The sequence below is a fragment of the Denticeps clupeoides genome, chromosome 5 (assembly GCF_900700375.1).
Source record: "Denticeps clupeoides chromosome 5, fDenClu1.1, whole genome shotgun sequence".
Lineage (NCBI taxonomy): Eukaryota > Metazoa > Chordata > Actinopteri > Clupeiformes > Denticipitidae > Denticeps > Denticeps clupeoides.
The window spans coordinates 31,288,566-31,576,923 of NC_041711.1; the positions used below are offsets into that span (position 1 = coordinate 31,288,566).

Here is a 288,358-nt window from a genome sequence, read left to right on the forward strand (position 1 = left end):
AATCCTATACACTCCACTTTGTCAGCAGTTTTGAATTCATCGTCACTGGGGGTTGAGCTAGATGATAGGAATAATCTGGCACAACCAAGATTGACAGTTCATTTCAGAAATCAATATTTACAATTTACTTCTTTCAAAGTTCATTCTGGGAGAAGATTCCATATTATCCCTTTCCAAATAAGCTGATCATATCTCGCTCTGCGCCTGGAATGAGTTTTCCCAAAATGTGAATTTTTTGGTAAAAATCAATGTCGGCATTGTGGGCTTTAATCTGGCCTCTGATGACAGTAAATCTTTATCTTTTTATGGGCAAACGGCTGTGGGGCGCTGACACCATTTCCTCCCAGAACAAAGCCCTGCGCCCCGCACGGACTCGGGTAGATACATGGAGCCCTAATGTGGCTGGACATGCCTCCGACGGGTCATTAATCAGACACCGTGACAGCCACCTTTCCCCATCCGGCGGCAGGGGAGCGTGCTTCTCAGGCAGCCCTGAGCAGGCCAGGAGAGCAGAGGCCGGAGGTGCGGGGCGCTGCCGGGTGAATGCGCAGGAATGGACTCGTCACCCCACGGCTCTACGCCATGCCGCTATGTGCGGCTTATTAGTGTGTGTTGGAGATCTCTCCTGTCACTGATATGCTCATAGGTAATGGTGTCTGATCGCATTCACGTTCAGTCTTAACTACGTATGATTTTTTATACACACTGTCTCAGAAGATGATGCTAAAAAAATCACACTAAAATTGTGCCCCAGATAATTCTTCCCTTCTCTTCTGTTTCTTCTTCCTTTTTTTTGTCCCAAACAGATTTATTTCATATAAGAAAACCTGCTCTTCTTTGCTGCATCTTTTCTCAATCTCAATTTATTCCCACTTAACTCAGGGGTCTTTTGAATGTATTGGTCCTTACAGTAAAGCAGTAGAATTTTAAAGCAAAGTCAACACACAGACCTGCAATCTTTTTTGATTTAAATGTAAACATGTATTAATTGCAAATGGCAATTATTGTCATAACTTGGGGTTCAAGGGAGAATTAGGCGTAGAAACAGGACAGGTAAGGGTTTTTAATAAACTGAAAATCAACAGGCACAAGGGCTATAAAACAGGGCACAGGGATAAACACAAAGAAACACCGCAAACGTAAAGTCTCCACGTTAATGCGGCAGCCAGGTTCTGTGGTTGCTTCCCTCTTTTATGGAGACCTGGTCAATCGGGCCTGACTGGTCTCAGCTGTGATTGATCAGGGCTCCATTGTCAGGCGCTAAGCAGCGACCAGCCGTGACACTCCTAACGGCAGTCTAAGTGCTCAGACAAGACCATCAGTGCAATTACGTAAAGCCATGCGTAAAGACAGGGACACCGCCGAGGGTTTGCTTGCTTGGGACGAGGCTGAGGTAAGGCTGGTGAACATTAAATTGAACCATTCTTGCTGTTGTCCAAATGAATTCTTCACTTGCGGCCTTTTTCAGTGTTACAATGCAATTCGATTACAACACAATTCTTCGTGTTACAATGTAGTGATATCAGAACAATTTTTTTCCATTCTAGCTGGCAATAAGGTATACAGCCATGTGACTAGGGATGAACATGTATTAATAAATTCATTAATTTATGTGTAAGGACATGAAATATATCCATATTTTTGGAAATGGCCTAGCGGTGGTGGTGGTGTGGTGGCCTAGCGGTTAAGGAAGCGGCCCCGTAATCAGAAGGTTGCCGATTCGAATCCCGATCCGCCGAGGTGCCACTGAGCAGAGCACCATCCCCACACACTGTTCCCCAGGCGCCTGTCATGGCTGCCCACTGCTCAGTCAAGGTGATGGCTAAAAGCAGCGGACACAATTCGCTGTGTGCACCGTGTGCTGTGCTGTGTATCACAATGACAATCCTTTCACTTTCGCTTACTTTTTACTGCTCATATGCAATAATCCTGACCTGGTGTTTGGCTGACTGTTGCTGTTCGGTGGTTATTCACTTTGTCCTTGCAATAAAATCAAATACATAAACACACCGCTGCTGCTGGGGCCTGGGAGACAGGGTGTGATGTCATTAGGTACAAAATAACAAATCAGGAGCTTTGCTCTCACATAACCCATAACCCGATTTGTGTGCGGTGTTGAGGCTGAGGAGAATGCACGTTATCCAATTCCCCTTGTTTTCCTGAACTGAGGTGATTTTCCAAGTCGTCCTATAGGAACCAATAATTCAGTTTCGATTGATCACCGTGTGAGGAAGAGGCCCGTGGTTTCGGCCTGTCATGTGCCTGAGGTTAATTAGCGGCCACGTGTGCCACCAGCAACCAACGGCAGTTAAACGATGCAGATGCATGAGTAAAAATCCACTTTTGACGAGTTTTGGGGCGATGGTTTCAACGTTTCCCTCAGCCAATTTCAAGCCCAGCAAGCTCACAGTACGAGACCAAGCGTACTTCATCAAAGCTATGGTGCTGCCCTGTCCCCAGTAGAGAAAATAAAATACTGCACTTCTCCTTATTGACTGGCAAAATTAAATAATCTATGATGCATGAACAAGTCCTAAATGAAATAATAATATCCTTAGCGGTGAAAAACGGATTGGTGGTACAGTAATTGAGCAGATTTATTTTACGCTCGTGCAGGGCGGGGAGAGGGGCCTGCTGAAAACAGCCCAGCTATTTTATTTAATCTCATATTGGAGGAATTATTGGCTGGTAATCCATTGTTAAACATCATTTAGAGTGATGGATGGAGGACGTCAGGCTTTCCCCCGTGTAATCAATTCATATCTCATTAGTGCATATTATTTATGATTCTCATAATGGTGGCTACAGGGCCACCTCGGGAGGAGGTGGGGTCTCGGGAGGAGGAGGGGTGGCCGGGAAGGGTGGGTGAGAGGACAAGGCCTCAGCTGTTGCTGAAATGAAATGAGACGTACTGTAGTTTATGAGTTAATAACTGCATATATAAACATGCTTTTCCTGGCGGTATTGATTTGTTTCGGACCATTTTAGAGATGAATAGAGAGCTGTAATTGGACAAGTCGGTCTTCCTTCACACACAAAAGGGTAATGGCTCTATGTGTACAAAAGGGAATAGAGGAAATACAATAAACCAATAATGAGGTGAAAAACAAACAATTAATATGCAGAAGTGAAAATGAAGGAAATGAAAACATGCTATATGCCACCATTTTATGAATTCTCTGACCGTTCAATTTAAATGAAGACGGATTTGTGGTTTTGTTGTATGCGCTCAGAGTCTCAGAGCCAAATGATTCCCCTCAGGACAGTGGCAAAGAAATTCAGGGAGGGAGACAATCGTGGTCACAATGCCAACTGGTGCTCCAGTTAGAGAATTTGCTCTTCCTTCCGCATCAGTTTCTTCTGGTTTTGTAAATTCCACACAGGATGAAAAAAATAAAATCTCATAAATGCTCACAAGGGAGAAAATGAATTATAAGATCTGACTGCTGGGAGAACGAAGACAGGATGTGGCTTTCATTTGCCTGTAGAATTCCCATTATCAGCATGGCAGGGTGAGGAAACAGGCAATCAATTGGCCCAGAGTGGCCTGAGCAGTGGCAGCTCCCCGCACTCTCAACCCAGCCAACGCAGCAGAAGTGAAGTGTCATATCATCGTCTTTATCTCATAATGTGAATGACCTCGGCGCTGTGATAGATGGCGGCGGAGGGCAGCTGTGTAATGCTCTCTACGCTCTCTACGGCAGCCTGGGACGAAGCTGTGGCGTCATTCATAACTGCACATCATCTGCACATGAAAGTAAGTGTGTTGTTTCAAATGAGTCTGTTTGCACACACTTATGAATTCACTCCTGAAGATTGTTCATTTTTTAGCATAAAAGATCTTTCATATTTCATACAAAATAAGACATCCCAGATCTGAATGAATGAAAAATTATTAATTATTTTCATGTTCTTTGAATATGCTGACAAAAAAATCACACCAAAATTATATTACCTATGGAGGTCTGGATTTAGAGTGACACTCAAAATTAAAGCGGAAAAACACTTAATTAAAGTGGAAAAACACACTAAAGGCTGATCCAACTTTGAAACAAGTCAAAATGAGGCTCAATAATGTGTGTATGACCTCCCTACATTGCCTGGGCATGCTTCTGATGAGGTCGTGGATGGTCTACTAAGGGATCTCCTCCCAGACCTGGACTAAACCATCCACCAGCTCCTGGAGAGTCTGTGGTGCAACGGAGTGTTGGTGGATAGAGCGAGACATGATGTTCAAGATGTGCTAAATTGGATTCATGTCTGAGGAACGGGCAGGCGAGTCCATAGCATCAATGCCTTTATCTTGCAGGAACTGCTGACACACTCCAGCCACATGAGGTCTGGCATTGTCTTGCATTATGAGGAACTCATGTCCAACCACACCAGCATAGGGTCTCATAAGGGGTCTGAGGATCTCATCTTGGTACGTAATGGCAGTGCGGTCCCCCAAAGAAATGCCACCCCACACCATTACTGACCCACTGCCAAACCGGTCATTTTGGAGGATGTTGCAGACAGCAGAACGTTCTCTATGGCATCTCCAGACCCCAGTCACACGTCCGTGCTCAGTGTGAACTGCTTTTGTCTGTGAAGAGCACCAGTGGTGAATTTTCCAATCTTGGTGCCAAAATGTGTTGCATGGTGTTGGGCTGTAAGAACAACCCCCACCAGTGGACGTTGTGCCCTCGTGTAGTCTGTTTCTGACCGTTTGAGCAGACACATGAAGATTGGTGGCCTGCTGGAGATCATTTTGCTGCTGGGTTGTTGAAGAGACTGGAGACTTTTTTTGACAAGTCCAGGTCAGGCAGACCCCGCAAGACAACTGCTCGAGGGGACCGTTTGTTGGCCCTAAAATCCAAGGCCAGTCCATTTTCCACTGCAGCAGAGTTCCACAAGACCTGGTCGCCTGAAGTCCCTGTGTCAACCAGAACAGTTTGTCGGATTCTGTCTCGAAATGACCTCCATGGTCGAATCAGTGGCCAGAAGCCAGCACTATACAAAAGACAATTGGAAAATTTGCCAAGGCCCACAGCCTGCTAAAAGGATGGACGCCGGAAAAGTGGCAGAAGGTGGATTTTTCAGATGAATCTTCTGTTGAATTACACCACAGTCGCCGCAAATATTGTTTGGTGGCCGAAAAATCATGGTCTGGGGTTACATCCAGTATGGGGGTGTGCGAGAGATCTGCAGGGTGGAAGGCAACATCAAAATTCAAAAATCTTAGCTACCTTTTAGATTCCCAAACAATAAAAGAAGCCAAATTCTGAAGCAGGATGGTGCTCCATCACATAATTCCATCTCCACATCAAAGTTCCTCAAGGCGAAGAATATCAAGATGCTCCAGGATTGGCCAGCCCAGACACCAGACATGAACATCATTGAGCATGTGTGGGGTAGGATGAAAGAGGAAGCATGGAAGACAAAACCAAAGAATATTGATGGACTCTGGGAGGCATGCAAGACTGCTTTCTTTGCTATTCCTGATGACTTCATCAATAAATTGTATGAATCCTTGCCAAACCGCATTGATGCAGTCCTTCAAGCTCATGGAAGTCATACAAGATTTTACATTTGGATCTATCAGCACCACTACTTGATTTGCTGATAATATTTTTGTATTTGCAGTAAATTTGTTCAATTTCTGTATAGGCAACAAAACATTTGTCTTGCCAAAATGTGACTTTTCTGCCTTGATTAAATGATAAATCTCTTTTTCAGTAAAACTAATTCATTAAACATCATTTGGTATGGTTTTAGCTTTTCATATGAACTACTTCTAACACCAATTGATAAATTAAATGTCAGGTTAATAGCAGGTGTTTCTACAAAATAGATAAGCGACAAGAGTTTTGTCAGGGACTGTATAGTAAGCATTTGCAATGTGCAGCAGCAATGTCCTTCCTTCCTTTAAAGACTCTACTTTATCCTAGGCAAAGCTGCCACCTGCTGGAGCTTCAGGTGAAGGTTTCATGCTGCCTTGGTGACATGCAGCCTGACATTGATGAAAATGTCCATGTAGATGTGGTATGGCCACCAATAAATCAATATAAATCATATTCACAAATTCATTTTTCTCTCATTTAAATTCCAATCAATTCTTTGTCAATTAGAGATTTGGACTGCAACATCGCTGCAGTCAGAGCATGCAATGGGAAGTGTGTTACAAAAGTTTTAAACAATATCATTCATTTTAATGTCGTGGCCTTTTATGGCCGGGACAGAGCAGAGAGAAGAGATGCTACCTCCTCTTCCCATACCTGGGCCCCATTCTGCTAACTTATTCATAAAGGCCCATTACTCCTTATGCATTTTTAATTGGTCAGACATATCCTTTTTTGTCACAATGTAGAGGACTGTAATAAATGTATGCTGCCACTTATTAATAACTCTACCCAGTTGATAAGCAGGAAAAAAGGAAGATCAAAAGCAATTACTTTCCAGTAATTCTGCATAGTGGGGGGTCAGTAATGAGCACTTTAGAATAATTATGGGGGCATTTTAGTTTTACTCCGTGAACATGCCCCTCCCTTCTTTGCTGTCCCATTTGCAATCTTATCTCTGTTTTATCACTGTGCTCTGTTCATCAATCCATCTACATCTGCTGGCATGAATAATGCAGAACAAAGTAAAAATCAAATGACTCTGCAGTAGGTCGGTGTCTGTAATAGGAGCAGGAGCGCATTTGTTTCTTCAGGAAGATGACTTTCATTCACTAAAACGGATTCAGTGTTGCTGGAGAAATCATTAATCAAACCTGGCCACAAATAATGCATTAGTTGAGTTTTGCAAGGCGTGTAAAAAAATGCAATAATTGAAAAAGTTCACATTTTGACATTGTGTCAGGAAAGGTCATAAACTGTGCATACGTTGCATATAAATTAATGTCATAAATGTATCTGTGTCTGTGTCATAAATTAATTAGGCTGTGGTCATCTAATAACACTGGGCATAATGGTGTACAGTTTAATATTTTAGAGATGATTCCATTACTGTAATGAAAAAGTTTTCCATGATGAAAGGTGACACCGATCCACAAGAGACGATTGCAGTTCTGTGGACATATTAAAGAGAAATTACTGAGCCTTCAGTCTCGGTCTCTCTCTCTCTCTCCCTCACCCCCACCCCCCATGGCGTTCTAGCATTTCTTTAATTACATTTCCTGCGTGTGGCATTGGTGTCAGACAACCGATACTATGGTATGACCAGACAGTGAGCATATGATGCACTCTCAATGGCTTTACATCTTGGAAACATTAAAATATTGATGCATGCGCTTTTTTTTCCTTTCTTCTGTCGAGAGTCTTATCGAGAGTCGAAGACTCTCATATTGCTCAACCACCCGATGTCATGGGTTCGCCCTCTACTTCTGTGAAATCCTGCCTTAGAAATCAGAGCTTGCAAAAATGAATAAATTAAGCAAAAAGAAAGTTGTTCTTTGGAAACATGTGACAAATGAGGGATGATGCAGTCGGAGAATTAAAATTTCAACAAGTCATTTGCTGATAGCCTGTGAGTGAGTGCTGTCAGCGTGGGCCTGGGTGTACTGTTACCTGCAGTTGATCAGACACTCGGAGGACAGTGCTTTAGTCCTGGCTGGTGGCCACACTTAAGAAAACAGCATTTGTCCCCAGGTTTTCACTGACATAGGGCAAGGTCACTGATTGATGGAAATCATGGGGAAATGTATCTATTAAGATTAGAATTTAAATTAAATGTATGAGATAATTTGACAAATAGTTGTGTCGCTCATATCTGATACCTCTGCATTTCGACTGATCTTCAGTATCCCTATCCCGTACTCATCCCTGACTCTGGCCTGTGCTACAAGTCAAGGGTTTCAGATCACTCAGGAAATTACTGCTTCAGGGTATTTGCAGATTGGTTCCTAGTAAATCAAAACAGGGATTACAATAATGGTCTTCTTATTGGTTATATTAAGAGCATTTTGCAGGTTTTTAAGTATGGAATTATATTTCATTGGTTATTACTTATGATAATATGGGTTAATATATAAAATTGGTAATTAGCGTTTAGAGACAAATGGAAAACCTGGTGATAGGTATGAAAATAAATCTATTTTGTCTGTACAGACTGTTTGGTGAAACACTTTGAATAAAGTGCTTGTGTTAAGCATTTGGACACCGTTTTGCCCTACCAAACTTTGCTAACAGCAACTGCACAGTAGTTTCCTCATCAGGAAAGCAGCTGCACGTCTTAAAAAAAACGGGCACGCAAGGTGGAACCAGAAATAACCAGCAAGGGGAGAACCAAAAAAAAAAAAAAGGCATCTTATGAGTTTGTAGGGCCGCAACGCAGTAAGGGAATGCAAAGATAACGTAAAACGAACTTGGACGTGATTAAAATGGACCCATCAGCAATAACACGTGTCCATGAAGGAGCACCGACGGGGAGGTCACGGGCGCCTGCGACGGAATGAATATTGCAGTGCAGCGGAGCATGACACCCCACGCCCTGAGGGCGCTGCCCACAAATGTGATGTCATCAGAATAAGCCCTGGCAGCATGCGCTTCACGAAGACGCCCGGCCAGAGGGGACAGGTGATAAGGAGCGCAGTCAAGCATGCGGTCTCCTCCCAGGGCAAACCTCTTCCTGCTAAGCACCATGGGAAGGGGGCAGGAATGCAACAACAAAAGTGATTCCAACTTAATCGAACAGAGATAACTATACATTGTTTGTGTTAATTAAATATGGCAGAAAGTTTAGTCCTTTGGCCTTCTGGACTTAAGCCGCTGCTTTTAAAAGTAATTTAAGTTTGTGAGGGAGAAAATAAATAAGTGGATGTGATTAAAAGCTTGTTCACCATCCCACATGCTAAGTGAGCACGTTAGCTCTTATTCATGGGTTCCCTGAACACATGCAATACCAAAGTCATCCGCTAGAGGGAACTCCAGACACTTGAGTTGTCTTCCTGCTGTCGGTCATTGAACAGTGGTTAAAATAAATTAGCTTTATAAACCAAGACAGTATGTAAACATCCTGATACGCCCGTATGAATCTGTAGATGAAGTTACCAATTCACATATTAATGGAGAGGCTTGTGCCACAGGAGTAGTCAGGGCCGTGCTTCTAGGAAAACTGAAAAGTTCGGTTTCCCATGTTGGTACAAGACTACAAACACCACCTTTTATTCCAGAATGAATAAAGTGAAATAGGCATAAAACTGAATGTATGTTAAGAATGAATGAGAGAATTTAAGTCTGGACATAAATGCGATGTGAAAGAGACTTATGAGGACCAAAAACAAAAATGAATCTAGGAAAACAGATGCTCATCTTCTGATTCTTAAGAAACATGTGTTCATCTGATTCTACAGCACCAATTTTACATTTCACATTTACTCGAGCAACTTAGGGTTAAGTGTCTTGCTCAGGGACACAATGGTAGTAAGTGGGATTTGAACCTGGGTCTTCTGGTTCATAGGCGAGTGTGTTACCCGCTAGGCCACTAGGCCAGCTATTAAAGAATCGAGAGTGGCTGTATGTATACAAGAAAAACATTAATATTTTTAAATGAAAACACTTTACACGATGGAAATATTGTGATCTTGATATTGATTTTATATTGCTTTTTATTAAACATCACTTGAAAGGTGTCAAGACAAATCTTGTGGGTATGATCTTTTTTGGGGTGGAGTAATCTTTTGAGGAGCCAAATAGGGACAAATTATAGTGCCAATAATATATAAGCTTATTATTAATTTGAACATGTTTAAACGGAAATAAATGTAAATATTCAAAAAATATTTGTGTTATATAGAGAGAATACCGTATGTAAAGAATCTATAACATTTTTTAAATATTGGCAGTTTTTCTAATGTACTTATTGCTTAATTGTATCTCATCCCTCTTTTTATATAGAATTGAAAACTATTGGGGTTTAGTCAGGCCTGGCCCTAACACGTTTGGAGGCATGGGCAAGATTTTCTGTGGCAACCGAGAACGCAGCTAGAATTTCTGACTTTGCTTCCATTGTTGGGCATGTTTGAATTGATGAGCATGCCTGAGACTCTCCATTTTGTCCATCAGGCCGTGGTGGCGCTTGCCAGCTGCTTTCTGAGGTCCGCGCAGACAGAGATAAAGTGCCTGGCACCATGTTAACGGCTCCTCCACCTCATCCGGGTACAATGTTACATCCGCAAACCTGACAATGGAAGAGGGATTGTTAGAGGACACAATCATGTGTGTAGGAGAGCATAGGATACTTCAGGAAAAAAGAGTGCACTCAGACAGCAACACGCACCCTGGGGTCCTTGTGAGGCAACATTCCAAACTGCAACACCCTTATTGCTAAGCCCAGTAATCAAAAATGTAAAGCAGCATAATTCAAGTTCATTTGACTTTGTTTTCACTGCAATGTCAAATTAATAGCATAAATCCACAAAAAAAAATCTTATTTAGTCATTTCACAGAAACAGTAAAATGAGAATGTCAAAGGTCAAAACTAAACCGTAAACTCGTTCTTAAGATAAATTCCATACATTTGTAAGAAAAAATATGGAAACTTTACAGTAAGGTTAGCTGCCACTAGAGGCGACCATATGCCATACATGAAGGCCTTTCAGCTGTTTCTTGTTGTGAGTTTAGATAATAATCCTAGATAATTAGTCCCACAAGTGGGAAATTTGCATAATCACTACAGAAGTGCACAGTAAAACACAAGAGCAGCAAAAATAAATAGAACAAAGAAACTATACCAAGAGTACAGAATCAAAAGTACACCACAAAAAACAGTCTGAAAACTGAAAATATAAATATGTATGAGTGAAATGAAAATGTAAATGTACATATGTGAATATGTACATTTTGATAAAAAAAAGATTGAATTAAAATGCTTAAATAAAGCATAAACATAAAAAGAGCACTGTTGTAAAAACAGAATGTCTTAGTCCTAGTGACTCCGTGCCACTAGAGGTCAGTATCATCCGCAAATGTGGACGTCAAACTGCTTCTTTTATCCATGCTTATTAGTTTAAAATGTGTTGTCCCTGTTGGGTTCATTAGGCAGGTACACAGAAAGATTCCAGGGTGAGCTCAAGCACCAAAGCATCTGGCATCCAGGTCCGCCGAGGTGCCACTGAGGTGCCACTGAGCAAAGCACCGTCCCCACACACTGCTCCCCGGGTGCCTGTCATGGCTGCCCACTGCTCACCAAGGGTGATGGGTTAAAAAGGAGAGGACACATTTTGTTGACAATCACTTCACTTCAAATGAATGTGTTCATAACATGATTTCACACTTTGATTTTTGATCAATGAAAGAAAAAAACATCAGGATCTTCAGAACATGGCGTGTATTCAACGCCTTTGACACCAACTGTTAGTGAATGCAGCGGTGGAGCAGCATCACCTCTTAGACCTGTTAATATAGGTGTCAGCCAGTTTGCTTTGAGCCTCATTAATGTTTGTGAAATTAAAATACAATTTAAACAACTTATAAGCCTCATTATCTTATAACATGCAAGCTACTCTCATTTAAAATGTACAAATGTTCATGGTCAAATGTGCTAAACATGTGCTAATGTGCTAAAACATGTTCCAGGGCTTATAGTGATTAGCGAGAGCTTTCCAATAAAGCCTTATAAAACCCTGCACAGAGGTGTATTGGGTGTGTATTAGGTTCTTTTTGTTGTTTTCTTACGTTTTATTCTCAAAAGTATTGGGACGGCTGCCTTTACGTGAACTTTTCTTAATTCATAGACTTTAATATGTTGCTGGCCCACCTTCGCATCTATAGCAGTTTCAACTCTCATGGGAAGTTTAGGTATGCGTTCATCAGAATTCTTCCACAAGAGCATTTGTGAAGTCAGACGCGGACATTGAATAAGAATAAGCCTGGCTCACAGACTCTGTTATAATTCATCCCAGAGGTGTTCTGTCAGATTGAGGTCTGTGGTCCTTTCAGCCAATTCTAGATCCTACACAACAAACTTTTTCATCCATGTATTTATGAACCTTGTTTTTTGCACTTCTAAGAATTCATGTATGAAGAGTTGTCAAACTGCTCACAGTTTTGGCCATTAAGTTGCATTCAGAGTACCCCACACCATAATCCACCCTCCATCGACTCTACACATCTGCCAAGACGTGTCCTTTGGATTGCTAGACAGTGATGGGCAATGTGCTTGCATGCCCTTGCATGAAACCAGATGAAAATATTTAAATGCACACAGTACCATGTGATGTATTTCGCCCACAGTACCATGTTGTCAGGATCCGGTCCGAAATGGGGGTTACTCCGGTCCGGATCCTGATTCACAGTTTCATTGTTGTCATGTGTAATGTTCCCTAATCGTTTTCACCTGTGTTTAATTGTATAAAGCTGCCCTGTTCGTTTCTGTCCGCTGTCAGATCTTTGAAGTTATGTTCCGTGTTCACCAGTGTCTACGTCTCGGATGTCTCCCCTGTCTTGTGATTCACAATTAAACCCCGGTTTCGTGATGTCAGGTGAAAGCGTCCTTCATTCCTCATCTCCTCGTCACTCTTCGTCCTCCTCTCCGTTCACCCGCCGCGTCATGCCCGCATGGACGTGACACATGTGATGTTTTTGGGTGCATCATCTGAATCAACCCCTAGAGAGAGTTTTAAAAAATAGGGTAAACCCAGATTATATTTCCTATTTATTTACTGTCAGAGTCTGAGTGTTTCATATAAAAAAAAAATTACCAGATCATCTTCCCACCACTCCTTGCCTAAGCCTCTATCCCACACCTGCCAGTCAGAATTGTAAATATGCATTATAGCAGCCTTTGATTTGGCAAATTTTTGAGCCGGATGGCCTCTATAACGCAACCCTCCCCGTTTACCTGGGCATAAGGCCAACGGCAAGAAATGCACAGTCACAGTGGTGGCCTAGCAGGTAAGGAAACAGACCCATATTTTGTAAAGTTGTTAGTTTGACTGGCCGGTTAGCTCAGTTGGTTCGAGCGTGGTGCTAATAATGCCCAGGTTGTGGGTTCGATCCCCGAATGGGGCATAAAATTTTAGGTCAGCGGTGGCCTAGTGGGTAAGGAAACAGACCCGCAACCGGTGCCACTGGGGTGATACTGAGTACCGTCCCCACATACTGCCCCCCGGGGCAGTTTTCACGGCTGCTAAGTGCTAATTTTTCATGGGTTAAATGCAGAGGATACATTGCATTGTGTGCACCATGTGCTCTGCCGCAGTGTTTTACAATGACTGTACTTTCTGTTTTTCATTTTCACATGGATCCTTGTGACTAATCAATATACATTTGCTGCTTGGTGGTACCACAGTGTCACTTTACTGGTTGCTGGCCAAGCCTGCTTCCTCAGGGGTTAAACAATTGCAGTTCTGTTGGTCTGTACAAAGGAACTATAGCTCCAGTCATAATCAGAAACATGAATGACTTTATATGTTCTAATTATACATGAATAATCAACACAAGAAATACAGTTTCTGAAGAGCTTTCTTGGCCCAGCTTTGTTTCAGTGTAGTAGAGGCAGAAGGACAGTTTGTACCATACTTCAGAATTCACGGGAGGAAGAGCCAGGTCTGTCGAGCATGTGATTAGGCAGATGACCTTGGTGTACTAAACCTATTCTGTGCAGTCAAAGAAGCATGCAGGATCTTCAATGGGCTAATCTAGCGATTGTTTTTACGATGCATTGACTAATCATTATGATTAGATTTCACTAATGACTAATTTAGCAATTTATATATTCAACTTAAAGTGAAGTGATTGTCACACGTGATACACAGCAGCACAGCACACAGTGCACACAGTGAAATTTGTCCTCTGCATTTAACCCATCACCCTGAGTGAGCAGTGGGCAGCCATAACAGGCGCCTGGGGAGCAGTGTGTGGGGACGGTGCTTTGCTCAGTGGCACCTCAGTTATAACTTGGCAGATCGGTATTCGAACCAGCAACCTTCTGATTACGGGGCCGCTTCCTTAACCACTAGGCCACCACTACCCCACCTTACATATCTGTCACGATTGGGTGCACCTAGAGACGCACCTTGCACCAATCTGCACCAAGGCGCTGTTGAGCTGCAATTTAGAGCTGCAATTTTTTTCAGTTCTGGCAATCGCCACACACCTGCTGGTTAGTTTATATTCTCCCCTTTTGTTTTCCCTGTTTTTGTTTTTTGGCCCTTTGTTGTGCTATGGTGGTAGTGGCCTAGCAGGTAACACACTCGCCTATGAACCAGAAGACGCCGGTTCAAATCCCACTTACTACCATTGTGCCCCTGAGCAAGACACTTAATCCTCAATTGCTCCTGGGGGGGGACTGTCCCTGTAACTACTGATTGTAAGTCGCTCTGGATAAGGGCATCTGATAAATGCTGTAAATGTAATTATTAATAAAATCCCATTCCAGTATGTCCCGTTTCTGCGCATCCTTCCCCTGTCAGCTCGCAGACATGACAAAATCTGAATGAAAAAAACATTAATTTCTTAAAATTCCGATACATGTTCATCGCTCTTTAACTCAAAATGTTAAAATGAAACTTAAGTAACAATAAGTGCAAAACAATGTCAAAAGAATACAATAACCAATGTAATGCAGAAAGTGTTTTTATTTTTTTTTACTTTTTCATATTGCTTATGTCAAAAAGGCGTTTGATTTCACTGATCAATTTAGGGTGTGAGCGATCTTAACACAGGTGGCCGGCCTGTCACGGCCATTTGGTATGGTGAGGCAGGTGAACGGAGATGATGAGACGAGATGACGAGGACGAAGGACGCGAATCCGGGTTTTAATCTTGTGAAGAACATGATAGGGGAGACATCCGTTAACATGGTGAACATGTAACATAACAAAGACCACATAACAACAGACATGAACAGGGCAGCTTTATACAATAATATGTAACCCCTTCCGGACCGGATCGTGACATGGCCAGCATCATAAAAAGATGATTTAGGCCAAAAAAAGTCAATTTTTCCTATATTTTTTGCAAATATTTTAGGCGACGATGTGTATATTACACAGACCAACAGTAGCCTGAAACATTTTTGAGCTGCTTAAACATTTGCCATGTCATGGGCATATTTGTGCTGGTGCATTGATTTCCCACCCACTCGCAATATGGAAATACCGCTCAATACTTATAAGTATCCTCTTGTTGCCTACTCCAAAATCAAGTATTAAGAACAAATTACAAAAATAACTTCCTTTTACATTGAAGTACTCCCACGTCTTGCAACGTTTAAAGCCGCACAATTAGCCGCACACTTCAGCAATCCTACTGCTCTCTGAGAGGAGCCCCACTCAGCTGGATTTGGCGTTTTCTTGTTTCTCCTTAAATACATTTTTTTATGTCATTTGCTCTCTGTTAACACGGTGGTCCTGAAACACACGGACGAGGCCGCGCGGCTGGAGGATATGGAGAGGATGTTTGTCTTTGCGTGGAGCGCAGAAGAGCAGTAGCAGGTGAGAGAGGAGTACTGTAAGGTAGCGGGTTTGGAGAAGTCATTCACGTCAGTGGATCATGCATCTAAAGACGTGATGCTCTTGGCAATGTGGACCGAGCAGTGGTTTGGAAGCATCTGGTTCAAAACGTGAGGCAAGCAAGGAGAATCCATGAAGAAGCAAACATAAGAATGCAATGGTGGTTAGCAGCAATGTGGAAAACCAAAGATGAGCAGGCAGTGTCTAAGCTGACTGATGGTCCTTTTATGCTGGACTTTGGTTCTGGTGTCCCCCTCTTCCGGTTCAGGATGGTCTTCCTCTGGGACGTCCGCGCTTTCCCTGGGGGGCCCGGTGGTGCGGTGGCAGCTGTGACACGATCAAATACAGTCCCTGGGGGAAAACTGGATTCGACCTCTCTGGCCTCTAATGAATTTTCTAATGCTCCACCATCCTGACATTGATATTGAAAAGATGCATTGAATAATTGCTCAGTTCTAGGCCAGTGGTTTTTGCAAGACTTTATTTCAGAAACTACTGCAGTAAAGAAACATAAATTGCCTACAATAAATTGCTTGATCTACCACTAATGTCAAATGTGCAAATAAATGGACCGTGTTTTCCATCATAAGTCCTCATTTTAAACTCCATTTCCTCTGACAAATCGTCTTAGATTTACAGGGCGTTTATCAAAAGCATAAAAAATGTGCACAGATATACGTGGAACAGGTGCACATAGAAATGCATTTACTTTCTTATTGGGTAGATATCCATGTAAAGCCATACCTGTGTCATAGATGTGTAAAGATGCTCTTGTTTTCAATGTAAATGGTAGCCAGTTTCCGTTACCTGCTTGTGCTAATAATATCTGATTATTGCTGTACAGTAACCTCCAGCAGTCAAACAGCAAACCTAGGACCCGGGGTGTGAGGACTTTCTTTGCCATTGATAATGCTCTTGAACTTTCTTCTTAAATGGTTGCTGTCAAAGGTTTTTTTTCTTATTAAGCCCCAGGGTTCCTTGGCTTTTGGATAAGTTGAAGTTTCAGCTACATACACGTTAGACAGTACATAGTGAACCGAACCAATGTTTCTCCAGAACCATGCACTACATTAAACAATTAAACAAAGATACATGCTGACATAAAGTGCAAGTGAACAGCCAACAATAAAACAGAAAGTCTAGGATGAAGCAGACTGTAGTCAAGTATACAAATTCGAATTAAAAAGTGATCGTCCGGGTTGTATGCTTCATCGTCATTACTTTATCCATGCCACAAGACCACCCCAGTGAGCTACGTCATCCTTCTTCATCCAGGCCTTCTTCTACCTGAATAATCCAAAGGTCATAACAATAAAAAATTTCCCTGCAGACACAAAGAATTTAAAGTGGCCTACTTTTCTAGTGTCCCAGTGTTCTCATGCGCACTTAAGAGCTGGGTATATCTCTCATTCAGACTAATGACCACCAAGGGTGGTTGTAGCCTCACCTATGAACCAGAAGACCCAGGTTCAAATCCCACTTACTACCATTGTGTCCCTGAGCAAGACACTTAAGCCTAAGTTGCTCCAGGGGGGGACTGTCCCTGTAACTACTGATTGTAAGTCGCTATGGATAAGGGCGTCTGGTAAATGCTGTAAATGTAAATGTGAATGTAATGATTCAGACATGATCATCCAAATTTTGTTTGCCAGGCCTGTTGTGGATTTCAGATGCTTGTCAATGTCTTGTCATCTCTACACAGTAAAAAATGGAGTGTCAATATTTCAGAGTAAACCAATTTACAACTCCATGAGGAGTAAACCAACTCTAACAGCAGAATTAAATGTCAGTGTAAAGTTCTGCAGACACCCAGTGCAGATTCAACTTTACACAGTGTGGATTAGTACCAGGTCAGCAGGGACATTAGTGGCCATTCACTATGGTATATCTGTGAACCACTTTGTATTTTTGTGGGCTATGCTGAATGTGCGAATTCTGACCTTTCACACAGTTTTAGGTGAACTCCATGTGAAGTTCCAATGGGCAGTGGTGGCCAAGCGGTTAAGGAAGCGGCCCCGTAACCAGAAGGTTGCCGGTTCGAATCCTGTTCGAGGTGCCACTGAGCTGTCATGGCTGCCCACTGCTCACTCAGGGTGATAGGTTAAATGCAGAGGACAAATTTCACTGTGTGCACCTTGCTGCTGTGTATCACATGTGACAATTACTTCACTTTACTTTACTTTACAATGAGCTTACCCAACACACAGTTTCAAGGTGTGTGCACTGGATGCGCACCAACGGGAAAGTCTGTATAGGCTAAAGGCTTGGGAGGGGTAGGAAGAACCAAGTGGCCCAGCAAGGCCACTAAAATTCTGGGGAGGTTCGGAATGCCCCCGCAGGAGACCCAAATGTCACAGTTGGGTGAACAATGCCTGGTTGACGATTGTTTGTAGCAGCTCATAACAATTGCCATTTCAAAAAGATACTGGCTGGGCATTTGCATCCAGGAATTATGGTGACAGATGTGCTATTACATTCACTGAACACACACACCTAAACATGGGTTTGTCTATGGGTTCAATATGGGTTATTGAAATGTATAATGAATTGATCTTTGTTGCATGTCACAGCACACACATAAAAGTGACAAGGCATGTCCATTAGTCACTTTCATCACCTCACACGGATCCTGGGAGTGAACATAAATCTTAAAAACAATCATTTAACACATTTTACAAACATAGATAAGACAAAACCACACACATTATTGAGACGGGAAGAAAGGTTAAGCACAAACAGTCTTTTGGGTCTTGATGTTTTGATGACGTAAGACCAAAGATAAGAAAATTGTATAAGAATAAAGGCCATGATGTACTACTCGCATCTTGTAAGCACTTGTGAGGGTCAAATAAAAACAGACTTGCTCCAACGCTGTCACCTGACCGACATCAAATGCTATAAGTTTTTTACAGTTTCAGTGAGGTCAACTGAGGACATGTTGGCAGCATTTCCCCATCAGTGTAATGGTGTTGTCGAGTAGCAACATGCTACATAATATAGGTTTGATCACAGGCATTTACTAATATAGCATTATATGATGTAAAAAACGTAACACGACAGAGAAATTAAAATGGTACATCATTACACATTAGATTTTTGTTATTAAACTAAATTTGGAGTAAAAAATAACTCTGTAATCATATTATTTTAAAAGTGCGAATAAACCTGTGTTAAATATTTTTACATGTTTGATTGTTAATTTTGACACTAAATTGAGTAGAATTAAGTGAAGTGGTTGTCATTGTGATACACTGCAGCACACAAGGAAATGTGTCAGGGCTTTTTAAAGGCTGTCCTGATTGTGCACAGATGATGTCTCCAGGTGCTGTCAATCCTGACTACAATCCTGGCTACGTCCTCGGAGCCCCTGCAGTACCATCAGCGGAGGAGGAGGCGGGGCCCTCCCCAACGTGGTCCCGCATGGTGGCCTTGATCCCTCAAACCTGCACTCATAAATCAGGGCCGACCCTTCCAGTTACGTGCGGGCCCTGTCTCCGCGGGCCCTGTCTCCGCACGTCTCCTTTGACGCGCCTTGCGTCATTCCCTGACCCTCCGGCAACCGCATACGCCACCCCTGTCTGGTGCCTTCTGGGCACATGCAACCCCTCTCACTGTACGTCCCCGCTGGCAGGGCGGCCAGCTTCTCTCCCTGCACCATGCAGGGAGGCAGTACCGGACCCTTTGCAGCAGGCGGGGGCGCTGGTGCTGCGCTGCCGTTCTGCTGGCACCGGCACCAACCGCCCAACTCGTGTCATCGTCGCTCTCATCGTCGTCCTTGTCTTCCCAGTCCACTGGGGGGCCTTGCCAGCAGAGCGCAGAGTTTTTGGCCTGACATGGCAAAGTGCCCACGGCACTTTCTCGCTGCTGCCGATGCCATCGTCCTCACTCCACCCACTCTACTGCCACCCACTCAATGTTCCAGGGGTCGACATAACACCGTGGCACTGCTTGCCGCAACTCCATCCCCGATTCACCTGGAAGACATGTTTCTGGTGCCTTCTGGACACATGCGGCCCCTCTCGCTGCGCTGCCATCCCTCCAGTGCTCCCCGCTGGAGATCGCACCCAAAAAATGGCTGGCCGCATTCCTCTCCGTGGCTCTCCTCCTCTGCCTTTTTTTCTGCACTTTTGGTAGGAGCTGCGCCATTTTGACGCCCTTATCCAGAGTGACTTACAATCAGTAGTTACAGGGACAGTCCCCCCCTGGAGACACTCAGGGTTAAGTGTCTTGCTCAGGGACACGATGGTAGTAAGTGGGGTTTGAACCCGGGTCTTCTGGTTCATAGGCGAGTGTGTTACCCACTAGGCTACTACCAGACTTATCTGGGTGATCCAATTCCACATTGTCCTTGGGCATGTTTCTGATTCCCTAAATGTATCCTCATTGTGTCTAGTCCATGTCCGGTTTTTATCATGTTCTGTGGGTAGATGTTCATGTGTGCTGTTTTTATTACCCCCTTGCCGTGACGGATCCCCAACAGCCATTTATCAGATGCCCTTATCCAGTTCAATTGAGACTCAGTAGTTACAGGGACAGCCCCCCTACAAACACACACCATGGTAGTAAGTGGGGCTTCAACCTGTGACTTTGTGGTCTACTGTTTCATAGGCAATTGTCTAACCCACTAGGCTTCTTCCACCCCAACCAATTGTCGAGCCAACTCAGTCACTGCTCACACCCTATGTGGTTTTATGTTTGAACAACAAGATGTCCTAAGTTTTGTGTCCTTAAAATAGCTGAACTTATTTTTGTTTGTTATACTTTATTAATCCAAAGGAAATTGCTTTTCTGCTTGCAACCCATCACCCTTGGTGAGCAGTGGGCAGCCAGTGCTTTGCTCAGTGGCTCCTCAGCAGACCGGGAACCTTTGGCAACCTTCTGATTACAGGGCCGTTTCCTTAACCGCTAGGCCACCACCACTTTAGACCTTGACTGAAAAAAATAAATGCAATCATTTTACTTCTATCATGTGTATAATAAATTCTAGCAAAAGTAAACTGACAGGTCACCATCTTGGGTTATCAGCGGAATTTCATTTCATTAAATTTCCATTATAATGGTGTTGAACAGGGCAGTGAAATATAGTACCAATCAGACATGAAAGGAGAAAAGCAATGAAATCTCTTGGGCTCCTTCAAACTTGTCAAGTGTGTAGAGTGTGTAGAGTAAATCATCATCAGGTTTAAACGAAGGTTGGGAAAAGTCTCTAGTGTAGCTTTGAAAAGTTTGAAAAGTCTTTGAAAAGTTTCTGTTCTTTTCCAGACTTCTAAAAGGTGTCTCTAAAAGGTCTCTCCCATACTTCTCTTGTGTCTCATTCTTCTTTTCTGCATCTCTTAGACTGCCCCGGTGGGATTATAGATAAATGGGAAGAAAGGAAAGGAGGGGTGATTTAGAGACTCTTCTTAGTTATCTCTATATCATGCATCAAAAAGAGAATGCCAAGACCAAAATTGCATTAACATAGACATTTACATACCCATTTGGGGTCCTTTCACAATGCTGACTGACGGAGACTGTGGACAATGCTTTTTACACGATAGATGGTTGGCAGCAGTAAAAAGCCCTATAAATCACACTGCCCAAAAGATCTTTTCCACATTGCTCCGTAGGGCTAACATTCTCTGTATGAGGGGAAAAAAACTTTGTAGACTCTCGCTTTTGATGGATTGCTATGAACGATCGCTTGACAGTCAATCTCTACGTTTCAAGCTTCACCCTGGATTTTCAGTAAAAAAAAAAAAAAAAAAAAGGTTTTAGCTCAGCATCCCACCATCTCTGTTTTGTGGTGTAAAATAGACTTTTCCACTGTGTGCTAACATGCCCAACAGAGCAGCAGAATGATTATCTGACAGCAGGAAACCCCTAGAGGTCACTGCAACACAGAATATCATTTGTTACAGTAAAATGCTTTTAAAGATTGTAAGTCATTGGCTGCTGGTGGATGAGCAGAATTTACAAGACAGACAAAAATCTGAGTTTAGAGTACCAAAACATAGCAGCTGTATATATTCTACACATATACATTTTATATGGTGGTGGGGGAATGAACTTCCACTAAAGATCATTAAAGATCTTCAAACACAAGATAAATACCTGCCTTTTAAAAAAATAATTAAACTAAAAATTGCTTTTATGTACACTTATTTATTTAAAAAAAAAGTGTTGGGTTTTGACTTAAGTGATTTACTTATTTATTTACAGACAGAATGAGGAATTTCAATTATTAATATTTTAAAGCAATTATGTAAGGCATAAGAGGGTCAGCTAAATGCTGCAAATGTAAATATATGGGGAGTAGATGACTGAGGTCAGAAGGGCAAAATGTTTGAAGCACCCAATTCATTGTTGTGAAATATGTGTGGTGAGTCTTTGTAAGGAACAAATTTAATCACAAAAGGTTGGGCTTGACATTTTCTAGCAGCAAAGACATTTTTGTTGGTCCCCACAACAATAAAAACAACAAATGCAAATACAAAAAGGAAATAGATGCATTTGGTTTACTGGTTACTGCTAGAATTTTCAGACCGATTGGCTTTTTATATGCCGTTTTATGAACATTTGCTGATTTTAGGTGATTTTTATATCCATGTCCTGTCCAGATAAAAACTTGGTTGAATTCCTTTTTGTCTCATTCAGCACATCCAGACCACAGCTAAAAAAGTTGTAATTGGTTAAATTGAACAAATTAAGCTGGGGTTTTTGACACCTCACAGTGTTGCCATGCTGTCTCAGTAGTCTTTTTTCCCAGGTCCTTCAGTGAACTTAGGGACATAGTTAAGCAACCTCCCCAATGATGCCACACCATTGCAAATCACTGATCATTTTTGACACTATCAAAAAGCTGTAACTAATACAGCTTTTATCATTTGTGAACTCTTCTGAGATGCTGGAGCCCTTTCAATCAGACTTTAACCTGTCAAGCCCTTTGAACCTTTCACATAGAAAAGCTCAGCAACTACAGGGTATATTTTTATTTTGGTATCATTTCTTATATTACTGCAGTGGTGTCGGAATCCGCATATATGTTATTGAGTCTAACAACATTCACCAATCACAAAGAACCAAACACAGAATGGTGAGAAAGAAAACAGTGAAACGCATCACTTTTTTTGACTGACAGCAGCTCAAACCAATTTCCAGAAAGACATAGAACATTTACAGGGTGACACAGAGCCTTCAATCAGCTCCTTACACTAGACTGGAGAGAATATTATACTGGAGAGAATGCTATACTGGTCCTATAGACCTTAGTGCTGCCTTTGACACTGTCAACCACTCTACTCAATTGGCACATCTTGAACACTAGGTTGTCATTAAGGTACAGCATTACAATGGTTCATGAAGTGATTGTCATTGTGATACACTACAGCACAGCACACATTGCACATAACGAAATGTGTCCACTGCTCACATGTGACCGCTGCCCATATCTCAACCACAGGTCTTTCCCAGTATCCATTAGTCAGTTCACCGCATCCTCCAAACCTGTTGACTCAAAAGGGATTTATTCTGTACAGTGCTTTGAAATGATGTTTCACACAGCTCCAAATTTTCCAGAATGCAGCAGCGAAACTGTTATCTGGCACTAAAAAAATGGGAGCATATCACCCCAGTTCTAGCCTCCTCATACTGGTTATCAGTCCATTATAGGATCCAGTTCTCGGTTTTGTTTATGTTTTACAAAGCCCTACATGGTTTTGCCCCAACCTAAATCTCTGACCACAGAGTCCAGGTCTCCACGTTTGTGGAAACAACTGCCACCTGACATAAGGGAAGCCTTCGCCATTATGAGATTTATATCAAGGCTCAAATCTATGTATGCTCTGGCTTTCTTGGCCTCCTGATATTTGTCTTACTATATTTGTCTTTGTTTGGAACCCCTTGTTTATTAATTAATGGAGGTGTTTATTTTTAGATTATTTTTTTAATTATTTGTATGTTTTTAATTTTTTTATGTTTCACCTGTACTCTGTACAGAACTTGTATCAGTATGGTCAGTATGTAATATGTATAAATGTGCTCCACAAATAAATTTTACTTTACTTTCTTACTAAATATCTATGTTCAGGAATCTCTGCCACTGGTGATTAAAAGTGCCAGTGTCATGTTCGCGAGCCAATGGGGAAAAGAAGTGGGACATACTGGGAATTGGATTTTATTAATAATAACACAACAAAGGAAAATGGCGTGAGGGCCGAAAACAGGCGAAACACAAAAAAGCTCAAACAAACCCGCAGGCGTGTTCCGATTGCCAGAACTGAAAACATAAGTTGCACAGTCCCCATAAAAATGTCGCAGCACCGATGGGCTGCTCAACAGGGCCTTATAACCGCCCTGCAGATTGGTGCCAGGTGAGTCTCCAGGTGCACCCAGTCGTGACAGCCAGACACATCCGTGGCAGCCATCTACTTGCTATCAAGGAATTATACTCCAAAAGTCTGGCTGCGGAAGTCTCTCAGCATCATTAATATCCCTCACACACCATCTGTTTTCACTCTACCCTCCTAAGAAACTTTACAAGTCCATATGGGCCCTTGTGCTGTGTTGAAGACCCATCCAAGGCTGATACTGATGCACTGTGAACCATTTGGTGCACTGCTATGATATGAAATTTAAACTGAAACGAGGACACACACGCAACCACCACCCTTCTCATCTCATCCCTGCCCCATTGAATCTGAGCTGGGTATGCACATATTCATAATGAATATACACTATGACATTATGACCATGTGAAATTGATTTTCTTGTTACAATGGCAGCTGTATGTATTAGACAGCAAGTGAACAGTTGATGTGCATGTGTTGGAAGCAGAAATGGGTAAGTGCAAATGGGCAAGGATTTGAGTGACTTTGACAAGTACCAAATAGTGATGATTTGTCAGTGGTGGTCCAGACACAGAGATCACAGGCATTTTGTTTCGATTTTCATCTTTGTGCACACAGACATTTCACAAGATTCTCAGAATGTTATGATTAATTTATGTTCCATCTGTGATGACCATGAAAAAAAGGGAAGGTAGGAAGGTGCACTTGGTGAAGTGTGGTGGTGGAGATCTAACCATCCCATAAAGCAAATAAAAAGAGAAAAAATAGTAGCACAACAAACACTCATTATACACTGCTCAAAAAATAAAAGGAACAATCAAAAAAAGTGTTGTTAAATGACCTGCAAAATTGCAAAATGACCTCCAGCAGGCCACAAACGTGCATGTGTCTGCTGAAAGGGTCAGAAACAGACTCCACAGGTGGGGGTTGTGCTTACAGCCCAACACTGAGCAACACGTTTGCCGTTTGTCAGAGATCAGCAAGATTGGCAAATTTGCCACTGGTGCCCTGTGCTCTTCACAGATGAAAGCAGAATGTAGCACACGTGACCGACGTGATAAAGTCTGGAGAACCTACTGCTGCCTGCAATATCCTCCAGAGTGACCGTTTTGGCAGTGGGTCAGTTATGGTGAGGGTGGCATTTCTTTGGGGGTCACACAGCCCTCCATGTGCTCGCCAGAGGTAACATGACTGCCATTAGGTACCGAGATGAGATCCTCAGACCCCTTGTGAGACCCTATGCTGGTGCAGTTGAACAAGATAATGCAAGACAATGCTAGACCTCATATGGCTGGAGTGCATCAGCAGTTCCTGCAAGATGAAGGCACTGATGAAATGAACTGGCCTCCCCGTAGGAAGGTCATTGTAAGAAGGTCATACAGGCACGTGGAGGCCACACATACTTCTGAGCCTTACATCAAAGTTGGATCAGCCTGTAGTGTGTTATTCCATTTCAAATTTCACTCCAAATTCACTTCAAATCTAGACCTCCAAGGGTTGATAAATTTAAATTCCATCACTATTCCATATTTTCCTTACCAACTAGGCTACCACTGAAATCTAATTTTTCATTTAAACAAGGAAACATTTCTTTCTTATATAACCCCCTCCACACAATCACACACACTATAGCTCTTTCTGCACAAAAGGAAAAACTCATGGAGCAAATTTTGAGAAAATTATACTGGGACCCTATTCGAGAGTAGGGTGAGTGTGCAATTCAGAATAGCCAAGTGCACATGTCAAGTGTACATGCCTTTGGACAGCAGGAACAGAAGAAATCTACACCAACATGGGGAGAGCAAGCAAATTCCACACAAAATCTGGGAATTCAAATTCAAACTTCAAACCTTGGATGTGTGATGACACATCGCACCATGGCGATGTGGCATCACACCTCCAAGGTGATCATGCGATCATGTGATCATGATTTCATGTGATCATACACATCCAACACAACATACAGTTTGACATTTGAGATTTTATATATACATATACATGTACATGTACAGCATTTATCAGACGCCCTTATCCAGAGCGACTTACAATCAGTAGTTACAGGGACAGTCCCCCCCTGGAGCAACTAAGGGTTAAGTGTCTTGCTCAGGGACACAATGGTAGTAAGTGGGATTTGAACCTGGGTCTTCTGGTTCACAGGCAAGCGTGTTACCCACTAGGCTACTACCCCCCTACACACACACACACACACACACACACACACACTTAATAATTAGAACAATCTCCTGGTAATAGAGGAAAAAAATAGAAAAAGGGGGGTTTCAATGCTAACTCATCCAAATTTCTATATATTAGGTTAAATGCAGAAAATGACTCAATTATTCCTTTGCAAGATGAAAAGCTCATGAGACGGATTAAAAACTCAGTTCTTGATGTCAATTTTATCTGCAGCGAGCAGTCTTCACTCATGCCTCTTCTCAGCAGTAAACACAAATGTAGAGGACACAAAGCCATTAGGAGAAACGGGTGCTAATTTCCTTTCCAATATACAGTAATGAGCACCAGTGTCCATTACTGGGTTGTGTGGCTGTCGGACACTCCAGGTGTCTGGCGCTCTGCAGAAAGTAATGGCTCAAATGGCTGGAAAGACAGTTAGTGTTTTTTGGCAGTGTAGCAGGCTGTAGACAGAGGCTGCAAGAGTGATGGAGAAAACATGCCCACTCTTCCACTAAGCCTGAGTTCCATGACTGGAATGGGACCAGGCACACCGTTCAGCAGTGATGTCTTAATATACTAACTTCACAGGTGTTCTACTAAGATATTCACCAAAGAATGGCCCAGGTGTGTGTGCAGGGAAGGCCATCAGGCACTAAGCTCAAGCACATAAGAGCTTTATCAGCAAGGTCCTGGCGAAATGGGCTGTCAGGAGCAGGCTTGTCCATTTCAGGGACAGCTGGATAAGAGAACAGCTGTCTTTCGGTGGAAACAGCTGGATAACGTTCCAAAAAATGCTCCTGAGAGCGTTTAGACAGAACACCAGCACTCGTCATCAAGAACTCCATAAAGTCCACAAGAACTCCTAAACCCACTTTCTCAATGCCATTTTTGCCTTATTCATTCTATTCAAAAGAATACTGATAATGAAAGGATGAAAGCAAGGAAAAAAACTTTCTCTAAAAGCTGAAGTCACTTAAATGTCTAATAATTGCAATAATTGTGAACATTCAAAACTGTCATGCATTTGCAATATGTTTGTGATTGTTCCTTTAGAACTGTGTATTATCCCTGTCTAACCAATTTTTCCTGATCAGGGTCTCAACTGCCACAGTCCAGCCCTGGACTCTGAACCGGGGCAAGGTGCCAGCCCACCACAGAATGCACAAAAAACACCATTCATGCAAACATTCATACCTATGGTAAGTTTAGTCACCAATTTGCCCAGCAGAAACCCTGTTTCCAGACTTCCAGATGCTTCCCTTTCCTTTCCATTGGTGTTCTTTTTTATTAAATATGGTATGCACTTCATTAGTTGCTTGTTAATTCAGAAGATTAAAAAATGTCGAGAGATAAGTAAATGGGTAGGAATGGGAAAAGAAGCTTGCCTGGGCATGTGCTGGAGATTTTTTCTAGCTCAATAAGTTGGCCACCCTGGGATAGGGGTCAAGACAAATTGCCCTTGGATGTTCATGAGAGAGCTCTTACTTAACTAATCAAGAAATGAAAGTCAGTGTCCATTTAATATATTTGATTAGAAAATAGGTCGAAGCTGCTACGTGACCAGCAGACACAGTATCCTACATTTAGAACATTTTTTTATATCAGTCTTAGTGGTCCCCTTATACTATATCTGAAGTCTCATACCAAAATTCAGTCGTGGTGCAGAATTACAGGCACTTTTCACAGTCAGATTTCCCCAGGACGCACCGTTTCAGTGTCTGTAGTTTTAAGTGCCATTGAGGAGGGAAGAGGCGAGCCAAGGAAACGAGGGGGCATTCGCGAAAATTCCTGTTTGCCGCAACCAAGTGAAAGTGAAATGATTGTCATTGTGAAACACTGCAGCACAACACACAGTGACACAACGAAATGTGTCCTCTGCATTTAACCATCACCCTTGGTGAGCAGTGGGCAGCCATGACAGGCACTCGGGAAGCAGTGTGTGGGGACGGTGCTTTATTCAGTGGCACCTCAGTGGCACCTCGGCGAATCGGGATTCGAACCGGCAACTTAGTGATTACGGAGCCACTTCCTTAGCCTCTAGGTCACCACTGCCCCACTACTAAAAAGTTGTGTCTGTGTTTTTTTTCATAAAAAAGTTCTATTTACTCACTGGTTCTTCAGAGTCACATGTGACTAAACAAAAAAAATACATTTGTGCTAATTTTTACATTCAGTCACTGAAATTTACGTAATAGGGGACCACAGCAGTGGTGGCCTAGCGGGTTAAGGAAGCGGCCCTTCCTTAAGCAAGGTGCCACTGAGATGCCACTGAGCAAAGCACCGTCCCCACACACTGCTCCCCGGGCGCCTGTCATGGCTGCCCACTGCTCACCAAGGGTGATGGGTTAAATGCAGAGGATAAATTTCACTGTGTGCACCGTGTGCTGAGCTGCTGTGTATCACATGTGACAATCACTTCACTTGACTAGCCCGAAAATCAAAAGACCATTAAAAGTCTGTAATTTACTGCAAAGTTCATATCTGCAAATGTCATGAAAGAATTCAGATGATTGCAGGTGTATGATGCCAGAACAAGGGCACAAGGCACAAGCGCACGACATGATGAAAGAGAGGGTTTTTAAAGATAACGAAAAGTGACACGTACAAAAATAAAGCAGCGCAGCGGCCAAAAGCATAATCCAAGACTGACATACACACTATGTCACTAGCACAGCATGCACATCCAACAGTCGGCTTCAACATACAACAAAGGGAGAGAGTGACCTAAATACATACATCCTAATTTCATCAAAAGGGGAACACATATGGCCAATTAGGACAGTCATCAGTCAGTAAGTGTCCCTGCCCAATGCTCAGTTACACCTCAGTGTCACCTTGGCGGATCGGGATTCGAACAGGCAATCTTCTAATTACGGGGCCACATCCTTAACTGCTAGGCCACCACTGCCCCTAAAGAGACATTCTGAGAACATCGGAACAGTAATGTAATAAATGTCATATTTTTTTCTTTTCTACCAAGTGAGTATGCAAAACCTTATGCACATCATTTTATACTAGAATAAAATCATTTGATTCTCTGCCTTCTTATTCATGAAAAATATATTTTTAGGAGTCTACTTTTATTTCTTGCCCATTTCTCTCTGATAGTCTATAATGTTAATCAGGGAGAATGGGATTTTACCATCAGACACTTCTTTTCTTTATTAAAATTTCACTTATTGAATGTCTTTAAACAATGTCTTTAAAGAAATATAATGACTGAACAAATTGCACAGTAACCCAAGCAAGGAGCTTGAAGGAAGGAAGGAATTGTAAGCAAGACTAAAATCTGTTGTACACAATTCAAGAGAGATGCGTCAAACTTCACGAGGTGTGCAGAGAAGGTCAACAGCCAAATCAATTGTCCCACAGGCCAGGCAGAAGCAGGTTGTCCATCATTCTGAGTACATAAACAGTGATAGAGTGGACAGAATCAGTTGTTACAGGTCCACTGTGTATGAAGGTGAAGGTGTGAGGGAAGAAACTGTTCCTGCGCTGACTGGTTCTGGATCGTATGCCAGATGGGAGGTGTTCAAAATCGAGTCTCCAGTTACTCGAGTCTCCGGTTACCAACACATCTGAAGGTCACAAACATTGTTCTCTTTCAACAGCAGAACAATGTCCTGAGGCTGGCTTTTACTCTTCTGTTACAATTTTCCTGTTTACAAGATACTAGTCTTGTCTGGCATTAGCTCAGAAGCTGGCAAAAAAGGCTTTACAAAGAGTGATAAAAGTGAAGTGATTGTCATTGTGAAACACTGCAGATATAACGAAATGTGTCCTAGATAGATAGATAGATAGATAGAGAGAGAGAGAGAGAGAGAGAGAGAGAGAGAGAGAGAGAGAGAGAGAGAGAGAGAGAGAGAGAGAGAGAGAGAGAGAGAGAGAGAGAGAGAGAGATAGATAGATAGATAGATAGATAGATAGATAGATAGATAGATAGATAGATAGATAGATAGATAGATAGATAGATAGATAGATAGCCGTCAGGTCATTGTGCGTGTTTATGTTCCCTTGTCTCGTGTAGTCTGTATTAAACCCCTGTCGTGTGAAATTGTGCGAATGCGTTCTCCTTCATCGCCATGTCCAGCCCCACCGTGACATAGATAGGTAGGTAGGTAGCTATCTATCTACCTACCTACCTATCTATCTGTCTATAAATATTCATAAATTCATTCAAGATGGGAAATTCACAGTTTCCCAGCAGTTAAGAATAGATAGATAGAAGTTTGCACTGGACAAAATAGTTCAATAACACTTGTGTAGTGCAAAGACATGAGCAATTAAGGGGCTGTGTGTGGGGCAGATTTATGCAACCTGTGAAAATTTATGTTAGATGTGAAACGTTATGAGGTCATTTCTCAGTTTAAGTAGTGCTTTTTAATTCAATGTATGAGCCGTTCATTCATTCCGAAGAGCATTTATGAGGTCAGGCACTGATGAGGTCATTCCTCCAGCAAAATTCACACTTGGCAAAGTAAAACTAATGGACACAAACACACCGTTGGACATAAATCCAAATGTCCCGTGAGTGGCAGGGAGCTGCTAGGGCCAAGATGTGACAGTGTTGCTGGCATTAGTAAATGTACTAAAGCCGAATTATTCTCGCTTAGTGACATTTCTCTGACCTAACTCCAAGTGTTCAGGATCAGTCGTGATTTGTGGTTTGTCCTTGAGTTAAAAGGGTCAAAGGCATCTTTAAAAGGGTCTTTATGGAAAAAAGCATGGGTTTCTCTGGTGACTGAGTGTAAATGCTCATATCATATGGAGAAAGTTTAGTTTCAAAGTTCAAAAATCACACCATTCACAAATATATTTCTTGATTCAGCAACACATGTAAAAAAATTCAAAGATTCACAAATGGAATTTAATATAAAATATATTTTCAGTTATCAGTTCAGTTTTTTGTTATGTAAATAACTCAACATGTGCTCATTCATAGTTTTGATACCTTCAGTGAGAATCTACCAACGTAAATATGTAATATTTGGTCATGAAAATATGTAAAATAAGACAATAGAAAAAACCAAGAAAAAAACATACCAATTAACATGCAGCCTTGTGCAGTATAATGCATGCACACATAACCCCATCTCCTTCTTTCAGTATGTACATATCATACAATTCTAGCATGTAGTAAGGAATTAACAAAAAACACTCACCTGGTCCCATTCATAGAGAAACTGTCAGGTTGCAGCATGGGAATTGTAGTTCAAAGAAAATAAAATGCTCCAGCCATTAGGTAATGTATGTTGGGACCGGCACCAATGAAATGCACTGTCACATGCATCCCCAGCGGCTGGGTGAACTGTAGCCATTAGGTAGAACAAGAAAAAAATGTAAAAAACATAATTCTAACCAGGGGTTGTGTACATTTACACACCAATTACGTGATGGGAGGACAATTCTAAGATAAAAGGTTAGTATAAAGATATGCGTATTAGGAATTGTTTTGAATAGGTAGGATACAATTGCTGGGAGACCATTTAAATCAGCATTATAAACCAAAAGTCATAAGATAGACAGCCTCAGGCCATTTCAAGACCTTACTATTCATTGTTGCCCTGGTCGTCTGTTCTGTCCCCTTGCCAGAAAAACACCCCCAAAGCATAATAATAATTCCACCTAGATGTCTGACAGTGGTGATTGAGTTCTCATAGACATAGGCAGCATTTCATTCCTCCAAACACAGCGAGATGAGTTGATGCCAAAGAGCTTGATTTTGGTCTCATCTGATTACAACACTTTCACCCAGTCCTCCTCTGAATCAATTAGATGTTCAGTGGCAAACTTCAATTGGGCTTGTACATGAGTTTTCTTGAGCAGGGAGACTTTACATGCTTCAATCCTTCACTTTCTGGGTTACCAACTGTTTTCTTGGTGACAATGGTCCCAGCTGCCATGAGATCATTGAAACTTTGAGTAGTTCTGGGCTGGTTCCACAACTTTCTCCACAAGGTGAGATCTTGCCTGGAGCTCCAGACCGAAGGAGATTGGCAGTTATTTTATGGTTCTTCCATTTGTGAATAATCACACCAACTGTTCTCGCATTCTGATCCAGCTGCTTGGCAATGGTCTTGTAGCTCATTCCAGCTTTGTGTACATCCACAATCTTCTGCCTGATATTATTAGAAAGCTGTTTGGTCTTATCCATGGTTAAAAATCTAGATATAATGATTGCTTCTGTGGAATTCTATGTATTCTATGTCTTTTATACAGTTGAGTTGAGAAGGTTCTCAATGGGAGCAAGAAACATTGCCAATTCATAGGTGATCAACTAATGTCTAGACTTTTGGTGGCATAAAAGTGTGAGTTAAATCTACTGAGCAACTGAAAAGTAGTGGATACTGTACTTTATAGAATTAGTGAAATTAACAGGTTGAACTGATTTAAACCGCTTTTGTATTACTTTTCACACTTGCTCAAGTTCAAGTTCAAGCTTTTATTGTCATTTCAGTACCTGTTTCTCTGGAGACAGGTACTACATATAACTGACACAAAGTATACAAAGAGCAGGCTATGTAAAGTGTGCATGTGCAACATGAGGAGTTGTGCAAGAATGACTTTTAAGACGAACAAAGCATGTAGAGAACAAAGAATACATACAGTGTTAAAACCAGTGCCTTTTTTACTCATAGGTGCTGCATTTATTGTTATTGAGTGGTTACTAAATGAAGAGGAGCTGTCCATGGTGTTGGTGCACAAATGGGCCGTTCAAAATTGATTTTAGAGCATTGCACAACAGGGATGGCTGAAGGGCTGTCGGCTCTGAGACTAATTCTTTTTGTCATCAGAAGATGGAGTTCTATGATTCCCTTTAGTACCACTGCTTTCATTTCCTGTGTTTTGCCACATCATGAACAGTGGTGGCCTAGCGGGTTAAGGAAGTGGACCCGTAAATGAAAGGTTGCCAGTTTAAATCCCGATCCGCCAAGGTGCCACTGAGATACCTCTGAGCAAAGCACCGTCCCCAGACACTGCTCTTGTCATGGCTGCCCACTGCTCACCAAGGGTGATGGTTAAAAGCAGAGGACACATTTCATTGTGTCACCATGTGCTGTGCTGCAGTGTATCACAATTGCAAGCACTTCACTTTCACTTTCATATGTTAATGAACAGCATAACAGCAAAAAGCTTCTGTGACACCTAGGTGCCCATGGCACTGAATTGGGCATGAATAGGTTGCCACTGCCTCTAGTTTGGAGTGGGTGGTTTAAACCCATATATACCCTTACTTCAACTCTGCAAGACATTACAGCTATTTGTGATGACTCGACATATTTCTAGTATTTCTACATAATTTCTTCACATTCCTTTTATTGGCTTATTTATTTATTAGCATTTCACTGACATTTTAGTTAAATTAAATATTTTTACCGTTAAATCACTTCTGATAGCTATGTGTTAACTATCACCTATTAGGTGACGAGGTGACGCTACGAAGCTCAGTGTTCAAAAGGCACTCAGTTAAACGCCTGAAATACCAAACATCAAAGGCTTGTTATTTTTTTCTGGTGAGATTCACAGACTGTGAAAAAATTACTTATATTGCTGTATTTGGCTGGTCATCATATTACACAGACACATATCAGAATCAGAATATCTTTATTGTCATTGTATTGTATTAGGTAAAATTAAGTGATTGTCACATGTGATACACAGCAGCACAGCACATGGTGCACACAGTGAAATGTGTCCTCTGCATTTAACCCATCACCCTGAGTGAGCAGTGGGCTGCCATGACAGGCACCCGGGGAGCAGTGTGTTGGGATGGTGCTTTGCTCAGTGACATCTGACAGCTCAGTGACCTTGACAGATCGGGATTCGAACCGACAACCTTCTGATTACGGGGCCGCTTCCTTAACTGCTAGGCCACCATTGCCCCGAAAAAATTTGACCTCTGCATTTAACCCATCACCCTGAGTGAGCAGTGGGCAGCCATGACAGGTGCCCAGGGAGCAGTGTGTGGGGACGGTGCTTTGCTCAGTGGCACCTCAGTGGCACCTTGGTGGATCGGGATTTGAAGCGGCAACCTTCTGATTACAGGGCCGCTTCCTTAACCGCTAGGCCACCACTGCCCCAAAAATCATGGATTTTCATGGATTTGTGTGTCAGTCCATACTGCACATACTTCACATACATTGTGAAACTACTTGTCAGTGAGATATAGAGTGATCTGATTTTTCCTATAATTTAATTATAATTGAGGAACTGGAAAATATGATTTACTGATTCATCATAATCTGTACTACTGCCATAACAAGAAGTAGAAACCAAAAATCCAGTAGAAATTTAGTTTGGCCTGTCCGGGTTTTTGCTGCAGGAGCAAACTTTTCTCATAAAGCGGCCATGGTGCACTCAGCACCAGGAATTCCTAATCAAGTGTCTGAAAGACCGGCCGTTGCTTATAAAGAGGCCACAGCGTTTTCGTGTTTTTCGTCCTGTAAGTCGCAGTGTTTTTGTACGTCTTCGTCGCGTTTATCTGCCCTCAAGCGTTCATATAGCCGAACATTTTTGCTCGACGTCGGAAGAAACAAAGTTTTTAAGTTGAACTCTGTGGACACTGAAGAGCTGAATGGACTGGGTCTGCTCCGGAGGCCTACTCAATCACCGACCCCCACTCCTGCACCTCGCCCACAATGGAGGCGCCTCAAGCGGTGTGAGAGGAAGCAGAAGAGGGGTAAGCGCGGAGGTGTCCGAGCTAGGCTAGCGGCTAGCCCACACAAACCTGCTATCCCTTCCATCGTTCTGGCCAACGTTCGCTCATTGGAAAACAAACTGGACTACATCCGACTACTACGTTCATCCCAAAGGAACGTAAAGGACTGTTGTGTTTTTGTGTTCACGGAAACATGGCTCAGCGACAGTGTCCCGGACCGCGCCATTCAGCTCGACCAGCTGACATGCTATCGTGCCGACAGGGTCGTTGTCACGGGGGGTAAGACCCGCGGTGGCGGACTTTGTGTTTATACCAGTGACGCTTGGTGCCGCGATGCTGTTGTAGTCTGTAAATACTGCTCACCAGTGCTGGAAGTTATGGTTATTAAGTGCCGACCGTTCTACCTACCGAGGGAATATACAGCTGTACTGCTGTGTGCGGTGTACATCCCTCCCACCTCCAACAACAACAGGAGCGAGGCACTACATGAACTATACCAGCACATCAGTGAGCAGCAAACAGCCCACCCTGATGCTTTTCTCATTGTGGCGGGGGATTTCAATCATGCAGACTTAAAGAGCGTGTTTCCAAAAATACAGCAACACATTGACTTTCCAACACGGGGAAATAACACACTGGACCTTGTTTACACCACCCAGAGAGGAGCCTACAAAGCTTTTCCCCTCCCCCACCTCGGCGCCTCTGATCACATCTCTGTCATGCTAATGCCCTCTTACAGACCGCTGGTAAAAGTCAACAAACCGGTTCGTAAGCAGATAAAAGTGTGGCCAGAAGGGTCTTCAGAGGTGTTACAGGACTGCTTTAACACCACAGACTGGAATATGTTCAAACAGGCTGCCACTTACAACAACACCATTGACCTCCAGGAGTACACAGAGACTGTTACAGCCTACATTAACAAATGCACTGAGGATGTAACAGTCACCAAAACCATCACTGTCCGTGCCAACCAAAAGCCATGGATGACAGGGGAGGTCTACAGACTGCTGAAAGCTCGGAACGCTGCCTTCAGAGTTGGAGACGAGGCGAGCCTGAAGACAGCCAGGACCAACCTTTCCCGTGGCATCAGAGAGGCAAAGAGACAGTACTCCAGAGAAATATCTAGTCGCTTCAAAGACAGCAGAGACACACGGAGCCTGTGGCGGGGCATACAAACCATCACGGATTACAAGCCCCCTCCACAGACCTGTGATAGCACCATCTCCCTGATGAACGAGCTGAACACCTTTTTCGCTCGCTTTGAAGGGAAAAACAGCACCACAGCACAGAAGACCACACCCCCTCCTGGTGACCAGGTGTTGACTCTGTCCCCGGACAGTGTGAGGAGATCCCTCAGCAGGATCAACGCTCGCAAAGCTCCGGGCCCTGACAACATTCCTGGTCGTGTACTGAGGGACTGTGCAGTGGAACTCACTGATGTCTTCACAGACATCTTTAACATCTCACTCTCCCAGGCTGTCGTCCCCACCTGCTTCAAAGACACAACAATCATTCCGGTGCCAAAAAAGTCATCTCCTTCCTGCTTTAATGACTACCGTCCAATTGCACTTACCCCCATCCTCATGAAGTGCTTTGAACGGCTAGTCATGAAGCACATCAAGTCTGCCCTCCCCCCCTCACTGGACCCCTTCCAGTTTGCATATCGGCCCAACCGCTCAACCGATGATGCCATCTCAACTGCACTCCACTCAGCACTCACACATCTGGACAAAAAAGACTCATATGTTCGAATGCTGTTCATAGACTTCAGTTCAGCATTTAACACAATAATCCCACAACAGCTCACACAAAAACTGATCCAGCTGGGGCTCAACACCTCACTGTGTAACTGGCTGTTGGACTTCCTCACAGGAAGACCACAAGCAGTACGGGTTGGCAGTAGCACATCCAGCACCATCGTCCTTAACACGGGGGCTCCTCAGGGATGTGTGCTGAGCCCCCTTCTCTTTACTCTGCTGACCCACGACTGCACTCCGTCACACTGCTCCAACCTCTTCATCAAGTTTGCGGATGACACAACTGTGGTGGGACTCATCAATAACAGGGATGAGTCTAACTACAGAAGCGAGGTGAGCCGCCTGGCCAAGTGGTGCGGAGACAACAATCTCTCCCTGAATGTGGAGAAGACGAAAGAGATTGTTGTTGACTTCAGGAGAGGAAACACTCAGCATGCTCCTCTGACCATCAACGGTGCATCTGTGGAGAGAGTGAGCAGCACCAAGTTCCTGGGTGTGCACATTACCGAGGATCTCTCCTGGACAAAAAACACCACTGCACTGGCCAAGAAAGCACAGCAGCGTCTTTACTTCCTCCGCAAACTAAGAAGAGCAAGAGCACCAGCCCCCATCATGCACACATTCTACCGAGGAACCATCGAGAGCATCCTGTCCAGCTGCATCACTGTGTGGTTTGGAGCCTGCAATGCGTCCTGTCAAAAAACTCTCCAACGCACAGTAAGAGCAGCTGAGAGAATCATCGGTGTCCCTCTCCCCTCCCTCCAAGACATCTACAGTACACGGCTCACCAAGAAAGCCCTCTGCATAGCAGCTGATCCCACCCATCCAATGCAAACCTTCTTCAGCCTGCTGCCATCAGGGAGGAGACTGCGGAGTCTCCAGGCCAGGACCAGCAGACTGAAGGACAGCTTCACCCATCAGGCGGTCAGGAAACTCAACTCCCTCCCGGCTCTGCCCCCACTCCCCTCACTCCCCTCTTCAGCTCCACAAACTTTCTGAACTCTAACTCACACAAAACTGACCATGCACCAGTCACTCTGTGCAGCTCTGGTCTGCCATCTACCTCACTTTCACTTCGTCACTTTAAACTAAAAACTCTGTTGCACTATTGGTTTTTGCACTCTCCTGATGTTGCACTCTCCACCATTATTTGTACATGGTGTTTTTAAAATTGTATATTGTGCCTTTCTTTTTAAATTGTATTTATACTCTGTATTCGTTACTGTTACTGTTTTTGTATTTAATGTTATTCTTATGGGTCAGAGAGTAACGTAATTTCAATTCTCTGCATGTCCTGTACATGTGGCAGAATTGACAATAAAGTTGACTTGACTTGACTTGACTTGACACAGGACCAGGGGACTGGGAAGCAACAAATATGTCAGATTGTGCAAAGAGGCCAGATCTTGCCTCAACTCCCGGGTTCCTAGCTTCGACAGCTACCCACAGGGGGGGTTCCCAGCACAATGGTTAGTGGTCTGTCATACTGACAGGCCCAAATATTAATGAAAACGTCCCATATTTTGACAGTGAAATTCCATCCTCATATTAATATGTTCACTGTTTAGTCTGCATTTTTCATTTGGAAATCCTAGATAATGCAGTATGTTTTAGCTCTGAAAAAGCATGTGTCTGAATGGCATTTTGTGAGGTATTGGTAGTCATTTCATAACTGGTTGAAGATGTGATGAATCAATGCATGGATGGATACTGTGACCATGCTCCAGTGCAATTAAATTCCCGCGTCAACACTCAAGATTCAAGATTGAGACAGTATTCCATGTATTGAAAAAATGTTTCACATAGTGCAAGCATAAAAGAAAGAACCAGGTGCATAAGGCTGGAAGTGTATTGTTGTTGAGTTTATCAGATTTTTGGTGATGGAGAGCATTACATGCTCTCACAAGGAGAGCATTTAAACTCCGCCCACATCCACAAGGTCCGAGACGAGATTCAAACTCACTTGGAGGTGTGAAGCCACTGCACCACCAATATTTTGTTTATGAACTGTTCATGTCTTTTTATATGAAAAGGTTTTTGTATGCAGCTAGGCTAGGCTTTATAAAACTGACTTGCTACCTGATCCACACACTTCATATCTATCATTTTATTTTAGTTTTCTAACAGAAACCTTTTGCAACTGAAATAAGCATGTAACAGTTTATGCATATAAAGCAGAAACGGTGTTAAAACATTAGGCTCAGACGTGGAAGTGCCTGCCATTTTCAGGCACAAATCCTGAGGTCACGGTGATCGTACAAGAGAGACGCCCTGCCAAAGCCACCTATTGCAGAAAAACCCAATTACACCCACAATGGCAGAATTCCCAGAAATGGATCATTGAGACGGCATGGGTCCCCAACTCGCTGCCCTGCCTAAGCTCTCACGTACAATGATCTACCTGCATCTCCTACCACTGGCCCTCAGAACCCGGCCCTTATATATCCGACACTTTGTAGATGCATGTATTTTATTTTTAATGAGAAACGCTGGATTATTGTCTTGTGCATGGTCTGCGTTTATGTGTTTAGCACAGAGAAGCTGCTTTAGCTTAATCATGTAAATCATGCATTCTGGCAGGCTCTCTCTGTCAAAAAAGCAGACCACCTTCACAGCTTCGGGCAGTCGGACATGCTGATTAGTGCTCTAATAAGAGAAGCTATGGCCAGTGGTCACGATATATACACATTGATGTCAAATGAGAGAAACGTGATCAATTACTCAAATATCTTGCTATACATTGTCAGATCTGTATTTAAAGAGGATAATGAGGAGTGACATTTACTTGTTTGCATAAGACAGGCTGCCAGAGGCAGCTTTATTTCAAAAGACACATGAAAAGATCTTTGAATCCCCCGGATCTGTTCTTCCCTGAGCTAAAGGACGGCAGCATTTGAGCGCTGTCTGAACAGAATGTGTCCCTGCAGCCATGCTTTGTTTAGCGCATACGGTGAACAATGTCTCTGAGAACAAGGTCAGCGAGAGGTGCATTTGCGAAAGTAGACAGGGAAGGAAGAGCACGCACTTGGAACGGCCGCTAAGTTACACAATCAGAGCATCGCTCTCTGAATGGGTACATCGCCCACCGTGTTCCATGTTCACTCTTTATAATTTGCTCCATTAAGGTAATTTGGATAATCTTTTTCAAAAAAAAAAAAAATCTAAGAAAAAGTGTGCATGTAGGTGTGTAGCACACGTGTAATGGGCGGCGAAAGCAAGATTGAGTCTTAATTAGTGTTGCATGGAGGTACAAAGCAGCGCAGCTTATGAAACCTTGGTGAAGCTGTTGAGACGGAAAATAAGGTACGAGTGAGGCCAGCCGACATGTTCTCATGTTGTGTGAAGTTCTATCATTAGTGGGGCTGTAAGTGTTACTAGAGAGTGTTGTAGAGAAAATGGCAGGGGTGGAGGGAGATGTGGGTGGATGTGCACCCACTTCTCTGCGAGGACAGGCAGGAAATCCAGAAAGGGTTGGCTAACCATAGATCATTTTGGTTTCTCACTGCTGTTGTCGCAGGCTTCTTAGTATGGCCTGCTGGTGCAGATGATGAAAGCTACTGAAAGCAACAAGCATTTCCCATCAGCCATGCTGGGCAATATCCTCTTGGGTTGCACATGATAGCTGAAAGGAAATCAAGACTTCAGTCAAATTTTTTCTGAAGACACTGCACATAAAATGATCTTTGTCTGTCCCAAAAAGTTCTCATATATAGACTGATCAAAAGCTAGAAAGATCCCTTTCATTGGTACAAAACAGCCCTGTCTAGACATTGTTAATGTTGTAAATGGCTGTCATCGATGGAATGTCTGCTGTAAATCTGTCACTTTAAAAGCCTCACTGATTATTACAAAACCCTTTTCAATTTCCTTGGCTGAACTGAACTGAAATCATTGCACTGTTTACATCAATCGAACTGGCCGGTAAAGTGGTCATATGCTATTAATTTTGCAATATTTTCTATTGCGATTCAGATCAAGTTGTTTTCATGGAAAAGAACGAAACTTTTGAATGATGCTGTAAGTGAACTGGTGTTTCCCACTGGGACAATCACACCGGGGAGTTATTTCAAGGGCCCACAAAACTCTGGGCCCTACACACACACACTTTTTTTCCCAATGAGTAGGCCCAAGGAAATCATTACCCTTCCCCCCCATTGTGATGCCCGTGGTACCACATGAAAAACTAGAGGGAGGTCCAGTGAGGAACGATGGAATTAACAGTCGCTCGGTCCTCCAGTGCTGTGCCAATAAATAATTAGTGAAGAAGCGAAGCAATATTTTTGAGGTGCTGCCCTGGAGAATTAGGCGGCACAGCGATCACACAGTGCCATGAAAAGCGTGACACCTTGAGATGAGAGGAACTTTGTCCTCTGAGGAACGCTCCGGGATCCTGTACTCGCTGTCACCATCCCCAGTACCGGTAAAGTAAGAAGTGATCTCCAGGGGGTAGCTTCAATGTTTCCTGCCTCACACATTTCCTGCTGCCAGCCACCTTCAGTTCTCCTGGGCACCAACACCATCACGGAATATTTACAAGCGATGCTTTAACACCCCATACTGTCACATCGTGGGTCCTCCTCATCCTAGCAAAATGAATCTTAGAAAATGTCACCTATCAACCTAGTGTACCTGCCCTTGGGTGGCAGGAGGAAACTGGAGGACCCAGAGGAAACCAGCGGCAACACAGAGAATTTGTGATTCAAACTCCTGATCTTTGTGGTGAAGGTCTCAACCCTAAAATTTTTCTGCATTTTTGATCTGAATATTGCAGGTTTTTTTTTGCTTGTTGTCTATTTATGTACCTAAGATCTCTGGAAAAATCACCACTTTCTCACCTTACTTACTTTAGTTCAGTTAATTTAGGTTCAATTTGTTATAAATTCATATTTTTTGTTAAGCTACTCTTTTTATCGCATGACTTTTAAGTGCTTTTATATGGAGCTAGAGATGAAGAAAATAGTATTTATGACTCAAGTGCAAACATTGAACAAAATAGTAAAGGAAAAAAAAGTCAAGAGCTTTTAACATTCTTTACACAGCACAGGTTTAATCATGTATGAAATGTCCTTCCTCATTTCATAAAGGACTCGTATGTTCTCTGGGGATGTGACTGGAGTTATAAAGGATTATATAAACAAGACCAACCTTGCCAGCATATTTAAGGACTAGTTGTCTTGTCTTCACATTCAGTATATTACTGCCTCCTCACAACGGGGAAACTCTAATCCAAGCCGAACAAATGTAAACATGGAAATGTGTTGTAGGTCTCTTCTTTAGTTTCATGTTGCAGGCCTGACTTATTTTAAACTCCACAATGCTAGATTGGGCTTCAATACAGTACAGGCCAACAGTTTGGACGCACCTTCTCATTCAACGTGTTTTCTTTATTTTCATGACCATTTACGTTGGTAGATTCTCACTGAAGGCATCAAAACTATGAATGAACACATGTGGAGTTATGTACTTAACAAAAAGTGGAGACCTGGCCTCCACAGTCACCGGATGAACCCAGTCCAGATGGTTTGGAGTGAGCTGGACCGCAGAGTGAAGGCAAAGGGGCCAACAAGTTCTAAACAGGAACTTTGGGAACTCATTCAAGACTGTTGGAAAAGCATTTCAGGCGACGACCTCTTGCAGCTCATCGATAGAATGCCAAGAGTGCAAAACAGTAACCAGAGCAAAGAAACTAGAATATAAAACATGTTTTCAGTTATTTCACCTTTTTTTGTTAAGTACGTAACTCCTCATGTGTTCATTCATAGTTTTCATGCCTTCAGTGAGAGTCTACCATCGTAAATGGTCATGAAAATAAAGAAAACACGTTGAATGAGAAGGTGTGTCCAAACTTTTGGCCTGTACTGTATGAACCTGTAAATACTACACTGTACAAGAAATTGTGGCGTAAAGGACAATGTCACAGGTAAGAGTGAGCATCTATATCACAGGTTAACATTATTCCTTGTGTTTTTGCACAGCAGAACACTCACCCAGTCCACAGCTCTTTTTTCTTTTTGCTGGGTAATTGTACCCCGACATGAGATTGGGCTTCGACACGGCTGTTTCTGAGTGAAATTCATTCCAATTAGTAACCCACTGACATCTCTGAAAATCCCTGTAAAGTACTCTCATTAGCTTGCAGTGGTGCTCAATGGGTACGATGTTTTTTGATCCGGCGCCGCTCATATTTAAATCTGAATGCACGGTAAGTCCACTGATAAACTTGAGTAAATTGCATTTCATCCGGACTAATTTGCCTTCTCTAAATTCTGCTTTTCAAATGCGGTTCTTAATTAAATCCAAAGATTAAGAGACAGAAATTGAAAAGCTGAGACGAAATCGCCTTGATTATTTCGGTCAGGTACTTCACCCATCACAGATCCCACCTATGTCACAGCCCGTTGCACAATGATTTGTTGAGGTGGTCCACCAATAATCCCAATAAAACTGCGTCCATATACTGAGGTCATAACACAAATAGCAGCATCATGCCACCTTTATTGGAATATTTGCTGACCCTTAGGTGTTGGTTTTGAAGCCATTACCAGCAATGAAAATACATCATGCAAATTTGACCATATATACATACATTTACATATACATTCATTTTTAGGACAGCAACGTTTAACCAAAATATAATGTGAAATGACTTACAGGTCACATGCACATATATGACAGGTATTTTAGCACTAAAGTTCTATTTATTTTTCCCATAGGACAGCAAATATAAACTGAGAAAGAAAAAGAGAGTATAATTCTGCATTTAGCTTTAAAGAGCTTTTTTTTGTGTGAAACTTCAGTTTCAGAGCCATGTCCATAATACTGTCAGACAAGCTCACTGGCCTCTAAAAGTGTCCCAGAGGAGAACAAGAGGGTTCTTACAAGGTGTTTACAAGTCAAACGTTGGTGCAGTTGGTGGAGGGCGGGGTGTCCGCCTTGCTGCGGATCTCCTTGATATCATTGAGAGGCGATTCACTGGTGATCTGGCACTTGAATACCTGCTTGTAGGCCTTCCTGAAGTTTTCTGACAGGAAGGCGTAGATCACAGGGTTAACGGAGGAGTTGCTGTACGCAAGGCAGTGAGCTGCTACCCGGAACACAAAAGAGGCCTGGTTCAGAGGAAATGATCCGAACTCCACCCAGAGGTGCACAACGTGATGGGGAAGCCAGGACAGGCAGAACACCACCACCACAACCAACACCGTCTGAGCCGTCTGCCAAGGGAAAAGACAGGGAGGAGTTAGTAAGAACACTATCTGCCATTCAAAAAGCAGCATACTGTTCCCCCTATGAAACATTCAGAAACTTAGATTTCCGGACGGAATCGAACAAAAGAAACGGAATCTGCTATAAAATGTGGAGTTTTGTATAATTTGTTTCTGGCCGCTGCAGCCCACTACACGTGTGTCCCAGTAGAGTCGGGACTTTCGCACACCGACGCAATGTAAACCCGCGGTCAACCATGGCAAAGAGGCCGTCAGTGCTGAATCCGGACCACTTGCCCATGGCACGCGCAACGTATGGGCTTGGCTCTCAGAGAATTACAGAACTTGACTCTTAGTTTTGCACATCTATGCTCTTTTTGCATATTCCCGCACATTTTGCACATGTTTTTTTGATTGAAATATCCAACATTTCCACTTACAAGCATCCTACATGATGTTGTCCAGTTATGTCCTGTTCAGTTTTACTTTTCTCCTATAGAGATACTGTACAGTATTTAAGTTTTAGATTTAGTTAGTATAGTTTAGTTTAGTGTATATATACATATATATTTTTCTTTTATGATTGCACTATGGGGGGGTTCTGTGTGAAACATTATTTCAATACACGGTATACTGTGTATACTCTTGTACTGACAATAAATCAGTCTTGAATCTTGAATCTAGTGCTACGTTAAGAGCGGAACAATACCCAAACTCTTTTATAAGACTCAGAAGAACAACTTTTTTGTAAGAACATATGTGACAATCACTTACAGGCAACAACTCGTATCAGAAACAGAGAAAAGAAGGAAAGTAGCACGAGCCAGTCATGCAAACAAATCACCTGCTGAGGTCAAACGTTACACACTTTTATTTTACAATAAATTGTGTAAATTTAGTTATTTGCATGAATTACGCATATTATGTACATGTAAATGTTTTACAAAAGCAAAATGCCCAAGCACTTTGTGAGCACTAAATGTGATTTGTCATATTGTAGTTTTTTTCCCCACCCACTCCATAATCACAGTTTTTAGATGTATATATATATATGTTTATAACGGAAAACATGGAATTAAGAAGAATTAAAATGGAAAGAAGGGAATTTAGGAACACATAAAAGAGATTTCATAGGGCCCTACAAACTGAATGAATTATATCAATACTGCATATGATCAGTGTTTCTCCTGGATCTGGAAGGGTAGGGATGTTGGACCTGCTGCTTTGGTTTTGCTTTTAAATGACTTGTCTTTAAACATTGCTTTTGATTATTTAATTTCTTCGGATCAATTTTGTGGTTTAAATAATATACTGATGTGACGTACATCAATGCTTTGTAGCCCCTTAAGACTTAAATCAACAACTGCTATTCAACAGCTATTTATCAGATAAATTGGTGATCGGGCAAAGCTGATCGGAAGACGCATCAGAGTTACCAAGCATGATAAGGACTTGGTCTTATTTTCCACACTGATAATTATTACCAAGTAAAATAATTGTTAATATATCTATTGACATCTGAAGAAAATTCGAGATTCTGTTTATTATGGACACATTCGTTCTTGACCAAAATCATTAATATACAACCAGCAGCCAAAATAGGAATGATCACAGCAACTCAAAGCAAAGTCAAGCCTTTACTGGACAAAACTTTAGTTCCAAATATAGTCAGATCCAGATCTGAGTGGTTGACAGAGTCAGACGTCTCAGCATCAGGGCAGAAACACGGTCCCGCTTGTACAGGCCGAGATGATTCTTCATATATTATTCACATATATCACATACAAGTTCATGAATAACTGAATTAGTACATAAATCACATACAAGTCTAGGTTTAAGGTGTATATATATATATATTTAGTGCAAGCCAATGAAGTTCTATTATTTCTAACAATATCTGGGATAGCATTCGGTAAGCACCGTTAATGTTTATCTCCAATGCCGTAATGTGCAATATAATAACTAATATTATCTGAATCAGTTCTTGGGACTCCCTACTACTTACTATTCATTTTTTTTCTACAATGCATTTCTACTTCAGCATATATCATCTTACTAAATAACTAGTAACAAGCAAAACACATTTGATTGCATAAAATTAACTAAAGGCCATGTGTCTAATGCCTTGAAATAGGTAATAGCATTTAGATGAAAGGCACCTGCACAGGCAAAGAACATCACTATTTGCTCTAACATTTTACATCGCCTCTCCGTCCTGCGAGACTAAAATATGGCACCTCACCTCCTGCTCATTAACTACTAATCAAGTAGCTGAGTGACAGTGGTTATCACTGTACAATAATTAACGCTGACATCTGTTGCTGAAAATGCCAATTTCATGCTCGCTTGCCCACTGCCCCACTCCTGATTAATAAAATGATTTAGAGAAATAATTAACGCCCTGCTCAGGCTCAGCATCACAGCGATCGGCTCTGCAAAAACCAAGACTATCCCCTCAGAGACGAGACGGATGCGGGGAGCCTATTCAAGTGGGCCCAAGGACCTAACTAATTACTACCTGAGGCATTCTGCCAGTCAATAACGCATCCATGGCGCACCAATTCCAGATTGCCATTCTGTCCCCATAGTTTCGCCAGCGAATGCTGACCTGCGACGCACAGGAGCCTTCAGGTGGAGAACGAGAAGCGGCTCACAGAACGTCGGTCGCACCAAACCAGCTGCTTGTGTAATGCACGTCCCCGTCTCCGCATTGCTGGGCTTATCGGTTTCGCTTCGACATACAGAAGCGGCTTTGGGGCTAAGATTGTCTGGAAGGTGCTTTTTCCTCCTGGTGCGTATGGCAGATAAGGCCAGTTGTTAAGATCTTCCTATTTTAGTCTGACATTAATAACGGGATTGGAGGTAACGGAGCATAATTAACATGTCAAGGAAGCTGAAGAAACCCTAACTGGAAGGAAATTGGAGAGAAACAATCACTAATGGGAAAAGTCTTTTCCGGTAAGCGTCAAAACGTATGCTGCTTCCTATTCAGGCCTCGTCTGTTCTTTAAAACTGCCATATGCAGTTCTCAGGTCAAACTGAACAGCGTACAATAATCCATATAACAACCCGAGAGCCTGACTGACTGTCTCATATCAAATGTGTGGTTTTTTTTATTTTATTTTAATAACCAGATGTGCAATTCTGAACGAAATTCACTAAATAAAATGAGTCCTGCATTATGACAGCTTTGAAATGTGTGTTGTTCCTTCGTTTTCTCATTGGCAGATCTGAATATTAGCAAGTGAGCAAATTTCGAAACCGTTCACTTGCCACTGATAAGGACCTGTGAATTTGGTGTTTTTTTTCCCAGCTGTCTGGTCCCACAGCAGTAGGAACGAACACTGCTGATAAAACTTCCACAGCATTCACTTTGATTTTGTCCGCATGTTAATCTCATAAACAAATGCTTTCAAATATTGAATATAACAACCTCTCTCTCTCTCTCTCTCTCTCTATATATATATATATATATATATATATGTGTGTGTGTGTGTGTGTGTGTGTGTGTGTGTGTGTGTGTGTGTGTGTGTGTGTATAGCAGGTATAATAGTGTAGTTGCTTTTAAAAATAATATATTATGAATATTATATGGTGAAGATCGCAAACTTTTATCTTGCTTTATTCATAAGCCCCCCATAAATAAGAAAATTGACTCGTGACTCGACACGTGATTTCTCCACTTTCATTTCTTTCATCATTAATCGCGACATCCGTGACATGAACATGGCACCATCACCGCAGTCATCGCAGGGAGAAACGTACCTTTTTCTTAGACGCCTCCGATTTCTTTGACATGTTTCTGAGTTTTTTGTGCAAATGATTTAAAACCTGAAAAACGAAAAGGGGGGGGGGGGGGACAATCACTAGCAGGTCCGCGACAAAATAAAACCCCCAGAGGCCACCGGCGCCGACGCGGCCGCGCACTTACCCGCGCGTAACAGAAGGATATGAGCAGCAGGGGCAGCACGTAGCCGAACACGAACGTGCAGACCACGTAGACCTTCTTCCGGCTCTGGTCCGGCCACACTTCCCAGCAGAAAGTGCTGTTCTCGTCGTTCTCCAGGAGCTTCTGGTAGTGGGCCACGGGCGCCGCCATGGCCAGCGACAGTACCCAGATGGCGACCACGCCGGCCAGCGCGTGCTTGGCCACCCGGATCGAGGACGACTTTCGCGAGTGGACGATGGCGACGTAGCGGTCCACCGACATCGCCGACAGGGTGAAGATGCTCACCAGCATGGAGACGGTGAAGAAGTAGTGGATGAATTTGCAGATGAAGGCGCCCAGGACCCACGTGGGCATCATGTAGATGGTGGACTGGAACGGGATGCAGAAGAGCAGGTAGGAGAGGTCGGCGATGCTCAGGTTGAGGATGAAAATGTTGGTGGTGCTCCGCGGCTTGCCGGGCTTGCTCCTGGCCAGCACCGTGATGACCATGGAGTTGCCCAGCACGCCCAGCGTGAAGATGAGTCCGAAGATGACGAGCGTGATGAAATTGTCCGTGCCGATCCCGAACAAAAGTTTTCCGGCGGGCGCGACGAGGTCCGTTTTGTTGTAGTAAAACCATTCTCCGTCCGAGAACCCGAGCAGCTCCGTCGAGTTCATCACTTCCAGCTTTTTAATAAAAAAAAATATATATATATATATATATATATATAATTTAATTACTGCTGATCGCCTGCGAGACTTGCAAATACCATCGGTAAAGTCGTCGATTTCGGACACTCCAAATAAACCAGTTGCAAACGCGGCATTTAAATATATATGTATTAAAAGAAAAAGTTGATCCTATGCATTTTTCTGACTATTTCTGAGTGGCGGAGCTCGATCGCTGCCCGGTTCCGATCGGGGTGTCCATCACAGGCTGCGGTGCGCACCGGGCGGCTCCGTGCGTAATCGTGCCGGCGCCCTCTCCGCCGCGGCTTATACCCGCCTGTTACGTCAGCGCGCAGTCCCTCCACCCCCCCGCCGCCGCAGACCTCCCCCCCAAAATTCCCCTGCCTTCCCCCCGATGGTCGCGGGAAACGAGACACGTCACGTCACAGTACCGAAAAGGTTCTTCTTTTTTCTGCTTAAAGCGTTTCAGGTGATCAGATGATAGTTAACACCCTAATAATGTGATTGCAAACGATATTCTTCTATGGCACGATCCATATGCACAGAGTCAGCTGGGTCACATCGTCTCCAAACCCGCAGCTTGGTGACAGGGACCGTAGCTCATACTGCTGAATACGCGAATGCTGATTCTGTCAGTACAGTTTGTTGGCTGTGGGGCTCTCTGCGGCTGCAGGGGCGTGGCACTGGCCACCACGCCTGGCCACCCCAAACCAGGGTGTCATGATCCGGTCCAGCAGGGGTTACTCCAGGTCCCGAGTTCGGAACGGAGTTTCATGTTAGAGCTTAATCAGTTTCTTTAATTAGAGTAGCTTTTCACTTGAGGTGAGTAAACAGTTGATTCGCATATGTCGACTTTAAGTTAAGTAAGTTGTGTAGAGTTAGACTTGGGGTGATCAGATCTTTTTCCCCGAAAACAGACTTGCCTGGGGGGTTAAACATTCATCATGTCATGGGCTTCCTACATGCATTTTCGATGTTCTGGCAGACCCGCAAGTCTAGACACGCCCCTCCCATGCTGTCTGGCGTTCACCTCCAAAAAGCACCTAGAGAGGAAACTTCAGCACTGGTCCACAGGGTAACGGTGGAAAATGGTACAGGGTGGACTGGTTTGATTAATCACGTTGTCTTTTACATCACGTCGATGTGTCTATGTGTGTGTGTCACTAAACCTGGGGAAGACATGACACTTCAGGCAATATTTCCCTCTGCTTGTGACTTTCGTTCCTTCCTCCTTTGGCTGCTTCCACAGCAGATCAACTGTTCTGCTCGTCCACACAGTCAACAGAAAACATTTAATGCCTGATGCTCTTCCTGACGTAACCCTCCCCATGTACCCAGGCTTGGGACCGGGACCAACAAACGCACCGCTGCCTGCATCACCAGTGCCTGGGTTTGCTTGTGACTTTATTCTGTTATTACTTTTCATGTGTTTTGTTAAATTTGGTCCTTTATTTGATAATTATTTGCCCTGGCTAAACTATTGTGGCAATAATATAGTTGGGTTTTGACCAAAATGTACTGGGTAAGGAAACCAGAAGGTTGCTGGTTCGATTCCTCAAGGTGCCACTGAGGTGCAAAAGCACAGAGCAAAGCACTGCACCCACACACTGATCCCAAGCAGCCTTTTCATGGCTGCCCACTGCTCACCTAGGGCGAAAGTGAACCTTGGCAGTTCGAGATTCAAACCTGCAACATTCCGATTACGAGTCTGCTTCCTTACCCGCTAGGCAACCACTGCCCCCAAAAAACTTTTCATGCAGAACTCTACTCACTCACTGACTTTCCTTAACCACTTAGTCCAATTACTCAGGGGAAACTGGGTGTAGGGCAGAGACTCACCCAGGGTGGGGCACCAGCCCACCACAGCACAGAACCCTAATAATATGACATGCTGGGGATGGTTACATGTCTCCAGCCTCAGGGTAATGGGAATCTTCTCAAATTAAATGTAGGTACTGTGGATGGACAGATCTCAAGAAATAAATGAAATCTGTTGGAAGGGTCTGGTTTGGTGGCTTTGGCTGGAGCTGGTTTAGCTTTGAGGGACACACTGAGCTTTCTTTAATGGGAGATTCATAAGCATTTCAATGTCCTCATCCATTCCCGAAATTGAAATTTTCCTTGGCTTATATTGCATTTTTACAGGTGACCAGTCACTTGAAAGTCACTTCAGCATGATCTGGGGCATCCTGAGGTGTAGAGTCCCATAACGTTTGAATGATTTCTATTCCATATCCTATTTCTTTAATAAAAGAGCGCTTAAAATAGATTGCTTGGCTGGCCATTTATGCCACACCATGGAATTCATCAGATATTTCCTTAAATCATAAACTCTTCTCCCTCGACTGATTTACTGTGCAATACATCTTCATGAACAATCCTTTGGAGGTGGGCCAGACAGAGTGACTTGTGCAGTATTGGGTATTTTTGGCTAGATCTACGGTTGTGACACTGGTGTTAAGGGCTCTGTTTAGCTAGACACTTTAAAGACAGCATTATAGCATCACAGCATCGTTTATTAGTTTATGATCATTGTGGCTGACTCTGAAATGCAAATGAAATATAATCAAAAGCTTGTGGTACAGTTTGGTGAAACATTGTTGATTATGGTTATACAAGACCGCATTCTTTCCCCAGGACATTTGGCCAATGGAATGAGCTGGATGTCTGCTATAAGCACAATTTTTTTTAAATACAGGCTATACCTTGCATCTGAAAACATATTGGGGGTTGCAGTTTACATAATAGTCAAAGGTGGAGGTCATTCTATTAGGATAAAAAGTTACAAACACATCACTATTATCAGATAGACCGAATGTCCTAACCTCTAAGAGAATGGAGAAGAGCACCGGGCAGCACATAAAGGCTGATGGATAGTCGATTATGGCCGATGTTATTATTTCTTCATGGATTTGCACAGATGACAAATTATCGTTCCAAATGCATAACTCAGACTTGATTATGCTGGTGCCTGTTAAGACACCCACACACAGAGGATGTTGGACTATGGCTAAATCAATCGTTGCTGCTTTTAATACAATTCTGGTTTTAACTCTTTAAAAGGTTTTTTTTTAAAGGTTTTCTGATATACACAATTTATACATAACAATTAAACATAAACATCCGAGAATTCCAACAAAGAGGCGTCAATTCCTGTATATTTCAAATACATTTCAAATATTAGGCATAACAGTCACTGAGAATAGATGGTTATGATTACTGAGTTAGTAATGAGTGGGTGAGTTAGAGAATTATTGAGTTGACACACACCATTCACTCACAAAGCCTCCATACAGATATTTAAATTAAATTATCTTTTTTTTTTTTACAGTTTATGATTACATCAAGTCGCCACAGCACTGAAACTCTCTGTCTTATATTTTGTAGGTCTCCCTCATATCATCAAAACAGCACCGAAGCTCTGAAGGCTGCAAGGTGGATCAGACTTCTTTTTAGCATGTGCTGCATGTTACCTACAACCTGCCTTTTCATGTACCTCAAACCATTCCTGAAGCATGCTGAAGTGAAAGTGATCATGTTGTGTCACAGCACACGGTGACACAACAAAATGTGTCCTCCGCATATAACCATCACCCTTGGTGAGCAGTGGGCAACCATGACAGGCGCCCGGGGAGCAGTGTGTGGCACCTCAGTGGCACCTTGGGGGTTCGGGATTCGAACCGGCAACCTTCTGATTACGGGGCCGCTGCTACCACTGCCCCGTACTGACCATTTCAAAGAGCATGCTGCTGTCAGGCGGTACCATTGCAACAATCTTTAGATAGGCAGCACTAAGTAACCGAAACACAAATGCAGAGCCCAATGTTCTCCAGCAGAACACTGCCCAAAGCATCACTTTATCATCTTTTTTTCAGGACAATAGCTAGCAACCTGATCTTTAAAAAATGTGATTTCACCAGGCCAGGCCACTGCCTCAGGGTCCAGTTTTAGAGTTCTGTGCTACTCTCAGTGGTCAGCGTGTAATCCTGGAGCCAGCTGACTGGCCATGTTACTCTTGAGCTCTTTTGGTGGGTTCCTTTACATTTACAAGGATGGTAGTAGCCTAGTGGGTAACACACTCGCCTATGAACCAGAAGACCCAGGTTCAAACCCAACTTACTACCATTGTGTCCCTGAGGGAAGACACTTAACCCTAAATTGTCCCTGTAACTACTGATTGTAAGTCGCTCTGGATAAGGGTAAATGCTGTAAATGTAAATGTAGAAGCAGTACATGTGCCCTAACATTCTTTAGGATCCAGAGAGGCTGAATAGCAATTGGACTATGCACAACTCTGTTGGCTAGAATTAATCTTCATGGATCTTGGAGCGTTTAATTAGCCTGTGTGGTAAAAATGTATTAATGCAACTAGTTTCGATAAATCATGATTCAAACCCTCAGCATTGGCAGGGTATTGGCACAGATGTCCATATTTGGAGAGATTCCAAAGATTCAATTGGAAACACTAAGGTACAATACATACTTATAATAAGTAGCCAGAAACATGTTGAGACAACTACTATAGAAAATATTATAGGTCACGTTAATTTTGTCACTTTTGTCACTTTTGTCACTTTCACTATCTTACCAGTCTGTATTCTTGAGTTAAAAGAAGGAGGGAAATCACGATGCCCCTCTTTGCCACAGAAAAAGGAAAGGAAATACCTTTACAGTTTGATGTCTTTGCATTAGGGAATGTGGACACTCAACCGAACCCATTCAAAAAATATCTATTTGCCATTTTGACTATCACCAACATTGCATATTCCCCTAACAATAAAGCAATGGACCGATTTATTAACAAGATGGAGTTGATGGAAAAAGTTACTTTTTCATTTTGCTTACGAATGGACAAATTCCTTTAAGTATGGTCCACCGGGGTTTATTTCAATCAACAAAGCCCACCCTCATCTTGAGGAGATAACAAACTGAAAGAACATTTTTACGCCCTCCATCTTAGCAGACCAGACTTATCTGAATACTTGTCAAAAAAAGAAAATATCCCATGTTTCTTTCTTGTTTTTTGTTCTGTTTGGATGTTCATTTGCTATCCTTTCTATATTGTTTTGTAAAAACAAATCATTTAAATAGGCTCCACCCAGTTTAAACATCATTTAAGTTAATGTTTTTGGGATAAAAAAGAATTACATTCAAGAAGAAACTGCTCTGGGAGTGGCTGATTTGTCCTCTCCAAGACAGATATAACTAGGAAACATTCATTTTAATCCATTATAATTAATTTCTTTCTGTATCATCAAATCATCAGTGGTGGCCTAGCGGTTAAGGAAGCGGCCCCATAATCAGAAGGTTGCTGGTTCGAATCCCGATCCGCCAAGGTACCACTGAGGTGCCACTGAGCAAAGCACCGTCCCCACACACTGCTCCCCGGGCGCCGGTCATGGCTGCCCACTGCTCACTCAGGGTGATGGGTTAAATGCAGAGGACAAATTTCACTGTGTGCACTGTGTGCTGTGCTGCTGTGTATCACATGTGATAATCACTTCACTTTGTTAGCTTTGTTGTAACTGGCTTGGTACATGTTGGAAATCTGTGTTAAGTTTATCATTCTAGTAATATAAGTATTAGCCATGTAGTTAAAGCATCCCATGTAGTCCAGTTTTATGCTATTGGTCTGGCAAAGAAACGCAATAGGCTTGAACAGTTCACGCATGAGAAAGACAGCGGCATCTCCTTCACCTCGGCACCCACGAATCCGGACCCGGCGGTGGGAGCAAATGACACTGATTGAGGCTGAGCCAGCGCTGCCCCAGGAGCTATGGCAACAGAAAGACCGTGGCTGGCAGAGCGCGTTCCAGCCACTGTCATGGGTCAGGGTCGAGTGGATTTACACAGGCCGGCTCCACCACGCTGCCGGTGTGCTCCGAGAGATCTGAACACAAGTGACCGTGCCAGGTCTCCAAAGGTCCAAAGGCCCAACAGATGTCTCAAAAGGACAGGGGGTCTGCACGGACCTCCACGCGCAAAAGGAAATTCGTTTATCATGGTGATTTATTCGCCGCAAGTGTCGCTAAAAAACAGGATCTGATTGCATTTGAGGAATTGCATTTAAGGAAGTCTGTAAGCAGCTCACATTTGTTCAGTTGGTGGCTGAGGAAAGTCCTAAACCTGACAAGTAATTATTTCCATCTTCTGAATGCATGTATCCGGCGGTTAAGGAATGAATTAAATAAAGCCACGCTGGGCTTAACCACATTCAGACCTCAGTGCTGATCTTTTTTGTTGAAACTAATTATTGTCTTTTTCATCCATAATCAATAATACACTTTTATGATAGGAGTGGAGCTGTTCGTATTTCCGTGTCTGACTTTTTGATTATCTGTCTTTTGCGAATGTAGTTGAAATTCGGTCTGTTGACAGCTCCGTTTTGGCCCCGTCTAAATAGCGACTTGCCATTTGAGGGATGCATCTAGAATCTGTTATCTACCCGTCGACCTATTTACGTGCACAGATAATTATTCACCAGCCCATGACATTATTGTCTCTGTGAGACATTACTACCTCCACTAGATGGGGCTGTATTATGGGCATGGATTACATTGGGGTTGTCAATGGCAACACTTTTTTTTAATTACAACGCCTCAGTTTGCTCATTACGTGGGCTCTTTTATCATCATGATCTTAGATAAACACACATAGAGTTGTGTTTGTGGTCCCATATTAATATCCTACTTCAAGTTGCAAACAGGCCACCAATGTTTGAACATCAACTAGAGAAAGGTTGATTATTTCGGAATTAAAACGTAAAATTTGTTGTTTAAATATCTGAATGTATAAATAAATGGCAGGAAATTGGGCTCATCCCTACCTAGCCAACTGCGGGACATTTGTCCTTCTGTTCTTTTGTTCGCTGGAGAGCCGAAGCCACATGTTTAGGACAAAAAAATGCCACGTCAATAGATGGGTTTGTTTGGCTGTTTTCCAGCGAACATGTTCTGAAGCGCACCCACTATTTCCAGACTGCTCTGATCAAGGCATCTGATGTCAGGCAGTACTGCAGCCCCATGAAACAACAATTACATGCTTGTTTTGATCCAGGAAATGGAGTCTAATGGCTGGACAGCGCACTCAGAAAACGCATTGGGTCTTGGCATAGCAGGTAGCCTGTAAACACAAACGAATGCCACACACCATCAAGATGCGCATTCTTCACACAACCTTGACCGTGCACTTCTCCTCTGAAGTACTTGTGCTCTCAAGTAATATGTAATTATTATAATTACAACAAGCAGGCATTTTTCTGTTATGTGAAGAGTGTACGGTAATTTAAGCGCTTTTTAAGAGTTGCACAGGGCACAACATTTACAGTACAGCCTGCTCGGAGTGACTCGCAGCGCAGGCTTCACGTCCACATGAAGCTCCTTGCTTCCGTTTACCACAGAGCAGCGCGGTGGAATAATTCATTATGAAAAACTGTTTACCTGCACTGCAATTACTATGCATCTCTCCAAGATAACCGCCTTTCTAAGCTACTCAGTCTGATTAAATTCAGATGAAACCGGGGACAAGATAACAATCACGGTTCTGCTGAGGACAAGCGGGCGCTGAGCATTTCACCTGGATGAGAATGGAGGAACCGAGGCCTTTGGAGAGAGCACACACGTGCGTCATAATTATTTATGGGAAATTAAAAACTGGAAGCTCTTCAGTCCCACAATTTGCACATGATCCGTATTAACAATAACTACAGTGTCATGCCAGGGTCACAGTCGGGGTGCTACGACTCGGTAATGACGGGTGAGTCTCGGCCCATGTTGCACTCTGCGTTAGTTATGCTTCCCTAAACCTCATTTCTGTTTTGCACTGTAGAACCTCAAGGCGACCATTTCTCCATAGCAACTAAAATGACTTCTTCATGCTAGACGTGTTTTAATTGCATATCCCAATTTCTTCAAACAAAATAGTGTTGTTGTTGTTGTTGTTGTTTTATGTAACAGCAGTTTTGTAATTGGCGTTTATGTTGCATAAAGCAAATATTGCTGTCAGCATGCCAGACTATACCTTTCTGGGGTTCACTCGTGTGTGCAAGCGGAACCTCGGAGAGCAAAATTCAATCAAGTCATTTCTTTTGGCAATTACTGCGGAATTCTCACAACAAATTAGCAAATTGGAGAACAACCACTAAATCTCAACAGTCCTTGCGAAAGTGTAATTTTCTGTAAGGAATCAAAATGAGAAACAGTCCAAAAAAATAATAAATTGCACTTTGATTATATATGTGCTAAAACTGTTATGGCGCATATAATTGATTCTTCAGAAACTCTTGTATTTTATGTTCTTGTTTTCTTGTAATTATGTTCTACCCCCCACATATTCCAAATTCAACACACTTTTTGCCTCATGAATTATGTTCTTAATTCATGTAAATGCACATTCTAAATGCAGTTTCTACCAATTGGGTGTGAACATGAAAAAGTGTGCTTGTGCTACTGAACTTTTGTACTGCAGAGGACGATACTTGGTTAACTGTCTCTTTATCAGATCTGAACATGTCTTAAATGTTCAACTTTACATGCCCACTGTGACCACAAGCTTAATAAAAGAAAACTCAATTATTTTGAGAATATGCTATTCTGCCCATTGTCAAATGATATTAGGAATAGGAATTCAGTTGACTGCGACAAATCCAAATCTGACATTTAGCATTTAGTTCTAATTAGATTTTTAACCTTTAACCGCTTTTTAACTAACTGTGGTAGAACCGTTGACAATTCCCCCTACTGCACTGCACTGCACTGCTAAATTGGCTTGTTTTGTGCTTACGCGCCTGCTCCCGTCAGCCTAATGTGGCTGTGCTCTCGAAATGCAGCACGCTTTTAAAGGAGCGTGAGCGTGAGCACATCGGGCGCTCGGGCAAGGCTTGTTCCGAAGGTTTATCTAAGGACATTCAGCACCGTGATTGATCCTAAATCTTGACTTTGCTGGGAAAGGACTGGAAAAATAGGAAGCTGTACCGCTGCTGTGTTACATGTGTTGTTGTTAGGGCAAATGTATTGTGATCATTTAATAACCGAGAGTAATTAGTTATTACCTACCAGAGCTCAGAACCCAGTGCACACAGTGACATGTGCTCTCCTGAAAGAGAAGTGGGCAGCCATGAAACAGTGAGTGAATTTTGTCTTATTTCACTCTCAAAATCTCTGATATCCACCGACAAATTGACTCTGTCTCCATGCTGCCTCTCCATCAGTTATTCTCAAGTTTCACGCTTTCCTCCATGACTGAGGTAACAAATATTATTAATCAATCCAAATCCATCCATCAGCTTGACCCTCTCCCCACAGTGTTCCCTGCTTGGTTCCTCTCATAGCTGCTATTATCAGTTCAGAAACAGCTTTGTTAAAAATCACCAATGAACCTCTTTTATTCATTATTTACATTCTCCCGCTTGGCCATATAGTCAGAAAATACAATTTCAGTTTTCATTGTTATGCTGGTGTCACCCAGCTCTACATTTCCTCCAAACCTCCTCCATTTCAGACTGACTTATGGAAATTGGATCATGGCTCTCTAATTTTCTCAAACTAAACAGTAATAAAACACTTCTTGGCACAGACTCCACTCTAGCCAAATCTCATAGTTTCCCATTTAATATTGATAATTCGCCCCATCCATCCCTCCCTCAGGTAAAGACTCTGGGTGTCATATTTGATAGTACGCTTTCATTCCAGTCTCATATTAATTACATCACCCGGTCTGCATATTTTCATCCACGTAACATTAACCGACTTGGTCCCCTCCTCACTCCCCATGCTGCATTACTTGTCCATAATTCGCTCTCCCAAATAAGTCTCTCCATAAACTCCAACTTCTTCAGAATTCTGCTGCTCGGGTCATAACACATACTCCCTCAAGAGAACACCCACTTCTACAACAGCTTCATTGGTTGTCCATAAAAGCTAGGATAATTGTTTTAATGTTAATCCTCGCCATTAAGCCCATCCATAACCTTGCTCCTCCTTATCTTTGTGACCTGCTACATATCGCCAGTGCTTCCCGCTCTCCACCGTGATTTTCCGCCACTCGTCTTGCTTGTTCCTTCAGCCCGTCTTATCGCCATGGGTGACGGAGCTTTTGGTTGCTCAGCTCCTCGGCTTTGGAACTCACTTCCTCCCGACATGAGGAATCTAGATCCTCTTCCTTTATTTAAGTCACGGCTCAGGACAAAATGCGTCCTACAATCAGTAAAAGCCAAGAGCCCTCTCAAAACCTCTCAACCTTATTATTGCGAAGTGTGCCGATGGCATTGGTTACAGGTGTCCTTCTTACCTTCTCAGTGTTCCACTGAGCACCACTGAGTCAATAATCCAGAAGTTAAAAGAATAAACACAAATGTAGCTCAAGAGCCAAGGACTGGGATTAACAGTTGAAGTAAATAAATATCAAGCGATGCACTCAACCGCATCAGCCTTTGCACACTCACTGCTGAGGAAAAGAAGAAGAAGAAAAAAAAATCATGTCAGAGCCCAATTAGCAATATGAGGGGGGAAAAAGGAGAAAAATGTTGATGTGTTCAACATAGTGGTGGTGGTGGCCTAGTGGGTAACACACTCGCCTATGAACCAGAACCAGAAGACCCAGGTTCAAATCCCGCTAAGTACCATTATGTTCCTGGACAAGACACTTAACCCTAAGTTGCTCCAGGGGGGGACTGTCCCTGTAACTACTGATTGTAAGTCGCTCTGGATAAGGGCGTCTGGTAAATGCTGTACATGTAGTGGTAAAACATAGTGGTAAAAAGTAGAGGAAGTCAAAGAGGTGGTGGCAGTGGTGGCCTAGCGGGTAAGGAAGCGGACCCGTAATCAGAAGGTATTGTAAGATGGGACATTATGCAGGACCACGATACTTCTGCACCTTTTGTCTTGTGGAGAGGCAATCACCTCTTTGTTGTCCATGTCTTTGTCAAACGGCATTCCAGCATTTGGCGGCCTTCAAAAGGTGTGAGATCCCCCGCTGTCTTTGTCTTCCCCAGACGGGAGACATCGGGGGCGTGACAAGACAGAAACAACAAATTCTGATTGGTCTGTAGCAACTTCCCGGGTGTCAAATGTATAAAAGGAATTTCTCTTGTGGCCTGTGGACTTCCATCTTCTTTTCCATCGGGAACTTGGCCTTCCAGCTCCTGAGCCTTTTTCTTCTCTCAGTGTTTCTCCTAGCTTTTTCTCTTTCTTTATCTATCCCTTTCTCCTTTCTCTTATTTTTGGTTCTCTCTGTAACATTGGTACCTTTTTTTACATACAATATTCACGTGTAACTGCAATAACTGGTGTTAATAAATTAGAAACTGTTCATTCTTTTAACCTCTATTGTGCCACGCCTCTTTCAGACAGGTAATGTAAAGTTGTAAAGTTGGAGTGGTTTTAATACAGTGCTTTTGTGTGTAGAGGGAGAGTGTTTTTGTACACTATTCACCACAGTTTTACACAGCTTTACATTATCCCGAACCGCCAAGGTGCCACTGAGGTACCACTAAGCAAAGCACCCCAGTGTGATGGGACGTGATGGTTAAATGCAGAGCACACATTTCATTGTGTCACCATGTGCTGTGCTGCAGTGTTTCACAATGACAATCACTTCACTTTCACTTTATTCACTTATAAATTAGGTCAAATGGCTAGGAGCAAAAAGTCTACCCTACTTGGGAACGAAAGGCTTTAGTTTGTATCAATAACGGAGACAAAAGGTTAAGAGGCAAAAATGGCCACCCTTTCCTGAAATGTATTTTCAACGTTCTGGATGTGCTTTTTCTCCCAGAAGATGATGCTTTGGCTCTAGGTTTATAGGCCTACATGCTGTACACGAACTGACTACAACGGCCATCTCCTCATACATTTTTTTGTGTTTGGTGTGGTGGGTGGGGTTCTCTCAGAATCACTTTATTCACTTATTGAAGAGGTCAAAGGGCTGGGAGCAAAATGTCTACCCTACTTAGAAATGGAAGGATTTAGTTTGTATCGATAATGGAAATACAGGGCAGTGGTGGCCTAGTGGTTAAGGAAGCAGCCCCGTAATCAGAAGGCTGCCGGTTCGAATACCGATCCGCCACTGACGTGTCACTGAGCAAAGCACCGTCACTGCTCAGTCAGAGTGATGGATCAAAAGCAGAGGACAAATTTCACTGTTTGCACCGATACACTGCTGTGTATCACAAATGACTTTCACTTCACTAAAAGTCATGGGGCAGTGGTGGCCTAGCAGTTAAGGAAGCGGCCCCGTAATCGAATCCCGATCCCACACACTGCTCCCTGGGCGTCGGTCATGGCTGCTCACCAAGGGTGAAGGTTGAATGCAGAGGACACATTTCGTTGTGTGCACCGTGTGTCACCATGGCAATCGCTTCGCTTTCATTCGCCTCAGACACTGTCGGACACATTTTACGTGCGTTGTGGCGTTGCCACAAGCAGCAGGTACAGTTCCACAACTCCTAGCACGCTGTGCGCATGTGCGGGCGCGTTTGCTGCGCACGTGACGCTCACGGCTGCCCTCGAGCGCGTTTCTCCACGTCGGTGACGCGCACGGCTCGCGCGCAAACTCTCGTGACACGGACCCAGTCGCGGCGGCGCGCCCGCACGCACGCACGCACGCACGCACGCACGCACGCCCGCGGGGACCGTAGGCTCCTCCGCCCCGCCCCAGCCCCGCAGAACCGTCACCGCCCGAAAACAGGAAGCGGAGAGGCATGCCCGTACGTCCACGCGGGCACGCCAGGCGGTGCGTTAGCTAACGGCGGAGAGAAAAATAAGAGCGGCCGAGCGAACAACGCCGCGAGTCTCCGATAGGACCGCGCGGTGGACCCGAAGCGGAGGGGTAGGTACTGACGGCCGCAGTGAGGCTCGGGTTCCAGCGCTGTCACCGCTGCGGTCACGGAGACGTCACGGGCGGCGTGTTTATGTGTTTGTGTCGCGTACCGGTCTTACGTGGCAGCTTCGCTGAGGATATTAATAAAAAAAAAAAAAAAAAAAAAGTTAAATAATCGGTGCCAGATGCACGGAACTCGTATTGGTGTGTGTGTGTGTGTGCGTGTAATATTTATGTACATGAAGGCAGGCCAGCCTCGTCGTAGCCTAGAATAAAAGGTGCGGAGACAGCACGCCACGGTGTTTTAGTTTTTTTGGGGGTTTTATTCTTGCAGGCCAGAAATAGTCGCTTGATGCTTCGCTGCTTCCGGTTCTCGACTGAACGAGTTGGCCGGATCACGTCGTGCGTCCATGCTCGCTGCAGCGAGAGCTGAGGCCACATCCCACATACGACCCTTTCCCGAAATGTATGTTCAACGCCATGCATGTGCATTTTTTTTTTTTTTCTCTCAGAAGATGATGCTTTTGCTCTGGTTTTGTAGGCCTACACGCTGCACACGAACCGACTACAACGGCCTTGTCCTCGCACGTCTCAGAACGTCCATTACACCTTTAAGGCCAACGTCTGAGAGAAAGTGCGCAGTACTTTCTGCCGCCGCCTCGTGTGAATTACGGCCCTGGAGCTCCTGTGTGTTTTTCAGGCACCTGCCTGAGTCAACTTCCTGACTGAAACTCCGCCCGACTAGGCACATGCCAAGGTGTTGGGAAATAGACCAGGAGGGCGGCCATGTACGCTGCTGCATTTACATTGACATTTAAGGCATTTGGCAGACGCCCTTATCCAGACTTACAATGTGATTTCAAGTTACCATCGATGAAGTGATCAGTTCTGGTTCACTAGGACCCCCAACTATGAATACAACCTTTTTATTCACTCTGTTGTAGTTTCTGTACAGAAGACAGACAATAAGAAAGTTACAAGTTCATCTAAATATTCTCTAAAGAGGAAGGTCTTGAGCTGCCGTGTGAAGGTGCTCAGTGACTGAGCTGTTCTGACCTCGAGGGGAAGTTCATTCCACCACCGAGGGGCCAAGACGGAGAAGAGTCTAGATGAGCGTCTTCCTTTTACCTTCAGAGATGGAGGGACCAGGCGAGCAGTACTGGAGGCTCGGAGTAGACGAGGTGCAGTGTGAGGTGTAATAAGGGCGGTGAGGTAGGATGGTGCTACTCCATGTTTGGCTTTGTAGGCCAGCATCAGTATTTTGAACCTGATGCGTGCAGCTACTGGGAGCCAGTGGAGGGAACGTAGCAGAGGGGCGGTGTGGAGAAGTTGGGATGGTTGAAGATCAGTCGTGCTGCGACTGGGGGCTGTCCCTGTAACTACTGGTTGTAAGTTGCTCTGGATAAAGGGCGTCTGATAAAGGCTGTAAATGTAAATGTTGTCTATTGTTACTCCAAGGTTGCGGGCTGTTGTAGGAGAGAGCTGCGAGTTGTCCAGGTAAACAGCAAGATCCTGATGTGGTGAAGAATCTGCAGGAATGAACGTTAGTTCGGTTTTGGTGGGCTGCACTCGACCCGGGAATCCGAACTGACTCCTTATGTCCCATCTGAGGCCGGGACGTGGGTGAAAGGTCCGCTGTGCTGGAACCGCATCTTCTGTCGCCGCCCCGCGGTGTCATTTAACCGCGGAACGCGCTGGCCTTCGTTCCCCGAGACCGTCGGGCCCTTGAGAAACCGGATTCGCGGTGCGCGTGTGTGTACGCGCGGGCCATTTTGCACTCGACAGGTGATTCACCCGTCAGACCGCGGTAACGACTTCCTCGTGTCATTTCCGCTTTCTCGTCCTGAGTGTTATAAAACACTCCCGTGTCAAACGTCCCCGGACGTGAACATTTTTTATTTTTATTTGCTTTTATATCGGTCTTAGTGGCCCCCCCTAATACCATGAATTCAGCCGTGGTGCGGAATTGCAGCCGCTTTTAGCCAGTCCCACAGTGGGGTTCCCCAGGATGCGCCGTTTCGGTGTCTGCAGCTTTAAATGTTTGACACAGATGACGCTTTTCCAGAAAGAAATCAAACGAACCCACCGGTTCTTCTTCAGAGTCTTATGTGACTACACAAAAACAACCAAAAAAAAGAAATTTCTGCTCATGTTTACATCCAATCGCCGAGTAATCAAGTAAGAAAAAGTCCACGTTCGCTTAGCCTGCGAGCTTTCGGGAAAGGATGAAGGAGCGGGCCTCGGAAATGGCCTCGTGTTACCGGTGCCGGGCTGGAAATGGGTCGAAAACGTGCATTTTAGTGCCCGTCTCCGAGCCCCACCCTGCTATGAACAATTCGGTCGTGTCCCTCAGGCCCACTGCTCTGCTGGAGGATAGATGAGATCCTGCGAATCACACATTTGTAGCCGAGTCCCTTTGCGCTTGGAATAAAACGAGAGAGAGAGAGATATATATATATATAATTTTTGGGGTTTTTTTTCCTGACACCAGAACCCCGCTCTTTCAGTCCCAAAGCGTTACGTAATTTCCGAGCGGCATCTTTAGGGATGTTTTTCAGCCCCGCAATAAATACGGATTTGTGAGTAACAGCAGAGCGTAGCTTCCAGAACGAACCGGCTTTTTTGCTACGCGAAGGGGCGCGTGCTGCTCTGCTTCAGTAGGTGGTGTCGCGACAACATCCTAAACGTCAGGCACCTGACCTGCATCGGGGCCGAGCTGTAGCTGCTAATCCTCGCCACCGTTGCGAGGAGGGTGGAATTGACCACTTTTTGGCCTCCCGTCATGGCGATCGTGACGCAGCAGATGTTTGCTCCGGGAACAGATAGCCGCGACCCCCTGGTGCCAGGCATGAGCAGCGGGGGGGTCCGATGAAGCCACGGGTAAACGGGGGGTAGAGCTTCAGACAGCAGAATCACAGGAGCTCGGGTATTCACTTCTTCTGCCGTGCGATTGTCACTTGTTCCGGGTGTTGATCAGACGCCCTTATCCAGAGCGACTTACAATCACTATTTACAGGGACAGTCCCCCCCTGGAGACACTCGGGGTTAAGTGTCTTGCTCAGGGACACGATGGTAGTAAGTGGGATTTGAACCTGGGTCTTCTGGTTCATAGGCGAGAGTGTTACCCACTAGGCTACTACCCCCCTACATAATCCGATCTGACTACAATGCCGCTCCTGGTTTTAACGTGGCTTTGTGTGCGGCGTGACACACTTTGGCGCAACCAATAGAATCAAAGCGGGCGAGTGTTTGCTCTTCCACACACAAAGTGGGAATGGAATGGAGCCCATCTTATCAGTCTCTGAGTGTCCGGAGATCTTCAACACCACAGTATAGTCTTACCGGGAGTTTAGAAGACCACGCCTATCCTTTGCACTGAGCACCCCGCTTCAGATCAGCTCCACTGATCGGTGTTTTTCCACACGGGTGAACGAGACCTTAACTCCTGTATTTGAAAGCATCACGTGAACTAATGTTGGAAAAATGTATGGGACGCATCGAGGATCGAACCGACTCGTGAGGCCAGTCGCACCTCTGTTCTCTAGTGTTGTTTTTGGAGAATGTTCCGCGCAAGGGACCCCACGTCATGTGGTTCTCCACAGCAGGAACGACACATATTTCAACAGTCAGTCTATCTGGTAACATGCACTGGATTTTGAACCTGGTGTGCAGCTCCTTGGTGAAGGAATAGTTGTCGTCGTTGCTAAGCAACATCAGCCAGTCAGCTGTCGGGTAGTTAGCAGATTTACTAGCGAAATGGTGGATATAATGTGACACGGCCACCATGTCTGCTGTTAATCACGATGACAACATTTTTAGGGTGGTAGTAGTCTAGTGGGTAACACACTCTCCTATCAACCAGAAGACCCAGGTTCAAATCCCACTTACTACCATTGTGTCCCTGAGCAAGACACCTAACCCTGAGTGTCTCCTGGGGGGGACTGTCCCTGTCACTACTGATTGTAAGTCGCTCTGGATAAGGGCGTCTGATAAGTGCCGTAAATGTTAATTTTATCACCGTTTGGGAAGAGGAAAGTATGTTGTCACTGAACATAGGCGATTGGCTGTGACCCTCCTCAGCGTCACCGAGAGGTTTGTGTCACTGACCAGTGAGTAATGCTGCCGTGGCCCAGTGACACTGGCCGTGCGCAGACCTGTGTTAAAAGCACAAGAGTGATCCCATTGCTTTTTAAATAAGAAATGAAAAGGGATCCTACCGGCCACAGCATTACGGGATCATACCGCCGAGAACTGTGAATCATACGCAGCACGTCTCCGCACAAAGTCGTGGTATTTGCTCAAAGCCAGTGTATTTGAGTTCACGCTGAAAGCAATCTCGCCTAAAGATCCATGCCTGTTTCTCTCCATAAATCCCTCTTTAATGTGTTTTTCTTTTTTTTTTTTTATATACACCCCCCCCTGCAAAACTGCACTGTTCTTAACAGCTGCTGTGGATGAGAAGCTTCCATATTGATGTAGAATCATCCAGGTGAATCTTCTGCACATTAACGTTACCTTCATCGTTTTCGTCAGCAGTTGTCTCCGTCGTGATGCTCCTGGAAAGTGGTTTTAACCGCGGAAGATTTCCACACTCGCTTGCAACCTGGCTATTGTAGAGTGAAATGCCCAGCTGCAGCAGTGTGTGTTCATGGAGTTTGGTCATTTTGCAATATGGCAGCGTTCTTTTTTCATGTGAAAGTGAAGTGATTGTCATTGTGATGCACAGTGAAATGTGTCCTCTGCATTTAACCCATCAGCCTGAGTGAGCAGTGGGCAGCCATGACAGGCGCCCGGCGCTTTGCTCAGTGGCACCACAGTGACACCTTGGCGGATCAGGATTCAAACCGGCAACCATTTCCTAGCAGTTAAGGAAGCAGCCCCGTAATCAGAAGGTTGTCTGTTCGAATCCCGATCCGCCAAGGTGCCACTGAGCAACAGAAGAGGGACAGCTAAATGCAGAGGACACATTTCACTGTGTGCACCCTGTGCTGTGCTGCTGTGTATCACAAGTGACAATCACTTCACTTAACCGCTAGGCCACCACATAGGCAACACATCTGATAGATTCGGGGTATCCTTCCCTCTTCCCCAAACACAAATTCTGCAAAGGTTGTAAAGCACAAGGGCCCTAAAGCACAGGCTGCTGAGGCTCCTCAGGAACCACCAAATGCACCCCGCTTGCTCAGCATGGGGGAGACGGTCTAGGCCGCCTCTGCATGTTACAGAGGGCGGGAACACAGGAGCAGGTGTTCGGAATCCATCGCCACTTTCATATTAACGTAAGCCAAATGGTTTAGCTTAATTTCCAGCTTAATTGAGCCTCGTGGCCTCGGGTGATGGATAGCACTAATCACCCAAGCGAAGCAGTCAGACCGAATCTGGTAATTGCCGGCGTGCATTGACGATGCTCCCATCTGCTTTCAGGCAGCCGAGAGCGGCTTTAATATCATGCCTGTGTCTGAGCTTTGTTTTCCAGGGCTGCATTTCTTCCATCATTTGGCTGCGCGGTGCTGGCCCAGCCGCTCTGTTGCGCGTTAAAAGTGGACAGAGGTGGGAGGGAGAGATGAACACCTCTCACATCCTTTGTTGTTCTGAAGCTGTGGGGCCTTAATTTGCTTTTGAGATGTCTGCGCCCCCCCCCCCCCCCCCCCCAAGTCCTTATGCAACAGCTCTGCTGTATCCTCTCATGATCTGAAGTGGTTGTGTAACACCACTGCGAGCAGGAACATACATCTTCTGTTGGGGCTGTTAGGTCGTCTTAGATCGCCGCTCTCACCAAAACTTGGATTCGGCCTGTTGGCGTACAGTTCAGAAGTAACCCAGGTCATGAGTGCTGAAGTGTGTGTGTGTGTGTGTGTGTGTGTGTGTGTGTCGGGGCAGATAAAGGAACAGTTCCACCAGACTTTAATGGTAATTTTTTCCTGCATGATAAATTAATAAGGCTTTTGCAAACCAGTGCTAATTACAATCAGCATTTTTGTCTGTAATTGCATTGCTCAGGCAGAAGTGAGGATGGAGAAAAGTGAATGAATGAAATAATGCAATTTTTTTTTCTCAGACGTATTTGCTGATGCATGATTGCCCTCAAGGCTATTGCAGAATAAAGCCTTCGTTTTTCTATTGTATACCGTAGAATTTAAAATGAGGAACACATTGTCCTCGGTTTTAGAAAATCTGGATTGTGAGACTCCACCTGACCGTCTCGCCATCAGAATCCGGCCTTTTTAACTTACTGACGTGAGACACAGTCCTACAAAAAAGGTGTAAAAGTGTGCTCGTCATTTAACTGAGGCAATGCAACGTCATTTGCGTTTCTGCTAACATTAATACACTAGTAGAACATTGAAAATGGCCACAGTGCTACTTTTAAGGGTTATCATTACAGATTTTAGTGGTGGGACACACATTACCCCGCCACATGGATGAGTCTTTCTGGATGCTTAAATGGTTTTGGATTCAGGGAACCGTTATCTCAATAATTCAGTCCTGAAGTTGCTATTTGAGCGATTGCTAGAAACCAGTCAAGTGTGTTGACGACCGTTGATGTGGAGATGTTAAAAGGCAGGCTAAATGACCAGCATGTCATGCATGTGTTCTTCCTGATGGACCAATAGTGCCTTTTTATTTGTTTTTGGAAAAACCTAAACGTTTCGCCGACATCTTTGCCCCGACTTATCCATTGTGACCGACATTCACAAATTTCTGGAGCACTAGGGTTGCTTGAGGCCTTGAACAATAGTCACTGACAAATGAATTGAGATCTAGCTGTCACTATTATCATGGTTAAGAGGAAGCTGCAGTTCTGCTATTACATTTTTAAACAAGATATTTCCTAAATAACATACTTTCTATTAACCTACACTGTAAAAAAAAAAAAAATTAAGATAACTGGCTACAAAGAAAGTTCTCTCAACGTCTATGTCACAACTATTTGGGCATGAAGTTGAGGGAACTTTGCAGCATTTTTTTTCTTCAGTGTACAGCCTATGAAGCAGAAGTCAGTGAACAAGTCACAGGTTCAAACCTGTGTTCCTGAGCGAGACACTTAACCCTAATTTGCTCCGAGGGGAATGTTGTCGTAGCTACTAATCGTAAGTTGCTCTGGATGAGGCCGTCTGAAAATGCCGTAAATGTAGACACTAGAATCTAGGCATGGGGATCAGTGCTGATACTGTGCAGGCTCTGCCACAAATAAAACAATGTGGGAGAATCAACACATTTACGGGGGTGGTGTCCCACAAGTTGATTTAATGTGGTAGTGGAATGTGATTTATTGTCATTTATTTACCCCCCACCTCATAAAGTATTCATAATGATCATCAGTTTAAGTATCCATGTTTGGAAAAACGTTGGAACACACAATAGATTTCCAATTGAGCATTACAATCTGTTGCCAATGCCCACCATTAAATAACATGTATTTATTGATTCATTTCAGATGTCCTCATAGCCAATGGTGGCAGGAATGACTGTAATACCAGTTGAAACTTGTCACCCTGGGAGTTGTGGTGGTGCTGTGGTTCTTGGCTGCGTGTCAACACGCACGTTGATCCCCTTTTGAGGGTGATTGCTGAATTCCCGAAGCAGCTTCTCGCCAAATACCGCCTGTGGGTGAAGGCCAGCCCTGCACATATTCTCACGGCCTCTTGTGTGCTGCCCAAAAGGGGAACCAGGCGGTCAAGTAAATTTGACATCCTGTTCCATTTGACATTGGAAATATAGATTTGGTGTCTTTAAAGGAATTTTATTTTAATGACCTATGGAGGTCTTTTCATAGCTTTAAGAGGTATATTCCTTTTTTTAGCATTATGCCCAGGTCTCAACACTGTGGGACAAATTTGACCATATGTGGCCTGAGCCGCCAGTTTGTAACATACTGTGTCACCGCAGACTATGCTTACACTTCCTGTTTATTGATATAGGGTAGAGACCAAAAATTCATGATTATGTATGATTACATGTATTTGGGACGTATTACATGTGAATTGCATTGTTAGATTACATAGGTAACATTGGTCTAATGTTACCTAATCTGTTTTAATCTAATCTGCCAGCACGTATTGTATAAATCGAGCTGGAATAAGTTTTTCGAGTGCCTGAGCAGACGCATATACATGCATACATTCTGCAAGTTAATGAGAACAAAAAAAATATATATATAGCAGCTGGAGAGATGTCTGATCCTGGTTTGCTGTTTGTAATTGTAAAAGGTTTAAGATACATTCCTTGTGAAAGATTTAAAATTTTCATTGGGGAAAAAAAAAACTATCAAAATCATTTTTTTTTTTAATTAATGTAACTATACTAATGAACATATGTGATTACTATATGTTTTATGCAACCCTCCCATTTACGGGGGCTTGGGACCAGCACCATGAAATACACTGACTTGTGTGTCCCTTGTGGCTGAGGTTGCATTAGTCACATTAGTAACAAATGTAATTTGTACAGTTGTTACAGACAGTTACAACATTTACACATTGCACCTTTACTGCATCAGTAAAGTTTTTTCCTTTTTATGTACATCAAATTCTTAAAATGTTGATAGTTCAGGTGCAGTATATCATGATTTGCTCTCGATGTTCATTGATCAATTTTATCCAAAAATTATTACAAATTGCATCTTTAAATAGTCATTCAGTTTAATCTCTGCACTGTTAGTTGCAGGAACACTAGTCCTGAAAACGCTCCTAGCTTCTCGTAACCTTCTGGCAGTAGTAAAGCCTTAAAGAAGGGAAATTTATTTTTATGACAGACAACAGTTGCACAAAGCTATTATTTTTTTAATGACCATTGTAATATTCGAAAATGATGACCCATTACTAATCCATATGCAGCAATAAACCCCCACTCAGTTCTCATCTCACGGTGTGTCATCTTTGGCCAAATGTGATGCAAAGCCTATGGCCCTAATAGTTTCCAGCACAGTAGAGGAAATGTAATCCCCATAGATGTCTACCATTAAGGGAAATTATGTCCTCTGACAACTCGTTATTTTTTTTATTTTTTTTTAGACCATTGCCCACAAGCGATGTTCAGCTGGTGGAGTTCAGACATATCCGTGCTGACAAAACCCACGAGGCACAGGCCTCCCATGCTTTTGGTTTATTGAATAATACATCACACGATGAGTAGCCCGCTCCGTTTTAATCGCCTTGTCGCATGCTGAGACGTTGGGGCGTGCTGTTGAAATTCAGCCAGGTCTCAGATGGGGCTCCCTTGTCACCCACACAGCAAGACGACTGTCATCAGCACAGTCCCCCGCCCCTCCCACGTACTGTGTGCTTTTGCTTGTAATTTGCTCTGGGTACGGGAACCAGTTTCCCTTGCACTTTTAAAAAAAATAGTTTTTGTTGGTGGAGTTGGACAGACGACGTCTGCAGTTAAACGAGTCTCCGCCGAGCCGTGCTCTTCTTTCAAGTACTAGACGCGAGCCTCCGTTAATTAGGCTACTGTGAATATTCGCCAGGCTACGTTGAGGGATTGCTGCTGAACGCTGGCCATATGACGGCTTCCTTGTAGGTATGTTTTCCCTGAGCTTTTTTTTTTTTTTTTTGTGCCCTCACACGAGTGTCTTTGTGGAGGAAGCGCTCGTGTTTATGAGGCCGAGCTTGGACTGCTTTATTACAGCTCTCTATCGCTGTGTCCTGAGGGTCCTCTGAATTGAGCCATCTCTGGCCTGGGGCTCGCAGATGGTTGTTTCTTGATAAAATGTCAAGCGGATTTCGTTCTGTTTCAGGCAATTTTCTTACGCGCATCTGAATAGTTGATTGTGCAGCGGAGACCAGGCGCTGGATAGTTATAGTTGCAATGAGACTTGTTGATTTGTTGGGCGCAATTAAACTCAACCACAGGTCCCTTTCGCCCTCAGTCTCTTTCTCGCTGCAACTCCTTCTTAATTTCCTTCATCTTTGCCTGAGTAGTGGCCGGCTCTTTTCCACAGTTTTGTCGGTAGAGAAAGAGGGAAGAACGACCCAAGATGCAGTGTTCTGCAGCATTTATCCAGTAGAACATAGACACGTGTTGACATGTTTTGACTGTGCTGTGGATTGGTGGGTTTGGCTGGTTTTGTACTTGTGCTTTTTCTCTATGGTTTTGTGGATACAGCAAGTCATGGCCTCGGATTTGCATCCCTGACTGTTTCTAGTCTATATATAAGTAAACCAAACATGACATTATAATTCTGGGCAAAGAAGAATGTGTTCAATAAAAACAGAACTATTTGGAAAATGTCCCCTGTTGAAGTTCTTAAAATGGAAAAACGAAACAGGGCATTAGCATTCATGAGGTCTTGAGCCGAGTCTAACTCCTGCTTATAAATGGTCTCATGCCCCTGCTGAGACAACATCAGGTAAGTCACAGTTTTGGGGGATTGACACTGGGAAGCTACATGCAGCTGTTTAAGATTCTCCCCTCCAATTTCCTGTTACATTTACTCCATTTATCACCTTTGTCCAACTCACTCTCACCATGACTTTCATGAGGATAGTTTGATGCATAGAGGTTTTCATCCTCTGCAAAGGAAAGCCAGTGTTCCCTTTCACTTTAGAGGTTGTTTCCATGAAACCGTTTTTTGGACTGACTTTTCTTTTCTTTTCTATTTTCAGTCTCTGGTGAAGGCATGGGACAGCACCTCGCGAAGCGTGAGCAACATGCTGACGCTAAGGTAGGGTCCTTATGGGCATATAGCATCAATAACAGCCAGCATCACAATGCATCATGGGAATGCTCGGGTCAGTTGTGTGTGTTTGCACAGGAATCAGCGCAGTAGCATTTTGGGGACTTTAGGGTTTTTGCAACAGACGCTCAGCATGGAGCAATTTGGCTAGAATCAAGAAAATACTATTGATAGTTAAAGACACACCCAAATCTTTTAAGACTCATCAGAAACAGTCAGGTATTATGCAACACCATGCAGGCTTGCCAATGTGGCTTTGAACACTCTTCCTTTACTCATTCAGTATGTTCTCTTGTAAAAACTTGGCGTAACTGATAAATAGGGAATTATTACAATAGTTATGAGCTACAGGATCAACCTGGAAAGTCATAAGAAGAGCCATGTTTATTGATTTCTGGCTGAACTCCTCCCTTAAAGGTAATAAAAAATAAAGCCTTATCACTGAGAGCGGTGAGGAATAAAGCATGCTGTTACTGATAAAGCTGCAATTTCATGTCTTCAGTATATGTAAAAATGGGTAAAAAGGATGCCATCAGGTCCCTGTGTATGATCATTTCCCCTATCATGTGCCTTAAGTGTATTGTTTATCAGATGTACAAATATCTGTCTTTTGAACCTAGATTAACCTTTAACTGCCAAACAGATCAAACAAATATTACTGCATATGTTTAAGGCACAGCATTCAATACAGGCTGAAACTGGAACACAGGATATGTTATGCTAGCTTTTCTTTCATGTTTTAACTTTGCGAACTGCAAGCATGTCATCTTAAACAATTCTAGTAGAAAAATCAATAAAAACAAATCACCAATGTGTCATATTTTGTTACATTATTATTTTTTTAAAAACTTGACTGTGCTAGATGTGATTGGCTGCTTTGGTGTAACTGGATTCTATTAATGGGTTACTCAGATTTGTTAGACGTTTTATTTTTAATATTTGTATAACCTATAGGTAGTTTCTTTAATGAGCAAAACGTTGAGTTGAAAACCCCAACATTTCTGTAACAGACTTTACAAGAGTACAAACAACTATAAGCAGTATGAACAACCCTACCTCTGCCACCAACACCCACATGTTGGAGGTGGTGGAGATTATTCATGTGGAGGGATTATAGAAAGAAAGCTCAGACAGCTCACACTGCTTGGTTTTTATTTCTAGTTACAGACCTCTCTGGGATTTTACTTTTTCTTTGCTGTTTTTAGTTTTGTAGCAGTTTGAGATTTGCTTGAATGGACAGTGCATTCTAAATAAAATGTATTATTATTGTTATTATTATTATTAGAGACTAATACGTATAACTACGTAACACATGTAAATTATAATATGAACATCTGCTATGTCCTGTTGGTGTATGTTCAAACAGACAAGCTGAAGTGTATTCCAAGAGGGAAGCAATGTGATTATTGAGAGGTCACTAATGCAGTAGTAATGCCCACCGCCAAATGTTGACACAACACATACACGTGAGTGTGCGGGTTCACTTATTTGTCGTGAACATACACCTATTTTCTCAGAACCTGTGACACCCGCCTACAACCCATACTAGTAATAATATCAGTGTTATTATGGCCATAATGGCAATGTCATTTCAAAAACACATTTTCCTGTTTTTTGGAGAACTGTAAAATGCTTTTAGATTTTGATTTGTATTTTTAAAATTTTAGCTATTTTTTATTTAATTCTGAAACAATAAATGCAGCTATATGTGGACGTATATATATGCACAACGTCACAAGATGGGATTTATTACATGGAGCACATGACAGGGGAAGCATCACCAAACAATGACCTGTCTGCGAACAGAAACAAACAGGGCAGCTTTATACAGGCAGACACAGGTGAAAACAATCAGGAAACATAATGAACCATAAACTCCGGATCCGGAGTATCCCCTTTCCGGACTGGATAGATAATACAGCATAAATCTTTAGCACATGTGTTTTTATATTTATATATATATTAAGTATTCTGAATACTTTTATGTACTACTGATTCTGAATATTGTATGTATTGAATCCAGCATTACTTTTTACGTACTGTAACAGAATACATGTACTCTGTATTTTCTCCCTGATCCCTAGTCATCATATTCATACTCGTCTGTCATGTTTGACTGTATTTAAAAGCAATTTTCATTAAATCACCATATCCACTTATTTAATGTGGGTTTTTTTTGTCCTCTTTGTTTCCCAGCCCTAAGCTCCACTTATCTGCATGACACTTGTTCTCTTGTGCTTTAGCATTAATGACGCACACAGAGAGCCACACATGCTGTGGTTTCAGTATTCTCAGTACGTGTCGCGGTTTCCTGCTTGTTGCTTTATGCTCTCTACTTGTCCTCTTTCTTGCTGTTGTAGTCGAGAAAGGGCTGGGAGGGGCATGGATTTCTGACATTTTATCAGCAGGCATGATGCACAGTCAGGGTTTACTTAGGCCTCCGGTATGGATAGAGATTTGCCAGATAAAGATTGTCGCAGGTAGCGATAACACAACCACAGTTTGGGGTTTTTTTTTGTTTTTTTTTGGGGGGGCCAAACCCCAGGGGCTGTCAATCCACCTGACCTGCAGGATAAAGTTTTGTTGTTGTTGCTTTTCTTTGTTTAACTGGTCTTATGGGCAGGTGCTCAATCGTGAACAGAATTCAGGTTAGAACATTTTCTGGAAGATCTGGGATTTTTTTTTTTTTCTGCCACGGCGCCATACTCTGCCTCCTCACAGCCGATGATGTATGAGGTCCTGACTGCTAGCTGCCGTGGTTGCTAGCCAGCGGGCTAAGTGCTTCATCTACAGCCTTCCAATCTGCTGAACACTGTCCTGCTCATCTCTAAACAGATGGCTGCATTCACGCCAATAAAAGCCTTTCTCCTGTGGGCTTTGTATCCATGGAAATCTCTGATGCTTTGAAGTTGCTCTGACGCTCTTTCACTGGCTACATTTCAAACCCCTCTTCATCTCATCCTCTTACGTGGATGAAGACTGCATCACAGATTTGACATGAAGTGTTTACTGCCTACTGTTTTATTTGTCGTTGACTGGATGGGCATTCAGTGAGTCATCTGTTCTTGTGACGTTACGGTGACGCAATGATCGCTTGCATCGTGTATAATTTGCTACTATTTCATGAAGAATCATCACTGGATACTTGTTGGATGATGAGCAGGCCACTCTAACATTGGTGGCAGTGGGCGTTTGCATTGGACAGGATTGCAGAATCCCACACAATGTTCCTGGGGGGAAAAAAGCCAACAGCTTTGATTTTGCATTAAAGGAGGTATACTTTAAAATATTGCATGTTTTTGTCAAAAGGATCGTGGATCATGGAACAGTTTCAAATGTCATCCTGACTTCAGTTTGAGTGCCTTGTGATAATGAGCCAGCCCACAGGATGCATACATGATTATTCAGTGTCTCTGGGATTATTAACCACCCCCATGAATTCAGCTTGACCTTGCAATATTGTCCAGTCACCACAACTACTCTGCAAGTTTGACGAATAAGAGCGGTGTCTCTTTTACCAGTCATAGCAGTTCCACCACATGTGGACCACCGCATGTCACATGAATGTCATGCATTTGCCATCAATTAACTGCAAAATATGTTATTTTCTTCTCACTAGAAGAATATACTCTCTCTCTCTTTCTATGGGGAAATTGAATATTAATGGGGTTTGTTATCTGCATCAATTTTGGGGGTCTGAAAGAAAACAGTTTCCTTCTTGGTTACTAGTTTAAAGGGTGTGTGTGTGTGTGTGTGTGTGTGTGTGTGTGTGTGTGTGTATAGGTGGCTGGTATAAGCTCTATGGAGAAAGGTGTGAGGAGTTAGCCCTGCAGTGCCTGGCTGGATGGTATGGGCTCTTGATTGAACTAGAGCGATAAATCGAGTGGTTCCTTTATTTTATTGCCCCCTCCACCCCCATTCTCTTTTGCCAGCACCTCGCTTTTAGAACCCTGAAATTACACTCAACCCTTTGAGAAATTACACCCAACCCACCTGCACTGAGTTTTAAACAGAGTAATGCACTTTAATGATGTGGTAATTAACCTCCACCTTGCCCAAGTCGTTTTTTACACAGCTTTTCAAATTGATGCCGAGCACAGCCATTAAAATTCAGAACTGCGGCAGCAATCAAATTTCAGCATATTCTCGAGCTCGGCTAAAGCAACCGTACCCTTTATTCTCCTGCACGTTGCTCCTGTCACAAGTGGAAAGCAGAAGGGGGCGGACACGGGGAGGACAGCGGCGGTCTCTGGGGGGGCTTAGTCACTGACAGAGCAACAAGCATCTCGTCTTGAGTAATGAGGCCAGGCTCTTGTAATTGGCTATGGCCCAGCAGCCCAACTTCTAAAAGGACCTGTCTCCCAGTGACAACGACCAGAACGCGTTGGACTGGAGGGAAGCTGGAGAACCTGTAGAACCCGCAGAACCCACCCACAGATACAACAAGTAGTGCAGAAAACCAAGCCTGTTCCTTTTAAGCTGCGTTCAGTTTTAAAATGGATATCTTTATCGTTTTCTGTGGGTTTATTTCCATTATGAGTGTAGGTCATGCATTTGAAGTGCATATAAAAAATGCTGAACGCCATGATTCAGCTGTATAGAATCTGGAATGTTAGATTGAATCATATATCATTTATAATTAAGTAATAATATTTGAACGGAAGTGCTGTATCACCACATTTCATTTTGGAATCTAAATCTCAGCTTCTGGCTTCGTTCCTGGAACCGCAGTGCACTAGTGCCAGTATATCCCATTGTGGCACAACCTTGTGTCTCTTGTTCATGATTTGCCCCTCAAAAACCAGATCCACCCAATATAAACCTCCCGCTCCCCCAAATTGACTGTTCGACACAATTAAAAGTGCCTTGCTCCTGATTTTCGTTTGTAATTAATGTCATCATCATGTTGCTATGTCCAACAGTAGTCAGCAAGCATTGAAGGATTCCAGTAGCCTTGATGTTATTTCTCCATAGCAGCAATATCCTGGTGAAATATCTTTTGGACTGTTAGTCACTGACAGAAGATTTGCAGGGGTCAAAAATCCAATTGTGAGTGGAAGAAATAAATCTGCTGTGACGTGTTGCACTTCATTTTTTTTGTTATGCTTTGACTAGTTTTTACCACAAGTTGAAGGTAGTTTGGGGGACGTACACAGAACAGCTTCCAGCATGGCCTGATGCCATGCCTGGACAGGCCCAGGCAGTGCAAAATATATTTATGAGTGCAGCATTAAGCTGGATATATTATTAACAGGTATGTTACAAGAAAGAAATATTCAGATTTCGATGAAATGGCAAGTGATGGGCAAATTTTGATAAAATTTTCGTAATCAGTGGTCAAAAAAAAAAAAAAGAAACACCCCACAGTGTTTGGGAAGGAATAACTTTGTTGCAAAGTGTAACATGTTGATTATTCATTTCACTTGCCAGCAAAATAATAGCATGTTTAATCATCTGGTATTGTTACACACCCCTTTGCCAAATACTTGGTATTACCCAACACCTCTTTTATTACCCAACACCTCAAAGTGCATTCGACTGGTTTTTAAAGTTCTCCTATTTATTTATTTTTTTATTTTGAGGTGATTAAACATCATGCTGAACCTTCACTAGAACCCCATCCACTTCCCCACCCCCACCCCATGTGAGCCTCCCCCATATTTATGCTCATGCTTTTATTGCAATTATTGTACCACAGTTTACATTTGAATAGCTATTGAATAGGATATTGAATGGATTCCGTGACTATAAACTTTCACAAAAAAAGAAACCTGCTGTGAATCTTGTGGTTGAGTTTGCTTCCATGAGGAAATGTTTCACCTATGGTGTCGTCATTTAGACACTTGTGTGTCGTGAGATGCTGTCATAACAGACAAACAATGCTGAATGATTTTTAGAGATGTCAGAAAGATTTTTATTCGTTGCTCTGTCAAAGTTTTATTTACTTATTTACTTTTTCACATCAGGTTTAGTAATTGGTGTCAACAGAGTTTTTAATTAATATAAAGAATCAGAATATGTTAAACACTGAGTAATCAGTCTACACCCAACATCTTTTGTTTGGCTGCAGATCCAGATATCTACTCTCTACCTCTTCTGCTTGTTGTCATAGTTACAGGTGGGCTAACCTCGAGACCCAGTTAGGATGATGGGCTGAAGGCTCTCTGGAGTTCCAGTTAGCAGCGGGCGGAGGCGAGCGGTGCATCGGCCATTGAAATATTATCAGTATGCTGGGCGACAGGCTCCTTCCCTACCTCCCCCCCGAATGTAATTTGAAAGGTGGACAGTTGGGGAAGAGAGCATTGTTTGATGAAGGAGACATTGCTTGGTCCTTTGAGATCAGAGCAGCGATACAAAGATAAAGACTGAAGGAGTGATTATTCCAATATTTGACCTGGTGTGTTTGCATTAGCATAACAAAGTCAGTCCTTTGGCTGTAGACGAGACACTTTGCATGGATTAAGGGTCTACTCTATGGCATGTGCACAAGGTTCACCTCCATTGGGCTCCACCGTGTGTCAAGCAGAGCATGATAAGACTGGAGAAGGAAACAGGTACATTTTGAACCAGTATGTGACATTCCAGCTTTGTTTGTTTTTGATCTGGCGGTGAGATGGCCAGGGTTCCGTGATGCACAGTTTTCATGATCTCCTCTGAAGTGGATGCTGCTGATTCGCTTCTGGTATCCATGGCTGCACGCATGGGGAGTTTTAAAGTCACTCTTGAAAGCCGCTGTGCATTGTCCATCTTGTTTAATAAGCATCTTCTGCCATGCCGTACTGTGCCTCTGTTCCAGTACCATGCTTCTGCAGAAGAATAGGGGGGGCAACTGCTTTATACCAAATTGGCCATACAATAGACTTTTTTTTTTTTTTCTCATCTACCCTAATGATTACTCAATTATTTTGGAGCTTAATATGACCATGTCGTATGAATTCTGATTCATTTTCTTTGCTCATAAAGATGTGTGTAATGATGTGTGTGTGTGTGCTTTGTTTTATCCTGTTCTAAATGCTGAAATGATTGCTGTAACTGGAGATGACAGGCCTAAGATGCAGCCACTGCAGACACTGCCTCCAGATGAGGGAGCCTGAGCCTCATTTATTAGGCCTGCGTTGCATGCTGTCACCACAGATGGGACAGAGCCTGTGTCCCATGAGGGCACTTCAGCCATATCGTACATAATACGTTGCACTTAGAAGGGACGGGTATTCTCACATCTCGAAACTTCACCAAGAATCTTTCAGTTACTGTTCTAACTATTAGCTCGCATTGTAAATAAGCAATGAAATGATATTAATAAGCGGTTTAATTTTAAAAATAGTTTCTATTGGTGTAGCTTGTTATGAATGCAGCCTTTAGTGAATGACCCCCTTGATCGATCTGGCCATTTATTGTGGTGTAGATTTTTTGCCGTATTTTTATGAATCTAATGAAGTCACTTTCAAACATGGTGTTTCTGCCCTTGATTTACTGTAAACCTCACCGTGCTAATACATGATTCTGCATCTAGCAAATCCATTCAAAGGAAGTATTATTTTGAGATCTTTGGGAAAATTAATTTTCTTGAGGTGTAATTTTGTAATTTCATAATCTCAAGAAAATTATTTAAGCTAAAAAGGTTTCTTCATTTATGAAATAATGCACATTTATCATTGATCAAGTCCATGGTGTAAAGTAGGTCTACATGAGATATTTAAGACATTGATTAATGAAGCAAAAATGCAACATCTAAGACCGTGAACATTTAAGCCTCAGCCATAACTGCCCAGTGGTGAATACCAGGTTGCCCTGACTCACAAAGGAGGGGCTGCAGCCAGACTCATAATGTACAAATGCATATTGCATTTCCTTTGCGTCCATATGCACAGCATTTGGTCACAGTAGATATAGGGTAAAACAAGTAGTCTACCTTTTACATTGTGTTCAAAGAGCCAGCTTGCCGCTCTACTTTTACTAATGACGGAAGTCTGAAAGATTTCTCCCGCTTTTGTGTTTCAAGCATTAAACCTACGTTTTATTATAATGGCCTTGCTCTTTGTTTCTGTACATCAGAGCTCAGCCCCTGTCATGCTCAGTTGTCAACTCGGCTATGCAGAAGGACCCAGGTGATTGGAAGAAAAGTCGATTTTGCCATCATGCTTCAGAGTTTAATGAGACCATTTACCTGCCAGGTCTTCTTTGCGCTAACGACGATAGGGACTGTTACACCCAGAGTGATATGAGGAGGGGACTGTTCCAGACTCCTGTTGCGCTGAGTGCCACTAGGGAGTGCCATCATAATTTGGCATTAACCTCTGCTGCCGGGGGCAACGGGCTGATTGGCCTGCAGTTTCAGAGAGTAGACCGCTGCTTCTCTCTTTTCTCCCCCTGTCCTGCACAGCATCAAAACAGCCTTTCATGTAATCACTTCTAAATGGATGGAGATGGCTGGAAAGAGATGGCCTTTTACCTTTTCTGCCCATCATTTTATTTCTCCATTAATAAAGATGAAGAACTTCATCCTTTGAATGAAATATTCATATCACAATGGGGTTTTAATGACTCCGTCTGGGTTAAGATGACTTCCGAACAAAACTTGATAGGTGCTCCTGGGAGAATTAACTTTTTAAACCGCTTAAATTTTCACCTTTTTTCATCTCTCAACAATGCCCAGTCAGGCTTTGCACCTCACCTTTTAATGAAGTGTATAAGTTTTGTGTATACACACATTAAGTGTTTGTGACAATAAAACTTTATATTTACGTGCCTGTTTATTCAGTTGAAAAATCATTTGCTTGATGTAGTCACATTTGATAACACCGGTTCAAATGGTAAAAAGCTAATTGCCACATCCAATTATTCAAAAGGGGAACGAAAAAATAAACAGACCTTTGCTGTTACCATGGCAATTTACCTCCTGTTATTTTTCATATGCCTTTTTGCAGACTTCAACGCAAGCAGAAGCAACTCCGAATACAGAAGAGACGGAGTCGCAGGATGAGGTTTTTGGTAAGATACTCCCATGACTGTTTGTTTTTATTTATTTCATTTATTGTCTAATAATGTGGAGCTGTGCTGTTGGTAAGGCCTAGTGGGAGGGGTCCGTATGGTGTGGCTTGACGGTTCTTTTTTGGTCTTTCATTGGAAGATGTGGAAGAGACCAAACAATGACACTGCATTGGTCTTGCTATTATTATATATTACCTCTGAATAAATGAATTGTAATCCCTTTGACTTGGGAACCTGTATATGGAAACACTAATCTCAAACTCATTATGACAATTGTCCCCAGTGTCCAAATGGTGACACCAATTTCAGGGAATATGTCTCACTAAATGATTTTGGAACAGAGTTGGGTTGGTGGAAACCACACCAGTACTCTGGCATGGTCCCCTTGCCTCTCCTTGACTGGTGATAGGCTTTTGTCTATTGTCAATTTAGTGTAAAATATTATGTGTCATAAGGTCACCACTGAAAGAACAATTTACACAAATGGCTTCCACCCCCCCTATGAATATAATAATGTGGTAAGATACAGCAGTCATACGGATTAATGTTTTCTGACGGATTACCGTCAACTGAGTGCACCAAGGGCCTTCACAGACCGAAGGTGTCCAGTGTGATGCTGTGCTCTGAATCCCATCTTTTTCTATGGGAAGAGCATCTTGCGCTGCACCTGGCAGAGCAGCCACTGCAGGTCCCTGCAGACTCCGTGGTCGAAAGTTGACCCCTGTGCGTTGTGACGCATAATGCTCAACCAAAGGACACAAGGCGTTGAAGTGGCGCTCAGACCAAGATGGAGGAGAGGTTTATTACAACAGTGATTATAAGTTGATTATAGTGATTTAATTCAATCGTATTGTCTTACCGCGCCACACCACGAGGAAGGAGAAACATGATACCTTAATACCTGCTTTTCAGTTTATTAACTGAAATAATGAGGCTTAGTTATAAAACGCATTATGTGGTGATTAACTTTTTGAGCCCGCGACGCCGAGCATTTTGTTCAAAATAATAAAATTAAAAAAAATTCTGATCAAAATTGCTTTAATCCATGAGGTCATACGATACTCCCTACGCACACTGGTGCCTGAAGCGACATGGATCCATCGCTCTCGAGTCTAAGAAGGACAAGATGTGCCGACGGCATCACTGCGGAGGTGGGAGCTGTCAGAGGCCTCGGCCCAGCAGGGTGTCGGCTCCACCGCCGCGGAGGGGGTCCCGGCTCACATGATAAATGAGCGGAGCTCTGTTTTTATCCACGGTGCCGCACGTCCCCGCCGCTCCCTTTAATGCACGGCCGGCTTTCCTCTTCCTGTACCGATGAGCACTGATCGGCTCGCGCCACACACTCCTCTCAACATCTCACCACATCCACAGGAGGACGAGGAGGAGCACAGGGTGCAGGAGTGAGAGGAAGAGTGGTGTGGAAAGACAGGCGCAGAAGATTAAAGCCCGTCCTGTCGCGGCTGCAATGATTACGAGATCAGTAGAAAAGGCGTTTTCACGGGGACCCTCTCCCAGGCCATTTTCATGATCGAAAGAAGCAGAGAACACTAGTGACTGTAAGAAAGAGGGAGAGAGTTTAACAAAGGAGAGTGTGTGTGTGTGTGTGTGTGTCCTGTAGTACGGGAACAGGGAATGGCACGGTGAGCTAAAGATGGCTGTAGATTACCTTCCCTCGCTTTCCTGGGGCTTGAATGACTTTTATATGGATCCATATGCTCGCGGCTGAATATTTGTGGAAGGGTCCATCCACTGTCAGATGTCGTGCCCTGATACCATTAGAGGATATGAAATACGGAACATTTCGATTGATCTGCTGTCCTAAGTGCTCCACCGGTTAATTGAGCCTCCGGTAGCAGAGCGTTGGCCGTGCTTTCCTGAGACGACGGCGCTATAATAGCCTTGGATGGTGTCATTGTCAGGATGCCATTTCTATAGGTGGCAGGCAGCGAGGCTGAAAAGAAAACGGCGTTGATTGGAAAAGCAGACGTTTTCTTTTTCACTTTCCATCTATTTTTGTGAATAGTTGATTTTAAAGAAAGAAAAGAACGAGCGGGCTGAACTTCAAAGCCATGCATTTTCCTCCATGTCATGCCATGCCATTTATTTCATTATTTTGTCATTTTCAATGCTTGCAGCTCTAGAATAATCAGACCACCTAGTCAGTAGATAAGCCTTGGAAAAGCATTAGCACAAACTGATTGGAAATTCTCTTGAACACTTTATCTGTCCGGAGATTTACACACTGAAAAAATTTACATAAAAAAAAAATATGAAAAAGAGCGTCTGAATGTTTTGGAACATAATTAAATAAATTTGCATGACATTCCCAATGATGTTTGGAGATAAAGAATGAATTTGTTTCTGCTTTTTATCTTTTATTTAATGCTATTTACTTTACACAGACGAAATTAGACTTTGAGAACCAGCCTAACCTAACATGTTTCTCTTTTGTTCAGTGAAACATGATTCATTATCTAGTCTTGCTTTTGCAAATACTTCCTGTGCACAGACTATGCCATCATGAAAATAAGTGCACAACGCTGAAAAAAGCCACAGTGGTTTTGTTCACCTATCTGGATGAAAAGAAATGTGTTCTTAAAAAGTCTCAAGAGGTACTCAAAGCAGAGTGGCACTAAAAGGCGGGGAAAGTTTCATTAAAGACATCTCAAACCATGCTTTATCTTTCAGTATGACCAGAATCTATAATATCCAGATTCACATTATACAGCGATGGCCACTGAAGTGAATGGCAGGGGCAGCACATGAACATTCTGTCCATTTAACCTGTTCAGTCCTGGACCCTTTTTTGAATAGACATACCCTAAATTAAACCGAGAATATCTCCTATTAGTATAATTTTTTTTTTTTCCAAATCATAACACTCCAGAGTGTAGGAATCAGCATATATGTCAACTGGATCAGAGAAAATAAAAATGGAACACTGAAGAAAAGAGTACACATTTACAGTGATTTGGCCATCTGAGAGAGGCTGTAGAAGCTGTACTCCTCAAGTAACGCATAGTACTAAATCCTAATAATAAACCTGCATCAAACCTATTGCAATAAAAGAACAGGGAGCTGACATGTTGATGTTTTTAAGGTGAAGTGATTGTCACATGTGATACACAGCAGCACAGCACACGGTGCACCCAGTGAAATGTGTCCTCTGCATTTAACCATCACCCTGAGTGAGCAGTGGGCAGCCATGACAAGCGCCCGGGGAGCAGTGTGTGGGGACGGCGCTTTGCTCAGTGGCACCTCAGTGGCACCTTGGCGGATCGGGAATCGAACCGGCAACCTTCTGATTACGCGGCAGATTCCTTAACCGCTAGGCCACCACTGCCCCTTAGGGTTAAGTGTCTTGCTCAGGGACACAATGGTAGGGATTTGAATCTGTGTCTTCTGGTTCATAGGTGAGTGTGTTACCCTCTAGGCTACAACCACCGGCAATGATTCTCCTCACCTTTAGCGAGATGCAGTGACGTTGATCGTATTAGGGCTGCAACAACGAATCGATTGAATAGATAAAAGTCGATTACTAAAAGTTTCATAATCGATTTGAGTCGCACGATTATTTAAGTATTTTAAAAAACCTTAGTTGAGCGCAGAGTGCAGCAAACACAGGGTGGAGCAAAAATAAAAAAGGAAGATGAAAGACACAAGGCCATATGGGCCATAATTCGCCTGCATTTTACGCCAAACACACAGGTTTTTATGGAAAAAAAAAAGCGCCACTTTGAACGGCGTTTCTAAAGCCTGTTCCCTCATAATCGAGAGTGTGCTGGTGCACGCCATCCCCATGTGGTACGCTGGTTGTACAGTAGCCGATAAGAAGAGACTGCAGATGGTCACCAGAACAGCAGAGAAGGTAATCGGCTGCCCACTCCCCTCCCTGGACTCCATTGCCAGCTCTAGATGTCTCTCCAGAGCCAGGGCGATCATATAAAGACCACCTCCATCCTAACCACCACCTATTCAGCATACTGCATCAGGTGCAAAACCAACAGGCTAAAGAATAGCTTCTACCCATGGGCAGTCAGAACTCTCAATGTGTGTGTGTGTGTGTGTGTGTGTGTGTGCACACACCTTAGTCATCTCACTGCTGCTACTGACTATGGTCCTGTGCAATATCCTGGTAATGTGCAATTACCAATTTACCCACTTATTTCTACTGACCAAAGTCCTTCCCCCCATGTCTCTTCCCCCCCATGTGTATGTATTGTTTTTAAATAGTTTTTGCATATTTGTGGTCATGCCAGCTAATTTCATTGTCCAGATAACTGTACAATGACAATAAAACGTCTTGAAGTCTGACGGCGCCAGTGGAAGCAGGCAGCGAGCAGTGGTCTGTGCACGTGATCAACACGTCCACGTTTTTGTACGCGCTAAAACTGACCACGCGGGACGCCTGCTCCACAGCGTGGTCTGTTTTGCCGTACGTCTGTTCTGAACCGCCCATTTCTCCACCCACGAGACAACAGTAGGCGAGCTGGAGAGGACGGGTGAGGTCAGGTGAGGTGCCTGTAGTTGGTATTTCACAGCTGTCTCCATATTATATGGCAGCGCATAATGAACTGCGTGGCTGTTTGAAAGTGGATTCTTGCGCGAATAATTTGCATGTTTAAGGTCCAGTTAAAGCTGTGACATTCTTTACTCATTTTTATCATCCTCACCGAGCAAAGTCCTCACATACTTTGGAGAAAACGAGCCTTGCCAAGGAAGTAAACCCATTACTGTGGTGGAAGGCTAACAATGAAAGATATCCCATGTTGACCAGGCTAGCCAAGTGGGGCGGTGGTGGCCTAGCGGGTAAGGAAGTGGACCCCCACCCGCTGAGGAGCCGCTCAGCAAGGTACCGTCCCCACACACGTCTGCCCACTGCTCACTAAGGGTGATGGTTAAAAGCATAGGACACATTTAATTTTAGTTCTGTTTTTGAATAAAGGGTTGGAAATGAATGCTTTTCTTGATTTAAATTGTTTTTATCCGATTCTCTGGTTAATCGATTAATCGATTGTTAAAATAATCGTTAGTTGCATCCCTAATTGTAATAAAGATGAGCTGCGCATTAACTGTCGTGTGCAATGTTACGTTAACGCTTCATGAGACAACTTCGTCCTTCGGCTGTTCCTGTTAGGGTTCACCGACTAATCAACCGATCTGGCTGTCCACAGAAAACCTGGCAAAATGCTCCGAGAGACCATTTCTGTTTAATGCGAATGTGCTTCAAAGTCACCAGCGCCTCAGGCTTGTGCACTGTCCGCCAGGTCCCGCCTTGGATGTGCTTCTTAATAAAGTTTCATTGATGGAATGAACAACAAAGAAAGCCTTAGATGTTTGACCTGGTTGTCGACGTAGAGTAAAATTCCGAGTACCATGGAAGGGCAAAGAAGATCATTTTTACTTTCTTGTGGGGTTATATGGTGGAAAATTGCAATGGAACAATGGAGGTTATAAAGATGGGTAGTGAAAGTGAGGCGAAACACAGCACACGGCGCACACAATGAAATGTGTCCTCGACTTGTAACCACCACCCTTAGTGTGAGCGGTGGGCAGCCACGGCTCGTGCTAGGAGAGGTGATTTGCTCAGTGGTTTGGGATTCGAACTGGCAACCTCCCGATTGCGTGTCCGTTTCCTTACCCGCTAGGCCACCTGGTCGGTGGCGAGTGTGCGTCCTCAGATGTAAGGGAGGTCCATGCTGCTAAATAACGTGGCACCAGCCACGTGGGTCGGCAGTTTGGACCATGGAAGTGTTTGCACGTCAGATGGGGGTTAATGTCTGATCTGTTTGACTTGTCATCAGAAGGCCACTCTACCTGAATTAGACTGTGGAGCATAAAGGTCACGTCGGAGTCCCTTCTCCGGGGAGGCAGTGCTTGTTTTCCCAGACCAGGACAAACACTTCCCGTCAGTTCAGCGTCCCTTTAAAAGCCCATTAGGGGCCCATTACTTCACCTGCCAGGTTGTTCAGAGACCTTCTTTCTTCAGGCCTGTCTCCTGACTTTTCCGCACCACGTCCTCAATCTGTCTGCTCAACAACAACCTTTTAGAACAACTAATTCCTGCATGTGCAAGTTGATATCCATCAACCCCAGCAAATCTGTTAACGGCAGAGAATCATTCCGCTAAAACATTCTTCCTCACAGTCTTCTTTGAAACGTCCTGTTTGGACATGCTTTCCGGGGAATTTCAGGAATCCTTGCATGCACGAAATTCACTGGAAATCTAATGTACAAGATTCATTTCACCTTCAGTTTTGCATTTGTTTTGCTTTATGATATGATCATTAAATAAGATTTAATTGGCAGCCAACATGTTAGTCCTCCCACACAGAAAATCTGTTCGTTTTTTTCCTTAATTTAATGTTTCACAAGTAGATAAAGTAGTCATATCTGTCCCACGAGGTTCATTCTGGCAAAATGTCACAAGTGTTCAATAGACAATTGTTAGAATAAATGTTTTTTTGCTCAGGCCTGACTGCAGACATGTTAAAACTTTTTTGTTATTAATAAACCTGTTGAAAAATACAGAATCCATCCATATTATATTATATTATATATTATATACAGACCAGGTGCTCCATTGTTGAGACAAATATAGTACAGTAAACATATTTCTACCAAATCTGATATTTTGTAATGAGGTGCTGTATTTTCTTATAATCAGGGTAGTCTGGTTTTTGTGCTAATATGGTAATTCAGTTCACTTCCCCTCTTCCCTCGTGAAACCGTTGCCTTGACTAGAACCCTCTGTGGGGACTATGGGGACTGTGAGGACACTGAAGATTTTAGGTGGCCAGCACCAGGACCCAAAACTCTTTAACAGCTTTGTGGTCGGTCCTCCGAGCAGAAACTGTGTGTGTGTGTGTGTGTGTGTGTGTGTGTGTGTGTGTGTGTGTGTGTGTGATAGAGAGAGTGCTCTCATATTGTAATTGATCTTAACACAAGTCGCGAAGAATTAATGCCCACTCTGTCTGACCCACTCTGTAATTACATATGAAATGTAGCCTGTGCTCAAAACTCCCTAATAGTTTCTGCAGTGGGCGTATCGATTATGCAGAAGCCAATTCTTTTAATTTTATAAGCTTTGATTTTTATTTTTTGCTGGTTTTACATCCTTCAGCGGTTGCTCATTACTAATGTCATTCAGCGGCCCCTGTGCAGCAAAGGTCATGCTGAAAATAAAATTTAAATTACATCAGAATTACAATATCATTTCACCTTCGTTTTTTTTTTTTTTTTTAAGCAAGGATGTCAGACTTTTTGTCTCATAAACTTTAATTTTTTTCCTTCTCGTTTCCTTCCTTTGCAGCACTGCACTCATAATGAGTGTTTGTGTTTTTCCCTGACAAACTTGAAGAGCGTGAATAGTTCAAAATATAATGTTCTGAGTGTGTGAACCTCCCCTTTGGTGATGCACATCTCGATTCATCGAGATTTTGAACTCTGTGACAGGGGAGACCAGATAGATTGTTAGAAAAGACTGCGGTAGACCCCGCGTCTGCCGTGGTTCTTTTTGTAATCAGTCTGAGGAGAGATGGAATCGACCTTAACGTACTGCGATACCCCCGTTGCCCTGGTTCTAAACCAGAGGACGCGTCGCTCTTACATTGTCATCTGTTATTTTCACCCGGGGTGCTCTGTCCAGACAACGTCTTATTCACACAAAGCAAACTCACAACTTGAGTAACCAAAGAACTCTGAATATTATTGCACTGAATACAAGGAGCGGGTAATTTTATTCATCCCCAAAGGATATCTGGTGAACCTTAAGTGAGTATTTGCTTACCTCGAGAGCCTTAATTAAACAGTAATTTATAAAAGGTTTGTATCCCACGTTTGGGAATATCTGACTTGTTTGTATGTTGGGTGGTTATTGGATCGCTTTAAAAATTCTTTACTGGCTGCTGAGCCAAAAAATGACAGCTTGGTTGGAGGTGTACACACTGCATATTAATGAATATTTAATTGAGGATCGGATTTGAAAGCAGACGGTGTCTACAGTCGCCGTGCCCATTTAAAAGTGAATGTGTGCCCGAACGCTCAAGTTCTGTGTCTGCTCATCCTCTGATTGGCTGCATATGTCTTTATGCATTCGCCCAATGGCCACGTTTGGTCAGGCTCCTGAAGCAGTCTTAATAGGTTGCGCGTTTGTTTCTGTTGCCGTAGCTACCACGCACTGGTACAGGCCCAGGGTGTCGGCAGGCCATCACCCGGCCGCTGAAAAGCTCATATTGTTGAGCAGCAGCGATCACTGGCCCAGTGTTCTCCGCTTTGACACCATTGTTCTTACGCTCCCACCAACTTGCTCTCCCTCGTTGTGCCGCCCTCCCCCCGTCCTATAAGGAAACCTGCGGCATTTAAGTCATTTTGCCCAGAACCCACTTGTTAGAAGGAGGCCTTTGGGAAGCCATTTGCGGTCAGGCACGGATTATGGGTCGTGTGGGCCCCTGGGCAAAACGTTGCTACGTCACCATGCCACTTGTGGGTCCAAACTAGTACGGTGTACCGTGTTGTAAAAGCAGAATGATGTTGACAAAATCTTTTGCCGCTTTTTACCTCGGAAAAAGTGAAAAGAAGGTGGCTTAAGTTGATCCAGTAAGTTGGATCCCAAATTATAATCAGTACAGCCTAATGCCATTACCTCACGTTAATGTTAGCACCAGGTTACCCCTCTCTGGTTATAGAGACAGGTAGCAACGTAGCACAACCAGATCGTGCCATAACAAACATTATTTGAATGTCATACAATTCATGCTCTAAATCAAGACACTTTTGCTAATCATCCCATTTTGTATTCAGCAGCCTGGTTATTACCATGGGAAAAGATAGGTCTCTCCCCATGATTTACGCATTGCAAGTGATTTACGCATTGCAAACTGTTTGCGTTGCAAACTGTTTTGGGCTAGGGGCCCCACGGGCCCCCTGCACCCCAAGGGCCCCTGGACAGCGGCCTCGCTGGCCCGGTCCGTTATCCGTCCCAGAAAGCCTGCGCTGCCTTGTGTTTAATCGGGGGGGATAGAACTGGCTTTGCATCTGCCACTGATGCTAGAGCTTCTAGGGGAACCACGGGAATGGCCGTTATCTCCTTTACCTTCTTGTGAGCTCAGCATGTTTTGTCAACAGAAATGTGGTCTTAGCCGTGGTCTCAGAACCTTCAGTGGAATAGATGACCCGGAGAAGTCCCGTGGTGATTTCTGAATTTCTGTATGAATGCATGCTGGTATGTCTCATCTTGAATAGAGACATTTCTAAAAAAAAAAAAAAAAAAAAAAGTCTAATAATTTCCCAATAGCTTTTCACACACGAATATGAAGAGGTCACCGAACATCTTGATCCATACAGACACACATGCGTGTCTGTTTGTGGCCCTGGGTGCGTTCATACTGCATCCCAGGGTCCACGTCACTGGCCTTGGCCATCTGGGCAGACAATGAGGGAGTGTGTTAGCGGGCTTGGCTGAGCCTGAAGTGGGGGCCATTTTGAGCTCATCGAGTTGAGTGGGACCGAGCTAAAGGTAGAAACATGACTAACTTTTGCTTTAAGCTCGTAATCCTTTAAACCAGCGGTCCAACCTTTTTTTTATTCACGCCGGCCCATTTCAAGACGGTTTTCCAAGGATGATAGCAGGCAGCCAGATAAAAAATCTTAATAAAGAGCATAATAAAAATTCGGCTCATCAAGACAGTGTCAGTGGGTGGCCTGATTCTCACACACATACACACACACACACACACACACAAAAAAAACACAACACAGGATCATCTTGTGGGTTGCATTTATTGGGCATCCTTGTACCATTTTAGACAGCCCCACTTCTGTCAAAGACTCGCTGGAAGAGAAACGTAAGTCGACCAGTGCTGAGGAAATGCTGGACACCGATTGGCTTGCTCGGATGGGTCGTGTATAAATATGTTTGGTGGTTGCACCACTGTCCAGAAGCCCCCTGGACGATGAGTTAATTACGCCTGTGGGCCGATACAAGAACAGACTGTAATCTCTCAATGACAGTCTGTCCAACAGGCGTCCAGCTGGCAAACCGTTTCCGACGTTAGTCATGTCCAGGATGCGTGTGTATGTGTGTGGGGGAGTTGGACGGGCGGGTGACTGTGAATGTCCCCACAGTGAAAACTGGTGCTGGGATTTGCCCGTGTCTGTCTGTAGTTGAGGAAGTGGCCATCACTGGTTCAATGATTGATTGATTATGTGTGTGTGTTTGTGTGTGTGTTTTTTTTTTTAATAATAATAGTCCAGTTTGTTCTAGTCATGGTTTTTACGTTTAGTCAACTTCAGACTTCTCGCAACAAAAATATATATAAATGTACATTCCTGACATGTTAATAATATTAGTGATGTCCATCAATTTTAATCATGATTGATCAGGTTCATTTGTTTAGGTAAAACTTATACATGTGTAGTAACAGTTGTAATGTTAACACTACTTTAACATTAATGTAACATAACGACATTTTATACAACAGCAACCAGCTGTTAATGTATTTTAAACACACTGTATACATTATAAAATACTTTAAAATACATTATAATGATATCACTTAACACTATGAAAGGAAACGACAGCATTTTTTTCGTTTATTCATTTCAGTTCACAAAAATGCACGTGTTGCATGAACGTGAGCATAGAAAGCATCTCTGCACTGCGACACAGGAAAAAAAAAAAAAAAAAAAGTATAAAAATAAATTCGGCGCGAGCAGACAGTTCACGCAGTTCTGCTGCCCAGGAAAAAAGGTAAAAGCTGAAAACGGAGGTCAAATTAATTACTGTTGTTTAAGTTAGTAAAAGGCGGCAGTGTGATTCGAAGAGACAAAAGCCGTTGCCATGGAGATGATTTACTGCTGTATGCTTTACAGTTGCCATTGTACAGGCGCAGTGCTGGTTGAAAGTGATGCTCTGTTGTTCATTGAAGCTGCCATTGTCCACATTGTGACAGAGAGAGAGAGAGAGAGAGAGGGAGAGAGATGCTCACACACAGATTAGAGAAGCACCTCATGGACGAGAGAAAGCCAGTGCATCTGGCCGTGAATGGATTTTCTCCCCCCTCGTCTTCCTCCCGCTCAGTTTACCTGTGAGCTGACAACAACCCCAGCAAATTCTCAGTGTGCTTTGCACGGAGAGAGAGAGAGAGCCCAGTCCTCCTGGCTTGTAAACACATCAATGCGAAGAGCCCCAGGCACCGCGAGGCCAGCGCTTCCATCATCACTTGGCAACAGGAGTCTGGGCATTAAGTAGAACACGAAAACACACACACACACACACACACCAGCTCTGTTCTCCGTCTTGTGTTGAAAATCTCCACGCTTTGAACTCCAAGTTGAGCTTCATTGTCAGTTCAGTTACATGCGTGTTAGACAGAAACGACGTTTCTCCGGAACCATTTAACAAAGTTACGTACCGACATAAAGTGCAAACGTGGGACACGGGCAGATAACTATACAGACGGCGCTGAGAACTTCAGACTGAGGCAACAACATATGAGATTTTACTGATTGAAGTGAGAATGTCACGGACACCAATGTGATCTTAATCATCAAGAGGCTAGACCGAGATGACCTGCTCTCATTATTCTTCTTCTGATACAGGCAAGGCACGGCCCGCCTGCCGGATCCCAGTCGCAGAACAGAAAGCTGCTTTTTTCCCCAGACGGCCCTGTGGGTGCCAGCGAATGGCGATGAATGCGGCTCCACAGAGATCATTCGGGGCCCGGGTGGGAGGTCCTGGTCACAGGCCACATGCCACAGAGGATGCCTCCCATGCCTGAGGTCCCACTGCTTTTCTCTGCATGGCCTGCATTGTTGTTGCCATCACCTTAATTGTGGAAGCAGTGCTGCGACGCCAGGGCGGTCTCTGCATTCAAGGGTGCAAGGGAAGGGCTCCCAGAGGGCCAGGCCCACTCCCCACATTCCTGCTCCGTTGTCTTCTCCTGCACGTGGGTGCAACGTAGCCCGTCTGCGCCTTCCAGGGCTGGTTCATCTGGCCGAGGATGTGACACCTTTTCACCTTCCGCTCTTCTCCCGATGCCGTCCTGCTCCCTTTTCAGGCGAATAAGAAGACTTTGTTTTATTCGTGTTTTCTCCCGCCGATCTCGCTCGTCGCCATTAGCTCAGCGCCGCCCTTAACACAGGGTGGTAGTAGCCTAGTGGGTAACACACTCGCCTGTGAACCAGGAGACCCAGGTTCAAATCCCACTTACTACCATCGTGTACCTGAGCAAGACACTTAACCCTGAGTGTCTCCAGGGGGGACTGTCCCTGTAACTACTGATTGTAAGTCGCTCTGGATAAGGGCGTCTGGTAAATGCTGTACATGTAAATGTAAATGTTTCTGGAGAACCGAAAGGGGATTAAATGGAGATGAAGTGGGGTGGTAATCACGTCCTCTCGCGTTCTCCCCCTTCCCCGCCCGTTAGCGTTTGCGCGAGGCAATCGGCTCTCATTAGAACGGCGGCCGCCCGTACGCTGCGAAGGCCTCCGCGTTCACTGGCCGTCCGAGTTCCCAGCACGCCGCCGTAGCCGGGCCTGGAGGTTACAGGAAGATAAATAGAGCCGCGGCTCTCATCTCTGCGCGTCCGAGGCCATCCGTGCCACATCATTTTGCGCCGTAATTATGCTCAGCGTTGTTTACGAGGGCCGCTGCTTTGACATCAGTGCACTCGGTGAAATGGGGCTCATATTTGTTTATGCATGTTTCATATGCGACGGAAATTATTTAAATTATTGTACAGGGCCATCCCGTGTCACCACTATTGTCTGATTTGGTTAAGGTGGCTTTAATTGACGACTTGTGCCTCGCCTCAGTTGCACAAATCAGCAGCACAACTTGAGACATTTTATGGTGGAGCAGTTGTGTTTTCTTATGCTACTGATTTTTATAATAATTTGTGGGGGTTCTTATTCGAAGCAGTGTTCTAGCGATAGAACACTTACAGCATTTATCAGACGCCATAATCCAGAGCGACTTACAACCAGTAATTACAGGGACGGTCCCCCCTGGAGTAACTTAGGGTCAAGTGTCTTGCTCAGGGACACAATGGGTTTGAACCTGGATCTAGTGGTTCATAGGCGAGTGTCTTACCCACTAGGCTACTACCACCCTGAAGCATTAGCAGCACAACACAATGTTTACTGTGCTGAAAATAGCAGCATCAGCAAGTTAACACTGGTTATACCATCTAGGACCATTTTTGTCCCCCTTTGGTTTAGTAGAGATGTTAATATTGTGTCATAGTGTGTTATCACTAGGTATCCAGGGCCTTTCCAGAAGATTTTGACATTTTTCACACTGCTGTAAAAGTACATTTGGACAATTTGCTAATATAATCCCCAGAAGATGAAGTTTTAAAACCAGGGAGCCAGGGGGAGTGAATCCTGCAACAGGATGGAGCACGGAAGAACCCTCACATGCAGGCTTCTGTGAGATCCATAGGCATCCACTTCATGGATGGACACATGTTGACCTGTTTGTCCTTCCATACACCTCTGTGTAAGTCTTCAGCTGCATGTGGCCAGTGAGGCAGTGGATACATGGGTGACGACGGGGTCATCATGACACTTGGCTAGTGACTATAATCGCTGTCGTCACTAGTCCAGACTTATTGACCCTTTTTTTTTCTTTTTAAGGAACTGAAGCCATTTTCAGCCATTTTCATGCAGGCCTTCCCATTTGTCTCATGAATAATGAGATGTAGCTGAAAGGGACCTCACCTGGTGGATCCAGACAGGAGGAAATAGAATTCATTTGGTTTGAAGAATTCATCTTAAGTGAAAGATCTTTACAAAGACCACAGATGTAGCCGTCGGCTGCTGATTGACTGATGGATTTTGTCATTTGACTTTGCGAGGCCGGAGGTGCAGAGGGAAGCGCGTTCTCCAATAACGGGGCTGGTGGATTAGAGCAGATCCCGAGAGTGGTGGCCTAGCAGTTAAGGAAGCGGCCCCGGTTCGAATCCCGATCCGCCAAGGTGCCACTGAGGTGCCACTGAGCAAAGCACCGTCCCCACACACTGCTCCCCGGGCGCTGGTCATGGCTGCCCACTGCTCACTCAGGGTCATGGGTTAAATGCAGAGGACAAATTTCACTGTGTGCACCGTGTGCTGTGCTGCTCTGTATCACATTGACAATCACTTTACTTTCGCAGGCAACTTGTCCATTCTCTATTAGCTCAGATACGACTGCGGAGTTCTGTCAGCTCTCTTATCTGGTCCCCACGGCCTCCTGCACACCCGCCCAGGACACGGACAGCAAGGGGAGCTTTTAATGCGATCTTTCTGGTTAAAAGCGGTGGGGGAAATATGAATTTGAGTCAGAAAAGGGGGCATTTGGTGTTTCACAGTGGATGTGAAATGAGTTGGGCGCAGAGTGGGGCAGGTGATGGATGGGCGCCGGAATATTGCTTGCTGGAGGACGGCGTCCAATACTCAGTGCTGGGATGGGGAACATTGAGAAGAGCAGGCACTCCATCAGGGTCTTTTAGACTTTTTATTACTCTCATCATTGCCTGCTCAGCTCACTGATCCCAGCAGCTGGACACCCTCATCTCTCCTGCTTCTAGTTTCAGGGTCTCAACTGAATGCTGTGTTTCAGAAGGAAGGCTGATTATGCTGAAATGAGGACGGGTCTGTGTGTGAACATGGCTGCATTGGATAAGTGCAGCATTATGACAGGATTACGAACAAAGTGTAAATGCTACATCCGCACCAAATGACCTTAAGTCTTTTGTACTATTTTACTATTCTAACGATTTATTGTAGGTCTAGTAGTGTAATTATTTCTCAAGGTTAAGAGGCTAAAACCATTTTTGGCATTAAGAGATTCGTGGCGGGTCAGTCGTGCACTAATAAGGAAATGTGATTCCAATTAGCTGTTGTCAGAGAGTAGCAAGAGCTATTGCCCCTTGAAAATCACACAAATCAGTGTCTTCGAGTACCTCTAATTTCTTAATTCTGTAATTTTGCCTACAGTACAGCCCACAGACTCATTTCTGAAGTTCTAAATTCAGATGCTTCCATGGCATTTTAAGATCAGGTTTGATGTGGGACTTTCGATCTCAGGGTCAATACAAGCCTAAGCGTCCCCCTGAGTGTTTCCCGTCGGAGTGCTACAGCTTTTTTCCCCATTGAATAAATTGTAATTGAACACACAAACCTGCGACGGAACTAAATGAAGTGACAAACACCCAGCAGGATGGCGAGGCTCTGACCTGACCACACCCGGCGCCTCCAGCAGCTCCGAAATCAGATAAGTGTCACCGTGCATCGGAGTTGAAAATCCATACTTAGAGGAGTTATTTTAGTGACACTGGGCCCATTGTTCCGCAGAAATAACTATGCACACCGCACAAAGGGCCACTGTTGGGGAAAATATTAGCATGCAGATTCTCCAGTGTTTTGCTGCACCATTCGAACCCGGTACAGTACGTGCATTGTTGAACTGGGAGAGCGGGTCTCCCTGGTGGACCAAACTCAGTGGCCCGGTTGAAGCCGTATGACCTTCTACAGCAGTCTACACAGCAGTTAAAAATGGGATAAATTATTCATAATCGCTGTCGAAATTGTATATTCCGTAGTCATTGGTCAACCGGATCTCGTCTGAGAATGGGGAAATGTGTTCAGGCCGCAAATCCCCCCAACTGTGTCACCTCATCGCATCTTTGACGGTAGCGTACAGAATGCCATAATCCATTTCTGCTAGTTTCTCCGGCGGAGCGGGGACAGGCCGGACAAAGCCCGCATTGTCTGGTGCCATCGCTGTGTGCCAGGCCCAAGTCCATAGATAACCCTTGTTGTTTCTGCGCAGGCCTGACTGAGGCTGATGTGAACCAGAACAATGGCTGCCCCTCCAAGAGGACGGCGGTGACTGACTCCACGGGTGCAGCGGGTCCCCAGGAGCCCTGGAGCGTGGCCAGCACAGCTGACCCCAACGATGCCGGGCCCCGCCCCCACTTGGTCCGCCTCTTCTCCCGAGATGCCCCGGGCCGGGAGGACAACACCTTCAAAGACCGCCCCTCCGAGTCCGACGAGCTGCAGACCATCCAGGAGCACGGCGGCGTGGGTTCGGAGTGCGGCTCAGAGCAGGACGAAGACTAGCGGGCCCCCTCTCTCTCTCTCTCTCGCTTGCTTCTCTCCCCCTTCGTTCACTTGCTTTCTCTCGTTTGAGAGATAGAGCTTCACTTTTTTTTTTAAACAAACCACCTCCCCGACTCAACCCATAACCAACATGGCCACTGCAGGAACCTCTGGACAGACTGGCTTCGGGCTGGGCCGGAGGAAGAAGAACCCTGGCGTCCTGGACCAAATTGGAAAGTTCTTTGGAGGGGACAAGAAGAGGAAGGGCAAGGTGAGGAAAAGAAGGAGTTAAGATGTAAATGTACTCTTATCATTGACTGACTGTTTATCCACTTTTGTTCATGGGTGTTTTGTTTTTTTTTTTTTTTTTCTTTCATTTGCTTGATGCCACAAACAGCTACAGGTGAATCAAAGTATTTGTTTGAAATTGCTGTCGTATTTGTGTTGTGTGATGAACACACATTGATCGTGGGCTGGAAAAAAAAACATGATTTTAATGTGTTGTGGTGATTGGTACAGATATACACTGGAATATATATATATATATGGGCGTGGTTAATCAGGGTTTGTACATGTATGATTTCAACCTTTAGTATTAAGTATTGCCATCTTACGATACATTATTCATAAACCTTAGTGAAACCTCAGAGTTTGAAATGCCTTGTAAGATTGGTGACTTCTCACCAGTCACATTCGGTACATGTGTGATCATTATACGGTAGCCAACAGTAACGTGTTACTGAAATGTTATTTCTGCTTTTGGATATATTATGTTTTTCCTTTTCAAAAATAGCTGCAGTACAGTACTGAAGACTGTAATTGTATTTTTAGCCTAATGTAACAAACCAGTCTTGTGTAACATTGAACAAACTGCATCTTTGCGCATAATTAGGAATAATGATTTGCAACTGTGTCTTCGGGCAGTCCGGTAGTAAAAGGAAGGCATGCATCACCTATGCATTTAGCTGCACATGTGTATCTTGTATATTCTAGGAGTAAATCAAATAATATATATATACAGTATTCTTTGGGCATTCTTCAGGTTTGCTGCAGATAACAATATATTGGAGTCAGTTGATCCACATTGCCTTCTTTCTTCAGCTGCACAAATGCTACTTCCCAAAGTCTGCTGAAGGAGTTGATTTTTTTTATTATTTCTTTTCCTATGCTGGAGAGCGAAAGAAAAAAAAAATGACAGACCACAGTCAGGTGGAGGCTGAGGCCAAAATTGAGCTCCATTGTGATGAACGGCGATTTCAGAACAGAAACGATGTGATGTCTGGCACAGATCAGTGTCACTCTGTCCCTGCTGACCTGACAATAACATTTACTGTCTACGTTTGGGTAGAAATATGCACTATTCTGTAGTATCACCGCAGGAGTATAAAAAGCCTCTCTCTCTCTCTCTCTTTGTGTGTGTGACTCTAAGCGATCATATTTATCACATTTTCACTATAATGACTGGAATATTTCTATTTTCCACTGCTGTGCCAGAACTACTTTGGTTGCATAATTTGATGGTTTAAATGAGAGGCGTACTTTTGCTGACGTGTTCAAAAAGCATGGGCAAAACTTTTCAAGATTCTTAGCTTGCACCGTGAACTTCATCCGCAAAAGTGAAAGTTTATTACTTAAAAGTTTATTTTAACAGATTTTGATTTTCCAACCAAAACTATGCCTTTATTGCAGATGGATTTTTTTTAAACCTGCTTGCCAAACCATTGTCCACTGCTAAAATATTCACCTAATGACTTTCAGTTTCAAGTCTATCTATCAACTCTGCACATGAGCATCCACGGATATTCTTTTTTTTTTTCTTTCTTTTTTTTGGTTGCGTACCGCTCATTGTGGCTGTTCACTTTCCTTTTTTTCGGCAACATTCTCAGAACAAACTGCGAGGAGGCTTGGCGTGTGTTTACCAAAAGCCGGTCTGCACGGGGTTTCATCTCAGGACTGGTCGCTTTCCTTGTATTAAGCCACTCCAAGGCAAGCGAAAGTCAGCTGGGAAATATGCAATTTGATTTTATGGGACCTTCCCAAGTATATAATGTGTGTGTGTGTGTGTGTGTGTGTGTGTGTGTGTGTGTGTGTGTGTATAAAAAATTGTCTGGCTCGAACCTTGTTTTTGTTGTGCCATAGCTAAACTATACTGAATTGGATGTGTGTTTTACTCCATGATAGAGCATTGTAACACAAGTACACCTTCCTTATGAGGATCAATATCTGATCAAAATAAAAAGCATATGGTAAATATGCCAATTCAAGGGCATAAAAAAGTTGTTTGTGGCAATGCAGAGGTACACAGGCCATTTATCTGATTTATGGCTTTAACACTTAGGCTCGTAAATCACGGCAAATTGGGTGATTTATTTGTGACCAGACATATTTGCAAGAAGAAAAAAAAAAAAAACACAATATTATTGTCCATCGACTTTTTGACATTGTTGCCAAGAAAACAGAGCTGGTGGTTTTGTGTCGAATGATGCCAGTGGTGGATCCCAACGGTTCTTTTTGGGCTTTTACCAACGTTTTCTGGGCCTCCCGCTTGTGGAATGGAGGTCTTAAAAAGCCAGCTTTGTGAAAACATGTCTCAGGTTCTACCAATGTGTCTGTCTGAAAGGCATTTTTGTATGTGGATCTCACCTGTGTGTAAGCAATTGTGTCCCTTTTGTAATGCTTTCTTATAATAAAAGTATGGCTTGTGAAATTCTGTATTCCCTCTGCATTGTAATTACTAGCACATTAAGCTGTTCCTAACCTCATTTCATTCTGTTTTTCTTCTTTTGGGTATTGATTAAAAGAGGTCTAACAACAAACCATTATCTTAATTATTTACTTTCCTTGCATTAATCTTTTTTTTTATCTCTTTTTTTTTTTTTTTATAATTTGCAGAGCTTGCTGCCTATAACCACGTTTTTGCCCCTGTGCCCTACTGTCAAGTTTTATAATGGTTAATCATTGCAATGAAGTCACAAACAGGAAGAGGTTTAGTGTCTTCAGGATCCATTCCACTCTGCACAGAATGCCTGTTCAACTTGAAAGCCAAGCAAAGCAAAATGCACCTCACTAATGTTTGTATTTCTCACAACAAAATGTAAATTAGTGCAAATGGCAGCATTTTATTACAATTTATTTTGCACTCGGCTCCTGAGTAATTGTCCATTGCACAGCAATAACTGTGAAATCGAATGGAATTTTAATTCTCCACATATAAATGTTTTGCCCTTGCAAATGCTTTAGGCAAAGGCATCTTACAAAAATACATAAAATATTACCCTTAATGGAAAATAATTTTATTAAGTTAAACTGTTATGCATGAAGTAGTCATTTTATGAAATGCATTTCGGAAAACTAATCAAGTGGCGAAATGAGTATGAATCTATATCGACAGCATATATTTATCTTGGTCCAGTGAAAATGTTTTAAAATTGTTTTTTTTTTGCAATGCTTTTATGTAACTGTGGTCTCATCTCGCCAAGGAATATAATAGATTTCAGCCTGGATAAACCCCGAGGAAGGTTAGAGCTTCTTTTCAGTAAAAAGCGGGGCACTTAAGGGACGAGTCGAGGTGTGAGCAGACCTCCACCTTTTATGGAACTGTTGCATAAGAGCTGTTCCACTTCTAAAATCTGATTTCCAATCTGAGACGCGTTCAAAGGCGCGCAGCCAGAAGCTCGATAACAGCACACCTGTGGCCACACGCAGCTTCAAGTCTGCATTAACAAACAGCCGCTTTAATGCTGCTTTAACACCAGAACCTGATTTGATTTGGGGAAAAAAATTACACTAGAACACTAATCATGCTGCTCTCTGCTTCGTTTTTTTTTAGCCCCAAAAGCGCCATGGTCAAAGTCGTGGGGACTTTAGGAACTCCCGTTCATAATGATCAAAACGGCACCCCCTTAACAGAATGCTGCATGAGGCAACCAATGTAATGAATGTGTCTAATAAATCCCGCTGTAAGGCTGGTCGATGTATTGGATGTAGAATTTGGGGTGCGTAATTGAACCCTCTAAATTGCTCTCACTTCTCCATTACTCCAACGCAGGTCAACGGACACGTTTTGGGGAGTGAAAGCGTTAAAGCAATTCTCAGACGTGAGATTGCCTCCCTCGCCGTGTCCCCGTGTGCTGCGGCGACAGCTCGTCCGCTCGGCCCTGGCGGTGACGGTGATTCCTACTGACGTTCCCGAGCTGTTGTGCTGGGCCCACTGCAAGGCCCGTCAGCCCCCTAAATTACATCAGGACCGGTATTTTCCTGAGCGGAACCCTTTTGAGCTGCTTGCCAATGTATTTCATGCCTGGCTTTTGTTTAGGGTTCGTACATAAAAAGCGAAAACGATTGAAAACGACCTCCCATCCGGCAGGAGAAATGCTGCTCGTCTTGTAATTGCCTTTAGAGCACATCCTGCCAGGGAAATGAAGTGGCACTGGGGTGGCGGGGGACCAGAGACAGATAACGGTCCTCGCCGCCACACCACTCTCGGTTCTCCGAGGGGATGGATGGAATATCGATAGATGTCTACCTTCAGACGAAATATCAATTTGTTGGAACTTCGGGTAGCTCCGTGCTTGACCCCCATTGCCTGCGAGGATTAATCAGGTCCCTCGAGACGTCGGTGTCGGCCGTTCGGGGAACTTCCAGCTTCTCATCAGAGGCAAGGGTCCACTTCAGACCGCCACCATCTGACTGGACACAGTCGGCGTTCTGATTCTTAATGACGACGCTGAGGATGAAAGAGACTCTCCGTTGATTTCAAGCGACGGGTGGAAATCCCCCCCTTGTTCTCCCTGCAATGATTTGGATTGGGAACGAGGCCACTTGCGGGTGGGGTGGCTCCTCCGTTCTGGAAACGTGCAGTTCGGTTTCGTCCCGTAAACATGCACGAGCTCTGCAACAAGGGCGGTCGTGCAGCAAGAAAAGCTCGATGTGCTTGATGGCCGTTGTACAGCTCGTTGTGAACCCAGGGGAGGGCTGTTATATATGCAGGTGAGGTCTTTGCCGTTTTTTCAGAATTTTCAGTCATTTAAGTGAAGCACCCCCATGGAATCTGAGAGTACTTGAGCTTTTGTGGCCCCCATCTCGTTGTGTATAGGTGGCCCACAGTGCTTCCAGTTGAAAATGGCTCTTCAAGGGCACTTCAATATCAGGCAAGCATCGAATCGTCCTCAGAGCAAGAAACCATTAGAAGGGCACGAAAAACCAAACTTTCACCAACAGTTTACTTTTCCTCCGAGCTGCTTTCCTGGGAATGTTGGGAGTTTTCTTTCACCGAACGATGAATGCTCCAGCATTTAAACCTGTGTCACAATCATTTCCATTTTGTCAAAAAAAACAATCCACTCAGGACATTTCTTCTGTGACTTCGTCTCCGTTCTGGTGAGTAACACCTGACCCAAGACAGTCCTCCACGCCTTGGACCAAGATGTATTATGATCTGCCATGTGCCATCCGCTGTTAGCTTTTCTTATCAGCAGAAGCTGGAACGATAGCAGGACTCGGTGCTCATGCTGCTCCAGCTTCTTGGTCCATAAATAACGAGGGAAGTGTGAGACTGGCCGGGTGTGTGATCTGTGGTGAATAGAAATGTGAGCTGCTTTCTCGTCTCTGGATTTGTGGCGTCACATTTACGGCATTTAGCTGTAAGCCCCAGAACGCCCTACAACCAGGAACAGCCCCCCTGGAGACACTCAGGGACACAGTGGGGTTTGAACCTGGGTCTTCTGATTCATATGCGAGTGTGTTACCCACTAGGCTACCAGCAGCCAGCCAGCATTAATCAGGAAAATGGAAAATGTATTTAAGCTCCCTCGCTGGCCACTGCAGAATATCGAAAAAGCGGTTCGAGCAGGAAGAAGAAGAAAGGAATTCCAAAAATGCCTGACAAGGCTTGTCATTTTTCCTGGTATGGGGCTTGTTCATTGGTGTAAGGTCAGACGTCTTGGTGTGTAATTATTTCTGTCTCACAAAACCTTTAGTGATCAACAACAGTCTTAAATCGGAGGAGACTGATGATTGACACGCCCGTCAATATGTCACATGCACAACCGTCATTGTGCGTCTTTGTTGTGGTATCTGTTAATGTAAATGCTGAGGGGACCTTTGACCCAACATTAGCAAATAAGCCCTAAGCTGAGTGCGTGGGGCAGTGGTGGCCTAGCGGTTAAGTGTCCCCTCACACTGCTTCCATGGCTGCCCACTGCTCATCAAGGGTGATAGTTAAATAAAGAGGACATATTTTGTTGTGTCACCGTGTGCTGTGCTTCACAATGAAAATAGCGTCCATTGCGCTAATATTAACTGTATCAGTAACACTAACTGATTGATTCATTTCTTCCTCTTTGAGACTAAATAAAAAATATTTGGAAATATTTTTTTTGCGAAAAAGTGCCAAGTACCCGTGAGACTACGTGCAAGAAGAGCTTGAGATGTGACCGAAAGGTGACCTGGTCTCTTTATCATCTGGCTTAAAGCCCAGTAAGGAGCTCCTCTCCGAAGCACGACGGGTCACCAAGGCAGAAAGTCTGCACCCCCTCACTGCAGTGTGTGGCAGGATGTGGTCAAGACAAAAAAAAGTTTGACCAAAAATCACCTTCAGTTCCGCTTGTGGCTGCGTGGGTGAAAGGAGACCCGAGCTGGTGGCACCCAGGCATTACAACGCTAATGGGTGCAACGTACAACGTAAAGTGCATGAAAATGGACAACATAACTCAAGGTAGAACACACACACACACACACAGAGAATGTTCCGAATATGGAAGAAGAGCAGGAGTTGTAGATGTGGTGGGGTGGTAGTAGCCTAGTAACCAGAACCATGAGTGTCTCCAGTGGGGACCGTCCCTGTAACTACTCTGGATGAACAGGGTACGGCTCATATTACCCAGGAACCTCCGAGCTGCTTCGTGGCACAAATCCGGCATGCACCGGAAGACTTTCGGAGGAGTTAACCGCCTGTACTTTATCGCTTGTGCTGCTCCGCCCTCTGCAGGGATCCTTCCGTGGTCTGTCCTCCTCTCCCCAGAGGCCCACCCATTCCTCCCCTCGGCGTGGCGGAGAGAATGCAGTGGTGCACTTCTTCAGGACCATCGTGAGTAGCTCAACCGCCGCTCCTTCCATGAATAATGCTGCAGGTCCATGTCTCGTGTGGACATGGTAAAGGTTTACCTCTCACCTCTGTTTGCGCAGGTGTCTCCTGCTCCTCCCAAGTCGAGGGTAAGCATCGCACATCTTAACGCTCCATGGGCTGACGTTCACCTCAACCTACACACGTCTTTCCGCGACCACCGACTCTCTCTCTCTGTCTCTTCCTACTACTCTCTCCTTCTTTTAACCCAAACTATTTTATTTCCCCGTCCCTGTCTCTCTTCCCGTCCAGTGGCGAGGACTCACCGCAAAGCTAGGCCTGGTAGGTGGTCCAAACCATGGCTTAAAGATTCATCTAACCTCATAAGTGTGGGGGCCACTAACAAACTCCACAAATGCCAGTGAGCAGAAAGGCCAAAGCCACCCCCACCCGGTCCACTCCTTCACCCAGCCATGCCTGTGCTGAACCTGTCCCCATCCTGTTCTGTTTTCTGGTCATGCTGACTTGGCTTAACCCTCACAGCATTTTCTCACTCCCATTCATTTATTAGTATCATTTTTTTAATACCTCCTGGACGGGAACTGTGGGCGTGGGTGAGAGCTGGGCATGGCTTGACAGGAAGAGGGGGAGGTGTCTGAGTCAATACCTATTCAAGAATCATTGTCAGAAGCACTTTTTCAACTCACTCCAGTGTCATGCATTTTTAATCAGAGCAGGTCCCCTTTGATCCCGGCCAGGTGGATGGATGTCTTCTGAAAGGGCTTTGCAGGGATCAGGATGCTTCAGCGTCTTTCAGAATAAATATTGCATGCATTCCCCTATAGTTCCCCTCGTGTTTCTCCGTGCATGTTGATTTTTTCACTTTCTTACAGCCTTGTGAGCTCCCTCTGCAGCCACAGACACTACAGAGCTCACTCAGTCAATGGAGACTGCGGAGGTGTTCATAACTCTGACATTTTTCTTGCTCCCAGTTAGGATTCTGGACGGATGTTAAGGGATCTGCTCTATCCAGAATCCGCAGAACAATCAGAATGACTCCCTGGGCCAGTTTTCAATGACTTTGCTTTTGCTCTGAACATAATGAATTATGAATGAGCTTTATAATGGCTATAATCATTTTCATTAGTGGGGACTGGGGCTGCCTACCCGAAATCAGAAATATCAGCCTTATAAAAATAAGTGCATTAGCTATAGAATATGCACATACCCCACAACCGATGTTAAATTTCAACAGCAGAACACTGCAGCATATATGATTTTATCAACCGAATTTCACCCATTAACGAAAGGCCTGAGAACCTCTGCTGGGGTCATTATTCTCATCCTCCTGTTTACTGATGAACCCTTCTAAAGTTAAAGTTATTTAATAGCATCTTTCTACTTGTTAAATTAGGTGTTTAGCACCATTGTATTATTGACCGATTTGAATCAGTAGATTATTGAAGAATATGATTTGATGTATTTTTTTACTTTTAATTAATACTTATTTGTAATAAAAAATGTAATTGCTTACCAGTTCTTTAAACGTCTTTTGCTTAAATCTTCAGAAAAAACTCCGGCCTGACACTTTTCATAAAGTGCATGAGGAAGGAGTAAATATTTAGAAGATGATTAAAGCCTAAAAGTGGACGTGAAATAAAGCAGTGTGTATATAAAAATTGGCTGATATTAGCTGGTTAAATGTGACCATGTGTGACTTTGAAAGCTGGCCTGGGCGGGGCCGCTGTCTCTCATGCTGGACTCATGCTGGGCATGTTGATGAGTCTCTGTGAAAGGTCCGGTCCGGTGATGCCTCACACTGGGAACCTCAGCTTCATCCAAAGTTTCTCTTCATCAACCCAGGTCAACCAGAAGTCACAGGGATCTGCCAAGGGACAGAAAGCTCGTTCTGGAGAAAGCCAGGGGACCTTGTCCAAGATCTTCAAAATGGTAAATGAGCCTGGCCCAGCTTTTTCCTTCCGCAGTTTTCACCCGGTTCCAGAGTAAAACCCTCAGGCAATTAAATGCTCTTAACCGCCGTCTCTCTCTCTTTCACTTTCTGCCATATGCCTTCAGTCGAATCTCACCAGGAGACCATTGTTGAGCGGGTTCTGTGACTTCTCACCAACTTCTTTTCCTTGATTAGCATTCTTTCCGAGGAAATATTATGAGGACTAAGCATTTTGTTGCCGAGGACAGCAGCCTGACAGTATCCCGGGGATCTTATTATTACCGGAATGTCTCTGGCACCCCAGCAAGATAACGGCTTCTGTTCAAATTAAATATTGAGCTCCACAACCTATTTGAGATCGGGGCAGCCAAGGCGCCCAAACACGCCACGTGTCCACGGGGCACCTGAGTCTGGATTTTTTTTCATCAGGCGCAACCATATATAAAAAAAAATTAAAAGTTGCCAAACTGAACTATTGAGTTATACTAAACTGAATTTAAATTCCCATTGTATTAATCATCTCCCCGTCACTCCCCGTCTCTGAATTGTCTCTGAATGATATCTTTAGTCTTAAAAACTAGTCAAATAAATTAGTTTACATGCACAGTGTGTGTATATATATATATATATAAGTGCATATATATATAAGTGCAGTTATGGCATTTTATTTTCAGTCAGTAGGAGCATTTCAAATACCGAGCATATGCAGAATAAAAGCATCTGCAGCTCTGTAGGGGAATGACTGTGCAATTTGAAATCCACAAATAAATCCAAAATTCACAGACTCAGGAAGGCTGCTTCAGCTGTTATGTGCAGGCATGACTAAGCGTATACCCACCACACAAAACCCCAAATGCCCCCATATTTAAGGCCTTTTATACAATCCCCCTTTCTCCCGAGATTCCTCATGTCTCCTTGCGACTCATCAATAAATGCATGGCGGGCTCTTCGGCAAGATAACGCAGAGAAACCCAGGATCTATTGTGCTTGTCTCATATAGATAATGCTCCATGGCTCTGGATATCCGCCTTCTAGGGTTTTCAAAATTTTAATTAGCCAATCTGCCTGTGACTCTGTGATATTTCCCGATCACTTATGCATAACGACATGCTGAAGCATGCGCACTCTGCATATGCTAATGAGCTCCCATTCTATATTCCAATGAAATAAAAGTGACTGGAAAACATGTAACATTACAAATGTCTTTACATTAAGCCTCCACCTTTGTTTCTCTCCACTAAAGAAGAAAGGAAACGTGCTGAAAAGCTGATCAGGTTTACACACAATTTGGGATTTCATGCTCTGCTCCATATATGTACTGTTTTCACACCATGGTACTCAGCCTCGGTACCAGCTGGACTGGCTGGAAGCATATGGCGCTGTTCTGCAGAGGAGATTTACTGTAGTGTGGATAATCTATTTCACATTTTTCACATTTCTGTAATCATGCATTTTTCTTTTGAAACATCTACAATCAGTCTGGGATGGATGAACCATTTCCCTCCCCCCGGAAAAGCTGAACATGTCTTGGTGTCCCTGCATGCAACAATTCCTTTTTCTATTAAGGGAGGGTTGAGGGGCAAAATCTGTAGATCATTTTTCTACATTTCAGATAGACCAGGTCTGTCCTACGTATGCAGACTGAGAAAATACATAATACAGATGGACCTGCACATCTACGTTGACAGCGTACTTATATTGTAAAACTTGTAACACTCAATATTATTATTTTTATATTGTAACACTCAGTATTGTCTGCATTCAGTTTTGGGGCTCAGCATATTTAACAGTATACTTACTATTCATCACTTCATTATGTTGTGTAGGTAGTTTTTCATGCATATTTGCATCATGCTGCATTGCTGTGGTGGGAAATTTCTTCTCTCAGAGTCACTTTTTCTTTCTTATGCTGTCGTGGTGTGTGTGACCTATTGGCTCTTTGATTTTTGCACCACAGGGTCCCTGAAACAGTCTCTCCAATTGCAAACTGCCCAGGACCCTGAGACGTGCGTGTGTGTTGGTGCGGGGAATTGGTTTTGGTGTTTTTGCACTTTATTATTTTCACATTACCCTCTTGTCCGAATGACAGCAGTAGCAGTATATCCAGGGCAACGTCCCATGCACCTTTCCCTTGTTTCTACAGCAGCTTCATGTGGACCAAGAGGTACTGGCACCTTCCAGGTTCAGAGATCCCTATTCATGCAAAGTTATGCAGAAGGAACCGGGTTGAAGGGCTTCTTAGTCAGTTGTTCGAGGACGCTTCTAGAAGACACCTCTAATGTAGATGTGACTGTGGGACGCCTGCCATAGAGAGAGGAGCAGTGGTGCTGGATTTCTGTTTATCCGTCAGTCTGAAAATCCTTTCCTAACACTCTTAGAGAGCTTCTGTGAAAGCTTCCTCAGAAATTGCTTTAGATCTTTACATTTTTATTATTTTTTTTACGTTTTGGCTCGTCATCGTGGCTAAAGCCGCATCCAAACTGACTGGAACACCTGAATCCAATTACCCTCTTCATCCTCGAGCTTCCCCACCTATCATTCAAATAGACCTGTTCCATACAAAATCATGCTGAAGATATTTATGCAATTCGAAAATTCCCGAATGGCTTCGATAGTGCTAAAGAACGAGCGCCATTTTGCAGAAGAAACGTTTGAGTAAGTGAATCAAACAGACAGAATTTTTGTCTTTATGTGTCTTCTTGTGACTCTTTCAGGGCGGAAGCCGGTCCGCTTCGCCATCCAAACGCTGAGGATGCAATGCCATCGGATGACAGGATAAGAAGGGGGAGGAGAAAATAAAAGGAAAGAGAAGACCAAGGAAGATTTCTCGATTTTGAGCTTTTTTTCCCCAAAACTGCCGCGTCTTCCTGCTTGTCTTAACGCACTAACCTGAAAAATAACCGTCCCTTGCAGACGGCAGGTGCCAACACAATCTGTCCCCCCATCGCCGTCCATTTGACTTTTTGTAGAAAGCGAGTTGAACTGCTCCCACATAAGCCCAGCCTGGGTCTCCCGCGTCCTAAACACCTCCCATTCCCTGTCTGCGTGTCCACTGACTGAATTAACCGAAGGCAGAACAGACTGGACCGTGGTCGGTTCGAGTTAACCGTCTTGCTCCAGACCTTTGATGTGACTTGGTCCAGTCCTGGATGAGCTGCATGTCTGTGTCCCCGTGGCGTTTGTCTGTGAAACTTTCTGTGACACCTTGTACACTAGTGCATGTCAGAGCTTAAAGTTATTGTACTCCTGTCATAACCGTAACATGCAGCGCGTCTTCCGCTCGGCCGTTTCCTAAACCCCCACCAGCTCGTGCACTCCTGCTAACGCTGGAGTTTTGTTTCGTCTTCAACGTGCAACCCTCAGGTGTTCGTATACCGGGATGGCCTGGGCTGGGCATCAGTTGCGGGTGGTGGAAATTCAGGGTATCTAAGAAATAACTTCCTAAAATTGATTTTGTCCTTCCATATCCGCTGTAACCGACTGAATGGGCATAGCTATATATTTTTTCTAACTTTTTTTTTTTTTTTTGGTTTGTTATAATGGATATGGACTGTTTCTGGCCGTAACTGAGATACGCTTTTTCTTACTAAACCGACGCAGGGCTTCCCGCAATGAATCGCAGACCATGACTTCGATTCAGATGTAGAACTTTTACTGGTACTTCACTAGGTAGTCTGTCTCAGCACTGGCCTCTTATCATCCTATTTCTTATTTTAAACCAGTACTGCACATTCAAATCTATAAAACATGGTGCTGTGTTAAAATTGAGTGGCAAAACTTTGGTGACGTTAACTAACCAAGCACAGAGCTTCTTTTGCTGGTCCAAACTAACCTGGACTTATAAAGACAGAAGGTCCAGAGGAAGTGGCCGGATGCCGAGCCCCTGTGTAGAAGCCGCCGATGCCTGAGTAACCTTTCCAATACCTGTCTGTGCCCATCGGTTCACGTCTGTATGCTTGAGTGTTTTTCTGTGCGTGATATGGTGCGTCCTGCGAATGTATATTAAACTTCCTGGGTCCTTCTTCATGTACCTGTCATAAATGATGTACAACCAGCCTCTTAACTTGAAATAAAACACATGAAGAAAAAAAAAAAAAAAAATCATAAAAGACACTCAGTTTCCATTCTCAATTCTTTTCACAGTGAAGACCGTGAATGCTTTTAGGTGTAGAGGTGCACAGAGCTATATTAAATTTATATTAAACACACGCCATCAGTAGTGCCTGGGAAATGCCGTACAGCATTGGGATCCTCAAATTTGAAACAGCATTAAAAGGTCCAGGTGACTGAAATAGTTACAACAAAAAAAGTCCTTCAAGATACAGACAACTACTGATACAACAACTGTTGTTGTATCGATTTACGTGTATAATGATGCCTTTGACCTGATACCCCATGCGTAGCGCCATTTTGAAAGTAGTGGCCTCTGAGTGCAAAAATTTGGATTTGTTCCAATTATAACATAAGAATGCATTATAGCGTTATGTTCACTTTATTAAGGGTGGTTTGTGTGCCTGAATTAAACCAAAAAGTATGATGGTTAGAATATAACGCACCACATAGAGGTTATAAATAGAGACACTTGTACAGATTACTAAAAAAAAGTTTAAATATCTTGTAGATTACAAAATACATTCCTGCAACAAACTTTACAGCTGAAACTCTGTACAATGGTCCAGTGGTTACAGAAAAGCACTCACTGGGCGAAGCAGCCTGCACAGTTCGTATTTCACACCAGCTTCCCCATGTGAGCAAAGAGAAAATATATCCAGTCTATCATACAATATTTACAATGCAGAAAATAGGCTAAGCACAGCGTGGAGATGTAAATCAGCCAAAGCAAGATATTTTCAGCTCAAAAAGAAGAATCTGTCATGAACAGTATAATGGTAAGAACTGAATACCACAGGATCTAACGACCTAAAGTAATAAATGCATCAACATTCAAGGCCACTTCCTGTTTCATAGAAAAAATATAGCTTGCCTTTCGGAATTGATTATCCTCATACCATTGTGTGCAGGTATTTGTCTTAAAACAGAAGTGCAGTGGTGATGTACATAAGGTCCTTCACCTCTCTCGTTCTGATTGGCGTATTAAAGGAAGCTAAACATCAGACAAGTGGACCCCACGTTGAGTCTTTTTCCTCTTGCTGAAGCCGTTATTGAGGCAGTCTAATGCAGCAGCACTGGGGATGTGTGCAGACGTGCTGTCAGAAAAGGCTGACGAAGGAAGCGATAATAAATCCGGAGGGAGGCGGGACTGGAACTAGGAGAAAACATTGGGTATGGCGCACTGCCAGTCCGCGCCCGGCTCCTGCACCACCTCCTCCAGGTCCAGCTCCGCCTCGTCCTCATCCTCTGGATCCAGATCCACTTCGATCCGCACGTCCTCCTGCTGGGCCTGCTGCTGGGGCTGCTGGGATTGGGAGCGACCTGAGGCAGAGGTGGTGAGAGGGGTGTGAATGAAGAAGCCACAGGAGGAGAGGACAAGTTGAAGCGCGCTGCAGAGAGTGTGTGAACTACAGTCAGAGACAGTGATAGAGGGTAAATTGTATGTGGCTCGGTGAGCTAAAATAAGAATAAAGAGAGACCGTGGAGGACATACAGAGTGTTGCATTTTGGGATTATGTTACATGCATTAGGATAAGGCATAATGGATGGATCAATTTAACCTGTTTTCATCACATTTCTTGACATTTTGATGTTAGTTTTGGAAATATGGTAATGACTCTGTCATAGCAGGCCTTTAACCTTTAAATTGTCACAGAAAATCCTTGTCTAATTCTGCTATAGTTGAAAAAGAGTCTGAGTCTTACTGTTTAACTGCTGTGCAGATTTTATTAAATCACAACCTACAACCATTCTGAGAAATTCCTAAATCCAGAACACGTAGGAACTCTTGTCTTTTAATGACACTGCTCATAGCGGTCAAATATCGAAGCGAATTATTTATAATCCTGAAATGCAGTAAACCGTGTTGGTTTGTGTTCAAATGATGCAACATGAAGACACCCTTTTTTAATGAGAATATTGTACGTGTTGCACGTCACAAAGTCACCATGTGCAGCAATTATCAGGCAACCAAGGACACAGGTAACATATATCCATGTGACGTAGGTACCTTTAAGACCTGAGCTGACTGAGGTGGAGAGAGCACGAGCAGCGACAATCTCCTCACTCTTATTAAATGCATTTATGGACGGGTGGCCTCTGAGGACAGACCAGATCCATATTACAAGCAGAGCGCAGCAAATGAAACGTCTTCGTACAGTGAGCCTGCATAATTGATTCCACTGATGAAATGAACTGAAGCTCACTTCTTCTTATTACATTTGAAGGTGAAAGGTGTCCAATTTGGAGCATGTTTGATTAAAGATGCTGAAGGAAAAACTGGAAAAATCTGACGTCAATAGTATCTCACACACAGACACACACACTCCATTTCCTGCTGGCAGACAAATCTTCACCACAGTGTGTGCCCTGATCACAATCAAGCTTTGCTCTGATCAAGTACCTTTCAGAAGTGCTGGGACAGTCACACAAAGGCCAGTTCCATTAAACTGGAACTGGCCTCTCCTCATTTGTTTTAGTTTTTGTAATATTGCACAATGTCTTTCATCGCTGCTCACCACAATAAAAGCACAGCCACATCCACTGTGCAATATAGTTTGAGCATTTCCACAATGAATCAAGATTGGAGTCTTGGACTCATGTGGACTGACGAGTCCAGATTTACCCTGTTCCTGATTTGATGAATGCATCAGGATAAGAAGAGATGAAGTGATGAACATGGAGTGAAGGGATCAAGCCCAGGTCCTACAGTACAAGCCCGTGGGGGCGGGGCTATGATCTGGGGTTGCTGCAGTTGGTCAGGTCTAGGGGCTCAGCAACGTTATGTTCCTAAAGAATGAGGTCAGCTTGACTACCAGAATATACTAAATGATCAGGTTATTCAATCAGTGAATGGATTATGGAATGATGCCATATTCCAAGATTACTCAAATTGCGAAAGGTGATTGAATCTACATGAGACATCATTTGTGATTCAAAATAGGGTTGAGCGCAGTTCAAACAATCATGCGTTGGTCTGAGAGGTTTGACGCTTTAAAATGCACTTTGGTGTCTTAAAAAGTCAGTGTTTATTAGCCATAGCATCATTAGCACAATTCTTCACGGTCCTGCTCAAGCACTAGACTTGATCATCATAGACATCGGATCATCTGATGTGAAAGTTGGATATTAAAACAATTTCTCAATGGTTTTATCACTCACTGAAGATGCGACTGATGTGTGAAATATACTTGTGGTGGCATCTGGTTGAAAAATGCATGCAAAAAGAAATCTTCCCAGAAATCACAGAACAATTGCATAATGAGCTTTTATGAACTCCATCAGACTCTTCTTGTGCAGACAGAAAAAAAGATTAGGCTTTTGAGAATATTATTTAGAACATTCTGGCGTGTCTAAAAATATATGTGCTGTTGCAAAGAGCTGAAAACAGGAAGCAGAGAAGCGACGAGAGCTGCATTTTTTAAAAAATCCACCCTCCCCTGGAATCTATACGGATCTCGTACGCGCCTCTATGAAGCGATAGATACCCAGGATGGAGAACTTTAGTCACTGTGACTGGTTACCCTGTTAAGGAGAATAAAATGGTACATATGAACAGAGAGCGCATACTTACTGCATGACCCTCACAAAAGTAGAAAATAAAAATGAACATGACTGTCTATGAGATTAAGTCAATCGCCCGACCCAGGTGGATTTTAGTCAAAGCAGGAATTCAAACAGAGTTCACACACAAAAACAACAAAGGAACTGCTGATATCGTTCCAACTGGTTTCCATTTAAAGAATCAGTATCGAAGTATTAATGCTAATTCACAAATCTTTAAATGGATTAGGGCCGGGGTAATTCATGAAAATACAGGTCACTGAGGTCACCGGGGGTTGCTAGTAGTGCCTTTAACTAGAATTACACAACGTCAGGCAGTGTTTAGTATGCTATGCCCGATTATGCTGCCCGATTAACTTCCATCTGACGATTCCAACAATTTGGACACCCAGACTCAAAGGATTACCGTCTGTCATTTCTTTCACTACATTCCACCATGTTTTATATGATTTTTTTTTTTATCCTGTATTTACTTTTGCTCATGTTTGCCTGTAAGGAAGAGAAATCATGTTCGCTGTGGAAGTTCCTAAAAAAGTGTGCGTAAATAAATAAGAGAAACTTACTGTAACCATGAGACCTCTTCATGTGCAGCTTCATGTTGCTCTTCTGTGTGAAGCTGATGCTGCACACCTCACACTTGTAGGGCTTCTCCCCCGTGTGTTTGACCCGGTGGACCTGAAGGGCACTCTTCTGGTTAAAGGCCTTGTCACACTGGGTGCACTTGAAGGGACGCTCACCTGCGAGAAAGGAAGGCCCATCGTGTAAACCTGAACATTCACGAAAAACTTTAACATGAGATGGGGCGGTGGTGGCCTAGCGGTTAAGGAAGCGGCCCCAGTAACCAGAAGGTTGCCGGCTCGAATCCTGATCCGCCAAGGTTCCACTGAGGTGCCACTGAGCAAAGCACCATCCCCACACACTGCTCCGCCCCCACACACTGTCATGGCTGCCCACTGCTCACCAAGGGTGATGGGTTAAATGCAGAGGACACATTTCACTGTGTGCACCGTGTGCTGTGCTGCTGTGTATGTCACAAGTGACAATCACTTCACTTAAAAAAAAAAAAAAACTCACTTTAGATACTGTAGGGCACAAACAGGTTCATGAAGGGAATAACGCATTAAGATTCCTTCTAGGATTTCTAAGCCCTGCCAAACAAAAGCAACACAAGTCGAGAATCCCCCATACCCTCCTGTATCAGCCAGATGAATAAATTCTCCTCCTCTGGTTACAAAGCAATGACGATCAGGAACTGTAGTTTTTAACTACAAAATAAAACTACATGGTAAAAAAAAACCCCGCTATTTTTCCAAGCCTTCGCCTCGGAACCATTTCCCCCATGTTTGCTAATCCCGGCATAACATCACTCGACGAGCGTCAAGCGGGGTTATGATCGCCGCACCCTGCTGTTCTCTACTGGCCGTCAAGCTTGCTAGCATTCTTCCAAGCGGCCTGCCCTCTCATCTTACATCAACCAGACAATTACCAACATCTCACGTCGGACCAATCAAAAACTCAAAAAGGACCCACAAATTAGAATTCTCCTCATAAGCAGCACACACACGCATACACACATTTATCTGCTGAACAGAATTAATTTTCTCCTGTGAAAAGAGCGGCCCACTGAAAAAATGTCAGTGTTTTTCATATTTGAGCACACAGCATCAATCATGTGATAACGTGGCTCTGTCACCCTCCCTGCTTGCTGTTTAGCGAGACCAGACACGCGCCGTTCGATCCATTAGCCGAGGGCGAGACCGCCGCTCAGATGCCGCCTCACGCCCCACACAGAACGGAGCCTATTAAGCGGATGCGACTGCTTCCGCCGCGCCGTTCCAGCGGCACATCCTGTGTGCGTTGTGGCCCCTGTGTAATTAATCGGCAGCCTCTGCCGCGGTTTGGTGACTCTCCTAACAGAGTGCGTGTAGAGCAGGTGCGCCAATGTCTTCACATCCGTTCATTCAGCCAACACTCTTCACCAGAGTGATGACCGATAACCCTTTGTAAAGAGAAAGTGTGAATTTGCAAAATAATAAAAAATGAAAAAATAATGATAATGAGGAAAAGAGAAGACAATAAGTAAAAGTAAAAGAGAGACAGAGAAAGGGAAAAGAAGGTTTGTTTTGTTTGCACATGCATTGCTTTTATATTCTGTCCCCTGTCAATTGTCCTGACAAAGATTTGAACCCATGCCATTTAATCAGTGGTGACATTATTTGCCAGAATTAAGAGAAAAAAAGGCTGTCAAATTATATATATTTTTTTCAACAAATGAATCAATCAATTGATTCATTTATTAAATCTTAATGACAAACAAGTGAATGAAAGAGGCTCAGATGGGGAGTGATGTGGCATAAAATTTTGATGTTCTCAACAGTTCATCCATGTATCTAATTTTCAGATGAAAATCAGCGGTTAAGGAAGCGGACCCGTACTCAGAAGGTTGCGGGTTCGAATCCCGACCCGCCAAGGTGCCACTGAGCTGCAGCCGGTCAAGGCTGCCCACTGCTCACTAAGGGTGATGGTTAATAGCAGAGGACACATTTCGTTGTGTCACCGTCTGCTGTGCTGTGTATCACAATGACAATCACTTTCACTTACTTTGCAATTTACTTTACGTGTATATGTAAATTAGGGGTGTTGAAATTAATGGTATAATCGATGCAATGAAAAAGCTGATCTTAACAGTCTCTGAGTGTCCAGAGATCTACAACACGACATGATCGTCTTACCGGAAGTTCAGAAAACCACACATATTTTTTTGCACTGAGCCAGGTGGCGAGCGCACCTTACAGCACCTCAGTTCCGCCACATGAGACGGGGACATTACATGTGCCAAACGTTACTGCCTTTATGTAATACAAAATGGAATCAAGGGACCACAGGAGCTTAGACCGGTCTTCCTCAGGTTCCTCTGCTTAGTGGAGAGTTGATCGGCAGCAGGATCGGGGTATACGATTAACCCCGCCCACAGCAAAGTGCCATGTGCATTTAAAGGAGTACTACCAGTATATACGACTTTTATGAGGTGAGAGCGGACTGAACGGCGACAGTTGGAGACCTTGACTCTTGTAAGTGAAAACATCAAGTGACAATGTAGAACATTTACGGGATGCACTGCATATCGAGGCATTGATAATAGCAATCGAATCGAGAGAGCAGTAAAGGTTCACACCTCTAATGTATATATATATATATATATGTGTGTGTATATGTTGAGCCACTGAAACAACAAGACTGATGGAGAGAGGCTGAAGGCTTACCTGTGTGTGTTCGGTTATGTCTCTCAAGCTGACTCGGCTTGGCAAAGGCCTTGTCACATGAAGAGCATTTGAAGACCCGTGGTCTTTGGGAGCTGAGGGAGGGGCCATCCTGGTGCACATGTTCATGTTCCTAAATGACACGCAAACACACACAAAAGACACAGAGCCACTCATTAGTCTGTCAAATCAGACAGATAATATTATTCTGTTGTCTGTGTGATGGCTGTGATTACAGACAACAAAACTTCTGAAAAGAGTCATGCAGACAAGAACTGCTGAAGGGGACTGAACGCCAAGATCGCCTCTCAATCAACAACAACAACAAGATTTATTTCTTATATGGCCCAAAATCACATACAGTATGTCTCAATGGGCTTTAAATCAATCAAACCAAAGAATGATAGCTGCCCAGGGCATCAAACATCAATTTAGTTTGACGTCCTGTGTCCCCAAAGAAAAACACAATGCAGCCAGCCAACAACAAACGCCAAGGGAGGCTTCATCCATGGGGAGAAGTAAAAAAAAAAAACTCCACTGTCAACATTTCATTCTCACACCTACACTCCACATAAATAAGACCAGGTCACAATCACCACAGCGCCTTTTTAAAGGCACTTGACTAAACTCAAATTGCCTTGTATGGACCGCTAGAGACAAGGGTGTGAACATTTGAAGACCTCAGCATGAACATGACCGAGTTCAGTGTCCTCCAATGGCATGAAAAGTCCTCTGTGAGGAACTATGTGGACCAATTTTGTGCATTTCAGAGGATGCGTAAACCGTGCGGCCTTCTAAAATGTGCTTTACATTCGTGCCATTACATAAGAACATTTTGTCAAGTTTGTAAATCAGACTGTACGGGAAAAAAAACCCATCAGTCACCATAATGAAGGCTACTGCACTGAGGCTTAAAGGCCGAAGGAGGCGTGTTTAATGAAGTGTCCTTGGAACCTGTAGAATTGGCATTCCGCAGCAGTCAGACCTTTACTGGAGTTCATTTTCAGATCGGTGTCAATAGCTGTGTGACCCAACAGGATTACGCCCAAGAGGCAATTTCACATGGGGTTAGAAGTGCCGGGCATGAGGCGACGCCCTGCCGTAGCGCAGCTCCGCACATCCAGCCAGCCAGCAACGTTAAATCTCCTTAATGCTCTCAGCAGGCAAACAGTCATTTAATAAAGAGGATCCCCAATCTCTGCACCACCGACGATATTTTCTGCTTCATATCGCACCGTCACTCGTCTGGCGGGGCAGCTGGAAGCCCCTCAGTTTTATTTCTCGGCTGCCACTTTAATCATCTTAAGTTAGTTGTCACAGTGACGTGAAGGAGAGTAAATGGATCATTATTCAGCCATGTGCCACGCAGAATTGGGAGGTGATGGGTAGCCGGCGGCGGCGGGGGTTGCGAGGGGGCTCTGATTAAAGCGGAGAAAGTTTTGACTGGGTTACAGTTGCACTCACAAAAGCCAGCAGAGCGTATAATTCCCTAAATGAGCAGAGGAAAGTTGGAGGAGACGGCTGTGCAAGGAATGACAACGAGCCTCGTGTTCACAAAAAAATACACACACAAACTAACAGACAATGATCTGTAAACCCATCTGACAACTGAAGACATTTAGAGTGTTCTTCCTGACACAAAGGGGACGCAACCCAAATAAATGCACCAAAAAAATGGCCCCACAAAAATAGGATAATCACTCATCTAAACATTTGATGTCATTTCTGTCTTTTTCTGATGAAATTGAATTATGTTCATCTTCACAAACACGCTAATTAGGCTTTGAGTGCCATTCTTTCATTATAATGCAATGTAATGTAACATAGACCATAACGCATTTCAAATCAGGTGAGAAGGTTTGGTAAGGAAACAAATAATTAGGTTGCATTTCCAATTCGAACTCTAACTGCATTAAGCCATGACCCATGTTGCTCCTTCAGTTGCTTTTTACAGGGTCATGAACTGAGCGCTTCTCTCTACATGCAATCACTTTGGAAGAGGTTGACATTTGTCTTATCTGTCCATCACGGTTGCAGCGCTTAGTTCTCTGTGTTTTGGCAAATTCCAATATAGTATTCCCATTTTTACTGATTATTCCCAGGTATGTTTGTCATCTTGCACAACTGTGATTGTTTTGTACTGTCGTTTTTGGGGCATTTTTCTACTGCTCTAACCAGACCAGTACAACGCATGTTGCACAGAACGCCAGGGCCACTTAATAATTGAACATCTTAAATATGCCGCTTGTTTGCTTGTCGTATTCAAAAACTTTTGTCCTTCTGCCTGGAAAAATGGGTTTGATTTGAAGTGTGCTGTTGTTCCGTCTGGTAATAAAACTGGAAACTCTTGTCTGTCTTTACATATTCATCTTTTAAAGACGTGCTCATGTCTTTATTGCACATTCAACATGAATAATTGCTTGCTGTATTTTTTGGAGGGCACTATTTACTATTCAAGCACAGTCATAAGTGCCTCGACCCGATAGCCCCTGGACAGAACAACAACAACTAGTTTTTAACTAGTGGAGCTCCATCCTGACAACAGCTAGAGAAAAATGTTGTTCTGGCAACACAGCGTCTACGCAGCACTTTCATTTGTTCTAGTTCTGCTGAGAAATGGTTTAATAACGTACGTGTTTGCCGTAGGTTAGCTCTTGAGCCAGGCGTTTGGAGTGCTTACATGTAGAGTGGGGTCAGTGTCCCTCAGATACTCGCCCACTTGAAAGGAGCTATTATGTGTCGAGGGGCTGCTCAATACAAGCTGGCAGGAGTTGGATTTTACCGGACGAGCCCCCACCCACAGCAGCAGGAGAGCTGCTCCAGGAAAATAACATGCTGCTTCTCTCGGTTCTCTGTTATTTGAACCCCCCCACACTTAAAAGTTTTACTTTTGTGAGTTCGTGAATATATTATAATACTGTAATACTAGTGCGTATCTAAAAATTTTACACGCAATATTTTCTGAGTACACTATGAACTCGCCTCTGTGGAGAACGGATGGATGCAGAGGTTGAAACATCTGGACGTGTGACACATTGACAAGAGAGGAACGTGGAACATTAGTAACATTAGGAGACTAAAAATTCCTTCTTCACGGGGTCTCCGGTTCCAATCATCTCTGTTCTCCGTTGTTGTCCCTGGCTGGTGGAACAACCTGCCCTCCTCCACACGACTAGCCGAGACTATCACCACTTTTATGAATCAGGTGAAAACCCTCTTGTTCAAAAAATATTACAGACAAATCTAACACTTACACACGCACATGCGTACACATTGCACAAACAATACATGAATGTATAAATACATTATAATTTTTCTTTGTCTAGCACCTAACAATCTCTGAGCATGCTCTTCACTGACAAGTCTGAGCCTTATCAGGGCTCTTAGTTTGTAAACTCAATATTCTATAGAAATCGAACGAGAATTGCTGGTATCTTCCTCTTGTAAGTCGCTTCGGATAAAAGCGTCTGCTAAATAAAGTAAAGTAAAGTAAAGTAAAGTAAAGTAAAGTAAAGTAGTACTTCATTCACCACTGACCTAATCACAAATCCTTTAATGCTAAATACTTAGCATCCTTTGAAATAAGGATGGATGTGGTACCTTTAGGTGAGTGGCACGTTTGAAGGCCTTATTGCAGACGCGGCACACGTGGCAGCGCTCCTTGCCGTGAGTTTGCTTGCAGTGTCGGCGGAGCATGTTGGCCGTGAGGAACTCCTGGTCGCAGTAGAAACACTGGTTCAGAGGCTGGGATTCTGACTGCTCTTCTTTTCCTGCGGGCTGGACACACACGATACCAAAGGAGGTCAGATATGGCAACGCAATCTCCCCCTGACCGCTTCCACCTCTCTCAGGCGCGGACAGGAAATGGAAATGATTGTTCATGCTTTTATTCCATTATACGCAGATGCTACAGCGGGGCTTTTAACCAGGTTTGATGTCCACATATTAGCTGTATTTTAATGCGACGGCTTTCCATAAGAGTTTGTTTTTTGATTCAGGGTCCCCTGCTCTTTAAGGGACACATCGTGCATCTACTCAGCCAACACATGCCTTAAAAAAAAAGGCATAAACCGCTAAACAGGCAGAGTGGAGGGGGGTCATTCCCTAGGCTTTGAATAAAGAGCAGTGAAGCATTTTGGTGGTTATTTGTCATTTACAACTTAAGCACAGTCATAAGAGTCTGGTCTGGTCAGTAGTACAGGGTTTCTGAATGCTTATGGAAGACAAATTTAAGGCCACTTTCATCCAATTTTAACACCCTGTAGTTGACAACTACACTTCTTCAAGGGCCTGGGTTTTTCTCGGCAGACACTGTGAGGGCCAAATGCTCCTCTAAAATACAGTATTAACTGTATTTTATCTAAAGTATTAAATTACTATTTGATCTATGAATTTTCCTCCCAAATGTTTTTTTTTTTTTTTTTTTACTTTTGTCAATGTTACCAGACTCATATTACCAGCAAGCAACTATGAGGCGACCACAATATATTCGGTTTCTTATTTCAATATTTCAATATAAATGGTACTCGTAAACTAAAAAAAAAACATCATAACATCATAACATCACTGCAAATGTTATTTTCCCAATCATTGAGGTTTTTTAAGAAAGATTAACATTTTAAGAAAGATTAACTACATATAGTAGTACATTGGAACTGCTAGATATAATTGGGACATTTTAGGGTTTTAGGTGCTGATACAAATTTGTATTTGTTGATGCTTTTTCAACTACAAGATCACAGTCACTCGACTCCATATCCATCCCCACCTGAGCTGTCGTTGTGATGTCACTCATACGAGTAGTAAAATGGGTGGGGTGCTTTAAGAGAGCAGCACTGTTGTATTTGAACAGAAAATGAAAACTGAATATGAACTGTGGTGTAGCGTTCGGAGTAAACCCCCTGCAATAATAAATACTCTATTTATTTGGCTCACCACCTGCCACAGAAGAACAGGAGTTAGCCCCACAGTTTTATATACGTTGTTTATGTGGTCACCATCACCTGACAACGGTGGCAGAGATTTGCCAATCAAATTAACATTTCATCCAAAAACATTTAATACATTTATTTACAAGCAGCAAGTCATATGGAAAGGTACTATAAGACCACTAGTTCGTGTTTGCTGATCGATCATTTACCGCGCTGATTAAAATGATTAAAATGATAGAACTTAATTCCAGCTCTACCCTGCGTTCAGACTCAGAACAGCTGGTCTCATTTTAATCAGTTGGTAAACTTCGAAGGAATGACATGATATATTGTCGCTTCAGTTCATGTACTCATAATATAAATCACCTCATTTTGCGCTCATGCAATCGCACGATCTCATGTCGTGATTGCGGGGCTACGCTTGTGAACTGCTGGAAGTGCGCGGCTCACCGTGACTGGTGGATTACTGAAAGACTGAAGGCTGGTCTCATTTGATTTACAAAAAACCAACTTTCCATTCCTCACTCGTAATATCAAATCCAATAATATAAAATAATCAAAACACGTCTGCTGGTGAGTGCAGAATTTAGCCATGCAGCTCCACAGGCGGTTCCGCTATGTGAGGGTTATGTAAGAACAAAATGATCAGATCTCATCATTTCAAATAAGAAAGATTTCGATAGATCTCATATTTTCAGACGCAGCTGGTCCAGCGAGAAAATGGCCAAAATATCTTTATCTGACAGGCATCTATGATCAATATGCATTCAAGACGAGCAATTTTGAGCTCAATGCCCATTTCAGAATTGGTATTGCCCCATCTGGCAACACTGAGGGCAGACACAACAGGGAAGCCTGAAAACAAACACCGGATCACGTCGGGTGTGCGGGACAGCAGCCAGAATCAGGCGGCAGCACTTTGTTCTTTTTTCATCAGACTGTAAGCTTTGAGTGAAAAGGTGCCTCCCACCATTTCTGGCTTCAAACAAAATCAACAAGTTTTCTTTTCATGTCTACACTACGATACCAACCTTGGTTAGACTGCGAAATTATTACTACGCATCAATTAAAATGAGTCATTCGCGATCAAAAGGCTGCGCAGCACTAATCACTAGCCAGAATTTCACATTTCATCGCACCAGAAACACTTGTGGAGAGAAATGAAAAACATACAGTTCTGAAGAAATTATGGATGAATAATAAAAAAAAAAAAAAAAAAACACTCATCGTCCCAATTACACACACAAACTTTCTCGCAAACTCACCGGCATTCCATCCTGTGGTTCCACACTACCCTGCGTGGGGTGGCTCACCAAAATGACCTGCTGTGTGGAGGTGGCCGGTTGACCCGTGAGACCCTGCTCGCTTATAACACTTGGGAACTGTTGGTCCTGTTGGAACAGAACACTGTGGGTTATGAAGAAAACTAGTGCTGCACGATTAATCTAATCGTAATCGCGATGTCAGTCTGTGCGATTACATGAACGCAAAAAGCTGCGATTTAAATGATTAGTACATGGATTGGATCGGCAACATATCCGATCCATTCTCTCATTCTCTCAAAGTTTGCGAGTCTCACTTCAGTCGGATGTGACGTATTTGGTCACATGACTTTCGATTCGGAGACATATGGTTAGACGCCGCATGACGCGCTGCATCGTACGTCAACGTCGCCGCCATATTGCGATAGGCTCTACTGTGGCGTGAAGCATATACATGTCTATGGAGAGAAGTGCATAAAAATGCCTCACTCTTGTGCTGCTTGGGGCTGTACAAACCGCTGTATGCTCCAAACCAGGGATTACATTTCATAGGTAAGGCTGGACAATTGTTTTTAATATATTTGGCCATTATAAAATCCCCGTTTTATGAGTCTTAACCTTAGCTAAGATAGGCTAAGCTAGAGAAGCTATGCATTCCTGTGTTCAAGTCAGCCTCCAAACAACGTTTTGGCTAAACGTAGGCATTAACTATTTAGACTGTTCTTAGCTGTTTAGTTAACTTTTCTCAAACTTTGAAGGTTTCCTAAAGAAATTTACCTCTGTTTACAAATCTTAACCTTAGCTAAGCTAGCAAAGCTATGCATCCCTGTGTTCAAGTCAGCCTCCAAACAACGTTTTGGTTAAACGTAAGAACTATAATATGGGATTTTATAATGGCCAAATATAATCAAAACAGTTGTTTAGCCTTACCAGCCTTAGCCTTGTCGTTCGACAGTAATATAAAAGAGTTTTTTGTGATTTATTTAATTTTGTAGAATATTGTATTTTGAAAGCACTGGGCATTTCAGGTTATAAGTAGTTTGTATGTTTATCATATCGCATATCGCAATATTGATCTCAATAATCGCAATATGTCTTTTTCCCCAAATCGTGCAGCCCTAAAGAAAACCCTACTATCCTCACATGTAGCGCGCATGCATGTCTGCCATGTACCTCGGCGTTCAGGTTGAGTGTGACGGTGTCCAGCATCTGAGTGTCGGACAGCGTGAGGGTAACGCTACCATCGCTGGCCACGCCGGCTGAAGACATCACCAGGTTTTGTGTGGACACGGCGGCCTGGGACAGCGACGTGCTGGGGGGCAGGCTGGCGACTGACGTTGTGAGAAAGAGACAAGACATTAAAGGAAAATCTTTCAGTGTGACATTTGATCTCAACCTTATACTTCTGCACTCGATGAGCGAAGGGCAGTTCTGAAAAGTTGAAAGAACATCTGAAAGTCATTGTAATGACAGCACACGTGCACATAATGAAATGAGTCTTCTGCATTTTAAACATTGCCCTTAGTGAGCAGTGGGCAGCCATGAAAGCCGCCCGAGGAGCAGCGTGAGGGGACGGTGCCTTGCTCAAGGGGACCTCAGTGGAACCGTGGTTGTTCGGGATTTGAACCCACAACAAAGCTGCATGCATAAGTCTTTTTTTTTTCCTCTTGACATGAGTCAATGAGCAGTGCATTGAAAACAAAACTGTCCAATAGAAGCGATCTCTCTGGGTAATTTCACCTGTCCAAACACACACTCAGCCTAAATATTACAAACATCACACCCATTCCAACAAAGCAAATTTACGCCTGGGGTCACGGTCACCTCATCAACATTCTCAGAGCAAAAACAAATGCTACCATTTCAAGGTCTTCTCAACGCTTATGAATTCAGAGTTTACAGCACAATGATTAAAAGAAAAAGGACTTCTGGATCTGAATTGCAGCAAAACACCACCAATGCTGCAATACGAACATTTGCACAGGCACTAACTAGAATATGAATCATAATGGGAATGGGAATAAAAATGCCAGATGATCTGAATATTTTCTGATCTGATTAAATGGCTTCCACTGTAGACGGTGGGCCCAGCAAATTTAAGTGCAGAGCACATGGGTGTAGGCCTGTAAGTTCACGTTGAGCGCAAGGTCCAACGGTGTGTGCAAAAGCAAGCAGCTTCATCTTAAATAGAGGAATGTAATCTCCGAACTGTTTACGGATGTGTACAGTTAACAAATTATTATTATTTCGCATATTCCATAGTGCCATAACACAACGTGTGGCGCAGTCACACCCAGTATATATTCAGATTGATAATAACAAGAATGGACAACTTGTTAGAAGAAGAGAAAATAACCACCCTTTTCATTTGAATGCAATTATTTCTGTCAGCCAGAAGATGAACTGTGATGATAATGAGCTCAGTTATAGACGCCTCAGGACCACATCTGCCACCAAGCCAAACATAAAATATACGCTCCTTCATTCAGGAATTCTGAAGTAGGGAGTCTGACATTTGCATTAAGCTTTATGTACAACATCCTATGTGTTGCCCCTTTTCAGCTTTCAATACGGAAATTCTGATAAACCAGCTGCTTCCTCAACAAGACATCACGTCCAGCAGTCTATATCCAGGGGTCAGAAGGTAAAAAACCTCAACAGGACCGTTTTGAACCGTTTGGCTGAACCTGAGCTGAACAATTCGGATAAAAGATTGGAAGGTTTTTTTTTTTTTTGAGACAACGCAGCACGATTACAGAGAACCGGTTCATATCAGGAAACAGAGAAACCAGGCTCACGACCAAACACACACACACACACACACACATCCTGTTCCTAAACCACAGCAACCGAGCAGTGCATACCTGCCATGGCAGCGTTACACGGGCTGTGAGGTAGAAGCTGTTCGTTGCCTAAGGTCAGAGTGGCACTGCTGGTTTGGGCACTCATGGGCGATGCCAGTCTAATTCCACCATTCATCTCTGGGCCAGAGGGGGTGTTTTGCTGTGGCAGCAGGTCTTGGCCTGTAAAAAAAAAAAGCATATACACATTCAGCAAAAAAAAAAAAAAACAGATTTAGTTTCACACTGGAAACCGAGTGACTGCAACAACAGGAAGCAGTAAAATATTACATAGACAACGTTGTGAGAACGCACACACCTTCAGAAACAGAATGTGAAGAACGAACAGACAGCTAAACTACTTAAATACATCACAGGCTATGAAAAAAATATTATTCATGGGGAGTAAATATGTCATCCTACAAAAATCATGACTGTAGTATTCTCCTTTCTTCTCAATGGTAGACGGTGCAATAAAACATGGGCATCAGAAATAAGCCTCCACTTTCACCGTCCATTCAAATGGAAAAATTGGCACACAAAGAAATTCACAATTTCTTCTGCAGTGATGCAACCGGGTGAACCCAGCCACGATCACATTTTGCCGAGAAGGTTTTTATGAAGCTACCTCGATATATTACTTGCCAATTAAACAATAATAGACGTGAGGGAGGGATTCGCCATTTCTTCTGCAGCGATGCAAAAGGGTGAACCCAGCCATGAGCACATTTTGCAGAGAAGTTTTTTATAAAGCTACCTTGATATATTACTTGCCTATTAAACAATAATAAACATGAGGGAGGGATAAGACAGTATGACGCTAGCTGGGCAGTGGTGGCCTAGCGGTTAAGGAAGTGGCCCTGTAATCAGAATGTTGCCAGTTCAAATCCCGAGCCGCCAAGTCGCTACTGAGGTGTTACTGAGCAAAGCACCGTCCCCACACACTGCTCCCCGGGCGCCTGTCATGGCTGCCCACTGCTCACTCAGGGTGATGGGTTAAATGCAGAGGACAAATTTCACTGTGTGCTGTGCTGCTGTGTATCACAAGTGACAATCACTTCACTTTAAAAAAAAAAAAAGCTTCAACCCGACAGGGACACCCACACAACACACCTCACACAAGGCCAGGAACACAAGCCAGGACACCCACACTAAGCAAATTTGCATTCTCACTGTACACTTCACAGGCACCAGCCAGATCAATCCGACCTAATGAGACCAACTACAATAGTAATGGAGCCCCAAGCAGCAGGAGCAGCCCAGGAAGAAATCAAAGAGTGGGCCCTGGCTCATACGTTGAAATTTTAATGGGAGAACCTAGGGACAAAAGGGCTTCAAAGACGTTGCAGCCACATGTTCATATATTTTTTATTAGCAGCAGTTTTTTTTTTCTAAACTTTCACAGCTTGTTGAATTCTGCATTCAACATCTTGGTTTAAAGCTGTCATAAAATCCTATAACTAATAAACCATTATTCACCAGTTGCATTTGCACTTTGAATAGAACCTTTGGCGCCATCAGCAAGGTTGTATGTCTTTCCTCGTTGAACTTCTGAAGATTTCACCTTTTCAACGCGTGTCACTTTATGTGTAGCTGAACTGGAGCCCAAAGTGTACCGCAGTTTTATTACTTCTACAACAGTAGAAGTCAAGTCATTCTACCGCACTGGCCTGCTAAACACATGCTCATGCTCATGCTCAGCACAAGAGTCAACTGCAAGACACAAAGTGGAAAATTTTTCTTTCTGCCCAGCAATCCAATCTTTATATTGATTTCACAAAAAGGACTTATTTCACTGGATGAATTTCAAGCATAAATATCAATGCGACTTGTTTGCTGCCAAGACGTGAACTGAATAAAAATGCATCCACACCCTGCTTTTTGGGGTCATGTGGGCCATACATTATTGAACCTGTGGGGGTGTACAGCTTGGTTTCTAACTCTTTATTTTTATACTCTTTATATATATATATATACACACACACACACACACACACACACACACACACACACACACACACACACACACACACACACACACACACACACACACAGTTTATCACCAACCAAAGCCAAGACAAGCAATAGAATAAACTAAAAAATGAATCAGACAACTATTTTAACCAAATGGCCCATGCTATGCTAAGGTTTCTCTCCTAAATGATTCTGCTTTGTTGAATTTGTGAAGTCATTGTGCAGGCTTAACAAGCAGACAAATAGACAGCTGGAAAGGGAAAGTGGAGCGATTGTCATTGTGATACACATTACAGCACAAGGTGCACACAACGAAACCTTCTGATTACCACTGCCCCAAAACCTTCTTGGAGAATGTGAGCATCGATCCCGCTACCTCTCGCATGCAAGCACTCTACCATTTCAGCTAATTCCCGTATGAGTTAATTCCCTAGAATTCTGCTAAGGGAGAGTATTCTAATACTAATATAAAAAAAAAAACATAAGAGAGCTAATAATACAAATGGTTAACAATGAATAATGTATTCATGGCATGGTGTCGATGGCACATTCACAGGTAAAAAGTAAAAGTAAAACATTCAGGCTTCGGAAATTAAATACATCTCAGCATTACAAATACAATTTTGTCCCAGCTAATGGTAGAGATTAGATACAACACCACAACATGAGCTTCACACTACATCCAAGAAGTTGGTAGATTATATGTACCTGATATTGTGAGGGTGATCTCCTGCGTATTGTTGGCTGTGGTGGATGCTCCGGCAGCAGTGACATGTGCCTGGGCAAGGGCCTGTGTAAGACTGGAGTTGTTGATGGTTAACGTGATCTCCTGACTACTACCCCTGCCAGACACCAGCCCAGGGGCGTTAATAACATGAGTCAGGTCCTGTGTGCCTGTAGGGAGTGTAGAAGAACAAAGAATTATATACGGCCAGAGTCCCATCAAGTAAAACATGACAAAAATATCATCATGCTGCAATCACCATTGACTTCAGTGGAATATATTGGCCAAATGGGATATTTTGATAAACTTGAAAAGGCAAGAAACATTTTAGCAGAATCACATTTCAAAGAATACACAGAAATTGGTGGTGTAAAAATAACATTTTTGATTTTTAAAAATAGTTCAACAATATGTTCCATCCTGACTACTTGCCCCAGATGAATTGAACGCTGCACAGATCAAAACTCAGCTGTAGGGGGCAACATAGCAGCAGAGGCATGCAGGCGATCACAAGCTGCGAGTGGAAACAGCCTGCAGGTATTCATTAGAACTACGATGAATGCAACCCAGTTTGACTAATTGGCCAATGGAGTAAACGGGGAGGCAGCTAATTAGCTGAGTGAGTGAAGTGAAACTGAGCACGGCTGGAACCAAAAAATCAAATTAAATATGGCTCTCAAGGACTACAACTGCCTGCCTAGTATTCACTTTTTTTTTTTTTTTGTTCTAGCTCCCAGCAAAGTTGAATCAGGTAATCGCAATTCTAGAATCCTTGATTATTTGGCCCCTGAAGATCTCCAAGCAGGATCAGAACGCAACCGTAACCTGACTGGCTGCAGAGTCTGGCGCTGGTTGCAAATAGAGGTTAGTGCCTTGAGTGAAAAATGCGCTCTCTGGAACAAACCATTACCATTTACTGAGTCCACGCATAAAGAGCTGGAATATTTTTATGGACGAGTACATGAACCAAGAGATTGGTTCCATCTTAAGATATTTTTTCTTTCTTTTTCTAAAATATTTGGCTGCACATAATCCTTGGCTTTTGTAATCCTCTCATGGGTTTTCACAAGTGTGGTCTTTTCTGAAAATTATTTTTAAAAAATCTTTCAGTAGGACCAATACGGATTCCATTTATATCACTTAACCACACCATATAATGCTACATGATAAATATGCTCAACATAAATATGCTCATTATGAGACATCTCATAATAAGAAAATGGAATGCTTTCGTCACCTTCTGCATTAGTGGAAGGTGACCTTGGCTTCAGTAGTCAATGAAGGTTAATGAATATTCTAGGAAAATCTTTGAGGCATGATTGTGCTTTGAAGGGACAAAGATAAGAGAATTTCATGAAGATGGAACAAAATCCATCCAAATGGCATTGACTGTCAGAAAATCGGTATAAAAGCACCAGAAACAAAGCACTGCTGTGAAAGAGAGAAAAGAGAAAAGTGCAAGAGACTTTTTTTTTTTTGTCCCCTAAAAGATTTAAACACCACAAAATGCATGATGCTAGGATGATAACGAAACCATTTCAAGCAAGTTAAAAGTTTCACACAGTGCTACTGACCGGAGGGATCCTGCTCTGTCAAACCAGCAATGCTGACACTGCCGGAGGCCACGGGAGGCTGCAGAGCCAGGCTGGTGAGGGGGTGAATGACGACATTGGTGGCCACAGATGGGTCTGTGGTGGCCATAAGATGGGCACCAGTGTGCTGACCCAGGGCAGGATCGGTCGTCAAAGGGTGGGAGAGCAGACCGCCCTGCTGGAGGGTCTGCTGAAGGATACTGGGGTCGAACTGGGAGAGAATAAAAAGAAACACGAGTCCAATATATTGATCACACATATGCAAATATGACAACATTTAAACAACAAAAAAAATCTCTGACGTATTACATCCCCTTCCATTTTCACAATCTGATACATTCCAGTCTTGCATGCTACTGTTTATTGTGTATTTTGTGTTGTCCTGTTTATAATCTGTGTATTATGTCTGTACATCATTTTATGTTGTACTTTTTCCACTGTGGCTTGGTAGACACCAACATACTTGGCTTTTGGAGATCTCAAGGAGGTCTGTTGCTTCCACAGAACAATATTTTTATAGTTATATTATATTTTTATAGCCCAGCAGTTGCCTTACACAAGTGCCAAACATCTTTAGACCTTCATAACTTTGTCTGGATCAATGGGACAGTGGGTGTCTGTGAACCTGTGTACAGCAGGAGCTGAGCAACAGACACACACTCTGACCTGCAGTGTGATGTTGTTAATGTTGCTGGTGTCGATGCCGGAGATCTGAACGTTGGGGCACACCAGGTTGGTGGGTGTCAGCTGCAGATGGATGCTCTCCAGCGTGGCGAGTCCCTCTGTCAGAGACACAGTCAGGTCCCCCCCGGCTAGACACAAACAAAACATGCAGCATTAATTACACAGGACTACAATCCGCAAGGTGCAATGGAGCACTGCTTTCCAGTCTGCAGGTTCAGATAGCGAAAGGCAGAGGCTGCCAGAGTGCAAACACACCCATTCATAACCGGCCATTTATTAAAAAAAAAAAAAAAAAGGGTTTCTTTTGGCTCCAACCCGACAGAAATTCATTTCACGGCTGTTGTTTTCAGTGGCTCTGCACCACCCTCACAAACACAGGATAAGAAGAGGTGCGAAGCAAAGTTCAGTTGTCTCATTAAACTCAAACTACTTGCTTTCAAAAGAGCGCAGAGAAAAGGGAGAGGATTCTCTGACCTGATTCCATACCTTCACCTGGGGAAAACAGAATAAACGAATGCTCCACAGTTTTGGCAACAGTTCTTGCCAAAACTAAACAATCCAAAAATAAAGATGAATTTTTAATCCATCTGTGTGTGTGTGTGTTACAGGGCGGCACATCCAGTGTGTTTGTCAGATTTCTTCTCCACTCTTACAACGGCGTGCATGAGGCGAAACAGCCCACCCAGCACATGAACCAGTGGCTTGATGCATTATGACAGGAAGTTTAAGTACTGCGCTCCGGGCTGACTGTGGCCGTGATTAAGCGGCTTGGAACTGCAGTGCCGCGCTCTTCCTCTTCTCCCGTAAACACACCATTCGTCAGTGCCTGTGACTGGATGGAACGGATTGGCACTAGGACATTTGGCCCCGAAATATTTATTTAAAGTAGTGCAGTTCTCCTAAATATAGCCACTGACAATGCGTTTCTTGGTGCTGATTGTGTCAGGGAGAGCCTCCGAAGTAAAACTTCTGCCATGCCAGTCGTGCGGACAAGCAGACTGGTTGATCCACTGTGGAGTCCCATACTGGGAACAGCCGAAAGGAGGAGAAGTCATCCAGATGACTGTAATTTAAATCAGTAATTTAAAATTACTGACCACTCATCTCAAAATATCTGTAGCCCACAACTGATTATCCTTCTCTAAAGCAATGGGTTACAGAACCAATCGAACTACATTTGCAGTCTGGGGTGGTAGTAGCCTAGTGGGTAACACACTCACCTATGAACCAGAAGACCCAGGTTCGAACCCCACTTACTACCATTGTGTCCCTGAGCAAGACACTTAACCCCCCAGAGTTGCTCCAGGGGGGGACTGTCCTGTAACTACTGGTCTGGATAAGGGCGTCAGATATATGCCGTAAAGGTAATGTAAATGCACATTTCATTCATCCTACCTCACATTACACTTTCGGTGTTGTATATGATAAAATTAGGAAGTTGCCACTATTGTTAATTGCATATTTTAATTGGGGGGGGGGGGGGGGGGGTTGGGGGGGGGCACAACAATGTCTAAGAGGTGCAAAATAAACTGATTAAACACTGATTAAAACACTGATTAGCAGGCATTCACAGTAAAATGTTAATGACAATGTTTGGGTGACATTACTAAAATGATTGTAATATCGAATTAGTTGGACAATTTAGCATTGTCACAGGTATAAAACAATTCAGTCACAATTTGCATCATAATGAGACAACAAAGAGATTATGAAAGACGTGCAAAAGTTTTCTTTTGATTTAGTTTTAATTAGCCTGTCCAACAGGATATTAAATATATTTTATTTTTAATGTACCCTTTATTGAGGCAATGTGGACTTATGCTAAACAAAGAGGGTAATCGACATAGTTTATTAGAAACCTGAAATATGTATATGAAATATGTATATTATTCATGCTAATGAGTTGGAAAAAAATAATATATATTTGCCGGAGCTTGTAAAACCCAGATAAAGTGCAGGAATGGACCCCACTGGAAGGTCATGCTTCCATGCATCCAAAGCAGGCAACCATTAAGAACCTTTTAGTTCCAGTTTGGTTCCTATATTCAATACTCAGTGGACTGAATGCATGAGGAGCTTTTTATCTGGAGCATTTGAGAGTACAGCCATTCATATGAAAATAAACTATTGCTGTCCCCTGAATCACTGGTAGAATTAATAATAGCACTGTGTAAAGCATCGTGCTCAGCAGATAGCATAAGCTTTTTTTAAACACAAAAATATTTTTACTATATATGAAAGTGAAGTAACACTGAAGTAACACACTGAGTGATGCTTAGTCCTTTAGCATCTCACTGTGGTCACCATGTCACAAAATAATGACAGGATCCTATAAACAAGGAATAGTAGAAGGGGTCACCACCCACACACAGGAGCAAAGCAAGCTGCACTGCTCCCCTTATTTGAAGGCGCAATTCTTATCCAGCAAGGAGATGTTTGCTAGATAGATGTTCAGAAAACAGAACCGGAATTTATAAGACAAGAACCTTCCATTGGATAATTGCTGTTTGGAGGATTTTTCAATGATTTAACCCTAACTGATTAAATCTTCAAATTTCTTAAACCACCATGTTAGAAGACACATCCTGTGCTTGTGGAAAAGATGTTCCAGAAGGGTCAAATTACTGGCATGCATTAATCAAAGAAAACATCTAAAGAGACGCTGAAACTGCACTATCATTATTAAAAACTGGAAGGATGGTGGGGAACAATCATCCTTATGGGAAATAATCTTGAATGTTTGTGCTCGGCGATCACTTTTGGTGAAAACTTTTGGTGACATCAAATCAGGAAAAAATCAACAGCTGAACTCATGGCTGTGTTCCACCGTGACAGCAGGAGCATTTCTACACAAACACAATGTGAAGGAATCAAGGGACTGTGAAGCCATAAGAAAACCACTGATCAGTGAGGCTAATTAGAAAAAGGGAACATAAAGATTAGGCCTCGGATCAATGGAAGGTGGTCATGTGGTGTGGAGTCCAGATTTACCCTGTTCCAGAGTGATGGGTGCATCATGCCTAGTTCCTACCGTACAAGCCTGTGTGGGCGGGGCTATGATCTGGGGTTGCTGCAGTTGGTCATGTTGATGTTCAGCAATGTCAGGAGGTCAGCTGACTACCAGAGTCTACTGACTGACCAGTTCATTCCATCTGTACATTTCTTTTTTTCTTTTTTTGGTGGAAAATTGGTGAAAAATTTGTGAAAATGACTCTGGAAGGAATTAAATATTGAGACATTGCTGAAGCCAATTAAAACAATTCAACAGTGAATTTGTGTCATAATCAATGCTAAAGGCAGTGAGTCCTTTTTTTTTTTTTTTTTGTTTAAAATTACAGTAAAAACCCTTAAGGACCAAGCGTTCAAGAGCGAGTGGATTGCAGAAGGCAGCACATGTAAACACTCTGGAGGTAAACAGCATCATCAGAATAATTATGCTGGAGCACATCCAAGCGCAATCCAAGAATACTTGGCATATGAATTTGTTTGCAGACTTCCAGATATTCAAGTTGCAAGGTTGGCTACTGATGAATAGTGGAATAAAATGGAATCAGCTTGGTTATTTATTCAGATGTCAAACAGTGACATGTTCCCAGCGACATGCTGGTTTTTTTCATGCAGGGTGTAATCAGGCTCTTCAAGTTCTACTGGATAGGTTTCCACAGTCCCAAACGCTGGTGTTAATAATTTCACGCTTGGCACCGTTTTGCAGTCATTTTCGTGTTGTCTACCGTCCGCCTCCCATCTGTCAATCATGCAATAATTCATGGAAGGTACTATTATTCTGGGTATCGCTTTCTCCTTTGGACTAGGAAATTAACTTGGATAAAGAGATGAATGGAAATGTGCCTGAATCTCGAATGTTATCAGCTTTGAGCTGCAGAAGCCCTGGAGAGGCCCTGGTGGATAAGGACTGATTTAAGTTGATGTCTTCTGAACAGAAGAACAGCTTTTGTTCAAAAGTATACACGACTCGTGTATAAAGTGGTATTCAAGGATGTATTTTTAACAGAAATAGCCACAAAAAGGACAAGACATGGAAGGCTTTTATAGTTATACGGGGGGGGGGGGGATAATTACCCCAACAACACATTTTTTTTGCCACACTTCATAACCTTGCCAAATGCTTCCCATGTGGAATGACTTATTAAAACACAGCCCCTAGAAAGCTGTGTTTTAAGTTGCCTTGAGAACGTCTGTGATATAAAATAAAGCAAGAACAGTGACATCATGTAGATGATCATGTAGATCTTACCATCATGTGGATCTTACCTGACACTGTTGCAGGCAGGATGGCTTGGCCGACCAGGCCTTGTTGCAGCAGGTTTTGCTCGTACGACCCAGACAAGACTGAACTGTTGTAGATGTTGCTGGGGTCAGAGGTCGGGGTCTGGAGCAGGCTGACAGGTGGCAGGGCTTCCGCAGGGCTCGTGACCTGCTGTGAGACTGGCTGCTGAGTCTGGCTCTGATCCACATCCCGATCCTGCCGACTTGTCGGCCGATCCAATGCGGTCCGCTTGACTTTTTTGCCTTCAGAGTTCGACCGCATGTGGCACTGGATGTGGGTCTTTCTGTGGCCAGACGTACGGAATCTGAGCTCGCAAAAGGGGCACTTGAATGGCTTGGAGCCCGTGTGGAGACGCATGTGGACCTTCAGACTGCCCTTGGTGGAGAAGGACGTGTTGCACATGTGGCAGTTGAAAAGCTTCTGGCCTTTAGGGAAAATCAGAGATTATCAGGATTGCAGGACAAAAAAAAAAAACAAAAACACAGGGCCTTTTAGCAGAAATCTCTTGGGATGACAGAGCAAGATTAAAGCTGTAAACCATTCTCACAAAGTTCTGGCTACAATGGTTTTGGGATAAGTGTCCTGAAAGGAATGTTTTCAAAATGAAATTAGAGGGAAATTGGTTCTTGGCTGTGAGAAAAACCCCTCTATCTACTACCATCCCATCAGGTACAGAACAGGGGCGGCTCTTTCATAGGGCTACAAAAACCGATGGCATAAAATATTCATTAATCACACTTTAATTATGAACAAAAAATTAGTTTCTAATATAAAACATCAGGTTCACTGGAAGAGCACAATGATTAACATTTTCAGGTCTTTTATCATATTTTAATCTGAAAAACCCTTATTCTGTGACAATATTTTAATTGAACGGCTGCTGTTTTGCAATTAGCAGTCAGGTTCTTCTTAATCACCAAGATTAATTTGTCTGCATAGGTGTTGCGGGTCAGCTTGAGTAATTATCAAAAAGGAATCGAGCCTCCCAGCGAATATTCAATTCCATCCCGCAATAAAACTCTCACAGATGGCCACAGTGTCATGAATCGGAAGGTACGATTAGGCCAGTGCCATGAGAAAAAAGTCCTAATGACGAACTGTTTTAAGTAGAATAACACACATCCCACTCTGACAACGTGAAATACGCGTCAACAGCACATTTTTACCTGTGTGTGTCTTCACGTGGCAGTCCAGTGTTGATTTCACCGTGAAGCTCTTCCCGCACTCATCACACTTGTAAGGCTTTTCTCCGGTATGGATCCGTACGTGTCTGTGGAAAATCATGATAACACTCTTGACACTGTCAGGAATAAGTACAGCCCCGAGCCCCTGGTTCGTTTCACATAATCACTTTGACGTTCGTTTTTTTTCTACATTCAAGCTTCTGAACAGAAAAAAAAAAAAAATAAATAAAAAAACGTATTCACTAAAAAAAAAAAAAAAAAAAAAAAAAAAAAAAAAGGATCATTACCCCTCATTAGGCCTCACTCCATTATTGCACCATACAGGGAAAAAAAAAACCTAAATGCTATACAAAGCACACCGACAAGAACAGGGAGGCAGATGAAAATTCAAGACTCCCTGCTGTAACATCTAAAAAGGTTTTTTTTTTTTTTTCACATGCTACTCGCCGTTAGAGCAAACATTCCCCACATGGCTCTGGAAGGCTCGGAGCAGCATGCAGAAGGAAGGACAATTTGTCTACATTCTGGGTAATTAGGGCCGGGAAATAAAAGCCAGGCAAAGTAAAGCTTGGTTACTCATCCACAGACTGCAAGGAACATTGTGGTGATTGAAGAGCTGAAGCAGTTTCAAAAGAGCTGAAATATGGAAGCAACGCAACGCAATGACAGCAGATCAGGTCCTGGAGCAAGAATGAAGGGCTACCTCACAAGGTCACTGGGCTTCTTGAAGCTTTTGGGGCAGAAATTGCAACGGTTGGGGAACTTGGGATCAGTCTCCAGCGCCTTGTCTTTGATCTCACTGATGCGGTCCCTCTCAGCAGCAGACTGGGCCAGGACCTTCTCAGAAAGAGACGCCTCATCCCCCAGATCGCTCTTGGCCAACTCGGCCGTTTGCTCTTCGGTGAAAGTAATGATGCCAATGCGGGTCCTCTTAGATGCCACCTGCTCCAAAGTGTCCTCGTCCTCTATGTTCTCATCTTCCAGTCAGGTGAAGATAAAAAAAAAAAAAACAGGGGGTTGGTCAGTGAGGATCATGTCAACACAGTGCTTCAAAATCGGACCAGAAAAACTGGACAACCACTTGTATGGCACATGGCACATTTGCCAGGTCCAGTCAGATTCATGCTCTGAGAAGCCTACCTCTAGATCCCATGGTGTGATCTTTTTTCATGTGCTTCCTGCAGAGCAGGTTGGTGCGGAAGGTTTCTTCACACATAGAGCATTTATAGGGCTTCATGTTGAGGTGGATGATCATGTGACGGTTGAGGCTGCCATTTGTTGTGAAGGACGCATCACAGACGTTACACTTGAAGGCTTTCACACCTGTATGAGTGAGAGGGGGAAAGAAAGTAAAGTTTTACACCAGAATATTTTTCAGATTCTTATTTATTTTGCACAGTCCCGACCGTACCTGTGTGCGTGTTGAGGTGGGATTTCAGCACGCCGGCTGAGACAAAGCTGCGGCTGCAGATGTTACACCTGTAGGGCTTCTCCCCGGTGTGCGAGCGGAGGTGCTGTTTCAAATGACTGGACTTCTTGAAGCCTTTATTGCAGAGGGTACACCTACAGAACACAACGGCACATTCAACCTCTCACACTGCCTCTGCCAACACAGCAGCCAAAACCGGGGCCATGCACACACGTCTGAAAACAAGGGAGCATCATAATGGTGGTGGGGCAGTTATGGGGTGGGGTGACTGCAGCAATTTTTGTTTATGTCATTTACTCTGGCTTCCTGCATGTGTAAGAACTATTGCAAGTTGCACACGCTATAACGACTACTGTGAACACATGGAATCTCAGAATTCAGAATTTAGCCTTGCAGAACTAAATGGCATTTAAAAAAATTAATTAGGAATTGATGGCATGGCTCGCATTTTTAATTCAAATACAGGAATATGACCAGGATTGCAAATTAGGCACTTATGATGCCAAAAGGACAGTAGCTTGAAACCCATGTATTTACATCCAGTAATAGATCCAAGGTTATTGTATCCATGGAGCCGAAGGATATTGAGTTATCTGTGTTTTGTAGTGCTGCTGACAGCCTGGTACTTTGGAAGAAAGAAGACCAATCGCGCTCCCCATAGTTATGCACTGTAAGGTGAATGAGGTCCGCAGCTGCTGACAGCACTATGCATCTTGGGCTCACGCTGTCTGATGCAGAAGTTTGTTTGCTAGCACAGGAGAAGTTTTAGGGGAGGGAATAGGACAGCGCACCTGAGGGCTCTGGATTCGGCAAGAGATGCATGGCGATGGCACATTTGCCTTATTTGCTTGTGCATTTTCATTTCTCACTCTTACTGTAACCCTAATTTCACCAGCCATTATGTCACAGACAACCTTTTTCCTGTTTGTGTTGCTAAATTCCGTTCTTCTCGCGTGCTTGTTTCAGTAGCATCACGCTCTGAGCTTTGCTTTATATCAGAAAGATCGCTTAAGCATATGCATGGGGAAGACATCTGCTGTGCCAGCTAATTGAGGAACTAGACAGGGAGGAGAAACTTTATGTCTTAAAGATGGATGCACAGGCATAGACGTCTGAGAAAAACAGTGCTCAGTCACAGGAGATGATATTCTCTGCTATCAGCGAGATGGCCTGAAGTTAAGTTTATGTATAGGAAAAGTTCTCGGGTAGGTTTCGCTGAAGACTGATGCTGTGCCAGAATGTTTTTGTCAGTGCCTTTAGATGTGTTATTTTGATAGCAAGAATATGGAAGAAAAGAGAAAGCCATAGCAGCCCCCATGGCTGCTATCAAGGCCAACCCAGAATAGCGAACACCGGAGTGGTTCACTTGAAGCATAGACAATATGCTTCGAAACGCACCGGTAGATCCTCTTAATTTCCTCATTTTCATCCTGAAAGTCCTGTCTGGCAGAAAGCTGAAGGTCTCCTTGGGGTTCGTCCTGCAGCAGACTGTTTGCCTGGAGGGAGGGAAGAAATACATACAGCCAGTCAAAGAATGAGAAAGGGAGGGAGAAACAGAGAGATAGGAAAGTAAATGGCACACTCACCACCTCAGAGTTGATGTGCAGCACATTCTGTGGGTGGTAACTGGATGACAGGGCCTGAGACTCCAGGGTGCTGGAGTCCTGCAGCTGCTGCACCGTGGAGAACTGGGGCTGTGTGCTGAAGGCCTCAGCAATTGCGAAGCCTGCAGAGAGCGTGCAACTTGTTCACAGCCTTCGTTTGCAACATTCACTATAAACGAACAGCATGGCGGGGCAGTGGTGGGGAAGCAGACTTGTACCCTTGAGCAAGGTATCGTCGTCGATTGGGAGCCCCTGCCTTATAAATCTGAAAGTTCAAAGCCGCAGAACCTTGTCATATTTCCACTGCACGTCATTAAGTAAAACTGGTTCAATTAAATCGAATAGTTCTTCAATAATTGTACTTTACATTAGTGAACCCACCACCCATCACAACACTGGCTTATCCCTGTAGAGCAGTGCAGCTATTTCGAGATGTGATGGGAGAAAAGGCCAATGATTTAACACCAGGTTCACAAATCTATAGCATAATTCACTCGAAGCCAAATGTACCTGGAATATAAATACCTTGATTAAAGCGAGACTTATATTAAAAAAAAAAAAATAATTCTGCTCCCCACTGGTTCACACACCCACACACAGCTTCCTCGGAACACAGTGTTCATCTGCTTGAGTTTGGATCACACCCTGTTATATGTGCATAATGCTGTTGTCTCAGATGTGAGAACCGCATCCTGCGTAACGGCACTTTCTTCTTTGTGATTATTACAGCTGATTGAGGAAAGCACTTAACTAGATAGCTCTTCTGTCGGTAGCACTCCAGCAGCACTGGAGCGCTTCTTTTTGAGACTTGACAATACAGATGTCCCTTGTAAATGCATGAATTTTTCTGTAGTTGGACCACTGGTAAGCACTGTCTGTAAAGTCATGGCCAACCATTTTGAGAATGACACGAATACTGGTTTCGCTGCTTCAGTGTTTTTAGATCTTTTTGTCTGTTGTTTCTGTGGTGTACTGACGTATAATTGCAAGCATTTTATAAGTTTCAAAGGCTTTTATTGACAACTGCATCAAGTTTATGCAAAGAGACAATATTTGCAGTGTTGGCCCTTTTTTTTCAAGACCTCTGCAGTTCATCCTGGCATGCTGTCAATCAACTTCTGGGCCAAATCTTGACGGGTGGCAACACATCAGTTCATAATCAGTGCTTGGAGTTTGTCAGAATTTGTGGGGTTTTGTTTGTCCACCACTTTCTTGGGCACCCTGAAGACTTCTTCAGAACACTTGACCCTCCCTACTTGAAGTTTTTGATGATCTGATAAATGGTTGATTTAGGTGCAATCTTAATAGCAGCAATATCCTTGCCTGTGACGCTCTTTTTATGAAATGCAATGATGAATGCATGTGTTTCCTTGCATGTAATTATGGTGACCAGAGGAAGAACAATGAGGAAGCCTCACCCTCATTTTAAAGCATTCAGTCTTATATTCTACCTCAATCAGAATGATCTCCAGCCTTGTGCTAGTCAACACTCTCATCTGTGTTAACAAGAGAATCACTGAAGTGATCTCAGCAGGTCCTTTTTTGCAGTGTTTTTTTTATTTTATTTGTGTTTGTTAATTTTCATGGCAAAGTGGGGCTTTGCAACTCATCTGATCACTCTTCATAACATTCTGGAGTATATGCAAACTGCCATAATAAAAAAAACTGAGGCAGTGAAAAACAGTATTTGTGCCATTCTCAAAAGAGGCCACGACTGTACTTAAAGTCGTCTGATCCTGATTGCTTTTAAAAGGTGACCTTTTAAAAGTCCCATTTGTTTTTGTTTAAGTGATGTTGCATCAAACTGTCACAGTACCAGTGGTCATGTTCTGTGGTCCCCATTTACATCCAGAGTGGTTACTCCAGAGTCTGGACTGTCATTTTAAAGCCGGTCCCGACATGGCTCCTCATTGAGGAAATATACCATTCACTCCAAACAAAAAAAAAACAATTGAGGTTAAACAGAACACGGCCAGGCCAAAAATCACTTTACATCCCATTCAGTGCATTTCATGGAATTGCTTAAGCACTTGTGCAACTGCTTATTCTTTTGATGGAGTGACAGTGTGAGAACTGATGGCTGGCAGTGGGTGAGGAATTGGGGAAATTAAGACACATTGGCAGGGAGGATATTGCTATGGGCAAAGAAGATATGATGCGATCTGTGTTAAGACAAAATCAGAGCACACCCCCTCCATGCACTTTAGCCCATGAAAATGAAAAATAATATCTGAGGGCCAGAGAGACGAGAGGGCAGAGAGGGGGTTTGGCAGGGACTTTGCCGCAGGAGTACATTATATACCTGATCTCCCACCCAGAGACTGCAGCATTACCTTCACACTCCATGCCAACTACCAAATATTGCAATTCCATGTGCGACTGAGTGCTTGAATGCCTGTGTTTATGAGGCACAGTGTTTATATGAGAAGTTTTAGTTTAACTCGGGGCTATGAGAAAATAATGTGCATTCGATCCGTTCAGTAGGTGGGTAGGTGTGTTACCTTGTGCTAAGGCAGGCTGGTCATAGGCAGACTGGGAAAGTGCTGGTGGATACTGGCTGATGTTTTGCGGCAGGGTGTGCTGCGTTGCCACATACGTGTCTGAAATGAGGAAAAAGAGACACTCGTATAAAGTTTGATTAAATTTAGAATTGACCTCACAGCAAAGTTCCCTGTAGGGGGCAATAAAATGCAAAGTATGTGAGAAAAAAGTTGGTATATTTTCATGGGGCCACAACAGGATAATTTCAGGTGCATTCCGTTAAATATGGTTGACATTTACTGCAAATACTGTTTCCACCACAGGAGTAAACAGCGGTTTGATGAAGGTGACCTTTCTGTAAGGAATTGTCCTGCCTGCTCTCAGTGACCTTTGAAGGTGGTGCGATGGATGCAGCTCTGACAAATGGTAAGTGTTCTGCAGCGCTGCTCACATGCTTTATGACAACTGCATTATTTCACTGGCTTTTCAGCCTTTTTAAAATAAACATGCCACCTTGGGAGACATATGTTGAAATACTATCTCAGTGTATCGTGCAAAACTGTATATTAACCTATGCTCTCGTTTCAAAAGACTGCAATCTTTTAAAATAAAAGACTTTGGTTGAGGGCAGTAATTTCAGGAAAAAGTTCCCAATCTCAGGATTTTTCAGCAGGTCCTTTGTTGTTATTCCAGGTAGGTGCAGCACAGTTAAGAGTTGAAGGCTGATATTTAAAATTTAAACACACAGGGTGAAGAGTGCCCGGCTCTGCCATGTATTAGCTAGTTCATTAGAGTCTCTGGCCTTGAGAACAAGGTTTCAAAGAGGTGGGCAGATTCCCACTAATTAATTTTTCAGGTAGGTATGGAGTGCCACAAGTGCTAAAATAAAATAAATACTTAGGTAATTAAATAATAAAATGTGCAATGTATCATTTCAAATGAAATATTAAAAGATCATTAATTAATTCAACATGACATGAATTATAAAAACATTAATAATAAATCTAATGTGTCATGTTGAAATATGTCACAATTTGTTAAATTTGGGCACATTCGGAGCATGATGAATTGACTTCTATCTGTCAGTCTAACCCATCTAACGCAGATCTAGCCTGTGTCCTTTCCAACGTGGCGCTGCCATTCACGGCTGACCTTCCGGCAGAGCAGACTACACAGAACGTGAATATGTAGCGGGTAAAATGTGGAGGAATTTATGGAGGTAGTTGTAGAGTTATTTCAGCACCAATATCATGAAAGGTAGCGCCCGTGTCTGGTAGACACGTTGGAAAGGACACAGGCTAGATCAGCACTCACTATTCCAGTGATGCTGAATTAATTAATTTCCCATTTTAAATAATTAATGACATTTTATTATTTCATAGTTAATGTATTTATCTATTTAATTTTGCAACTCACAGCACTCCGTAGAAACAAAGAAGTGAGAAAGAGCACGTGTTTTTCAGGCATTTTCTGTTCTAATCATTCCACGTAAAGTAATGAACGAGAAAAGGGCTGCTTTCTCACCGTCATCTTGCACCAGCGTCTCCTCAGTAAGCGGTGTCTGCAGCGCCACCTGCTGAGGGCTGCCCACTACTTGTGTCTGGCCCAACTCAAGGATGCCCTGCTGTTCTGGGCCCACAGAGACTGTGGGTGGAGGTGGAGGCGGCTGGAGGCCATTGCCCTCAATCTCCACCTGCAAGTCATGGGCCACCGTGTTGCCGCCCATCGGGTCATCTAAGGAGGAGGGGTCAGTGGAAGTCTGCTGTTGCTGGAACTGCTGGGCAAGTTCATATCTGTAAACAGAATAGAGGCGGATTGTGGGAGATGTACTGGACAACAAAATCCACAGCTCAAACACCACCTTTATCAAAATTAACAAGGCTTACTAGCCTGTGAAGGCTACCGCAACCGTTAAAATACATAAATAAAACTAAACTTAAATACTGAATAAATAGTTTTATAAAAGAATGGGAATCATATTTTAAAATGACTATTCAACACACCACTTTTAGGAAGAATAATGTCTTTGGTACATTACATTATAATACATTTAAACACCAAATGGGATATTTGGGATGTACCCTAAAACACCCATGTGTGTTTAGCAAGGGGTTAGTTTCAGTTTTTATTATTTATAGCTTTAGCTTACCTATATTTCCCTATTCTTTGTAACTACCTCATGGGCAGAAACACAAAGCATACGGAACAAACAAAAATAAATGAACACGCACTGTAACTGTAAGCAGGGCGTGCAGTCTCAGCTGATCAATGAGATGAAGTCATTGAATAGCTGGACCAGGAGAGTTTGGTTAAGACTGGAGAAAATACCATCCCCTCCCCCCCACACACCTGTGGGTCTTCATGTGTTTCCTGCAGTTGGGTGAAGACTTGAAAGTCTTCTGGCAATAGGGGCACATGTAAGGTCGAAGGTCACTGTGGGTGGTCATGTGGCGGCGGAGGCTGCTGCTGGTGGTGAAAGTGGTATCGCACATGAGGCACTTGTAGGCTTTGAGTCCGGAGTGGGTGCGAATATGGGCCTTCAAGACCCCTGAGGAGGAAAATCCCTTGCTGCACTGTGAACATTTGTAGGGCCGCTCACCTGTGTGTGACCTGGGGATGAGGAAGTTACATAAAATATTAGGATCAGACATCTTAGCAACAGATAAATTTAAATAAAATATTGACGTTTTTGATACCAAAAAGGGAAATTTATGGCAAACTTAATTGTGAATACATTGTGAAGCTCTCATGAGAACCAGCAAACACCATGATCTTTTAATACTACTGCATACCCCAAGAGCCAGTAGTGATTTACATTTACATTTACAGCATTTATCAGACTCCCTTATCCAGAGCGACTTACAACCAGTAGTTACAGGGACAGTCCCCCTGGAGCAATTTAGGGTTAAGTGTCTTGCTCAGAGACACAATGGTAGTAAGTGGGATTGGAACCCGGGTCTTCTGGTTCATAGGCGAGTGTGTTACCCACTAGGCTACTACCACCGATTTACATCAAGTCCTGAGAGGAGGAAATGTAGCGACTGGTTCACACGGTTACACATCTTTTCACACCGTGCATGACTCCCACATGAATGCTCTCATGATTAGCAGAACGCATCTCGGTGGGACCTCGTCAAGAAAAAAAGGGGCCAAGTGGTAGTAGAGTTGGGTGAAAGTAGGTAACGTGTAAGAAATGAGAAACAAAAAAAATACAGCAACAGCGCATACCTCACGTTACAACAGGAAAAGAGGCACCGGCATCATACGGAAGAATTACAGGGTTCCCGAGTTTGCGGATGGTTCTGGAGCTAATAAGAAGGGGCAACAGGAATTCTCCTGAGCGGACGATGAGAGACAGTCACTATAATGTCCCTGGTCCTTTTAAACTGTGAGTATAGACACCCGTGATTTCCTGGTGCTTGTAGTGTTTATACTGTCCTTCTAAAAAACAGCAGAACCGTAAGTACAGCAAATTATGTAACCTGGTTTCCTTATAACCCACATACAGCCTGCTCATTTACTCTATTACAGAACACTCCCAACCATCCACATTGTTTAACAGTTAATATTTTCTAATAGTTCACTTTTGTCTTCTTTTTATGAGATCGAGTGGCAACGCCCTCCTCCACGTCCCCCGATCTCGCCTTGAGCAGAAAGGTGAAAGAGCCTTCGCAATTGCTGGGCTCCGCCTATGGAACCAGCTACCAATTGACATTAAACTTGCCCCTACAACCTCTGCTTTTAAATCCAGGCTTAAAACTCATTTGTACTCTTTAGCTTTCCCAGACTTTCAAAATATCCCTCAATGTGTCTTTATTTTGTTCAGCCCTCCCTAACTTTTGATTTGTGGTTTGTGTTTCTTTATATGCATTCTATATTTATACTCACTGAATTAGGCCTCCAACAGTCAGCTGGTGCCTGAAATTATTACCCTCAGGGATGCCACTCGGTTGCAAATTAATTGTTGTATTCTATCCTGTTCACCTGACAGTCATACTGAAACTAATGATCAGCAAACGAAACAGTCAATACGTTCAGTAGCTGATCAGTTTCGGCAGTCTGACTCACTCTGCAGATGCCAAAAATCGCAATGAATCTGTTGGCAACAATAGGCATCAAAACTGCATGGACCTCCCGGGCCATGCGATGCATCAGGATGCAATATGGGCTAGTGGAGGAAGTGTAATGTTCTAGAAAACGCAGACCGCATACACTCCTTAGTGCAAAATTGGTTAATTGAACTTGTAAAACAGTTCCTCAGAGCATCTATCAAAAGCAGTGGTACATTAACACTTTTGGCTGTACATGACAGACTGAAATTATAAGCTGCATACAAAAAAAATAATTGGCCACTGGAGGGCTGACAACATATTTATAACCTCATTATATTATAAAAATACATATTTTTTCAGTATTTTTTCAATATTTAAGTAAACAAATAGAGAGGAGAGGAAAAACAGGAAAAGTGCATAAAAGTCTTGGGTGGTCACAACCTGAATTTACATGCCTGTGCTCAAGAGCTAATTGGAATGGTGAAAGTTGCCAGCATGACCTCATCACAGTGATTACGGTTAAGTTTGGAGGATATACGTATTTATGTTCTCTCCCGCATCTGGGAGCTTGACCTTTTACGAAATGGACATCTCTGTGCACTTACCCTATCAACAAAGACAAATATTAGAAGCTAATTCAGCATACAAACTTAAAGGGTAAAATGACACTGTGAGCAACCAGTGATTGGCCTTACAATGACACTTCTGGATGCCACATTCATCCTTTTCCTTAAGGCTCCATCTATATCTATCTATCTATCTATATCTATCTATCTATATCTATATCTCTCTATATATATATATATATATATATATATATATATATATATATATATAGAGAGAGAGAGAGAGAGAGAGAGAGAGAGAGAGAGAGAGAGAGAGAGGAATATATACATACATACACACACACATACATGTGAGATGCCCACTGATGACACTAGTTACTCGTGTAGGATAGGGATGGGAAATTCTCTGGGCGGAAAAAGCTTGAGAAACAGGAGGTAACTTTTCACTTTATTACGAAAAGATCAGACCATCTGAGCTGCCACTCTCTGATTGGTGAAGCAGAATGGCCAAAGCACTCTCTATACATCTCGCCATTTCTAGCCACTAGACAGGCTAGGGGAACTGGTATTCATGTTATATTAATGATAGGGAACCTATTTAGTTTCACTTCAGTGATAAAACTTTTCAGAATGTAGTTTGGTTTTCACTGTGAAATTTGCTACCTAGCACAGAATATTGCAGTGCTCACCCATACCTGACATGCTGCTTCAGGTGGCTGGACTTCTTGTAGGCTTTGTTGCAGTACACACACTTGTAAGGCCGGTCATTTTCCAACAGGTCCAGATACTGTGGTAAGGACCCACGTGGGTTCTGGTTCTGAATGAGTCCTATGTGCGAAAGAAACGAACATGAGGTCAGAGTTCTATCCTCTGCATCAACTATTGGATGTGTGTGGCGAGTTGGTTATACCCATGTCAGTGATGAGTATAGGTTCCTGGAGGGGAATATTGGGTACGGGCAGGTTGCTTTTGGACACCCTGGCCTTGTGTGGCTTGCGTGGGTACTTGTGCTTTTTGTGCTGCATGCTCTTGAAATGTGAGGCAATGTGGGTCTTCCGATGTCCTGAAGTGCGGAAGATCTTCTCGCAATGAGGGCAAGGGAAGGGACGCAATCCTGGCCAAAATAAAAAAATAAAAAATGAGATCCTCACACACAATGAAAATAGATGGCACATTAAAAAATGAAAGGCCCTTGTTTTCAATACACCCCCAAGTGGAATTCCTAGCGATAAAAAGGGTAGAACATTATTATGAAAGAACAAATGGCAATGATTAATAAAGGGACCGATCCTCCTGAGATATAGGGCTTGAACACATGTGCAAAACAGGCAGAAACTGATAACCCGCTCACTGGCATTGAAAGCAATGTGTCCAAAATTGGCAGGATACACTGGTCATAATTCCTCATTTTCTCACCACAGTTGATACCAAGGTTTATTCCTCACCTACTTTCTTGTTTTATGGTTCTTTATTACAAGTTCACTTATTGTTTTCTTTGCACTATTGAATCAATTCCAGAACTGGAGTTGGATTTACACTGCCCGGCAAAACACTGCACTGGTGCCGTTGCAATGCAACAATTACACCACTGGCAACCTAAAACTTCAACCCCATGTGCTCAGGCATTATCCCATCCACACACCCCACCATTCATAAATGTTAAGCTTTTGGCCAAATGAACACTTCTGACCAGACACTGCTTGGGTCAAGGACCATTCCCAACAAATCGATGGCCTTGCTTAGGCAGTGGGTTCCAAAGAAAGCACTGGTGGGGCTTTTAGCCACCCGACAACACCCCTGACAAAAACAGTGCAGGCTAGGTACTTCTAGATATCTGGTCAATGTAGGTCAGTTGGAACAAATACATGGCCTTGGAAAAGTGCCATTTTGTTCAGGTTTTAGCAATTAGCTTCAGTGTAACACACGAATGAGTACACGCGGAACCCCTAAAGTCAGTGTTGCAATAAACAACTGCACAATACTCGAACAGTCAGGCATATTAGATATATATATTTCTGTATGTATATTTCAGCACATCGTAATTGTCAAACATTCCTTAATCCAGCCATGGCACCCAGTACCAGCTGAAGTCTGTACGAATTATGGGGGCGGGGGATTACTGTTTACTCAGCAAACATCTGAAAAAGCTTATATTTGCCTTCCTTAGTCCTGAAAGCCTCGATGCACTGGTGCTATAGGACCAGAAGGGCATAAAAAGCCAGACCATCGTTCTCTCATGCACAATACACAGACTTCTGTTAGAGATCTAAACCTGATTACTCCATCAGTAATTGCGTAATAAGACCGGGGTTAATTACGCAAAATGCGGCCTATATAGCGGTAGAGCAGAGCCGCGAATGGGAAAGGAGGCTCTCTCACTGTCAGATACGGGGATTTAGCAACAGTGCTGCATTGAGGAATGAAAAGCAAACACGCTATGTTGGTCTCATTAAAATATAATGGGAACCAAGCTACCGTATGGCTCACAGTCTTTTTTTTTTTTTTAATTCTGCAGTCATTTGTTCATCTGCTAAACAAGATTAACCACCCACACAGCACATTATGCTTATTATTTAATGTGCTTTATTACCATACAGCGTAAGTGCAGGTGAGAGTTAGTGGATACCCAGAAGGCACTGCATCCAGTTGGTCATGCTTCTGGGGTCAGATAACCTACTGAAATGGTCCCCCAGGTTTCCCAGTTTATCAGACGCCCTTATCCAGAGTGACGTACAATCCGTAGTTACAAGTTCATATTAAAAAATACATTATTTTAAATGATTTGACTTGTGACTATTTTTTTCTGAAACTACAATAACAATCTAATTATTACAGTCACCCTGAGGCTTAGTGTGTTGCTCAAGGACACAATGGTAGTTAGTTGGGTTCGAACCTAAGTCTTCTGGTTCCTTACCCACTAGGCTACTGCCACCCTAGTTGACAGAACGAGGCACTGAATGAGCCTTTTGGCCTAAAAAACACATGCTTTTTTCAAATAACAAATCTCACAGTAAACTGGCTTTAATAAATAATAATAACCTATGTCACCACAAGGAATAAATATGTAATTTAGCAAACCAAATATACACAGCAACTCAATTCTAGCAGGTGCAAGATCTCATTAAAACATGTCAAGGACAGGGAATCCAACAGGAATGAAAAATACCATCTCATTTGACACCATGACAGGCATTTAAATTGCTTTCTAATATGGCACTATGATCACCAAAACAAAAGCGAGTTCACCAGCGATGAAAAGTAATTTATTTGGGGGAGATGCTATTGCTTTTGTTTTTAAAGTAAAGTGGCATCGTTCCCGTCATTTATAAGGTGTCAAACATAATGATCATTCATTCAAATGGTGCCAGTATAACAAAATAATAATAAAAACACCTATGTACAATACATAAATTCACCTTCAGTCTAATCAGACATGATCTATTTCATTATCATAATAATCATAACTCAGTTGAGCAAAACACAATACACAGCTCATCGTCTTCAGCGTCATTGTAACTGGACACTGAGGTGTCTGTTCAGTTTTGTGTAAATTTGGAAATTTTACCCAAGGCAAAAATATAAGAATAAAATTTCTCCCAATTATATGGTCAGATCTGCCATCTTATATATATCCACTATATATATGGTGTAAATATAACTAATTAATAAGGGTGGTAGTAGCCTAGTGGTTAACACACTCGCCTATGAACCAGAATACCCAGGTTCAAATCCCACTTACTACCATTGTGTCCCTGAGCAAGACACTTAACCCTTAGTGTTTCCAGGGGGGACTGTCCCTGTAACTACTGATTGTAAGTCGCTCTGGATGAGGGCGTCTGGTAAATGCTGTAAATGTAAATTAACACAGGAAGCAAAGCAATTTTAGCTCTTGTGACAGCTTTGCTTTAAAATGTCTGCAAGGGGTAACCAACCAAAAGTGGTCTGAAAGCAGTTTTAGAGGCTGTGGAAATTTCAGTTTCTTCATCCACAAAACCAACACAAGCCGCCCTTAAAGGGCTGAGGAAGTAAACAGGCCACTTCTAAGGCAATTATATCTTTAGAATTTAGCAGAGAAATTAATATCATGAAACTGTCATCTGTACCCACCGATATTAGATTTTTTTTTAAGCAATTAAAACATGAAGCATAATATGCTGTGCATGCTTCCTGTTCTGTTTACTCATTGCTTATGAACAGAAGAAGGCAGAATAAATGGCTGTAAGCCTTTCACATGAATTTCCTTCTAAAAAGGCTGGTAACTACTATTTATGGCGGAAATAAACTTTTAAAGGTCCTGACATAATTTTTTTTTTCTCTATCGGTCTTAGTGGTCCCCTAATACTGTATCTGAAGTCTTTTTCTGAAATGGTGCACAATTACAGCCACTTTAATCCAGACCCACAATGAGATTTCCGCAGGACGCAATGTGTTTCGGCCATAAATTAACCCTCTGGTTCTTCAGAATCTTGCATGAGAGAACTAACATTTGCACTTACATCCAATCAAAAAACAACTTCAATGCTTCGCACGTTTGGAAGCCATGACGGTCAGTGGAGTTTCTTTTTTAAGGGGAGGGGTGCGAAATTCTCTTGCCGGACAAAGCATGAGAAAGGGGAGGTAACCTTTCCTCCTATGACAAAATGAGGGGAGAAATTCCAGATCAAACCATCTGAACTGCGGCTCTCTGCACGACGAGGCAGACTGGCAAAAGAACGCTTCATATATATCGCCATTTCTAGCCACTGCAGGACAATTGACAGGCTAGGGGAACTCGTATTATAATAATAAGAGAATTTTCATGTCAGGGGACCTTAAACAAATCCTTTGAGTGGTCAGTGAGAAATGTAGTGATATTATTCTCTGGTAAGGGTAAGTGCAGGTCTCACCTGTATGTAACCGCATGTGCACCTTCATGCTGCCAGACGTTGAGAAGCATTTCATGCAGCACTCGCACTCAAAGGCTTTTACGCCCGTGTGAGTCTTCATGTGAGCAGTGAGGGTGCTCTTGACAGCGAAGGCCCGGAAGCACTGCTTGCATTTGTAGGGCTTCTCGTGTGTGTGGATGCGGATGTGGCGCACCAGATCGCTGGGCTTCTTAAACTCCTTGGCGCAGTAGGGGCAGCCATGCCACCTCACTCCATTTTCTTCCCTGATTGTGCCTGTGGGGGGAAAAAAAGGCTTTTAGACCAGACCCCAGGTTTCAGGAGCTTCTCAGAAGAGCAGCAGGAGAGCAGCTTCACTTGAAAAATCTCATCTTAGCACTAAGATACAGCACTGACTATATGCCTGATTCCCAAACCCGAGTGTGTGGGGGTCCTTTTTAGCGATGAAAGACAACCACACACACTTAACAACCCACACCATCGACAATCCTACCAGGCATCTGCATGGGCTTCTTGAAGATGCTCCTCTTCTCTTTCCTCACAAACTTCTCAGACCCTGCAGGTTTCTTAACCTCGGAGGCAGCGCCCCCTGTAACTTGGCCTTGCAGCGCCAAGTCAGGCCTGGTTCCAGTTGGCACGGAGCTGTTCTGACCACTGGACTGTACAGGGATGGCACTCAAGCCGCTGTTTTCAAGGGCTTGCTATGGAAACAAAAAGTAATTCCATATTAAATAGATATCAGTATTTATGAAATATCAATCCTATTAACCCTGAATTTAATAGTGGAAAAAGATTCTTTGTAGCAATTTATTTGTATAGCTCAGAGATGAGCCTAACCTACGTGGGAAATGAAAGCTGATAAATTAAAAAAAAAAAAAAGAAGAAGAGAGACAACTAAAAAGATGAATAAATTCATCTCAGCCGTAACAGAATGAGAATTATGAGCTATTATCATTGCCTGTTAATGGCTTTATTCAAAACCCTTTTTCAGTAATAACAGTCCTAGACCTTCCTGAGGAAGCCGTGTGAGCTTATTCTCCTTTTTAACCAAAAGGATGTGCCCCGAGCGGCAGAACTAAACAGGTTGATTGGCAGAGCAAAGGCTATCATCTCAACAGGGGTTATCAGGAATTCTGTACAAAACAATTTCCAAGGCCTTTGTGCTCGGTGATTGAAGAGACCTCCTCATTTCTTACTTCATTTACAGCCATCAGGCTCACCCTTTCTAAGCAGTCATTTGATGAGATCCCGGCTGCAAGATGAATAAATTTGGTCGGGAATGACGGAGGAACAAATAAACAAATGTTGCTGTTTGCAACAATGCCGATTTGCTGCAAGACTGAGCCGCAGCGCAATTAAGAAATGGGCATGTGCACATCTACCGATTCACACGTGCCTGTGTCTGTGTGTGTGAGCTCGCGTGTGCGGTCAAAATGTCCCCGGGAGCTGTTTATTTAAATCACCTGCAAGATGTCCTGGTTGATAGCTGTCTCCATGGCAATGGGCTGCACGGGCGGCTGTGACTGGGTGCTTTCCCCCGTGCCCTGCTCAGAAAGCTCCAAAAGCTGCTGGATCACGTCCGTCACGCCCTTGGGGCCCTCAGCCCCACTCACGGCCTGGCTGGGCTCCACCGCTTCCTGTTATCCAGAGAGCCCCGTTCACACTTGTAATGCATGTGCACCCACACTGGAGATCTCTCTCCAAACGAAAGCCATCGAAATACTTGTTGCCAGCAGTGTTTTTGCTGAAGATGAAAGGCTGTCATGGGCGGCCGCAAGGGCACAAGAACAATTACCGCCAATTCGTGGCGTTTCGTGGAAACCGAACTCTAATTTGCAGATGGACGTGCCAACAGTCACAGCTTTCAAAAATGGACAGCTGCTTGTGAAAGTTCACCTTAGAGGAGGTACAAAAACAATGTCCAGGTCACCCGATTTAAAAAGTGATTATTTATCCGTGCCCATCAACACTCAGCAAACCACTGCCAAACGTGCAATAACGAATCTCAAATTAATAACATGATACGAAGGCCATCAAATTACAATAAGGCATAATTTTGTTGTCTAGAGATGTGTAATTAGCAACACATCTGTTCAAAAGATGATGCACTCTCTCTCTCTCACACACACAAACACACACACACACACACAGCAGCTCTAAAGCCTCAACACACATAACAACATCACAAAGACATTATGAGGGTTTATAAGACGTGTGTGTGTGTGTGTGTGTGTTTTTACCTGTGCGGTGTGAGGCTCCTCCACCTCTACAACCGAGATATGCATCTTGCTTATGTGAGCGTTGAGGCTGCCCAGCTTTTTAAACACGCAACTACAATCCATACAGGGGAACAGAGGAACCCCCTTGGTCTACACAGAAACAAAGAGACACAAAATTAGATTAGTTTGTAGCTGATCATAAGAATACGTTTTAGGAAATAATTACACAAATTAATTACAAACCGTGATTAACTGATGATGCATTTGTTGATTTTTACACATAATGAATGCCCTAAATGACTTGTCCAATGATTTATCTCTTAATGAGAGTCAGACAAATAGAGGCTGCACTCTCCTCAACCCCGTTGTTGTGGACCGCTGAGATATTTATTCACAATCACAATTCATCATAATTTATTCATAAAGCCAAGGCCAGCCCGCAGTGCAACTTGGCTTTAAGGATACTTGTGAAAATGAGATGCATTATTCAGACTCCGCGGTCTATGAGCAGGGGCCAAATCTAATCTGGCTGCATCATGCACTCATATTTAACTGACACTTAAGTACATGTTTTCTTTCATTTAAACCAATAAGCTCCCATTTGTGGCAATGTTCTGTCTCAAACCAAGAAATCAATTGCCTCCTCCGATTCCTGCACCTCCCTTTGCTGAGCCAAAATGTCTGACACATTTGAGAAGCAGATGCACGAAACCTTTATTGTGTTGCACCCCACCATGTGTCCCTGCAATTGATCATGTGTAGGTGTACTTCAAAAACGTATACATACAACAAACAACGCCCTTCACAGACTAATGCCTGTTTTACTCAGGAACCATGTCCATTAGTCTGTCGTCCTTTTATCTAAGACCCTCTCATTCACACACACACACACACACACACACACAACAGGAAACCCCAAAATAGCCCTGAACATTAGCACGAACACTGACCCCCCACAACGCCACGCTGCCGAAGAGCTAAACAAGTGTGGAGCATTTGGCCAGCCACTGAATTGAATAAAGTGAATCAGGGGTCATTAGAGTAGACATAATGGCACACCTCGGACAGACAAATAAGTGACATAGAACAATAAGCGACAATTTCAGGCTCATTCTAACTGTATGGCTCTAAAAATATGGCATTATTTGCCTAGTCTTTCATCGTGGCACCACGTGTTGGAGATATGCACGCGTGCACAAAGCAGGCATAACTGTAACAGCGTACAATAAGGGACCGTAAATACGCGAAAGATGGATAATTGCTGCAAAGACCAAAGACGGAGACGTCACCTCTGAGTGCACCCTCTGGATGTGCGACTGAAGGTTGCCCTTCTGGGAGAAGGAGGCAGGGCACAGCACGCAGAGGTGAGGCTTCTCGCCTGTGTGCCTCACCATGTGGGTCTGCAGCACCACCTTCTGGTTAAAAGCTTTGCCGCAGTGTGAGCATTTGTAGGGACGTTCACCTACAATGACAGAGAGGGACAAAACAGAGTGACTCCTTGAGGAAAAATAAGTATGTTTCTGCTTACAGGACCAACACAGCACTCTGGACAGATATTATGAAAAAAACAACGTAATGTCTAGAAAATATGGCACATTACATAATACAAGGTTCTGACAAATTTGTACAAAATAATTTCCATGATTTGCGTTAATTACTCTAAGGCAAATTTTCATGACCATATGAATTATCAGTGCAAATGTGAAAAAAAGTAAAAATTTAGCAGAACAATTTTTAAACTATACTTATGACAACCCTTAAAAATATAAACTTAAATGACAGTGTTTCTTCATCTAAGTTCACGCAAGCCAGAGTAAGAGAGCCAGTCAGGCCTCATCGGGTTCTGGCATAGATCATCAGCTGTAATTTACGTACAGCCAGCAAAGATACAACAGACCTACGCTGGTTTTAAACGTTGTAGTTGCAAACGCAGAAAAATGTTTCTTGCTCAGTCTTACGGAAGCCATGTACTTCATGATATACATTCATGTCTCAATAAGATTTCAAGGACTTCTCCATGACTTTATTTGCATTACAAAAACTTTTCAAGGAAAATTCTCTTTTCAAATTCCATGAATTTTTCCAGGTTTTTAATGACAGTAGGAGCCATGAGTACAAATGGAGTCAAAGTAATAGATGATAAGGAGAGTTTGTACTGTATGTCAGGTCACATTGTTTTACCAGTGAGTACAGGAATACGCTCAGGGTCACACTCAAAGACCACCCACTCAACCAAATGTTCTCTGTGCAAACAGAAGTGCTCACTTGTGCACCAACAGTGCATTAAAGTGCAACAACAGAGTCCAGTTTAAGATTTAATTGGGCTGCGCATTGCCATGAATTAAAGAGTCTTATAAAAGTCTTATAAAAAGCTGCACTTTTCAACATGACATGGTTGAAGTGCACATACAAATTGCAAAGTCAAGATGTTCTATTCTCACCCAATCTCTCCTCACCAAATGCTGTAATTCATCAAAAGGTGCTTCAACAAAGCATTAGTTTGAGGGTGCGCAACAGTTTTTCTTTTTAAAGTGGTGTGGTGTGTGTGCACTTCTTAAATCCGCACTAGATCCTTCACAACCAAAAGCACAGTGAATAAAGGACCTCTTGTGGTCCACATGGATACTGCATCTCCAAACACCATCACTCCAGACAAGCTGCTGGTCATGCTGTTCAGGTAATGACCTCTTAAGCACGTAATTGAAACATTGCAAGGTAACTGTCAGCCGCTCAGAATTTTACAATCAAAATCAGCAGGAGAATTTCCACTTGAAGAAAATTAAAAAAAAAGTTTTTAATGGTTTCATTAAAGTTATTACACACTAATTAGACACTTTGTTATCCGACACCTAAATACTAGCAACCATGAGTGCACATTAGGAGCCCATGCTCAACCTAGCAGGCAAAACGTTCAGAGTGAAACGTTCATTTCAAACTGTCCTTCAGCTAAAAAGGCGTAAAAGAAATGGGGCGTATGGGCACGTCACCTGTGTGAATTCGTATGTGTCGTACAAGCTGGCTGGGCTTTTTGAACGTTTTTCCACAATGCTGGCAGCTGTTCGTGAAACCACTCCGATCTATGTTCTTCTTGTAATTTCTTGTACTTGTGACTATTGGCCTGAAACGACAGAAGTACACAGACAGGGTGTCAACAGGTAATGTCGATATCTTCCAAACACATACGGTCGGTCCAACTTGATTAAATACATAAATCTAACAGCGAAGCGGTTTCAACGTTGTGACTTATCAGTGTGCGCTAATATGGCAAATTTCCGTATGGGTCTCTGAATTCAGAATGATTTTGCATTGCAATTTACATTCCTACCCTCCACTGACATTTCCTAAATCTATATTACCAGGCCTAATGACCCAACCTAGCGGGGAACATGCCGATTTGTCACCCTGCCTATACGCCGAGCCGTGCCTCACCTCATTTTGCCGTGGGTCTTCGTGTGCTCTTTAAGTTGGGTGGGGGTCTTGAACTCTTTATCGCACGTCTTGCAGGTGTAAACCTTGCATCCGTTGATTTCGCTGCGGTGCTCTTCCAAATGCAGCGTGAGTTGACTGTGAAGAATAAACTCATCGCCGCACTCACCACAGATGAGGTTCTACGAAGTTCATAAAGGGTTATTTGCAAAAGTGCTTCATTTGTAATATGTTCATAAAATATTATCAGCCGGCAACTGTGGCACGTTGATCAATTATCTGTTTCTGATCCAACATGCAAAAATAAACAAACAAACAAATAAAAAACTGATTATGGCATCAATGCACTGTGTAGTTACTGTGTGGGAGAAAAAGGAAATTAACCAAAAAACATTATGTGAACAATAGGTGAAATCTCTTGTGCACACACCTCTTCTTTCTCGTGGAGCATAATATGGGCCTTGAGGCTGGCAATGCGAGAGAACTTCTTGAGACACACTGGGCATATGGGGTCTGCAGTGGTGTGCGTGGACTTATGGAGAGCCAAGTTGAATTCCACGTTAAAGGACATGGGACACTGGTCGCAGCGGTGAGGCTGTCACACAAAAGCACATGTGTGGAAATGAGGACATGCCGACAATGTCGTTGCCATGCAAGTCTGAAGAAACATTATGAAAGATCACCAGGGTCCTCAGATTTTTGTTATCTTGCCATTTTTTAATTATGATTAAAGCTATAAAAGCCTAATTTCTTTGTGTGTTTTTAATAAGCTTGTTTACTTATGCGTGCCTTTTCTATTAATGGTCTTGTTCTGGTTGTTTTTTTTTAAGTTTATACCAACTATTAATCAAAGTAACACTTTAATTCTGAAAAGAGGAGGGTTAGGTCCACAGCGGTAGCATTCCGATATCTTAATTTTCCCAGAAGTGTGCATGTATCTTGATAATTGCATGGATAAAATATCTCTGGATTTGTTCTTAATATTTATCTTAAAGGCAATTGTCTTTAAAGATAAAAAAAACTCATTTGAGAAACAATTATCAAGACTGAAAAATAATCCCTTATCATCCTCAACCTTAATGCATAATCAGCAATAAATCTGGAACAAAAGGGGACACTCTGTGAACAAGACAGCATGACATCTTAAGACATCCCCTGTATAATTATTATTTTCTGTTTCATGCATTATTTATGTTTTTTATATATATGTTTAATTGCTCTATTAATTGACATTCTCCTGTGTTGTCCTTGTTTTTTATTTGTTGTGTGTGTATTTTTGACCCATTTACCCATATATTTTGCTTTTTTATTTGTTATAATGCATTTCTTTGTTTGCTGACTGTAGTATTATATTTCTGTCTGTATATCTATGAGGCTTTAGTGTAATGACGTCACGACATTCTGCAGAGCGATGGGCCAAAACACGAGACTTAACTAAACATGTGTGGAAAAAGACCAAGTAACAGTTTAGTGCATGTGCGACGTGTGCATGACGTTAAAAGGAAGATGCCCCCTGCCTTGTCGTTGGCTTCGTGCTCACGAAGGTGCCGCTGCAACTGGCCCTCGCTGGTGACAGGCTGGGAGCAAATCGAGCACTTGTGCTCCTTGGGTTCCGCGCTGCCATAGTTCTCCGACTTTTCCTCCTGCTGTCCTTCTGTGGGGAGTGGAATTCATACACAGGGAGCAAAAATATTACGGAGGAGGGCGAGATAAACAATGACTTTGTTGCTGGCTTTGAGGGCAATTCATGAATTTAAAATGTTTGCATGCGTAGAACCGGCAGGTGAGACGTCCGAGCATCCGGCATCGTTCCTGCCGTGGACGTCGGCTGGTGTTGTGTTTGTGTGATTATGGGGGTGCTTTTCGGCCGGAGTGCGACACCACAACCTGTTGTCGCGTGTGCCGCGTTCAGGGAGCACCGGACTATCGCAGGAGGCGACGGAGAAATTCAAAGTTTTTTTTTTTTTTTTTTTTTGCAAACGCGTTCTCGCGGACCCCCGACTGTCCCGACGCTGCGCATTGGCGTCACGAAGTAACCCGTGCGCGACGACTCCTGTGTCGCCGCGCCGCGCTTTTCCGAGCTTGGCTACTGAATAATATTTATTCAGCGGGGCTTTTTTTTTTTTTCTTTTTTAAATGTGCGTGCGCATATTCCGATGAGCATGGCAGGACCTGCGTCGTCTTGCATGCATAATAATGGCCGAACGTGAGGCGAACGCAATGGGCCGTCGAGTGTAAACACGCGAATATTTACACGGATGTTTCGGGGCTAACGTTAGCTGGTTTGGCGCGCAACTACAAACGCTGCCTCGAAGCGCCAGCGTTAGCCAGCTAGCAAACATCAGCGCCATTTCTAACGTTCACCTTAGTTGTCGTTTTTTTGTTTTTTTTTAAACTAACACGGTGTTTCGATGGCCGAACGCCGGCACCGTGTCACTCCCACGACGCGATAATTTACACTGGATGTGAATAAGTAGAGCCACCGAAACGTTATTAATATCATTCCGCCTCAATCGCTCCTTCGCCGCACAAAGAAATGGACACCCGCAATACCATATCCGGGGACTATATGCGCCGCGTTCAACTGCTTTTTTCTCCGACGCGACTCAGTTTCTCCGTGGGTGGCACACTTGTTTCGAAAGCTTAGACGCTGCTCTTTTTATTCGTGGCATTTTTGCACAGTTTACCTGCGTCGTCGCCGTTCTTATCCCTCACTTTGCGAGGCCGGCCCCGCGGCATAGTTCCAGGTTTCTGGGCGGGTGTACTGTGAACGATTTGGATTTCAAAATGGCGACCGGCGAGCGGCGCCGGAGCCGGAGAAAGCAGCGAGGCCATGAACTTCTCTCCCGGCCGACGAGCCAGCCAGTCGCCCCCGCTGGGCGACAAATGACGGAGGAGTGAGACATCTAGCGTGCACTGTGGTATTGCAAAGAGTCGCTGTTCGTACAGTAAACGAAGTGTGCGGAACGCTTAAAAGGCGCCTGGCGATAATAAAATCGGAGTTTGCACCCCCCCCCTTGTTTTCTGACATAATGTTTCAGGTTTTTTTTTTTAATCGATGCACATTCCAATTATATTCAAGAGAGAATTATTTTCAGAACACAGTATTGAAAAACTGTTTTGCACAGACCTCTAAGTGCAATTGTAGAATATATACACACACAGACAGTACAGGCCAAAAGTTTGGACACACCTTCTCATTCAATGTGTTTTCTTTGTTTTCATGACCATTTACATTGGTAGATTCTCACTGAAGGCATCAAAACTATGAATGAACATATGTGGGTTATGTACTTAACAAAAAGTGGAGACCTGACCTCCACAGTCACCGGACCTGAACCCAATCGAGGTGGTTTGGGGTGAGCTGGACCGCAGAGTGAAGGCAAAGGGGCCAACAAGTGCTAAACAGGAACTCTGGGAACTCCTTCAAGACTGTTGGAAAACCATTTCAACCTCTTGAGGGTCATTGAGAGAATGCCAAGAGTGTGCAAAGCACAAATCAGAGCAAATTTTGAAGAAACTAGAATATAAAACATGTTTTTAGTTATTTCATTTCAGTACATAACTCTACATGTGTTCATTCATAGTTTTGATGCCTTCTAAGAGAATCTACCAATGTAAATGTTCATGAAAATAAAAAAAACACATTGAATGAGAAGGTGTGTCCAAACCTTTGGCCCATGGAGCAGACCAACAATCTTCCAATTATGTGTCTGATTCCATACCCGCCAGGCCATAAAAAACTTATGTTAACTATTGCTCATCATTTGAAAGTAGCCCAATGCACCATTGCCTGATTCATCTGCATTTTTCGTGTTTGTTAAAGTTAAGTGAAGTTAAGTGATATGCTGTAAATGTAATGTAATGATACAAAGCAATACAGCACATGGTGCACACAGTGAAATGTGTCCTCTGCAGTGCATGACAGGCAGCCATGACAGGCCCAGGGAGCAGTGTGTGGGGACGGTGCTTTGCTCAGTGGCACCTCAGTGGCACCTTGGTGGATCATGATTCGAACCGGCAGCCTTCTGATTACGGGGCCGCTTCCTTTAACCACTAGGCCACCTCTGCCCCATCAAGGGAGAGCGTGAGCACAGTCCCCCACTACTAGATATTATGCAGTCGAGATTCCCCCATTTGGGGAATTTGCGGGGGTCAGCACAGCCGAAGTGCAATGGCTGAGCCTCGCCCTGGGTGAACTGCTTTCTTGATCACGGTGTCTCCCCTGCCAGGTAAGTATGGTTGTTAAAAAATGATCACCACCCACCCCAAACATTTACTTCTTATTAAAATGGGCTCAGTTAAACATGATGCTGCAAAAGAATAAGCATAACACATTACTCCATTTGCCAAGAACTGGTAACTAGTGGGTAACTAGTGTGGTTCCTAGATTAAATAATGTAGGGGCTTAAATACTGCTCCTGCAACCAAACCATTTCTAAAAAACTACCCAATTTTGCAGGAAGCAAAAAAAAAAAAAAAGAGAAGTGATTGTCACATGTGATGCACAGCACACAGTGAAATGTGTCCTCTGCATTTAACCCATCACCCTGAGTGAGCAGTGGGCAGCCATGACAGGCGTCCGGGGAGCAGTGTGTGGGGACGGTGCTCTGCTCAGTGGCACCTCAGTGGCACCTTGGCGGATCAGCATTCGAACCGGCAACCTTCTGATTACCTTAACTGCTAGGCCACCACTACCCCAAACCATTCTGGCAACGCAAAGTTGTTCATGGAGCACCCAAAAGACAGATCCAGTCTGAAGGTCAGAATATTTTTTAAAGGCTTAGAGTCTCACAATGCTTCCCAGTTTCTCCATAACATTTATGACATGGGCATTTATAGTTTTTTCGGTTGTAGTGACTGAGTTTTGTTACAATGTAAGAACCTAATAAAATTTAAAATGAAAGAGGCCATCTGAGCCATCAAGTTGACTTTGTGGAAGCTTAATTAATATTTTTGCTTGCAAGTTATTTCTTAGATCGCCGCTAGTTACCAGTTAATATCTATCGATCTTGAATTTGATGAACATTCATATTTAATGACATTGGGGAAACAAAAATTAAGCTTATTGTGGTTTCAGGTTATTTAAGGGTCACATAAGATGAAACTTCCTAAATTATGGTGAAGGGAGATTGCTGATGGCAGCCAATCTGTAGTTTCATTCCAGACAGGCGCACCGACAAACCGTTGCTTTAAAAGGCCCATTCTGACGGGTCCAAATGGTCGACACTTTACTGTAAAGACCAAAGTGTTATGGAACACTGGAAATGGAAAATGGTGGCTGCAGCCGCGCGGCACATATCTCAGCAGGTTTATTAAATGTAGACTGACAACTGACAAGTCAGACAAACTGATGGTGAGTTACAGCTAGCCTGTGCTTTTTTTTTCTGTGATTCTGAAATATGCTTAAAGCGCATTTACTTGAGACTGGCCCTTTCTTTATTAGAACCGGGGGCCACAATATGCGTCCTTTTCTGTTAAAGCTTTGCACCAGCAGAGGTCAGAATGTGCCCAGTGACGTTCTCGTGAGCTGCTGAGGCGATAATCTGCAAATTGTCAACAGGCTGTCACAGCAGCACACCGAAAACAAGGTCTGCTGCGCCTCATCGCTTGGTTCCTGGTTTGCTTCATTGTTGTTGAGAACAGGGTTCTAGAATAAACACTAGTGCAGTATTCATATTTTTTACAATATTAATGTTCTTTGGAATGTGACATGAATTACTATGGCGCACACAATCATATGAAATATTTTCACTGTTAAGTACCAAAGAGAACATTTTTAATGAATCGGAATGAGATGATGTCCTCCATTCTGTGCCTCTGTGAACAGAGAGCACATTCAGGGGAAAATGCTTCTCTGTGGCCTATAGTCGTGCTAACGCTGTGATTTGGAGGTGACAATGGTGTGATGGTTTTGGTCCTTTGTTTGTGCTGATCTTTAAAAAAAAAAACAGCTTTCACATTTAACCTTCTCTCGCTGTATTTCTGAGTCCTCTGGGCATTCTGGACACAAACTGCAACAACTTTGTGCTGTAGTGCTAAGCGAATGCACAGACAAACTTGTCCTTGTGCTGTTGTGCTCCAGTCCCATGGCGGGGAACAATGCACAGGCCAGCAGAGGGAAAGTAAGCAATCCACGTCCATTGTGTTGGAACATCTGCTGCCGTCCTCCCCTCACCGACGGCCTGGATGCCTCATCCTGACATCAAGAACAAAAGCCTGGATCCTCTGACCTTGATTGGTTGTCCATGCCCCCAGTTGCCCCCATTTCTTCTTCTCCTTCTTCTTCTTCATTTTACCTCTGTGTCTGCTTCTTCTGTTTCTCCATGTTCAACAAGATAGTACGAGACGGTGCCTGTATTGTCTGAACCATTTCCTCATTTATGCTCTCTTGTTACACTGCCGTCAGTGATACTTTGAACTCTTTTTTTTTTATTTCAGCCACCCCTGGTGTCAGGAGGTAAAATGGAGATTGTCAGCATGGGGGGAGGTGATGCTGAAAAGCTGAAGCAGGAGCGGAGGCAGCCTAGCCGTCAACCAGGGCATTTTCGTCTCTACTTTTGCAAATCCTATTGCTGCCAATTTATGCTACTTTGCAAAATGTTCTCAGTAAGAGTCATAATATATTATTTATTGTGCAGGCGGCAGGTAGAGGTAATATACAATTGCTGTGTAATATACAAACCCAAACTCAATGGAAGAATAAGCACAAAACTCACATGCAGCTGGACCACAGACATGGACAGGGGACAAAGGGCGATTCTCTGGAAAATGAAGACAAAATTCGAATAAAAATTCTATAATTTTTGCACTTTTACTTGTCCCGATATTTAAGATGGGGGAACATAATTTCATTTCAATCTATTTACAAAACTGAAGGTTTTGCAGACATTTGAAACACGGTTACCTATTGAGATGTAAAGCCACGTTATTATCATAACCCAGGCATTCAAAGTTCAGTTTATATTATATTTAAAAGTGCATCAGGCTTGATTAAAATATTCATACAATGCACCACAGTTCACATTTTAACTTTTAGTACTGGCTATCATATCAACAGCACTCCTGTAGCTTTTAGACCAGTGACATTTGTGTCCCGTGCATCATACCTTCTTGGCTATTTTAGTTGCATATATTAGTATTGCAACTAAGTATTATTTTATTTGTGTGGCACAATTTTGACACCCTTTATACAGTTAAATATTTTTCTTGCAGTAGTTTTGTCTGAATGCTTATAAAGTTCACATAATTTTGTTGTGGAGGTTCGTTTTAACAAATGAGACTAGTTTTCTGTGTCCCATGCATCACATGGCAAGTTTTCAAACTGCATGTATGGCTTTTAAAGTGAAGTGATTGTCACTTGTGATACACAGCAGCACAGCACATGGTGCACACAGTGAAATTTGTCCTCTGCTTTTAACACATCACCCTTGGTGAGCAGAGGGCAGCCATGACAGGTGCCCGGGGAGCAGTGTGTGGGGACGATGCTTCCTTAACCGCTAGGCCACCTCCGCCCCTTTGTTTTAACTTTACATTGAACTAACCATTAGTAAAGCATGACAAGTACTACATACGTGTCACTCTTGTTCTGACCAGTAGTTCTGGGGATAAAGTAACTTGTGTTATCAAAATGTCCCATGCAGTGGGCAGTGGTTGCCTGGTGGCCCCGTAATCAGAAGGATGCCGGTTCGAATCCCGATCCGCCAAGGTGCCACTGAGAAAAGCACCGTCCCCACACACTGCTCCCCGGGTGCCTGTCATGGCTGCTGTGTTATATATCTGTAATATTTGTTATTATTGTTGTTACTATTATTGTGTGTGATAGTGAGTTAATTATGTCGCCTCCACAGTAAGCTGAATGGAGCATCCTGGATACTGCATCACAGTTGACAGGTGAAGAGTCGACCTTGTCCTGGTGATGTCCTCAGGCTGCCAGCACTTTCCCTCCCAAATGTAGTGATGTCACCCATCCGCTGTCACTGTGGAACATCAGCAGCATAACTGAATAACTCAGCGGCTTTAAGAAAACAAAATCTGACAGCTGGAGTCATCCTGAGCACCTTCTCCCCCGACCCTGCTGCTCTGCTGGAGGTGGTCTTAATGGGTGCCTGACAGGACAGGACACTGGCGTTGCTTCTTTATGCATTATATAGCGACCTACATATATTACATCTGTTTTAAACTACACTGAATGCCCAAGTTTTTCACAACGCATGTTAATGAAGATGATAATGATGAGGATTATTATTGTATTGATTAGTCATTTAGGTACAAGAATACAATTTTTAAAATATATTAAATAGTTTAATGATTGTAAATGCTGCGTTGCCAACATTGGAACATTGTCACCACACAGTATGATGAAAAAACCCCCCCCCGCATGATCTGTACTTTTCCAGAGAGATGAGTATATGCATTACACAGTGACTGGAGTTGTCAAGGATGGGACTGTTGCCGTGTGAACGGCAGAACAGGAACAACAAGCTTGAAGAAGGGAGGGAGGGCTTTGTGTGTATGCACATGTGTACCTAACCACTCGATCTCTTTGAGATGATTTGGGGAGAAAAACAATGAAATGCACAAAAAAAACCTGTTTTAACTATTATTATGTCACAGAATCTCCAAATAAATAAAAAAATCATTTAGGCAAGTGTCTGAAGGACACTGAAGCAGAAGAGCAGAGAGTCTTGAAAATAGTCAAAATAAATAATGAAATAATGTGTGTCTGGAGATGAGCACACCCCGGTCACACTTGACTAAGATCCCGAACACACACACACACACACAGCTGTATTCCTGGCTTTCAAGACCACACCCCAGCACTGCAGACCACCAGAACAGCACACACACACACACACACACACAGAGGCAGTCAGCCACCAAGCACTCTACTACGGTTAAAGGTGGAAGAGGAACAGACAGCAGCAGATTTTGTGATGTCCTTATTTGGTTTGAGCGGCTGCACGGCAGAAGCACCCCCCCCCAACCCAAACCTAATTACAGGTACAGAGAGAGGCAGGGAGATGAAATGCAGGAAGATGCTTTGATGGATTGCACTGCAAACAGGTCATTTACATGACAATGACGGAACTGTGCAAAATCATGCAGGATTTGGGCAAAGATTGTAGGGCGAGGAGAGAGGAGAGGGGAGCGAGAGAGAGAGAGAGCGGGAAGAAGGATGGATTCAGTATTGAGTGGGTAATACAGAACAGAAGCTTTGATGTTCATTTTGAAGAACACTACTTCACCGATAAAAGTAAAATCGCATCATGGGTTTTCCAAAAGAAAATGCTACTGTCTATAAACTACTGTGTATTAACAGTGATGCTTCTTGTTAACATTAATAGTCCCAAAACCAAACAAGTCAAAAATCTCTTAGCAGACGTTTTATGAGGCTCTTAATCTCCGGGAGGTCATTGTTAGCTTAGCTGGCTGGTCTTTGCATTATAAATAATGGGAACAGTTCTAATAATGCCAGACTAATCCACAACCATTTTCACAGTGCAATGGTAGAAGAGGATTGTTTTTGTTTTTTTTTTTTGGAAAAATTGAAAACATAAAAAATATATATATCTTTGGTATAACATGTGCAGAATGAACCCCGATGAAGTTCTTCTTCCTGGCGTTCCGTTTAGAGCTTTGACACTGCGATCTGTGGCGGTGGAGTGGGTCCGGGCTGTGAGTTCTTTAGAACATGTGGACAGCCGCTGTCCCCAACCACCCGGCATTTTGGGTCCCTAGTCTCCTCTTCCGATGGCCACTCCTCCACCAACTCTCTGTCTTTTACACACACACACACACACACACACACGGTAGAATGAGCCTGTCTGCTTTAGAATGACAGGGGTATTGTATTTAGGTCTTCCTAACCCTAGTGAACGGGTTGTTTTTTCCCCGTGCTGCTCTAGTTGTTGAGCCTTGTGGTTATAACATCGCTTTTATTTTCATGATGGCTGACTGTCTGTGTATTTTGTAAGTCGTATGCTCATCCAATATAAGATCCAACATCACATCAAAAACATGAGTGTTGAAAGAAGTTGCTCTTTTTATGTGTGCAAAGATTTTAGAAAAAAACAAAAATAAAGAAGAATTTTCATAACCACCATTAGAACTGCACAGGTGAGAAAGTTTAATCGTGTTATGCATTTGTCATTAGTTCTATGCATTATGCCTTGAATTAACATGAACAATGGATTCCCTCGGGGCCCTCGCAGAAGACCCTGGGAAAGAAAAACTTTCTTCCTTTCGATGAACTCAGCCATCTCTAAAAAAAAAAAAAAAAAAACCCTGGGAAACGACCCTCAACTGATTGAAAGAGACAGCCATGGATTCACTGCACTATCATAATAATTCAGACTCCAGGAACAGAAAAACCAGGCACAATTTCCACAAGCGTCACCTAACTCGTAACTAATGTACAAAACCTTGCGAGTAAATCCATTCAGATTTATCTTAATGTGGAAACAACACTCATATGAATGTGACAGCAGCAACATTTCCAAAGGACAAAAACTAATGTGAGCGAATTTCACTGCGCATTGTTCGCAACATGGCCAATAAATCGATCTTGCACACCCCTTCCTCTTCCCTATTCGTTCCTCGTTAGAACAGCAGGCCGGTAGGACAGTGCACTCCCGGTTTTTGTCCATGTGCGTACATGCAGGTGGTGTCAACGTGGGCCGCCCGTGACTGGGAGACGTTGGCCTCAGCAGAGGTCTGGCTTTGTGTGCTCCTCTCCCCGAGAGGGCACCATGCTGCGCTCTATCCCCCCTCATTAAGGACTTAGCATGGCGATGTGCTAATTCCTCCCTAAAAGGCGACTGCACGGCATTTAAAATAGCCGGCGAGCAGCGTGCGTGCCATTCGAGCAGCGTGCACATAGCAAGTTTTGTGACATCGACAGTTATTATTAATATCCCCGTTGTTTTTTTTTTATTAGCGGCCTTTATCAACTGCTGTTGCCGTAACATTGATTTCAGAATGTGCTGAATTACCCATGTGCTCATCAGAACTGAAGATCTGCCCAGTTGTACGGCTGGAATGTGTGAGTGCTGCTGAGTGCACTACCATTCCCCCGCTGGACTAATGGGATTTTCCTTTTGTGGACAATCAGTATCCGCGGGAGAGACACAAAGGACGCTATGAGCGCGCGGTATAGACAGGGATTTTAAAATCACAATGCCCATATGTGTATGTACTCATCTGCGCCGAAGGGCCCACTGCTCCATTACCAGCGTCATAATGTGACCCATCTGAAATGGCGCTCCGTCCCAAACACGCGGCTATCAATTTTTATGCACTGGCCAAGTCAAGTTCAGTTTAAATACTGTTGATTAGCAAGAGGTCAGAGAGCGTAGGCAGCCAGTGCAGCGCTGTCATTGTTCCCCTCTGAATTGATGCAGATGATGAGCCATCAGTTATTTGCCCATCATCCATGCAGACGTCGTTAGGACAGAAATAATTGATGCTGTTTGCCGTTCTCCTTTGAACTCATAAAATGTGGGCTACTCTGCTCTATATTCAAAACTCCTCAATTCGGGCCCCTTTACATATGTTTAATGCATTTTTATGTGTTTGTTTGTGACGTGGCAAAACCATAAAGATTTTCGGCAAAAAACAAACTCCTGATTTTGATGTTATTTTCTAATTGCTTCCAGCGGCTCGTGGGCATTTGCTGCTGTGTGAGAGTTGGGCTGGGAGATGTAATCAGTGGGTGACAGAGGGAGAGAAACAGACAGACTCATGCGGGAGGAGGAGGAGGAGGAGGAGGAGGAGGGGAACTTTGAAAAACTGCCCTTCCCCCTCCTAACAAAAACAGCACCTCCACGATTTCCTCTTTGGCCCTTGCAATGTGTTGCCCTGCCTGAAAACTGCACTCATTACACCGCGTTGCCAAGCTCTCTCATCTCGCTGACTGGGGGCGCCCCCTCAAACATAATCGGAGCCAAATAAACCAGGATTTGTACAAATGGCAACCGATGTGTTGTTTATTTTATTTCAACTCCTGAAATGCGACTAATTGGTTGCATTGGTGTGTGCGTGCATGAGTGTGTGTGTGTGTGTGTGTAACCTGAGACTGGGGCATCAAGTTCTCCTCTTTTCAGCAACAATCGGCAAACTGAAGCGTTCATCTAATTACAGGACGGGTGGTGGTGTGTTCATCTCCACGCGGACAACAGCTGTCCATGACACCACTGAAAGACACATATGCATGTGCACACACACACACACACACACACACACACACAGTTTCTGTCTCCTTATCGCTCTCTCCCACACAGACAAACACACACAGACAATGCTTTTGATGAACAATGCTTTTGACACAAACTTAAATCATGTCCTGCGAGGCTCTAAACCAACGCAAAATAAAACTTGCATGTTCGGGCGAGATGGGTGTGGGCCTGGCAGGAGTGTAATTTGGTGTAATTGGACCTTGAGCCAGATAATAATGCACATAAGGTCCTTAAGGACAGGGGACGGCCGAAAGACTTGAACAAAAGATAATCAATAACATATGTGAGGCTGTTTAGTGTCTAGACAAGCCATCTCAGGACTTTCTGGCATAAACTCCTTCTGCAATCATTGTGCTGAAACCCACAATAATTAATAAATAACAATAATTAATAGTTAGGATAAGACTCTTTTATGCCATTGGCAATCATTTTCAATTTTAGCCTATAGCCTGTTCACCAGTTGTTTTATCTGCTAAGTGCTAATTTGACAAACTCATAAATTTTTAATTCCCATAATACAACATTCAAGTAAAATGAATTTGATCCTCTCCCATAATCCATTTATTTTTGATGGTTTATTCTGGGGCAGTGGGCTTACATGTTCTTCTTTAATTCATGCTGGCAGATTAATTTGTGGATAACGTGTAATCATGTCATGAAACATTTACATAGATTTCCAACACAACACTCATTTTTGTGCATGTTTACGCCATACTGTACTCCTTCCATACCGCACCAATAATGCAACCACGTTACGGGGCACTTTTATGGTGTCTTTAAATATTAAAATACTAAAATGAAATCTTTTTTTTTTGGGTATAGCAACACGCTATGGCTCGGCTTAGATGAACGATTGTAAGTTGTAATATTCCATGTGCACCCAGCATTGCACGGGCGGGTGTGCAGGTGTGCAATTGCAATGCGTAGACTGTGCAGGCTCCTCCGGGATGAAGAAAACTGTCATTTCATGCAGAACACGGAGAGTAACAGCGAGTGCAGCCCGTACACTGTTCCTTCACTACTCCAGTACCACGGCCGTTTGTGAAAGCGCCGGATTTTGAGGAAAGATAGTTTGGTGACTGATTTAGGCCGTGAAGTGGGTTAGTGGATGGAAACCTCTGACGAAAACCCGGTGACACAGAGTGAAACCAGGGCTGCAGGGTTACAGACGAATAGCACTGGCTGGGACAGCGTACTGATAAGAAGAAAAAAGGTGAAAACCAGGCTCCCATAACCGCGATTCACACTTCCTGCACCAGACTTTACAAACAGGATATGGATGAATAAAATGCTCCAGCAGTCACCGTCGGCGTACTGCAAACCGAGCGTTGGCTTTGTTGCCAAATCCCAGCACCACAGACAGAAGAAAGCAGAATTCGAGAACACGACTGCCTCACACGTGTTCATTCCTCTTGCCTCGCGCAGGGTAGGTTTCTGATGTTATTTTGCATCGTCCCCTCCCACATGTCAGTGGCAGGCAACTGAATGCGGACAAAGAAGATAATGCTGCAGGGATGGCGGCGATGCAGCGCGTGCCCTTGCGTGCCTGCGTGCGCTGCACTGTGCTGCTACTTCCTCCTGCGCAGCACTGGAACCGAATTAAGATGAAAAGACGGCTCCCTTTTCGCCCCCCCCCCGAAGTCACCTGGGAGCTTGAATGCAGTGAATGACGTGCAGCCCTTGCAGGGGTGGCAGGGTACACCAGTAATCACGCAGGCATCTGATTACCGACTTGTGCGGCGTCAGCTTCCTGGGGTCGCGCTGCATTATCTTATGGTTGCATTATCACATTATCGTTCCCCGTTCCAGACAGACAAGTGGGGTCCTGGACCGCTGCTACTCAATCAGTCTGTCTTCCTGTTGAAAAAAAAAGGTTCCTCAGACAGGCATGGCTGTGTGTTCCATACACTTTTGCACACACACAAAACACGCACACGGCTGTGCAATGAAATCTGAGCATGAACGTGGAGCGGGCAAAATATTGCGCCTCCGAACTAAATCTGCCGCTCATCCCCAGCTGCTGGGACTGTCAGAAGGCAGGGAGGGCTAATGACAAAAGATTGCACAAGCTAAGTGGCGGGGCTGGCCAAACCGTGGTCTCCATTGCGTGGAGGGCCTCTTGCCGGATGTGTTCCCCACTCGGAGCAACAAGGCTAAAATAGAAGGATCAATCGTGTGGGCGGATATCCCTGCACGGCTTCAGTGGAACCCGATAAGAGCGGGACAGCAGGCAAGTTAAGGTGCTTTCTATGGAATAAAGAAAGCTGAAGGAGAATGGGGGAGGGCAGATAGGGAGAGAGGGAGAGAGAGCGAGGGAGGGAGGGAGGGAGGGAAAGGTGAGAGCCAAAGAGAAAGAGGAGAGATGAAAAAAGTGTTATCTGGCTGTTTTTCAAAAGGAAGTAATGTGATATGTCATTAATATTTGACATCATGCTGCACATGGGCTTGCTGGGACTCAAGACCTGCTCACAGCCAGTAGGGTAACATGGCACCCTCGTCCCCATCCCCCAAATCCCCATGGCAGTGTCATCCCCATGCAAGTTAGGCAAGCATTGCCACATACAACCGCCTATAATCAGCACACTACCACTACGCCGCCGGGAATTCGTTCAGCTCTGGGGAGTGCTGCTTCGCCAACAACAGGGCTCAGTTCACGTCGCTCGTGTTCGTCTTCCAATTTATATTCGTCAGCCAACTGCTTGTCCTTAATTTTACGTTGCCAAACTCATTTGTGGGCTTTTTTCAGATTGATTCAGTTGTTAACATGAATGCTGCATGTGCTGTCCGTTAAAGTAGATAAGATAAGATAAGATCAACCTTTATTAGTCCCACAAGTGGGAAATTGCATTTGTTATGGCAGCAAGAGGATGGAAACAGAAATAATAGCAGCAAAAACAGAGGTAAATAGCAGCAAAAAAAAATGTATATATCTACAAATTGAATTGAAATCTACACATGTGCAATGGGTAAAGTAATGGGTAAAATGGGTAAAGTGCAATGGGATAATTACTGTGATGTATTTGAAGTGTGAAGGAGGAAGGAATGCTGCTAATTACACATTTACAACTACTTGCCAGCAAATGTTCCTTTTCAGCTCAATTTATACAGATCAATTGCTTTACCATTTACAGTAATTATTTTGTATTTTGCTGAACACAGATCTCTGGTTCACACGAGTGGCATCATTTTCACAAGAACCCATGAACCAGTACAGTTCATGTAAAAAAGGCCCTGCGTTCAGACTACAAGAGGCATGAACACTGTAGGCCACTGTAATATTTCACTGTTTTACTGTAAAATCAGCCTTGCTGTTCACAAGGTGGTTTAGTTTGATAGTCCGAAAGTTAACATCATGAAAATAACTGATGTACAACAAAATGGTATGTTGTAAAGATTTAAAAAAAAAAAAAAAAAAAAAAAAAATATATATATATATATATATACACACACACGTTTTATGCAGAGACCATAGCATTCATCCATTAAAAATGTTACTTTGAACTGAAATCCAGTCTTCAGTCAACCAACCAGACAATGTGACCTCAGCCCCATTTTACCTAGAACTTTGTGTATAATAAAGTAAACATGGCAATAATGGCGCGATGTTAGATAGTTAACTGTTTTATACATTCACACATTTTTCAGATTTGTTTATAGCTGGTAATAAATGTGCAATATGCTTAAAAACAACTTCTCTAAGCCTTACCCTCCAGACAAAACTTAATGTTGCAAATTCCCCACTTGTCATGTTAATATCCGGTTATCTTATCTTCTCTGTGCATAAAGTGTAAATATGCATTTTGTTTGTGAGATCCAGCTAAATGTCTCAACGTCTACTGACGTTTCGTGTCCTCAGTAAGACGTAAACACAACACGACCAAACCCCTTACATCAGCTATAGTTAAGTAGCCCTTATGCTCCGTTTCATTGCTGCTCTGTCATTTTAGGAATATTTTGTGCGGCGCAGTTTATTGTTTTCACGCGTATGAAGGCCGCACTCCGTGTTTACGGCCGGTAAACACGAAGTATTTACTCCGTGTTTACGAGTGGAAGTAGATCAGGACTTTCCAAAACACATCGTAGGAAACCCATCCTGCTACACGAGGACCGAACCAACGCGCGGGGCCGAGAGGGGCCGCGCCGCGCCGCGAAGGAAATAACGCAGCCCTCCGCTCTTTCCAACGGGGCGTTAAAAGGTATATGGCGCCAGTCAGGTCCAAGCGCCGCCTTTGCGAGTGAGACGCGGGCGACACCTGCGCGGTTTGTCACGGCCGCCAGCGGCATGTCTGCCGGCGTCCCCCCTCGCCGTAATGGTATCGTCCACTCAATCGTGTGCAGGTCCACGCAGCGCATGGTTTCACCTTCAGCTCTTCCCCCCGCCCCCCCGAGTCGCCTTAATTTCTCCCCCCTGATTGACGTCCGGCTCCGAGATTCGGGGTAAGTTGCCACAAACTTCTTCTTCTTCTTTTTTTTTTTTTTTTAACTTGTCGTTCGCGACTTTTCTTTTTTTTTTTTTTTAACAGCGCGAATCCGCGCCGGATTTTTCTATGCGAACAATGAGCACAAACGTAAACTTTGTCCGATTAATTAATTCTCCTTTTTGCGACGGGTGTCTCAGGCCCTTTATTTAACTATATATTTTTATATTATTACTCGTAAAGAGGAGTGATGTGGTGAGACGTTGATGCCGATCTGCCAGGGGAAAGACTTTTTTTTTTTTTTTTTTAAAGACGGTACACGCTCGCAAAGCGGAGGAAACTGATGCTTTTTAAATATATATATTTTTAAACTACCGTGGGCCGGTGTTTAATGAATAATCGGCGCAGATTAGGCCGCCGGCGGTGTGGGGGGGGGGCTGTTACAGTAACTGCGGCAGCCGACAACGCCAGCTTTCAGGAAGATTAAGAGGAGGGGGTGGGGGTGTGGTGCGTGGCTCGCAGACCCCAGTGCGCGCATGGTGGGTGGGTGGGTGGGGGCACCCATGGGATGCTGGAGGGCGTGGGGGGGGGGGCGTCTGTAAATTCCCAAAACTGCATTATATATATATATATATATATATATATAAAAGTCGATTGATTTAGCAATGCCAGTTGTGCCGATATAAATCGGCGATGGTCCGGATCTCGCAGACAATCCCACGCCCACCCCACCCCCGCCGAAGCACCTGAACAGCCGCCGTGTTTGATCCGCGGACCCCCAGCCATTGTTTGGCGGCGGAAGTTGTGCCAGGCGCGTGCTGTCGCGGGGACGTCGCAAAGTGTAATTAAAGGTCCGCAATTTGGATTAAATGTGCCCCCCGGCTTCGACGTAGGAACTGTCCGGCTTCGCGTCCACGCCAGACGACATCTTCCCCCCCCTCTCTCCTTCTGTCGTCCCGTTGTCGCTCGGCCCGGGTGTTCGGTGGCGTGGACGTGACGCGACGCGTTTTCTCGGCGCGGGCGCGCGCGCGCGCGCGCGAGCGGAACCTGTGGCCCTTTAACGCGACAAGAGAAGGGACGCGGAATACCGGCGGCGGCGAAGAAGGAGAGAAGACCCGGTAAGACCCCCCCCCCCCCCCCAACACACACACCACCATCCCGCGTCCGTTCTACTTTCGCTGCGCGACGCCGAGAGTTCGAGGACGGACGTGTCGCCCACCAACCCCCCCCCCCCCCCGTCGCTTTCTTTCGTTCGTTCTTTCTCTTTTCTCTTTTTGTTTTTCTTTTCTTGCGCTCCGCTCTTCGTCCCTCATCACCGGCGACAGCAACCACCGCCGGTAATAACAGCGGCGACAGTGACAACAGTAACAGCGCATCTGGCGTTATTACGCCGTGATGTAATCCGTGAGCCCGGTTCAGACGCTCGGGGGACTTTTGCTGGGGGTGTGGAGGGTGTTCCGGGCAGCTGGGACGGAGTCACTGCGAAGTTCACCGGGACACAGCGGCGTGGTGAAATGGCAGCAGGTTTCAGGTCCTGGTTGTTGTAGTTGATGATGATGATGATGGTGTGTGTGTGTGTGTGTGTGTCGGTGGTGTTTGCTGCACCTCCCACGAGCGTGAACCTCTGTGAATACCTGTTGGGTGCCGAGGCACATTACAACTTTTCTTTTTTTTTTAAACTGGAGCGTGGCCCGGGTTCGAGCGCCGCCGTGCCGGTCCCCGGAGTTGAATTTTCTTCTCCTGGTCGGAGCGTGGAAGTATTTCCCTGCTCTTTTGCCGCACAATGAGGACAAGGCGGGCCTTTGTCGGGGGGCGAAATGCATTTTTTAACCCTCTGAATGGGCCCTCACATTCCTCATCGGGGTCTCGCTGCTCGCCACCAGTCCCTCCGATTCCCGCCGGAGACGCCGCGGCCCGGCACCGCCGATGTGCAGTTGTTTTTGCCGCCCGACCGAAGTCCCCGTCCGACGTTGCATTCACGCTCTGGTGTCGCATTCTTGGCGTCTGTAGGAGGACACGGGGCCCTTTGTCTCCGCGGCCTAATGAAGACGGATGCGGGAAAATGAAATTACAGATGGCGCGTGGATTATTCGAAGACGGGCGACCCCCCCCTGCCTTCTTGCCGCGGCCCGGCCATAATCCGGGGCTGTTTACCTTTTTTGGGGGGTTTTCGGGAACGCCGTTTTATTTCAGACGCGCAGCGCGAGTCCCCCGGTGAAAGGGCAGCGCGGGCGGAGGATGAATTATAGACGAGGGCCCTCGGCGGGACGCTCGGCGGAGAGGACGCCGGGACGCGTGCTTTTGTAGTCGGGCCGACTTTATTCTTCTGATTCATGTCCGGCCAGGTCACCGTCTCTTCAGTCCCCTCCGGACTTGCTCACACACACACACACACACACACACACACACACACACACACACATACAAATTGGGTGCTGGTGTAACAGGTGGGATGAAAAAATTTACTCCATTTACCGCTTTTGCCCCTATTATTATCCCGAGCGGCTTCCGGTCGCTGGGGGCGGGGACAGGTCCCTCCTGGAGACACTCCTGCTCGGGGGACACGGCGTGTAGTCGGCGGGATTTGAACCGGGGCCCCCTGGTTAACGGGCGAGCGTGCTAGGCCACCACCACCACCCACGCTGCTAATCCTGCTAATTGGGTCAGCCTCCCCCAATACACACACACACACACACACACACACACACAGATCAATACAACCCAGTGAGCAGACCCCTGGTATAATACTATTAGGCACGACGTGTACCAAAATATGGCCTCGGCGCGAATGATTTGCTAATCACGTGGATTAAAAGAGGAACGGGGCTGTGGGGGGGGCGGGGCAGGGATTTGGTCCGGTGCTTTTGGGATTGCCTGTTCGTTTTCTTGTCCAGTTTCGTCGTTTAAAGGTCCACCTGCGTGTCACGTGACCCGGCGGTTCATTTTTATTCGTCCACCGCCCCGAACCGTCGCTCCTGCTCCGATTGCGGCGGATTAAACGGGAGGGAAATAAGATTAAGTGAAGTGGCCCCGAGCCACGTGGTGCCGATCAGGGATTTTTTTTTGGAGCGCTCCAGCGCTGGGTCAAGCTCTTTGTCTTCCCCAGATGTCACTCAAACGCACGCATTGATATCTCGGGGACGGGGACAGAGACGGATGAATCTGGCGGGAAAGATCATATTAGAACAAGTCTCATTAATCTAGCGACTGTGACCTGTTGATACTCGAGGCGGCCGGAGAACAGCGGCTTTCCCGTGTTGGCAGATGCACATGGTAGCAGTGACCTTAGCCGAGCTTTGTTTAGCTCAGCCGGTTGGAGAAAAAAACTGCCGAAAGCCATACGTGTAAATATAGCACGGCCAGCACCGAGGCGCTCTTCGGGGTCTTATGTAATAATACCTATTTTCGTCGCGTCTGTCTTGAGGTACACGCTGAAAGAAGCGAATCTCTGGCTAAACGAATCCTGTTTTTTTATCCATTTCAATCCATGTCCACCCCTCCACCATCACCCAAAGCAACTGTTAAACTCAACACCAGTACACTTCCCGCCTCGTGCACCTTGTGGCGGCCTAGCGGTTAAAGGAAGCGGCCCCCCGTAATCAGAAGGTTGCCGGTTCGAATCCCGATCCGCCGAGGTGCCACCGAGCGAAGCACCGTCCCCACACGCTGCTCCCCGGGCGCCTGTCATGGCCGCCCACTGCTCACCAAGGGCGACGGGTTAAATGCAGAGGACACATTTCACTGTGTGCTGTGCTGCTGTGTAGCACATGTGGCAACCACTTCACTTTATCCTTGCGCATTTTGCACATATCTGTCTTGTCTTGTGTGTCCTGCTTGAAATATCCAACGTGTCCTACATGATGTTGTCCAGTTCGTCCTTGTTCAGTGTTTCTTTTATAGAGACACTGTACGGGGTTTTAGTCGTAAGTTAACCATGGGGGGGGTCCGTGAAACCGTACTTCAGTACTGACAATAAACCAGTCTTGAATATAATCTGTCACGCCCAATATTTTTGCATGGACGTGATGTAAATAAACCGGTGACAGCAGGTCTGATTGGTTTATTTACATCAGTGTAGAGGGTCACCGCGATGCCCTCGCTGTTCCCGAGGCGACGTCCCGCGCCGTGTCTTTGTGATTAAGGTTTGCGGCGCGCTTTGGCGCTACAGTATATTTACGTTCACGTTTACGGCATTTACGCCCTTGTCCAGAGCGACTTACAATCAGTAGTTACAGGGGACAGTCCCCCCCCCCATGGAGACACTCAGGGTTAAGTGTCTTGCTCGTGGACACGATGGTAGTAAGTGGGGTTTGAACCTGGGTCTTCTGGTTCATAGGCGAGTGTGTTACCCGCTAGGCTACTAGCACCGTAGCAAGGAGCTCCTGGATCTAGTCACCGTGGATGCTTTGAGGCCGGCGGTTTAACTAGACCGGGACGAGTCGTTGGTTTTTCGGAAGCTCTCGGACGCATCTTCTCTCCAGCATACGGCCGTAACTTCTGGGGTTTTTCCAGGGCACCCTAATTGCACGCTCGTCTGGGGGAAGAGGCGGTGTTTTGTGGGACGCTCGCTGCTCAGTGGACGCGGTTGCCGTGGCCTTTAGTGGTAGATGTCCAGATAACTTAGGGAAACGAGCCGGAAAAGGGCTCCAGGCCACGGCCAATCGTTCACCGCTGAGAGGATCTGATCGTTAGACTCTGATGTCAGTGTAACCTTGCCATGGAGCTGAGGGGTGTTTCAGGGGTGCTCCCCTCCCCTTTTTTTTACCCAAGTAGCACACGGGACGCGAGCAAAAACCTCTTCGTTTAGTGACTGCTTAATCATAGGTGCAGTGTGGACGGTGCGATTCTGCTCATTCTCTCGTTCCAAAAAACGAATCGGAATTGACGAATTCAGTGTCATGCCCAAGCGGGAAAGGAGAGGCTGGGAGATGCCAGCGGTCTGTGGACGGCCTGGGCAAAATAACAGGACTAAAATCTATTTTATAAATGTATTTTTCTCGTTCCGAGCTTGACGTCAAAAATGTCTGCCTCAAAAATACAAGTTGCCTCAAACAGGTATTCCTGAAATATAAAGAGATTAAGTGAGATTAAAAAAAAACATGGAATAATAATAAAAATTGAATTTACATACAGGATGCATTTAAAGGTACACATAAAAAAAATATCAGTCCTGTAGAGTAACGCACTGTTGGAAACATTTAAAATGGTGGAATAAATGACTGTATGTGAATATGTGCCACTGAATATCACATATTATTGTCCTATATATTTCCTATAAATGACTGTATGTGAATATGTGCCACTGAATATCACATATTATTGTCCTATATATTTCCTATAAATGACTGTATGTGAATATGTGCCACTGAATATCACATATTATTTTCCTGTATATATTTCCTATAAATGACTGTATGTGAATATGGATATCACATATATCTAGCAATATTGTCTTTCTTACTTTTTTTAGGTATATTTTTTTAGGTATTTATACATCCAGGGTTGAGATGATGAAGGTAGTTTACTTTGTTTTATATGAATGTGTGTTACAGTACATCATGATTTTTTTATGACCACGCCTGATTCCAGACTATAGTGGATTACGGCAGACCAGGTAGAGAAAACGGATTGTGGCGGATTCTGCGCAACCGACCCCTTCCCCACCGGCCTCGTGTGATTTATTTTACTCTAAAGCTCAGAGCACCCCCCCCCCCTTCTCCTTCACTCTGCACTCAGCCGGTTCCCAGCTGCTCTTCCCACATCGTATCCAGATGTATCCAGAAGCCTCTGGTAGCCGGTGGCCAGACCATCATTACTTTGGGATGTTGGTTGGTTGGCTGCCGTTTGTTCACTTCCTTTGAAACACGGCGAGGCTCGTTCACTGCTCAGGGATCAAAACGAGGTCAAAAGTCTGGCTTGGCTCAGACTGTTGCGTTCTTTATGTCGGTGTTCTCCAAATTTGACGGTGCTTTACAGCCACTTCCATTCTAGAACATGCTGAACTCATATAAATGACCCAATGTCTTCGGACCAATAGTGACTCTGTCTTACGCAGTTTATTCGGATAAGGTAACCATCACCCTTGGTGAGCAGCGGGCGGCCATGACAGGCGCCCGGGGAGCAGCGTGTGGGGACGGTGCTTTGCTCAGTGGCACCTTGGCGGATCGGGGTTACGATTACCTTCCGATTCCGCTTCCTTAACCGCTAGGCCACCAATAAACCGCTAGAGATAATGGATGGATGGACATGATCAATACTTTGTATTGAGTAAAGCACCATCCCTAGTTTAGGTGATGTATGCACACCTTGATCATGCTGAAACCCATTCCGTAATTGCAGAATTTGAAGTGCGAGGCATAGACGTGTGAACGGAAAAGCTTGGTCTGACCAGACCCCGATAATCCCTGACCACAGTACTCTATTTAAAGAGCAAGGTAATCCCATCAGATTATACCTGGAAGACTCCAAAAAAATCATCCAATTAATGCAGACTGTGATGTGCCCGGAAATCCATGCAGGGTACGGGCATGATAGCAGAACTGCGTGCCGAACCACGAAGACCACAAATCTGGCCGATTACGCCGTGATCCGGTTTTGGTTTGTTACAGAGAGAATGTTGGTAGCGTAATTCCTGCTTTTGATTCCATACTTTCCCGTTTTCACTGCTATGCTGCTAACGAATAACACCTTGCTAGAAAGTTAATGTTCATTTATTGATCGTAGTTTCTATACTTTCATGTGAAATGCGTATTTTGTTTACCTAATTCGCATGCAGTCTCATATTTGATAAGTAAAGTTGATATTTCCTCCTTATAAAGCCACACAATACTTGACAGATTAGGACGGTCCTTGTAAACTTGTAGGTGAGCGTCCACAGGTCACGTCCACAGAGACATTTTGTCTGTGGTTGTCGAGGAGCGGCTTGAATCCAGCTCTGGCTGGGAGAAGCTTGAGAAGGGAGGGCCGTGGGAGGGGCTACAGTACGCACCTTTAAACATTAAAGATAAACGTGCGGCGTATTTTTGCACGTCAGTCACCCCGTCTTTTTATAAAATTGCTCGTCCCAGTTGTTCCTCAGCAACGTTCTGCAAGCAGAAGTGTGTCATGTGACTTGGTGACTGTGACCATAAACAGGTGAATTTTGTCTTTCCTTTCACCCGACAAAAATGCTGGGCAGGAAATCACTTTAGCATAAGGATGGTGAAATAATTCTTTTTTTGCAACCGGACTGAGTGGGAAGTTTTAAAGCAGCACGCTGAGCGATGAGCCTAATAATAAATGTTAATATTTTAATCGTTTTGCATGATTTATGCCTAAGCTGCATAGAATGGCCTACGTGGTGGGGGAAATAAGCGCGAGGGCGATCATCTTACGGTGGCTTTTAGGTTTCAGAGCTGATTTTAACACACACTTACCAGCTAATTAGAAAGGAGACTTTTGCCAGATCGTGATATAACGCGGTCGTGGCGTTGAGAGAGAACCGTATGATTCTCGGCCTTAATCGCGCTCACTCCAAAGGCCCTTTGTTCTGTGTGGACTTAGCGTCGCGTTGTAATGGGTGGCTGTGGTCTGGAGGAATAGACTAATCCTCCCCCTACGGGTTATGTAAGAAGTTCGAGCCTTCGGCACCTAAAGATAAACGCGGGCGCGGTTTTTGTTGTTGTTGTTGTTGTCGTCGCGGGCAAAAGAACCGCGGTGACGTGGCCGAAAACCTATCCACGCGCGCGATGAGCTCACGTCTCTCCCGGGTGCAGACGGCAGTGGCGTTTCGGCGGCCGCAAGCCGGGATCGGATGCCGCTCGGGCACATTGGGCTGTCGCGGTGTCACTGTCCGCGCGCCATATAAAACTGACCTCTGGTGTTCCTTTGCCTCCGGTTTGTTTTGGGGCGGACGCACCGCGACCGGCGGTGAGCGGAGCAGGTCGCAACAGAGTTTGATTTAATCCGCCGGGCTGCCAGCGATGTCTGTCTCGTCTTGAATTTTCAGCCGTCTCAGATTATCTCGTTTGCGCCGCGGTGCAGATCTGGCAGGTCTACTGGGGTGGTAGTAGCCTAGTGGGTAACACACTCACCTATGAACCAGAAGACCCGGGTTCAAATCCCACTTACTACCATCGTGTCCCTGAGCAAGACACATAACCCTGAGTGTCTCCAGGGGGGGACTGTCCCTGTAACTACTGATTGTAAGTCGCTCTGTATAAGGGCGTCTGGTAAATGCCGTAAATGTAAATGTTGTGCATTATTGTAGGGTGGTAGTAGCCTAGTGGGTAACACACTCGCCTATAAACAGAAGACCCAGGTTCAAATCCCACTAACTACCATCGTGTCCCTGAGCAGGACACTTAACCCTGAGTGTCTCCGGGGGGGGACTGTCCCTGTAACTACTGATTGCAAGTCGCTCTGGATAAGGGCGTCTGGTAAATGCCGTAAATGTAAATGTCTTTGGCATTTTGTTGTTGACTGTAGTTGACTGTGGGGCCTTCTAGAACCCTCAGTGCCAGTCTTTGCCGTGACCTCCTCATTATTTTCTTCCTCGGTTATTTCCATCCTCCTCTGCCCCCCGAACCCTCCCCTCTTTTTTCATTTTTTTTTATTTAATTCCCTCAGTGGGAAGCACATCGTTGTCTTCCACTCCACCGCGCCTAAGTACGGGAGACAAGAAACCAGACGGGAGTGCGGTGTGCCGTATTCCACGTATCTCCGCGGCACTGTCTGGTGGACTTGTTGTTTTTTTTTTTCGGCTTTAATGCGACGTGCACCGCTGTTGCCCGCTCCGGCGAGTCCCGTGTGGGCTGACGCTGGTGAGGAAAATGCACAGGGGCTTCAGGCTGTTGATTGCGTTCCGGAGCGGCTCCTTTAGGGGCAGTTATTTGTCCTTTGGTGGCGGCGGGGGGGTTGAAATGCTCACGGCTCACGCCGGCACCTGTAATCTCATATTGGTTCAGAAATCGGATACGGAAATCTTTCCCATTAGCTTCAGTGTGGGACTTTTTTTGTTTTTTTTTATAGGTAACGACTATTATGGCTTGGTCATTGTTCAATATAGGTGTCCAATATGGTAAAATATGTGTAACAGTTGTATTCGTTCATGTCCAAGATGGCCGCCGTCCCGTTTATTTTGTTTTTGTCTTTTAAACCTATTTCTAACAACCCTTCAACAGCAAATCCACCACCATTTGAGCACATTAAATACAGTAGAGACACTCTTGTTTCACTGCATACATTTCTTTAAAGCATTTCGCTGCATATCAAATAAAATTTGCATATCAAATAAAAATTGAATTCGAGTAGTGGTAATATGACTTATTTTTACACACGATCACCATTAATAATCACATTAGTCATAATGGTGAGGCAGGTGTGTGTAAAATACACCATAGCACACTGGACCTACGTCACGACACCTCAACGCTCTCTGGTAAAGGGCCGCAATTATCCCGTTGGCCCATATGTCGCGTGTCGTGGAGCGATTCACACGGCGAGATCGTGTTCACGTGCCACGTCCTCCTGTCGCCAACGCGCGGTTTCGTGTCCGCACCGGCGCCGCAACCATGAGGGTGGGAATAACACTGGAAGGGGACGGAGGGTGGCTTCTCTCGGCCCCGCCCCCAGAGATCCAGAGACGGGCCAACCCCTGGGGCCGCGGGGACGTGCACATGGCTGATTTTTTTTCCCCCCTTGAAGGAGGGACGAACGGTTTGATGTGTCCACCCCCCCCCCGCCCCTGTCGATAGCAGCAACTTGTAGAGCGTCATCGAGGATCTTCTAATATATAGACACGTGAACCTGAAGAGGTCTATGGAGCCTTCACACGCTCGCTTAGATGAACTTTCAAATCCTCGTTGGGTGCGTTGGTGTTGGTGAAACTGAACAGCTAAAGCCTTCACACGCATGAATACTGGTTGGAACCTCTTTGTTTTCTCCCTCCCCTGACACATTTATGGCAGAGGTCCACTGGTGGCTGAGGCTGGGTGAGGGGAGGTTTTTTTTTTTTTTTTGGGGGGGGGGGGGGGGGGGGGGGGGGGGGGGGCCCGACCTCTGCGACCAACAATAGGGGCAGAGACCCCTCACTGTTCTATCTGTCTGTTAGCATGACCTGCTCTGACAGTCCCAGAGTCGCCCAGCCCACAAAACACTCCCGCCGACATCTGAGCCGTCCCATGACCACTTACTGCTCAAAAGGCCGCGGTGGAGGGACGCCAAAAGGCCACTGCGGCGCTTCATCTGGTTTCACACTTGACATAAACCCCTGTGTCACAGGCTTCATCATCTTCAGAGCCACTTTGGCACATTATCGGGCTCAGGAGCCGCACTTTAGCCGTCCAGTTTGGAGCTCTGGACATGAACTGCCCGGACTGTGTGAGGTGGCCTCTGCCAGAAAGATGCTAGATTAGAGAGAACACGGACATGTTTGGCATTATCTGAGAAAGTCTGACGTACTGGAGGAATTCCCGGGATTGAAGTCAGCGCCTCTGTGTTTGTCTCCAGTTGTCCTCTCTCTCTCTCTCTCTCTCTCTCTTTTTTACACTGGGTTAGTACAGCGAGGCTCTTTGTCTCTCGCCTCATGGCGTGGAGTTGAAGCGCAGTTCGTCCATAATGGATTATTGATTGGTCTGAGAACGCTCCGGCCCGCAGGGGCACCGTCCTCGCCGGAGCCGTCCCTCTCTGTCTCTCTCTCTCTCTCCCTCCCTCACCCCCCTGTGTCTGTATGCGTGTCGCTCTACCGTGTGTGTGTGCGCTGTATGTATAGAGTAAAAAACGGCCTGTTTGGGTGAAAGTGGCGCTGTGTGCGCGGCTCAGCTGCGTTTAAAGGCCGCCGCTTTCAGCCGTACTTAAAGGCCCCTGTGCTCCGGCGGCTCGAGCGCCTGCTTGTGCATTGTGCGGAGGGGCCCGGCGGCCCCCGCCGTGGGACGGCTGTCGTGTCCGCGCCGATCCCCCCCCGCCGAGCGGCCCTGGTGTTTGTCCCTCCCTTCGGGGTGCTCGGGCTGATGCGCAGCCTCTTCCTGGCCGACAGAGCCGTACATCACCACGAAGGGGGGGGGGGGGTCGGAGCGCCGGCGCGGTAATGAATGCTCCGCGTGACTCTCTCCAGATGTTCCTGGAATCTCTCTTGTGCAGGCCCCTGGGTTGTTGGGAAGAGTAAGGAGCGGATTTCCTTGTTTCACAGATCTTGGCGCTCCACAAAATGCCCTTGTTTGTGTGTGTGTGAGAGGGCGAGAGAGAGAGCGAGAAAGAGAGAGCGAGAGAGGTGCAGCTATTACACGGTGTGCTTTATGAACTAGATTTAATGGAGAAAAAAAATCCCTTTTCATGAATGCACAGTCGCAGGAGTCACACTCTGAATGGTCATTTTGCATGCTCTGTAGTAAGCCGGCTGCTGGTAGGCCAGTCCGTTCTTAGTGTTTTGTGGTGTTTTCCCAGCATGTGTCTAATCCCATTAGCACTTAATTTGTACACGTGACTGTCTGGCAGATGACAAGATTAATAGTCAATATCGGACAAATCAGGTGACAGATAAGACAAATATTCATGACTGTCAGAAATGCGTGAAGTGCACATCAAAAAATAAAATGAAGAGTATGAAGAAAGGAGATGTTTTTTTTCATACTTAATTATGCTACAGCCCTTCGTATTTAATCCTGGTTGATGTCCTGTTTTAGGAGCTTTCTACAGGCTTGTGGAATATATTGCTAAAATATCTGCATCATTGTACAAATACATGTACCATACTTCATTTCAGCATCATGATGTGTTTATAAAGGAAATCGGCTACATGTACGGAGAGAGATGTTTTTGTTGTAGAATTGGTCAAATTTTAGAGGTATCGGCTTTGGTTGAATGATTTTTGAGCAAACTATATTATTATAGTGGAAATGGCTGACAATGCAATACGATTAAGATATTTCAAAATTTTGAATTACCTACAGTGTTATCTTATTATGACAAGCCAGGTGTCATACACATATTGGCGATGATCTTTTTGTATGTTATTTCAAAGAAAATATATGGCAATTTTATTCAAGGTATTCAGCCTTGAATCTTCAGTATTTGACATCTGCCTTTTTTCATAGGTTTGATATAGAGAAAAAAGAAAATATCTGTTCTGTTTGAATTGTAATAATAATACCGTTTGTTGGCTGTATACTTAATAGTCAGTGCCTGTGTTGTTTTTTCACTTAAAATATACATTAAATCCAGAGACATTGTGATTTTTTTTTTAGACATCAGCCCCATCCAAACACTCATCCTACCTGATCGTTGAGGTTTTTGATTGTTTTGACCCAGCCCCTAGAGGAGGATTTCAAAATTGGAAATCTGCTGTTTGAAATCTTTGCAGAAAACCTGCCTGTAATATATTGTAATGCTTGTGTCATTTCCATTTAGATGGGCAGAAAATCCCATTAACGCAAACACAGATGCCACATCTTTGCAGAGGTACAGTCCGGGTGTACGATGCAGTGATCTGTTTTTACAGCACTGTCATTTTCATGTAAATTGCCATTCATATACACCCAAACCTATCAGGGGCTGGAAGACATTTCACATGCACTCTCATGGTAGGAACTTTCTGAATCTAAATGGATTACAAAGATGCGAGAGGAAGAAATTGATCCAGTCTTGCCTGCACCATCTGCAAATTTATCAACACTTCCCGCAGCACTGATTATGATGCTTAGCAGTCTCTTATGATGTTTTTTTCTAAATAATTCAGCTAATTGGCCTGAGTATACTGGTTGAAGCTCAATCCGATAATAATAAGGACGCCAATGTTCCTAGCAGACCATCACTTCACCGCTCCTTCCCTCATCCCCCTTCCTCCAGCGCTCTCTCACTCACTCTCAGCCTGTTGTTTCGTGGACTCTGCGGCTGTCATGCTTTTTCATTTATGAATAAAAGCAAACTGTCAGTTTGTGGTCACATGTGACGTTTGTTTAAATCTGGTAATCCATGCAAATCATGTTCTCCAACTGATGTCGTTCTAACCAAGAACACACAAGAAGCCAAGCAGCGGTGATAAAATTGTGATTAAAAAAATGCAGAATGTCAGATTGGGAAAAAAAAAAAAAAGTCTACTTGGTGACAACGCCCCCAGTGACCAAAACGAGCCACTTCCTGTTGTGTACTTAAGATCCTGGCGGCGAGATAGCATGTGGGGGTTGGTGGGGCCATGTGGAATACAGTGGCCCGCGTTTTCTGCTGACTTGAGCGTTGTCGTCCGGTTGGATGGGCGAAAGTGTGGACTCAGCCCCTCTGGAGAGCAGGCCAGCCTCCTGCACAGCTCATTTAACACGACTACCTGAGTCAGAGAATATCCCCAGAGAGTAATCTACCTCTCCGTCCTCCTAGCGTACACCCTTCTCTTTAGCGCTCAGTCAATGGGTGCTTTCTGTGTAGAAGTGCATAATCCTGGTCTCGCTAACTGCTCTCTGTTTTTTTTTTTTTGCTCCCAACAGGACTGAAGTGATCAAGAGAACCCGGCTGGTGAAGAACAACGTCCAGCCAGAATTATCTATGGATGCATAGAGCGGCCTAAACAAATCAGAGGTTGTCAAAAAAGGACAAAAATGTCCAGGAAGCGCAACTGAGTTTTAATTGTATTCATAAGAAAAACCAAGGTTACCACAGTGATAGATCTAAACCATTTATTAGCGGTGCAGATATAAGGATGGTTCTAGCTAATGCTAGATGATCTGGTAAGCTGGTAACCATGACTAGCCTATTGTTATAGCTAGCGCTAAATGAGCAGGTACAGATAGCACTGGCCACTCTGTCCTAATCGGTGCAGACTCGATGTCTGCCATGAACCCCCCCAGAGAGAGCACAGAGATGGCTGAGCACCAGCCAGGTCTGGCGGACCCTGAGGACGACAAGGCTCCATCTTACAGCTGCAGCGTCTGCGGTCGCAGTTTCCCATTCCAGAGCTCCCTGTCGCAGCACATGAGACGCCACACGGGGGCACGGCCATACAAGTGCCCCTACTGCCAGCACCGCACCTCCCAGAAAGGTAATCTCAAGGTCCACATACGCAGCCACAAACTTGGCACGCTCATCAGCCCTGGCCTGGATGAAGAGGAGCCTGAAGAGGAAGGAGAGGGGCTGGTTGAGGTCGGAGTGTCCGAGAGCCTGGACGGTGGGTCTAGCCCTACCAGGAGCAGCTCGGCGTGCAACGGGGTGCTGAACGGAGTCGAGGACGCGAGGGGCAAAGGGCAGGGCCGAGGAGTGAAGAGGGAGAGGAGTGCGGACTCCAGGCCTTACCGGTGTAAGCTGTGTGGCTACGAAGCCCGGCGTGAAGACCAGCTGCTCAGCCACATCGAAAAAGTCCACATCACGGCCGAGACGGAGGAGGACGCGTCGCCGCCACCCGCCACCCCGGCCGACGTCGAGGAAGACTTCACCTGTGAGACCTGTGGTCAGGCGTTCACCCAGGCCTGGTTCCTCAAGGCCCACATGAAGAAGCACACGGCCGAGCTGGAGCACTCCTGCCGCATTTGTGGCCGGCGCTTCAGGGAGGCGTGGTTCCTCAAAAGCCACATGAAGACCCACAGCGGAAGCAAGGCCCCGGGCAGAGGCAGGCCCCGACCTGACCCGGAACCCCCGGCCACCATCAACAACGTGGCCCAGGACCCCGACACCACTGCCGCCTCCGGTGGCGCGTGCCTCTACCAAATCTGCCCAAAGTGCGGCAACCTTTTCCACGACCGAGAAAGCCTGCGGGCTCACGACCGAGCACACGGCCCCGGCCACGCCAAACCGAGTCGCGGCGCCGTGGATGCCGGCGGCGGCAGCTCCCCGGCGCCTAAGAGGCGTCTCTTGGACTACCTCGGCCTCCGGCCCGCGGGAGAGAAGCTCCAGGACCGGAGGCCGGGAAAGCGGATCCCCGAGCTGGACCCCGTGTGCAGTTACCAGGCCTGGCAACTGGCCACCAGAGGCCGAGTCTTGGAGCCCGTGGACAACGCCCAGAGGCCGGCGAGCTGGGACGGAGACCCGCCCGCCGGCGCTGTGGCATACGACCGGCAGAGCAGCCGGTACGTCCTGGCGGGCCACGAGAAGCGCGTGGCCAGGCGGGGCAGCGCCGGAGCGGGGAGCCACTCGTCCCCGGGCGAGAGGACGCCCGAGAGCCTGAGCGACTCGGAGTACAGGCCCTCGTCCAGACAGGAGCGTCGGCGCTCCTCTCAGAGCAAGGCCCACGAGTGCTTCGAGTGCGGCAAGGTGTTCCGCAGCCGCAACCAGTTGACCGTCCACCAGCGTGTCCACCGCAGAGACGGGCGCGGCTCGGGAGGCGACGCCGAGCACGGCTCTCCCAACGGGCCCAACATGCTGGGGCACGGTGCCACCAACTCCTACACGCAGAGTCTAGCAGAGGCCAAGACTGCACCGTTCTCTGCCGCCGGTGAGTTCACGGTCTCTTTTTGTCCCCACGTTTCTCTACGTCGGCCAGTCCAAATTCGTGCACGTAAACACAACGATGGCGGCTTAGTACAAAATGGCACGGTAGAGCAAGGATTATGCCATTTAATCCACACTTCTGGGGCAGTGGTGGCCTAGCGGTCAAGGAAGCAGCCCCGTAATCAGAAGGTTGCCGGTTCGAATCCCGATCCACCAAGGTGCCACCGAGCAAAAGCACCGTCCCCACACACTGCTCCCCATGCGCCTGTCATGGCTGCCCACTGCTCACTCAGGGTGATGGGATAAATGCAGAGGACACATTTCACTGTGTGCACCGTGTGCTGTGCTGCTGTGTATCACATGTGACAAATCACTTCACAGGTCATTTAATCAAGTTTTGGAGCAAACGGTTTCATCTCTTGAAATGGGTCCCAGTTCACAGGTTATCACCGTCTGCGGTTGTGTATTTCATTTGCTTGCGTCCCGACGTGAATGTCGAAAGAAAGAAGATTATCATTATTATTATCATTATTTTTAATTAAATTGAGTTTGACGCCCTGTACCTGCTTATTCGCTCCTCTGGCCAGAATGGCAGCGACGTGACGCCCCTCTCTCCGATGCCGGGCCGGCGCGTATATTTAACCGCCGCTGTGCTCAGGCTCTGCATGACTTGGCGCACGAACGCTCGGTCAGTTTTAATTCTCCGTTATGTCTACAGCTGTCCGTCCGTCCGACTCGGGGCAGCGCAGAGGGAGCCGGTGTCGGGACAGTCGCGCCGCCGCCGCCGGAGGTTTTATTTGTTTGACCTCCATTTTGTTGTGCGCTTTGCGCTTTAGCTCTTTCTTCCCCGCAGACAAGTCGCGCCGAGAGCTTTAAGAGCACGGGGCGCGAATCTCGATAAGATCGCACTAAAGAGGAAATGGGATTTAAAAAGAAACATCTGACTGCCTTGCTGTGGGGTGAAGGCCAAGTCAGTTCCTCTCCCTTCGACCTCAGATTTTAAGAAACAAGCACGCAGAAGGCTTGGCAGTCGGACCGGTTGCTAAATGAGGTAAATGAACACGAGGACGCTTCCAGAGCAGCCAATTCTGACAAGTCCGGCCAGCTAGCATCTGCCGGTGATAAGCCCATTTTCAGGAGACAGGAGACACCTAGTGGCAGAACAACTGTCAAGAGGGACCGGGGGACCAGATGACACCTTTAAACCCCGCTAGTGTCTTCAGAGGACAAGCGTCAAAGGTGGATAGACAATATACGTGAAATGAACCAGAATGTCTGTCAGACTCCTGTCGAAAAAGGAATGTTATCTCCTAAAATTGTACCTGCGGTGACATGTATAAGGTCCTGCTTTTGATCTCAGTTAATTGTTAGTTAATTTTAGCTAGTTAATTGTTTGGCCTCTTGACTCTCTACATAAAGAGTTAAGGATCGGCGGATCAGTCAGCTCTTCCCTGGCGGGTTAACCTTCAGAAATAGAAACATGGGCCTGTTTTTTTTTCTTCTTCTTCTTCTTCTTCAGGCTTTAGTCGAGTGCTATTTCAGCACTTCCTGTCTCAGGAAACCACCCTTCTGTGTGAATGTGTTGTTTTCTTTTCTTTTCTCTACATTTCTTTAGTGTGGATCTCATCACTAAACCAAAAAAAAACAAAAAAAAACCCCGCTCTGTCCACGTTATTAGAAACATGTGCGCACTTTGTTATATACACCTAGCTCATAGATGCTCTACAGGTGTAGAGTTACAAGCCTACGTCCCCCATCTGCTGCCGTTCACCCACCAGCCTATTCATCAGTGATCAAAGGACTGCTGACTAGATATGGTTTAGGTCACAGGCCATTCTTAAACACACCACGGTATCTGCTGATGAGATTTAGGGCTCGTCGGAGAGAGGTCCACCAGCCAGGAATATTGTGACAGTAACTGTCCTGAGGCCAGAAAAAGGGCGAACAAAGAGCTGAACACAAAAGGTGTAACTTCAGGCCACGTGCTTCCAATAAAGAGTCCGTGAGGCTGAAAGAACGCCGAAATAAGGGCCTGGCGCAAAAAAAGACGTCTTTTAACCTTCATCTCCAACGCTACTCAGGGGTTAATGAGGAGTCCTCAGCCTTAATGAGCAGCACTTATGATCTAACAGCCATCCACTCCAACCACAGCTCAGCGTCTCCCTCCTCCGTCCCCAGCTGGTTACCTAATCCCCGCTGACGTCCTTAGAGAGGCTGGTCCAACAGGTTGGGGGGATTTGGTATTTATAGATAGCTTTCTAATCTAGCTGCACAGAGAGGACAGCAGCAGCGCTCACGGAGCTCCCGTTACGCCCTTTTTGGCAGCCACTCTAGCCGTCCCAGGCCAGGTGGACTGTGCATGTTAAGGTGGATCAAGTGAGCCTGCAGGTGGAGATCAGGTGGAGCTAGACGGTGGTCAGGCAGTGGTCAACAGCTTCGAGAGGCTGACGCATGAGGTCACCGCCACTCGCTGAAAGCACAGTTGACTTTGTTTATGTGTGTAGGGATCCAGCATGATGTTTTCACACCATCAATAATCGATTCATGGTGACATTTGCTTGAGAAATTATTTACAAATGAGATGAGATCAAAAAATGTGAAAATGAAATTAAATAATTATAAATAGTAAGTAAGAGACAAATTCTAGAGATTATTGTCCACTTAGTTTTTTTGAAATGGCTCCTATGTATCACATTATAATAATATTATAAACAAAGCAATTTATATATAGATTGTCTTGAATTATTTATCCTTCATTATGTTTCAAACAGCTGTTCGGGATTCTTTTTCACTTTTCTTCTCACTGGTCAAATCTGCCTTCAGTTCCTTGAAGAAGTTAAATGCACAACAACATGTCGGACAGACGTCACCATCAGCTGTTTGTTGCGTCTGGACGTGGCACAGGCTGTGGTAATATAAAATGCTGCCCTCCTCAGCCCTCCTGCATCGTGAAAGCCTCTAGCAAATCTGCAAATCTCGACGCGCTCGTGTCTGCTGCTGCTGAGCGGCTTTGCTTTTTCCAAAGAAGACAGCGAAATGACAGCCAGATGGCCATGTCCTGGCGTAATTGGAAAATTGAAACAGAATTGCTTCCTCATCTGTTGCCATTGGCAGGGGACGCCACGCACATTACAAGGCTCTCGACGTATAAACAAATATGTGCGGTTTGAGGGCCACGGTGTTTTGGGGGGGGGTGGTTTGTGTTTCTTTCATTAGTAAATGTATCTTGGTGAGTATTCATCTCTCATGTGTGTTTGGATTTTGTTCTAGTTCCCATGCCCCTGCTGAGTCCCCGAATCATCCCCCCTTTTTTTCATTGTCTAGTGTTTGCTCTGCTTCCTCGTGAATGCTGTTTTTTGTCAGGAGCACCACCACGTGGCCATGCTTCAGCATTACATTTAGCATTTGTTTCTACATTTGTTTTTTATTAATTAAATCAAACAAACTTAAAAATAAATGTAATGTTTTTTTTTTTTCATTGGAATTCAAAATGTAATATGAATGTCACGTAGGAGTGGCAAATATATCAAAAAGCCTTTGAAAGGTATACATGAAAATTTACATTCGTAAGTTTGTTCAGGGGTAGGCAACCTCGGGAGGCGAATGTGGATCTTTCATCCTTACACTGCGGCTCCCGGTGGCTTTGGAAAATAATAAAAGTGTTAAGATTACTGTAATCTTGTAACACTAAGAGGCAATGTGTTCAATTTCCTGATGTTCAAAATATATACGTCACAAATGTCTTATATTCGTACTTGCCCACCACCCTACCCGGCCACACCCACCGCTTTTAATCAGTTTGAAAAATTAGAACTCCGTTTCAAAATCTAGCGGCTCTTAAACTGTTGTTCGCAATATTTAGTGTTTAATGATTTAAAAATAAGTAAGTGTGTAGAGTTAGCGTCCGGGTGATTAAACACTCATCACATCATCGGCTTCTACGCGCATTTTCATGCTAGTAAAAAAAAATGGCATTCTGCCAGTGTTTTTTATACATATCGTAAATGTGAAAATAATAAAGTGAAAGTGTAGTGATTGTCACATGTGATGTACAGCACATGATGCACACAGTGAAATTTGTCCTCTGCATTTAACCCATCACCCTGAGTGAGCAGTGGGCGGCCATGACAGGCGCCCGGGGAGCAGTGTGTGGGGACGGTGCTTTGCTCAGTGGCACCTCAGTGGCACCTTGGCGGATCGGGATTCGAACCGGCAACCTCCGGATTACTTCTGAATATATGCAGTGTTCTCTTCATTTTACATGTCAAAAAGAATTTGCGATGGTTGTTCAAATGGTTGCCAACCACTGTTCAATATGAATGACCCTTTCTGGGAATAACAGAACTTCTCAATGACATTAGGTGACTGTAAGAGGATGTGTCATTACTCTGAAATTACATTTAATGATAAACAGCGCCACCCAGTGGACAAGCCTAATATTTACATGTACTGTGATACACAAGATAAGACAAGATAAGATCTACAGACTTATTATTAGGCTGATTCGAAATAGTACCAAAATACTTATTTTTATTCATTTGATTATTCGTTATATTAATTATGTAGATACATATTAACTATTTTATATAGACAATAAAATCATTTTATTTGCAAACAAATTATATATACTAATAAAATAATATAAAGAATAAAATAATGACATAAAATTAAATTGATCCATTGAATACTAATGTTTAAAATGTTATGATTTATTTTATTAAACGTGTAATGTTATTAATGTGTTAAATATGATTAAATTAAGATCTGTAAGTAGGTAAAAGTGTTATTTTATGTTCTTGTCATCCTCAGAAGAGAAGCCATACATCTGCAGCTTGTGTGACTTCATCACCAAAGACTCCTCCACCTTCCTATCTCATGTGCGTCATCTGCACCCAGGTCCCAGATCCTCTTCATCCACACTCAGGGCCCAGGAGTCCAGCCCCAGCCTAGGTTTGGACAGGGCAACTCCCAACAGTAGCTTCCCCAAGCTGAAGAGGGCTCTGCTGCAGGGCAGCTCCCACTCACCCTCCCCCACGCTGCCTCTTTCGGAGCCACCTCCCTCCAGCCTTAGGCCCTTGGCGCAGGCTTCAGGTTGCGGGTCTCCGGCCGAACCAGCTGTAGACCTGTGCACTCGTGCAAGCGGTGTGAGGGGCACACTGTCATCCTCTGACCGCCCTGACGGGCTTCCTAGTCACCGCTGTTCCTACTGCTCCCACTCCACCCGCTACCCAGAGGTGCTGTGGATTCACCAGACCATCGCCCACAGACTCAGCAGCAGCGCCCTGGTGCCCAAGTGGGCTCAGAGGAATGGCTTCAAGAACATTAAGGAGGGCCTATCCCTCCGAAGACGCACAGGTCCCCCTCCAGTTCTGGAGGGGAAGGAGTGCCAACCCCTGCCTTCCATTGCACGCTCCAGCCGCACCCGACCTCCCATGAGCACCAACAACCAGAAGAAGGACAAGGCTTCCTCCAGTCATCCTCAGCCCAGTACCTCTTCCTCAATCAGCAAGACACCCAAAGCTAACACCCGGCAACGTTTTGAGCCCACAGAGGATCAGCTTTCTCGCTCCAGACCAAAAGTGGATCTCTACCCGAAGGTCATCTCAGTTGGGACCCTGGAGAAAAATGCCGGGACCCCTCCAAGTTCTGCCACGAGCCCCAAAACAGGGGCTCGTCTGGTGGAGAGGTACGTACTGCCCCAAGAAGGCCTTGGCTTCATGCTCTCCAGCAAGCACGGCCTGTCTGAGTACGGGCGCAGCACCCCCACCAAGATCTCTCCCCCTCCGCCTCAATCCAGAGCCAAGCCAGCAAACCAGCACGACCAGCCAGCCCACAGCACCACAGCAGGCCTCATGTACGGAGCCTCCCAGCCACAGGGGGGAGCCGTGCTGGGTACCCCCTCGCCCCTCAAACAGGAATCGATGGCTGGCACCCCAGAAACGCCCCTGGACATCCTGAGCTTCCTGAAGAGAACTGCAATTCCCATGAGCTGGCTGCGTTTTACCACCGCTGGGGTGCCGCCACCCCGCTGCTGGAGCATACAGGTGAGGATAATTCAAACGTTTGATGTGTTATTTCACTGACTCAAAGACTTTCAGCTTTAAAATGTATGAATATTTGCTTCCGTGCTGAACAAGAATGCCAGTTCAATGCAATAGACAATAATCTATATTTTGGAAAAATAAGTTATATTTATAATATATTTAATAGGCAGAAAATTTTGCTCTCAAATTCACAGTTTGGATAAAAACTCATTCTAGTTCCCATTATATATGAACTATGCCTTTATATTTTCCATATTGGATGATGATTGTAAAATATTGCAACATCAGTATTAGTGTTCCTAATCAGCCTGGTTCTTAGTTATCTGAAGTTATGATCGTGACCCATTGCAAATCCCCTGGCAAAAAAGCCAGTTATGTAAAGATGTTCTAATGTCAAGTTGTCCCGTGTACCATCATCTTTAGGTGGTGATACCGAGGGCAACTCTTTGGGCGATAATTTACATTTATGGCATTTACCAGACGCCCTTATCCAGAGCGACTTACAATCAGTAGTTACAGGGACAGTCCCCCCCTGGAGACACTCAGGGTTAAGTGTCTTGCTCAGGGACACAATGGTAGTAAGTGGGATTTGAACCCGGGTCTTCTGGTTCATAGGCGAGTGTGTTACCCACTATGCTACTACCACATTTACAACATTTACCAGAAGCCCTTATCCAGGGTGATGGTGCTGTTTAACGTCCGTTAGTGAAGTAATGTAGAAAAATTGATAGATTGATAATCAGTGAGACCAGTGAACGTTCACACCTCCAGTGACTTACAAGCAGAGGTTACAGGGACAGTCCCCCCCTGGAGTAGCTCGGGGTTAAGTGTCATTCTCAGGGACACAATGGTAGTAGGTGGGGTTTGAACCTGTGACCTTGTCCTGCACTGGTTAATAAGAGGGTTTGTTACCTTTAGTGAACATTTCAGATGCTCTGAGGTGATCACATGATTTACTGCTTGCATTCTGATTGGATGATCGTTAAATCTCTATTAGGCATCGATGTTTGTGTTCTGCTGCATCGTCCGCTCAAATCTCTGACCCATGATCACGTATTCCGCCGAAACCCTCATCGGAAGCGGGCTTCAGCTCGTCACTCTGTCACCGCGTCCTGAAGGTGGCGTGCCGCAGGGTAATTAGTTGGCGGGACGATCAGCGTCGGTCGACGGGGGCGCGCTGAGGTGGACCCGACTAATGCTGTGCCAGTGCCGAGGTACGAGCACACACACCCCCCCCGAGGCAGCCATTACGGCCAGAGCCCATCACAATACAGATGAGTGACATGCGCGCGCCTCACTGGCTCTGACAGAGGTGTAAATAATGAAGGAGAGATGCATTAAGAGTCGGGTGTGCCGCCCACTTTAGGGAAAGCTGCCTCGCCGCGAGCCTCCTGAACAGCGCGTCAGGATGAAGTCATCATGGCTGACACATCTTCTCCCGACCTGTCCGAGGGGACGGCGAGGAGGAGAATAAAGGCTGGTTTAACAAACAAATATTTACTCGCCCTGTCCGCAGGCCAACTGAGACAATTAACACACACCGTGTGTGTGTGTGTGTGTGTGTGTGTGTGTGTATTTATATATATCCTGTACGCCGAGGGGCCGCGGGCATCACTGTCAGCTGTCGAGCGAGATACAGTCACGCTCCTCCCCAGCCCTTTGAGTCACATTCTATAAAGTGACCTTTTTTTGAGAAAACCGGGCTGTGTCTGAGCGCTTGTGTGTGTGTGTGTGTGTGGTCCACCTCTCATGTCTTTCGCCACTACAACTCCGAGGAAGCTAATGGCGCTGGTGCTTGTTACCAGGGGCCAGAGTCGATCTGCCAGAGACTCTCAGAATCACCGGCACTCCTCCGTCCTGAACCGTGGCTCTGCAGGGTCCTCGGGTTCCTGTCCACCTCGGGCCATAGCAGGTAGATGCCAACTGAAGGCTATGGCCGTGTGCGCGGCGGGTCGGGGGGGGGGGTTTGAGCGCAGACCCCTCCGGGCCAGGAGAGGTAAGAGGTCAGAGGTCGGATCTGATGCGGGGGGGGTGGTGGCGGTCTCGGTCCGTCTTCCTCACCCCGCCGTCTCTGCGTCACCGACGTCAGTCTGATCCACCGTGACACACACAAACACACACGCGCGGCCACCGCAGACACACACCTGCCGCGTGAAGCGGGCACATCACAGACGGTGCGTTTTAATTGGCTGTAATGTATGCGGTGGTGCAGGGCCCGTGTGTGTCTGGCTGTCAGCCGGTGAGATGATTCCGCCTGACAGCGGCAGCCCACACCCCGGAGCCCGCATCCCATAATGACACATTAGACATACTAATGATGCCTCCGTCTCCCTCTCTCTCTCTCTCTCCCTCTCTCCCTCCCTCCCTCTCTCCACCAGGCGTGCTGAGGTCACTGGCCAGGCAGGGAGAGTACGTCTGCCAGGAGTGCGGGAAGAGCTTCAGCCAGCCCAGTCACCTGCGCACGCACATGCGCTCCCACACAGGTAGCCACCGCTCACCCCGCACAAGTGTGTGTGTGTGTGTGTGTGCGCGCGCGCGCGCGTGTGTGTTTTCTCTGTCCTTGGCCCAGGAGTGGAATTTTAAAAAAAAACATTTTTTTTTTTTTTTTATTATTTTGCTTCTGACTCTTTTTCTTCTTCTCTGCGACGCATCATTTGCTTATGGTTGCGACCTGCGAAAAGCTGTATACATTATTAATCACGTGTCAATTAGAGAGATGTAATTGTGCATGCTAATGAGGCACATCGCCACCGGCGCTGCGCGCGGCACACGTCCGCTTCGGCCACGTCCGTCTCCGCGCGGCCAAAAAGCGCTCTTTTGTCCATCGTCCCCCCGCACCATCACGAGGCGGCGCACTTATAGCGGGAGACAGTGAGATTACTAAGTTCTTTATGGAAAGTGTGAATGATTCATTGGACAGCCAGTGATGCTAAGTGACAGAGGCCAAATGGTAAGAACACACCACCACCACCCCCACCCACCCCGCATCACACACACCCTCATACACACACACACACACACGCACACGCAAGCTGTAATTAATTTTGTCAGTGATGGTTTTCTTCAGCACAGCCATCCAGTTGAGAAAGGCCAGGGACCCTGGGGCAGCCATTAGCATGTACATGTCACATTAAATCAGCAGCTTCACTCCACCAGGCCCGGCTTGCCATTCTGTTTATTTATTTCTTTTCTTTCTTTTTTTTTCATTCTTTGTAAAGTGGTTGTTGGTGTAAAGAAAAAAAAAATATATATATATATAGATATCTCTATATTTCTGAGACGGTGGAGTTCTGGGCACGTTTTTAACTCGAGGCCCGATCCTCACCCTCCTTGTTCCCCACAGTTGTTTTTGAGTTTAATGGACTGCGAGGTACTGATGCTCACTCCACCGCCAACGAAGCGCCCAAACAAGTATGTTCCCTCATTTCACTGGGTTCTCTAGTCTGTGTGCTGTCTGTACCTGTGTGTATGTGTGTGTGTGTGTGTTACATGTGTGTTGCGTCTGTTTGCTCACCTGTCTGCAAGCTTCACGCTCGGTCGCTTATGGAGATGATTATTTTATTTAACAAGAAAAATAACAGCACTGACCCATCAAAGGCAACAAGGCTAGTGTGTGTGTGTGTGTGTGTGTGTGTGTATGTGTGTTAATGACCAGACTCAAGAAAATTTAAGCATTGAGTTAAAGTTTTGATTCTACATTGTAAATTTGGTTACGATCCATCACAGTCACACAATAACATACGATCAATAACAGTCATCTGGGAAAAAATGTTTTATACAAATATGCATTAAGCCAGATGAAAGACATACATTTCCCTTTCCTGACAAATGTTTTCCATAGACGACTGCAGTTGGAAGACACTGGTCCTCAATTAATCAGATAACTTTAGGTGGTTTTTTTTTTATGGTATCGAATGATTGATTATTACAGAAAAACATCAGAAGGGCATAGTTAGATCTATGGCTAGCTGTGCTTTACGGTGTTGATAACCTTTTGCATAATTTAGGGGGTTTCTCTGAGGACAATGTCTAAGTGGTGCTTACTTTCTGCTCACGTCTTCCCATACCGCATTAGCGCTTACTATTCTATTTTTTTTATTTCTGATTAATTACTGCTCCCCCCTACCCAGCAATATAATGATGTATGATAATAACCATATTTTCAGTTTCTTTGTTTGGGTGGGGGTTGAGCGAACGATGGAGCCATTTGTTTTCCCCTCTGATATTCCTCCGTTTATCAACATGATAATTAGGCTTAATTCAATTAAATCTTTATTGTTTCATTTTTTTCCCCTCAATTTTTCTCTGAAGTTTGTTGCTTATTAATGTATTATCACCGACACATCGGCAAATTAAAATGGAGTGAGAATATGTGGACACGGACAAATCACAAATCAGGCCTTGTCAATTTCATCATTTCATTTATTTAGATGGACGAGAAATTTGAGTTGCTTTTATCTGTATGTGCTGTCATTTTCTGGCCATTATTTGCAATATTATGTCCCATATGATAAGGTTTAATTTAGATAAACGTTAAAATTTAACTAATGGGTAGGTCAACCTGGGGGGCCACAAAACCAGCTCTGACCCATCCAGGAATGGACTCTGTAAGACCCCTGAAGGACCTCTGACCACAGGCTGTCAGCTGAAGATCCTTTAGGTCCTGCAGGTTATGTGCTGGTGCCTCCATGTTTTTTCAGGACATCCCACAGACTCTTGACAGGATTGAGGTCTGGGGAACTTGACTGAGGTCAAATCAACATCTTGAACTCATCTGGGACACACATAAGGTGCCCAAATCTGAATATAAGTTCCTATTCTAATGTTTCATAGTGGAACATCACACTGAGTAGATGTCACACTACATCTACCAGCTTGATTTCATTCCCGTAGTGAATCCTGCTGCCATCTCCTACCCACACACACATCCAGCCATTTCAATGCTTTTGAAAGAGTCAGCCTTCTTCAGTTGCTCCATGGTCCAGTTCTGATGCTCAAATGCCCATACTAGGTGCTTACTGTGGTGGACAGGGGTCAGCAGGGTCACTCTGACTGGTCTACAACTATGAAGCCACATACTCAGCAAGATGGGTTCTGCACCATGTGTTCTGACACCTTTCTATCATGACCTGCATTAAGGGTTTCAGCAGTTTGGTCCACAGTTGCTCTTCTGTGGGAGTGGACCAGATGGCCCCCCTTCTAGGTACTAACCACTGCCTACCAAGAACACCCCACAAGACCTGCAGTTCTGGAGAAGCTCTGGCATAGTCACCATTTGTCCTGCCTCCACTACATCGACTTTAAGATGTGACTGTTCACAACGTCCATACGTTGATCTGTATCAGCAGTGATATTATAAGAATATTTTTAAACCTTTGTTATATGGGGCTTGTGCGGTGTAGCACTGTATGTTGTGCATTTTAAGTTTATCAGGATGACCCCTGACCTCTCCCTGTGCTGCCCTTGTGTTGCAGGGGAGAAACCGTTCCGCTGCCACCACTGCCCATACCGAGCCTCTCAGAAAGGGAATCTGAAGACCCACGTCCAGAGCGTGCACCACGTGCCCTTTGACAACACCCTATACCTGGACGGCAAGAGCGAGGAAAGCCACTGCGCCCTGGGAGAGTCTGGCGGCGCCCCCCTGCCCCTCGGACATGGCCTCATGACGGACAAACCTGACCGAACAGACTCCGGAAAATGTACTCTGCAGACATATGCTCCAGAGAGCACCTTGGACTAAGCTATGGGCCTGGGAGAAAAGGGTTTCATTCCTTTAATGGCCTTTCCGGGCTTCCGACGGAGAATATGAAGAAGAGGAGGAAGAATGCTGTAGTGACCTGCTATTGAGTGACTGACACTGTGAACCTGATGGTGATGGTTTTGCTTGGACCCTTGTGGTGCTACAGCTACAGACAGTGTGTGTGCGTTTTTAGTTGCTTCAGTCAGTAAAACACTCGAACGCTTCCTCAGCACAACCCTATGAAATGTTTTTTTTTTCTTTCTTTCTTTTTGGCTGTTACTGTTATTAAATGCGGTGGATCGGACGATTTCCATGACATTTAGTTTGATACTTGATGCATTTGACGCGCTGACCGACTACAGTGCATTCATCCAGCCACCTGGGAGCCGAGCATCCGGAGGCAAGATGAAGTGACCACTCTGTCGTATATGGCCATTTTAAAAGGCCATTAGGAGAAATGGCAGCGACGACGGGCCGTGAAGTGATGAGTGTGTGTGTGTGTGTGTGTGTGTGTGAGTGTGTGAATTAGCTCTTATTGAAAAGAGTGAGCAGTTGTAATGGCCGATATAAATGAGCATGGGGATTTAATGGTGGACCGCTGTCGGTGTAAAGTGTACTGGTCGAGCGAGAACTGCCTTTTCCCTCTGGTCCTGCTGAAGCGTATTCTCGGCCCATTGTGTGTTGATGGGAGAGATAATGGCTGCCAGGGAGGTGCAGCAGAAGGTCTGTGTGTGTATGTGTGTGTGTGTATGTGCGTTTGCTGCCCGGCTTTGTTCCTCACTGCATCAGCCTCACATTTGTTTCTTCAGCGCTTTGTATTATATTCTACCTCCTTTGCATTTAAAAAAAAATGGTATTGTGTTTTTTTTTGTTTTTTTTTTTTGGTGGCAGAACAGTTCCAAGGACCAGAAGCCATGATCCCTGTTCACACTCATCGTCATATTTCTGCTGTAACAATAATCACACTCCCTGGGTGTCTGAGCACCGCCTCTCCACCAAAACCAGTTCAATATGCAAGAAATCAGAGAAACCAAACGAGAGGGGGGAAAATATTCAGAGCCAACATCCATCTTTCTAATGCTGTTGAGCTTTTCGCACCACGTGACTCGACCCAGAGACGCCGCTCCTCAGGTGTGGGTGTGAAGTGTGTATATCCTCAGGTGAAAAGCGATTCTGGTCCTATGGTGGGACCTTGTGTACCAGACTGTACCGCATAATGAGGCCCCGCAAAATGACAGAATTCCCATTCCAGGCGAATAAAGCATCATAGAGAAAATCGCGATGTGACGAAAATATCATTTCTTCAACAGTGAAACATGTTAAGAAATGTACAAAGTGCACATTTCACTTCTCTGCGGTCCCCTCCCCTGTATTTTGTAATTTGCATACTGTGTGTGCAACCTGCACGTTTTAATATTTGCTTTTTTAAACTGTTTCTTATACTTGAAATAGATGAAATTATGGCCTACCAAGTAGTGTGAACTGAATTTTTAGTAATACTAACGTTGTTGTACAGAATGATGTGAACTCTCACAATGAATTGTTCCCGTCTGTGTGATGAACGAGCAGGCGTGAACTAATCGGGTGTGAGCGTGAGAGAGAATTATGTATATTTATAGTGCATTTCACTCCTAACCAAACCCTTTACAGCGTTAGATACCAAATGGCATTATTAGTACACTTTGGTGTGCTTAGATTAGGTACTGCTTTAATGTCTCATTTAATCAGACTCCTGTTTTGTCTTTCTTACAAAGGACTGAAATGAAGTTTTTTTCTATGGTAATTTTTTTTTTTCTCATTTCAAACTGTGGTCCAATCACATACCTGATTTCATTTCTCAGTAAGCTCAGATTTCAGCGCCGGCTAATTCCTCACAGACACATGCACCCGCCCGGCCAGCAAGCTGCATAATCCTCACCGCTTCGCTCATGGGTGATGGATGAGTCCGTGTCGAGTCTGAAGCAGATGTAGAGTCCAACAGTGCCTGTAGTTGCCATCAGCATTCCAGCAATAATCAGTTAGGCCCGCATAAACAAGCCCAGCAACAGCGAATGTCGCCGCTTCTTCATTTAGCTCCCGGCATACCTGTGCCCTTTGGGGTGCGGTTTTGGCCTGCCAGTCACCCCTCTGTCCTCATTCTTTACTGTTGGGGCGGCGCGCCTCCAACGTGGCGGCTGCACTAGATTTGATGTCAGTACGTTCTTTTGAAAAGAGTGCCTGGAAGCACAACCAGGCAGAACCTGCTGAAAACCCGACCTTCTTAACCAAAGTAACAGTGAGACGTTTACTCAGCCTTTGTAGGACTCGGGAACGACACGTTCCGCCATGTTGCTCGGGTTGTCCTGCGCTGATCCAGGACCAGCAGCGCAGCACACTTTCAGCAAACCTATCTGACACTGACTCCAGGCCTGTAGATCAATAAAAGACCAATGACTTGCTTTTGCAGTAGGTTTTATTGTGCAGAGTAGATAGGCAAGGGTGCCATCCCAAAGAAATTTGGTTTTATTCTTCCCGCTCTCTTTTTATTGGAGGTTTTTAGTTACGTATGTGTGTGACTATCAGCAATTATTTTTTAAAAGAAAATTAAATTGTTGTTTTACAGTAGTTCTTAGTTCGATATTATTTAAAGTGTACTTGGGTTGACTTCTGTAATTTATTATTGGTTCGGGTGGATCAGCGGGATCAGGTCTTTTTTTTTTTTTTTTTTTTTTTTTCATAACGCTCCTTAGTTTTCAGGCCATCACCAATGTGAAAACCTCTACCTCGCCTGAGGCTCGCTCAGTCCTGTAACAGTTCGTTTTATAAATTGTTGCAAATGTAACGTCATTTCCATATTAAAGCGATGAATGACACGTGTTGACTGTTTCATTCCGGTTGGCAGCATGGCAGCAGCCAGCCGGCATTTAATAACCAAAAAAATATTTCGAGGCGCCTTAAGCAGTTGGTTTTTGTGTGCACAAAATACTCTGATGTGTGTCGCAAGAGCCTGGTAGAGATGAACTGTCGCTGGAAACGTCTTCGGGAATATTCCAGACCGCTCCTTTATTTCATGGCGAGCGACAGATGTCTTTACTTGGTAGAGCTGGCATTCTGAAGTCACTTGCCATGGCTAAAGTGACCTGAAAACGACCTGGACACGTCTTTTAAGGCCGGGCCTGCAGGCCATGCGGAGTTCTCCATTACAGGAGCCCTGATGTCATCAGGTGGCTGCAGGGCCTCAAAGTGGAGTGAGTGCTGACTGACGGCTCAGCGCCCAGGACATGGCATGTGACATTAGTGCCAGCGTGGCCTGCAGGCTGAGAAAGAGGCCGCAGTGGTGTGTCAGTCACGCCAGCCCGTTATATCCCTGAGCCACCGCGGAACCTGCTCCCTGACACATCTGCTGTCCGTCACTGCCAGCATGACAGGTTAGTCAAGTTAACTGTCCCTGCACATCCCACCGGAGGCTCGGGCGGGAGTGGCAGTGCTTACAGAAGAGGGAGAATACATGTAAACGTGACACCGGTGATCCGCCATAATCCAAACATAGGCAATAGGTGGTACTTTTCGACTGATGTGGGCTGTTGCAGTCATGACAAGGGGTTTATTTCTGCCTTCATCATGTAGACATGGCCAGATTAGAATTCATCTCCAGATTATGATCCATACTGAGATAATAATAATATTACGCAATCTATCACACACATGCAGTGTTGCTTCCCCAATAGCAATGGTTGTGTAAAATAAATAAAAATATAAATAGTAAAAATGTTTTATCGCTTGTATTATTGTCAGATTTTAATTAATTTGACTCTTGTGTTTATCCTCAAGGATTTCCAGTACACTTTTAGTCCCCGTGGATGACAAAAGTGTAGAGACTGAACAAATGAGTTAAGCTGGTACCTGTACATGTATGTTGACCACTGCACCACCAACAGTAGTCCTGAGGATGATGGCGATGCCCCTGACCACAGGACAGTGATGTCACTGAACACCTATGGAAGAGTTGTAGTGCTCTGATGGCAAATCGCACTTATGAACTTATTAATTTCCCACATTTACATTTATGCTCTTTATAAAACACCCTTATCCATAGTGCCTTAGAATAAGTTATACAGGGACCTAATTCCTGGAGACACTCAGGGTTAAGTGTCTTGCTCAGGGACACAATGGTGCTAAGTGGGGTTTTAAACTGTGATTTTTGTGGTGCTCTGGTTCATAGGCAAGTGTGTTTCCCTCTAAGCTACACCACACCATCGCTGCACTGGCCGCTCGTGGTTGGCTGTACCCCGCCTGCCCCACCCTGTACATTATACATGTTGTGACATGCTGATTCCTGCCAACTGGTCCCTGTGTGGCTGAGAGGGACGACCGTACTCCCCACCGATGGCCCCAGAGCCAGGAGTCAAACAGCAGTGTGACGGAACGTCGCGTCTCAGCGCGCCGGTCTGTAAGTCGCACTTAAAACCACAAACGGCGAGGGCTGTGCTCAGCAATCCAGACAAAAGGCCAAACACATTTACAACACTTCAAGTGTCCGCGACACAGAAAAACGCCCTCTCCACTGTGGAATATGTAAATATTGCACTAATCAAAGGGTTTCGTAATCGCAAAATGCCACAGAAAGGTTATGACCCCGAGCCTTTGCTAATAGGAGACGGAGGACGTTGTGGGAGTGACAGCTACCAGGGGTGTTTTTTCTGCCTGAGGAGGACCTTCAGATCGCGACCTCCGCCTCCCGCGTTTCAGCGCCCTGACAGTAATGAATGGAAAAGGCTGTTTATGAATATCAAGTATTATTTACTCCCCAAACAGTGGAGGAGCAGAGCCGGGGAGAGGAGTGAAGGCAAGTTCAGGGCTTTTCATTCCGCCGGTTCCACCTCTTCAGTCTAAAAAGGATTCCCTGACCCCCCCCCACAACTCCTCAGCGTTAATGTTAAAAATGGATTATTGTTTCACGGCTGTGATTTAACATTGAGTTTAGATTGCAGAACGTAGTCAACCAAAGTAACAGTGAGACGTTTACTCAGCCTTTGTAGGACTCGGGAACGACACGTTCCGCCATGTTGCTCGGGTTGTCCTGCGCTGATCCAGGACCAGCAGCGCAGCACACTTTCAGCAAACCCATCTCACACTGACTCCAGACCTGTAGATCAATAAAAGACCAATGACTTGCTTTTGCAGTAGGTTTTATTGTGCAGAGTAGATAGGCAAGGGTGCCATCCCAAAGAAATTTGGTTTTATTCTTCCCGCTTGTTTTTATTGGAGGTTTTTATTTCCGTATGTGTGTGACTATCAGCAAATTTTTTTAAACAAAATTAAAATTGTCGTTTTTCAGTAGTTTCCCCCCCCCCCCCCCCCACCCTGATTGTTCCCCGGCTGCGTTAGTCCGAAATCACTCATTAGAGAGCTGTTTGTGCGTTTCGTCAGGCTGGCCCTACGTGGCCACTTTGTTTAACATCAGCCCATATGAGAATTAAGTTGGATCTAAAGAATGCAAATGAGAACCTATTTTCTGCCCCCCCGGCCCCTTGCCAAACCCCCCCCACCCCACACACAACGCAGTGTACAGTTCCCAGGACAGACCATGACATTCAACATTGCCTCCGCTAATTTGTGCGTAATAGCCAAAAAGTGATTAGAATTAACATTAATGACACTTCCTGTGTGCCCCCCCCCCCTCCTCCCTCCCTCATTTCTCACTGATACTTAACGACCAAACGCTGGTGGCCGCTTCTTGCAGCTTAAATTTACTGTAATTCTTCTGTCAGAGGCCCTTCAGTCCGCCCCAGTACCACCAAGGCTTCTTTTGAAGGAAACAATGCTGGGAGATTGTGTTTATTAAACCCCATTCGCCGTGACAATCTATTCTATCGCTCACCAATTGGCATCGGCATCGTCAGAGATTAGTTATTTCGGGATCATCTCCAAATTCCGCCCCCCCTGCCCCGTTCAATAAGCGCTGTCAGGAGGCGCTCCTCGGGCCTCTGTTCGGAGCTTAATCTCGCGCGGGATAAGTGGGTCTGGACGGGGGCTGGCATGTGCTGTGAGCCCAGTGGCAGATGAAGCAGTAGCCTTTCCGGGGCGGCCTTCTGTTCCGGCTAACGGGGCCGACGTGGCAGCATGGAGAAGATCAGATATTGTTTACGCTGGCTGAGAGGAAGTGAAGGATGACAGCGCCATTAAGATGTTATGCAATCAAACATGTTCTGGCATCATAAATATGGTTTTCCTTCGACAGAAGCTTGGTGGAACGATGACCCGCCATTCCGCCACACCAGCTACTTCCATGTTTGCAAATGGCGCCGCCGAAACACATCAACATGTCAGGGACGGCGAGCCAGGAAGTAGCGGGGACCTTGCTGAACACAAATCCCCCTGTTCCTTTTAATCGCTGTAACTGGACACCTTCCTTGGGGGATGGCTGTTCGGGGTTGGGGGTGCTCATGGGTAATGGCAGCTCCTCCATGGTGATGGACAGCCCAATCTCCTGCCCAGACAGGCTCAAGAGGGCCATGTCACTCTCCTCGGCCTCCTCCTGGCAGCGGCAGTCCCCCCCTGCTAAATGCATATTGGCAAAGTGTCCGTGCCAATGCCATTAGCGCGGAAGCTTAAATTCCCCAGTAATTTTCTACGGGGCCCTCGTTATTGGCACCTCTGATGGGTTAAGTATTTCCGCCCTGGTCCAGCGGTAATGGGCGAGTGGTGAGCAGGACCTTCCGGATCCCTCCTCTCCTCCACGAGGCCGGTGGCGCGGGAATGCCGGGATGCCGACACGGGGGGACGCGTGTTTTGTGGTGGGAAGTGGAGCGAAAGGGTTCAGAGACCCAGAATGCACCGTGCATTACGCGACAGACCCCTGAAACGTCCCTTCTCTGCCGAGCCCCTGTCTGCTCAGCGCCGTGTCAGGGAAATAAAGCAGGACCCGGGGCATTGAATATGGGGTGTCGGTTTACATCGGACTGATCCTCTGAACTCCCATCGTGCCTTATTTTCAAACCAGAACGCCTATATTCCAGAGCTCTTTTCTCCCCCATAATCTGTCAGCGTTGTTTCTCCATCTCTGGGGGCCAAAAGTCCGCAATAAGCGCAGCGATACGAGAAAAAGGGAGAAGAAGAGCGACGGCACAAACAAGCATCCTTTGCGTCTCGCGATCTGTTCTGATAATCTGAGACGGCGAGCGTGCCCGGCAGCAGTCAGTCAAACACAGAGCCGAGTTTTAATGTGTTCCGCTGGTAAGGCCTCTGGATGGAAAATATAAAAAAATCACAAAAAAAATGCCCAAGTCATCCAGGCACATCTGAAGCGGCGCGTTGAAGGAAAGCTGCTAATGGGCTCGCTTTTAATGAGGTGCGGAAGAGTGACCTTCCGAAGGTCAACCTGACGTACACGAGTGAACGGTGCGCATTACGTTCCTCCATTTTTTCTTCCTTTGTAAAAGAGGCTGTTACATTAGTGTTGTATACTTGTGAAGATCTTGTTTTTGTCGCATCGCTGTATTCATGCGACTGCGCACATCTGACTTGTGTTGAAGTAAGAGTGAAACAAGCTAATATTAAATATTTTGTTCCATAGCAATGAATCACATTTCACAAAAATACACAGATTGGTTCATATTCTTTTCCTAATTTTATCCATTTATCGTATCTTGTTCTTTACTTCAGTTATGTATAATTGTTTATTTTACTATGAAAAATATTTGAAATCAAATATAAAGCCTTATATGTGATTGCAAGTTTCAAACTGGAAATGGATATGTGATCATGCGTTATTGTAGTGCTGTTGCGGTTATTGTGTTATTACATTTGTAGATTTGGCTGTGGGTCGTGGCTGCAGATTTTTTTCTACATACAGACCTGCATGATTGTCTGGCCTGTGCCACGCAGACCCACCGGCAGTTTCCCTCATGACCAAAAGATGGCACACTATGGTAAGAGGAGCGCTGATCTGAGTCCTGAGAGCCGGTGGAAGTTAACATTAACACTAAAATGTCCGCCTTATTTTCTTAGCACAGAGGTTAATGGTCACCTGAAGGTTTCATGAAAGAGAGCGGAATTTGTATATTTGCTCCCAGCGCACTTCAGACACACTATTCAAAAAGCGTATGTGCACAAATGGCTCTTGAAGATGCATTAAGTTTCAATAGAAATATGCGCTAATGTGCTTCATCTCCCTGTGATGGTCTGGCTCGGTTAAAGAGGAATAAAATAAATAGACTAATGTAGACTAATTAAGCACTACATGTATTTTTTCTGATTCTTGTGATCTTCCGTTTTTTGTTGTTACTTATTGTGTGTGTGTGTGTATATATATGTGTGTGTCTAGTCTAATTTTATATGTCTGTTGATAGTTTTTTCCAAATGTCGTATTCTATGAAGAAAATGTTAAGAAATGTTATGGTAATTGGTTTTCTAAGGTTAGGCCTTGTAATTGCATAATACAAAAATTCAAACGTCCAGTCGCTTTTTCTTGTTCAGCTTGATACCGTAACACCCGCCCTTGGGAACTTGGCTTTTCCTCTTCGGTCTAATTCTGCTACAGTTCCACTCCCACACATGATTCACAGGATGGGCCCTGGCGCTTAGGATCCTCTCCCATGCCCTATTACAGCCAGTCAGCCACTGACAAACCTGGACGAGCCTTCACACGAGCAATCTGTCACATTAGCGCACACACGGCCTGACGGACAGCAGTGACGGCCCTGACTTTTGTGCCTCACGGTCTGAAAACTCAGCTCCAATTTTCTGACAAAGTATGCGTGTAATAAGTCCACCCATACAGAGCAGTCTCTCTCTCACACACACACACACACACACACACACACACACACAGGCTCGTGTGCACTTACAGCGGCAGACGAGCGTTCAGAATCGATGTGACAGCTGTCCCTCAGAATGCACGTCGGGCCAGACTCGCGCAACATCTGCGCGATTAGCCCCCTCCTTTCATAAAGCCCTCTGAGCGATATGAAATGCACTCTGTGCAGGAGAAACCAGATACTGCCTGCTGTGCCACATCACATTTGCTGCTAGGCCATTCGATTGCCAGGCATCGTGACAGCGTCAGTCATGTGCTTAAAGGACAATTTCACCCCCCCCAAAAAACGCACATATGCTTTCACTTACAACCTACCAGCACGAAAAAGTCCCTGTTTCATCAGCGCTTTAGTGCCGAAGAATCATCACTATTTTATTGAGCTTTAATGTGTCATTTCTCTCTGATAATCAATCTGCCGCCTCCTACATTACCCATCAAAAAATCTGTTAAATTAATTAGGACAAGGACGTCCATTACATTTAATGGAATATCCACTCCTAGCGTATGAGTTCAATGTAATAACTCCTAAATAGCATTTTTAGTGCTTATTTTTACTTAATTTTTATTTATACTCATAAATGTATGTCTGTATCTCTGTGCACTTGTTGTATGTCTTCTACATTCATTGTCTTAAGTAATTTCCTTCGGGATTAATAAAGTTTTCTGATTAAAAAAAAAAAAAAAACCTGAGACAAGAACACATTTGTACGAATTATAAAGATGATGGTCATGAACGAATCACAGTAGCTGACCAGGACAGATTAATAATGAAATGTGTTTTAAGTTCTGTCATGGACAGAGAAAAGGTTGTTTGCTTTTGGGATTTTATTCAGAACGGTAAAACCTCGAACCCCTGGGTCCCGACCTGTATATAGATTCTGTGTCAGCAGCCCCACAGGACCTGACTGCAGGGACCACCAGGTCAGCACTGAAGAAAGAAGTAATGTGGGTTGAATCAGCTCTGCAGTATCCTGATGCTGTCCGGTCGTATTTTAAATACGAGGCCATTGAAGGTACGCACATTTGTGAAGGAGTAATAAAAAAATGCACCTGGCTTTATGGAAAAAAAAATCGCACTTTTAGGAGAGCAATATTCCTTTTCGTTAATAACACACATTAATCACAGGAGGACGTCACTTAACGCACGGTACGGGAGTCTGCGTAGTGGTCATTCCAAATTCCTAAACAGCGTATGTGTGACTGGGTGGGAGAAATCGAGGGACACCGAGGGTAGTGTGAGCCCCTCTTAAACCTCATAGCTTGTCTTAGCTTGTGGTCTAGGTGGCCTAACGGTTAAGGAAGCGGCCCCGTAATCAGAAGGTTGCCGGTTCGAATCCCGGGCCGCCAAGGTGCCACTGAGGTGCCACTGAGCAAAGCACCGTCCCCACACACTGCTCCCCGGGCGCCTGTCATGGCTGCCCACTGCTCACTCAGGGTGATGGGTTAAATGCAGAGGACAAATTTCACTGTGTGCGCTGTGCTGCTGTGTATCACGCGTGACAATCACTTCACTTCACCTATTGTCCTCACCATGTATATCATGCGTGCATTCCTAACACATGACCCTCATCATGCCAGCGTTACCGCTGTATTGAAAATGGCCCTGCACTGAGCCCAGCGTCCCAGGATGGGCTTCGGCAGCCGTGACCCCCCCCCCATTTACATTTACATTTACAGCATTTATCAGACGCCCTTATCCAGAGCGACTTACAATCAGTATTACAGGGACAGTCCCCCCCTGGAGCAATTTAGGGTTAAGTGTCTTGCTCAGGGACACAATGGTAGTAAGTGGGATTCGAACCCGGGTTCATAGGCGAGTGTGTTACCCCACTAGGCTACTACCACACTTCGTGCACCGCAGCCTGCAATCGCACACGTACACGAGTAAAATATTCCAAGTCCTCAGCTCAACTCGACGTATTAGCTGGATGGCGCCTCGGCAGCCGTCCTGGCGTCTGCGGCGTGTGCCCGGGCGAGGTGCGGCGGCGTATCCATCAGGGCCGCCATTGTGTTGATCTCCAGCAGCTGAGCTCCTAGGTGTTTGAGAAGCAGTTGACTGTTTGATGACAGTGTGACGCTTGCATCTCTATCCCTTTTGTCTCCGTCTGTGAAGAGCGACGGCATTACATGTTTGATGTTGGCATGTTTGTGTGATGTACAAATAAAACCCTTACCAGAGAGAGAGAGAGAGAGAGAGAGAGAACCCCCGCCACTCTCCCCACCCCGGCACACACTCTCTCTCTCTCACATACACGCGCTCGCATTTGTTGTTGCCAGAATTTATTCAACTTTTTTCCCCCTGTTGTTCCCGGTTTGCATTTTTTTTTTTCTCTTCTTTTCTCCGCCGAAGCAGCAGCACAATCAAAGATACGATTGAAAAGTTTTGAGAGGGAGAATTCATTTCGGTGTTTTCCAGGCCGCCGTCGCTCCAATTTCAGCCGGGCTCCGCGGTGTGACTGCGTTACGGGAGGGAATATTTTGGAAGCTGGTCAATACGAGCGCTAATACACCCAGAGTTCATTTCCACGTCCTTCTCCCCCCCCCCCCCCCCCCCCCGGCAATTCTTTTTTTCCATATACAAGTCAAATCGGCTTTTTGCCTCCCAAAGCCATGTGATTTATGGCCGTCCTCCATTGGCCGGACCAGCTAGTTTTCATTTTTGTTAAATCGCTCTGCCTTTAAATGAAACTATCGATTTCAGGTCAGCTTAGTGAGGATTTAATTTGTATTCGGAAAATTAAAGCAGGTAACGGTAACGTGTTAGAAATCCAGCCCACAGGGCCAGGCGCAGCTCCGAGCTGCCGATGAATTTTTGGGGGCATCTGAGAGGACTAGTTTGAGGGTCTCTGGCCCACCATATGCACCCCTTTAAGCCGGAGTGTTTTGGGCTCGGTGGCACCCTGACCTTGGCTCCCATTGGCGTCTCCACCCCGGAGTCCCCTCTGCATCCACAAAGGCACTCATTACCACGACCCCACTTCCCCTCGGCAGCCTTTAAACGGCACTGTCTTTAAACCCGTCCACGCTCTGGTTGAAGGTTTCAAGGGTCCACGTGGGCGGAGGGGTGGATCGTCCTTCGCCCACACGCTGGCGTTTTATATTCTATTTAGTGATAATAATCACTGCCATCGCGCCTTTTCTCCCGACTCGGGCTCTTCCGCGCCCGTCTCCCACCTCGTCTTTTGTGGTGAGACGCGAGCGCTGTCGCTGCCGGCTCCGAACCTCCGCGGGGCCTTTATGCGTCTCTCACCAGCACCATAAAGGAGAGGGAGGAGCGGCGGGGCGTGCGGCACTAGGGTGTCATTAACTCCTTTCTTCTGCCCAGGAGGAAATGGCGGCCTGACTCCCCCACCCTCCACCTTCCGCACCCCTCTGCCCGCGCACGCCCCACCTCGCCCCACCCGGCGGGAGACCCCCGTTCCGCACACGTCTCCAACGGCGCCCCCACGCGCCTCCCTGAAGGCCAGGGGAATGCTGGGAGTCAGGCAGGAAGTAACCTTTGCCACGTCCCGAATAAACCTCGAAAAAAACGCGGCTTTGGCCCAAGCCTGTTTAGATTACGCCGAGCGGGTTTCGATCTGAAAAGTGTTGATAATAAATCGCGTCTCCTTCGTCAAAAAAAAACGCCCCCCGTCTCAGTCTGGACACGTCAAATAGGGACGAAGAGTTTGAAAAACACAACTGCCGGGACAGGAGGCAGCTGGCGCAGAGAGCTTTTGGACGGAGCCGGGCCGCTCTGACGGAGTCGAGGTCCCGCTGGAGGCCGGAGAAGGTCTGTTTTGGACAGGACGTCTCTCAGCACGCGTAAAACGCGACAGGGGGAATGGTTTTAAAAGCGGCCGAGTGACGTTTGCGAGTGGACGGCCGCTGTGATTAATCACCACTGTGATTCTCATGGAAATGACTCCGGCCTGCCAGAGTGAGTGAGACGACTTTGAAGCGTGTGAAAAGGACCGGGTCCAAACTCTCGCAGCTGATTGCTCGCTCTGGGAATTCCGTTACGATCTTTAAAAGGGCCTCTTCTGCAGTTAAAACTTTCCGCTAATGGACTAAGAGCTCCGCTAGCTCTTAATAGCTCATGATTTGCTGGTCACATGGATGCAGTTTGCCAAAAACAGCTGTTTAATACTTTATAAAAAAAAAAGGAAATCAAGCTACTTAACATTTACTGCTAAATAATGTACCCTAAATACTGCATTTGGGGCAGCTTACTCGAGTGAGAAAGTACAGAACACACATTCCATATATAAATATAAGTCAAACGTTATTGCATATAGTTAGAAATTACTGTATTAGCGACTTTATAAAAAAAAAAAAAAATATATATATATATATATATACACACACACACACACACACAAAATGTCATATTTGGCAACATCTACTAGTGTGGGGGATTGTGTTTGGGGTTTTTTTTTGTATAGGAACAGAATATAGGACAGACCCCTATTTTTACTCACATTTTGAAAAGTACCACCAAATTGATAATTAATTCATACCAGATTTGCAGAATGCCAGATTATGACAGAGAACCGGTATATAATTGCGGATCTTGAAAGATCATGGAATTTCCATGGAATCGAACTACTAGAAGAGCCAGAAAGAGCTACAACAAGGAATGAGGGTGTACTCGCCCCACCCAAAACCGTATTTCATTCCTCGTCTCAGCAATGGGCGTGATGTAGATGTGTTGTACTAAAGAGATGAAAAAAGGCCCTGATTCAAAACTGGCCACCTGAAAGATGGCTTCCTCCCGCACCCCAGTACATACATTCTTTTCTCTCTGCTTTCTGCCCCCAAATGATCTAATGCTCTCCAGTTGCATGTCGAGAAGAGCATTTCACGGCCACTCCTCTGATTTAAAGCCACTGCAATGCAAAAGACAAATAAGCGTAATTCTATGAATCAGATGTGGTGCCAGCGGAAAGGTCAACGAGAGGCCGATATATATATATATATATATATATAGATAGATATACAGACACACACAGACGGGGACGCAAACACACATTTATATTGCAGATGTTGGTGATTTGTGGAAATGGCGGCGAGGTGCAGGAGGGCCGGGTGCTCATCCGAGATGAACACGTTATAATGTGCTTATCCGGGCTTTTAATGAGGGGGGCCCTTCTGCATTTTATGTGTTTATTCCTCGCGCCGACGTCCGTCTCTCACTCCCACACCTGCCCTGATGCCACCTGTCCCGGGGGACCGCCAGGCCAGGTGGCCATCCGGCGCTCAGCAGATGTTTCGGGGGAAAACACCGCTGATGAACCAGACGAGCGTCCCACCTCGACTCCCGGGCTGCGGATTAAGACAGCCGGACCGGAGAGGGCGGAAAGACGGAGCGACGGCGGGATCGAATCTGCACGCCTGTCCTGCTTTAAATTCTGAGGGCCGCTCGGTCCGCTGCCATTTCTGGGGAAGGGTGTCTCGGCCAATACACCACCATCACACTTTTATTGGACCGGCCGCGGCTGTCTAATTGTCGGCTGTAAAAAAAAAAAAAAAAAAATGGTCATTCCGACATTTGTAAACAGATCCGAGGCGAGTGGCGACGCCGATCGGTGGTAATCTTGGCTCCGGGTCCGCTGGACTCCACCTCGGCAGGAGTGGCTTGTTTTTTTACGAGGGGAAACGTGAACAGGCGAATTTGGTAATTCGCCGCGTTAAATGAGTAGCTCCTCTTTCCCCGGCGTGTGAGAACCATTGTCTGCCCAACTGTGCTCCAAACAATCGGCGTTCAGAGGCGAAGAATGATACGGTGCGAACAATGGAACAATGAGCGCCTTTTCTTCCCCCCGCGTTGTTGCCCGGAGAGAAAAAATCCTCACAAAACAACCAAAAAAAAAAAAAAAACGTGGCGGCATAATTGTTTTCTACAGCAATGATTTAGGGATGTTAAGCATGCAAGAAAAAGAGAGAGAGAGAGAGAGAGAGAGAGAGAGAGAGAGGCGTATAAAGGAACGCGGGATGAGAATAGTTTCTGGAAACAACCTTAAGCGTCGCAAAATTGAGCGGGTGGGTGTCGTTACCGACGTTCCGCTGCGAGCGGCCTGTGCGCGCGTTGACAGGGGTTCGGAACAACCGTTTAGACACCTCGCCCCAACCCCCCAACTCCCAACCCCGCTGCCATCCCAGTAACAATGAGGGAGCGGTGGCTGTGCTATCTATCATGGGGGACTTGTGCATACATAAGTCAATGTCACAGAGCACACATCCATGCGGAATGAGGGGGTCTGGCCAAGCGCGCGTGGGTGGTTCCAACAGGCTGAATCCGATAAGATCGTGCGAGCACAACAAGCGTGAAAGTCAACCGCTTAATAAGTGCGCGTGTGCGCGGTGACAGGGGCTGAGTACGTGACACGCCAGGTCTGTCGGAGGTTAGCGGCTCCCACTCCCCTCTTCGTTCTCCGCCGCCTCCGGAGCTGCGTTGGCTCCGCACCGCGCCGGTCCTCGTTTCCCGCCTACCGGTGTGCTTCCCCCCGTTGTTTCCCCCGGGCCCCGGCCTGTCACCCATTACACATCCATTACGGGGTACGCCCTCTGCACCAGGCCGAGTGTAGGTGGGTACGTACCGTGGAGCCATTCAGCCTTCAGGTTAATCCCGCCATCGCTCATTCAGCCATTTATCAGGCATTGGAGGATTTTTTTTTTATTACACACACACACACACACACACACACACACACACACACACACACACACACACACACAGGTATGCGAGATTTGTGTTAAAGATTAGCTGTTAGGGTAAAGACTGATGTGAGTCTGTCTAATAATCTAATGCTAAAAATAAAGACGATGACATCCAGTTCGTGTCCCAGAGTCGGAGGAAGGTCACCACCACCTTACCCTGGGTAAACCCGCTTCGATCCGGCGCGCCCTCGCTGTGAACATTCTTTACGTGCCAGCGTTTTGCCGCCATCGATCTCAGATGGAGCTGATGCGTGTGACGGTGTCATGTTACCACGCAAACTAGCACGGTTTGTTATAACGTCAATCGCAGCTTCTGTGAAGGTGATTTTACTGTAACCTGAAATGTGACTGCTGTCAAATCTCTGCGTAATTTTGCCTCTGCAGAAAAGTGATGAATTCCAGCAATGTCAGATGGCAAAAGGATGTTTCAGCACAATTCAGTCAGAAGGGACTTCAATACATATCCATGTTAGGGCTGTCAATCGATTAAAAATGGAGCTAATTAATTGCATATTTTGCTAAAAAGGCTCAGATGGGGAGGGACAGGGAGCTGATCGGGTCTGATATTTAATGAAAACCCTGCGATGGAAATGGAAATGAAATGAAAAGTGCGCGTCATTTGGGTTTTTCTGGGGTTCAGGAGGGCAACCTGGTATCCGACTTCCACCCTCTGAGAAAAAGACACGTCCAGATGCAAAGATGTGACACACACTGTCTTTATGCAATTGAGACAATGCACATACAACATGCAAAATTCAGATATAGAAATACAGCGGTTCTAGCTGTCCAGTCCATGAATCACTGTCTTGATTCCACAAAGAAAGAGAAAAGAAAAGCAGTAGTATCGCCGTGCCCACTATTGTGTTCTGTGTTTCCACTCTGCTCCACTCAGACATGGTCCTGCTACTCCGGTCCCATTACAATGGAGGCAGTGGGGTGATGAATATTTGTGTCCAACCTGGCGTTAACATTTCATTAATCACGCTAAGAACGCTACGGGTACCTGCGCTGTGGTGGCCTCACGCCACCAGGCCCGAGTTTTATTCATCTATATAGTATTTTCTATTTATTCTTGAGTGTTCTAATTTGATTGGTCCGCTTGTGGCCACTTTTTTTTTATTTTTCATTTTCTCCCGTTCACTGGTGGTTATGAGAAATGACAGATGGATGGAGGGAAACGTGTGATTTCTGGGAGGAGAGAGGAGAGGAATGAACGTGATTGTCTTCCTCTCCCGGAGAATCCCGACGCGGTGAATTAAAACCAACCAGTGGGTACGAGGACACATGGTCGCAGGGGCCTAATTGAGGAGCTCCCCGGCCTTGATGGTATTCACCAGCTGCCAAGGATAATGCAATTCGCTCACTCTCGCTTCTCTCCCCTTCCGCTTCCGTCTGCTCCGCTACGCCTTCATTCTTCCCTCTCTTCTGTACCTCCCGCTCCACGTCTGCCTGTACATCTCTCCCCTCCATCTTGCGCGATGTGACTTTGGCACGGAGCGGTGATAGATAGACATGTGCTGGCGCACAGAAGAGCCTATTTGGACTGATGTGACAGCCTATCTTTATCAAATGTTGCACAGGTATATTCTCTTGCTATGCTTCATTACTCTGGAATGGCGTGCCTGAAATGTTTGTCTGTTCTGTCGTTCCCTCTGCCTGCCCCCCCCCCGCATCCTTTCTCTCCCACCCGCGCATTCCGCCTCTTTTAGTTGCTGCTACTCTCTGACGGCGGGTTTCGGCAGTCGAGCCGCTGAGACGGTGGAGTGTTGGCAGCTCCGTGCGGTCAGAGGAACGCAGCTTCGCCTCTGGGGGAGGGTGGGGGGCGGGGGGCGGATTCCATCCCTCTCTCCGCGAGGTGTAAGAACGACTTGGCCACAGCGCCCTCGTCATGCCGCCAAGGAAGTGACCGGCCGCTGCCTCGAGGGGCGGTGGTGCGGTCGAGGAAGCGGCCCCCCGTGATCAGAAGGTCGCCGGTTCGAATCCCGAGCCGCCATGGTGCCACTGAGCACCGTCCCCACACGCTGCTCCCCGGGCGCCTGTCATGGCTGCCCACTGCTCACCAAGGGTGATGGGTTAAATGCAGAGGACACATTTCACTGTGTGCACCGTGTGCCGTGCTGCGTCGCTTTCTTCTACAAAATACAGCGCACGACTGGCCGGAGATCAGTGCCAGCAACTTGAAAAAACGATCCCTTCACCCTTCGCGGCCTTTTGTTCCAGGTCGCCTCAGCCTGGGGATCTTTTTTTGTAATACTTCAAAATGGCCCTCAAAGGGCCCGGTGAGTCTATGCCGAAAAATATGCGGGTCAGGCCGCCCAAGCCTGTGCTATAATTTAACTCGTGGCCTTTAAGGACGAGGTACAATGAGATCAGACAATAAAGACGCTCGGGCCCGGGGGGTGGAGTGCCTCCACGTCCCCTCTTGCCCGTCCCGGCAGAGGACATTACCTCTCCGATGCGGGCCGGCATGGCCAGTAATGTGTGAGAGGAGGGGCCGTAAAGCCGGAGCAGCCGTAGCTCACCGGCGTAATTACGTTTGGAGTAAATGTCAGCGTGACGCACATGTCTGGGAGTCGTCTGCGTCCCCCTCAGTACCAGCTATTGTCATTCCATCAAACCCAATCAAAATATTTGGAGAAGAAGCACGCGGGCACTTCGGCGCGCACCGAGCCGTAAATTAGGGATGAAATGTAAACCAGGAGCACGTCTGTGGCACGCACTGTAAACCGGCGGTAAATTTCCGACGTGGCGACACCTTCTTCGCGACTCCGGGAGGGGCAGGCGTGGTGGATTGAGCTGAATGTATAATCGCACAAGTGGGAAAAAAAGGACGCTCCCTGCGTCAGAGATAATGATGATTATAGACTGCTTCGCGTAATTGCTAGAAAGATAAAAACCAGGCCTCCTTATCAAATGCTTGAAATCGTAAGAAGGGACGTTATCGGCGTATCAGTTTCACTTGGCAGTTTTTTCTATTTTGACAATGGGAGTCTACGTTTAACCCCCAGTGTCTGTTTCTGGGTTAAAATTGTGCCGCGGAGTAAAAGAAAAAGAGTAAAATAAAGGATCCATTTCTGCACAAATGGATGTTTTTCTCGGGAAAAATAAGAAGTCCTTGAACTGAATGTCATTAAATTGAACACCATTATTTCCCTTCATTAAAATGACTGGGAACAGGCCGCTCAAAAGATGTAACTGCAGCATGGTGCCTCAATTTCCAAAAAAAAAAAACCTCATCTGGCCTTCCGAGATCCCGTCGTCACGCACGGTAAAGAAAAGCTCTGCCTAGCGCTGTTTTTAAATGGATGCAACATATATTGAGAGAACATGAATCAATAACACATCCTTAAACATATATTGATGCACGGAATAATTTTCTGTTCACATTGTGGAACACTGACATTACTATTATAAAATCAGTACAGGGAGCACTGTTCAAATGCTGCATTAGAAACAGACATTAGAATTTTGGAACTAAACAACATGTCAATATGCTTTAAAAGAATAGAAGGAACCCAGATAGAATCTAAAACTCCTTTTAGAGTTGCTCTGTGTACTCTGCTGTTTACGGTTCATAAAAAAAGTGAAGTGATTGTCACTTCTGATACAAAGCAGCACAGCACACGGTGCACACAGTGAAATTTGTCCTCTGCATTTAACCATCACCCTGAATGAGCAGTGGGCAGCCATGACAGGCGCCCGGGGAGCAGTGTGTGGGGACGGTGCTTTGCTCAGTGGCACCTCAGCGGCACCTTGGCGGATCGGGATTCGAACCGGCAACCTTCTGGTTACGGGGCCACTTCTTCAACCGCTAGGCCACCACTGCCCCATAGCGCTGTAAATGCCTATGGTAGCTGGAAATGGCTGTTAATGGTGAAATATCTGCATACACGTCCAGAGCAACTTTATCAGTTTCAATGGATTTCTCTGTTCTGATAAAATGCTGTTTGTTTGTTTTCAATGATCCAAGTTTATCTGCAGCAATAAAACTTGCAAAATTCACACTATTGCGTCACTTTCTCAGTGATTATTTATGATTATTTTTTGGTAATTTTTTCTATGTAAATGCATTGCAGTTTTTTTTTGTCCAGGAAAAATAAGCACATTAGACCCTAAATGTTTTTGGGTCGGTGTAAGAAGTGTAAAATATAAGAAATAGCTAAATAAGTGCCAACATTTGTTTCTCTGGGCACGTCAGAACAAAGAGTTGCATTAAATTTAAGCGCCTGCTTTGACTTTGTCATGTTTTTGCTGAGCGTGTCCTGACCCTCCAGGTATCGACTCTGAGATCCTGGGCAGGGAGGTTCCACGTATGAGTGGACGAGGACATAAATATCCCCGCAGGACACAAATATCCCCGCAGGACACCGCAGGAAAAATACATTGGCGAGCGAAACACGCCGAAACATAAAGAACATGGAGAAATATCTATCAAATTAACACATCAGGGAGTCTGATCGTAATCTCTCGAGCAGTGCCACACGGACAAGCGGGCGAACATGATTTATCAATGCAAACCTAATAGCATCAATATGAATCTAACTAAAAATCAATATTTCATTACCAAATTGTTAGCGAGAATGAAGAAAAATGGCCGCAGCCAGAGCGTTCTCCAGGGTAGGAGCATCTGGAGTTCAATGTGACAAGATGAGCGATGCGTGACTCGCGGCTCGAGGAAGGACACCGCGAGGACAGGCCTCAGTCTGGGCACCGTCTGAACTCTCTCCCCTCTTCCCCCATGATCCCTCCTTTCCTCCCTCATTCTTTCAGATCCCCACCATTCCCCCTGTCACATGATATTTTTTGTTACGCAGCGAACCTCCTCATTGCCTTCGCCTCAACGCCACGCATCCGTCCTCTCGCTCGCCGCCATCCGTCTCTTTTTATCGTCTCCATCCGTCTCCCGGTGCGTGCCATTTCACCGGCGGCAGAGGGACCACACAAAAGCCCCCAATTAATGGTAAACTCCGACACGTGGGCCCTCCATCTCGCACGCGGTACCCCGACTCAATTATCTTCCTGGTGAAGAAGGCGCGTCAGCACTTTTCCGTCCCTCCTCGGCCGGCCCAGCCTGAGGGTCCCGGTTCCCCCGCGGCCGCCATGGAGGAGGAGGAGGAGGAGGAGGCACCTGCGACCTTCATCAGGCGCCCACTTTATTTTGTTGTGGGCCGGCGTTGCGGCGACGTTCCTCCGGATAAGTAATCTCGCCTGGGAAGAACAGCGCCGCTTCGACGCCATTTTTTATCCCCGGCTCCGCTGGAAGTGATCCAGGGCTACCCCCCATCCCACCCTCTTGCTCTCCGTGTCACTCTCTCATTTATGCCTCCCCCGGGGGGGGGGGGAGATGTGGTGGTAATGTCCGAAAGCCTCATTTCTCTCGGCGGACAGGTCCACTCCTAGGAATGAAAAGGGGACGGGGGGGACACGGGGGTTATTGTACAACATGCATCATTACCGTGTCAAAACACGGCGTGGCAAAATGACTCCATCCTCCGCCGGTGTTTGGGTGAATTCATCCTCTAATTTATCGCCCGTGAGATAAGCGCGTTGGGCTTAGCGGCCTGTTAATGCCAGCGCTCGCATAGTCGCCGGCGTGGACCGGCGAGACCGGGCGTGTCAGCGTTGCTGCTAGATTAACCTGACATCGATTCCGCTGGAGTTTACACGCCCGCTCTTCTGACTGTGTTCACACACACACACAGCCATCAGACGTCAGCAGTTCTATTACATCTGTTCGTTTTTGTCCCAGCCACCAAACCAGAGTGGACCAGGGTGTGAACAGACTGAAATGACGCCACTTAGCACCAGTTGGGATGGTTATAAAAAATAAAAAAATGTCCCCTTACATGCTGTTACTGTCATGCAGCAACAGCAACACTTGTTAAGCTCATAAAAACTTCTACTCTGCCCTCTTCAGCCATAAGAAATCTTCATCGGTTGGACACCCATCAGCAGTTTACACTAATGACCCCCGTTTACTTTATTTTTACTCAAACATGGCGATGGAGAGCTACACACAGACAGCCTAGTAGTAAACCCACCCAGATATCCCAACAGCCCGCCGGTGAACTCACCCTCGGCGCGCACGGGAACAGAAAAAAACCTTTTCACTTCATTAGATCCCACTAAAGTCCACTGCTGAAAGTGTCCATCTGTCCACTGACTTTTTGTTGATGTGGGAATGTGACCGCAGAGGCTTTTGGCTGGTGCACTCGATGACACCGAGGACAGAAATTCTCAAGAACTTGATGCTGGCTGGTTATTTTAGACACTCAAAAATGATTAGATGTGTTTATATAAATTCATATACTGTCAGGGGAAAAAATTATTGGAACCCCCGCTGATTTTCAAGTTTGCTAACTAACAAAAAAATGATCAGTCTATAGTGGTCGGGGTTTTTTTTAACAGTGAGAGACAGGACAATAATAAAGAAAATCTTGAAAAATGCATTTCAGAATAGTTATAAAATAATTAGCATTTTCATGAATGAAATAAGTATTCGATTTCTTCGGAAAAATGTGCTTTTTGTACTTGGTGGCAAAACCTTTGTCGGTAAATCACAGAGGTCAGACGTTTCTTGCAGTTCACGTTTGTACATACCTCTGGGGGGATTTTGTCCCACTTCTCTTTGCAGATCCTCTCCAAGTCATTTATGGTTTGTGGCACTCGAACCTTCAGCTCCCTCCACAGATTGTTTATGGGATTTGGAGACTGACTAATATGCTTCTTCTTGAGACAATCCTTTGTTGCCTTAGCCATGTGTTTTGAATTATTGTCATGCTGGGACACGACAAAATTGTCCTGGCTGAGGGAAGGAGGTTCTCGCCCAAGATTTGACAATACATGGCCCCCACTTTTCAACTTTTTTCTCATCTGACCTCAACACTTTCACCCAGTCCTCCTGTCATTTAGATGTTCAGTGGAAAACTTCAGACGGGCTTGTACATGTGTTTTCTTGAGCAGGGGGACCTTACATGCTGCAGGATGTCAGTTCTTCACTTCCTGGGTTACCAATTGTTTTCTTGGTGACTGTGGTCCCAGCTGCCCTGAGATCATTGACAAGTTCCTCCAGAGTACCTCTGGGCTGGTTCCACACCATTCTCATTATCTGAGAAGCTCCCTGAAGTGAGATCTTGCCTGGAACTCCAGACCGAAGGACATATTAGGAGTTTTTTATGGTTCTTCCATTGGTGAATAATCGCCCCAACTATTGTCACTTTCTCACCCAGCTGCTTGGCGATGGTCTTGTGGCTCATTCCGGCCTTGAGTATGTCCACGACCTTGTCCCTGTCATCCTTTGATCTTGGCCATGGTGCACAGTTTGGAATCTGGATATATTGATTGCTTCTATTGACTGGCGTCTTTTACACAGGCAACAAGTTGAGAAGCTCCCGCCTGAACTCTATAAAAATGGGTGGTAGTGGCCTAGTGGGTAACACACTGGCCTATGAACCAGAAGATCCCACTTACTACCATTGTGTCCCTGAGCAAGACACTTAACCCTAAGTTGCTCCAGGGGGGGACTGTCCCTGTAACTACTGATTGTAAGTCGCTCTGGATAAGGGCATCTGATAAATGCTGGAAATGTAAAATGTGAATAAAAATGGGAGCCGGAAATTTTGCTGATTGACAGGAGATCAAATTCATATTTCATTCATGAAAATGCAAATTAATGTATAACTTTTTAAAAATGCATTGTTTCTGGATGCATTTTTTTGTTAGTCTTCTGTCTCTCACTCTTCAAATAAACCTACCATTGAAATTATAGACTGATCAACACTTTGTTAGTGGACAAATTTACAAATGGGGTTGAAATATTTTTTTCCCTGACTGTATATAATATATTGAAATATATTCTTACAAAATGTTCCTTTATGTAGTTATTGTACACATTGTAAATTATTTCAGATATGTATGAATTAAATTATTAAATTCTATGACTGTAAGGAGCAGATGCTGTGACTTCTGATTCCCCGCAGAGGACGGAGGTGTAGGACGGCAATCCAGATTCTGAATATAATAATAACACATCTTAGGGAAAAGTACTCGCTCTATATTTGTCATCACTCTGCAATTCCTATGACCTCATAGTGTCACCCTGATAAACCGTGATCGGGAGTAACCAAAGGGGAATAACCCAAAACAGAAAATTATGACTGATGTCTAAAGAGAAGGTAAGACGCAAGCCTTTGTAATCGCGTCTTTTTGTTTGCTGGCCCCAAAGAGCCTGAATAAAAAAAGAGCTAATTAAGATATTTTAAGCGGTTAAACAGCAAAACAGAGACCGGACTGTCCCTCAAAATGGAGTCCGAGATGACTTTCGTTTTGTCTTAATGAATAAATTAGACTAGGTGATGCATAATGCATAGGTAATCCCTAGCTGGATGGAGTGATAGATAATACATATCCTCCATTATTTATTTAATGACATTAACTTGGTCGGAGGTTCAGTACTAGGAGGCCGGTGTAAAAGAGCATGAGAAGAATTGCGATCTTCTCATTGGATACATCCAGTGCTATTAAAGAGAAGACAATTAATTAGATGAGTTTCTAGACATGGACGTAGATAGATAGATAGATAGATAGATAGATAGATAGATAGATAGATAGATAGATAGATAGATAAAATGAAATAATATATGGAATTAATACGTAATATGCATGTTGCATGAAATATAGTACAGATATAGATAAACTTGTACAATGGAAGACTAAAAATGTAAAAATTAATGTAACAAATGTAGTATAGAAGGTATATTTAACAAGGAGACATTATCCAGATAGGAAGAGCATCCGTCTTTTTTTTTTAAGTTAAATTAGTAACAGAGCTGTTGACTTGGCAACACCAATAGAAACCTTTTTTAAACCTTATTTCACATGATTAAATGATTTGATCTGACACCCCGGCTTGTCTAAATTAAGCGCAAATGCCACTCCACACAGCTCCCTCTCAGCAGACATGAAAGGAAAGCCAGGTTCCTTTCTTAAGGGACTCGCCCTCGCGGACACTCCACAAATAATTGAGCGGTTTCCTCTCTGCTACCACCACACCCATTCATTTCCCTGCAAACCGCTAACAGGTTTTAATCAGGCCTAACGCTAACAGACCAATTAATGGCCAGAATAAATTACCGGCAGGAGGATGAGAGGAGCTCTGAGACTGTTCCACACAATGCATGGTACCGCAGTGTACGAATGCACTTATTGTTTTTTTTTGGTATTTTTTATCTCGCACAGCCGCATATTGTTATGGATACTTGCGCGTCGCCCCAATTCTGCGCCAAACAGCCACTTTACCTGCAGTGCCTAACCAATCAACCGCCGTGCATATGCGCCTGATAGCTGGAGATGAGGAAGCGATGGGGTTTATCGCCAAAAACACCGAGAGGGAGAGGGAGAGGCCATTTGATGGGCCAGGAACAATTCCCCATATGGGGAGGCAGTATAACTAATGTGCGGAATGGGGCATTTACATAGGAGAGGAACACTGTGGTCCCTCCCCGAGGTATGCTTGGCGCAGTGATCTGTTGGCTGCGCGTCCTCGGGGCTTTCGCTGCCACTTGGTTTTCATGCCCCATTTTAGATCAAGGCTTTTCTAATATTCTCCGATTATCCTGGAAGGCAATCTAAGATTGGAATTTGATTCAGTTTGAGGGACACGCCACTGTCCCTGTGCACTGTTTGCATGAATATTGGAGTGTTGATAAATCGCGGAACCTATCAGACTGATGTGCGTCTATTGGTTGCTCATTCCTCGGAATTAGATGAATGTGTTCTTCACTCAGTCTTCACCGATTTGGATCCTTTAAGTGCTGTAAGTTGTGAGCAGGTACCCCCATGGATTGGACTTGCCACGGCCCCACAGATCTATGGAATATGGAGGCCATAAATAACCCCTTTGTCGTGTTCTTCCAACCTTTCATGAACAAGTTCTGCACCACGTTGTCCTGATAAAACAGACCAGCGCCACCAGGGACTACCATTATGCTGAAGGCGTGTACGTGGTCTGCAACTGCCTTCGGTTAGGAGGCATGCAGCTTTCGCTCTTCACCCACATCGTTGAGCCTCGGTGATTCGATATTCTACGTCTTCTCATTTCGACTGCTGATCATTCTTCCTCAGATATGAAGAACTGACTCAAGAGCTATTATTCCCTTCACCTGTCAGGTGTATATCCTCGACGGCCACGTACACGCGTACGCCTGTATTCATTTTTTCTGTTGCAAAAGCAGAAAATCAAGACGAGAATAATTTTTTTGCATGTGAAAAATACCTCTAAAAGGTAATTTGTACCCCTCATTAACTACTGTACTTCATTCAGCAGGAAATAATTATTAGCTGCAACCTCTCACAGCTTGAGCGTTATTGGTGTGCATTAAATAACACTCCCCTGTATAATTATACCAGGGCGCGGCGAGGACTGTGAGGTAAATTAAGAAGGAAGAAAGAGGGATTAAATCAAGAGACAAGATGAAGACCAAGCAGGAACCGAGAGGAGCAAAAAAAGGACCTGGTCTCGCTTTGAAAAAAAAAAAAGATGAATCTTTAACCAGCTAATTAGACAATTCTCTTCACAGGATCTCCGCCGGCACTCCCTGTTTCAACTTTCCGCCGCTATTTTCCTTTTTAATTAGAGCCGGAATTTGGAGGGAGAAGTCCCCCGCGTGTTCCGCCGCGGTGGCAGATGTTTGTACACAGGCGGAGCAAGGTGGCCCGGGCTGGCCCCCCGAGTCCCCCGACAGGGCACCTTAAACTGCCAAAACCAGCACTGCGAGACGGAAGCGGCGTGATGGCGTCAGGCGGGAGGACGGGGGACTCTGTCCCGCCGACCGGGTCACGGAGAGGAGTAGGTGGCGCCATGAATATTCCGCTTGGGTCGTCTGGCCGGAAATCTGGCTCCGGGGGGTGAAGTTGCAGGTGGGGGTACGGAGGGAAACGGAAGCGGGTGACCTGAGGAGCCAGACGTGAGTGTGAGGGCGTCCCCTCCCTGTCCCGCACTGGCAGCTGAACTGGCAGGGGCTCACCTCCAGGTTCAGAGGCCTTCGCTAGTACACAGCGCCGTTCTCAGAGCTTATGCCTCTGTAGGTGTGTGTGTCTATGAGTGTGTGTGTGTGTGTGTGTGTGTGTGAGGGACATGTGTGCGCACACATGCAAGAACACATGGACGCACATTCTGTTCCACGTACGCATGAGTGTGTGCGCGTGAGTGTGTCTTGTTTGTCGCTAAGATGTAAGACACGGGAGTGATGGCCACACCCGTCAGCGCTGTCACGCGTGGCCTGATGGTAGGTGGGGACCTTCACCCCTCCCATCAGAGGGGAAGCGCGCAGATGATTTTTTTCTCCCCCTGTCGGGGGGTTGATCCGACTGACCCCAAACCTGTACCCGCACACCCATCAAGCACCGATGATGCATTTAGGAGGCCCGATCATCCCCGGCAACAGGAGCCCGCGCCTCGCGCCCCCGCTGACCCCCGGATCCTGCCTGACACGGGGACGACAACGAGGGCACGGCGAGGCGGCGGAAAACACGGCGCTCGCGGCGCTCGCCTCAGCAGCAAAGGCGAACATGTGTTCCCAGCGTACGTGTCTGTGTACCGCGATAGCCGCTGTTTATGAGAACAAGGTTGACCCTGGGTTTTGATTAGAAGTGGGAGAAAAGTCCCTAAAGAAAGAATTTCTGGGCCGCTTTAAAAGAGCGTAGTGCATTAAAAATGCATGCTCCCTTAGTAATAAAATAAAATAAAATCAAAATCCTACCGCCTGCTATCTGCTGGGTTCAATTTTTTTTTTTATCTTGCCACAGTCCTGGAAATGTATGCCTCGGCACATATGTAAAGCCCGTATATAATTATATCTCTTAATCAGGGCCTTCTCGTGCCGCTCGGAAGCATGGAGGCGAGTAATTGGCAGTCCTCACCTCGCCGTGCCAGCTCCCTTGTCAAGCCGAGAGCTGACGGGGAAAAAAAAAAAAAAAACGCGGAACGCTCGGAACGCCACATCTTTCAGTCGTGCGCTGTCTCTGTTGAGTGGAAGGCGAGATGTGTGTTCTGGATTAGTGTCCTACAACACAATAAATCTTTGTTGAACAAATGCAAAGCAGATGGCATCGTGTCCCAGTGTGAAAAAGACAAAAAAAAAAAATAAAAAAACTAAAAAAAAAAAAAAATGAAAGGAAAGAGAACGAAAATCACTCCCACACCACATCATCTGCTGATAGACTCTCCAAGTTCTCCTTCAGTGTGGAGGCAGCGAGCGGAGGACAGAGAAAGGCTCGCCTGTAAAAAAAGTGACACCAGAATTAAAATCCCGAGCCAATGGCAGCCGTGCGGGCGCGGTAACGGAGAAGATGGCGGCGGCGTGGGCTTCTTTTTTGGTGCCGCACCTACAGTCAGGCCGCTGGCCCTGGCTCAGAAGGGCTGATTTCAGCGGCCGGCCCGTCCCTCGGGGAGTCGTGGCTCCGACCGGAGAGTTCGCGTGCTTCCCTCGCCCGGAACGCCGAAGGCCGGGGGGCAAAGCTGCGCAGAGCGGGAGACAGCAGGACGGCCGGAGACGCTCCTGGCGCAAGGGACAGGAATTCGTTCCTCAGGAGCGGACAGAGGACCAGATCACAGAGCCCTTTGAGATGGCAGGGCTATTGGGCAAATCCTTCTTTTTTATTTATTTATTTTAATATTTTCACTCATTATCATATTCAACTTGACATCGTGTCCAGTTGGCCTTGCTTAGTCCCTGTGAAGAATCATTGGAAACACGTTTAAAAACAACGAAACCTTGCTCGCATCAGTAATTGTGATGATAGGTGACAGTGGAACAGAGCTGCGTGTCACTGCCGATGACAGCGGCCAGTGTGTTTACATGTGCAGAGGCAACATTCTGCAGGATGGTGAAACGTGCTTATTAAGTGCACAATTAATGTTACTTTCAGACATGCTCACCATATTTGACAGCGTCATGCCATGCTTTTTGTGGAAAAATAAGAAGAGCATTTGCTGTTGCACAGTATAGATGCACTGGCCAATTTATTAGGAACCTAATGTATCATGTACAACTGCGGAAATTCCATTTCCGTTTTCCCTACGCCGGGTAAGCTGACGTGTGTTAGTGTAGAGCTCTCACTTTACTTACGCTGTTTGGCCAGTTTATTAGGGACAATATCCATCAGTCGTCCACTTCAGTGGACATCGGTGATCGGATTCTGCCCGAAGGACCACTGCTGACCAGGTATGATTCACTTACATTTACATGTACGGCATTTACCAGACGCCCTTATCCAGAGCGACTTACAATCAGCAGTTACAGGGACAGTCCCCCCCTGGAGACACTCAGGGTTAAGTGTCTTGCTCAGGGACACGATGGTAGTAAGCGGGATTTGAACCTGGGTCTTCTGGTTCATAGGACAGTGTGTTACCCACTAGGCTACTACCACCCCGGGACGATTCGTTCTTTATACATTTGTAGGACTGTATCAGGGTGGTATAGGGTGTATGGGGAGGTAACAATGAGATGACCACAAAGTCACAGGTTCAAACTACCCACTCACTACCATTGTGTCCCTGAGCAAGACACTTAACCCTGAGTGTCTCCAGGGGGGGACTGTCCCTGTAACTCCTGAGTCGCTCTGGACAAGGGCGTCTGGTAAATGCCGTAAATGTAAATGTATCAGTGTATCTCAGCAGCGTTGCTCAACCTAATTCTGCTCAATCTGGTTACCCTCTGTTCTGCTGCCACTCACTCAATCTGCCACTTTACTGTCTCCCATGCTGTTTATTTCTTTGTGATTTTACCTCTTCCCTTGTGACTGCAAATAATTATCAAAAATGATCAAAAATTACAATAAATGTAGGAAATACACGTAATTGAAGGGTTGCGGGTTCAAATTCCGAACCACCAAGGTGCCACTGATGTCCCCTTGAGCAAAGTACCGTCCCCACGTCCTGCTCCCAGCGTGCCTTTCATTGCTGCCCACTGCTCATTAAGGCAATTAGATGAATGCAGAGGATGCATTTCATTGTGTGCACCGTGGAAGGAGCAACTGGACCCAGAAATGACGTCAGGCTTCACGAGCGAACAGGGCTGAACACAGGAGATGTTTGGATCTGGTTGAAGGTATCAGCAACGATTTGGCTTGAGATGGTACTGATTACTGGCTGTATTCTCCGGCAGGGATGGTTATGATGCAGAGAGCTACAATGGTACCCGATAGGCCTACGTCTTAAAAACCCGGCTGAAATGTGTAACGCACTTCCGCTGCCTTCTTCACCTTCTTTCATCTTGTCTACGAATGGAGGGAAAGCATCACTTAACATTGCAGCTCACCACACAATTACCTGAGTACCTGTTCGCACTGCAATTACAAACTGAAGACAAATAATTAGTCTGACAAATGACTGCCGGGCACGTCGCGCTTGTTGTGCCTGAGATGTGTAATTTGGAGCCTGAGTGAGGCTCCGAGACGCCGGCGCTCTCGCGGTAATTAGTGTTCCGCGCTGCAACTTTGCACCTTTGGTGTGCGGCGCCGCCGCCGCCGCAGCCGCCGCCCGCTCCCCCTCAGCCTGGCTGCCGCTCCCGCTGCTGATCCGGCAGAAGAGCGGCTCTCGGAGCCCGTCCGCCTGATCTCTGGGACCACTGACAGCTCACCTGACAGGCTGTCACGTCCCCCAGTACAGAGATGACAGCATATTGACAACGCCATGAATTAAATAGTCTGGGGGAAAAAAGAAAAGAATCGAGGTCTATCACCGCCCGTAGTTAACTTTTGACTATCCGCGGCCCGGATAACCAAGCCGTGCCCGGCGCGGTGTGGCCGTCAGCGCTGACAGTGATGTGTCAAAAAGATGCTGCCTTTGCTGCCTCACCCATCATTAAACGCTTACTGTGCCAGCACCAGTCAGAGATGTCTTATTTTCCCAGATTCTCCTTAAGTGAATTATTAATGCGCTTGAAGGGGGTGAGAATACGACAGGTAAGGTGCGATGGGCCCTTTAAAAATGGATGAAGACCCTATTCTAATAAACACACTAATATACAAATAGTAGTCGTCTGTTTGACAACAGGCATTGCATTTAGGGGCCTACATCTACGTGGTATAGAGTAAAGGCCGGGCGCTCTTCTTTTGGCAGCCGCAGCACTTCTATTATTATAAGGTGGCACGTAACAGTAAACAAACATTTTCCCAACATGTCCCCGCGAGCCCTGGGGCCACTTTAAAACCAGTCATTTGCTCCCCTTATAAATCAAGCGCAGGTGTCGGATCCGAGACCCGGCCTCGCCCTGGGGACCGGGGACCCAGGTAGAGCTCACCTGCGGCCGAAAGCCCCGACCGGCCCCTCGGCGACTCAGCCGGGTCCCGCGGCCTGACACGGAGATGAATCAACTGACACATCAGGGACAGCGGCGGAGAGGAGAGCAGAAATTATAACCTGGCGCCATTACCAAGGAGAACCAAGGAGAGGGCGGAGCAGCAAAAAATAAAAAAAAAAAAAAAAATCTAATTAGGTTAGGCCGGCATTAATGTGTCGCCGTCTGCGGGGAGAGAGATCTTCTGTTACGAGGAGACATAAGTCCTCCGAAAAATCTAGCAAGCCGTCACCAAAACATAGCCAAGCGACGGCGGAATTAATGTCTTCCATTATGTCTGGGTGTGTGGTTAATACAATGGTTTATTTCTGTTCTTTTACCCACCAATAGGTCTCAGCCTCACACTCGGGCAATAAATAAAAAAAATGAAATATATATATATATATATATATATATATATATATATATACCAGACTCTGTCAAAAATCACACCCGCTTTTTTGCCAAGCTTTCGCTTCATTATTTTATCCTGGCAGTCTGTTTTTCTTCTTTTTTCCCTGCACAGTTTGTAGGACGCAGTCCAAGTACTGACGTTCAAAAGTGCCGATACTTTCATGGCCATCAGAAAGTGATGTGACAACACGCACCGAGTGGATCCGGCGTTGACGGTACCTGTGAATGAGGACGCTCGAGAGCGTCCCCGTTGTGTCACGCTCAGGCGCAAAATGAGAGAACGCCACGCGTGGATTCTGGGACACGGAAGGTCTGATTAGGGTCAGGAGGAGATGGAGCGGGAGTATTTATCTGAGCGCTAAACCGGTTGAGTTCAATCAGCTTCCCATCAGGAGCGCTCCCCGATCTTTTATTTAATGGCATAAATCTTTTTGCGGCGGAATAAAGCGGCAGCGGCGGGAGGGGCGCAAGTAACGCGCCGCAATTGGATAAACAGCACGAAGGGACGAGAGGAAGACAAAGGTCAGGCCAAAATGGACACGAGATTTATAATGGTCATAGCAATCAAGAATTGCCATCAGCCATTAACCGTCTCGGACTGGACAACCACACAAATCCAGGCCTTTTGCAGTCCTGCAAAAAAGTCCTTATCTCACCTGTCCACCTGTCCCGCTTCCCCGTCCGTCTTCCGGGTGGCGTTTTCCGTGATTACATCTTTAGGGTTATTGCTGAAGCGACAGCGGTTGAGCAAAAGCAATATAAAGCTGGTCAATAAAATGGCTATTTATTAGTGCTAAAACGACAAAAGACAGGCAACAAGATTACTGCCCACTGATCAGAAAACTTTCTTTCTTTCGGAGGGGGGATATGACCCGGGACAATAAAATCTAGCTTTGTTATCATGGATCATGGCAGATACTTATGATAGAAGATAGAAGTATTAAATATGCATTGACTTCTGATCTATGTGGTAATCTTCTGTTTTTTTTTTTTTTCCTTCGAAAACCAAAAAATTGCACATAAGCAATGTTTTTCTGCTATTATATTCATTAACCCATGAAATATACCATTATTGCTGCTCTTGCTTTAAGACGACATTCATGTCACCCCGGTTTCTAATTTCTTCCCCATGAACACAACAACAGCCATTCTATAATAAAATCAGCACGTTCCCCTTTTACCCTCCCCGAAAGTGACTGGGACAGAGTCCTCATGGTTTACCCCTCAGGGCGGGTGGGGGGGCTGCGATAAAGTCAACGGGTGTCGTGATACTTCCACCAGGCAGCCACCAGTCTCACGGCCTCTCACGTGTCACACTTATTGAGCGGGGACGCCGCGCTGGCCCGTGAGACAGCCTGGCTGCAGCTGCACTCCGGCCCCGGAAAGATCCATCCCAACAGAATGAGGTCAGGCCCGCATAATGACCGTAACGAGTAAAGATTTGCGGGATTAGACTATCTCAAGCAGCTCGCAGGACCGGCGTTTTTGACAAAAAACAACCCCGAGCCAGCGAGTGATGGCCGCGCCGTGGCTGCCCCTGACATCACAAAGGCGATGTGTTGATTTGCATTTCGCGTTCTGGGGAGAGGCATGTCATTCCGAGGGGGCTAGAGCAGATTTTCCGATGATGTCAGGGCTGGGGGAGAGGTGCCATCGAGAAATGGCCGCTGACCTCCGCTGCGCCGCGTTAAGAGTCGCCCACCAAGGGCCGCAAATCTGCCGTGTTTATTTGCGGTTGTCCACTTTGTTAAAAGGCCTCGAAGATTTAGAGTGTTCCATCCCGGGACGTATCAGTGGCGTTTTCGGCCCGCGCCCGACCCCGACCGTCCACCTCCCTCTGCTAATGGAAGGCGATGTGGAGCAACGCGAGCGTTCGGTACGGAAATAAAACTCATTCCTCGCACTGTCACTCTCGGCTTACGGTGCTATCTGGTGAAAAATACAGTCCTAATGTGTCTTGTCTTTTGCTCTAATTATCACCCGTGCTCAATAACAACGTCTCCATCCAACGCCGCGCCTCTTTTGTCTTTTCACTTCCTTTTTGTCGTTCTCTCTCGCCTTTGATTCGGCCCGATTGAGGAAGAACAGCCCTGATTGTCTTGCCCGAGGTAAGATTTCATAGGTTTACATATCAAAGTCTATAAATAGATAAGCGGTTTTGAAAGGGGAAAGTGAGAGCGTTTTTTCTTCTTCTTCTTCTGATGTTAGAGAGGAAGTGTGAGGCTTTCCCTGTTGCATACACAATGCTGAGTTTTTACCCAGACAATGTGAATTGTGCCTTTTCCCAAAATGCACCTGTTTCTACACCTTTGTGATTTGACATAAAAACCCGGCATGGATTATTGACATTATTTTACAAGGTTTATTGCAAGAATAATAAAAAAAAAAAGGAGCAGACCCCATCACCGAGGTGGTTTATTTGTAAAAATTAAGTTTAGCTCTTAAATGAGTAGCACAGATGGATTATGATGGACTATGAGATGATGTCACAAAACCACACCAACTTGGATTATTGTGTTTTTTTTCCATTTTATCTTTTACACTTTTATCACTATTTACTTGTAATACAAAACTTGTAATTAAATAATATCTAAATATGTTATACAATTAACTTTTATTTACAGTTCATATATTTAAGAGCACACTGTCACTGCTTAAATGCGTCATTAGAATGCATAATATCTTTTTCAGCGTTCTTATTTATTGTATTTTGGAGCAATTTATGGTAGATGTTTAAACCTGCAGGTTTAGATAGTGTACATATTAATGAAAAGACAAATGGCCCCGGTCCTGCTTGATTCGTGAAGCTGGTGTAAAAGCAAAACTCTTTCTTCTCTCACAGACCGCAGCCTCCGCGTATGCCGGTATTTATTACAGCAACCTTAACTTTATATTTGAGATGTTAACCAGTTTCTTTTGGCCATTTTTTTCCGAATTTCCTCTTCTAATTACACTTCCATTCATCAATGTTGATTAATAGGTCCTGTGGCACGCCTGCCTCATTTTACTCTCAATTAAGCTGGTTGATGCATGTTCTCATCAAGCAAGATGCATTGGCCTGGTTTACTTGAGGCGCTATTAGTGGACACTGTAATTAGTATCGCAGCACATAGAACTTCCCCCTCGCCCGCCCCCACCATCCACGGAGCATCCTCCCTTTTCGGCCTCTTTTGTTATGTTCATAAGGACGCAAAAACAGCTAAGCAATAAAGAAGGAGTCGCTGAACAGGCGCGACCCCACCAAGAGGACTACAGCGTCTTGAAAAAAAAAAAAAAAAGCATCCTTCAATCCCATCCCCTTGGGGTGGGGGGTGGAAAAAAACCCAGATTAAGAAATGAAGGGCCGTTTTACGTATCTTGATATAGACGTGCATTGTGTGTTGGCTCCGGCTCCCCTCCCAGTATTTCCTTATCAGTCTGCGATATAAGACTTAATCGCGTTACACACTCAAAAGCCGGCAGACAGCCGGGTATATTTACCCGCTAAATGTGGCGTTATCAAGCCATAAGTAGCACGTATTAGCCGCGCGCTCTTTGAGGAGTCACTTCAGACAGAAGCAAGATGATTACATGGTTGTTGCAGTCATGATTTGAGCTCGTCTTCCCGGCGAGAGATTCCCTGCCCGCTGACTCCTCCGTTACTCGCTTCAAGAAGGCGGCGTTGGGGGGCTCTGGGGACCGGGGACAGCGGCGGCGAGCGGGGGGGGGGGGGACAGAGGCGGAGTGGCAGAAGAAAGCGGGCCGCGGCCGGGCCCTTTTGAGCCGGCTGCGCGGCCGCACGTCTTCGCGGACGGCTCCCATGGGCCCGGGCGCCCGGGCTTGTAAGCGCTAATTGGGCCTGTTAGGGTCAGCAATTAGCCGGGCGCTATTGAGGGGACGTGACAGCCCCGCTTTTCACGGGCACGTCGCTCGCTCGCTCGCTCTTTCTTTTCTGGCGAGGAAGAATGAAAAGAAAAAACCCGCCGCCGCGGCCGCGATGCACCGAACATCCAAGAGACAATGCAGGCAGGAAGTACACAATGATGTCTCCCAGAATTCCTAGTGCAGGCGGAGCCGTCCGGGTGAAAATTGTCCGAGGGGACGGCAGATTCTACTCGGCTGCCCGCGTCCCAGTCCTCTCAGGGCTCCTGGGCGTGACAGGTCCCCCCGCTCTCCGGGCAGAGCATCAGGTGCAGGACACCGCGGCACAGGTGCGCCCGAACTGTCAGGTGTCAGCGGCATCCTCCCGTCACCGTGACATCCCTGCCTAATTACTCCTGCATAGCTGCCTTTTATCATCGTTCATATTGTGACGAGCCTGAGCTGGTCATTCAGCGGGTTTCCAGCTCTAAGCACCCTATAAGCACCCTATAAACCTACAAGCCGATCTGAAGTATTAATGCGGGCCCTGCAAACAGCTACGGCTCTCCAAACTAATTAAAGGCCGCGCACATCTTGGTATTGTGCACTATGAACGCGCGTAAGAGCACATATCCGGAGGTAATTACAACGTTACGCAGCGCTTACGGAGCTTGTGATATAGCTTTTGTGTCAGCGTGTTTGCCAGGTTTTATTTTATTTTTTTTTCTGCTTGCATTATTTCAGCTGTATCTGCATATTGCAAGCAGCACCGAATAAACTATGTGCAGTTTTGGTGTCAGCACATTTGTGACCCATGGGTCCAGGTGGAGTTAAGCGCTGTTAAAGTGTCTATTGTTTGACCGGATCCCCTGGTGTGTTACCTTTCTCATATCCAATTAGGACTTATGGCTTATGAAAGCGGGGGAGCAACAAACACCATGTTTTTAAATTATATTTATCATTTCACAAGTAATAAAATCCATACACGTAAAGAATCGGAGCAGCAGCTAGTTTAAAAGGCTGGGGGAGAAGGAGTGTGAGACGGGCGGTGGGAATAAAGTCGGACCTCCTGAAGGAGTTGTCATGGCGATGGAGGCTCAGCATTCGGATGCTGTTATTTTAATTGAGCCGGAGCCGGGGGAAGGCGGGCCGGACTGCAGGTGCGCGCCGCTGCCTGGGTTTAGCCATGCATTGTGGGAATTATGAAAGGTGAGGAGGGAGGGGGGGGGGGTGACAGGCGATCACAGGGGGCAGTCGGGATTATGCCTGAACATGTTCGGGATGGGAGAGCAGTGTCAATCGACCAGTCAGCCGAGTGGAAAGGAGACGAGTGTGAGGCGATGGATCTGAGAAGAGGTAAATGATCCCATTTCATACGTCATGGTTTAAAAAAAACAGTGAATGGTTTTATGTTAAATATTAAGAGGGCAGAATCAGCAGAAAACCTTTCTTTGTCTTTGAGAAGGAAACCGCCTTTAATTCAGTGAGTTCACTCTGAACTGGTTTTTGGAGGTCATCAGGCGCCACTAGACTGACCTCAGACCTTTATCTATGGGACCTGAGACAATACAAGCCCCTTGTTCAACTGCAGTGGTCAGCAGCAGCACACAACAATGAAACACATCATGGCAGGATGCTTAAGGCTCTTCTCGTTCTTGCATGGCAGCGACGCTGGGAGTGTGTGACTCACAGAGCCATGCCTGGGCCTGTTCTCTCTCACACACACACACACACACACACACACATACACAACCCATGAACTATATACTATTGTCTTCTGTTGATTCAAACAGAAAAAAACACAGACACTCCTCATTCACTTAGCCCGCATTGTGTCTGGTCCTGCAGAGCGTTGGCGTTCTAACACATTTATCAGTTCGTAACAATGCACAACGACACACTTCCACGAGCTGGACACCCTGGACACACACGGGCACCCTGGACACACGAGCCACGCGTACCTTTTGTACCAAACATGACGTCACAGCTGCCCGTTCAACAATGACAAATTCGGCAGCTCAGTAACAACATTTTTTTTTTATATTCCTCTATTTTGGACGTCCATTTGTCAATAAGGCGACAGCGCGCGAGCAGTTAAACAGAGCAGATCTGTGTCTCTTATTCATGGCAAAGAAAGGCGGCGACTTCACAACGGCTTCATCTTTCACACGGGGCGAAGGGGAATTAATCAAAGCTGAGGAGCCATTTCCCCCCCCCCTCCACTCAGCTCCCTCAGAGAATAAACATCAATAAACATTACTTAATACCCTACAACACAACCCTCGAGGCTTCAATTTAATTTAACTGGCGGAGAACGCCTAAAGTGGCACTGTTTTACACCAAATTACATACTCCCAAACTTTGTGGAAGTCGCTATTTTTCCCCCCGGAGAAAGAAATTAAATTACCCCGAGTGAGACTTGTTTTTATGCGGCAATGGAATAGCTGTATCTCTTCTTTAAAGTTCAAATAGACACATGACCTATTTTGTAGGTAGGGCAGGATGCTTTCAAAGTCCATCTTATTAAGGCAATCCTATTAAGAAGATGCACGTGCAAGTTCGGGACCAATTAAGCGCACAAATGGATAACACAATTTTCCCAGGCTGAGGTTTTCGGGGTGGGCGGACGACATCACAACGTTGCAGCCCAACGGGGGCCTTGGACCCTTCAAGGCATTTTGGTCATTTTCTCCTAATTTCAGAGTGATTTGGGCTTAAGAAATATTGCGACTGGTCGCATTTCCCGTCACAGGCCAGCCTGTCCCGCAGTGGGACAGGTCAGCGAAGGTTCACGCTTTTGATTGAAGACACCTTCGGGCGCCGAGGAAGAGGTCAATAGAAAACAACACTTGTGACCAATTTCTCCGATAGGTGATTCAGACCGGCTGGTCTCCGATGAGTGATCGTGCCCCTCGGACGGGTGATTCAGTGCCGCGGATCTGATGGAGGGCCCATGCCTTTGATACACGGCCCCTTAAAGACAGTGCTGAGCCATGTGACATTTTGGCCTCAGATGGGTCACATTATATACAAACTTAAATTGCATCAAGGTAAAAAAAGAAAAAAAAAAAACGTGAGCGAAATCCCAGTAATCCAGTTATGACAGGCACTGATTTAATCATACTAATCGATAACTGATTAATGGGCTATCGATGAAAAAGCCTTGACACTGATAACCCTGAGCGCCATTACCACGTGCCCCTCTTAACATGTGTTCAGGCTGCAACACAACGGCAGATTTTTCTGGACTTTCTTTGAAATTCGGCGGGGTCCATTCATCTGACGGGGGAGCCCCCTCCCGCTGCCCTGTTTTCCGAAGCTTCATGCTTTTTTAATCATCGGCTTGCTTTAAAACACCATAAACGTGTCGATGGGTTTAAGCACGGGGACACTTAATTAATCTCGGGTCCCCCCGCACGCCTCACCTGTGGGAAGGCTGCCACCGGAAGAAAAATATATATATATATATATATATATATATATATATATAAAAACGGAGGGATGATTACAATAAATCCTTGACGGACAACTTCATCATGACTGGCGTTACCGCCGCGGGCTCCGACTCTCGGCGCGCCAACAAAACCGCGGGCCGGTGCGAGGCGCTGCAGAGAATTTATAACCAGGGCATAAAACACCAACAGGAGGGGAGGCGAGCGAGGGATGAAGGAAAAAGAGAAAGAAACCGGCTGCGCTGCCCAGGCAGGTGGACCTGATCGCAATACAAAAGCGTGCAGAGTTATTGTCGCCGGGTGGCTGGGATGCCATGGGGGCGCGGCATCTTGAAAACAGGAGAGAGAGAGGAAGGAAGAGAAGCCAGCGGAGGCACGGAGTAAGATAGAGGATAAAGGAGAGGTGATTGATGTTTGCACAACACTGTTGGGTTCTGAAGTCGACTTTATCTGCTCATCGTGCGCGTACCGTACGCTGGATGAGCCGTGTTTGTGTCTGAGAACGATCAAAATGAAAAAGCACGTTTTCTTGTATAAGATGGATGCAAAGATCTGGATGAAGTATAATCCCGGTCACTTTTAGCATAAAGCAGGGCAATCTTACAACACAATGGTTGTGTTGGCTATACATTTGCATCAAATCATAGCATTTTTATCCAGAATGATTTGTGTGCACTAATTACAGGGACCGTGCCCCTGGGTGTAGGGTTAAAGGTCAACAGCGATGTTTGCTAAACAGCTAAAGGACCTTCAAAAAAGGGGCCACAAAAGCTAATATTGTAGCATCATTTTCTTCATTATATTTCAGGGGCCGAGATATTGAGCCGTCCTTGTCATGCTTAGTTAGTGCCCCTAAAGCCTTTTCTTTAGAATGTAATGTGATTGTCACTTGTGATACACAGCAGCATGGGGCACACGGTGAAATTTGTCCTCTGCATTTAACCCATCACCCTGAGTGAGCAGTGGGCAGCCATGACAGGCGCCCGGGGAGCAGTGTGTGGGGACGGTGCTTTGCTCAGTGGCACCTCAGTGGCACCTTGGCGGATCGGGATTCGAACCTTCTGATTATGGGGCCACTTCCTTACCCTCTAGGCTACCACTGCCCACACCCACACCGACCGTTTTAAATTTGAACCAAGCAAGACGTTAGCAACTGTAGCATTAGCAGGCTAGCAGATTAGAGTACAATACTCATTAGTTTCCGGCGACGGCAGCTAGTTTGAAGTTAATTTTTGCCAGTTTTCCTGAATCTTTCTAGTAGTTTCTTGCTGCTGTAGCTGTATGACTGATACGGACGACTGTTCTTCATTGTTGCGAGTTCCACTTAAATGAACTAGCAGAGGCCCAATGTATTGAAAAAAACTTTTATCATAAATATATAATGCAAAATATTGAAGACCTTAAACTGTTAGACAGGGTTGAATAAAGTTTATTGCCAGATTAAACAGTGGTTGACAGAGGATAGCTAGCTAGATAAAATGGTGATTATGGACTGGAGACTGACAGCATCTCAACCTCAGAGTCTGACACAGACCGCCTGGCTAATGATGGCAGAAGTGAGATGGAGGATGGCCAGGAAGGAGCTATTCCATTTATGGCTGGCCAGAGATGACTGGGCTAAGTGATTCTTGTTTTCTTTTTTTCTCGTTTTCTTTATCCAAAGTCTTCAGATGACTTGAGATGGATGTGCTGTGATTGCAAAGATTTTCTTATAGGTAAGACAGAATCTCTCTTTAATGAAAGCGCTGATCATTTATCAGCATGTTTGTTTTTCAAGCAGATGTTACCTGATGAAAGTGAAAATGAAAAAGGGAAAGTGACACAACGAATGTGTCCTCTGTATTTAACCACCACTACCGTTCGGGGAGCAGTGTGTGGGGACGGTACTTTGCTCAGTGGCACCTCAGTGGCACCTTGGTGGATCGAGATTCAAACCGGCAACCTTCTGATTCCTTAACCACTAGGCCACCACTGCCCTGCTGGCCCCATGAACAAGGAGAATTAGGAGCATAGATGGTGGGCACATTTGGATTAAGATTGGCAGTTTTGGATTTTTCAAATAAATTTTTTAAAACTATACCGCTAGTGTGTATGTTATTGTCACATGCATGCTTATGTCTTATGGTATGTATAGGCTCCATTTGTTTTTGTATTTGTCAGTTTTGTCACTTTTGTATTTGTCACTTTTGATCAAAAATATTTGTCTTCATACTGAGTCATAATTAATATTGTTTTTGTCAACAAAATGTATTACAAAATATCTTTGTCAACAAACCTTTTTGAACCTTTTATGATGAAGATGAGACGAGACACAAATGCTGGTCATGTGATAACTGATAACATGATAACCAAAATTAAATATTTCATGTAATATTGTAATAAACAAATAAAAACGAGCCTGAATATTTTTTACAAAATAAATACTATGTCAGCAGTTTTCATTGACTAAAACTAGACTAAAATAGATCATTTCGAGTAGAAAATAACTAGTTTAGTCAACTGAAACTTCACTAGACCTAAATGAGTCCGGGCACAACCAAGACTAATGAAGACTAAAATGTCAACTGGACTCAAACAGTAGGCTAAAGCTTCAAATAATAATCTGTGTGCAAATGGATGAATATGAACGAATAACAGACAAAAAAAAAAACTATTTCATGGAATAATTGGTGCCTTTACAGCCATGCATGACCACACAAACTATCAGGAGTTGGTGTTGGAATATCAGGTTATCCCACTTTTAAAACAAAGTTTGTTGACCCTCCTCGAGCACTTCTATAAGCAGATTGCCGAAGGATTTGGGACTATATATTTCACATTTTATAGTTTCTCCAAATGGGTTCGTGTTCCAGGCACAACTGCCATTAGCCAGTGCTGAGCAAATCAGGCTCATTGGGACTAGAGACAAAAAAAACTGACCAGACAGCCAAATGGGTCCAGTGCAAAACAAACACTGTGGTTTGCGTAAATGGGCAATGGGGCAGCCATTGAGATCAAACGTTGTGATTAGGCATGGCGCGGGCATGAGAGAAAGAGAGAGAGAGAGAGAGAGAGAGCGTGATTGGTTGTAGATCTCGGTAATAACCACAGAGCTGTGTTTCGGAGGAGAAACACCTGTCCTCCCCAGCGCCGGGGCCTCAGACGCCCTCAGACGTGATGAACGAGCGCAGAGCTGGCCGCCGCCCAAAGCCCCGTTATCTGATACGCCTCCCACATCCCAGCAGAACTATAAAGACAATGAAAAACCAAATATGTCAGATTCCCCTCAAACAAACAGACAGAGAAGGAGTCTCCATTACTCCATTTCTCTCTCTCTCTCTCTCTCTCTCTCATCTCCTACCTCCCCCCTTCCCCAGCACCCCGACCCCCCCTTTTAATTTAGCACCACCAATACAAGGATGGAGGGATGAGGAGTGAAAAAAAGTGAAAAACAAATTCCTCAAGTGATGGGAGGGAGATTAGAGGGCGCACAGACTGCAGCTCGCGTACAAAGCCTCATGGCTCCAATGAGACGTTCTGCAGATAGTAAAAAACAGATAGGGGGGGTTGTAAATGTGTTTACTGTTCTCTTTGTTTGTGACACGCAGATACCTCTCCCCTGCCGCAGCCACACACGTCCCGGCTTTTGTCGTGGTGGTGATTGGCAGACAGTGCACGGTGAAGAGCAGAGAAAGGAATGGTGCCATCTTTTAGGTCTCACCAGGGGTTAGGCCCCAGGCTACGCAGAGGAGCTTTACAGCCTGCAGGTGATTCACAGTACATCCTAACAGCAAATCCAGTGACACAAATACTCGCTCTCACGCATACATGCACAAAACAACTCACACACCAAAACGATACGAGGATGCTTGAATTAGATGGAATTCATTACATTTATTAATCACAAAATCTGTAATGCATAATGCATTACAATATGTCAATTATTTCAGAAAACTGATAAAGAATATGCTTATTTTAGAATTTGATTTGGTTCTTTATATAATATGTACTTATTTTTTTTAGGGTGGTAGTAGCCGAGTGGGTAACACACATGCCTATGAACAAGAAAACCCAGGTTCAAATCCCACTTACTACCATCGCGTCCCTGAGCAAGACACTTAACCCTGAATGTCTCCAGGGGGGGACTGTCCCTGTCACTACTGATTGCAAGTTACTCTGGATAAGGGCGTCTGATAAATGCTGTAAAAGTAAATGTAAATTTTCATTCAACTTTAGTTTCAGCTTTATGTATTGGGTGCTAATGATGCTATAATGTTATCGTGCAATAATAAAATAATGCAGAGCAGAGAACTGTAGAACCTTCAAGCCACAACATATATTGACAATATTGTGCAGTCCAGAGTGTATTGTTCCAATTGAGGTTACTAGTCAGTACGTATGATGATGTGCAACCTGAGTGAGAAACTTGTCAAGTATTGATGCTATGCAACATCATTCAGTCAGCAGTACAGTAGGTAGCAAATGCTTGTAACTTAAAGTTGTGACCGACCGCTAATGTAAAAAGGTGCACAGATATTTAATGAGTTGGGGGTCAGAGGGCTGAGATTGAGAGGTAACAGCAGTCCAAGGATGTCGCCCAGCTAATTTCAGAATGAAGGTTACGCCACAACAAAGCTATTCCATTCTATACAATGACAATACTATCCCTATGGTTATAATATATCTATAGATAATCAATAAATTATTTACATAACCAGATTAAAATATATGTATAATATACACTTGGTGGCAGAGAGCACAACCATATGTGAACTATAATGAACAGACTAGAGTGCAAATTGGTTGTCATATATTTTAAGGTCAGTATAGTAGTCAAAGGGAACGTAGACATGAAAAAACCCTCAACGTGTTTTAAAAGATAAAAAAAAAATGATTCAGTCATGTTTTGTGAGGAGAGCTCTCTGGTTAATTTACTGTTCGGCTCGTGATTAATCTCATTACACAGGAGTGGCTCTTGCTGACTCTGGTTTCCGGGCTTTTCGCGGCTGCGGATTTGTCCGAATTTTTTTTGCATGCGCCCTCGTTTTCGTCTGCCGCTGTCACCGCGCAATCGGCGGAGCCGGTGACAGGGATGCCCCTCCCCTCCACCTCGCAGTATCGATCTCCCATCCAATCCAAATGACCCTGTTAACCACCCTCCACCCCCCACGGCTCTCATCCACATCCAGACCCACTTAGCAGTTCAACCTCAGTCAACAACAGACACACACACACACACACACACACACAGAGAGAGAGAGAGAGAGAAATGCAGAGGTGTGAAATAACTCACACCAGTAGCCTACAAGAGCGATGAGGTCATTAGAACATGTGACGCCCTCTTGAAACAGTGAGCGTGATTGAAAAATCAATGGCGACGCCATTTTTTCCCCCTGCCTTTCGCTGTGTGTGTGTGTGTGTGTGTGTGTGTGTGTGTGTTTCTTTATTTACCTAACGCAGTAACACGCGGGCAGATGCCATGCCAGCCTCGCCCCCGAACAGAAAAGACATCAACATATGCTGCGACGTACAACAAGCGAAGCAGAAACCCGCGGCGGGCTCTTAGCGGCCCGCTCGAGCCCAGAGTTGGGGTGGCGCGGCCGCGCCTTTCATACGGACGGACAAAGAGGCGCTCTGATGTGTTGCGGGGGGGCTCCGCTCCTCCGTGCTTGCATAATCGCAGCGGGCTGCGCCATGGCGGCCAGAGCGTTTTTGTTTGCGTGTATTTTTAGCCGATAGCCGCAGGTTTGGCCCATCGTTCGCTCCGCGCTGCCCATCCATCAGAGGGGAGGCTTCGCTTTTTTTTTTTATTCCCCTCGTAGTTGCTGTTGTCTGTTTGCGCTAAATGGGACCCGTGTTCTTCTGCCCGAGTGTTTTCATACGAAACCCAAGGACAGAACCAGCCAACGGCAAGCGCCGTGTGTGTGTGTGTGTGTGTGTGTGTGTGTGTGTTTTTTCCCCCATCAACCTTGTTGGCCACAGTGTAACTTTCATTAGAAAAAGAGATTTAGTGCACTTGAAAAGACAGATGAAAGAGTTAGAGGCTAATTATCAGGAAATTGAAAAAAGATAGATGTGCTGCAGCGGCCACAATTAGCGAAGCGCAGAATATCAAAGACTTATCAAGAGCAAGCGAAAATGGCGCCTTGGAAGGGGGCGCAGGACTACGGCGTCTGCAGGCCATCGCAGACGGAGGGGGTGAAGGGCGGAGGGCTCCCGCTCGGCCCGGAATGGCGGCGCTCCTCTGACGAAGACCACTCTCCGGCCGCCGGTTCGTGCCCGCCCCCTTCGCCCCCCTGTCTGCTCCATCAGTATTTCCCTGAACGCTTCATTGCGTCCCAAATGCGCTGTGATGGACAGCTGCGGGTCACGCGGGCGGACCAGCGCCTTCAACCCGCGTATTTATTCAACTCGCCTTCCGCATTTTACCGTCCGCTGGTCGAACGCAGCCGGCCGCCGCCCGAGCCCTTAATGGCGCGCCGAGCTTACGCGACACAGCCGCTCGATGATCACTGCGATCGAACGATAATTCTATTAATTTATTTATTCGAGGGGGGGGGGGGGGGGGGGGGGGGGGGGAGATGGGCGCTCAGCGGAGGGAACACAAACACGGGCAGAAAGGCCCCGGATCTGAGAGCAGGCGTGATGTGACTCTGCAGTATGGAGAAGATGCTCTGGGGCCTGTTCTCTCTCCAGACAGGCTTTACATAAACTGAATGACAGGGCCTCAGCCAAATCCGCCATCTGGCTGGATGCTGCTCCCCCTCGCTCTCGCCATCTCGCCGTTTTATTAATATGCACCAACAACACTTTGTTACTCGCAGTGTTTATAAGATAAGAAAGCGAGAAGAAAGGGAGAGGGGAGCGGGAAGAAAGGGAGAGGGCGGAAGAAAGACGAGGTTGCTGCTGGTTAATAAAAGCGAGCAGTGGTGCTTTACTGTACATTTAGAACAAAAGCTCTTCGGGGACGTCGTAGTCTTTAGTACTGAGCCTGGTGTTTTTACTGAGCGAATGATATAAAACATGACAAAAGCAGCGCTCTGAGAGAGAGGCAGACTGGCCGGCCCTCGGAGGGATTGATATGTAGGCCACGTGTGGAGTGCCGGCAGGGACGAGAGGTGAGGGCTAGGGGGCGCTGTGGCCCAGAGCGGGGGGGAAGGACCGAGGCAGGGAGGAGGGTGGATCTCCGTTTAATGGATCTGAGGAGGGGAGTGGGCAGTAGGAGCTGGCCTGTGCTGTACAGCTTGTGATGGGAGAACTCTCTCTCTCTCTTTCTCTCACTCTGTCTGACACAGTTGGCAGTGTAATAAAAAAAAGGCAGTATGCATATATTTGCATACATTAAGCGGATGTTTTTATACATCATAGTTAATGCCTATAAATAAATGAGCATGTAAAAAATACGTTTGATTTATATGTATGTAAGAATGTGTTTGTATAAAGGCTTCTTTTTCTTTTCACTATACATATTTCACTGATCAACCATTACATTAAAACCACTGAATGTTCAAGTCCTTCAGCATCACCTAAAATACAATGGGATGCATTGTGGGATATTCCTGGTATGCAACGGCAACCAGTAGTGATCTGAGAACTGGTGACACACAGAAATGCTGGTCATGATAGTAAATCTCCCCACAGGGAGCTGTAGACCAGGGTGGTCCAGCTGAAAGTACCCCAATGTACCCAAAGGAACCCACAATGGGGAAGTCAGTGCTAGGCCATGGGGAAATGGTAGAAGATTTCATGATGAATCATGATTTCTGATGATGTGGATGCCTGGATGTGTCAGCATTATTTACCTGGAGAGGAGATGCCAGTATGGAACTATGTGTAGTATCAAACGTACATGAATATGTTTGTGTACACAGTAGAAAATGGAGCGTCAGTATTTCAAAGTAAATCTATTTTAACCTGGATAATTTACAACTCTATGAGGAGTAAACCAAGAGTAAAAAGTCAGTGTAGATTCAGCTCTATACAGCATGGATTTTTACCAGAATTTTTACACCAAATTGAGTAGAATTACCTCTGAAACGTCTACATTGGCCATAGAGTTGATATTGCACTAATTTTGAGTGTGGCCAAATGTTAAAATCAATTCTTTAAGTGTAAATTTAAGTGTAAGTTTTTGGCTTATGCCCAATATTACACATAATATGCAGACAAGAGATTGTACATCTTTGTTTAGGGCACATACTTAATATAAATAAATATTGATCTTTCACTATGAATATAAACTACTGTGTACAATCTAATTTTAGAGTAAATGTTTTGCATGTATGACATTTATTGTCTATTTATATATTTTAACACATGGCTAACACTTCTATATGGGATGTATATGAAAACTAGACTACGGTGCTGAATGTATATTTATACAATTTTGTACATATTTACCTGTGTGTGTCTGAAAATACACACACTAGACTGTGGAGGACACTGTCAGCTGGAGCAGAGACTCACTGTTTGCTTTCTCCTGTTTGAATCTGACGCCCATTGGAGCTGACAACTCTAATACGCAGCCTCTTCAACCATATGAGGGCGAGAGGAGGAAATGCAAACAGCACATAGCAGCAGGGTGCTGTGAGTGAGGCCTGCTCTGTCTCAGACACGCACACACACACACACACACACACACAGAAAACATTGTACTACATGAGACCTTAACCTAACCCACATTATGTCAGAGATTCAAACATGCGAGGCCTTTTTTTTACATTATTGCTAAAATGCATTTATCTGCTTCTGTAATTCAGAGCTAATTACAGGTTCAGTTCCCTGTGAATCACATGGAGCTACATGTCGGATCCGGGACAGAACAGAAGTAGTAGTAGAAGGTAGTTGTGAGGGGGGGTGTAATAATAACTCATGTAAACGAGTTCATTGACCACCAGGCCACTTGCACGCTTGTATTGCTAACCATGTGGGTAGACGGACACACACACACACACACACACACACACACACTGCCCCAGTTCCCTTCCTCATCTCTACACATCCACCATGCTGTAATGGGCGCACTAATTAAAGCCCTGCTGAGGACACAGGCTGGTCTCAGAGTTGGTGACAGTACCGAGCGCGTGGACGCGGTGGTGCAATCGCGCACACACTCGCCGTGGTGGGTGAGCTTGTTAGACACGCTGTCAGTCCGGCGCGGAAACATTGCGAATGCAGTAAACGTACGAGGTGCTGCCTGATCGCTCTGATCTTTAGTTATGGTTGCAGGCATTTCTGGTTGACAGCTTCACGTCTTAAAGTACCTGGGAAGCTATTTGTTTATGCCATTGTTCCATTTCTTTTGTTCGTTTTCCTATGTTGCTGTTTCCCTTTGACCGTCTACCATTGGGAACAAATTAAAGGAAAAACAGGCGCACTTAACACATATTAATAAGCTGCTTAGAACATCTCTACCCTGCTCTAGTGTTCCTCTACACCATTCCTCCTCAGACAATTCATATATCATTTGCATAATTTTCATACTCATCAACTATTCAGTGGTTGACACCAATCCCATTATGGAAATATTTCATCACATGTCATCATAGCTCATCATTTGTTGGGATGTTTAGCGACACACAACAAGCGAGTTGAAATCATCCCATCTTTAACTTATTTTTTCATTCTGTAGCTCTCTTCTCACATATGTCCCAACGTCTCCTGCTTACCCCGCACCCAAAAAAATCTGCAGCTCTCTCCTGCTTCCTACTTCCTCTCTGCTCCACCGCAGCCCCCCCGGTACGATATTGTTATGGGATTACTGGGGGCAGGAGGTTAAGGGAGTCGGTGCAGTGGAGTATGTGGCAGAGATTATCTTAAAAAAAAAAAAAAAAGTTCCCAAAAGCAGAGTTAATAAAAAAAAAAAAAGAGGGGATTAGACGCCCCTCTCCTGAGAGGGAACTCCTGCAACCAGAACAACTGATCTCGCTCTCTCTCGCCCGCTCGCTCTGGTAACGTGCTGACGGGCCCCGCCTCCCTGCTCCGCCGGAGTCCGGCCCAGGAGGAGCACTGACAGGCTGCTCCTCACAGCCCGGCTAATTAAACTCCCACTGATTTACTGAGTGACACCAACAAATCCCAATTCTCTTTTTTATGACATGCATACCACCTCAGGCAAAACTCCACCATTTCTCCCTGCTAATGCGCCTCCTGTGCAGGGTGGCGGGGGGTTGGGTCTCGCTCCTTCCTCCCAGCCTGTCTCTGTCCAACACACACTTTTGGATTTGGGGTGGTAGTAGCCTAGTGGGTAACACACTCACCTGTGAACCAGAAGACCCAGGTTCTAATCCCACTTACTACCATTGTGTCCCTGAGCAGGACACTTAACCCTAAAATTGCTCCCTGTAAATGTAAATGTGGATTTTGGACTCCCTGTGTTTTCCAGATCAGAGCCTCTTGCAATTCCAGTTAAAATTCCAGGTCAGATGGGATGTGAACTCGGCCCGATGGGACCTTAATACGAGACTCGCGTTTCTTGGCCAAGTATGTAACACACACAAGGAATTATGTTCCAGCTGTTGGTGTCTCTCAAGCACACAGTACAATAAAAAGTGAGCGCAGAAAGAATTTTTCACTCTTTGTTATATTGCAGCCATTTGCCAAAATCATTTAAGTTCATTTTTTCCTCATTAATGTACACACAGCACCCCATATTGACGGAAAAACACAGAATTTTTGCAGATTACTGGTCCTAAGTATTCAAACCCTTTGCTGGGACACTCATATATTTAACTCAGGTGCTGTCCATTTCTTCTGATCATCCTTGAGATGGTTCTACACCTTCATTTGAGTCCAGCTGTGTTTTGTGGCCTGGCACAGATCTGGCCAAGGCTACAAAAATATCTGCTGCACTTGATGTTCCTAAGAGCACAGTGGCATCCATAATCCTTAAAAAGAAGTCCTTCCTAGAGCTGGCCGTCCGGCCAAACTGAGCTAGAGAAGAGCCTTGGGGAGAGGGGTAAAGAAGAACCCAAAGATAACTCTGGCGGAGCTCCAGAGATGCAGTTGGGAGATGGGAGAACCATACAAGGTCAACCATAACTGCAGCCCTCCACCAGTTGTTGCTCTATGGCAGAGTGGCCCGATGGAAGCCTCTCCTCAGTGAAGGAAACACTTGCTAAAAAACACCTGAAGGACTCCCAAGATGGTGAGCAATAATATGCTCTTTTCTGATGATACCAAGATAAAACTTTTTGGCCTAAATTGTAAGCGGTATGTGTGGAGAAAACCAGGCGCTGCTCATCATCTGTCCAATACAGTCCCAACAGTGAAGCATGGTGGTGGCAGCATCATGCTGTGGGGGTGTTTTGCAGCTTCAATGGAAAGATGAGTGCGGCCAAGTACAGGAATTTCCTGGACGAAAAACTTCTCCAGAGTGCTCAGGGTCTCAGACTGGGCCGAAGGTTATTTCTTCCAACAAGAAAATGACCCTAAGCGCACAGCTAAAATAATGAAGGAGTGGCTTCACTACAACTCTATGACTGTTCTGGAATGGCCCAGCCAGTGCCCAAACCCAATTGAGCATCTCTGGATAGACCTAAAAATGGCTGTCCACCAACGTTTACCATCCAACCTGCCAGAACTGGAGAGGATCTGCAAGGAGGAATGACAGAGGATCCCTAGATCCAGAAAAACTTGTTGCATCTTTCCCAAAAGGACTCATGGCTGCATTAGATCAAAAGGGAGCTTCTAATAAATACTGAGCAGAGGTCTGAATACTTAGGACCATGTTATAGTCTTAGTTTTTATTTGTTAATAAATCTGCCAAAATGTCAACAGTTTTTCTGTCAATATGGGGTGCTAAATGTAAATGAATGAGGAAAATATGAACTTGAATGATTTCAGCAAATGGTTGCAATATAACAAAGAGTGAAAATGTAAGGAGGGTGGTAGTAGGTAGTGGTAAACACATTCACCTATGAACCAGAAGACCCAGGTTCAAACCCCACTCACTACCATCGTGTCCCTGAGCAAGACACTTAACCCTGAGTGTCTCCAGGGGGAGACTGTCCCTGTAACTCTGGATAAGGGCGTCTGATAAATGCTGTAAATGTAAATGTGAATGTCCGAATTCTTTCTGTACCCACTGTATATAATATAAAAACAGTCCGGTGAGTCCAGCCCAGAGGAAATTAGGAAATATTAGGAAATGCATGAGAAAGTGGTTCATAACACACGCAGCTCCAATCACTTGCTCACATTAGCAGCTTACACAGTCGGACCAATTCAGATGTACAATTTCAACTGTGTACTGTGAGTAATTTATCAAATGTAAGTAACAACTGGGAAACAAGCTCCAAAAAACAGAAGGGTTTTCATTTTGTGACATGACGCCATCACATTCCAGTCGTATACAACCAAATGGCCCATGGTTCCGTTTTGTGTGTATCAATGCACCTTCTGGATTGTGACTCCTTTGGTCCATAAAATGTTTGTCCTGTTGCACCATAGAGTACAGACGACCCAGGTTCAAATCCCACCTACTACCATTGTGTCCCTGAGCAAGACAGTTAACCCTGAGTCCCTGTAACTACTGATTGTAAGAGGCTCTGAATAAGGGCATCTGATAAATGCTGTAAATGTAAATTCTCCTTTGTTGTCCCTGGCTGGTGGAACAAGTTACCCGGCTCCATTCGACTAGCCGAGACCACCACCACCTTTAAGAAGCAGTTGAAAGCCCACTTGTTCAAAAAGTATTTCAGACAAATCTAACACTTACACACGCACATGCACACACAGATGCACAAAATGTAAAAAAAATCTTCGTCTAGCACCTAACAATTCCCCAGCATGTTCTTTTTCTGACAAGAGTCCTTATCTGGACTCTTAGTTTTTTGTAAACTCAAAATCTATAGAAACCGAACGAGAATTGCTGGCGTCGTCCTCCTGTAAGTGGCTTTGGATAAAAGTAAATGTAAATGTAGACGTTGTTAAAATAAGGAGCAGGTGAAGGGTATAGAATTGGTGCGGCTCCTCAACACCGTCTTCAGATCAGATCGGCTCCCTTTTAATGAGGACTGCATGACTGACGGCCCAAAAGCTCAAACCCAGGTCTGTTGTTGCCAAGTGACAGACAATAAGGTTCACGTTGCCAAAACGAGTCACGTGACTCCCTGCCTCTTTCAGGCCAGGGGCGTGCCTGAGACCCCCCCCCCCCAAGGCTCGTGGGCAGGGTCGTCTTGTTTCCGCAGTAACAGATGGAGAGTCGACTCATTATGTTCACTTTCGAAGTCACATGCCAATCAAAGACGTCCCCCTTTTCCCTTCGGCTCCCCACATTAGGCCCGACGTTGTTCTCTTTCGGCCCGGTTGAAGTGCCGCTGCGTGAGATGCACGATGCGTACACGAGCGCGTTGCGTTGTCACTCCTCATCGCCATTCGGAATTCCCTCCTGCTCCGCGAGCGAGGAAACGTTCCAGCAGACGCTCCCACTTTGACTTTGTCTGATTGGCGGAGGGTGAAAGAAGAGAAAAGCGAGAAAGTTTACAGGCTGCCGCGACCAAAGGTCTGTCAAGGCTCTGACAGCTCGACACATGGCGCTCTCCCTGTTCTCGCCCGACGGAGCGGCATACTAAATGCCTACCTCAGGTGCTACAGATGGGGAAGTCAAAGAAAGGGGATCCTTTACACGGCATTTTGGAAGGAAACATTAATATTTCATCAAGAGCTGCATTTACACGCGCAAACAAACAAAAAAGGAAGTGTGTCTGGAACGCGCCCCGCAGCCTCTCTCTCTCTCTCTCTCCTTCTCTCCCCCGTCGACACCCCGACGCTTCTTCTGTTCTTCTTTTTTCCCGAATGCCGAATTCACGCCGTGCGGGACCTTTTTCCCGCCATTGTCTCAGGACGACCCCGTACCACACTTCCACGCACAACGGAAACACCATCTCGCCCGTAAGGCCCGTACGTCCGCGGGCACGCGGCGAGAGAGAGAGAGAGAGAGAGAGAGAGAGAGAGAGAGAGAGAGAGAGAGAGAGATGGCGGCAGCTTGCCGCACGCAGCCATTAAATAAACATGTCAAGTTGCGCGTGTTGCAGCTCTAATGATGATCGGGCGAGCCGACGTTCCCGAAGACAACAGAGCAAAAAACTCCCAAGACCTCTCGTCATCTCATCCCGTACGTCGCCCCGCAAAAGTAAAACGCACATTTTCTTTTTTTGAACAACTGCTTGTTTGTTTTTTGATTTTTGAGGGACGTAAAAAGGCGGAACGTTCTTTTTTTTTAAGTAAAAAGCCTGCAGCCTCCTGTTTTTTCCCGCTCCGGTGTTATTTTTATCCCCGGTTGTGCGAGCGTTGTGTTGGAGTGCGAGAGTACCTGGTAATGCGAGGCCTGTGTGTTTACGGAGATACGAGCCCCTGGGTGGGAGCCTCCTTTCTACTCACATCTCCGCTTTGAAGAGCGGGCTGAGCTACGGATTAAAGTTTGTTTGTTTTACGTTTAGCGAGCGAGAGCAAAAAAAACCCCAACACACACACACACACACACAGAGTTACACAAACTGCTTTCTGGACTCACATTCAGCTCCAAACACACACTCACAGGAACACTGGGTGCCGTTCACGTTCCGTCCAACATGTACACAACCATACAAACACTCTGACATGTATACACAGACACTTCCATACACCTACACACACCCACGCACACACACACACACACACACACACACACACACAGCTACAGAAACTGCATTCTGGACTCACATTCACTGGGTGCCGTACACGTTCCGTCCTACACGTACACAACCATACAAACACTCTGACATGTATACACAGACACTTCCTCACACCTACATACACACACACACACACACACACACACATACAGTTACACAAAGTGCATTCTGGTTCAGCTCAAAACACACACTCACAGGAACACTGGGTGCCATACACGTTCCGTCCTACAGGTACACAACCACACAAACACTCTGACACGTAGACACAGACACTTCCACACACACACACACAGCTACACAAACTGCTTTCTGGACTCACATTCAGCTCCAAACACACACTCACAGGAACACTGGGTGCCGTACACATTCCGTCCTACAGGTACACAACCGTACAAACACTTTGACACGTATACACAGACACTTCCATACACCTACACACACCCACGCACACACACATACACACACAGCTACAGAAACTGCATTCTGGACTCACATTCAGCTCCAAACAGACACTCACAGGAACACTGGGTGCCGTACACGTTCCGCCCTACACGTACACAACCATACAAACACTCTGATATGTATACAAAGACACTTCCTCACACCTACATACACACACACACACACACACATACAGTTACACAAAGTGCATTCTGGTTCAGCTCCAAACACACACTCACAGGAACACTGGGTGCCGTACACATTCCGTCCTACAGGTACACAACCGTACAAACACTTTGACACGTATACACAGACACTTCCACACACCTACACACACTCACACACACTGACACGTACACACACCTTGAGTAGCGCAGTGCTGAGGCTGCATATGTAAATGCTGGAAGATTGTCAAGTGTCTGTGCGGCGCGCATCAGGGTTATCAGCGCACTGCTGCGCTCACATCTGAAGCCCCGGCGCTCCGCGGCAAATATAAATATTCCGCGGCGTGAAGGTGAGGCGGCGGCCGCTCACATTCCGCTCCGATACGGAGTGGAGCGGTGGGTGTGTTTAAGAGTCATTTGTTTGCGACTGTGATTGTGTATTTACTGCTTCTGTGTGTGCCTCGGTGTGTCTGTTTGCATGTGAAGTGACGGTGATTGTCACTTGTGAAGCACAGCAGCACAGCACACGGTGCACACAGTGAAATGTGTCCTCTGCATTTGACCCATCACCCTTGGTGATCAGTGGGCGGCCATGACAGGCGCCCGGGGAGCAGTGTGTGGGCACGGTGCTTTGCTCAGTGGCACCTCGGCGGATCGGGATTCGAACCGGCAACCTTCTGATTACGGGGCCGCTTCCACCACTGCCCCGCTAGGCCACCACGTGTGTGTGGTTACACGTCTGAAGCTCACTACTCATCGGCAACTCATTAAGTACAAACCCGCCCGCACCTCCACCTGCTGCGAGGAAGGACCGAGCTCTGCAGCCGCCGCGCCAGACGAGGCCGACAACCTAAACAGAACCCCAGCAGCCCACCCCGACCTGCTCTCCCAACGAGCGTCCAGGATTCCTAAGAATGCGAACAGGGCGCGAGTGGCGTACACAACGTCTTTGGTGGCTTGACACCGAATCGCCCGCCTCCCAGAATATGTCTAGATGCCTCTCTCTCTCTCTCTCTCTCTCTCTCTCTCTCTCTCTCTCTGCACTTGTGGGATAGCTGCTGTGTTCTGCAGTATCACGAGTCGTGTTGCGGATCGTCGCTGTGATGCGGTTTAACAGCAGAGTTCCAGCTTTGCGGGAGAAGCTGTTGGGTGGAGGAAAGAAGAAAAGGAAAGTGAAGTGATTGTCACATGTGATACACAGCAGCACAGCACACGGTGCACACAGTGAAATTTGTCCTCTGCATTTAACCCATCACCCTGAGTGCCCGGGGAGCAGTGTGTGGGGACGGTGCTTTTGCTCAGTGGCACCTTGGCGGATTGGGATTCGAACCAGCAACCTTCTGATTACGGGGCCGATTCCTTAACCGCTAGGCCACCACTGCCCCAACTAGGCCACCACTGCCCCATGTATTTTGGGAAGCCCTGGCCAAGGATGCAGATATGTTTACAGTCAGTGGCAGGAATGCGGAATTATCCCCCCACACACACACACAGACACACACACACGCATCAGAGATTATGTTTTTTTTGTTGTTGTTATCATTCTGATGATTATTTTGTGTTGTTTAGATGGAGTTCAGTTCTTTCGTTCTTTGTTGTTTCAATCATCCCAGGCCTCCATCCATAACAGGCACACACACCCTTACTGAGTCACACTCACGACAAGCGCACCACACACTCCCACACACGAAATCCCTTCATTCCTCCCCTTCATCTGCACTCTCGCTGCGGCGCGCCGCGCCGGCCCGCCATACGGAAAGTACGTGTGGAGCGGCAGCTGCAAAAAGGCCTCACAAACGCTGGCTGACAAGAAGTGACAGCTCTCTATATCTCTCACTGGCACTGACAGCTGACAGATGGATACCACTCATACACCGGAGGAAAAAACGAGGAGCGAGGGAGCCAGCGAGAGGGAGGGAGTGAGGGAGGGCGGGCGAGCGAGCGAGAGCGAGAGAGAGAGAAAGCCCTCAGGATGATTCGCCAGCATTACTCTCTGTTCAGAGGGCCAGCGTTTGATTGAGTGCTGCTGAGAATAATAAACCCTGTACTACCCAGCTCAGTGCCAAGCCTTCTCTCCCTTTATTCCTCCCCGCTCCCTCCTTTCTGTCCTTTTGTCCCCCCCACCCCACCCCCCGCTCCATCTCTCTCTCTCTCTCTCTCTGCACCTCTCCGTTTCAAGCTTCCTGTTCTCGTCCCGTCTCCGTTTCGCCATGTTGCTCTACACGAAGGGAGCTGTTGTTTGGTGCTGATTGCTTACAACAGGGTCAGTGGCACAACACTAGCCAGCCCTCTTCAGGGGCCGTCCCTCCTCGTCTTCCTCCGACGCTCTCCAGCGGTGCCAAACAGGCAGAGGCACAAATGGGATGACTTGGCAAAAGCCAAATCCCTTTTTTTTTTTTTTTTTTTCCTCCATCCATCTTTTCTCAGGAGGCTATTTTTCTTCCATAATCCCTCTCCCTACCAAAAAAAATATCATGGTGGAGAACATGATTAGCCTCCTTCAGCAATCCTGCGCATGGGTCCTTTTCATGCCCCCCTCCCCGACTCTCTCAGAGTGTCTCTGGCAGACAATGTGCTCCAACGCTGAGACAATGGCCCTCAATCAGGCCTGGACCGCGCCGGAGAGCCGGGGGGGGGGGGGGGCATGGGGTCTACTGCCGAGCCCGGGCTGAGCACGCTTTAGCTTGTGTGGGCCGGGTCCAAAGAGCAGGTCCCCCCCATTATTCCTGCGATCTGGAGGGGGATTAAAGGGCTGAATGGCAGGGGGAGGGAATGGGCAAGTTGGGGGGGGGGGGCATTTTATTTATTTGTTTATTTATTTATTTTTTGCAGGGGGGTTATGAAGCTTTTTGCTGCTCTGTGATGCTTTGTTGTTGTGGAAGAAAGTGCACTGGGACAAGTGTTTTCTACACATGCCGAACAATGCTGAGTGTGAACGCACAACACACACACACACACACACACACACACTTTGCACGAGTGAGCCGGATTCTACAGGGTGGCCATTTATATGGATCCACCTTAATAAAATGGGAATGGTTGGTGACATTAACCTCCTGTTTGTGGCACATTAGTATATGTGAGGGGGCAAACTTTTCAAGATGGGTGGTGACCATAGTGGCCATTTTTGAAGTCGGCCATCTTGGATACAACTTTTGTTTTTTCAATAGGAAGAGGGTCATGTGACACATCACATTTATTGGTAATTTCACAAAAAAAAAACAATGGTGTGCTTGGTTTTAACTTAACTTATTCCTTCATGAGTTATTTACAAGTTTCTGTCCACTTATAAAATGTGTTCAATGTCCCCAACCATTCCCATTTTATTAAGGTGTAGCCATATAAATGGTCCACCCTGTAAGATACTTTCACCTCAGTCACCCGAGTATGAAACTGAGCCAGCGGCTCTGAACACACTGCCCTTACACATTTCAGTAACTGTGAATAATACCTTCACGGCAGACACACAGCATCTGAAGGTGAGCACGTTCCCTAATGGACAGTGAAAACAGAGGCATGGTGGGCCCAGACGTCCTCCACCCAGCGTTCCCCGTTCTTCATGGATATACAGTTAAAGTTGGTCACCAAAGGGCCACTGCTGAACAGCCATGTTATGTCTGGGAGTTTGGTGTACAGCAGCGTTTATGGAATTTGCACTCATGTCGGTGTCCCTTTTGGGCAGAGAATGAGGTCCACCGTCCAAAATGACCAGAAAGCAGCTATTCTAGGGCCAGACGTTGATCGAGGGCCTGCAGTGTCTCACAATGACAATCACTTCACTTTCATTAGTGGTTAAAGCGAGCCTTTCAGATGAGGTATAGATCACAAAAAAAAAAGACAGATGCAACAGGGCAGAGATCAACGTGAGAATAGGATGTATGCCAGCATGATTTAATACAGTTAAACAGGAACGTGTTGCATAGTCCAAGTTGTTATGCAGAATTGTTATTATTGTTTGTGACTATATTCACACTTAGACGTTAATTATGTGTGAATATAGTCAATATAGTCAGTATATTGAATTGCGGGTAAGGAAGTGGACCAGTAATCAGAAGGTTGCCGGTTTGAATCGCCTGTCATGGCTGCCCACTGGTCGAAAGCAGAGGACACCTTTCGTTGTGGGCTTGCTGTGCTTCACAATGACAATCACTTCACTTTCACGTTCACATAAAATGTTATATTATGCGTGCGATCGGAAGGCAAACTCATTGTGAAATTAAAGTGAGTGGACCACGCGGTGATGTGGCAGGTAGGATCCAGGCTCTGGAGTCAACACGCTTGCTATGTACTGGAGTGGGGTTCTCTGGTGCACCCCCACGTCAGGAGGGACACTGGCAGCCGCAGCCCTGCTCAGGATTCAGTAGTTATGAATAGTGAGCGAATCGGTTCGCTTCGGTGTCCGTTGATGTGAGCTGAATATGATGAACACGGTCCAATGACATGAAGGCCTGGCGTGATGGACGGCTGTATGTGAGTTTTGCTAAAATATTGTCTCACAGTGAACACGTACAATATGTAGCTTTGGACAAGCAGAGTAAAGGAGTTAATGTTGAAGGATGACCATGTCTGACACCGACTTTTTAACATACGACGAAGACTTAATGAAAAAATGACCTTGCTCTCCATCACACGGGCACCCATGTGGAATGGGCAGGATGACTGTTGTCTGTGGCCATGTTGATGTCCCTCACCTCTACTCAGTCCTGCAGTAGACAAGCGCAGGAACCATAAGTCATGATCATAAATCATGACCGCCAGTCAAGGGCCCCAGCCCCTGACAGCGGTCATGAAAATGCCTCCAAAAAACATCACCTCGGCGTGTCACAGGAAGACGCCGCCTGACACCCAGCAGTCTTTCTGTCCTTCAGACGTCCAGCCAAGGACTGCTCCGGGACGGAGACAGGGAGATAAGCCCCACAGAGGATAAAGTTGTCTGTTAAACACAAGGGGGGGGATAGAGAGGAAACTGAAAACTGAAGAACCTCCTTGAAGTCCAACCTGTCTTCTGGTCTTCGCACTGTTGACGCCGGCCTGTCCTCTTACACACACCTGGTACACACTCGCACACGCGTGTCGACAAAATGTGCCAGAGCCTCAGCACACTTGAACGGTTGCAGGAACGGAACAGGCCCAGAGTCTCCGTGGAATATTATACGGTTCAGAAGCAACCCATTAGAAGCAGCCATTTGTCGCGTCTCCTCGGCCATATGGGCGCGCAGACGTTGGGAGTTAAGTCACTCTTTGCGGCAGAGTGTCTGACAGGCCCGGCCCTTGTGCACTGTCACGCACATTTGATAATTTGATAGCTCCCCTGTCTCCGTTAGGCCCCTCGGGCCCAGAAACCATTTTAGATGTTTATCGGCGAGCTTGGGGGGTTAATTCCGCGCCTCGCCGCGACAACGGGCAGAGCGCAGGCACCAGCACCGCGAGCTGGGACCGCGCGGCTTATCGGTCGGAGTCGCGCCGGCGTGATTGACGCATGACAATGACCTGTTTACCCCCATGGAGCCGATACCATCATTCCGCCTCTCGCTCTTACTTCTTCTCTGCCGTAGCCGGAGGAAAAGCGGCGTGGCATCATTTCTCAGAAGAAAAAAAAAAAAAAAAAACTAAACACACACAAACACACACGGATCTGATAATATGCATATCTATCACCTTGTGGCTTTATCGCTGGCGAAGTACCCGTTTTACATCCCGCCGATCCGCAGCGCGGGGTGCCGGGGGCACGGCGGTATAAATAAGCTCACATCAAACAGAACGTAGGTGCACTGTCGATGAAGACTTATCACCTGCTTCTATCTGGCTGCTTTACATTTCCGAACCCCCGTGGCAGATTTGTTTTTTAACTAAAATACGTGCTGGTTTCTTTTTTTTTTTCCTTTTTTTTCATTCTTATTACAATTTTTATTATATTTCGCTTACATTTCACTTCGGTTACACACTTTACCAGTTGCTATAAATCCTGAGAAACTATGTCTTAAGTTAATAACATCTGGAGTCAACATAACGCCGTAATGACTGTACCTCAAATTACATGAAAATATGGGAGCGCTGTAGTGAAACCCTAGAAAATGAGGGGTTGGTTGATGGTGAAAACATTCACTTTCTTAGCCAAAGTTAAGCTATTCGTGGAAAATTAGGTGGTCAAAAGTCACTCCTCCTTTGCTAAGCTAAGTTATCCAGTGAATCTTCTTCTCTGCATCCCAAAACTGCATCCCAAGACAACATTAAGATTATCGTGTTTTTTTTTCTCATTTTTCTCATGCACCTTGCAGTTCACAAAGTGACACGCCCTTTTTAACTTGAGCGAACCGATCGCGAAGCCTAAATAGTTAAAGTCACTGTACATTTGCTTATCTTTTTTTTATTCTTCTTCAAAGTGTCTTCCGTTGATCAAGACTCAAAACCCGCCCACTTACATGAAATATCATATGCAAACACTCATGCATGTCTCTTAAACATTGCTCAGAATTCTTGCATTGTTTCTATTGTCCGAAGGAATACATTTGAATTAAAATTCAGTTCCACTCATGGTCATAGGTCAGAAACCTTCAGCTGGAATAGCCAGGGGCAGTGGTGGCCTCGCGTAATCAGAAGGTTCCGCCGAGGTGCCACTGAGCCAAGCACCGTCCCCACACACTGCTCCCCGGGCGCCTGTCATGGCTGCCCACTGCTCACTCAGGGTGATGGGTTAAATGCAGAGGACAAATTTCACTGTGTGCACCGCGTGCTGTGCTGCCGTGCATCACAAGTGACAATCACTTCGCTTCATTCAGATTTGCATTTTGCCCGCCTCCAGGACGGCAGGGGGCAGAAAGTGGTCTCATCCTTCCACATTTCCCGCCGGGACAGAGCGGGCAGAGGAAGGCAGGCAGCACCTGTACCTTCGCCACTGGCGGACAGGGTTTGTTTTGCTGACGTACCCGCGGAGTTCCTTGTTAACGCTTTATCATGGGCCGTGAGTTGATTTACTCGCAGTGACAGTTAAGCACTGCTTAATGAGCAGAGCTCTGAAAATAGAAACACAACACATCTGCTCTCGGTAATGATAACCCAGGTTACTTTCCTCCCAATCTGCACATTTCTCCTTCTGCTCCGGCCCTTCCCCGTGTCAGACTGTGTAAATTTAATTTCATTAATGCACCTCCCATCGCCCTGGAAATTTAAATCAGTTCAGTGCGTCCACTGCCTTCGTCTGCTGATGATGTATTAAGCCAGAATACAACTGTTCGGCTCCAGAACTGTAAATTATTCTGGACACTGCAAACTATTTGACAAATGGCCTCCGTGTTTGGACCAAATTGAAATTATTGGCCGATCAGTAAGAAAAAAAATTTTGTTTGCTCTGCCAGCACAGTAATAAATGAATAAACTCAACGATGCAGGCGATTAAAACTCTCAGTGTAATAACACACGAGAAACCGTATGTTCACAGTAAGACCAGGAGCGGTCTGGGTCCCACAGAGCGGAGCTGGTGGGTCTCTGGTGCAGCCAGACTCTGAGATTTATCAAAACCATGTGCAGCGCTCTCAGCGTGTTTGGCTTGTGTGCATGCGTGTGTGTGTGTGGGTTGTGTGTGTGTGTGTGCACGTGTGTGTGAGAGAGATCCTTTGGGTCCTGGCCATGTCAATCAGTCCCCCGTGGTGCTACTGCCCTTCACACTTCTGTTTATCTACTGCTGCTCAGAACTGGGTTGACAGATAAGACTACATCACACACACACACACACACACACACACACACACTTTCTGCCTGTGGTAAGAACTTTTATATTAAACATTTGGCTTTATTGTAACATATGAACTCTTATAAAACTACTGAGACAATGTTTATTGCAATTTGTGTGTAAGTGTGTGTGTAGCTGTGTGTGTGTGTGAACGAGTGTTTGTGACTGTGTGGGTGGGCATGTGCGCAGACTCCATGTTTGTGTTCAATCAGCCTTCACATCTACAGCTCCAGTGATCCAGTCCTGCCTCAGCATGATAAACTAAACCACAAACCCAATAAAAGCCACCCCGATAGCTGGACTGCACCTACTCCCCCATCCAGTATTATCCACTACATGTTCTCAGGGAGCCGCGATAAAACGGGTTTTATAACGGATGATGGAAGATGGCGAGATAGCATGTCGTCGCCGTACATGCTCCGTGTCGGAATTTAGAGCAGGTCTGCTCTTCAAATGAGGGATGCTAAGCGTTCACATTTCGTGGATGTTCAATAATTTTTTCCAGCTGTGACTTCTTTTTCCTTTTTTTTATTTACAGATCTACTTTTCATCAAGATCAGATGCGGTTTGACAGAATAATTTGTTGAGTCTAAATCATTTCATTTCAACATCATGTTAACACTTGAGAGCTCATGTAGTCCGTATTTTGATCAAAGGCATTTTTTATCAACATCACCAGCCTAAAACTGCAGCTGGTTTGTTTAAGCAGGCAGTTTGATTTATTATTTTTTGTTCTTTCACGCTGAAATTCACATTTCGTCTTTTTTTTTTTTTTTTTCTGAAATAATTAACAAATAGCGCTGACCATTACAGTAATTACATCAGAAGTAAAAATCTAAAGAGTGCTTCCTTCCTCTAAGTAAAGATAAAACAGGATGCTGTACTTCCTGGACTTTTTATCTGTGGAATTATTCAGGATTCAGCACTTGCTGGCTTGATAATGGCGGACGTATGTAATCAGGGATTAGAATCCATTATTTTTTTTTTTTTTTCTATCAAAGCCGTTGCCACTGGGGATCGAGAATACAGAACACCGCTGTGCCCAAAATGTTTCCTTTTTATCAGAGTTCCCATTTCTGCCACCTGAAATCACTCCTTTCATGTCTGACGGAAGCGTTTCCCTGGAGACAGGCCATTGTTACCAGGGTCTCCAGATGTATTGCCAACTGCAGTGGTGTCCATGTACACCCGTCACTCAAATGGAGAGAGGCCACCACAGCCGTGTGAGATGTTGAGGAGCTCCCTTACACCTCTGTGTGTGTGTGTGTGTGTGTGTGTGTGGGTGTGCAAAAAGTGCATATACTATGTTTGCCTAAAAGAAAGGAGTCTCAGTGGGTGCATTCAGTTTATCTTTGTGAGTTTGTGTGTGTGTGTGTGTTTGCATGTGTGTGTACTTGAGAGAGTGTTTAATTTTGTCTGTGTGAGTGTGGGCAGAGTGTCAGCTCTGTGTGGCATCGGCGAGTGTTTTTACAGTCCCTGTGCTCTGTGTGTGTGTAAATGTGGATGTGTACTGTTCCTTGTGTGTGTGTGCGTTTGTGCTCACCCAGCCTGTAGTGTACTTTTGTTTTGTTTTTCTGCAGGGCAAAAAGGAAGAGCAAGAAATGAAATTAGTCTTGGTGAATGTTTCATATAAATCCCTTTTTACTTCCAGACACAAAGACAACATATCTGCATCCCATTAGCCCTGGCTCCACGATCCTCTGCTGAAAAGTTAATACTGGATGAAAGCACCGTATTCATGATCTGTTCGTGGGCAAATCGCAGAGGAAGAGTGATGAGTAAATAAATCGAGTGCAATAGAAGTCATGGGACTGCTGGTCGGGTCCGTGTTAATCAGTTTAAACAAGTCGTTTCTCAGGGCCCCCGCCAGACACTTACAGATCAATGCAGGGACACGGTAACAGCCATTTCAAGCATAATGCTGCTGGCATTGCTCTCAGATCTAGGATGACCCTCGAATGACCAAGGCTTGGATCTAATTAAAAATCGATATCAAGGGTGGCCTAGTTCAATCATCCCGGACCAAATTAAATGTGTCTTGTTAAATGTTCTTTTTTTTGGGGGGGGGGTCAACTTCCAAAATCTAATGAATGACATATTCTGACTAGTTATTTCACACAGAGCTTGTGGCTACACCCGAGTAGAATCAGAGACTAGATGCATGTGCACATGCAATTGATAATAACTGACCAGAGTCAGAAAGTAATATTGTCTAATTCGGTATAAAATTATCATGACTAGTGAAGCGCCTGCAGGTCTTCACTGCCATGTCATTATTGCTGCCACACCGAGAATCATCCATCAGCTGAATAATATCTGGGCAGCAGTAGACGTTAGATCAGATGATATAAAACAATTTTGAATAACCCTTTGCAAATTTCCAAAATAGAAATAACTCTATTTTATTTATTTATTTATCGATCTATCTCCAATACATGCAATAAATCAGATTCAAGAATTTGATGCATAATGAACGATAATCTACATCTTGAGCAGTGGTTCCTTCACCAAAAACTGACCACTGATGAAGTCATGGGTGGCTGTCAATCACATACGTAGCTGCTTAGAGTTGGTGTGCCTAATAAAATGGCCAGCAAATTTATTATGGACGGAATGCCGGTTTGTAAGATGTGAGGCTAGGCTTCAGACGAGGACCGATGAGACATGTGAACAAACCTCATCTGAAAAAGAGCAGCGTGGTAATGATGGGGTTAGCGAGGAGGCTGCGGAATGTGGGTGTGAGCCCCTCGGCGATGATCCGTGTGGCGACTGACATGTCCAGTAACCTTTTCCTCAGTGACGCTGTAGTGACGGACTTCGATTAACGTCTCCTTCAAACGATTCCTGTGTCTCCCGGAGATGGAGCGATCCGGGGAGAAAGTGATCGATTTGCCAACGCCAAAACCGTGTTTATTTGTGCACTTGTGAATCCAAAAAGGTCGTCCGGGTGTCAGGAAGATACTTCAAAGGGGGAAAAAATATGTGCTCAATGTGACACGTTTATTTTTAAAAAATCCTTCGTGTAGGCAGGCTATTTATACTGTCACAAAGCGTTCAATTCTGACTCCCAACGTCTCACTGTAAAAAATAATTGAATAAATTCCTAACAAGGAAAGGTCAGGAATTGAAGGACACATCCGTGTTTCAAATGGTCTGACTTGACAGTGTGACAAGGCAGGCAACAGAATGGGGGAAAAACAACAACACAAAAAGGCCCAGACAAATCAAGCATCCTGACAGGTAAACCATAGGTCACAGACAGCAATGTTGCCTCACCGCGGCACATTTGTTCTGTTGTTGTCGTCGTCAACGACGTGGCGTGGGTTGTTGTTGTTTGCGGTTGCCGTGGAATCCCCCTCCGGTGGCACTTGAACCCAAGGCGGCCGAGACGCGTGGCCTCGGGGGGGGCGGGCCCCTCGTTACGCAGTGGCATGTGCCCTGTCACTCATCGAATGTTCCCTTCACATCTCAGCTGTTTCAGATTACTCATCCTCCGTTACCTCCAGCGCACACACACGCGCGTGCACGTGCGCCGCGGCTCTTCACAGTCGAATTTGTCCAACTGCAGTCCAGATCTGACATATTTATGCTGGAGCCGACAGCCAAAATCAATCGGAGGAAGCAGACGTAACAGTGTGTGTGTGTGTGTGTGTGTGTGTATATATATATATATATATATATATATATATGTGTGTGTGTGTGTGTGTGTGTATATATATATGTGTGTGTGTGTGTGTGTGTGTGTGTGTATATATATATATATATATATATATGTGTGTGTGTGTGTGTGTGTGTGTGTGTGTGTATATATATATATATGTGTGTGTGTGTGCGTGTGTGTATATGTATATATATATATATATATATATAGAGAGAGAGATATAGATATATAAATATAATGCACTTTTTTTGCCCTTCCTAATCTGCAGCCTAACTGTACATCTTACACAAACACAATAAGCCCCCCCTGGACGATGAATAAATCACCCCACAAACAATTAGCGGGCCATTTAACAAATAATCATTCTAGGATTAATGAACATTGATTTTTTTTCCTCTAGTGCTCTCGTGTTAACATTAGGGAAAAGTGTAAAGGCCTTGAATTTTAAGGCCGGTTAAAGGACCAATTGGTTTGATTTTAACCTTTGGAGTCGTATGAGCCAAGTTCTTAATTCAATTAAAGAACGCCGCACGGGAGGCCTGCCAGGGATGACCATCCCGCATTATTTATAGGCCCCTTCAACCTTTTGTGCTCTGGTCTCAAAATAGGAATTTTGCCCGCACAAAATATGCTCCGCCCCCTCTCCTCATTCATGTCATTTTCTGACCTGAAATACTTTTTTGTACTTAATTAAGTAGTCAATCTGTATGTTAGAAATTTTCTATTCACTGTTAAAAAATGTTTTTCTTTTCCTCTGAGGAATTGCATGAGAGTTAGTTAATGACAAATTATTGTAATGTTCAATTGTTTTAATGGCATTTGAATACGTCATTAAAACCTTAAAATGTTCGTATTTCTCTGAAGATTTCATCCAGCCCTCATCTGGGGCAAAGACGTGTCTGATGGGATTCACCAAATGTGCCACCCACAGGGATGGCTGGGGCGCTGGGTTGTGACGGCACCGTGGATCATTTCCTGGGTAAAGTTCCCTGCGCCCCCATCCACCCGAGATGGGAAGAAATGGTGGGAGGGTAGGACTGTATATGCAGTGGGTGGGGAGGTGGACGTTGGGAAGCGTTGGACCACAGCTGTGCCATTTCCTACCCCCCCTTCGGGGAGATCAGGAGATACAACTGCCAAGACTGGAACTCCACTCGACTGGCCCTCAGCTATATTTCAATCACTTAAAGTGATTTTTCCCTCCTTATTTTCCCTTCCGTTTTCATTTCCCATGCAGAGTGCAGACCACACATACAGCGGGCCCTCCGACTCCACGGTCCAGAGTCTCCTGCCATCTGTGCACGTCTCTCCGCTGTAAAACAACGACAAGCAGGGCCTGAACCACAAACGACGAGTCAATCCATCACGCTGGGAGAGGGGGAGCAGGGGAGAGGGGGAGAGAGAGATGAAAAATGAAAAGCTGTGAGCGAAGTGGAGGGGAGAAGAAACAGACAAGGATATGGCATGAAACTTAATCACTGAGGGGTCGTGTTGGGCAGGGGAGAGGAACAGATTAAATTAGCATAGCATTAGATATGGAAAATGATCTCTGTCAAAATCATCCGCAGCACAATTATAATATGTTAATTACTTATTTCATTAATGAAGTTTATTATGGCGTGCAGATGAAATCATGCAGGCCAAAGACACCTGGAAGGGAAGCAATGATGCCTAAATATCTCCCAGTCTGTCCGGTTTCCAGTAGAGGAGTCAAATGGAAGACGCAGTCTCAGCGCTAATGCTAGTAATTAAGATAATATGTGCAGAATTCCAGGTAAGGAAGAAAACGATCACTCCGTATTCTCTACTATGTTCCAAATGGGCCACGTGAGTATTATGATCTCTAGCACTATATCCCAGTAGAGCTGCTACTGTTCAAAGACTTTTTCAATCAAATGTGAATTCAGCATTTAGTAATGAATGCCATCAGTAACTCACAAATGTGACGTAGCAGGAGCAGTTTTGCCGGATTATCCAGAGCAGTGGGCAGCCATGAAGCAGAGTCGGGGACGGTACCTTGACGGCTGCTGCATTCGGGCCCCTGCTTGTGGTCACAGGTCTGCTTCCCTAGCCACTGGTCAACCACTGCCCTTTTGTGCATCGTCCGGAATTGTCTCTGCCAGAAAACATACAAAACATACAAAACGCCCTTATCCAGAGCGACTTACAATCAGTAGTTACAGGGACAGTCCCCCCCTGGAGACACTCAGGGTTAAGTGTCTTGCTCAGGGACACGATGGTAGTGAGTGGGATTTGAACCTGGGTCTCCTGGTTCATAGGCGAGTGTGTTACCCGCTAGGCTACTACCACCATGTAAATATATTGTTTACCTCTAGTTTCTGTCATTAACAACCCTTTAATATTACCTTTAAATTAAAAAAATGTCTTCAAAATATCCCACAGAGGCTTATTGAAAAGCAAGAAGAAGAAGAAAGTCAGTCTTCAAGCCCGGCCTGCTTTGCTCCTGTTTGTGGCTCATTACTGAACACGTCTTATTTGCGCTGGTCGCCATTAACGTGCTTCCCACTGAGTGTTAAAAAGTGTATTCGTGCGGCCGGTAGCTGCGTTTTCAGAGCGCTCCTGTCCTCTGTTTCACTACGGAAAGCGAAGGGGATTCAAACTGTTGCCCAGTAGCCTAGTGGGTGACACACTCGCCTATGAACCAGAAGACCCGGGTTCAAACCCCGCTTACTACCATCGTGTCCCTGAGCAGGACACTTAACCCTAAGTGTCTCCAGGGGGAGACTGTCCCTGTAACTACTGACTGTAAGTCGCTCTGGATAAGGGCGTCTGGTAAACGCTGTAAATGTAAATGATAACACCTGATCAAGTTTTAAATTGTCGGTGTGGAAGAAACAGAGGCTTTTTTGCCGGTATTTCTGTTCTCTGAACTGAACATGCATGAACACACACACACACACACACACACTGTGTCCTGACAGATAAAACGATGATGGCAGGCATGAGGCGCCGTGGCATCTGAGGTGGCACCAAAGGGTCCGGCTACAAAAGCCGAGAGCAGGTGCAGCTAATGGGGAGCGGGTGATGGAGGGAGCGAGGCGGGGAGCGAGTGGAGGTGTCACTTTCCCACCGCGCTCGCAGGACACACCGCACCAACAGCTGAGTCTGGGACCGCGGCCGCCGCACGTGACGTGACGCCGCGCCTGCCAGAGATCTTATCCCGCCGTTCATGTGGGATTGCCGAGTTTCCAAGGGACGGGCCGGTAAAAGTGGTCTGCGGCTGAGGGGGTGGCTGCTGGCTGCCGGCCCTGCGTTGCTTTCGGTGGGAGACGTCTCTGTTCTGGACGTGTGCAACCTTGAAAAAGTGAAGTGAAGTGATTGTCACTTGTGCTACACAGCAGCACAGCACATGGTGCACACAGTGAAATTTGTCCTCTGTATTTAACCCATCACCCTGAGTGAGTAGCGGGCGGCCATGACAGGTGCCCGGGGAGCAGCGTGTGGGGACGGTGCTTTTGCTCAGTGGCACCTCAGTGCCACCTTGGCGGATTGGGATTCGAACTGGCAACCTTCTCAATACGCGGCCACTCCCTTAACCGCTAGGCCGCCACAGCCAATATGCCCCATGGGGCATAACAGGGAGCGACTCGGAACACAGTTTTCCTTCATAAACATGAATGCCGAATAAAGAGAGGAAGAAAATAAGCAGCAAACTTTGAAGCCGTGCGTGGATCTCCAGGGTACCAGGGTAAATTAATAAATAATGTTTACGCGTGCGTTTCGTTCTCTGCGTTGCGGCACACGCTGCCCAGGATGCTTTGCAACGTCTTCATAAATCCCATACCCCGGCTTCTGAGGCTTCAAACAACACCAAACCAATATTGATCTTACCGGCGGACGGGGGGGGGGGCATAAAAGTATAATACTCACAATAGACAGGTCAGACAGCAGCGAGGGAGGTGTGGAGGAGACGAGAGAGAGCGGGCGAGGTGATGGCGGGCGAGCGAGAAGCCCTCCACCCCGCGTACACGCGCGGCTTCATTATGTCCACCGGAGGCACTTTGCCGCAGAAGGCCTTGGGGGACTGGTTAACCAGGAGCTTTATGTAGATGCTAAACACACAGTGTGAGGGAGGGGCTGAAACAGAAAGGTAAGCTCCTTTTTTTTTACATTTTGGCCTCCGAGTGCTTGTCAGGCAGAGAGCTAGATAGAGAGAGAGAGAGAAAAAGTTCGGAACGGGAATGCTAATGCAACAGGCAGGGGTGATGTAGATAGCTGTGACACATTCGGCGACGAGGGCGGATCAGAGATTCGGCAGGCCCAGGTGCTGATTTCGCACACAGCCCCCTTGAGGCATCGCCGCGTCCTCCAGTCCCCCACGGGCGGAAACGATGAATATTACTGATCGCTATTAGACGACACGAAGCCCACAAACGTTCACGTTGCATGAAATGCATGGCAAACTTGTTTTGTCCACGTGGCAGGCCTATCACTTCTATTACAAAGCCAAAAGGGCTCTCGGTGACAACAATGCAAATGTCGCCCCAGCCTGTGTTGAGACCGTTTGTCACCCCCGTAAATGGCAAAGCTGTGGGAGCACTGAGCAATGCTTCTGTCACATTGGAATTAGCCAAAACATGAGTTAAAATAAGTGTTGAGAAGATGCTTTTATGGAATAATTTTTACAACATCATCGTTCTGCCTGTATTCGCCTGTGTCAACAAGAAACATGTGGGATTTAAAACCAGTGAGCTCTTGTTTTTGGAATCCAAACTCTTTAGAAATAAAACCTTAGGACCCTGCTGACGTTGCTGAAGCTCATGGCACGGTGTCGTGCAGCGTTGGGCGAAGGTGAAGGCGGAGGGACACAACAGGGGCAGTGGTGGCCAGAAGGTTGCCAGTTCAAATCCAGATCCACCAAGGTGCCACTGAGCAAAGCACCGTCCCCACACGCTGCTCCCCGGGCACCTGTCATGGCTGCCCACTGCTCACTCATGGTAATGGCTTAAATGCAGAGGACAAATTTCACTGTGTGCACCGTGTGCTGTTCTGCTGTGTATTACACGTGACAATCACTTCACTTTAAATTTATATAGACACATTTTACATTTACATTTACAGCATTTATCAGACGCCCTTATCCAGAGCGACTTACAATCAGTAGTTACAGGGACAGTCTCCCTGGAGCAATTTAGGGTTAAGTGTCTTGCTCAGGGACACAATGGTAGTAAGTGGGATTTGAACCCGGGTCTTCTGGTTCATAGGCGAGTGTGTTACCCACTAGGCTACTACCAACCACAGACACAATGATAGCGTGGCATTCAGCAGGGCATCAGACACCGTCGGCAATGGAAAATATGACCTCAGTACTAAATAGTAAATTTATTGGTCTTTGCTGAGTCCTGAATTCTCCAACTGGGAAAAATGGAGGCCAATTTATTTAGTCCAAGAGTGCGTTCTTGTGAGGATAAGTTGAGGTTAAAGCTCTTTTCACCTTCCTTTTTTTATCATTTTTGTCCGAAACATAACACATTTTATTCAGTATTTTGCACAGGTTCCCCCCAGTACCCTGACTTTCTAATATTATCCAGCAGGAATGGTTTCATTTGAGGGCCTACTTTACAGTGCGCCAAGGCACCTTTTTTTATATATATATATATATATATATATATATATACATGTATTCTGTGTAAAAGGTCCCGTGATGAGGCAGCACCATATATTACAATTACGCTGAATATCAATCAGGTGAACATACATTCTCTCTCTTTAGTGAAATCTCCTGCTGTTTGGTTATGACGGCGCGCACGAGAGAAATAGAGGGGCCATGGACCCTTAATACGTTCCTTTTTTTCTCCCTCTCTTTCCTCCAAATCTGGGGGGAATAAAGAGTGCCGTTAAACTAAACTGGAAGACAAATGGTTTTGTTCAATGGGAACCTGGGTCCATAAATCCCCGCTTAATGCAGTGTAGGAACGCTGAAGCAGAAACAGGTGAATTCGGCGCTCTCTCCGCACTGAGAGGAGCCATTCATTACCGCTCAGGAAACAACCAGCCCCCCTCTGCCCCTGCCCATCCGCCCCACCTCCATCCAACCATCCAACCAAGCCAGGATGTGTCAGGACAGCTGAGCGAAGAAGAAGAAGAAGAAGAAGAAGATGAAAAAAAGCAGTTTGATCCATCTGTGACCCATATGCCACCGAAGCCTGATTAAGAATGGAGGACCTTTTAATTTGGCGCCATGGTGCTTTTATGCGGGCTGTCGGGTTTTTTTTTCCTGGAACGCAGTCTCCAGACCTGGGAAGGAATGTGCTCCATTTTTGACAAGGACGATAATATTAGAAATTTCCCATGAGCAGACAGCGAGCGTGGAGGAGCATGGGTAAGAGGCGCTGAGAGTGAACGTGAGGTGCCAGGGGAACCCGGCTCGGGTCGGCGGATTCGAGAGTAAGCACAAAGGGAACTATATTTAAACCATTAGGAGGCTTTCTTTCGTCTCAGGAAATGCAAATAAAGTGACATTGGCGACCCGGACGCTTTACAGCGAGGGCCGAGAAAGAAAAAGAGAACGCGGGACATCTTTCAATGTTGGCTGGTGGTGGTCCCAGCCCGCACCGGCGCCTTAAAAACTGCTCCGCATCCGACCTCTCCACTGTCCCAGCCACCTGCCGAAAGCAGAGATCAAAGGCGGGATTTGTAGCGCTAACGCCCGCGCCTCTGTGGGCCGAGTCGGCCCGCCACGTGCAGCGCTTACCCCTGCGCACTTGATTAAAAATGGCGCTGGCACACCCCCCCCCCCCATCTCTCTCTCTCTCCCCTTCCACCGCCCTCCTTTCTTTTTTGGCACCTTGTTGAATGACTGCGGACGTAAGCGCACACGCGGCAATGCACACGCGCGAAAAAGGTGTGAGTTTGGCGCGCGGGCCGCAGTCTGTTCGCTCGTTCCGTACGTTAATATATTTTTTCTCTCTTTTGTTTTTCTTTTCCCCGACAAACACATGTACAGATGGTGATTGTCTTTCATGTTGGTGTGTGGGACTGATGGCGTCGAAACAGACCTTTCGCTTTGTTTCACACATGCGGCAGAGTCGCCCTCGTATTCCCACATAGCTTAAAAAAAAAAAAAAAAAAACGTCCATTGACATGAACGCAGCGCGTGGAATTGGCATAGGGAACGCGAGCGGGCAGAAGAAAAGGAAGGGGACGGGTTTTTTTTTGGGCTTTTTCCGACGCATGAGCCTCGGAGTACGCGCACTGCCAGCTTTTATTCTCACGAACGCTGCACGGCCCTCAGCCGCTCGTTTTTGGATAAAAAAAAAAAAAACGACTCCCACGCAGCACCGGGAGAGGCCTGCAGTTATTTAGGCAGGAGCGAAGCAACTCGACCGCGTACGGCCGCCATCGGGCCGTACGCTGCCGCTGACCTTCGACCCCCGCCGGCCCTTTAAAACAGCGACGGCCGCGGCTGCGGTGCCAAGGGGACTTTCAGCCTACCAAGGGCCCACAGATGGGGTGAAGTCAGTCGTCTTTTAATACAAATTGTATATCATTTGGGGTGGGGGGGTGACTGCAGCCTCCGGAATGAGCGATTTAATTTTGGTGGAATCAAGATGTCCTCGGCTGCTATTTTCTCCCTGTTTACTCCACTCAGATCATGCTGGGCGTGGCAGTCATTGACATTAATGAGAGAGGATGAAGTTCCTGCATTCATTTGCTTAGGGATGAGTCAAAAAACACAAGTCTCCGCTTGACACGTTCATTACCATGACAATAAAGCAGCAAAACGAGCAAAAACGAAAGTGTCAAACGAACATCTCTCTTTTGCTCTCTGCCGGGCCGGATTGGCCAGATGATGTTTCAGCAGCGCTGAAAGTGTTAATCGTGACAGCTGTCCCCACAGCGGCTCAGTGTCACCGCCGCTTTCCAGCTCTTATTGTCGCTCTTCTTGGGGTGGGGGGGTGGGGGGGACTGATTATTGTGTTTGTTGGCACGCTCGCCGCTCTTTTCTTTGTTTGAAGATACCACACTGAACTGCCTCTTTGTCGGATCTGTACATGGCCACGCCGATCATTGCCGTGTTTGTGCGTATTTCCGATGTAGCTGTTCTGTTTTTAAAATGTGAAGATGTTTGTGTGCTTTATTTCCTTTTTTTTATTTGCATGTTTGTTTTCGCATTCCTATTTTTTTCATATGTAACTGAATGTGTTACAACGCACTGTATAAAGCCTTTTATTGACCTTTCATCAGGTTTGTATAGAACTTTGGCCACTCGCTGTGGATGTGTATACACACACACACACACACACACACACACACTCACACACACACTACTCCCATCACCTTGAATAAGCGTTCAGCATTCACGTTGAATAAGCGTTGCAGGACCCCTTTGGTCACACTCCGATCACTAATTAATACCCTAATAAAAGCTCATTGAGACCTACTGTTTGGGATTTTGAGCTATATAAGAAATAATTATTGGTGCTGTTAATTTGTCTGACACTCACCCACACATATGAGGACACTTCATATGAGGCACAATATTTAAATGTTGTGTATATTTTCTACAAACATGAATACTTTTATCATGTTTTTATCATGTCTTTGCAAGCAAGAATTCCACTCGTCTGTACAAGTTACTACCGATTTGAGCAAGTTTACATTGAACTGGCCCCTGTTGTCTTTTATTGGCCAATTGACAAACCCCTCTCCCCGCCAGCACTAATCTAAGAAAGTTCAAAGTTCACGAGAGTGGCGGAGTGCATTCCTCACCGACACATGAGAGGAGGCTAAAAGGGATGACAGGTGTATGGAATCAATGTGTAACCAGTGATGGGTCTCCTTCTCAATCAGCAGCCCTGACAGCAACTCCAGATGGCCGCTGGGTAGGACGGGTGTCACATCATGATCATTATCATCATTACCCATAAGGCCTGCGCCGGTCAGGGGGTCAAAGTGGGGCTGGTGTTGATCAGTCACTCAAATGGCATGACGAGGGCCAAGAATGCCTAAGTGTGTGTGAGTGTGTGTGTGTGTGTGAGTGCTTGTTGTCTTTCAGATGTGTATTTGGGGAAATTAGTATTTAATATTTGTGGGATGAATGATACTTGTCTAAGTTAAATGACTTATATGGTAAATTTGGACAAATGAGGAGCTATTTTTGTCAGCTCATAAAAGCGAGTCGCACATTCTGACCAGATGCATTGGTTTAAATATGTCAAGCTGTTTTCATGTGGATTGATGTGGAGAGGCTTTATCAGAATTAAGCGTCTCGATCTGTGTGTTAAAGCGTGACCTGTTGTCAGTGAATCCGGACAGAGAATTGATTGAGGCAAGCGCGCTGTGGGTTCGTCTGAGCCCACGTTGTCCTTGAGGTGAAATAATACAACATATCAAAGAAAAGGAGTCAGAGACATGCGCTGATGCATCATATTTCCACCAAGTGATCACTCTCTCTGCCTGTGTGAGGGAGTCTTTGAGCACTGACTGACCTCGTGAACCCACCAGTAGCTCAGACCTGATGAATCCGAGGTCATGAGGTCATGCAAAGGTGACGGGGTTAGAGAGTCATCTGTCTGACCCTGGCTCAAGATCCTATGGCAAGAGTACAGTGCAATGTCTGTTTGTATATCTGTGTGTGTGTGTGTGTGTGTGTGTGTGTGTGTGTGTGTGTGTGTGTGTGTGAAATGGCTTTGTTTTAAGTGGCAGATAAGTAGACAAAAACTCAATACTAATGACTGATTGTGCTCTTAGCTTTTAAGCAACAAAACATGAAATATTAACATACAAATTCAATTTCGCTGTCAAATTGCCAGTGTTTTATGGCTACAGGGTGTACAATGTCCACGAAGAATTAAAAAAATAAAAAAAAAATTGCTCTACTAGAAGAATTTTTTTTTATTTATATATGTGTATTCTATTAAAACAGAATCTACGTCTGTACGTGTTAAGTACATGACAGCTTTCTGCATCTGTTCCACAAAATATGCAAGAGTTGCACAGATTTCTCCGGGTTTAACTGTGGAATCCGGTGCGTTTTCTGCCTTTGTGAAGTCTGTTTGCGTTGTACATCTACATCTGTGCGGATGGGTGTCAGCATGGGTTCGAGTCCAGCCAAGGACACAATGGAGGGCCGCCTCGTAGGTGGGTTCCAGCTGCTGTACGGGCCCACAAACACACGACAGACAAAAACAACGGCGCACAAGTGTGACCCCGGCATAACACACACATGTGGTGGGTGCACTGTGCCTGCCCTCTTCCACAACGCTGCACCTCAAAGTCTCGCAAAATGCATAAATGAGGCAAGCGCGTCGCTCCACTTTGCCGAAGATGAGCGATTGTCAGCGTATCGGAAGAATAAAAGTTGCCCCTGATGCATGAGTAGAACCTCACTGGTTCTTTCAAGTTTATTGTAAATGTTTAGATGTCTGCGCTTTACATAGTCAGTTTGCTGCCACTTTGACCTTTTTTTCTTTATGTAAGACGCTGCGTGTTTGTTATTTATCTCTTTTTTTTTTTTTTTTAATAAGACAAAAACCTTTCGAGCACATGAATGCATAATAAGACTGCTTTGGGTTCCCCCCACTGTTTGTTGCCCCGAAAATAGGGTAAGCAAAGTGTAGCTTTTACATATTGCCATGCAAAACAATTATGTATTATACCCATCAGAGTGCGGGCGAAGGCAGGGAAGGAATGGGTCCTGCAGCATTGTTCTGCTTGTTAATTGGTGCAGGATGGCCGGGCTTTCTCTTACCTCTTTAATAATGAAACATCTTCTGTTTTCTGCAGAGCAAGGACTTCCTAATCTTATCACCCACCGCAACCGCACAAATAAGTTCCACAACAACAACTGCGCGGCATTAGCCTCCAGTCCCTACACCGGGATGGGGGTGGAGTGGGGGGGGGTTGCGTTTTTTTGTCTGTGGTAATAAGGCTGAAGATTAATATCCTCTGAGAGAAGAGAGTACAGTGTCAGGAGGCCATGTCCTGTAGTGTGTGTGTGTGTGTGTGTGTGTGTGTGAAGGTAGGTGGGGGACTGGTACCATGTGGATGTAGTGGTGGGCACATATGCCCGCCACTCAATCCTCATTTGCTGGGGAGATGATTTGAGTTAAGGGAGGGAGGGTGGTCTATGCTAGCTTGAATCGCATGTAAATGCAGCCGTTTTACTGTTGGCCAGGAGGAGGAGCAGTTTGGGGGTAGCTGCTCATCGGTCGGGGGCGGTAACCCCTGACTGAACCATACGGTGCAATTCACTCCAAAACTGACCCCTGTCACTATTATGTCTCCCACACAGCCACTCAACGTCATCCCAGCATGAGTGACCTCACTCTCACCCGCTCACCCCACCCAAAACACTCAACCAGGGTTTGCTGCATCCCCTACCTCGCCTCATTTTTACCCTCCCCAAACTCCCACACGCACGTCTGACCCCGCCGTGACACCTCAGGCCCCAACCCCCGTACAATCATACCCCACTGTCCCTTTTTATTGTCACCCGCTGGCCTCCTGACACTCCCTCCATCCACTCACTCTTCTGTTTCACTCGTCAGAGGGTCTCAGTGTTCAGGTTCCTGGGCGTTGAGCTGGAGGATGACCACCACCGACTGTACGTTCCGAGAATTCTCCGGAAAGACCAGCTCCTCGAGGATCTGCTCCTTGCCTCCTACCGCTGCTCCATGGAAAGCGTACTTACGTACAGACTGCGTGTGTGGTACGGCAGCTGCACTTCCTCAGAAAGGAAGGCGATCCACAAGGTCACCGGGTCAGAGGAAAAAAACTATTGGCTGCCCCCTCCCCACCCTGGAACAAATCTACATCTTCATAAAATGAAGTAATGTGCAATATATTCGAACAATATGCAATAGACTGTAAAAATCCAGTGCAATTTGTATTTTTGTATATTTTTTGTTCTATTTCATATTTTTCCAGTGTAATTTGTATGTATTATGTTTACTACTGTTTTACGTGTTTAAGTCTTATTTATGTCTTATTCTTATTTCCTGTCACACTGAGTCGACTGCACCTTAAATTTTGTTGTTCCTTGAGAAGTGACAATGACAATAAAGATTTATCTCATCTTATCGGGCCGCGCAGTAGCCTCACATCCCCCCCCCAACACCAGCCCAGTCAACGATGATGTTGACTGCAATCACCCACCCACCATAACTCCCACCCTGCACAGGAGCTCCCCATCTGCAACCAGCTGTATGCAGATGGGACAATGTTTTGGTCATTTTCCCTGCTGGGTGTGGAAAAATTCCCTTTTTTTAAATGTCCCTGGAGATATTACTAACAATTGTAACCAAATCACATGATTTCTGTGTATTGTTATTAATTACTTAAGAATATATTAGCCGCTTGCAAACATGCCATTAGCATTATTTTAAGTACTTATTTATGTCTTCTTATCTGAAATTCATATTAATCAGAGTTTCCTTGAATAACCAATCCTGGTGAGTAACTGGGGTGTGGGGCATGAGTCTGGCCTGCTGCATGTTCTTACGATCCCCAGTCCTATCTCCACCCCAACCACGACACCTGCGCCCCCTGCACAGGCTAATCTAAACTTTATTTACTTCACAGACCACAACATGGACTTGCTGACCGTTGCATGACCCCTACAGTTCCTTTGGCCTCTCTATGCTCACAGTCCAGAGAGCCACCTCCTGCTGACCCCCCGGTGACCCCGACTGCCTTTTCTCTGAACACACACCCTCACGCCCCATTCACCCCTTCTACTGACCACCCAAAGGCCTTCCTAACACACAAACGCACAAAGACTAGCAACTTCATAAAACAGTACTGACACACACATGTAGTGAAAGTGAAGTGATTGTCATTGTGATACACAGCAGCACAGCACACGGTGCACACAGTGAAATTTGTCCTCTGCATTTAACCCATCACCCTTGGTGAGCAGTGGGCAGCCATGACAGGCGCCCGGGGAGCAGTGTGTGGGGACGGTACTTTGCTCAGTGGCACCTTGGTGGATCGGGATTCGAACCGGCAACCTTCTGGTTACGGGGCCGCCACCGTAACCGCTAGGCCACCACTGCCCACCTCTGCATGTATATTTGTAAACACAAATATACATGCACACCCATGCCTACTAATGCCTTCACCCGCCAAACCACACGCTCAACGCACACTCAGAACACATATAATCACCCACATTGTCGGGATTATGTTTTTTGCTTATTCGTCCTCAAAGCGGAAGCTCCACTCTCATTACTGATACCACACTGGCAGCCTGCACGCGCGTGTGTGTGTGTGTGTGTGTGTCAGGGCCCGGAGTGTGTAACCACGCTAATGATTGTTGTTATTGTTATTGCTGTCATATCACAGAGGTGGCTGCACATCCTTTACCTCCAGGGTTGCGGCTGGACGCAAAATGCTCGCGCGCCCAAGATCAGTGAGAGGCACAATGAAGAGCCACTTTGCACACACTCTCGCACACTTCACAAGGCTGTGCTGCACACAGAGTGCAGCCAGCATTCTCACCAAGTCTTTCATATGGCAGGCGACCCGCTAGTATCTGAGGGATAACTTTTGTGAGCTGAACTTTATATCAAAGTGCTTGATTAATTACTGATAAGGGCTTAATGAAACATTAATGCATTTTGTAATTAACCCAAATCCAGCGTTCTGTCCCTGCACCCCCAGCTATGTCTTGTCTTCATTTTTTTGTCATGTTTTTGCTGTGTCGTGCCATTTTGCATTTTCTTTAAATAAAATTACTTGGGGAAAAAAGGACAGAGAGAGTAAAAAGAGGAGAAGAAAAAACCCCATGAAACGGCCAGGAGGGAACACACAGAGATTTTGTTTACCTCTCACGGAGGGGCGAAGGAGCGAGATGTCTAATTAAAATCACTGGTGAATATTAATTTGTGGAGGGGATGGAAGGGGCCAGTCGGCCTGGACAGAATCCAGGCTTTGAAACGTTCTGAAACGGGAGCAACGGGCAGACACTCGTCTCCTCCACACTTCTGCGTTCCTGCGGGATTTTAGGAAGAAAAAAAAAAAATCACCCTTTCCTGTGAAAGTAGCATAAATCTTTATTTTGGGGAAGTGCACGCTTGCGTGAGCAAAGCTTGTTTGGAGATGGCTGCTGTTTGGCTGACCTGGACCAGGGACAGGGGGTCACACAGAAGGGGAGGCTTTCCCAGCATGTGCTGGGTCTTCATGGCGCGTGTTCCACCAGATTATCCACAACACACGGCTAAACGCAGCAGACGTTCACACCCAGCCGCACTCCCATGTACTCGCTCACACATTCATCTTTTGGTTCTTTGGTCTTTTTCTGCTAAATTTCATTCAGGACACAAACGGTACAAAAACATGCTCAGCATTTTACTAACACGTCATACTTTACTTCATTCCTGTTTATGGTCCTGCTTAATATAGGTTAGCATTAATTAAAAATATTTAAGTCTCTTCTACACATATACATTGTAATAACATATAGAACCACGTTCATATTTTATGTTTAAAATGTAAGTTGGCATGTGTGAATTTATGAATATGGGAACACTCATACTAATGTATACCAAAATATGTATCTAACTGCAGAATCACAAACAGATACTTGGATCAGCCACAACATTATGACAAAAAATGGTGTAGGTCTGACTCATGGTGCTAAAAACTTGCCGGATTGGAATAAATTCACCCAGGCAATTGATCAAATTGAGGGTTCACGTCATAACTCTTTGTTATGTTCTTCAAAAGATTTCTTAACATATTTTGCATTGTGAAGCGTTACAATCCTACAGAAGAAAACATGTCATTTAGCAAATGCCATTGGTGTACAATGGTATACACGGTCTGCATTCATGTCATAAGTGGTACGTGTCAAAAACGAAACTCTCGTGAACAGAACATCGTCTCCATTGACCTGTCTTCTTCTGCGAGTCCATCGTGCTGACGTCTCTTCGGCAAGTAAACAGCACACATACAGCCAGCCTCGTCCATTGGATTTTAAAAGAATGCAGGGTGTGTCAGGCTCCTTCTTTCATACGCATTCATACTCGCACCTTTCTGAAGTCTCCAGGTAATTGATCTGTACTATCTACATCAAAACAGACATGATCGCTTTTCCTCCTCGCTTGGATCAATGCGGCTGGAGTTTTCATGGCCATGTAACCAGAGCATACGAGGAACCCAGCATGCTTCATGACCACCAGTCATCAAGGATCTTGTGAAAGTTGATCAGGCCCCTTCACACGCTTCCAAACATATCAACTTCAAAAAATGAACGACTGACCTGCTCCCAATGAGACGATCACTGTTAATCACTTCACTTCTCAGGGTTTTAAATCTTGCTCTAAAACACGCATTTATCGTTCATACCCCCAGTTGTATTAAAAGAAATCAGAAATTAACAGAGGCAAAATCATAATCATAATCCGACTGAATCACACACACACACACACACACACACACTGGGAGACGGTAAGACAGTATGAACATGTGGTAAATATTTAACCAACAGGAGCAGAAATAGACGGGCTGCTGGAAGTACAGGAGCTTTCCTGCCACTTGGTTCTTCGGCCCATGAAAATTTCAGCAGCATCCAAACAGTAAAATGGAAGGCGAAAGGGTTATCTTTACACCAGCGGACCTGTTTTATTTTCAGACGGAGCACAGAAAGCCCGAGACAGAGCATAAATTCACAGCGTTATGGCTCAGTGGATGACTTTCTTTTTGGACTGAGGTTTTGGACAGAAAAAAAATATTAAAAATGTATAGGGAAGTAGCCAAAAATATGAACTAAAGGTTACAGTTTCAGTTTCTTTAAAGAAATGTTATTTTACATACTTTTCCCTCATATGTACGTACCACAACCATAAGGTACTGCATTTCATATACAAATACAGTACAGTGATACACAGATGGAGATGTAGTGTCATGGTAAAATGACATGAAATGAGTCATGAAAGTGAAGTGATTGTCGTTGTGAAACACTGCAGCACAACACACGGTGACACAGCAAAATGTGTCCTCCGCTTTTAACCCGTCACCCTCGGTGAGCAGTGGGCAGCCATGACAGGCGCCCGGGGAGCAGTGTGTGGGGACGGTGCTTTGCTCAGTGGCACCTCAGTGGCACCTTGGCAGTTCCGGATTCGAGCCGGCAACCTTCAGTTTACGGGTCCACTTCCTTACCCGCCAGCCACCACTGGGCCTAAATGGGCCGAGCCCGGACTGTGGTGGTGAAAGCATCAAATCCTAAACGCTAGACCACCAGGTCATGAGAAAAATATTTCAAATATAACTTCTAATGAAATGAACATCTTAACAGTAGGTGATAATTTTAGATAGATGAATTTCTATAACAGTTTTCCAGCGTTTGGTACTTTTTATTTTCTCAGCTAAATTTACACAGAAACTTTATCAAAGTTAATAAATACCTTGTGAAAAAATCACCACCACCACCAAAAAAATATATGACATGATATGTTATAAACCATTGAGCAGCTGGAGAAGTAACTCAGGAAGGGAAACATTAAAAAACTTTTTCTCTTCAAGAAGAAGTTAAATGAAAATCATTTTGTTTTTCATCTCCGACAATATCACCTTTAATGGTCAAATTCCTTGTCGATGCGCTCATGTTTGCAGGTGCTGAATGCTCCAGCAGTTGCTGGCAGAAACCGAACCTGAACTTCCTTCCTCCTTCTTTAAAAAAGTTCAGCTCGTGTAAGCGATGCCTGCGAACCTTCACTCCACTGCCGAGACGCTGGTGATGAATGTGGAAGGAACTCGACCCGTGAAACATTTCACTCACTTCTCTTCTGTGCGAATGTGGGTCTGCCGGTGCGCGCTACTGTGTTTGTTTGTGTGTGTGTTCTTCTTGTGTTTGACAAATGTGCTCTCGCTCATAATCTATGTGCTCCAGAATTTGATATATGTGAGCATGAACTTTGAATTATGACCTAAACTGCAGACCATAAATCTCCAGTAAAGGCTCATGGAGTACACACTTTTTGGGGTTCTCATAAATCTCCCCAAAACTCTTGACGAGTGCACAGTACACACTGGCGCTCTCTGTGGATTAGCTTTATTCCGAGAAAATAAAACGCCGAAGTAGCAGCCAGCTGCTTGGTGTCAGCTGCCTGCAAAGTGATCAAAAATATATTTCACAAAAAAGAAAAGTTGGGTGAAAAAGGAAGTCCAGGTTCGTTCCGGTTCGCATATCTAGTTTGTCTGTTTGCAAATAGCAGATGCACACACATGAACCATAAATCTCGCCGCAGACTCTTGTACTGCTTAGTGCAGAGCAGCTATAAAGGTGTCCGTGAATTTATGGTCTGTCTCCCAACATTGCGGTTCTAAAAATGGGGGGTTCGCTCTCGCTGGGCTCAGGCCAAGCGAACCCCACGAGTAGCACAGCACGGCGCGGGCGCCGCAGCCAGCGCGAGGACAAAAGAGTCGCCGTCGTCCCGCTTACCGCAATTTGCAAGTTGGCATGAGGTGTGACCTCACCCCCCGAAACACAACCTCGGCATCCTTCTGTCACCTGCGACTTGCAATGCATTCAGAGACCCGGTTCTGCTTATGAGGGATTTGGTGTGTGTGTGTGTGTGTGTGTGTGTGTTGTTTCATGAGCGCTGTGTCGCTGTCGAGGACGCGCTTGCGGTGTTGACGCCATTAGGCCTGACAATCATTGCTCATCGGTCCACTCACGGAGGATGATGATCAACATACGGCACATCATCACGCCTAATGAGATGCAATTTGTTGATGGAAGCCATTCGTTGAAATTCAGGCGTGAAAACCAGAAAAAAACAGTCGGACACAGCTCATCTTTCAGCCTAATGGTGTTAAATAAGATTCATTAGGCACCGGCCTTCTCTCCCCCTCTCTCCGTCTTTCTCTCAGTCTGTTTTCTACATGCCATTATCGTCAGTACAAATGCACTAGGTATGCTTAGCACCATTACCCAGAGCAGAGTGCTCTCAGATGGTCACAGGAAGTCTGCTCAGTGTGTGTGTGTGTGTGTGTGTGTGTGTGTGTTAGTAGGGGGGTGATTGTCATCTGCAGGAAGGATTGATCTGAACACTCTGTCACTCATGGATAGCACAGATGGCTAATTTCCGGAAAGATTGGAGCCAGTTTTTTTTAAGTACATTAGTGGTGGTTACTGGTACTCTCTGTGTGAGTGTGTGTGTGTGTGTGTGTGTGTGTGTGTGTGTGTGTGTGTGTGTGTGTGTGTGTGTGTGTGTGTGTGTGTCAGTGTGTGTAGCAGAGCGGGTGTAGTCAAGCTTGACCACTGACAGATAAAAGCATTGTGTTGACGTGCTGGCAGAGGAGCAGAGATGACTGTCAGCATGTTTATGGCCGAGCAGAGCATCAACTAAAATATCTCCCCGCAGCCAAAACCAACAGCAGTCCTGAACCATCTGAACTGCTATCCGAACGACCGATGGTTTATTCGAGGCCGAGCAGCAACAGGACAATCACGCTCCTTTTCTACGAGGCAAATTTCCGTCTTGGTCACCCCTGGCCTGCCCATCATTGTGCTACAAAACCCTAATCTGCATGAGAGGAGAGAATGGATTTATAATTTTTTTATATGTGCTTATTGCAGCCTGGCCTTAAAATAAGTAAATAAGTAACCGACACACTGGTGTGTGGGGGTGTGCGCGGAGGGGCGGATTCGTCAGCAAGGCCTGGTGGCTGATGGGAAACGTCATGCCTTGCCTCTGCCCTTGTCAACATTCCCCTGTCCGTCACGTCTCAACCCGGAGGCAGGCTGAGGCCTGAGGAAGGATCATCAATTGCCGATGCAATTCAGCAGATTTACTTCATAAATTTTAATTAAACACACCCCCTTCCCCCATCCGGCCTGAGAAATAAATGGTCAGAAAATATGAAACATCTGCCATGCGCGCCTTCCCCCCTCCCTGCGCCGCTAAATCACCGCGTGTCTTTCCTGGCTCTCCCGTAATGACAGATAAATGACACAGAGTCAACAGAAGAGGGGAGAGAAGAGATGAAACCTCGTCTTCCCCTCCCTCCCTCCCTCCCTCTCTCTCCCTCTCTCGCTCACTATGTCTCTCCCACACTCTGGTTTTTACTCTTTATATACTGCATTTACATTTACATTTACAGCATTTATCAGACGCCCTTATCCAGAGCGACTTACAATCAGTAGTTACAGGGACAGTCTCCCCCTGGAGCAACTTAGGGTTAAGTGTCTTGCTCAGGGACACAATGGTAGTAAGTGGGATTCGAACCCGGGTCTTCTGGTTCATAGGCGAGTGTGTTACCCACTAGGCTACTACCACTACCATGCTGTTTGCTGATCACTTTCATGCCCTCGTGTTTATTCATGAAGTAAATTATGTCGAGGGTGCAGCCTTTATTATTGCAGCTTACGAACATTTACATGCAAGTTCGGGAGCAGTACCGGCCACACCAGGCCATGTCGAGAACAAAAACACCTAGCGTCTCACCTAGCAAAAGTAATATTAATACTGCCACCAATAATAAATAACAGTGATGTGTCACCTGTATGTCTGTTTAGAAGTGACACCCATCAGGGTGCTCTTGTTGTGTAGGATTTATGTCTAGTAGTCTGATGTGTTACAGACATCCACAGGAATTCTGACATTATTGTTAGTTAATGATATAAAGCTGAGGTGGGAAAGTCACTTCACTGAAGACTCCAAATTCCATATACTGTACACTGTATATATATATAAAATTGGTGTGGATATTTTGGTTATTTTAAAAACTACGCCGTGTTAATGTTCACAATTGGGTGAACATTAGTTTAAAGGCTTTCAAAAACACATATTATGTGTTGTACACAGTTGCAACTTCCTTGAATATTTTATGCCCTTTTACATAATAGATGGCGCTTCATCTCCTCACTACTGCTGTCGTGATGATAAAATGGCAAGTTATTACATGAACATGTAAACAGTCTACAGATGTATACCCCCACATGCAGGGTTTTTTCAGAACCTGCATGCTTTTCAGGCTTCTTATATATGCACATTACACACACTCGCGCAGGGGCACTTCCCCCACCGCAATATAACGTCTGATCCAGACACTGGCACACTTGAGAGGTTTAAGGTAATTGCACTCAGGCCTTCATTCCAGGGCCAAAGCCTCACATGCAGAATCATTAACCAGGCTAACAATTACAGGCTGCTCTCGTAATTGATCAGAAAACTGTCTTGAGGAGGTTAAAAGGTATTAAATATCACTACTTTCTTAATTTACTGTGCCTGTCAAATAAAAGGGGAGTAAAAGTGAAAATCTTCCGCCGCTTTCTCTCCGGTTAGCCTCCATAATGGCCGTCAATTAGGCCACTTTCTGCCTGTTATATACTCACTTAATGCTAGCATGTTGCCCAAATGGCTAATTTTGTTTATACAGGGTCACTGGATTTTAATTCATGCCCTAGGTTTATGGATACATATATTATCTTTTTTTGCACGGATCGGGCATTTCTACAGACAGCCGTACGCCATTATGGAGCGACTTAACTGTGACCTCTCTGTCAGCGAGCTACATGAGGAGGGAGCGGGGGGCTGCACTGGCTGGGGTCTTGCGAAAAACCTTTTATCTCCTGTTCATCATATGCATAATATACTCCCAAATGCTAAATCTCTCTCCAGTCAATTATTTTCTGTTTCTGTGAGAGCTTCACTCGGACAAAATGCTAATTGAGGTGATAATTACGGCTTTAGCCATACAAACTTTTTTTAGCCATTTTTTTGGGGGGGGGATTAAAATGAAAAAATCATAATATTGATGTACAGTCTCTAATTCGTTCTGTCATTTATTTGAATTTATATTTACTCAAACTTGAATGTGGAGAAATTAGCATTCGCGCTCCTGAAAAGAGGTTGGTTATTAGTGAAAAATTAGAGGATTTAAAATATGAAATAAAATATAGAAACCTGTCACTTTATAGGTTCGTATTCTGTCGGCCAGACCACCCAACGTACCAGTTAAGATGAAGAAAGCTTATCAGCGACAGCGGTAGCCTAGCAGGTAAGCGGACTCATAAAACACGCTCAGCTGTTGATATCGAGCTCTACTGATCCTTTTCATTATAGCGAGTGAAACAAGGCTTGCGCTGTGGCTTTTATATATGGCGGTGGGCGTTTTTAATGCACGTTGCATTGTTGTATCATGGAAAGATGTCGGCGCTCACTGCTAGCGTGCCACTTCACATATAGAAAGAGCTGAAATCTGGGCAACAGGCCTACTCCGGGTCCATCAGACTTTTTCATGGCCGGTGCTGTTAACTCTCTGACCGGGACAGACATTTTTACAGCACCAGGCAATGAAATGCTAAATGGATGTATTATTTCACTATTGTAATGCACCCTGTACTCATTACTTTAGCTGAAAAGCTTTTATCCTCAGCGAGTGAAGAAAACACTATAAAACAGTACAGACGCTACACAGAGGCGATGTGAAGGACGATTTCACGCAAATCTGCTTTAGTTCTGTAGGTCACGTTCGACAGCAGGATGACAATGCTGTTTTTTTTTTCCTGAAAGTGTGGAGATTTATGCATCCACTCACCCTTTCTCATCGGAACCGTACGCGATACACTGGACAGCCTGGTAAATAACTAAAAATCTGCATGTCTGGCAACCCTATAGAGCATGAGCAGCAATCAACAGCCCTCAGTAGGCCCAAACCAGGACAAAGCAAGACTGAGAAGTCTTTACCTCCACTCACTGATCAGGACCAGACGAGTTATAACCCTGTTATAAGTGCTTTAAACCATAAACCATGTCTTCTATTGGGGAAATGTTATCCATAGCCATTGCCGGGTGTCAGAGGTCCATATGATATAAAGACTCCTTTTTTCCAGTACCACCTATACAAAAAAAAAAAAAGCTCAATATCTATCAGGGCCAGAGAAATAGAGATGAAGGACAAGAAATAGATAAATAAAATGAAGGATGGTTTTGTGGGGTGAATCCTTGAGAAGAGACAGAAAGAAGGTGAGGTTTGGGGGGGGGTGGCGTCTTGTCCCAACCCGGGCAGCTGCACGAGCATGTTGAATGTGGAAGGAAAAGTATTTACTCTGTCTTTGAGTGTGAGAGATTAGCCCCCGCCGCCGTGATTTATTCAGGAGGGGCGCAATCCCTTACAGGCCCATGTACAGCAGCCATCTCTCCCCCCTCCCCTGTTCGGTAATTCCCAGCAAGCCCTGTCAGAGTGGCCCAGATGCCCAGTTAGCCCCGAGGTATAATGTTTGATCATGTTAACTACTCCCTCTGTCACCTCTATTTCTTTTTGTGCAAATACATTATATATAAGCCAGGAGCGGCGGAGATTTATGCTCGGGCGTTGAAAATGATATAGAAAATGTTGGTTGATTAAAAGCCGCTGATAGACCTCCAACACTTCCGCCCTCCTCCTCCTCCGCGTCCTCCAAAAGACCATCAGTTCGCTTTGCCAGTTCCTGGCAGGCCGATTGATAACGGCAAAATGCATGGAAGGAGTGACATATGCGGATGGAAAACAGATCTGACAAAAATGATAACAGCATCAGTCACCTGGGGGCAGGTGGAGGAAT

The 288,358-nt window shown here is 45.0% G+C and overlaps 5 protein-coding genes, 1 long non-coding RNA gene and 1 other non-coding gene across 10 annotated transcripts; 4 read left to right on the forward strand and 3 right to left on the reverse strand.

Annotated features, from left to right (window-relative positions):
- Positions 1 to 42,783: 42,783 nt before the first annotated feature.
- galr1a (galanin receptor 1a) lies at positions 42,784 to 48,437 on the reverse strand. Its single transcript, XM_028978738.1, has 3 exons — positions 47,487 to 48,437; positions 47,321 to 47,386; positions 42,784 to 43,564 (listed from the first exon to the last, which is right to left on the reverse strand). The coding sequence occupies exons 1-3, from the start codon at positions 48,159 to 48,161 to the stop codon at positions 43,247 to 43,249; spliced, it is 1,059 nt and encodes a 352-aa protein (XP_028834571.1). The 5' UTR covers positions 48,162 to 48,437; the 3' UTR covers positions 42,784 to 43,246.
- LOC114789595 (myelin basic protein-like) lies at positions 47,876 to 96,797 on the forward strand. Its single transcript, XM_028978743.1, has 4 exons — positions 47,876 to 47,897; positions 71,597 to 71,655; positions 80,595 to 80,658; positions 96,473 to 96,797. The coding sequence occupies exons 2-4, from the start codon at positions 71,611 to 71,613 to the stop codon at positions 96,760 to 96,762; spliced, it is 399 nt and encodes a 132-aa protein (XP_028834576.1). The 5' UTR covers positions 47,876 to 47,897; positions 71,597 to 71,610; the 3' UTR covers positions 96,763 to 96,797.
- LOC114789596 (uncharacterized) lies at positions 60,709 to 61,889 on the forward strand. The gene is made up of 3 exons (XR_003749693.1): positions 60,709 to 60,998; positions 61,324 to 61,455; positions 61,531 to 61,889. It is a non-coding gene; the product is annotated as an uncharacterized LOC114789596 (long non-coding RNA).
- LOC114789594 (myelin basic protein-like) lies at positions 96,740 to 109,868 on the forward strand. Of its 3 annotated transcripts, XM_028978739.1 has the most exons (6): positions 96,740 to 97,012; positions 103,730 to 103,828; positions 103,927 to 103,953; positions 104,117 to 104,146; positions 105,668 to 105,754; positions 108,470 to 109,868. In XM_028978739.1, exons 1-6 carry the CDS (start codon positions 96,893 to 96,895, stop codon positions 108,503 to 108,505), a joined length of 399 nt encoding a protein of 132 aa, XP_028834572.1. In that variant the 5' UTR covers positions 96,740 to 96,892; the 3' UTR covers positions 108,506 to 109,868. The 3 variants fall into 3 exon arrangements, with proteins under 3 accessions (XP_028834572.1, XP_028834575.1, XP_028834574.1); XM_028978742.1 differs by lacking the exon at positions 105,668 to 105,754; XM_028978741.1 differs by lacking the exon at positions 104,117 to 104,146.
- Positions 109,869 to 110,231: 363 nt separating this feature from the next.
- znf236 (zinc finger protein 236) lies at positions 110,232 to 159,680 on the reverse strand. 2 transcript variants are annotated; one of them, XM_028978785.1, is made up of 32 exons: positions 159,516 to 159,680; positions 158,346 to 158,482; positions 157,259 to 157,423; positions 156,832 to 157,010; positions 156,390 to 156,520; positions 154,692 to 154,864; positions 153,424 to 153,552; positions 152,647 to 152,820; positions 151,677 to 151,884; positions 151,187 to 151,459; positions 147,211 to 147,414; positions 146,996 to 147,128; positions 144,032 to 144,292; positions 143,207 to 143,475; positions 141,703 to 141,801; positions 139,187 to 139,323; positions 138,996 to 139,093; positions 137,580 to 137,731; positions 137,309 to 137,491; positions 136,872 to 137,145; positions 136,151 to 136,254; positions 134,969 to 135,409; positions 130,679 to 130,824; positions 129,995 to 130,223; positions 128,405 to 128,590; positions 125,747 to 125,905; positions 124,056 to 124,213; positions 122,886 to 123,011; positions 120,290 to 120,466; positions 116,693 to 116,822; positions 113,993 to 114,166; positions 110,232 to 111,188 (listed from the first exon to the last, which is right to left on the reverse strand). In XM_028978785.1, exons 1-32 carry the CDS (start codon positions 159,661 to 159,663, stop codon positions 111,022 to 111,024), a joined length of 5,724 nt encoding a protein of 1,907 aa, XP_028834618.1. In that variant the 5' UTR covers positions 159,664 to 159,680; the 3' UTR covers positions 110,232 to 111,021. The 2 variants fall into 2 exon arrangements, with proteins under 2 accessions (XP_028834618.1, XP_028834617.1); XM_028978784.1 differs by having other exon boundaries at positions 139,184 to 139,323.
- Positions 159,681 to 160,904: 1,224 nt separating this feature from the next.
- LOC114791434 (U1 spliceosomal RNA) lies at positions 160,905 to 161,068 on the reverse strand. Its single transcript, XR_003750034.1, has one exon. It is a non-coding gene; the product is annotated as a U1 spliceosomal RNA (small nuclear RNA).
- A 14,450-nt stretch (positions 161,069 to 175,518) lies between these two features.
- Positions 175,519 to 201,504, forward strand: znf516 (zinc finger protein 516). Its single transcript, XM_028978786.1, is given in 6 exon segments — positions 175,519 to 176,144; positions 186,937 to 188,873; positions 193,679 to 194,838; positions 194,841 to 194,913; positions 197,292 to 197,396; positions 200,388 to 201,504. Coding segments are annotated over 5 exon segments (3,204 nt in total). The 5' UTR covers positions 175,519 to 176,144; positions 186,937 to 187,273; the 3' UTR covers positions 200,654 to 201,504.
- Positions 201,505 to 288,358: the final 86,854 nt, after the last annotated feature.

Excerpts from the sequence above, each read along its gene's own strand:
- galr1a (XM_028978738.1), bottom strand. The coding sequence starts at position 48,161 with ATGAACTCGACGGAGCTGCTCGGGTTCTCGGACGGAGAATGGTTTTAC. Across the intron at positions 47,387-47,486 it reads TATCCTTCTGTTACGCGCGG|GTTTTAAATCATTTGCACAA; the intron begins GTAAGTGCGCGG and ends TTCGTTTTTCAG. Across the intron at positions 43,565-47,320 it reads CGGAGGCGTCTAAGAAAAAG|ACGGCTCAGACGGTGTTGGT; the intron begins GTACGTTTCTCC and ends TTCCCTTGGCAG.
- LOC114789595 (XM_028978743.1), top strand. The coding sequence starts at position 71,611 with ATGGGACAGCACCTCGCGAAGCGTGAGCAACATGCTGACGCTAAG. Across the intron at positions 71,656-80,594 it reads AGCAACATGCTGACGCTAAG|ACTTCAACGCAAGCAGAAGC; the intron begins GTAGGGTCCTTA and ends GCCTTTTTGCAG. Across the intron at positions 80,659-96,472 it reads GTCGCAGGATGAGGTTTTTG|GCCTGACTGAGGCTGATGTG; the intron begins GTAAGATACTCC and ends GTTTCTGCGCAG.
- LOC114789594 (XM_028978739.1), top strand. The coding sequence starts at position 96,893 with ATGGCCACTGCAGGAACCTCTGGACAGACTGGCTTCGGGCTGGGCCGG. Across the intron at positions 97,013-103,729 it reads ACAAGAAGAGGAAGGGCAAG|GGATCCTTCCGTGGTCTGTC; the intron begins GTGAGGAAAAGA and ends CGCCCTCTGCAG. Across the intron at positions 105,755-108,469 it reads TGTCCAAGATCTTCAAAATG|GGCGGAAGCCGGTCCGCTTC; the intron begins GTAAATGAGCCT and ends TGACTCTTTCAG.
- znf236 (XM_028978784.1), bottom strand. The coding sequence starts at position 159,663 with ATGGCCTCGCTGCTTTCTCCGGCTCCGGCGCCGCTCGCCGGTCGCCAT. Across the intron at positions 156,521-156,831 it reads AAGACCCACGGCAAAATGAG|GCCAATAGTCACAAGTACAA; the intron begins GTGAGGCACGGC and ends CTGTCGTTTCAG. Across the intron at positions 139,324-141,702 it reads CCAGCCTGCCTTAGCACAAG|GCTTCGCAATTGCTGAGGCC; the intron begins GTAACACACCTA and ends CGCTCTCTGCAG.